The sequence below is a fragment of the Megascapheus bottae genome, chromosome 26 (genome assembly GCF_031878675.1).
Source record: "Megascapheus bottae isolate mThoBot1 chromosome 26, mThoBot2.hap1, whole genome shotgun sequence".
Classification (NCBI taxonomy): domain Eukaryota; kingdom Metazoa; phylum Chordata; class Mammalia; order Rodentia; family Geomyidae; genus Megascapheus; species Megascapheus bottae.
Window position 1 is genome coordinate 24613826 of NC_143534.1, and position 288358 is coordinate 24902183.

The 288358-nt window shown below is 40.2% G+C and overlaps 2 protein-coding genes and 2 non-coding genes across 5 annotated transcripts; 2 read left to right on the forward strand and 2 right to left on the reverse strand.

Annotated features, from left to right (window-relative positions):
* Positions 1–3302: 3302 nt before the first annotated feature.
* Positions 3303–29638, forward strand: LOC150046088 (ankyrin repeat domain-containing protein 26-like). Of its 2 annotated transcripts, XM_090318694.1 has the most exons (10): positions 3303–3362; positions 5311–5456; positions 8043–8235; positions 9985–10168; positions 11114–11251; positions 14858–14928; positions 15332–15425; positions 26207–26497; positions 27117–27331; positions 29321–29637. In XM_090318694.1, the coding sequence occupies exons 1-10, from the start codon at positions 3313–3315 to the stop codon at positions 29550–29552; spliced, it is 1614 nt and encodes a 537-aa protein (XP_090174820.1). In that variant the 5' UTR covers positions 3303–3312; the 3' UTR covers positions 29553–29637. The 2 variants fall into 2 exon arrangements, with proteins under 2 accessions (XP_090174820.1, XP_090174821.1); XM_090318695.1 differs by lacking the exons at positions 14858–14928; positions 15332–15425 and having other exon boundaries at positions 29321–29638.
* Positions 29639–42242: 12604 nt separating this feature from the next.
* Positions 42243–174342, forward strand: LOC150046089 (uncharacterized). Its single transcript, XM_090319156.1, has 25 exons — positions 42243–42655; positions 49485–49546; positions 61915–61985; positions 70528–70586; positions 71008–71074; positions 85556–85616; positions 85703–85758; positions 86354–86393; positions 87407–87474; positions 90370–90439; positions 94222–94250; positions 96171–96210; positions 96523–96584; positions 112263–112534; positions 117770–117940; positions 120336–120369; positions 122960–123020; positions 123822–124032; positions 128126–128306; positions 132390–132460; positions 147710–147833; positions 165453–165644; positions 166908–167122; positions 167904–167983; positions 173866–174342. The coding sequence occupies exons 1-25, from the start codon at positions 42408–42410 to the stop codon at positions 173943–173945; spliced, it is 2625 nt and encodes an 874-aa protein (XP_090175282.1). The 5' UTR covers positions 42243–42407; the 3' UTR covers positions 173946–174342.
* LOC150046090 (small nucleolar RNA SNORA40) lies at positions 46483–46608 on the reverse strand. The gene has a single exon (XR_016532773.1). It is a non-coding gene; the product is annotated as a small nucleolar RNA SNORA40 (small nucleolar RNA).
* On the reverse strand, positions 46951–47056 carry LOC150046091 (U6 spliceosomal RNA). Its single transcript, XR_016532768.1, has one exon. It is a non-coding gene; the product is annotated as a U6 spliceosomal RNA (small nuclear RNA).
* Positions 174343–288358: the final 114016 nt, after the last annotated feature.

The following is a 288358-nucleotide window of genomic DNA, read 5'->3' on the forward strand; positions in this document are numbered from 1 at the left end:
AGAGAAACCTCAGAATCGAACAATTGTATAGACCAACTAGACCTAATAGACATCTGCAGATTACTCCACTCAGAAACACCAGAATATACATTTTCTTCAGCAGGACATGGAACATTTTCTAAAATAGACCACATTTTATGGCATAAAGCAAACCTATGTAGATACAGAAGCACGGAAATTATTCCCTGCATTCTCTCAGACTGCAAGGGCATCAAATTGAAACTTAACACCAATCTCTACCAAAGAAAACCCTGTAAATCATAGATATTGAACAACACATCATTGAATCACCAGTGGGTCATTGAGGAGATCAGAACAGAAATTCAACGGTTTATGGAATTTAACAAAAAAGGGCACACAAAATTCCAGCTCCTTCAGGACACAGCAGAGGCAGTACTCAGAGGAAAATTTATAGCTCTGAGTGACTACATTAAGAAATTGAAAAAATCACAAACAATTTAATGGTGCATCTTAAGCTCTTAGAAAAATAAAATCCCAATTCAAGTAGTAGGAAACAGTTAAAATCAAAGGAGAATTAAATGGAGTCCAAAAAAACATAGATAGAATCAACAAAACAAGGAGTTGGTTCTTTGAAAAAAATTAACAAAATTTACAGTGCCTTAGCAAATCGTACCAAGAAACGAAGGGAGCACACTAAATTAACAAAATCATGGACAAGAATAGAAATATCGTGATAGAAATTACCAAGATCAGGAGCATCACAAGGGAATCTAAGCATCATAAGGCCTCTGCTTTATGCCAACAAATTTGACAATCTAGAAGAGATGGATTTATTTCTAGCCAGTATTAACATTCACAAACTGAACCAAGAAGACCTAAACTAACTAAACAGACCTATTACAAGTTTTGAAATGGAAATGGCAATAAGAGACCTCCCAGACAAAAAATCTCAGGACCTAATGGATTCATAGCTGAATTCCATAAGGCCTTCAAAGCAGATCTTGCTCCAGTACTTTTCAAACTCTTCAATGAAATAAAAAGTGAAGGCACTTTGCCAAACACGTTCTATGAAGGCAGCATAAACCTCATCCCAAAATCAGACAAGGCCTCAGAAAGAAAGAGAACTATAGATCCATTTCTTTGGTGAATATTGATGCAAAACTTCACAACAAAATACTGGCCAACCATCTTCAACAACTCATCAAAAAACTATACACAATGATCAAACAGGATTCATCACAGGGATGCAAAGCTGGTTCAGTATCCGTAAGTCAATTAATATAATTCATCACATCAACAGGAGTAAGGACAAAAATCTCAATAGATAATCAATTGTTTATCTCAATAGATACAGAAAAGGCATTTGACAAGATCCAACACTCCTTTATGCTTAAAGCTCTGGGGAAACTAGAAATCCATGAAATATTCCTCAGTATAATAAAACCTACAGCCTGCATTATACTTAATGGTAAAAGCTAAATATATTTCCCCTAAAATCAGGAATGAGACAAGGATTTCCACTCTCTCCTTTTCTCTTTAATATTGTATTTGAATTCCTAGCCAAAGCAAGAAGGCAAGAAGCAAGCATAAAGGGGATCCAAATCGGGAAAGATGGGAAGTAAAGCTTGGCTCAAGGGTAAGGATAAGCCTTGAGTTGAAGAGATCGAGGACAGCACCTAGGCTGAGTTCAAGATCCATAACCACCACCCCCCACACACACAAAAAAGCATACAGTGGATGTTGTGGTGCATAATTTTAATTTCAGCACTTACAAGATTGAGGCAGCAGTATTTTAAATTCAAGGCTAGCCTGGAAAAAAAAGCAAGATTCTGTCTCATAGAAAAGAAAAAGAAAACAAAAGAATATCAAAATGGAAATTGGAAGAAATATAACCGATAAATTTAACTACATAAACGTATTAACAATGATAAAATAATCATAAGCCAAAGAAAAGGACAATGTTTTTTTGCAAAATATGACAAAACATTTCAAGCATATAGTGGATAAAATTTATATGCAAAATGTAAATCTTCATAAAATCATGAGGCAAAAGACACACGAATAAAATTAGGCCAAGTCAGTGATTGCATATAGATATTTTTTCTTGAATACTTGACTATGGACCATGGCACTTGAAATATGATATAAAAATCCATTTTCATAAAAGTTTTAATTAAAAAACAGATAGGCCAAATGACAGTAGCTAAGTGTCTGTAATTCTTACTATTCAGGTGAAAATTTTCATTTCTCCTCTTTTTTTTTCCCCCTTTAAGACCAGGACTTAGACTTGGCATCAGATGCTTTTTACATTGGCTAGCACTCGACCAAATGAGCCATACCTACAATCCCTGGACTTAATATTTAATATGCCATTTGTACAAGAAATAAAAACAAATGAAAAAGCTACAGAGGGACAAACAACAATAACAATTAAAAAACAATAACCGGTGTTGATGTTTGTATTTTGAAGTTCACTTGACACTATTGGCCATACCTGTAATCACAGCTACTCAGAAGGCTGAGATCTGATGATCATAATTCAAAAGCCAGTCCAGGCAGGAAAGTCTGTAAGACTCTTATCTCCATTTATTAACCAAAAAGCCCGAAGCCTGAAATGAACCTATACTCAAAGTATTAGAGCATTAACCTTGAGTACAAAGCTCAGGGACAGTGACCAGACTGAGTTCAAGCCCTAGTATTGAGCACACACACACACACAAAGGGAGTTGTGACTCGAAGTGGTAGGTCACTAGGCTTGACCAAAGAGTGTAGGGACAGCATCCCAGCACTGAGTTCAAGCCCAGAGCCTGATCAGAAAAAAAAGGCACAAAGTTTTCCCTCCTTTGTCTTCAAGGACATGCATGTCATTCATAAAACATGCATATGAGTGGTCAACACATATGGAAAGGAAGATGTGTTACTGGCACAGACTAAATTGTTGGGATAATGTCCTTAGATAAACAAGGAAAAGAAATTTAAACCGATGCAGGAAATTGCTTCAGATAAAGAAAAGTTTACTTACAGTAAAAAGACAGAAGGGCCGTAATTGGGTTATTCTAGGAAGCCAAAAATGATGCAAAACTAAAATTTGGGCCAAAGAAGTTTCACATAAATGAAAAAATAGTCCCATTCATTGAGTACTGGCTGAGATGGCGGTTCTTGTTAGTATCCTCAAAACAGTGAAGTATTTGACGGTGTCCCTACATTTAATCACTTTGGCTCTGAGGGTAGCACATGGATCCCAAAATGAGCTGTGCCCACACTGTGGACTACAAAACTGCGATAACCGATACCCCCAGAGACAAAGAATCCGTGGAAACTGCTGAAACCGCCAACAGGGCGGGGCTCTGCATGCAAGGCAGAGCGACCACAAACAGCCGCTTTCCCAACGTGGGGAGTAGGTAAGACGTTAGCAGTTTATGGGTCTCTGAAAGAAACATAAAATAATATGTGAGAAATAACTCAAAGTGTGCCTTAGCCATTCTTGTACCATTGACCACATCTATCTGTGATATTGCAATGTGTTCAAAAATACTAGGTGCATCTATTTAGTAGTTTTTCACATTCTGTGGATAAAAGGATGATGTGTTTAATAGAGAAGTAAACTATTGGCATTCTAGCACAGATGATTACTTTCCTTTATAAAAGTCTAAAGTCCTAACACTGTCAGTGACATGCAATGTTTGCTGAATTATTTGTTGATACATGAATAATCAAAGAATGTATAAATGATGCCTGTTGAGGAATTCTTTTACATAAGTAAATCAATCTTGTATTGAAAGTAGGTTTCCAAAATTTTCTTAGTATAAACTTATTCCATTTTAAAAGTATTTCAAGATTGAAAAATTGTTATTATTTATGAAGCAGACCTGAAATGATCACAAGAACTTACCTACTATAAAAACTCCCACAAGTTTGGAAGGTAAATGTAAATTTCACAGCATTTTCTAAACCACATGTTGTGGAGCCACAATTTGTAGGATTAAATTCAGATCTACCACTCAGCAACATAGGGGACTAGTATAAGTAACCTAACCTTTGTGTAGTAGCTTCCTTTATAAAATACCTAATAAAAGTCCGGCCTCACAGAATGGTGGTTAGGAATGAAAAGAGCCAAACACATATACAATGCTCTGAATATTTCCTAGGTTTTGTGTAGTAGGTGTTATGAAAGCTAATTTCCAATCATCACTAAAGCACTGTTTTTCCAACCTGAGGACTTAAGTAATATTTTCCAAGGTTTTTAGACACCTCTAAAACTTGTTTTTTTTACAAATGAGAAAAATAGAACACTATATACATGTATATATATATATATCACTTATACTATAGTAAAATGAGCATTAGATTTTTTCCTTTTTCTTTGACTTATAGAAAGTCTGATCTTAATTTTATTCTCTGTCAGGATGTTATTAGCAGTAGTATTCTTCATTCTTCATATTAGTTACTGTTTCTCTTCATAAAAATGTTCCTTGGAGCAGGGTTCCAATGGAGCATGCCTGCAATCTTAGGAACTCATGGAGTCTGAGATCAAAGCCAGTGGGGAGAAAAGTCCATGAAACTCTATCTCCAGTTAACTAGAAAAAGCCAGAAGGAGAACTGTGGCTCAAGTAGCCTTGAAAACAGTAACTCAGACAGTACCCAGACCCAGAGGTTAAGCCCAGAATTAGAAAAAAGTATCTTTCTTGTAGAAAAACATTTTTTGAAAAGGAGAAAGAAATTATGAATACAGAGATTTTATATTAAAATAATTGTTGCAGATATTCTTTGGATTTTACATATTTATCAGAAAGGATTTTACAGATATGGGAAGGGTTGATCCACCCCCAGCCCCAAAATGTCTAAGAATTAAGTGTTACTGGCTTATGCTTATAATTCTGTGTACTGAAGAAGCCAAGATCTACCAATTGTGGTTCTAAGCTAGCCTGGGAAGGAAAAATCCATGGGACTCAACTCCAAATAACCATCAAAAAGTCAGAAAAGGAGCTGGGGCAAATACAGTAGAGTGCTAGTCTCAAGTAAAAATATTCAGAGACAGTATTGAGACTCTGAGTTCAAGCTGCAAGTCTAGTATAGACACACACAATATCTAAAAACAAGTTAGTTTTTAGAAAAGGCAAAGTGATACTTTATAAAATTCAAAGCAAAATTACATGTTTCAATATTAAGTTAAACAGAATTGCTAAGTATGTAAAAGAAAATGTAGCCATGTGAGAGCTATCCGTTTGAATGAATTCTCTTTTATTCAGAAGTATCTGTGCATTTACTTATAGAAAAAGAAAAAAATAAATACCATTAGCAGGTGATATAAATGTTGTATGGATTCTGAATTACTATTATTATTCACAGGGGAAGAAAAGAAATAAATACCATGGAAGACCTTCATGATTTAACATTGTCATGTGATGTTTCACATGCAGAGTACTGTGAGGTGTCTGAATCTAACTATGAGAATATTTTGTTTTTATTAGATCAACTTAGGACAGAATGGAATGGTAAGGACCATTGGACATATTTAAATCTCATGCATATTATAATAATATATGTACAGTGCTCAGTACTGCACCATAGGATATTTGTGTGTTCATGTGACATACATGCATTATATTAAAACTGAATGAGAAAGCTGAGATGTAGCTCATTAGTAAGGTGCTTGCCTACCATATGAAAGGCACATATGTGATTCAAGCACTGTAAAAGGCAAAAACAGAAGGAATGAGAGCAGTTGATTATTTCTAACTGAACATTTCTCTGAATAACTGCTCCTTGTAATCTTCACTTCATTTGTTGTTTTTCATGCCTACTGGGGCTTAAAGTCAGAGACACAGTGCTATCTTAGACTTTCCCCTCAAGGTTGATACTCTACCACTTTATCCAGAATTCTACTTCTGTTACCACTGGTGTTTTGTTTTGGTTTGGTTTTTTTCTTTTTTGATAGTTAATTGCAGGTAAGTGTCTCACAGGCTTTCCTGCCTGGACTGGCTTCAAACCAGGATACTCAGGCCTTACTCTCCCAAGTAGCTAGGATTATAAATATCAACCACTGGTGACCAGTCCTCAACCTTTTTTTTGACCTTGAACTCAGGGCCTGAGCAATGTCCTTTGGCTTTTCTCTCAAGGCTGAGTTCTACCACTTGAGCCACAGCATCACTTCTGGCTTTTTTCTATGTTTGTGGTACTGAGGAATCAAACCCGGGTCTTCATGCATGCTAGGGAAGCACTCTACCACTAGGCCAACCTCCCAGGCCAGTCCTCAACCTTTTTATTGTTTGTTTCTTACCTATGACTTTACTACTGTCAATTCAGTTATCATCACGGCAACATCTACTTATTATGTCATATGTACAGTATATGATAAAGGCTACACAAAATGTTCTGCCAATTTTTTATAATGATAGCAGAGAGGGGATTAATGTGTCACACTTGATGACTCTTATAAATGGGTCACCTGAAAGTTTTCTAAGATTGTCTCAAGACACAGAAATAGTAAAAAAAAAAATAGAAACCTGTATGCAAGTGGACCCTCCCAGGTCAAATTGAACTGTCTTTTTGTGTTTTTCTGTCAGTCCTGGGGCTTGAACTCTGGGCCTGAGCCCTGAACTCTTCAGCTCAAAGCTCGTGCTCTACGACTTGAGCCACAGTGCCACTTCCAATTTTCAGGTGGTTAATTGGAGATAAGAGTCTCATGGAATTTAGTTCCTGGGATAGCTTTGAACTGTGATTCTCAGATCTAAGCCTCCTCAGTAGCTAGGATTGCAGGCATGAGCCACTGGCATCTGGCTATTAGTGTTCTTTAATGTAAATTTTGCTCTTTCTCTAAGTTTGTAGTTCTATAAGTTCAGTTTTTCTTTTGTTACTGCTAATGTCTTCTCATTTTTCTCCTGGAAATTTAGTAAAATCACATATAATCATCTTTTATCCCTCTGGTCTTGTTTTCTTGTTCTTATGACTTATTAGCTAACTACTGCTGACCCAAGAACTTTCTGGTTACGTTTTGTCTTCTAGTCTTTCCGAAGGGAATTAATAGACATTCTATGCCATTGTGTGAGTATCAGACTAGAATTCTCAATTTTCAGGTGCTTTCTCTCAGGTTTTCCAGGCACACCTGTATTCTCAGTACTTTGCCAAACATTCTTTATCTCTGAAGATTCCCTAGGCTATTTCTCTGCATTGTTCTGTCTTTTTCAGAGTGGTGTTCCAAGATCCTTATCTGCCTTAGTTTCAGCAGACTCTTAGCTTCACCAGTCCAGCTTAGGTAGTCTGGCATCCTTTATTTTAGTTCCTTCTCTTCCTGTAATGACCTGAAATATGACTCAGAACTGGGATATTAGTATGGGCTACATCAGTCATTTCCTATCTTTTTTCATACTTATTTACTGATGTCCATTCCAAGTATTTTAATGTGTTTGGTCTAGTAGTTTTAGAATTAGTATCCATAAGTTTATTATGGTCAGAAGCAGATACAAAAGAGCCTCAGTGGCCAGGCACCGGTTGCTCACACCTGTAATTCTAGTTAATCAGGAGGCTGAGATCTTAGGATTGTGATTCAAAGCCACCCTGGGCAGGAAAGTTCATGAGAATTTTATCCCAAATTACCAACCAGAAAATGACAGTATGCTTCGGTGGTAGAGCGCCAGCCTTGAGCAGAAGAGCTCAGGGACAATGCACAGGCCAAGAGTTCAAGCCTCATGACTGACCAAAAAGAAAAAAAAAGCCTCAGCACATGCTCTAAACTGACTACAATGTTCTTTCCTCTTTGCCTAACGGCTTCCTTCTTATCTTTCATTTCTCACTGTTGCCATCTCTTCCTCAGGGGCATCTTACTGGGCTGAATTTATAACAAAATCTCTCACCTGGGCATGCTTCTTTCTTAGATAATATGTCTGAAATTATGGGCATTTTCTTTTTTCTTCACTAGGATTGAAACTTAAACATAGTTCTCACATAATCTGCAGAGATTACTACAATGTAATCCCTGAGTCCCCATTGCTTAATGTATCAAGACATGAATGTGAAATGTATAGTACTTCCTATAGAAAAAATGCTCATGTCTTCATTTGCATCTTTTCTTTCTGTTACAGATGTGGATTGCCTATCAAAAATCCAGAATACAATTCAGTCATTTTACAGATTAATACAACTCAAAAGTAGGGACTGTAAAGTATTTCAAGAAGTTGTTGAAGAGATGGAAAAAGAAGTTAGTTCACTGCAAAGGAAGGTGTCAAAAACAAAGCATGAAAGAGCAGAAAAGGAAGAAGAGCTCTGTAATATGAGGTATCATATCCTAATTTAAGAAAATGATTGAGAGATGAGATACAGCTTTGCATTTTCTTAGAATTTTTATGGGCCTGGCTTCATTCCCAGTAATGGAAAACAAAATTAATTTTATTTAGTCATGGTGGTTACCTTTATGTAATACAGCACTCAGAAGACTAAGGCAAGAGTATATTAGTTTGAGACCAGCCTGAGCTATATAAAGGAAGGAAGGAAGGAAGGAAGGAAGGAAGGAAGGAAGGAAGGAAGGAAGGAAGGAAGGAAGGAAGGGTCAAAAATATTTGAATCATTTACTTTATGTTGTAGATATAATTAGTCGGTTTTCTGTAACTGCTAACTTATGTTCTGAGTGCTTTTATAGAAGACATAATTTTAAGAAGTACAATTCTTGGAAATAATAAGTGGTGAACTGTGAATCCCTAAAATAACTAAATATATATTTGTCCATATCGGTATTTTAATAGTTATATAGTAATCCACGTCTAGAAACATTATTTAACAAATAGAATCTTGAAATTTTAAAATCAAAATAAATGCTACATGGAACATAGTAGTTTATATAAAAATATTTTCTATTTTCCTAATTATTTCCTTCTTAAACTCTTCAGTATACAATTAGTTAAAACAGGAACAACTTTTAAAATTAATTTTTAGAACTTTTTCTGAATAAAGTTTATTATTGTATAGAATGGCCACATTTCTCAATCCAGGGAATAGTGAGGGAGTCTGTCCAGATTTTCATTGTTGTAGTGGTGATAAGGATGAACACTCTTCCACTGTGGTTATAATTTTAATCTTAATATGCATACATAAAAAGTAAAATGCAAAGTGATTCAAAATTCCTTTATTCATCATCTCTCACAGATACATAAAATGAATTAAAATTTCTATGTTAAATGAACATGTCACTCTTTATTAGTTAATATTTTAGGTCTTGTTGCCAAAAAGATTCAAAACTATTTGTAAAAACCAGTCAATAAAGTATGTTCAAAATATTACAATAAGGAATCACAAAAAGGGAGTAACTAATATTTATTTATTTATCTTTGTCCTGGCTTATTGCAAAATATAGAAGGATGTCATTAACTGGAGGTTTTAGGCTGTATATCAGTTTGAGAATTATCTGTCATAAAGATAACATTTCATTTTGGTTAATTTATAGATTTGTAAGAATAACAAAATTAACTCATTTAATATAAGTTTTATAATGTCAGCTCACTCATTTTTTGGGGGGAGACATGGAGCTTGAACTCAGCCTGTGTACTTTCCCTGAGCTCTTCAGCTCAAGGCTACCATCCTACCACTGGGCTTGGGTGTTGTCCTTGAGCTCTTCAGCTCAAGGCTACTGCCTACCCTTGAGTCAAGCACCACTTCCCGTTTTCTAGAGGTTAGTTGGAAATAAGAGTCACAGATCCTTTTGAACCCAGGCTGGCTCTGAACCTTGATCCTCAGATCTCAGCCTCCTGAGTAGGTAGGACTACAGGCATGAGCTACCGTGCTTAGCTTCACTCAATCATTTTAAAGCTTCTTTTTCATAATATTTGCCGAAGTTGCTAATACAGCATGAATCAGGAGAATGTACCAATTAGCAGAAAGATCTTTTAGTAAATATATGCATTAAAAGAAATTGAAGTGAGAAAATAAAAATGAAAATAGGAAAAAGCCATTTGCCTATATGAGGTAGATTACAAATAGAACTTGCTATTTTTTAAATGAAATTAACTTTAAGATAAGCACATTTAACTGCAGATTTGCCTTAAAACAAGAAGAAGAGAAAAGAAGAAATAATGATTGGATTTATGAGAAAATGAAGGAACAGTTGAGAGAAAAATATAGGCAATATAATGAAGAATTTGAAATGAAGGAACAACTTGACAGCCATGTTAGGATACTGACTATGGAACTGAAAAGTATAGGAAGTAATCTGAGTCAGGTAAGTTAAACTTTGCTTAAAAGGTTTATATTTCTCTGTCCCAAAGGTATCCTTTAGATTCAAAATATGCATTGTCATGTTATCTACTATAGTCTGAGCTATGTACTTGATAATTTATGTCTGTACAAACATCACAATGTACTTATACAAACTTATTGCACTTATCACACCATTAGCTGTATTTCCTTACAGTACCACCATTGTCCACAAAGTCCGTGGCTGATTGAAACCTTATTTTGCTGTGTAATAATTTAGATTTAAAGTAACATATTGCCTTAATCTAAAAATCAGTTAGGGCACTTAATAACTAAAGCTATTTATTATAAATGTTGGCATTTAATAATTGCTCACGAAGTGAGATTGTAGTTCAAAGTAGAAGACTGCTAGCCTTGAGCACAAAAGCTCATGGACAATGTGTAGATGCTGAGTTTAAACCCCACGAATGACAAAAAATTTAAAAAGTAATAATTGCTCGTGGTATGTGTTTGTAATAATGTAATGGAGCCCAAAATGTAGCATAACATTTGTATCGAAATAACTTTTATATCAAGATGCAGGCTAATTAGGTTTAAAACTTGAATGGAGCTGAGAGCCAGTGGTTCATGCCTGATAGTTATATGCTTCTGCCTGTATTCACAAATAGTTCCTAATTTTGACAAATTTAGCTGCCAGTTACATCGTTAAACATGTAATTAACTCAAGCTAGATGTGGTGGATTGTGTGTATAATACTAGACACTTCGGAAGTGGAGATCTTGAGGATTGTGGTTTGAGGCTAACCAAAGCAAAAAAGTTCATAAGGCCCATTCTCAATTAATGGATAGTATGGTAACATAAGCTTAGCATGTGTGAGACAACTGTGCGGGCTTTATAGTATTTCCAGTGTTCTTTTCTTTAAACCTTTAGACTTTATCCCAATTATATTAAGACTGAAATATTTTCTTAGACTGTAGATGAACGAAATGACATCCAGAGAAAGCTTTCTCAAGAACAGAGTGGCCGATTATTACAAGATAAGATTTTAGCAAATCACCTTTCCAAGCAAAAGGAGATCAAAATGGCAAAAGAGAAAGTCAGTTCTGAGGTATTTTCTTGAATCATTTCCAGATAATACATTGATGTCTACAGTATTTCAAAATCTCACTGTATCTATCATAGAGAGAATGATGGAATTAAAACTCTCCATGTGATAGGGTGAGGTGGCTCACACCTGTAATCCTAGTTACTCAGGAGGCTGAGATCTCAGGATCGCAGTTCAAAGGCAGCCTGGGCAATGGGCTATACAAAGCCAAGAGACTCTTATCTTCAGTTAATCACTAGAAAACTGGAAGTGAGGCTGTGACTAATGGGTAGGGAGGTGGTAGCCTTGAGCTGAAGAGCTCAGGGACAACACCCAGGCCCAGTTGTAGGGCAGTAGGTTTGAGCTGAAGAGCTCAGGGACAGCGCCCAGGCCAGAGTTAAAGCCCCATGACCGTCCCCCCCAATCTCCATGTTTACATATATAAAATATATACGATATTTGGGGGTGAGGGTATTTTGGACCTATTGGGTACAGTACTGTTCTTAAGTTCATTTGTCTCCAGCAGCCAAGGACATTCACAGTATCTCCATACAATGCAAATGTTTTGACATTTTCCATGGAAATTGATTGTTCATGACGTGGAATCTTTCTACCTTTGCACACATTCCTGCCTTAGGCAGTGATTTCACCACTTCAAATGTTTATGTGGAGCTTTGCTTATTACTTCCATTGATATAGATGTTCTATATCCATGATTTATTGAAGTTCAAGATAATGTGTAAAGAATGGACATTATTCATTTCTCAAAAACGCATATGTTTTGAGATATTTTAATTTTTGGCATATTATAAAAGCATAAAAATAGAACAAGAGAAGTATTGATATCCCTGAAACTAGGAACTGTAACTGCTCTTCTTAACCTTACATTTTTTTTGTGCTCATCATCCATCCTAGGCTTGAACTTAGGACCTTGCTACCCTTCTTTTACTCAAGGCTACCACTGTAACTTATGAGACACAGCTCCATTTCTGTGTGCATGCACACGTGCGTGTGTGTGTGTGTGTGTGTGTGTGTGTGTGTGTGTGTGTTGTTTTGTTTTGGTAGTTTATTGTAGATAGGCATCTCACATTCAAATTTTTCTGCCTCCTCTGGTTTTGAAAAGTGATCCTCAGGTCTCAGTCACTGGGGTAGCTAGGATTAAGTCATGAGCTATCAGTCATGAGCTCTGGCTTGCCATTGGTTTTTATGAACCCTTTACAGATATTTTATGAATAGAAGATAGAATCATTTCATGTGAAGAATTCAATGTCTCTTATTGTACTGAGATTCATATAACCATAGTGAACAGTAGAACATTTTCATCACCTTGAAGGACAATCCCAAATTTGTCAACTGCTAATCTCACCATAACACCTTGGACTAGCAAAGTATCGACCTATTTTTGTTTTTACATTTCTCCTAATCTTTATGCTTTACATAAATACTTCAGATAGTATTTAGTTACTTTGGACTGGCTTCTTTCACTTAAGATGATTTTCTTAGTATTATCTATATTGTTGTAAGCATGATTCATCTATTTCTTTCTACTCTTTAGTAACATTCTAATGTGTGGATGGTTGCAACTCTTCATTAGTGGATAGTTTCAGGTTGATGGTACATTTTGGCTATTAGTAAGACTGCTTTGAACATTTATTCTCAAGTTATGTTTTTGATATGATCTTATTTCCCTCCTATTGTAATTCATTCTCTCAGTTAATTAGGTGGACTTCTAGATCTCTCTGCATTCACTCCAGTTGTCCTATTGGCCTTTGGAGTTCTTGTTCATTTGATTTCATTTATTTAGAATTAGGTCTTAATTTACTTTTTTCTTTTTTTTTGGTACAAGTATTGGAGCTTGAATATAAGGCCAAGGTTTTCTTCATTAGCTATTTTGCTTAGAGCTGATACTGCCAATTGAGTCACATCTCTAACTTCAGCTTTTTGCTGTTAATTGAAGTTAAGTATCTTAGGGACTTTTCTGCATGGGCTGGCTTTGACATACAATTAGCAGATCTCAGCCTTCAGAATAGATAGGGTTACAGGAATGAGACAGTACAACTGCTTTTAGAATTTACTTTTATATAAATCGTTGACTTCCTTTTCTGTCCGTTCCCTTGCTCTTGCCAGAACTTTTCTGTGAAAGACAATTTATTCCTTGCTTTTACATTGCTCGTATTGTTTCATGAGTTAGTCTTGTCTTCTAAGTGGAAAATTTTTATAATATTCATGCCATCTACTCTTAAATAAATTGGAAGTATCTTTTTCTATTTAAAAAATTCTTTAAATTTTATTGAAGTGTTGTACAGAGGTGTCACGTTACATAAATCAGGTAACGAGCACATTTTCTTTGGAACAGGTTCACTCCCCTCCCAGAGTTTTCCCTCCAAACTTCCCTCCCTACAAGTTGTATAGTTCATTTTGAATATTTTGCCTAGTATCATTGCTGAATTGGTTTATCCTCTACTCTACTCTTTCTATGCTTCCCCTTCTCCTCCCAAATCAGATAAACTTACATAAAAGATGAAAGGTACAGAATTCAAAAAACATAAGAAGGAATAAACTAAAGGAAAAATAATACGAAAAAGAACCACAAATAATACAATAAAAATCTCTTCCTTCCATTTATTGGAGTTCATTTTGATAAGGATCATTTTATATGATCATATGCATATGGCTATCGAGCCCTTGTGATCCTCTCCTAAGAATATCTTCCTTTGTCCTCATTGTGTGAATGTGTAGACTGCTGTTTTATTAATCATGCCCAAGTGTAATTATTTGTCTTTTACTATCCATTGGGTTTACTTATAGATTTATGCGCACATTCTAATTATTACAAATGAGAGAAATCTTAGAGCCTATGTGTCTCTGGAGCTGGCTTATTTCATTTAGTATAATTTTTTGTGTTGTCACACAAAGCAACGTGGTAGATTTTTTTTAATCTATGGTGTAGATATGGGCATTTATCATTTATCTTGACAAATTTTCTAAATCTTCAAGAAAGCATTCATCCTTAGAATACAAAGATAAAACTTTTTAGACCAGAAGCCAGTGTTTCATCCCTCAGGAGCCTTAGATCTCAGAATCATGGTTGAAAGCCAGCCCACGCAGAAAAGTCTGTATAACTCCTGTTTCCAGTAAACCTGCAAAAAGCCAGAAGTAGAATTGTGGATCAAATGGCAGCCCAAAGCAAAAAAGAATGTGAGTATTTGTGGTAATGAGTTCAAGCCCCAGTATTAGCACACATAGACACACACACACACACACACACACACACACACAGACACACACACAGACACAATAAAAATGCACACATAAATTACTGCTATAGATACTTGTCTCTCTTTTCTGGTTTACAATTAGAATATTGGATAAAATACAAATCAGAAAATAGATGATATGCTGCAAATCAGAGAGTTTTCTGTAATGTGTTAGTTTAGATTAATATTACTTTAGGCTGTATGGACCATTAGTTTGCTGTCATAACAAGTTAGCTGTTCTTGCAGTTACAATCCATTTTCCATGCTAAGCAGCAGATAAAGGGTTTTCACAGTGTTCCATTATAATTTTAGAAGAAAAATCCAGGATAAACATATTGTATTCAAAATTTTGTCTTTTTTGTCTGTGTTTTAGTTGCAAGGATTACAGGATCAATGTACAGAGGCTCGGCAATGCATAGAGAAGATGCAACAACAAGAGCAAAAGTATATATAGCTTGAGCATTTATAAAGCAAATAAGCAGTCTTTAATGAGGATTTTATTACTATGATAATTAGTGCATTTTTCTGCAGACTGGGAAATATTTTATGGTTAAATCAGTTAAAGTGCATAATTAGTGTAACTAAGAGGTGAAGTGCATGATTTGTGTCTCCAAAGCCATGGATTTAATCATAGCACTGTAAAACAAGATCAATGGAAAAAAATAAAAAATTATAAATGTATATATCTGTATCTACAATCTGTCCATTATCGAAGATACATTTGCCAAATCATCTACTTTTTAAATATTTATTAATTTATGGAATTTCACTTTTAATTTTTTTCAGAAATTATTTGGCATTGTCAAATTTCAATGTGAAAGTAATTACTGAAAAATATAAATTTTAGGCTTCAACGTGAAATTTGCATGTTAAAAGTTAAAACCAAAAAGCAAGCCAAGAATATTGAACAGATGAAACAAAATGTTTCAAATGTAAATTTGGTAAGTTCTTTTCTTATTAATTGCTGGTCCTACTAAAAAGGAGATTTCTTTAATCTAGTATAAATACATAGAAATATTTTAGTCAGCATAAAATGATATCGATAAAATATTTGTTGTATTCATACAGATAAAATTTGGTAGAAGTAAGGCAAATTCTCTCTATAGAGCAAGTTTGCTGAGTTCATATAGCTAATGTTAGAAATTTAAAAATTAGAACAGATTCTGGGAAGATAGCAGAGGTTCAGATTGGGTCTATCTGAACTCTAGCCAAGATACCAGCATTCTAGCAAAAAGCTCATGGGTAAACAGTCACACCAACTAAGCCATAACTGTACAGAAATCTTGGCCAGAGCGAAAAAAGTCAGGCAGCCTGCCTGTCTTCCTAAGAAGACAGTTTTGAGCCCACACTGGCAGCAGCAATGGTATTGCTGCAGCCACCATTCCCCTGACCAGCTGCACCAAGACAAAGGCTCTCTAGTCTGAGAGCTCAGTCCTTCCTTGGAATACCTGCAGTGAAGACTGGATAGCTAGGAGCAGAAATCTTCATTCTGTGGGATAAAGACAGACACGGATCACAGCCCCGAGAACCAGGAGGAAGCATGAGTACCCCACATTCTCACTCCTTCTCAAAGAACATAACTGGGAAGGTAGCCCCTCTTCCAACAGCCCAGTACAGCACCATATTGGCTACTGGAAAATAACATGCCAGACCAGCTAGCAGATAACTGAGAAGTGGTATCTGCAGTGTCATTTTTAAAAAGGCAAAGGAATCTGACCAGTGGCAGCTCAGCTTGGGGATTGGTTCCCTGCCCTGGAGGGAGAAATTCCTCCCAGGACAGAGCAGCTTCCTCTCTAGGTAAACAAAGCCAGAGGCAGCCCTGACACCTGACATTCTCAGATGAGCTGGAAATAACAATAGTGGCTCCAGGCTGGGTTAGAAAGAGTCTGAAGCTCACCATTGATTCCAGTTAGGGTACAACTCCCACTGACATTCAAGCTACAGAAAACAGCCAATGTTCTCCTGTGGAACACACAAATTACATCACCCTACCCGTAAATTAGCCTGAGAGGACAGTCACAAAGATCCCACATCCTTAAAGCAGAATTTTTTCTGCCTTCTCAAACAACCTGAATGGAAAAACCAACTAAGCCCAAGGAAAGCTGACCATCACAAGGAAATTGGAGGCTCCATCAAGGAACTGGATTCTGGATACAGGGGAGACACGTTTCCATTTCCTCAGTTCTGCTTTAATTTCCTTTTTCAGGATTTTAAAGTTTTCATCAAAAAGGTCCTTTACATTCTTAGTTAATTCCTAGGTACTTTATTTTCTTTGAGGGTATTACAAAAGGAGCTGCTTTCATGATCGTTGCCTCATTCCTCTCATTGTTGACATGAAGAAAGGCAGTTGATTTTTGAGGGTTAATTTTATACTCTGCTACCTATTTTTGCAAATGTTCCATGTGATGCTGAAGAAACATATATTGTGGAATAATCTGCACATTTCTGTTAGATCTAGTTGGTTTATACAATTGTTCAATTCTGAGGTTTCTCTGTTGAGTTTTTGCCTGGTTGATCTGTCCACAGGTGAGAGTGGTGTGTTAAAATCACCAACAATCACTGTGTTTGGATCTATGTGTGGTTTTGGTGAAAGTAAAGTTTGCTTGATGATGTTCGTTGCTCCTGGATTAGGTGTGCTGATATTTAGGATGGTTATGTCCTCCTGGAGGAGAGATCCTTTTAGTAGTATGTAATAACCTTTTTTTCTAACTATTTTTAGTTTGTGGTCTATTTTATCTGACATGAGGATGGCAACTCTAGCCTGTTTATGGGGGCCGTTAGCTTGATAGACTTTATTCCAACCTCTCACTTTCAAAAAATATTTGTTCTGGGGGGCAAGATGTGTCTCTTGTAGACAGCAAAATGATGGATCTTGCTTTTTGATCCAACTGGAGAGTCTATGCCATTTAATTGGAGAGTTAAGTCCATTGATATTCAGAGTTAGGATTTAAAAACATTTACTAGTTCCTGCTGTCGGGGTTTTTGGCTGTCAGTCTCTCCCGACCTGCAGGAGGGACAGAGAGAACACACCCTCACCAGGACAAGCAGATAACGGAGAGTGCTGACTGATTGCCACAACCAGCCCTCCCTATCAGAGGACAATCAGACAATCAGGGTAATCTGTTTAGGCAGAAACTCATTCATTGAGAAAGTACAGTTAGCTAATATAGGGTGCAGGATCCTATCAGCACAAAGGTGGCCAGGGTTGAAGAAGTCCACAGGCTTACTCTCACTATAGGTAAAGAAGGGAAATCATGTGCTGTCTGAGAGGGTACAAAGGTTAGGGGCCTATCCCAGAGGTGGCCTTACTTTACATCATAATCCACAGCCATGCCTTCCAACTGGAGGGCAGGGGCCATCTCATCCAGGTGAAGTCCCAAAACCAGGAAATGAGCACTGGGCCTCAAGTTAGGCCTCCTTGCCTACAGCATAGGTTTCCATTTCCCTGAAGTGACATGCTCCACACCTGCCATTTTTAAAAGCTTTCATTAGGGCCTGTGGCTTGACAATTCTTTTCATAATTAGCTGGTATGATTTTAAGGTGCCAGGTTTGTGTTGGTTTTCAATGTGTAGAATATCTTTGAGAATTTTATGTAATGCTGGTTTGGTTGCTATGTAATGTTGTGACTTTTCCTTGGAATGGAAGGTATTTATTGTTCCCTTTGTTATGAATCAGAGCTTAGCTGGGTACAGTATTCTTAGTTGGTAGTTATTTGTTTTAAGGGCATGACATATATCCTTCCAATCTCTTGCTTGCATGGTCTCTGTTGAGAACTCTGTGGTTATTCTGATTGCTTTTCCTTTGTAGGTGATTGTTCTCTTCTCCCTGGCTGCTTTTAGGATCCTTTCTTTGGTCTCTATTGATCCTGTGTGAATTATAATGTGGTGGTGGGATGACCTTTTCTGGTGAGGTCTGTTTGGGGTCTAAACGTTTCCTGTATCTGGATGGGCCTGCCCTTCTGGATATTTGGGAAGTTCTCTGAGATGATTCCCTGAAGTATATTTGCAATTGTATCTTGGACCTCCTGAAGCGTTCTCTTGCTAGATTTTGTTTGACTCATTTTCTGTTCTCTCTCTATAACAATTAGACTATCTTCAAACCCCGAAATTCTCTCTTCTGCATTGTCTAACTTGCTATCAGTATTTCTACTTTATTCTTCATCCCCTTCCTTCTAATTGATCATTATTTATGTCTTGCATCTCTTGTTTTAGGTTATATATGGACTTCTTTAACACCTTGATTTTCATTTGAGTGGTTAGCTTAGAAGCTTTAATCTCATTGCACATTTGTTGGAGTTTGGTCAGCTTTTTGTTTGTGGATTCTATGAATTCGTCCATTTTTCTTTGCCTGGCTTCCTTATGTTCACGTAAATCCTTTATTATGGCCTCCTTTATGGCTTCCTCACTTATCTCTTCTGTATGTTTTCAAACTTTTCATTAATCATGTTTATCAATTGAGTTTGTATGGTATATAGAGGGCTCTCCTCTAGTTTTGCCACTGACTGCTCCATTGCCTGTTTATATTTGTGAGATGCTATTCCTTGATCAGCCATTTTCTTGAGTTTCTTGTTCTGCCCATTTGAAAATGGGAGCAAGAGTAATTTTGCACAAGATTACAATTTTTCAGATATAAACAACCTAGAGCTCTTTAGCTTGCCAGACACTAGAACTCCACAATTTTAGACTGGTATTATCATTCTCTCTCTGTCTCTCTTTTTGTGCACTTGCAGACAAATCTAATACCACTACCAGTCACTGTTTTATTACCACCCTCCCAATCCAATGTCTATTGTATTTAAGTCCCTCTGGACCTACAGTATAATTGAACACCTTGATATATAGTATTGCTCAACAGCCATCAACTGTAGATCCATACATCATAAAAGTTGAAGGATAAACAGAGGATCAGAGATCGAAAAATATTATTAAAGACAAGAGGGGAGGTAAGAACAGATTAATGTAGGAGTGTAAGATTAATATAATAATGAAAGAAAGGGATAGTGTAAAGATAACTGACCTAAGGTGATAGAAAGTAAAATAGTTGAGTAAAATTTAGAAAAAATAAGATAAAACTTTTGAAAATAAGAAGAGTAATAAGAATATATAAAGAAAAGAGGAAGGTATGTACAGGAGTCATCAATGACAAAAATTTTTTAAAAAGTGAAAATAAACAAAAAAGAAAAACAAGAAAAAGGTGGCGGAGACCCCACACAATTGTGAGTTCTTAAACAAGAAATTCTAGGGTTAAGAACCAACAGATTAAAAAGCATGTGACTGTATTAATAAAAAAAAGTGTATCCAGTCTGTACCCAGTGCTGTCACTATGTTTCTAGGAATGACCACAATGACAGAAAGAAAAAAGTGGAAAAAAAAGAAAGGGAAGGAAGAATCATAATATTGAAAAAAATGGTTGGCGGTAAAATGGGAAAAAATAAAAACACATAAAATGCAAATAAAAAAGCTAATAAAACAGGGGGGATATTCTTTAGGGCTTTTTGGGGGGTGGAGGACGGGGTAGGAAACTTGTGTCTCCACTAAATTTATGATCCAAACACTTTAAAATGTGTTTTTCTCCTGTGGTTGGCTTTGTGGTTTTTCTGATCTGTTTGCTTGATTGGTCAGAAAAAAAAAAAAAACCTGGTGGAGCCACCAATGGCTTTGTTTATCAGGAGTGTAGCCCTGCCCAGGAGGATGAACTTCCACTAGTGCCGGAGGCAGACATCTGGCTAAGCTGCCTCTGGGAAAACTTTTGCTCTTTTGAATGATGGCGCTGCCAGCACCACTTCTCAGGCTCCATTTGGTTTGGCAGGGTCTTTGCCAGGAGTCAAGATGGCATTGCTCTTCACTGATGGGGGAGGGGATTCCTTCCCAATGTTGTTCAGCAAGCAGAAGTGGAAAACTGTCCATGGAGTTATTCACAAATTGCTGTGTTTTCTGGTTCCGTGAAGCTGACAGGTCCGCGCCACGGCCCAGTGATGAATCTCAACTTTGGCAGGCTCTGACTGGCTCTGTCTGTGGTTGGCAGGTCTGCACTACTGAGAAGCGCAGTCTGCGCTTTATCTCCAAGGTGGATCCGAGTGGCTGGCACAGCTCCATGCTGTCTTCCTGCACTGATTTCCTGCCTTTTTCCTCTCTGACTGAGATCTCTGTGGTGGTAAAGTTTACTTAGGATTGATCTTTGAGTATGAACTTTCCCCTACGATACTAGAACTGGTATCTTGGTGAGAGCTCAGAAAGACTCACACTGAACTGCCACCATCTTCTGCCGATCTCCACACTTCCAGCTTTCTTCTATGTATGTGGTACAAAGGAATCAAACCCAGGCCTTCGTGCATGCTAGGCAACCACTCTACCACTAGACCAAACTCCTGACCCTATTTTTAATTCTTGAGAAGACACCTCCAAATCGCCTTCCAGAGTAGCTGCACTAGTTTACATTCCCACCAACAGTACAGTGTAGGGTTCCTCTTTCTCTACAATCCCAACAGCATTTGTTGTCTGAGTTCAGAATATTGGCCATTCTGATTGGGGTAAGGTGGTATCTTAGGGTTGTTTTTATTTGCATTTCCTTTATGACCATAGATGATGAGCATTTTCGCATATGCTTCTTTGCATTTAACCTCTTCTTTTGATAAGTCTCTCTTTAGTTCCCTTGCCCATTTAGTGATTGCTTTGTTTTATTTTTTTGGGGGGGGGAGGGAATTAGTTTCTTGAGTTCCCTGTAGATATTGGATATTGAGCATTTGTCTGATGTATTATTGGTAAATATCTTTTCCCAGTTGTTTGGTTTTCTTTCTACTTTAGTAGCTATGGTTTTGTCATATTGAACAACAAAAGACCTAGAATAGCCAAAGCCATTATAAACAAAAAGAGAAATGTAGGTGTTATAGACTTCAAACTCTACTATAGAACCACAATAACAAAAACAACATTGTATTGGCAAAAAATAATAGACCAAAAGATCAATGGAACAGAATAGAAGATCCAGAAAAAAAAAACACATACCTATAGTCAACTTATATTTGACAAAGGAGCCAGAGCTATACAGTGGAATATACACAGCCTCTTCAGTTATTGGTACTGGGAAACCTGGGCAGCCACATTCAGAAAACTAAAAATTGATCCCACTCTGTCACCATGCACAGATATTAACTCAAAATGGATCAAAGACTTCAATATTAGACCTGTGAAACACTAAAACTGTTACACAATAGAGTAGGAGAGGCACTAGAACTCATAGACATAGGCAAAAACTTCTTGAACAGAGTTCCAGGGTCACGACAGATTGGAGAGAGACTCCACAAACGGTACTACCTAAAAATAAAAATAGCTGTTGCACTGGTATTAGTCTTTTGTTCCTATTTCCAGAAGGGCAGAACAAGAAACTCAATAAAAAATGTCAAGTCAAGGAATCTTATCTCCCTCTCAAAATAAACATGCAACAGAGCAGTTAATAAAAGCCTTAGAGGAGAGTCCTCAAAATTCTCTACAAATGATATGAGTAAACATGATGAATGAAAAGTTTGAAAGCCTAAATAAGCCTATATGTGAACTGATGAAGCTAATCAAAGATTAATAGAGGAATTCAAGGAATCCACAAACAAATCTGAATAAATTATGACAAAACTACAGTGAAAGTATAGCTATTCAGCTAAAGAAGTTTAGAGAGGGCACTCATAACCAAATCAAGGAGGTGAATTCCATGCAAGATCCAAAACTAGAGATGAAAGCCATCAAAATGACCAGATAGAAAGGAAGGGAAATAAACAACACAGTAGAAAATATAGACAAGTTACATGATACAGAAGAGAGATTCTCCAGATTGAACATAGCCTAGATTTTATAGAGAAAGACCAGAATACTAGAGAACTCCCCAAATAACCAGAAGGACAGGCCCATCCAGATAAAAGAACCCCAAACAGACTAGACAAGAACAGGACATCCCACCTCTACAATATCATACACACAGGATCTATAGAGACCAATGAAAGCATACTTAAACCTGCCAAGGAGAAAAGAACCATCACCTGTAAAGGAAAAACAATCAGGATAACCACAGATTTCTCAGTGGAGTCCATGCAATCAAAAAAAGCTCAGAATGATGTAAGGATGTCCTAAAGACAAATCACTACCAAACAAGAATATTATACCTAGGCAAACTCTCAATTATAGCTGAGGGTATCTTTCCATCTTTGCGTGTGACATGATACTGTTTTATGGTGTTTGAAGATCAGTATGGACTCCGCTCCCAGGTTACTTGAGCTGATTTGAAACTTTGGTAAAATAGCAGAGTATAAAAAATACCTTCAAAAAAATCAATGGCCTTTCTGTATGTTCACAATGAGCAGAGATAGGCAGAAATAGGGAAAGCAAGTACTTGAGGAATTAACTAAGGAAGTAACGGACCTCTATTATGCAAACTTTAAAAATCTGAAAGGGAAATTAAATCCAAAATAAGGAAATGGAAAAAAAAACTCCAATGTTCTTCGATTGAGAGGATTAAAATTGTGAAAAATGGCAGTCTTGCTAAGGACTATCCAAAAATTCAATGCAATACCCTTCAATACCCCAATGTCATTCTTTAATGAAATAGAGAATGCAACCCCAAAATTTATATGGAATAATAAGAGATCCCATATAGCAAAGCAATCCTTAGTAGAAAGAATAGTGCTGGAGAAATATCACTACCAAACTTCAGACTCTACTATAGACTAGTAGTAATTAAAACAGCTTGGTACTGGCATAAGAACAGGCATGAGGACCAGTGAAGTAAAAATGAAGTGCTAGAAATTAACCGAGAGACCTATGGCCAGCAATTCTTTGATACAGGAACCAATAAAATAGGATGGAAGAAAGACAGCTTCTTCAACAAATGGTGCTGGCAGAAATAGTTAAACAACTGTTGAAAACTAAAGTTAGATGCTTATGTCACCTTGCACCCAGAACTGATTGCAAATGGTTGATTGGAAATAGGAGTCTCACAAACTTTCCTGCTCCAGCTGGCTTGGAACTGTTCATGTTCTGTTTGTTAAGTGAAGAGTGTCATGGACTTTCCTTTCAGGCTGGTTTGAACTTCACTATTCAGATCTCAACATCTGCAGTAGCTAGGATTCCAGTTATGAACCACCAGTGTGTGGCTTAGGTAGTAATGTTTTCAGGCCACTGAAACTTATCAGCCTGCTCATGCCCAGGGTACTCAAGCCAGTAGGTACAGGAGAGGCCACTCATTCTGAATCAGAATCTGTTTTTTTTTTTTGGTCTGTTGTGAGGCTTGAACTCAGGACGTGGGTGATGTTCTTAAACTCTTTTTTTGTAATGTACATATACATAGGTATGTATGTATGCATGTATATATGTAGGTAGGTATGTATATACATGTATATATATATTATTGTAAAGGTAAATAATGGGGGATTTCAGTTACATAAATAAGATAATGAGTTCAATTCTTTTTAAATGCTCTTACACTCTCTCTCATTTTTTCCCTCTTACCACTTTCCTGCCCACCAAGTTGTAAGGTTAATTTCCAACACAATGTCTAGTGAGTGTAATTGTTGCAGCAATTTATCCTCTGTCCTGCTGTTTCCTTAAAGGTTACAGTAAACTAAATCAGAAAGAAAAAAAACTGCAGGATTTAACAAGTTTCTCTTTTTTCCAATTCTTGTAGTTCATTTTGGTATGCTTCATTACATGTGGTCCAATGCACTTAGTAACAACACTTCTGGTAGGGTTGTAACTAATAGGGAATGCTACTGCACTGTTGGTGGGAGTGTAAGCTTATTTGACCAATCTGAAAAGAAGTATGGAAGTTCCTCAAAACAATAAATATAGAGCTGCCATATGATCCAGCAATTTCACTCTTGGGCATTTAACTAAATGACCACAAACAAGACCATACTAAATTTACCAGCACAAGATTGTTCCTTGCAGTATCATTTACCACAGATAAGATATGGAACCAACCTAGATGCCCCTCAGTAAATGAATGGGTCAAGACACAATACATAGAGATCGTGTATACAAAAAATATATACATAAAAGTTGATAGATATGCACAAAGATAGATATACACAAATAATGATAAACAAAGATAGATATACACATAGATAGTGTATACCACAATAGATATACATGAAGATTGTGTAAACACAATGGAGTTCTATACTTCCATCAGAAAGAATGACATTGTCTAATTGTCAGGAAATGGAAAGACCATGGTCAAAATTATATTAAGAAAAATAAGGCAGGCCCAAAGAAAAATAACTGGAATATGTCTATGATGTCCCTGATATACTTTGCTCAAAGCTACTTCTCTGACACTTTGGGCCACAGAGCCACTTCCAGGTTTTTGCTAGTTAATTAGAATAAGAGACTCATTTCCTTTTCTGCCTAAGCTGGCTTTGAACTGTCATCCTCAGACCTCAGACTTCTGAATAGCTTGAATTTTAGGCTGAGCCACTGTCACCCAGGTAGATATTCCATAAACCCCATTGTGAATGTTAAGTCTACTTTAGAAAAAAGAGGTAGAGCTCAAGATGACTGAAGCCTGTAAATACCATATTTGAGTAATGTTGCAAAGAACCTTAAAAACTAATCTTCCCCATATTGTGTCTGTGTAATAAATGTATCAGTCATAAGGAAATAAAGAACTGCTCACAGAAAAGAATTACATGGGGGAAAATATGATAAAAACATTTGGATTAGCTGGGTGCTGGTGGCTCACAGGCTGAGATCTGAGGATCAGGGTTCAAAGCCAGCCCAGGTTCAATGTCCATGAGACTCATATCTTCAATTAACCACCAGAAAGCTGAAGGTGGTGCTGTGGCTCAAGGGGTGGAGCACTAGCCTTGAGATGACAAACAGGGTCATCCCCCAGGCCCAGAGTTCAAGCCCCATGACAGACTAAAAATATTGGTCTAATAATCTAAGTGAGAGGGGCTCATTCCATCCCTAAAATTAGGCAAGAAGTGTGTCATAGTGGTATAGTGCCTACTTAGCACACATGAAGTCCTAGGTTCAATTTCTTGGTACTACATACACAGAAGAAAACAGAAATGGTGCTGTGGTTCAAGTACTAGAGAAAATCTAAGGACACTGCTCAAGCCCTGAGTTCAAGCTACAAGACTGAAAAAAGCAAAGTAACATCAGAATGAATCAGCATCGAATGAAAAGCTCAGCTTCTTAGGGAATGTAATACACACCAAGTGATGGTTGAAAAGGCTTTTAAGTAGAAAGGAACTAGCAGGAAGGATGTCAGGGCTAAATATGTGGATAATGAAATCTGAATTGAGATTTAAGGAATAGGAAGAATTTCCAAAGAGAATGGGATGAAAGCTGAGTGGCTTTCTATTTTTAGAGATGAAGTGAAAACATAAGGAGAAGAGTGGACATACTTACCAATTGCTGCCAGAAAGTAAAGCCATATTATAGGACTTAACCTCAGGCTCTAGTGTAAAACAGCTAAATGTTGAAAAGATTCAGACGTAGAGGAGACCATGTAATAAAAATAGTAAATTCCATTTGAATATGAGAGGCTGGATGGTAGGAAAGCCACAAGAACAGGTAAAAAGCCACTTCTACCGTTTTTTGTTTGTTTGTGGTAGGAATATAACATAGATTATATTTTAGTTCAACAGGATTTATGTCATCATTATTGATCTTTCATTCAACTCTTCACAGCTCACTTTCTCCACTAATAAAGTATTTTGTTTTATTTATGCAGAATCATGATCTTATAGAAAAAGTAGAAATTACATCTTCAAAATGTCTCCTTCTGGATAAAGAAAATGAACTTCTTCGGCAGGAGTTACAATCTATGTCAAATGATGAGAAGAAATGTGCAAGACTAGAGAAGGACAAAAAAAAGTTGGAACAAGAAGTTGAAAGCCTCAAATATCACATGAAAAAGAATATGGTGGACTGTAGACAAATAGAATACTATATACAGGAGATCAAGGACCAATTAAAACAAAACCTAGTAGAAAAATTGAAACAAGTCTATCTATTTTTACAGGTCAATTTATTTGCCTACAATGAACTTTATTTTCACATCAGTTTATATTGTAATTTTACATATCTATGTACCTTTTGTATTTCCTTTATTGCAATTGGTCTCATGAATTTCTACAGAAAGATAACATCTATTTCTTCCCATAAATATTTCCATTCCCACAATTACAGCAATAATTTTCAGTAGCGTATCATTTGATTTTCTTACTAATTGACCTAAAAAATTGTTAGGAGGAAAAGAAAAATGGTGATGTTGAAATAATATGACATTTTAAATATTATTTAAGAAATATAAATCAATTTTCAGAAATTAATTTTATTTTATTAGTTATCATATGACTTGAGAACTAATATAAGGATTGGAGATGTAGCTCAGTGGTTGAGGATGTACTTAAAAATTGTGAAGCATGAAGTTTGAGCCCCAACACTATAAAGACTAGGGAAATGAATGTTTCAAACATTTTATAATTCAAATTTCATTCTCTAGCAATAATAATCTTAACAGTAGTATTCATTTTATATATTTATGATTGTTTTCTGAGTCATTAACTTAAAAATACATATACACAAATACACAAGTGAGTTATAGTCATTTCAAAAATACAAATATTACTTTGCTTTAGACACAAGCAACATATCAAGAAACATTAGAGCAATTAAGAATGAAACAAAGTTCTTCAACAAGAAGTCCCATGAAACTCAGGATTAACGAACTGAAAACTGAACTCTCTAGTATGAGAAATCAAGTTGATTGTAGTAGAATGGAGATTGAACTCTATAAGCAACTCTATCTAGAAGAAGTAAAACTTAGAAAAGTATTGTCAAATAAACTAAGCAGGTAAGTTAAAACAGAATGAAAGCATATTTAATTTGTTAATCACATTGATTATTTTGTCTAGAAAGCAAATTTTTAGAGAGAGTTTTAGGAAAGGAGTAGGAGATCTGATAGCTAGAAAATATAATTTTGCAATGTTTATTTGTACTGGCACTGGAACTTGAACTAAGAGCTTCAAACTCTCACCATTTTATTAAAGTTGGCACTCTTCTACTTAAGCCACAGTTCTACTTCCAGCTTTTTGCTGATAAATGGAGATGAGAGTCTCATGGATTTGCCTGTTTGGGTTGATTTCAGGCAAAGATCCTGAGACTTCAGTCTAATGAAGAGCTAGGATTATAATAAATCCTAGGCATGAGTTATCAGCACCCAGCTTGTAATATAATGTTAATAAATGAACATACTTTTTAACACTTCATCCAAGAAAGTTTTTATTTTTATTCCTTTTTGGGATTTATGTCGGTTTTGTTGTTGTTGTTGCTGCAGTTTCCCTCTTAACATTCTTATATACTTAACCTGACTCCTTATAGTTTTGCCTAAACATCTTAGAGCTTGATAATTAAGACTGTTATATTTTTATCATTTGCTGATCAGAATTTTCTGAAATAGAAACTTTAACAATTTCTGCTATGCTTGGAAATGTTACAACCTAAATGCAAAGGTCAAGGGCTGTTTCTCTGAGCATCTGGCATTTGATAAATTAACTTTCCCTGATATGATTAGTACTGCCATTAGAGGTGCCTGGAGACAAGCTGTCTTTCAGAGCATTTCTTTTCATCCTTTCCCTTTCTTTTCTTTTCTTTTATTTATTGCTTGTCCTGGGGCTTGACCTTGAGGCCTGGGCTCTGTTCCTGAGATTCTGTACACAAAACGAATGTTCTACGACTTGACATTTGAGCCCCAACTCCACTTCTGGCTTTTTTGTGGCTCGTTGGAGATAAGAGCCTCACAGAGTCTCTTAACTAGGCTATCTTTGAACTGTAATCCTAAAATCTCAGCCTCCAGAGTAGCTAGGCTTACAGGCCTGAGCCACCAGAAAAGCTTTCCAGAGCTTTTTCATGATGCATAATGGAAGGTTACAAATAGTTATCAAAATGGTACAAAATATTTCCTTGGTGAATGTGAAGGGGAAAATAGGAATGGCATATTTTACTTCTAATGCCTTGGTAATTATGGAGTAAACTAATGGTTTTTTTAAACGCCTTTTCTGATTTTGATCACCAAATCACCAATTATCTTTTTTTTTTTTTTTGTCATTCATGGGGCTTGAACTCTGGGCCTGGGCATTGTCCCGGAGTGCTTCAGCTCAAGGCTACCACCCCACTCATTGAGGCACAGTGCCATTTCCGGTTTTCTAGTGGTTAATTGGAAATAAGAGTCTCATGGACTTCAGTGCCTGGGCTGACTTTGAACCTTAATCCTCAGATGTCAGCCTTCTGAGTAGCTAGGATTATAGGTGTGAGCCACCACGCCCTGCCCAATTGTCACTTTCAATAGAGGTGGCTGCTGTGAGTATTCCTTAGTGCCAAATGTTTAATTTCTCCAAGGTAAATGGTGGAATCTACAGATGGTGAAAGCAAATATTTGGAAACGATGTTGAGAGTTGTTGTGTTTATTTTCTCTTTTCAGCTTCTTAACTGGTTTACTGAAGTATTTCAAACTTTCTTTCAGCCTTAAAATTGTATTTATTGAGGGAGGGCAGAATGATCTATTTAATGTATTTTAGTGGATTTACTCACAGGTAATGGCTAGTATAATTAAGGGAATTATCATATGTATTATCACAGTTATCTTTTACTTATGATTTACAGGTGTTCTAATTAATATCTGCAAGTATTTATAGTGGATATGCTCTCCCACATTTTGAGTGTTAAGACAATGCTTTTGGGATATCTCTTTTACTGTTATTGTAGTTCTAACAAAATGCAAGCAAATTAAGAATCATCTAGAAGCAATGGGATTCCCATTATTGACATTTTTCTATTTTCACAGAGCTAAGGAGAAGCTAATGGAGGTCCAAATCAACATACGCCTACAAAAGCAGCAGAACAGATATTCTCAACACAGTGCTGTGCATACAGGACCTGCCTTAAAGTCGACTTTTGCTGAAAACCCTAATCATAGTATTTTTATTCAAAGAAGTTTTCCCATACATTTTTCAACAGAAAAGTTAATAGTTCCAACCTCAAATTCATGGCCTTCAATACCAAATTATGAGCTCTAGCTTAGTTACATCCTCTGCTTTTCTAGGTTTTCAAACCTCAGTCATAATTCTAGTCAGAATACTGAAACATACAGTTGACTTATCTAGTCAAAATACTAAATAAATGTTGACTGAGATATGCTAAATAAAGCATTGGAAATGTAATTTTGGAAAAGTCCTCAAACCTCTCATTTTAAGAAATACTTATTGATTTAACAACGGTAACCTAGCTGACACATTTTTAACTTTCTCTAAAAGTTGTATTAATATATTTTAGAAAAATGAATCTTATTGCATATAACTAAGATAATGTTTGAGATGTTTAAATTCACTTCTAAGTGATTTTATTTTATATGTGCCTGTATATTACCCTTGTACAAACCTGTCCTGAATCCCTAATCATAACTGAATGATTGATGCACCAGGAGCATAGCACAGTGGTAGAGTGCTCAGCTAGCATGCATGAAGCCCTGGGTTCAATTCCTCAGTACCACATACACAGAAAAAGACAAAAGTGGCACTGTGGATCAAGTGGCAGAGCTCTAGATTTAAGCAATAAGTATCCAAGACCAGTGTCAGGCCCTGAGTTCAAACCCCAGGACTGGTTAAAAAATAATTGAATATCGAAATACATAACCACCTATAGATGATTATTGTTTAAAAGAATTTGAGATGAATACCTTTTATGAAGTAAAATCTCTCACACTAAAAATACTTATTCTGTTTTTAGTATTTAAAAATCTGTGCCAGGTACTGGTATAATGCCTACCTACACAGGAGGCTAAGGTCTGAGGATCATGATTTGAACCAACCCAATTAAACACCAAAAAAATCCAGAAGTGAAGACATTGCTCACTTCTGAGCCACTTCTATGGTAGAATGAGAAAAAAAAAAAAAACACTCAGAGTTGGCACCCAGGACCTAAATTCAAGCACAGGACAGAAAACTGTTTTTTTTTTAATTGCAATTTCCATAACTATGAATATATATATATTGCTAATTCATTTATATCATTTTATCTCAAAATTTTAAACAATTGCTGCAGCTTATTGCTATTACATGATTAACATAATTATTAGCAATAATATTCGTGAAAATTATGGAATTCTTTGTGGATTTTCTTAGATGTTTATGCTTTCCTCATATTTTTTTTACTCCTCAAAGTCCCCCTAAATTTCTGGTTGTCATCTTTCCCTTTATGTTACCGTCTCTAGTGACCAGTATTGAATTCAAAACTTGTATAAGATAGAATGAGGAGTTCATGAGCTGTTTGTCTTTGTAGATTTGGCTTTTTCAATTCACATAATGATGTTTTAGACTAAGATTTAAGTAACAAGATTTTGTGCTTTTTATGACTGAGTAGTGTTGCATTGGGTGAATATGCCACATTTTCTTTATCTATTTATCCTCTGGAAGAGAGACAAAAGGGAAGGAAGGAAGGAAGGAAGGAGGGAAGGAAGGAAGGAGGGAAGGAAGGAAGGAAGGAAGGAAGGCAGACAGGCAGGCAGGCAGGCAGGCAGAAATAAAAAGAATAAAAGGGAAAAAATGAAGAGAAAGAAAGAAAAAGAGAAAGAAAGAACAAGGGATAAAGAAATATCACTAAACACCTTCTGCATTACTAGGGTTTTTAATTTAGGACTTCACATAAGCTAGGCAATTACTACTAGCACCTTAGCCATGTTCCTTTTCCTTTTCCTTTTAGGTGTGTGTGTGTTACTCCCAGGGCCTGAACTTGGGCACTGTCCTTGAGCTTTAAGCATTTGAGCTATTGCTCAACGTCTGGCTACCTTTTTGGTGTTTAATTGGAGTTAAGACTCATGGATTTTCCTGCCCCAGCTGGTTTTTAATATCCATTCTTAGGTTTCAGCCTCCAGAGAAGGTCAAATTACAGGAATGAGCCACAACTTTGTTTGCATATGAATGCATGACAGTTCTGGTGCTTCATCTCACCACCAGGACAATGTCCCTAACCCTAACCTTTTGCTTTGCCTAGAGCTCTACCATTTCAGCCAGCTTTTTGGTAGTTAATTGTAGAGCCTTACGGAGTTTCTTGACCTGACTGGCTTGAAAGCTTGATTCTCAGATATCAGTCTCTTGAGTAACTAGGATTACAGATATGAGCCAAGAGTAAGCAGCATATTTGAGATTTTTTCTTTTGTCTTACTGTTACACTGGACTATCAAAGACTAAAAAGCTTAAGGCTGGCCTGGGAAAGGAATGCTGGCAGTATGGGAATATTTAGACTTAAATTAGGATATTTATTCTTTTTAACTGTAATATTCCAGCCACTTTGGGGATTCCTAAATGCCCCATCAATAGAATCACCAGCACCCAATGAACCAAGCTAGGCATCATTTTAATAGCAGCATAGAAGCTCCTCTCCACCTTTAGGCTGATAGAGATCACCTGGGCTGAACTTTCAAAGGTAAATATCACTCACAGTTGGTCATAACCACACAAGTGTTCATGCAGGTTAAGCATTTTTTGGCAAACAAAAACAGAATTTGGCTGCTAAGCTTGCCAGGTTATTATATCCCATCTCCCTTTAAATAAATCTTTGATAGAAGAAAATAGGCTAGGTCAAAACTATAATGACTAAGGCTTCCCCAAAAATGACTCATGTCAACTGTCATTCTTCTCTTTCCTCTCATATTTTTCCTTTACTCTATCCTGCATCATTTTTCAAAAATGACTCTGGTTCCTTCATTGTTATTGTTAGATTGATGGGTGAAGATTCACATTCTTTAACTTCTTCCAGCTTATTTAGAGGCGTTGACATTCCCTAGCCGGAAACCTATGGTCTTCGCCTATTTTTGCTAATCAGTGCTTTAACACATTTCAGTTTTTATTTTCATTTGAAGCTTTGAAGCACTAGACGAGCCCATTGCCTTGGGGTCACTGATTTTAAAATAGACTTTTTTTTCCAGTCTGAGTTTAACTCTTAGAGAATCTTAAAAATCAAATAACAGTTTTCCCTTACTGCAAGAATTACAAGCACCATCAGTAAACCAAGAATTCCACACTAGCATATGCCCTTTTAAAAGAAATACATTCAATTACATTGAGAACAAATTACATTACACAGATAAACCATTTTAACCCTCTTTTAAAGTTTCTAAAGGGCAATTTTTAGAAATACCTACCACATCATCCACATCAGATTTCCATGTCAAGTCTTCAAAGAAAAGACACAGGACAAAGTTGGTCCACTTGGCCCATCTGACTAGGTTTACATGAACGATCTTCATGCCAGCTTGTTCTCTTCCACCAGGTGTGGACTTGTAGGTTTCCCTGTCCCTTTCTCTTGATACTTAAATACCCAAGTTGTTTTAGACAAACAAAACAGACACATTTTCTAATACTAACAGACCTTCACATTTAAATTTCTAATACTCGAAGGATTGAACCTCCCACCCTGTTTTTCCAGGTACAAACAAATACCAGGCAAGCCACCAAAGAAAGTGCATACTGCCTGACCCCAGAAGGGCATTCTGTCTAAGCCTAGCTGTAAACCGTCTGTTCTGGGACCAGCCCCAAATCCCTTCATGTCCCTTGACCTACTCACTGTTTTCATTGCCCCCTTGCTTAAACCTTATAGAAACTCAATTACTATTTCCAGATCAGACACACAATATCCAAGACTGAGGGAAGACTGTGTCTCTCAGTGCTCGAGCTCAACAAACAGCCCTTCCCTGCGGAAGACAAATTGCCACCTGTTTCCTTCCATTCTTCATTTTCCTAATAATACTTGACTCCAGATTTTAGAAAAGGAAAAAAATCCCAAATTCCCTGATGCTTTTTTTTCTAAGTGGGATAGTTTGATTAAAGTGCACAAAGCTCTATTCCTTAAAATACCAGATCTAAATTTGTAAATGAGAAAATCCTTAAAAAGCCTTTTAAATGCTGAAACCTGATGATAATTTTGGAGCTTAAATCTTCTCACCTACTTACATTTTTGAGATTCAAATCTATTGTTTTTAATTTGAAGAAATTAATTTACTAACATGTGCCCTAAATGTTGGCCCATTGTCCAAACCAATTACCTGTGTGAGACCAAACCTTGGCACTGTCTCCTACAGCAACTTCTTAACATCTAGACAGTCTCTATCTTAATTGGTTAAGCTTCCAACCTTAAGAAGGTATTTACAAAAAAGCAAGTACCTATATCCCTATTTTTCTAACTTTACCTCAGTGAAATCTACTTCTCAGAACTCTCCTAGCAAAAGTGACATGAGCTTTTACTCCTTCTGGAACAGAGGTTTTGTTATTTACTGGATGTTAGCTGACATACCTAGAAACAATACTGTGCACAAGATTTTTCAGTTAGGAAATAAAGTAGATTCGTGACAATAATTGATAAATCTTACATTTCTCCCATGTGGGTGTTTTGATGTTCTTGTTGGACAAGTTGTTTTCTTTGTGCATAAGAAATTAAAATTGTGGGATATTCTAATGTCTTCCAAACTGAAGACAAAGTATTCAGAGGCATTTATTCTTCCACCTGCAGGTCCTAATCTGAGTAAGTAGGCTTTTGGGGGAGCTCTGGAAAAGGGTCACAACTAAAAGGTCAATAGGTGTCATCTCTTCTTTTGCTGCCAGCCTAGCTGATTTGTCAGTAACCTCTATTCCCTTTTCTCTGGGGAATCATTAGTGGCTTGGGTAATGTATGATGGCCACCTTTTGGGGAAGCCAAATTACATCCCAACAATGCCAGGATCTCTTTCACATTCTTTCTTTTCTTGTCGAAGTTAATAGGTTTCTTTCTTTGTATAATGCCCATGGACTTGAGTTGTGGCAAAAGCATATCTGCTATACGTAAATAAGTTTATAGTCTTTCTTTTTGTCTACTTTAGAGCTGGAGTTAGGGCAATCAGTTCTGTTTTGGGGGGGCTGAGGCTCCTCTATTTATGGTTTTGGATCAGTTCTCCAGGGACCCAAGTCTTGAGCCAGCACACCTTTAGCTACTCCTCTTTGCTCAGAGTCAGAAGCCTGACTCTGAGGGCTTTCCCAAACTGAGAAGAGCCAGAGTTGGTGCCAATATCAGGGCCTGCTTTAATGAGTCAAAGGCCCAGGTTGCTCCACTCCCCAGTTTATGGGAGTTTCTCCTTCAGCTGTAGTAAAATGCAAAGGCTTAGCTATTTCAGCAAATCCTGGAATCCAGAGGCCACAGTATCCTGACCCTGAGGAAATTATCAGAGTTTTTGTTGTTGTTGTTGTTGAAGAGGGAGGGAGATATCTTCAGAATGGCTTTATTTCTCCTTTTGTCCAGGGTTCCCTGTCCTTCTTCAACTCATGACCCAGATATGCAAAGTTGTGCTTTCTTAGCTGATACTTTGTGAAAGCTTTTTGAGCAAGTCCCAGGTGTCGTCCTCACAAACTTCCTTGCTTGAGGCTGTTAGTAGGAGGTCACCAACATATTATAAGTTACTGATAGATGTTCACTGCAAAAGGCTGCCAGGTCTTGATCAAAAGCTTCATCAAAGAGAGTTGGAGAGTTCTTAAAACCTTGCAGATGCCTTGTCCAGGTTAGCTGGCCAGAGAAGCCGCCCTCTGGGTTTGTCCATGTAAAGATGATCTGACTGCCTTTACCAAGGCCAGACGTCATGCTGGTTTCAGTCTCCTGGAAGGTGATGGTGAGATGCAGCTTTTGAAGCCACCTGATTGCTTCCATGCCACTCGCTAGAGGTAAAGATGTTCTGTAAAAGCTGCTTGCAATCATCCCAAGTAGGTTAATGAGTAAAGAAAAGAGACTCAAGGAATTAAATTGAAGCCTGAGGTTTTTCGAAAAAGGAGGGGGTAAGTCATCCTTGAGGCTCCTGTGCTCCTGAAGAACTGGGGAACCTGGTTTGGGTGACCTGGCTCCCCAAAGATGATCCTATGAACTGTGTAAAGAATGGGCAGAGTAAAGGAATCCTCAAAAGGTCAGTTTATATTGAGCTCCTGCCATTCAAGCTCACAGAAAACCAAGAAATGGCCCATGAGAACTGGCTGTATTCCTGAAATCAGAAACGTTCAAGCTTGAATTCCACCCAGGTTGTCCTGTTGGTAAATGGATACAGCTGTGTAGAGGGACAAGGAATAAAAAAATAAGTGGCTACACAGACAAGCCTCAGGTGGGAATTGAACCCACCCTAAGCCACCACTTACCTATCCTGGTCCAGTTCTGGCTCAGTTCAGGTTCAATTCAGGTTCATTAGATACATAAAATGTAAAACACTCACCAGTTTGTTTTAGTTGGTGCCAAACATTTTTAGTTGGACCAACAGATGGAGTGATATCTCATTACCATCTGGGTTTGGGATGTACAGCCGAATTTGATTCACCCATGAACCTATCCAAGGCCTGCACACACCAGCATGTTTTACCAGTGCAAAGAACCCAAGACACTCATCAGTCTGTTTCAACTGGTGCACAGGACACAAGACACTCACTAGTCTGTTTCAACTGGTATACAGAACACAAGACACTCCCCAGTCTACTTCTACCAGTGTACTGGACACAAGATACTCCTGTTTCAACTGGTGTACTGAACAATACACTTCACCAGTCTGTTTCAACTGGTGCACAGGACACATGATGCTCACCTCTGGGGGATTTTTTTTATTCTTGGCAGACTCCTGCTTAACATTGATCATGGAAAATATTCAGCTGGGGAAAGCTACTGCCCTCAGGCTGAGAGGAATTTCTCCCAGTGGCCACCCCCTTTGAAAGGTCAGGGCTCACCTGACCTGGGCTTTCAGAAATCAAGGCCTGAGGCTGGAATCTCACTGGGGCCTCGAGTGTAATATCCCAGCCACTTTTGGGGGGCCCCAAAAGTGGGTCACTAACACCCAGTGAACCGAGCTAGGAGTCACTTTAAAAGCAAAGTAGTGTCTACTTTCCACCTTTGGGCTCTTTAAAGGTAAAGGCCACTTGCAGGTGATCATAGCTACACACAGGCGGTCATCACCATATGATGTCCACAGTCAATAACCACAAGGATGAAGCCATATTTGGGTGGTCATACACACACACAAGTGGTCATGCAGCATTTTTGACAAAAACAAAAAACAAAAATAAAATTTGCAGCTAATCTTGCCAGGCTATTTCAACTCACTTGGTGTACTTCTTAAAGACAGAGAACACTCATAACTGACATTAAGGCATGTAACTTTCAGGATATAATTTTTCTGTGTACTATATTGATTAATACAGTGTTTGGTATTTTAAATAAAGATTGTTGCTTATGACTTTCAGGAAACAATAGCATAAAACAAGTATAATTCTTTGCCAAATACTCCCTTAAAGCTATCTACAGATTCAATGCCATCAAAATCCCAACAACATTCTTCAATGATATAGAGAAAGCAATCCAAACAGTCATATGCATAATAAAAGATCCCAGATAGAAAAAAATAATTCTTAGCAGGAAGACCAGTTTCAGAGGAATTTCAATTCCAAACTTTAAACTCCATTACAAAGCCATAGTAATAAAAGCAGCTTGGTACTGACAGAAGAATAAGCCCAAGGAATAAAATAGAAGACCCAGAAATGAACTCGCAGACCTCTGGCCACCTACTATTTGATAAGGGACCCAAAAGTACAGGATGGAAGACAGCCTTTTTAACAAATGTTATCAGAATTGTCTATACATGGGCAGAAAACTGAGGTTATATCCTTGCATATCAATCATTTTAAATGAGTGTTATTTGGTAGTGTTGCCTGACACACTGTCTGACACAAAAGTAGTCACTGAGTAAAGGTTAATAGGGCAAGGCTACATTTTCTAGGTTGCTAGGAATGGATCTCTGACCCTCCTGCTTGGTAGGCAAGTGCTCTATATCTGAGCCACATTTGTATATCAAAGCTTAAGTTCTACAGATTGGTTTGGGTTTTTTGTTGTATTTTACTGATACTTTCAAAGCTTTTGTACTGAGTTACTGAAATACTTTTTACTTCAAAAATGGTGATTTAGTTAAACAACGCTTATTTTAAATGTACTTGTCAAATACATTAAAATGTTACTAAAAGCTGGAGCCAATTGCTCAGGAATACAATCCTAGCTGCTCAGGAGTCTGAGATCTGAAGATCACAGTTCAAAATCAGCTGGGACAGAAAACTCCCATGAGGTTCTTATCTCTAACCACTCAAAAATCAGAAGTGGTACTGTGGCTCAATTGGCAGAGCTATCCTTGAGCACAAAGGGACAGTGCCTAGGTCCCAAGTTCAAGTCCCAAAACTGACTACTAAATTTCATTGCTTTCCATAATATAATATTTGTATACACATATTTATTTACCTATTGATCTACATGATCACAATTAATAAGTTGATTTACCAAAATCATCCACTGTTTCTGTATTAGGGATCTGTTTGTATTTTTGTGTCTACTAGTGTTTCTCTTACAAAACTGAACCTGCTGACATTTCCTATATATTTGTATACCATTGTTATATCCTCTTCCCTTTTTAATATGGTTCATTTAATGTATTAGTACTAATTATAGTTTTTCAGGTTAATCTGAACAATATAGCACACATGTATTCTCCATGATCAAGATTACTACAAGTTGGATTCTAACTTTCTTTTTTTTTTTTTTGCCAGTCCTGGGCTTGAGCTCAGGGCCTGAGCACTGTCCTTGGACTTTCTCAAGGCTAGAGCTCTACCACTTGAGCCTCAGCACCACTTCCAGCTTTTTTTTTTTGTATGTATGTGGTACCAAGGAATCAAACCCCGGGTCTTCGTTCATGCTAGGCAAGCACTTTAACCACTAGGCCAAACTCCCGGCCCCGGATTCTGACTTTCTAGTGTGCAACCTCCTTATTCAATTGTTAACTCGTATCACCTCTACCTAAAAGTAGAAAATAAAGACAGAGAGCAGTAATTTTGTTCTGTGAATTCTGACGCCTAGTTTTATTTTTGTTAGAGTGTCCAATGCTCAATAAATTACCTGTTTGTCTGTGTTTTTCCTATATTGATTGTTGAGAAGCAGACAATATCTTCTTCATCTTGTTATTCTGTGCTTATCATATGTAACTTAGAGCATATCTGCAGAGAAAATCAATGAAGATTAGGAAGACCATATCCCTAATATCGTCATGATGATGATTCTGTGAAATTGTCAGCAAATCATATATAATTGGAATTGTATATTATAGTTGCACACACATATATAGATAGATAGACATAGATATTTCATTTTAGCAACAATGATATGGTTGTCTACTTTTTATTAAATCATATTTAGTAAATTGAAAAGATTGGCATACAGAAAATAATCATTTGTTTCCAACAGCTGCTACTGAATTTGAACCTAGGTCATTTAGAACTCCTCCACTACAGTTTTCCTATATATAAAGTTAAAGTTTTCTTATATGAAGCCTTGCAAGAATATGGGAAATTGTTACAGAGGAAAACATACTGTTCATGTAACATTTTTAAATTTTTCCCATAAAAATATTTTTATGAAAAATGTGTTGAGAAAAATGTTTTATATGCGGAATTAAAATTAAAATTTACACGGTTTCCTGCATAAGCTACTGACTCCTAAGTAGATTCTGCAAGTGAATGCTGGTATCACAGAACTTCTGCACTCAAACTGAGGATTTCCTCAGCTGTACAAACATAAAAAAGCTAGTCTGTCATGAATATTTTGGTAGAGGTAAGTATCATAAATATAACTTGATTGATATTTCTGTTTTCAAGTTTTGTAACCATATAGATATATGGATAGGAAGAAAGAAGGAAAGAAAGAAAGAAAAATAAATGGACAGACTGATTGATTGATTTAGATATCACTGTGGTGTTCTAGTACTATAACCATTGTTTTTCAAATGATTTGCTATAGATGTTTTTGCCAGTCCCTGGGCATTAACTCAGGGCCTTGGTACTTTCCCTGAGTTTCTTTTGCTCAAGGCAAACACACTACCACTTGAACCAAAGTTCCACTTCCAACTTTTTTCTGTTTATTCAGTATTGAGGAATTAAACCCAGGACTTTATGCATGCTAGGCAAGCATTCTTCCACTAAGCCACATTCCCAGTGTTGTTATACATCTTTTACAATGAGAAATATTTACTTACTTTTACTTTTTGGTTATTTGCTATTTCATTTTTGATTAATTTTGTGGATATTGACTTAAAAGTAGAGAAAACATCTAGGGGTCAGGATGATGAACATTTACCCCTGTGAACTACTTACAAGTAAATTACTGACATATGCAATCATCCCTATTAATTTGGTATTCCTTGGCTATACGTCAGAACATATAATTAATACAGCCTTCAAATTCAGGACATCAACATAAACACAAGAGAACATTTATTCCTAATATTTAGTTCCCTCATTTAATTTCTTGCTACTTGGGCACTTTATAGATAGAGGATTCCATTCAAACCACGGATTTCACAGATGTGCTCTTTTTTATGTTGTGTTGGTTGTGAGGCTTGAGATCTTGGTCAATGTCCCTGGGCTTTTTCACTCAAGGCTCCTGCTCTACCACTTTAAGCCACAGTACCACCTCCAGTTTCCTAGTGGTTAATTGGAGCTAAGAGTCTCACAGACTTTCCTACTGTCTGGCCTCCAACCATGATCCTCAGATCTCAGCTATCTGAGTAGCTAGAAATACAAGCAGGAACCACCAGGTCCTGCCTGTGTTGTGTTCTTAATATTCCTTTCCCTCTAGATTTTCATTGACTGTGAATCTTTTCAGGTTAAATTTGTACACAATGTCCCTCAGTTGGATTTTTATGATCAGTATAAAATCATATGCTTTGGCAGGATTATTTCAGAAGTAATTCTCTGATTTTTGTTCCTAGTGAATCTTGGTCATATTACGTATACTTTTTGTTTTCATTTTTTGATTTTGTTAATATGGGTATGTATTGGGATCCTATAATTTTTTCAACTTAAAATAATATTGTAGTGTTTTAGAGGAAGTAACTTGAAACAGTGTAAAATATCTGTCCTATATCATTTCAGTTTAAACATTTACATGAATGGTTAAAGTTTCATTTTATCTGGTGAGCTATGATTTGTTAATAACATTTTCTAAATTTGGGGATTTTTAAAAAATATTTTTGTTTGTTCCAGCTCATTTAAAAAAGTACATTGGATACCATTCTCATATGTTAACATTTAACTCTATGAGCTTTGACCCCTTTTCTCATCCTTTTTGATACAAATATAATTATATAAATACAGTTTTTCTTCTCTAAACCCTCTGTGAGTTGAAAACATTATGTTTGTTTCTGAATACTTGTAGTTCCTGTGATGATGAATGATCTAAAATGGCTATAAATTTCAAAATCAGGCAATTGAAATTGAGCCAATATTAATATCAAATATAGAAATATATTATAATCCTGCCAATTATTTTAATCATCTATTGTACAACCAAAAAAAACCCAACATGGGAAAAATTTCAGTACACCTTAATTCTGTCTGATGGTCTTGCTTCTTTAGTTTCATTTAATCTGGAAGAGTTCTTGTGGTTTTTTTTTTGCCAGTCCTGTGGCTTGAACTCAGGGCCTTAGCACAATCCTTGAGCCTCTTCAAGGCTAGAGCTCTACCACTTGAGCCAGATCACCACTTCCAACTTTTTTCTATGTATATTGTACTGAGGAATTGAACCCAAGTTTTTGTGCATGATAGGCAAGCACTTTGCCACTAGCCAAACACTTGGACCCATGGCATTTATGTTTTAAAGTAGTGTAGAGAAGTTATTTAATAGCGTTTTCAACAGATTGGGCTTCTTAGATATTCCCTCATGATTAAATTCAATTATGCCATGCAGGAAGTAATATTCTTTGTCAAGCAGCACAGACCTATACATTGACAGATCCTATAGGGTTTTATGAAACATTCAGCCTTGTTGAAGATGTCCATTTAGTGAAGAAATGTTACTAGAAATGAAGACCAATACTGAGCAACTTCAGGACCTGAAGGTAGTCAAGCATCAGAATCATTAAAAATCACAAAAACAGCCTTCTGATGCTACATCTCCTAATTATCAAGGACACCACCTTAACCTACAGATTGTGAAAAGAAAATGTAAAGCAACTCATAGTATTTCTAAGCCTTAGGCACCCTCAAGTTCTGATTCACTTTAGAGCTGTGTATATGTATCAATTTCCCACAGGCACTAGTCTGCCTTTAGCAAATGATCCCAACACTTATCCAATTCCTATTTATATTTTATAAGCCGAGATTTGACTGGATGAACTTGCTCATACTCCCTGATTACCCTTTGCCTACAGGTTGTCACTACTGTTAGAGTGGTGTTCACAGAACATATGCTCATTTTTTGTTTACCATCTTGCTTGGCAAGTGTTATTATATCCCCTTGACAGACACTAAATAGCCAGCTTCCTAATCAGAAGGATTGCTATGTGGCAAGACTTGGTTGTCTCACTTTCGAGTGCCAGCATCACCTTTATAAGGTAATGACCAGCCAAGAGGGAAAAGACGAGGCCAGAGAGGAGGAGAATCTCTGCCATGAAATTCTTTGGTTTGAGGGAGTAAGTGCCAGGTGCCTTGCGGTCCTCTCCCAGACAACATGGACCTTTTCAAAGGGAACATGGGTCTGATGAAGTACAGCGATTGAACAGGCAGTTTCTGAAGGAAGAGCATTCAGGATTCTCAGATGTCACCACTGCCTGAAGGGCTCCTGCTCATGCACGCGCACGCACGCACATGTGCTTACCAACGTTACTTGGCAACAAGTACCAACGGGTTGACCATTACAATTGGCTTGTACCTAACTGGGAACTGTCCTGTTGGGAGGCCATGGAGACTTGGTTGGCTCATGTACAAAGTGCGGACATATTTTTCAAAATCTTGCTTTAAGCAGAACTGTGGGAGGAGGGAGAGAGGCCAGTGAGGTCACCAGCCCCAAACATGAAGAAGTTTTTTGTACCATTTAAGACCCAGATGCCCTCGAGAACTACGACTGGCAATCAGAATACCTTTTTGGACTGTATGCCCGAGGATGAAAGTGCTGAGAGCAACCAATCATCCAGCTTCCTCGCTGAATACACAGCTTTCAAAAAGCTTCAAACAGCTGCAAGCGCGGGTAACACAGGAAGAGTAGAGCTCATGCTTTCACTGGAGCAAAACTATGTGAATGATAGAGACAGGCAAAACAGGTAAAATGGCCTGGGAGGGAGGGGTGAGGAAGATGAGTGGAGAGCCCTACCTTACTTGGTTCTCAGGATGGAAGAGGGTTGGAGAGCAGAATGGGGCTCTGATTTTTATTATAATTAATAGAAGGGTTACATTATATTCACCAGATAGAAGGTGCATTACTTCACAAACATTGAGACCCTTTCTCATGCCATGGTCCCCATTTTCCTCCCTCCCTTCCTCCCCCCATTTTGATTCCCCCCCTTCCCTATCCAATTTCAAATAACCAATTAAGCATATATATTATATCAGATAACAAGGTGAAATATTGTAAAAATATGAGATAACTAAGAGACAGCAAAAGAGATGAGAAATAACCGTATATTAAGGACAACAATCACTCATTATATGGCTTTGTTTCTATATTCTGGAGGTCCTTTCATTTAGCGTCATACTATATCCTGGCCCTTTTATTCTTAAAAGTCTCATGATTCTCTACCCAATTAAATGAAGTGAAAGATTTAACATAGAAGGAACAAGACTCAAATTCACTTGAATTTTTCCTGTCTCCTATCAAAGAAATGCATTTCTGAAAGTAGGAGATTATAAAATCTGTTATTTCTTTTCTTAAAAATTCTTAAATGTATTCTGTATTAATATTCAGCATTGGAAATTGCCAATTTTGGAACATTCTACACATCTAAATATTGAGCAAAATGAACCAAAGTTTCTCAACTGAAGCTTGAGTTTCCTTTGGCTTAACGGTCTTGAAAATTGAAGCAAACATTACAACAATTTCACTTTTGTTATTATTTATCCTTGTTAGGCCTTGTAATTTTTGTATGTTTATGTGTGCTGGTCCTGAGGCTTGACTTGAGAGCCTGGGTTCAGTCCTTGAGCTGAAGCTCCAAGATAACATTCTACCACTTGAGCTACAACTACATTTCCGGCTGTTTTGGTAGTTTATTGGAGATAGGAGATTCACATACTTTGCTCCCCAGGCTGGCTTCAGACTCTGATTCCCAGCTTAGCCTCCTGAGTAGTTAGGATTATAGGCGTGTGACACCGGGACCTAGGTTTAGCATTTTTAATAAATACATTTTCTTTAAATGTCACTGAAATGATGAGAGCTGCAATGAGACTATTGAAAATAACATTACATTTAATGTGAGGCTACCTGGATTATGAGAAGAACAACCTGGATTAGTTACAATAAGAATTCCCTGGGCTGGGAGTTTGGCCTAGTGGTAGAGTGCTTGCCTAGCATGCACGAAGGCCCAGGTTCGATTCCTCAGTACCACATACATAGAAAAAACCCAGAAGTGGTGCTGAGGCTCAAGTGGTACTGAGGCTGAAGTGGTAGAGCTCTAGACTTGAGATAGCCCAAGGACAGTGCTTAGGCTCTGAGCTCAAATCCAGCACTGGCAAAAAAAAGTACCTTATGAATGCTAAAATTAATTAAAATTTGTAATGAATTATGCATATATTCAAACTCAAAATTGTTAAATTATGAGAATACAAAGACCTACAAGCGAGGAATGGTGGTGCATGCCTGTAAATCTCAGGTGAAGTAATAGGACCAAGGTACTGACAACATGAGTAAAACTGTAGAAATAATGCAAAAAAGCCAGGTACTGGTGACTCATGCCTGAAATCCCAGCTACTCAGAAGGTCAAGATCTGAAGATAGTGGTTCAAAGCCAGGGGAAAGAGAATCTGTGGGATTCATCTCCAAATAGCCACCAGAAACCTTGAAGTAGCATTTTGTCTCAAAGTGGTAGAGCACTAACCTTGAGTGAAAAAGCCCTGGAACAGCACCCAGGTCCTGAGTTCAAGTTCCATGATTGACAAAAAGAAACAAAGAAAGAAAGAAACAAAGAATTTTAGACTTATTAAAAATAGTTCTTAAAACATCTAAAATGGTTATAATTATATTATTTTCTATTCTTGATGTTGCATGTGGTTGCTGTACCAATAATAATTACAATTATAATATATTTAACAAGTATTATTGGGCACTGGTGGCTCACTTCTGTAATCCTAGCTACTTAGGATCCTGAGATCTGAGGACTGCAGTTTGAAGCCATACCTGGGTAGAAAAGTCCCTGTGAGAATATAATCTTCAAATCCCCAAGTAACCAACCACTGAAAAACCACAAGTGGATCTGTGACTAAAAATAGTAGAATGTTAGCCTTTCTTTTCTTTTCCTTTTTTTTTTTTGCCAGTCCTGGGCTTGAGCTCAGGGCCTGAGGACTGTCCTTGGATTTTTTCTGAAGGCTAGGACTGTATCACTTGAGCCTCAGCACCATTTCTGGCTTTTTCTAAGAATGTGGTACCAAGGAATTGAACCCGGGTCTTCGTGCATGCTGGGCAAGCACTCTACCACTAGGCCAAACTCCTGGTCCCTCTTTTCCTTTTTTTTTCATTTGCCCATCCAGAAGATTGAAATCAGTGCCTGGGTGCTGTTCCTGAGCCTCTTTGTGTACAAAGTTAGTGCTCTACCACTTGAGCCACAGTTCCACTTCTGCTTTGCATAGATTTTTCACAGAAATATCATTTATTGTTTTTTATATAATTACTATCTCAAACATTTTTATAGAAGAGGAAGTAGAATTATTAAGAAATAGATGGCAAGTAATAATGCTCAAATTAGGGTTGGAATCCATGTTAAATAGAAAGGTCAAGCATTGTTTTGGTCATGGGGCTTGAACTCAGGTCCTGGGTGCTGTCCTTGAGCAATTTTACCCAAGGCTTGTGCTCTACAACTTTGAATCATAGCTCCACTTCTGGATATTAGTCATTATTGGAAATAAAAGTCTCATAGATTTTCCTGTTTTTGAGCCACTATCATTTAATCTTAGCTTGCTGAGGATTATAGGATTATAGGTGTCAGCCACCTGTGCCTGAATTTTGGTGGGTATAGAACTCAGGACATGGACACAGTCTCTGAGATCTTTTTCTCAAAGCTTGTGCTCTACCATTAATCATTTTTTTTGCCAGTCCTGGGCTTGAGCTCAGGGCCTGAGCACAGTCCTTGGACTTTATCAAGGCTAGAGCTCTACCACTTGAGCCTCAGCACCACTTCTGGCTTTTTTCTATGTATGTGGTACCGAGGAATCGAACCCGGGTCTTCATGCATGCTAGGCAAGCACTTTAACCACTAGGCCAAACTCCTGGCCCCCCATTAATCATTTTTATAATTGAGAAGATCTTTAGAACTTCACTTTGCGTTAAGTCTTTATTGTATTTTTTCCTGGTCCTGGGGCTTGAATGCAAGTCCTGGGCACTTTCCTTGAGTTTTTGCCTTGACTGGTGAAATATGCATGTCATTGTATAACTCTCAACACTGTTTTGATGAAACCATCTTTTCTCAACTATAAATGGTTATCACCTAAATTATTCTCTATTAAAAATTAAGCAAAGTTGATGAGACTTCATTAACACTGCATGTATAATGCAGAGTTTTATAGTATTTCTGCAGTGGTTTCACAGAATCCTTCTATCCATCATGATACTTCAGGGAAAGAAAGTTTTCTTCTGAATGTAGACTAAGAAATCCTTGTTTTCAGTGAATACTATATCAATTAAATGAAATAGTTTCTCTGTGTTAGACCTTGGATCAATTGTGATAATAGATACGCGCTTTTACTGGGAAAGAGTATCTCACTGAGATGGGAATTATCAATACATTCCACAAATAACATTAAAATTTTGTGATAGAAGTAGAGAATGTTTTGAGGAAACAATATTTGAAATGAAATGAGGTTTTTTTTTTAGCTTTTACATTGTTTATTCTCAGAACCAACTTGTGTAGTTAACAAAGCCCCACATTGATAACTATTGTAGAAACCATATTCCTTCTTACATTTACCAAAATCTCATACTTAACAATGAGTTATGAGTTGCCAAAGAGGATTTACTGTTTGCACCCATCTGTAGGGCTTTGCTACAAATAAAACGAAGACACACAAGTGCTCTGAAATGAGCTTTGAAGGGTATTGGAGTGACAAGTGAAATCAGGTGGGGAGGGATTTCCAATGGATGGGTTAACACCCCGTGAAAGTGAAGGCAGAAGCAAGTGTGAAGTGAGAAGGAAGAGAAATTAAAATTTATTTGCTGTCTACCTTCTGTGTATGTGGTTCTAATATGATTTGTAGGTCAGTTGAGAATATGGGAGCTATGTATTTCTCACCCACACAGGCTAGCTTTCCACCACTTTTCTTGTTCTAATGAAAATAAATAGGTAAAGACATCTCTTGGAAATAAGGAAGAAAATATGTATACAATAGGTTTCATCAATAAGTACAATTTTTTTTAAAAAAATCTATGATGCTTCACAAATATGTGTGTCATTTTGTATAGGGGTCATGCAAATTTTCTTTCCATTGTTCCAATTGTAGTATGTGTGCTGCTGAAACCAGCACATTTGTGTTATTTTTAAACCTGAATGATGTTCTAGATTAGTGAAGTCATCCAAGTTGGGAGTACTATAATGGTATTTTATCAACATTAACTAACCTTGTTGGAATATAATCAAAGTATTCACCTAAAAGCTCAGTTAGGGAGGAAAGCAATTATTCAGGTTAATCAATGCAAACAACAATATGTATTTTAATACTTTTAATATGAACTGGGTTTAATTATTTATATTCAGATTTTAGTGGCTCAGTGGCCTTTTATTACTTAAAGGAGTTTCACAGTACTCTCATTTTCTTAAACAAATGTGGAGTTTTACTTCAGTTTTTCACATACAATAAAATTTTCAATAACTATGCGATTTTGTTCACCTCTGTCTCTTCTGTTTTCTTTAAAATTGTTTATTATTTATATGTTGTTTTCTATTATTTTGGAAGTAGTGGTTTTAACTCAGGGCCTCATGCTTGCTAGGTAGGCATTCTAACACTGGAGCCACATTTTCCATCCTTTATGCTTTAGTTATTTTTCAAATAGAACTTTTCCCTTTCTCCCTAATTGGCCTGGACTTTAATTCTCCACACTCAGCCTTCTTGTTGAGGTGGGATCTCAACAATTTCTACTTATGCTGGCCTCAAACCTTAATATTCCTGATTGCTATATCCTGACTAGCTGTGGCTTTAGGTATGCACCAGGCCCCAATACTTGACTTTAAAGTACATCTTGTCTCTTTGATGACTTTTAATTTAAATTGCTTTCTTTAAAATGTCTTTCCTTATTATTGCAAGTCCTATACATAATATTTTTGTCAAAAACTAATGTTTTATTGTTGCATTTTTACTAGTAGTTGTATAAAGAACATTTATAATACTTTTGTGACTTAATTTAGATAATAATTTAGTTAATAATTTGTGACTAAATTTTTACTAATGTGTTCTACAATTAAATTAGATAAGGCAATTGTCTCATGTTTTCGAATTAATCACATAATGGACAGAAAACTAATACTTTAAATTCTTTAAATTCCTTTAAATTCTTACTGTTTCTTCTTTATACAATCAAACTTTTACTATTGATATAATGGTGCTAATTTCCATATTTATCTACAGCTGACCATAAGTTTAGAGTATCTCTGAGTATAGACTGATTTTTCTCCCTATTTTTTCTCTAATTTTCTCTGATCTTATGTCATTAATTCATCTTTGTGACAAAATATCCAAAATAAATAATTTCAAGAAGGAAAGACTTATTTTAATTTGTGGTTTCAGAAGTTGTCTTGTTTATTGCTTTGGGCTTGAACTAAGGCAAATTAGCATGGCAGCAGGACAATGTTATAGAGGAGAAGAGTAACACACTTGCTTTTTAGAGGTCAGGTAGAATAAAAATAGGAGGAAAAGATATACCCTTCAAAGATGTGGTTACCTCCAGTGACCTAATTTCTCCAACTACGAAACATCTTCTAAAGTTCAATTTGGTTAATATACTGATGAAATTAATTCCCTCAACATTTAATCATTTTTCAATAGTCTCACCAGCTGGTGACCAAATCTTTAGTGGGGAACAGATGCTTACATTTGTTTAATCAGAATAAGCATTGTTAAAACATTAGCCTCAGTTAAATAAGCTTTTTCTTTAGTGGAGATTAATCATATGTGTGTGATAAAGGGAAGGTTTTAGTTTTGCACCAGGCCCATCTTACCCAGTGTAGCAAAATGTTATAGGTTATAAAATCCCAAAATATTTTCAAATTCTGCTTCAAAAAGAAGCCATTCAACAGAATTTTCAAAAAGTAAAGTAAAAATTTCTGATTTCAGTGTTGAAACAGTTAAATCTCTATATTATTAAAGAAGGGTTTGTCAGAACAGATAAATATAGAGATTGGCATCATTAAATCAGTGATCTAGTAATTACAGGCAAAACAGTAAGAGTTCAAGCCAGGTCATGAATATAACTTACTTTCTGCACTTAGAATAGCATAATTCCATTAATATAATTGAAAACATTAATAAAAGCAATTACAAATGGCTGAATAACTTATTTGCTTCGAATTGCAAGACACAAGTAATAAAACAAAGAGTAATCAAAATAATAAATCAGGTATAAAATATTAAATTTTACAGGACTTTTAACCTAAAAGACATTACTTATCCAAGAACAAATAGCTATGTATTGTAGAGCTAGAACTTGTTTAGAGTTGTAATTCAAGAGACTTTCTAGTATTTCATCCTAGTCCAATTAATTTACTGAGCTTTATTCCCTTATTTATAACCATTTTCCATGATCATTTCTTCTTTAATAAAAGATTTAGAGCCTACAATTTTGAAGCACTTGGGAACAAAAAAGTATGTGTGAATATTCTTAACAATCCTAAAATTTGGTAAGTAACTTTAATATCAATATTAAAACAGTAATTTTATTTCTAACTTTAAAAATTCACAGCAGTAAGAAAAGGCTAAAAGAATATGAGAAGGAACTTCACAAGGCCTCATGCAGGAATCAAGGTAAGATTTCTGATAATGGATTATTTAAGGTAGTCTTACTTTAAATTTACAAAAGTAAGAATAAAAAGTCTGATTCCAAATAAAGAAGTCAAGTATATATTATGCTAATATATTTTTTAAATTTATCTCCTAATAGTCCAGGATTTCAGCAGTACATAAGAAATTACTAATAATAAATTTAAAATTTGTAGTAGTACTGTAGGAAAAATGTTAGTCCATTTAATATTGGTCCCTGAAATCTTAAATATTTATTTCTATATAAATAAGAAAATTAATTTAAAAATTACTATGTTGGCCAGGAGTGTGGCCTAGTGGTAGAGTGCTTGCCTAGTATGCACGAAGACCCGGGGTTCAATTCCTCGGTACCACATCATAGAAAAAAGCCAGAAATGGTGCTGAGGCTCAAGTGGTAGAGCTCTAGCCTTGAGCAAGTCCAAGAACTGTGCTCAGGCCCCGAGCTCAAGCCCAGGGCTGGCAAAAAAAATTAGTATATTGTAAATTTTGCTTTACATCATAGAAATTTAAAATTGTTGGTTCATATTTGAATTTTGGAGTAAATATATTGTGTTTAATAACATAATATTATTTAAGGAACCTATATTTCACTCAAAGGTTATTTGTGTCACTTAGATAAAATATTTGATCATTTTATTGTTTCTTATATAAGCATATAATTAAAGTCATCTTCCTATGTATCTTTAAATACTTGAGTTTAGACAGTAATCTTCTTTCTGTTGTGATGCTTTATACATTTTACATTTTAATGTGCTTTATCACTGCACTTTCATACAAACTTATACTTTGACTGTATTCACCCTAGCATTACCTTGACATAAACCTTTTCTTCCCTCTTACTGGTCTCCATCATGAAATCTAGATTCACATTTATTTTACTTATCATGTTGCACCAGTTCCCTAAAAATGACATTATTTCATTTTTCTTGTGCCTAAACAATATTCCATTGAGTGTATATAATAAGTTGAGATTAACATGGATGTTGTAGGTATCTCAATCATATGCTGTTTTTAGGCTTCCTATACTGAAAATGGTAACAGAAAAATTTCATGGCAGTTCAACTCTTACTTTTTTTTGAGGAATGTCCCTCTTCATTTTCATAATGCCTGAACTAATACCACAGAAACAGTGTCAATATATAAATGTTCCTTATTCTCCTTTCCTCCTTTCCAACACTTCATTTGCAATTGTTAGACATTTTTTTGTCAGTCATAGGTCTTGAACTCAGGGTTCAGGCACTATCCTTGAGCTCTTTTGCTAAAGTATGATAGCACTTTGAAACACAGTACTATTTCTGGTTTTATTCCAGTTAATTGGGGATAAGATTCTCACCAACTTTCTTGCCTAGATTGCTCTGAACTATGTTCCTCAGATCTCAGCTTCCTAAGTAATTAGGATTACAGGTGTGCACCACCAGTGTCTGATTTGTATAGCTATTTTGACTGGGATAAAAGGGAATGTCAGTGTTGGTTTGATTTGCATTTCTCACATGATTGAAGATGTTAAGTACTTAGAGCTATCACTTTAATCCACCTGAGCATTTACTCATTTCATTATTTCTTCTTTCAATTTATACTTCATTGCATATATATATAGATATAGATATAGATATATAGTATCATCAGGCCAAACTTGCTAATATTTTTGTAATGTTTGGATACATATGTATAATATGTATGTGTATACCTATATTTTCAAGTGTGCTCTCTAGGTTTTCTCATAGTATTTTCAAAGTTTCAGATGCTATTTTTAATTTTGAATTGAATTTTGTACAAGGTGAAAATTAAGGATCTAGAGAATCTAGTCCTTTTTTTTCTTGGTTGTGAGACTTGAATTCTGGGCCTGAGTGCTGTCCCTGAGTTCTTCAGCTCAAGGATACCATCCTACCCCTTGAAGTGCCACTTCTGGTTTTCTGAGACTAAAGTCTCATGAACTTTAGTGCCTGGGCTGGCTTTGAACCATGATTCTCAGATCTGAGCCTCCTGAGTAGGTGGGATTATAGGCATGAGCCACTGTGCCTGGCTAAGGATCTAGTTTTGTACATGTGGATCTTCAATTTTCCAAGCAATCATTTCTTGAAGAGGACATTTTTTTTATTTACAGCATATGTTTTTGCTAATTTCATTGATGAGCATTATTTTCTGAAAATAAACCAATGTAGCTGCATGGCTTTATTTCTGGGTCATCTAGTAGGCATCACGGGTCTCTGAGCATGGTTTCTATGAGGCTGTGTTTGCTACTATGTCACTGTAGAATAATGCGTAACCTTACATTTTGGTACCTGCAACATAGTTAATTTTGGTCAGAATTCGTTTTCATTTGGAACATTTTATTATTTTGTATAAATTTCAGGATTATTTTCCTCAATTTCAGTGAAAAATACAGTGGAATTTCAGTAGGGATCGCACTGAATATGTACTTATTTTGATAATATGCCAATAACCATATTATACTGATTCATACATATGAGAGAACTTTTAATACTGTAATATTGTCTTCATTTTTGTTCCTCAGTATTTTCCTTCTTTCTTTCTTTCTTCCTTCCTTTCTTTCTTTCTTTCTTTCTTTCTTTCTTTCTTTCTTTCTTTCTTTCTTTCTTTCTTTCTTTCTTTTTGTGGGTCATGGGGCTTGAATTTAGCCTGAGAGCTGTCCCTGAGCTCTTCAGCTCAAGGTTACTGCCCTATCCTTGAGCCAAGCCCCACTTCCTGTTTTCTAGAAGTTAATTGGACATAAGAGTCTCAGGTCCTGTTCTGCTCAGGATGGCTTTGAACCTTGATCCTCAGATCTCAGCCTCCTTAGAAGTTAGGATTACAGGCGTAAGTCACTGCACCCGGCTTCAATATTTTATATTTTTCACCAAAAAAGGCTGATAAGTTTATTCTTTGCTCTCTTCTTTCAGTGATTCTGTGTTTTCCTTTTATTCTCAGCATGTTATCTCCCAGAGCAAAGCTACTAATTTCTATTTTGATTTACTATATTGCTAGAGTACTGTGTTTATCTGTTATAGGAGAGTTTTCTTGAGGTCTTAGGGTATCGTAAATGTAGGTCTAATAATCCACAAAAAGAAATTAAATCTTCCTTTCCTATTTCCAACATTTTTTGGTGTTTTTCATATATTATTTATTGTAATAAATAGAAGGGTTACATTATATCCACAAGATATATGGTTGTCCAGTATTTTGTTGAGAAGTTTTGCATCAATATTCATCCAGAAATGGGTCTATAGTTCTCTTTCTTTGATGAATCTCTGTCTGCTTTTGGGATGAGGGTTATAGTGGCTTCATAGAGTGAGTTTGGCAAAGAGCCTTCTTTTTCAATTTCATTGAAGAGCTTGAGGAATATTGGTGTGAGCTCTGCTTTGAAGACCTTAGAGAATTCAGCTGTGAATCCATCTGGCCTTGGGCTTTTCTTGGATGAAAAGTCTCTTATTGTCATTTCTAATTCAGTGCTTGAAATAGGTCTGTTTAGTTGGATTAGTTCTTCTTGGTTCAGTGTAGGTATGTTAATATTAGCTAGAAATTTATCCATTTCTTCTAGATTCTCAAATTGGTTGGCATGAAGTTTTGAAAAGTATTCCCTCATGATGCTTTGGATCTTGGTAATTTCTGTCATAATATTACCATTCTCATCTGTGATTTTGTTTATTTGGGAGTGCTTCCTTCCTCTTTGATAAGATTTGCTAAGGGTCTGTCAATTTGGTTAATTTTTTCAAAGAACCAACTCCTTGTTTTGGCGATTCTTTCTATAGTTTTTTTGGACTCCTTTAATTCTGCTTGGATTTTAATGATTTGCTTCCTTCTACTAGGATTAGTTGTTCTTTTTGATAGAGCTTAATGTGTGACATTAAATTGTTGGTTTGAGATTTTTCCAATTTGTTAATGTAAGCACTCAGAGCTATAAATTTTCCTCTGAGTACTGCCTTGGGCTGTGTCCCAAAGGAGCTGGGATTTTGTGTGCTCCTTTTTGTTAAATTTCATAAGCTATTCAATTTCTGTTCTGATCTCCTCCATGACCCATTGGTGATTCAACAAAGTGTTGTTCAATCTCCATGAGTTACAGAGTTTTCGTTGGTGGAGATTGGTGTTCAGTTCCAATCTGATGCCCTTATAATCTGAGAGAATACAGGGAATAATTTGTGTTTCTGAATCTGCACAGGTTTGTTTTATGCCATAAAATGTGGTCTATTTTGGAAAAAGTTCCATGTGCTGTTAAAAAAAACATATATTGTGATGTTGCTCTGTGGAATAATCTACAGATATCTGTTAGATCTACTTGGTCAATATAGTTGTTCAATTCTGAGATTTCTCTGTTGAGTTTTTGCCTGGTTGATCTGTTCATAGGTGAGAGTGGTGTGTAAAAGTCACCGAAAATCACTGTTTTGGATCTATGTGTGGTTTTAGTGAAAAATAAAGTTTGCTTGATAAAATTCGATGCTCCAGGATTAGGTGTGTAGATATTAGGATAGTTATGTCCTCCTGGAGGAGAAATCTTGAAGTCTCTTTTATCTGATATGACGATGGCAACTCCATCCTGTTTATGGGGATAAGCTTTACTCCAACCTCTCACTTTCAAAAAATGTTTATTTTGTAAGGGAAGATGTGTCTCTTGAAGAGCAGAACGATGGATCTTGCTTTTTGATCCAACTAGACAGTCTATGCCGTTTAATTGGAGAGTTAAGTCCATTGATATCGAGAGTTATGATCGAATAAATATTTACTAGTTCCTGCCATTTTTAAAAGCTTATATTGGGGCCTGTGGCTTGACAGTTTTGCTGTAATTAGCTGGTATGAGTTTTAGGTGCCATTTCTCTGTCAGTACCATATTTGCATTGGTTTTCAATGTGTAGAACACCTTTGATAATTTTCTCTAATGCTGGTTTGGTTGCTATGTAATTTTGCAACTTTTCCTTGGAATGGTAGGTTTTTATTGTTCCCTCAGTTTTGAATGAGAGCTTAGCTGGGTACAGTATTCTTGGTTTTTAGTAATTTGTCTTAAGGGCATGACATATATCCTTCCAATCTCTTCTTGCTTGCATGGTCTTTGCTGAGAAATCTGAGGTTATTCTGATTGGTTTTCCTTTGAAGGTGATTATTCTCTTCTCCCTGGCTGCTTTTAAGATCCTTTCTTTGGTCTCTATTGATCCTGTATGGATTATGATGTGGGGGTGGGATGTCCTTTTCTGGTCAGATCTGTTTGGGGTTCTAAAAGCTTCTTGAATCTGGATTGCCTGCCCTTTTGTATATTTGAGAAGTTTTCTGAGACGATTCCCTGAAGTATATATCTAATGCCATTGACCTCTTTCTGCAGGCCCTCCTCAATACCAATTAGCCTTAAATCAGGCTTCCTAATTGTATCTTGGACCTCCGGAAGCTTTCTCTCGTATTTCCTACATTTGGTTTGACTCAATCTTCAACCCTGGAAATTCTCTCTTCTGCATTGTCTAACCTGCTATCAAAACTTTCGACTTCATCTCCCTATCTTCTAATTGCTGATTTTTGATGTCTTGCATCTCTTGTTTTACATCATGTATGGACTTCTTTAACTCCTTGATTTTCACTTGAGTGGTTAGCTCAGCAGCTTTAATCTCGTTGGATGTTTTCTGGAGTTCAGTCATCTTTTTGTTTGTGGATTGTATGAATTCATCCATTTTTCTTTGTAAATCCTTTATTATGGCCTCCTTTATGGCTTCTTTCACTCACATATCACCTTGTTTATGGTTTCATCTCGTTTAGATATGGCTTCCTCATGTATCCCTTTCTGTATGTTTTCAAATTTTTCATTAATCATGTTTATCAATTGCATTTGCATAGCATTTAGAGGACTCTCTTCTAATTTTGCCATTGACTGCTCCTTTGCCTGTTTATATTATGTGAGAGATGCTATTCATTGATGTGCCATTTTTCTTGAGTATCTTGTTCTGCCCATTTGAAAACAGGAGCAAGATTAATACTACACAAGATTACAATTTTTAAGTTATAACCAACCTAGACCTTTTTAGCTGGTCAGACTATAGATGTTCACAATTTGTTCTTTTTGTGCACTTACAGACAAATCTAATACCACCACTGATCACTGTTTTATGACCAAAAAATAAAACCCTCAATCTAATCTCTATTGTATTTAAGTCCCTCTGTTCGTATAGTATAATTGAAGACCTAGATATACAGTATTGCTCAACAACCATCAAGTGTAGATCCATGCATTATAAAAGTTGAAGAGTGAACAGAGGACCAGAGATAGAAAAATAGTATGAAAGACAAGAGAGGAGGTAAGAAAAGATTAATTTAGGAGTGTAAGATTAATATAGTAATGAAGGAAAGGGATAGTGTAAAGATAACCAACCTAAGGTGATAGAAAGGTAAAACAGTTGAGTAAAAATTTAGAAAAAATAAGATAAAACTTTTGAAAATAAGAGAATTAAGAAGAATATATAGAGAAAATTGGAAGGTATATATAGGAGAGTTCAATGATAAAAAATTTTAAATGTAGAAATAAACCAAAACAAAAACAAAAACAAAAAAGGTGGAGGAGGGAGGTCCCACAAAATTGTGAGTTCTTAGACAAGAAATACTAGGGTTTAGAACCAAGAGATTAAAAAGCAGGTGACTGTATCAATATAAATATCGTTTGTATCTAGATACAACCAAGTGCTTTCACTACGTTTCTAGGAATGACCACAATGACAGAAGAAAAGCGGGCAAAAAAAAATAAGGCAAGTATCATAAAATTAAAAAAAAAAGTTGGAGGAAAAATGGCAAAAAAATAAGAACACATAAAAATGCAAATGAAGAAGGGTAGAAAAAGAAAAAAAGCAAAACAGCAAAAAAACAAAAAGAAAGAAACAAAAGGGTATTTTTCAGTTGTTTTCTTTTTGTCTTTTTTTTTTTGGTCAGTTGGGGGATCAGGATAGGAAACTTGTATCTCCACTAAATTCGTGATCCAAACCCTTCAAAAAGTCTTTTTCTCTTACGATTTGACTTCGTGGTTTTTCTGATTAGTTTGCTTGATTGGGCAGAAAAAAAAAACAAACAGTGGAGTCATGAGTGTCTTCCTTTACCAGGACTGCAGCTCCTCTCAGGGGGAGGAACTTCTGCTAGTGCCTGGTGCGGATGTCCAGCTAAGCTGCCTCTGGGAAATCCTTTACCCTTTTGAATGATGGTGCTGCCAGCACTTTTCAGGCTCCAGTTGGTTTGGCTGGGTCTTTGCCAGCAGTCAAGATGACCCTGCTCTCGGTTGGTGAAGGAGTGGATTCTTTCCCAATGCCGTTCTGGGAGCAAAAGTGGAATCGTCCACGGAGGTACTCACAAATTGCTGGATTCTCTGGTTCCTTGACACTGGCAGGTCTGTGCGATGGCCAGGTGATGGCTCTGGTCTTGTGCAGGCTCTGTCTGGCTCTGTCTGGAGCCAGCAGGTCTGCACCACCAAGAAGTGCTGTCTGCTCAGGTTCGGGAGAGAGGCTTTGTCTCCACCGCAGCTCCAAGTGGCTAGTGCCACTCCACACTGTATTCTTGTGCTGGTTTCCTGCCTTTCTCTTCTCTGACTGAGATCTCTGTGGTGCTAAAGCTTACTTAGGATCAATCTTTGGGTATGAACTTTCCTCTATGATACCAAAACTGGTATCTTGGCACGAGCTCAGAAAGACACACTGAACCGCTGCCATCTTCCACCGATATCTCTAGTTCTCATTTTTTAATCACTCAGCAAACCTATATCTTTTTATTAGAGATTAATATCCATCTACATTTAATGGTATTATTGGGAAGTATCTAATAGATTTTTTCTTGTTAATTTTACTGTTACACTTTTTATGGAGTCTTCCTAAGGAGAAATTTCCTATCTTGAGTTCCAATAGCTTGCATTTTCCTTCTTCTTTGTGTAACATTCCCTTAAGTAATTTCTGCAATACTATCTTAAGTTTCATGAATTGGCTTCTTGAGTTCACCTTTGATTTGAAAGGAAACTTTGGAGGATATAGAAGTCAGTTATTGCCTGGTGCAGTGATCACACCTGTAATCCTAGCTACTCAGGAAGCTGAGATCTGAGGATCAAGGTTCAAAGCCAGCTCTGGCACAAAAGGACCTGAGACTCTTATCTACAATTAACCTTTAGAAAATGGGAAGTGGGGCTTGGCTGAAGGGTAGGGTGGTTGCCTTGAGCTGAAGAGCTCAGGGACAATGCCAAGGACAAGTTCAAGCCCCATGACCCCTCCCCAAAAAAGCAGTTATTTTTGTTTCATGTTTAGAAATGTATCCATTCTATGCTCTTTTGCCTTTTAAGGTTTCTGCTAGGAGATTTACTGTCATTCTCATATGGAGTCTGCAATCAAGTATTTAGATAGTTTAGAATCTCCTCCAGTAGATTTTTTTTCTTTTTCATAGCAATATTCCTAGAGGTTAACAATATGGCACAGACTTTGTGATTGCAGAGATGATCACTATGGAGTTGACCATGAGGAACATTTGATGAAGTATGGCTGGCCTTGCCATCATCACATTCCTTTCTCATAAAATCCGTGAACACATTTTTTTTCTTCCTCTAGGACTCCTAACTGTATAAGCCATATTACATGTACCATATAAGCACAGAACAAACAGAATGCATTGAAACAAGCTGGTAATTTCCTTGTTTTAAGGCGTGAGAGTTGGGCCCTCATTGTGGAGTCAGACTAGGGGCAATTTGCCTTTTTTAAATATAATTTTATTGTTATTGTTAAGATGTTTTACAGAGGGGTTACATAAACATTTTCCTTGTGAATGATACCATCATTTCCTTCAATTTCCTCGTTTCTCCCTAACCCAGTTTCCCCTCCCTTTCCTTCCCACAAGGACCACTTGCTATTTGGAAGAACAAGGGAGAATTACAAGGAGCTTTTTCTTCAGGGCAGATGATGGAACAACTCTGCCAGAGAGGAACATTGGCAGGAACATGACATCATGGGAGAGGAGTTTAATTCCTTAGAAGTCAATAGGGAATTCATAGACTTTTGTGGCATCTCCAGAGAAACAGAGCATGAGCTACTTTGTGACTTACTAGACAGGCTAATTCTATAAAGTTGATGGGAGAAACCATATGGATGTTGCTAGAAAGAGAAAGACTTAAAGAAATACCTGTATCAACAGAGTGGAGCAGAGGAGAGCTATGTATGCATCATCCACAATTCTAGGAACAGGCCAGATACATCTTCCTCTCTTCTGTAGGTCTTGATCGTGCCAGGAGACATGAAAATTGGAACATGTGTAAATTAAAAATATTTAGAGGAATAATGTTAAAAAAATATACATTTTTGTTTTTTGTTATTTTGTTGTTAAGAAATATTGTCTTTTATTTTTCTGATACCACACCTGTGGCAAGTAGTTTTGTACCAAATTTAATGGAGGTTACACAAAATATTTTATGATGTAAGAGAGAAGAAAAGAAAGAAAAAAAACCACAAAACTTAAAAAAAAGTCCTGGATAGCTTTTAGTATTGGCTTCAGTCCCCCACATTAGTAAAATTCACTTGAGAATTTTCCTAAGAACAGAAAACAAGGGGAATAAGGAAGAGTACAATAGGAAAGAGAGAATCTAAGGGGAAAAGGCCAAAGGGCACCCTCAAACAGAGCTCTCTCTACTGGGGCTTTCCCCAAAAGAATATGGGGTACTGCTGAAGGGGAGAGGAGAGGAGTGTTACAAGTAGGAGGTGTGAGGGGGGAGGGAAACATACTTAACCCAGGGACTGGACAGAGAGGGGAGAAAAATAGGGTATTGGTTTGTTTATTAAAGATTGTGCTCAATAAAGCACTAGAAGGGGGGAACAATAACAAACAAATGTTCTAAGCAGCATTATTTTTAAAAAGAAAACCTTCTCCCTTTTTCCCACCCACCTCTCACTGAACTTAAATCCTTTTCCCTCTCTCTCTCTCTCTCTCTCTCTCTCTCTCTCTCTCTCTCTCTCTGGGTGTGTGTGTGAGTGTGTGTGTATGTGTGTGTGTTCTTGTCCTTAATACTCTGCTCTCAGGTCACAGTCTGGTTTTGTTTTGGGGGAATTTGAAGGAAAATAGTCCAAAGGTCTGAATATGGACTGCCCACCTAAACAGCCCAGCATTGTTGTTCTCTTCTTGTCCTAAAGATGAAAAACTTTGCCCCTAAAATCTCTGTTAAAGTGCCTTTTACAGTATAGTGCAGTACACACACCAAAAACAAAACAAAACAAAAAGCTCCAGTACACAAAAAAAAGGACCCAAACCACAAAACAGAAAAACAGAAAGGAATCCTGGGAGATGTCAGTCTGAACTGACTTAAATATACAGAGTGGGTTAGCCCCTGATCAATGGCACTTCTCAAACACAAATATAGATTCCCAAAGCAAGTACTATCATGGGATATCAAACACACACACACACACACACACACACACACACACACACACACACACACAAAACCACACACTTGTTTGTGTGTCGGCAGGGGGGTTCATAGGGCTTGAAGTAGGCCTGAGCACATGTCCCTGAGCTCTTCAGCTCAAGGCTACCACCTTACCCTTCAGCCAAGCCCTACTTCCTGTTTTCTAGAAGTTAACTGGAGATAATAGTCTCAGGTCCTTTTGTGCCCGAGCTGTCTTTGAACCTTGATTCTCAGATCTCAGCCTCCTGAGGAGCTAGGATTACAGACATGAGACACCATGCTGGGCAAACAAAAATAAATTTGAAAAATACAATCTAAAAAAAGGGCCTGTTCATTAAATGACTCCATATATTATAGAGATGCCACCCACCCCCAAAGCAGGCCTCCTCAGGTCTCTCCTCCTATTGTTGATAACCACCTGGTCCTGCTGAAACCTTGCATGGCCTAGCATCAGTCCTGGAATCTATTCTGCACAGGCATCACCACAGCCAACTTTAGCACCTTGAAGCATCATATTTTCTGGGTTCCCTGGACCTTGGCTGAACCCACTTATGCCCACATTTTTTGGACAGACTTTTTTACCAGGAAGTTTTTTAAGTCTATAACGAATGAAAATAAGGAGTGATCTTGGAAATGCTTCAGAAAACTAGCAGACATTTTCTTCATGGTCCAAGAGAGTCAAAGGAAACATCAGTAAAATGCATAACACAGAGAATTCATCTAAAAGACAAGATGGGTAAGAGGAGAAATTAGCTTTTAATGTTTATAATGTTTTCTTGTTCCCGTAGGTTTAGTGTACAGGTGAGTGAAAAACATTCTTGGTCATTTTCTGTCACCTGACATTTGAGGAATCCATGGCTAAGTGAGCATCCATTTTTCACTCATTACTGGATGACTTGGATTGGCAGGATGCTCTTCTATTTACATGGCCAATTCTTCACCAGTGATGGAACTTTTGAGTCAAGACACATCTTTTGTCTGCAAATTAATGTTTCCTTTGTGGGTATAAGATGAATGTCATAATAATGTCAAGTAATCATATTTGACAATTTTTTCTCAAGTTGGGCATCCAAAGACAGAATCCCAACCCTATCCAGAAGATTGACATATAGTAGATGCAGAAAGTGAGTGTCACAAGGAAAGAAGAGTGAAGTCTGAGAGTGCACGTTCTTGCGACATGGATGCATCTTTTTTAACAAGAAAATCAACCTCAACCCAGACAAATTGAGGCAGAAGTGTGAACTGAATGAGATAACATTAATCAGGGATTAGAACTTGTATTAACAAATTTAGGTGTGGTAATAAAAGAAGGGTAAAGAGTTTATAGGAAGGAAAATGGTAGCAATGATTCAAGATATAGAATGGAGCAATTTAGCTTTCCTACAGGAAAAAAAGCCTCAAGCCTCCCCTCAAAATTCCTTATAACCATGAGTGAGAAGACGACAATGCTATGGTTTCACAATTGGGATTTTCAAGGTTTTATTTAGTTGTGTGAATAAATTTGATGAGCTTTGAAATGTTTATGTGCAACTGTTTTTTTTAACTTACTTTTTATTGTCAGGATAATGTATAGAGGGGTTCCAGTTGCATTCGTTAGGTAATGAGTGTATATTACTTCTCAACTCCTGATACCCCTTCTCATGTTTTTGTTCCCCTTTCCCTCTCCATACCCCTTCCCAATCATCTTGTTTCCCCCTTCCCTTCCTTATTTCAAATAAACCAATAAACTTATATAAAATATACCATGCATAGGATTTCATGAGGTGCTTGTTGAAGTTTTGGATAAATTAAACACATTTATAAAGAGAATATTAAAATGAAGATTTTCCTTATTTAATTTATAATTTTTAAAATAGCAGTAATATCTTCTTAATATCATTAGGCATTTTCTATTTTCAACAATATGATTAATCTTTTCTAACTAGTATAAGTACTTCTGCTTTAGCCTAACATTTGTATTTTTTCTCAGAACCAGAGTTAGAACTGAATTCAGAGGATGACAAGACCAGTCTTGATAACAGTAACAATGACCAGTTGGAGGTGTGTCCACATTTATTTTATATTTCTGGCTCAATAAAGTTTTCTTTGCTTCAACAATATAATATAGAGCAAAAAATATCTTTCAATATCTTTACAATGTAATATTGACAGGGCAAATTAAAAAATTAACCAGTCATAAAAGTTGAAACACTGAATCTAAAAAAGTTGCAATTTTAAATATTATCTTGGGAATTGAAAAACATTGAATATTGGCATTGCTACTACTTGTATAATCCTGACCAAGAGAACAACTTTGAGGGCCACAACTAACCAGCTTATTTTAATAATAATATAATAATGATGACCACTGAGCTTGATTCGTATTAATGGATGACTGTTCCCAGAGCCTCTGTATTTGAACTTCCCTATTATCAATCAGTAATATCAAATTCAAAGCACAAATTGGTACATGTGGTCCCTGTTACATTTCAGGGAGAAATAGGATCAAAGAATCACCTATGCCTAGTAAGAGAATAAAGCTTTTTCGAACAGGATTTCTCATGCTTGGGTACAAACAATTACTTCTTAATATATTTAAATCAAGAAGATAAGTAAGTGTTATTAAATGATGTCCCTTCCTCTGCCTTCAATCTTTCCCCTCTTTGTTTATATTAATTTTTAGAATGTGGAAATGGGAAGAATTTTCATATTTCAAAGTTGATATTTTAAAAACTTTGACTTGGGATTAATGGTATTTCTTGGTAGTAGAGTAAATACAAACATACATGAAATTCACAGTACAATTTTGAAACCAAAAGAAGAAACCAAAAAGAAAGAAAGAAGGAAAAAAAGAAAGAAAGAGCGAGAACGAAAATGAAGGAAAAGACAAAGACATCTTTGAAAGCCGGTGCTGGTAGCTTTGGTCTGTAATTCTAGCTACTCAGGAGGCTAAGATCTGCGTATTGTGGTTCAAATCCAGCCAGGATATGAAAGTCCATGAGACACTTATCTCCAATTAACCACCAGAAAATCGGAAGTGATGCTGTGGTCCAATGTGTTAAAGCACTACCTTTGAGCTGAAGCGCTCAGGGAGAGCATCCATGCTCAGAGTTCAAGCCCCACCACTGACAAAATGTAAGAGAGATTTAGGGTCTGAGGGTACACTTTCTACCAAGAATCCCACTTCATAAGCCCTCTAAACAGATAAACACTTTTGCCAAAAAGGTCTTAACTCCTTGCACAGACAAAGAAAAAAACAAGCAAAAAAAAAAAAAAAAAAGATGTGGAGTGTGGACTCCTGCTGCTCTAAGTAAACTATCCAAACCCAGCCAAATTTGCTGGGAATATCATTGAGATGCTCTTGCAAACTTCAAGCCCCATATGATCCCCAATGGCAAACAGTTGCTCCTGCCAATACCACAGGAAGTCCACACAGCCCCCATTCCCACTGTTTCCGAACCTTTTCTCTTGCCTGCCAACACAACCTGGGCAGATCAACCTGTAACCAGCTACAAGTGCTCTGGGACCCAAAGTGTCCCAGTGTGCCAGAGATTTCTCTCAGTTCCAGGCAGATCTCTGCCATTTGCACCACCACTTTGTGACCTCCATATTTGTGGCCTCACCAGCCACCCTACGGGCACGGAGAGGCTGCTGATTCAGCAGCCCCTATTGTGCAGCAGGCCCTGGTAAGCGAACAGACCCCGCACTGGGCACTCCCTGCTTGCTGGCCCATACCAGCCAACAAGATGCTGGGCAGGTCTCAGGGAGCCAGTGGACCACCAGCTCTAGTGTAATTGAGTAACCCATTCCAGATCCTACCCGAGGGTCGCCAGATTTCTAGAGCAACCCAAATTCAATGAACCAAGTAGGAGGAAAACTTTCCTGAAGGGAGCACAGAAAATCAAGGGTCTCAGTTCCTTCCCTGGGCAAAGAAACTGCAAATCTCCACTCCCTCAAATCATCCATCATCAGCATTATGAGCAGGGATCCTCTATTCCAGTATAGGAGAGCATGCCCTGCCTACTGGCCAGTCCCTAGGCGAAGGAGATTTCTACCCACACAAGTGTGCCCACTCTATCATCTCAAGGAAATCAGACACTCCACATCAAATGACTGTATATTAGACTCAGCCCCTCAAATAAAATTAATAATTCTATTTTTTTCTTTATTTAATTTCTTCCATTTTGTCTTTGTTTCTCTTCTTATTGCTGTTGTATTCCTTTTCCTTTTTTTGTTTGTTTGTTTTTGGTTTGTCTATATTGTTCTTTTTTTCTCTTTTCTTATTTTTTTGTTTTTCCTTGCCTCATCCTTTTCTTTCTTTCTTTCTTTCTTTCTTTCTTTCTTTCTTTCTTTCTTTCTTCTTTCTTTGTTTGTTTTTTCTTCCTTCCTTCCTTCCTTCTTTCCTTCCTTCTTTCCTTCCTTTCTTTGTTTCTTTTACTACTTTATTGTGGGTGGTTCTCTTCATTCCTAGAAGCATAGCCTTTCTTATTAATGTGTACATATCAAACTTGACTATTCTTTTGATTCCCCAGTCCTATATATGTTAAGTTCAGTGTTTTTTAAATTTTGTTATTTCTTTAAATTGCATATCTTTTAAAATATTTTAATAATTTCTTTTTTACATGTATATATACTTTTTCTTTATACATTATTTTGATGTTATTGTGTGTTTTAGTATTATTTTTGTTCCTTTTACTGAATTTGAGGCCATAATTAGCTTCCTGTGGCTATTTTAATTCTATACATCCCTCTTCTCTTACCCTTCATTTTACCCATGTATTTCTGGTCCCTTGCTCCTTAGAGGAGTTCCTTAGTCAGTTGATCTACATTTGTTTGATGTTGACCCAAACTATATCTGTACCTGTGGAGGTATCCTTTCTGACTAGATGGATTTCATCATATAGGGGTCAAGTTGTTTTTGCCTTAAACCTCTGTACAGTGGTGGTGAGTGGAGGGAGTGAAAATACCTGTCTAAGACTGAGAGCATACAAAGTTTTGGTGACTATAGAGCTCTGGGTTAGCTCCTACTTTAACATTTTTATTTTGTGCATTAGCCTTGCTATCATCCCCAAATGGGCAAAACAAGTCATAGAAGCTCTAGAAAAATGACAAGTCAAAATAAACAGAGCAGCCATGAGAATCCTAGAGGACAGGTCTCAAAATGTGCTACAGATGCTACTGGTAAACATGATAAATGAGGTTATACATAAGGATAATGAAAGATTAATAGAAAAAAGGGTAAGTGAGATCAAAATAAAATCATTGAGATAAAACATGAAAGAAAAAAAGCAAGAGAGGGAAGCCACCAAAAATGACCAATGAGAAGGAAGGTAGATTAAAAAAAAGAGAAAGTATTGTGAGCAGGATAGAACATGCAGAAGATAGAATCTGTGGGATTGAAAATGGTGTAGATGTTGTAGAGACCAGAAAATTACTCAAAACACAAGAAATAGGATAGAACCTTTCAGACTTCCAAAATACAATCAGGAGCCTTATTTAAGGCTAACTGGTATAGAGGTATGCCTTGAGAAGCAAGGCAATGGAATAGGAAATATATTGATTAAGTGGAATTATCATAGAGAACTTCCAAAATATCCAAGAGAACAGGCCCATCCAAGCACAAGAAGCTTATATATCTCCAAACAGACCAGAACAGGCTATAATATCATACTGCCAAATTATAATCCATGCAGGATCAATAGAGACCAAAGAAAGTATCCTTAAAGCTGCCAGAGACAAGAGAACAATCACCTACATAGGAAAACCAATAAGAATAACTACAGATTTCTCAGCAGAGACCAAACAAACAAGAATAGCCTGGAACGATGTATCATGCCCTAAAGACAAATAACTACCAACCAAGAACACTATAACCAGCAAAGCTCTCATTTATACCTGAGAAAAAAATAAAAGACTTCAACATAAAGAAAAATTGAAACAGTTTATACTGACCAAATTATTATAAAAAAATTATCAAAGATGTTCTACACATTGAAAACCAACACAAAAATATCGACAGAGAAATGGCCCCTAAACAGAATTCCGTGTATTTATAGCAAGAATTGACATAACAAAGAAGATATAATGACAAGAGCTAGCAAACATTTCACAATACTAACCCTCAATGCTAATAGACTTATATCTCCAATTAAGCAACATAGAATAAGTAATTGGATCAAAAAGCAAGATCCATCTTTCTTCTGTCTTCAAGAGACACATCTTGCCCCCCAAAATAAAAATTCTTATACTCAAAGGCTGAAATAAAATCTATCAAGCAAATGGTCCCCATATTCAGGCTGGAGTTTCCATTCTTATATCTGATAAAATAGGAATCAAATTAAAATTATTAAGAAGAGACAAAAAGGTTATTATATATCAATTAAGAGACCTCTTCTTTAGAAGGATATAACCATTCTAAATATCTATACATAAAATTCCAGAGTTTCCAATTTCATCCAACAAAGCTTACTTACACTAAAAACATATAGATCCAAACATAGTGATTGTTGGTGATTTTAACACACCACTGTCACCTCTGGATAGATCGAGAAGACAAAAACTCCTCAGAGAATCTTTAAGACTTAACACTTCATAGACCAACAACACTTAACAGATATCTACAGACTATTCCACCCAGCAACAACAGAGTATATGTTCTATTCAGCAGTGCATGGAACATTCTCCAAAACAGATCACATTGTAGGGCACAAAGTAAATCTGTGCAAATTCAAAAGCTCTGAAATTGAGCCCTGAATTCTTTCAGAGCACAATTGTATAACATTGGAACACCACTCTCCACCAAGAAAAATCCTGTAATTCATGGAGGTTGAAAAACATACTGTTGAATCACCAGTGGGTTATTGAAGAGATAAGAACAGAACAGTTTACATTATTTAATAAAAAAGGACCACACAAAATACCAGCTCCTTTGGGACACATCAAAGGCAGTATTCAGAGGAAAAATTATAGCTCTCAGTTTCTACATCATTAAGTTGTAGAAATTTCAAACCATTATTAATGAATCTAAAGCTCCAGGAAAAAAGGCCAACAAACGAAGCCCAATAGAGTAGAAAGAAGCAAATTGTTAAATTAAATCAGAGTTGAATGACTTAGAATAAAATAAATACCCATAGAAAGAATAAAAAAAACAAAGTTGGTTCTTTGAAAAAATAATAAAATAGACATATCCTTCACAAATCTTACCAATAAAATAAAAGAACACATCCAAATAAAATCAGAGATGAGAATGGAAATAACATGACAGGAACTACCAAGAATCTTAACATCAGAAGGGAATACTTTTCAAAACTTTATGACAACAAATTTGAGAATTTGGGGGAAAATGGGCATATTTCTAGCTAATATTGATATACCCAAACTAAACCAAGATCTAAATCAACAAAACAGACCCATATCAAGTAATGAAATAGAAATGACAATAAGAGACCTCTCATAAAAGAAAAGTCCATGACCTAATGGATACATAGCTGAATTTTATAAGGTTTTCAAAGCACAATTTATATCAATTCTCCTAAACCCTTCAATGAAATTGAAATTGAAAGTTCTCTACAAAACACATTCTATGAAGCCAGCATAACCCTCATCCCCAAATCAAAGAGGGACCCATCAAAGAAAGGGAATTACAGACCCGTTTCTTCTATGAATATTTATGCAAAATATCTCAACCAAATCCTGGCCAATCCACTTCAACAACTCATCAAAAAACATCAAATGCCATGATCAAACAGGATTTGTCAGAGGGATGCAAAGTGGGTTCAACAAAGGCATTCCTACTAAAATCAAGAATGAGAGAAGGATGTTTGTTCTCTCCACTCCTCTTCAATATAGCATTAAAATTCCTAGCCACAGCAATAAGACAAGAATTAAACATAAAGGGAATCCAAATATGGAAAGAGGAACTAAAACAGTCCCTCTTTGCAGATGAAGTGATTCTGTATGTAGAGACCCCTCTGGATTCCATTCCCAAGTTATTAGAAATAATAGCTTTGGTAGAACTATAACTAAAGTATCAGTAAAGCAACTCCTTTTGAAATACCCACAAAGAAAATAAAATATTTAGGGCTTAACCAAGGAAGTAAAGCACATCTATGATTAAAACTTTAAAAACTTTGTAAAGGAAATTAAAGAAGACCAAAGGAAGTAGACTCATATCCTCTGCTCCTGGATTGGAAGAATAAACTTCATGGAAATGTCAATCCTGCCAAAGTCTAGCTATAAATTCAATGTAATACCTATCAATATCTCAAAGTCATTCTTGAACAAAATAGTGGATGTGATCCAAAATTCACATGGAAAAATAAAAGACCCTGTATAGCAAAAAGCATTCCTTATTAGAAAGAACAGCATGAAGGAATATCAATTCCAAACTTGTTGGATCCTTATTTGTTTCTCTGCACCAGAATGAACACCAAATGGATCAAAGATCTTGACGTGAAAGAAGATACCCTGAAAAATTTACAGGAAGGAATAAGAGAAATACTTGGTCTCATCGGCATGAGTCAAAATTTTCTTAATAAAGTTTTGAAACATAATAAATCAAAGAAAGCTTGAACAAATTGGACTGCAGAGCTTCTGTAGAGACATGACCAGCACTACAAATAAGAAAAACACAAATGTAAAAAGATCTTCACTAGCCATAAAACAAACAAGGGCCTCATATCTAAAATATACCTGCAGCTCAAAAAAATTAAATCTCTGAAATACAAATCATCAAAGAAACAAACACCCCATTAAAAGGTGAACTGAAAATTTAAAGAGAGAGTTCTCTGAAGAGGAAATAAGAATGCCCAATAGGCACACGAGGAAATTTTTGACATCTCTTGCTATAAAAGAAATGCAAATCAAAACAACTTTGAGATTTTTACCTCACCCCAGTTAGATTGGCCATTATGAAGAAATCTAATAACAACAGATTCTGGTAGGAATGTGGGCTAAAGAGAATGCTAATACACCCTTGGTGAGAGTGAAAATTAGTTCAGCAACTAGAAAACAGTATGGCAGTTCCTCAGAAGTCTCAACATAGAACCCACTTATAACCTAACAATCTTACTCCTAGGCATTTGCTGAAATGTTCACAAACAGGGGCATGGTAAACCTTCCAGCACAACCACGTTCATTGCAGCATTATTCACCATAGCTAAGATATGGAATCAACCCAGATGCTCTTCAGAATATAAATGGGGAAAGATGTTTTATACATAATGAAATTCTATGCTGCCATTAGAAAGAATGGCATTGCCCCATTCATAAGGAAATGAAAGGACTTGGAAAAACACCGCATGAAGTGAAATAAGCCAGATCCAAAGAAACATAAACTCCATGGTTTCTCTCATTTGTAGCAATTAGCATTCGTCTAGGATTCTCCTAGCAGAGGAGAAATGTCCACATAATTAGGAAATTCTCAAAACTAGATCCATGAAAGTTTGATTCTCATTTGTAAATGTTTGGCATCAATAATTTTATCAAATAGGGCCTATGAAGAATTAGAGAGATTTCTTTACTAGTGTATCCATTATGCCCAGTGCAAAAAAAAAAACATATAAGGACCAGAAGTTGGCCTAGTGCTAGAGTGCATGCCTAGCATGCCTGATGACCTAGGTTCAATTCCTCGGTGCGACATACATATAAAAAAGCCAGAAGTGGTGCTGAGGTTTAAGCGGTAGAGAAAGTCCAAGGATAGTGCTCAGACCCTGAGCTGAAGCCCAGGACTGGCAAAAGATCATGAAAAGTGTTTGTTAGATATGGTATTTCAGGTAAATACCCTTTTAATATGGACAGAGAAATCCTGTTCTCACTTACTAATCCAATAATATAATTAAAATCCCTACCTTTTATGTGTGTGCAAAAGCTTTGCAGTTGTAGATATAAAAGATACAGAGCCAGAGCCAGGAGTTTGGTCTAGCATGCACCAAGACCCCAGTTTGATTCCTCGGTACCACATACATAGAAAAAAAGCTCGAGTGGTGCTGAGGCTCAAGTGGTACAGCTCTAGACTTGAGAAAGTCCAAGGACTGCTCAGGCTCTGAGCTCAAGCCCATGACTAGAAAAAAAAGATATAGAGCCTATCCTTAAATAGTTCTTTTTTTTTGTTTGTTTGTTTTCTGTTCTCCTTTTATTGTTTTTCTTTTTTTTTAAATTTTTTTATTGTAATTAGTAAAAGGGTTACATGATATTTGCCAGATAGAAGGTGCATTAATTCACATACATTGATACCCTTTCACATGTCTTGGTACCCATTTCCCTCCCCCCCACACACCCCCCACCCGTCTTGGTTTTCCCCCCTTCCCTATCAAATTTCAAATATCCAAATAATAATAATAGAACTCCAAGTACCACGGAAAATGTTGTTATTGGAACAGCAAATATTTTCCTTTGAAGAAAATATTTAAACTGAATTTTGTAGAGACCTATTGTTTGTGTGGCTAGTGTACTTGAGATGATGTGGGGTTGAAGGCAGAATGACTTTATTTGCTGTCTACATTATGTATTTATATTAAAAATCTTTTATGGTTTCAGTTTAATTGAGAGATATGATTGTTAGCAATACATACATATATATGTATATATATATAATTTTTTTCAGAACGATCCTATAAAATCTCCAGTTTCACTAGAGGAGAAAAAGGAAGAGACAAAACAATTGTGAGTAAAGAAGAAATATTAACACATGCAGTTTATTTTCTGGGGAAGGATAGTTTTTTATTATTTAAAAGAGAAGCTTAAAAAGTTCCTGGGTGGCTCACAATGGTAGAGTGCTAGCCTTAAGCTGAAGCTCAGAACAGCTCCCAGGTCCAGAGTTCAAGTCCCATAACCGATGAGAGAAAGGGGGGAGGGGGGATGGAGAGAGAAGCTTAGTGATGTTCTCAAGTGACTACAGTTACACTTAAGTCAGATTCATTAGTTTAATAAGAAGAAATTTATCTTTTAATAGTTGGGATACAGTGAGATGTATTATACAAATAATTAGACATAAATATATGGTTTGCAAACATTTTATAGCAGCATTTTTTCCTTGTTAAAGAATCAAACTCACCTGTGTTTGTTGTATATATTTGCTGTAAAGGATTTCCAATGAGTCTGAGCGTGATTCATGGGAATCAGATGAAGAAGACTCTTTTTTTCATAGCAAGGTAAAGGTTTGTATTTTAAGTTAATTTTCTTATTCTGATTTTTGTTTTGTGCATTGCTTACTCATGGTATTCAGCATCAATGTTCCTACCATAATATTTTTCTTGTTGTATTTATTATAAAGATGATTCAGGTGATAAATGGGGGAATGAATTAGAGTTACAAAAGTAAGTAATAAGTACATTTCTTTTTAAACATTGTTACCCCCTCTCGTTTTCTCCATTTTACCACTCTCCTCTCACCTCCCCCCAAGTAGTAAAGGCTATTTCTAATACAGCATCTAGTGAGTACCATTGCTGCATTACTTCATCCTTTGTCGTGCTGTTTCTGTGATTCACTTTCTTTTCCACATATTAGATAAGTTCATAACCAAGACAAAGTGTACAAAGTACTAAAATAGAAAAAAAGGAGATAACTATATATAGGACATAATGAGAACCCCTTGTTTCCAATTCTTGGAGTTCATTTTGATATGCTTCATTATGTATGGTCCTATGCACTTGGCAACTGGGCTATTGTGATTTCCTGCTAAGAATATTATAGACATAGTTTAGTTATTACAAATGATGGAACCACGCAATCTATATTTCTTTTCTATGATCATTTTATTTTGTTTTAAAAAGGTATTTTTATTGTAATTAACAGAAGGATTACATTATATTTACCAAATAGAATATTCATTATTTCAGAAACATTGATAACCTTTCTCATGTGTTTGTCGCCTTTCCCTCCTCCCATCCCCTCCCCTCATCTTGTTATTCCCCTTTCCCTATCCTATTTCAAATAAACAAATAAACATATATACAATATAAACAAATACGAGACTAGGAGAGCACAAGGTTTATACTAATTATGACAAATGAGGGAAACCATTGAGTCTATGCTCCTTTGGGTCTGGCTTACTTCACTTAATATGATTTTTTTCCAAGCCTTTCCATTTCCTTAAAAATGGGGTGATGCTGTCCATTCTGATGGCAGCATAGAATTCCATTGTGTATAAATACCACATTTTGTTGATCCAATTATCAACTGAGGGGCATCTGGATTGGTTCTATATCTTTGCTATGGTAAGTAGTGCTGCAATGAACATCCTTGTGTTAGTGAGTTTAGTATGTCCGTATTTCTGGATGATTGGGTAAATGCCAAATAGTGAAATTGCTGGGTTATAGTGGATCTCTGTGTTTAGTCTTTTGAGGAACCGCCATACTGCTTTCCATAGTGATTGAATGAGTTTACACTCCTACCAACAGTGTAGTAATGATCCTTCCTGGCGACATCCCCTCCAGCATCTGTTGTTATTAGATTTCTTGATCCTGGCCATTCTGACTGGAGTGAGGTGGAATCTTAGAGTTGTATTGATTTGCATTTCTTTTATGGCCAGAAATGTCGAGCATTTCTCCATGTGTCTATAGGCTATTCTTATTTCTTCTTCAGAGAAGACTCTAAGTCTTTGGTCCATCTTTTAGTGGGATGGTTGTTTCTTTGGAGATTAGTTTTGGAGTGATTCAATTTTTTGAGCTATTGATATATTTTAGATATGAGGCCCTTGTCTTCTCCTACTCTGTGGGCTTTCTAGCTAGCTTGCTAGCTATGTCCTTTGCCATACAGAAGCTTTGCAGTTTAATGCAGTCCCACTTGTCCAAACTTTCTTTGATTTGTTGTGTTTCTGTGTCTTTATTAAGAAAGTTTCAACCTGTGCCAAGGAGACCTAGTGTATCTCCCATTCCTTCTTGTAAAGTTTTCAGTGTATCTGCTTTTACTTTGAGGACTTTGATCCATTTGGAGTTAATACTGGTGTAGAGTGACATAGAAGGATCCAACTTTAGTTTTCTTCAGGTGCTTAACCAGTTCTGTCATCACCACTTGAAGAGGCTGTTTTTCTTCCATTCTGTTTTTTTTGGCTCCCTTATTCTATGATCATTTTATATGGAAATTTGTTCATCAAAAACCATTTTGTAAATTATGACAAGTTTTCTAAATCTTCTTTACCAGAAGAATGATGTTGGCTGAAATAAGACATATTAGATTTGATGATAGACATAAAATTTAATCTCATATTTAAAAATATATTACATGTCATAGTTTTATGCCTTTTATTCTTTATCTATATCCTTTGTTCTACATTTAGTCTAAAACAGCATTTTTTAACCAGAGGAGGAATCTTTATTTAACAAATTTCAAGATATAGTACAAAACTAATCTGTGCATCTTTCTATTAACAAGATTTGTTTACAGCATTTTTAAAAAGTAAACACTTATTTAAAATGTTTTCTAGAATTGGACTCCAATGGAGTCTTGGCAAAGTGGCTTATGCATGTCACTCCATTTACTTGGAGGTGAAATTAATGAGGATTATTGTTTGAAGCCAGCTTAGGAAAATAGTTAGGAGACACCAACTCAACAAATAGTGTATTTAGATTTTGGTGTGCCTGTCATTTCAGGAACATGGAGGCGATTAGGTAGGAAAATCATGATCTGAGCCTCGTTCTCAGGAAAATATGTAATTCTAAATTAAAATAAAAAATGATTACAATCAAAGGGAATGAGAGTGAGCTTCAATTTTTAGAACATCAAGTAGCAAGTGTAAGGCCTTGAATTTAAATCCTAATACTACAAAAAAGAAATAGTACTTTGATATGATTACAATGTACTTTTGTCATTGGATTGAAAATATATTAAAAGTTCTCCATCAAATCTGTAGATTAGTGTTTGCTTCAAGTTATAACTAGTTCTAGAAGTATGACCTTTTAGTATCCATATGATATATTTTAGTTTTAGATATTCTGTGCTTTTTTGTTATTTTCATGGTATCCATTCAGGTCTGATTTCACATTTAGAAGTTTTTGTTCTTATTTATATAAAATGTTTGAGAAACTATTTGCATGTCTCCTGGGGAATCTGGAATAAGGCCTGTTATAGAAAAATAAATTAAATATTTCTGGTCATGAAGGAATGAACAGAGAAGTGGATTGCTAATAATAGAATATTATATAAAAATTAATAGGTAATATATTTGTAAGTCACAATTTCAGTGAATTTCTGAAAATACAGGTTGGTTTATATTCTATGCAAATATTTTGGTTGTAAAATTTCAGATGAGTTTCTCTTGAGGAAAATCCAAGATAACAGGGATATCACTTAGAGCAATGTCATAAAATAACAAATAGGTACTAGTACATACCTAACATTTTTCAACTATGAATTCAGATTAGGAATTTAAATGATAATTTTTTAAACTTCTTTCATATTCCATATCATAAATATATCATAAATATATTTTTTGTGCTGTAAGCAACACTAAAATACTAATGTTCAATTCTTGCCTAAGAGTGAAATAAAATATTCTCTTTTATTTTCTCTCTATGATGTTACACATTTCAGACAATGGTAAACAGATGTGTTTAATTGATCCAAGTATTTATTTTATAGCAATCAAATTAACTCTGTTGCATTATTACCTGCATAATACAATCACCATTATTATACACTCAGTGTTATACTATGTATAAATAGTGCCAAGTTGTATTTTGGATTAAACTCATTATTCTCATCTTTCATTTTCTTTCTTGTTCTCTGCCATCTTTTTTTTGTTGTTTAATATCATTGTTTGTTCCTCTTCTATAATTTTTTCCTCTTCTCATGATTGGGCTTGAACTCAAGGACTGAATTTTATTGTCAACTAGCTTGCTTATATCAGATGTTCTACTACTTGAACCTTGAATCCTCCTGGATTTTATTATTTAATTGGAAATGGAGTCTGAAAGTCATCTTTTCTTAACCATGATCCTCTGATCTCAGTCACTTAAAGAGCTAGGATTACCAGCATGAGCCACAAGCACAAAGATTTTGTAACCTTATAAAAATGATGTATTCTTAATCTACATACTATTTGAAGAAAGATTTTATTCAAAGTCTATTTCTTTTCTTTCTTGCTGTTTTTGGCATATAGCAGTAGGTGCCTTTTATTCTTTAACCATAGCTTTATAAGATTTTATTTTCTTTTCATGTTTTCTTTGAAGCCATTGAACACATAAAACAGAAATGACTAATAGTTTCTGATTATAACCCATCAAAGTAGTATACTAATTCAAACTTAAACTCTTTCTCTTCTTTTTTCCTCTAGAGCAATTTTATGAGAATTTAAATCATGAAAAGATACTGATATTATAATAAGTTCTTCATTTACATTTATCAAAGTTTAGAATTTTTGTCTATAGAATATATAGCCCGTCGTAGATTTTTATATCTATGTAGTTATGTTTATATGTCCATGACCATGTCCATGACCTTGGTTACCCAAATATTGAATCATCGCTCATATACTGTTTGGGTCTAATACCCACATATTAAGGGTACCATGTGCCTCCTGTTCCTTTGGTCTTGACTCTTCTCACTCAACATGAGTTGCCTATGTAGAATTCCATATATATATATATATATATCACATTTTTTGTATCCATTCATCTGCAATAAGGCATCTGTTGTTGTTTTTTTTCTATCGCTTGGCTATTTTTAATAGTGAAGAGATGAACATGGCTGAGCAGGTGTCCTTATCATATTCTGGGTTATAATTCTCAGGGTAGATGCCCAGGAGTGGTATGGCTGGATTCTATTGAAGGTCTATTTTCAGGTTTTTGAGAAACCTCCAAACTGCCTTCCAGAATGGCTGGACTAGTTTACATTCCCAACAGCAGTGCAGGAATGTTCCTCTTCCTCCACAACCCTTTCAGCATTTGTCATGGTCTGAGTTCAGAATCTTAGCCATTCTAATTGGGGTAAGGTCGTATCTTAGTGATGTTTCGTTTGCATTTCCTTTATGACCATGACCATGAGCATTTTCTCATATGATTTTTGGAATTTTAGATTCTTTTTTGATAAGTCTCTCTTAGTTCCCTTACCCATTTAGTGATTCATTTGTTGCGTTTGCTGTGGGGATTAGTTTCTTGAGTTCCCTGTAGTTACTGGATATTAAGAATTTGTCTGATGTATTATTGGTAAATATCTTTTCCCAGTTGGTTGGCTGTCTTTCTGCTTTAGTAGCTTTGCTTTTATCTGTGCAGAGGCTTTTTATTTTTAGGTAGTCCCATTTGTTGAGTATCTCTCCAATCTGCCATGACTCTGGGACTCTGTTCAAGGAGTTTTTGCCTGTGCCTATGAGATCCAGTGTCTCTCCTACTCTATCATGCAACACTTTCAAGGTTACAGGTCAGATATTGAGGTCTTTGATCCATTTCGAGTTAATCCTTGTACATGGTGATAGGCTGTGATCTGTTTTTAGCTTTCTGCATGTGGCTGCCCAGTTTTGCCAGCACCAATAAGCAAATAGGCTACGTTTATTCCTTTGTATATCTCTGGCTCCTTTGTCAAATGTAAGTTGACTCTAGGTATGTGGTTTTGTTTATGAATCATCTATTCAGTTCCGTTGATCTTCTGGTGTATTTCTGTGCCAGTATCATGGTGTTTTTGTTATTATAGCTCTATAGTAGAGTTTTAAGTGTGGTGTTGTAATACAACCAGCATTGCTCTTTTTGCCTAGAATTGCTTTGGCTGTTCCAGGTCTTTTATTGTTCCATACAAATCTTTGGACTACACGTTCTATTTCAGTAAAGATTTGCCTTTTGCTTAAAGAGAGACATCATTGAGAAAGAAATAAGAATGACCTATAGACACATGAAGAAATGCTTGACATCTCTGGCCATAAAAGAAATGCAAATCAAGACAATCTGAGATTCCACCTCACTCCAATTAGAATGTCCATGATCAAGAATTCCAATAACAACAGGCGGGTATGTGGGCAGGAGGGTTCGCTACTACACTGTTGGTGGGAGTGCAAACTCATTCAACCACTATGGAAAGCAGTATGGCAGTTACTCAAAAGACTAAACATAGATCTCCCCTATAACCCAGCAATTTCACTACGTGGTATTTATCCAATTGTCCAGAAACAAGGACATACTAAAGCCACTAGCACAGTGATGTTCATTGCAGCACTATTCACCATAGCAAAGATATGGAACCAACCTAGATGTCCCTCAGTTGATGAGTGGATCAACAAGTTGTGGTATTTGTACACAATGGAATTCTATGCTGCTGTCAGAAAGAATGACATCGCCCCATTTGTTAGGAAATGGAAAGACTTAGAAAAAAATCATATAAAGTGATATAAAGTGAAATAATCCAGACCCAAAGGAACTTAGGCTCCATGGTTTCCCTCATTTGTAATATTTAGTACTAACCTAGGAGCCTCCTAGCAGAGGATTACAATAGCTCAAACCCTGAATATGTAAGGCCACATAGGATGAGGTCAAATTAATGGACCTCCAGGATATGAAACAAGAGCTTAATTACGAGTAACTGTTGTTCTTAATGTACTCTTTTTTTCTCTTCTCTTGTGTTGCTCTTTGTTTAATCTCATATTACTACAGTATCTGACTTTGTTACTTGGTTACACACACACACACACACACACACACACACACACATATATATATATATATATATATCTTTATTTGAAATAAGAGGGGGAAAGGATTAGGGGAGGGGGTGGGGGAGGGAAATAGGGACAAAAACATGGGAAGGATTATCAATGTATGAGGAATAATGCACCTTCTATACATTAAAATAAAATGCTAAAAAATGGTTTGTCTTTGGGATATTTATGGGGATTGCACTGAAATTGTGTATCAACTTTGGTTGTATGGCTATTTTCACTATGTTGGTTCTCCCTTTCCATGAACCTAGGATGTCTTTCCATTTCCTGGTATCCTAATTGATTTCTTTCTTTAGGCTTTTATAGTTTTCATTAAATAATTCTTATATAACTTTGGATAAGTTAATTCCTACATATTTTATTCTTTTGGGGACTACTGCAAATGGAATCATTTTCTTGATTTATCCTTCTGTTGTATATTGTTGTCATACAGAAAAGCTACTAATTTTTTATTGTAATTAATAGATGGGTTACAGTTATATTCACCAGACAGAAGGAGCACTACACACATGTTGATACCCCTTCTCATGTTTTGATCTCCATTTTCCTCTCCCCACCCCTCCCCTCATTTTGGTTCCCCCTTCCTTTTCCTATGTAAAATAAATAAATGTATATACATTATACCAGAATACAAGGTAACATACTGCTGCAATATGAGAATAACCAAGGGACAACAACATATATGAAAAATAATGTGGTACATTAAGAACAACATTCAGTCATTATATACTCTTGTTTCCATATTCTGGAAGTCCTTTCATTTAGCCTCATCCCATATGGCCTAATGTATCTAGGTTTTGAGTTATTGTAATCTTCTGTAAGTTGAGTCCAAGGTTTGTACTAATTATTACTAATGAGGGAAACCATTGAGCCCAAGTTCTCTGGGTCTTGCTTACTTCCTTAATGTGATTTTTTGAAGTTTGATTTTGCATCCTGCCACTTTGCTAAAGTGGTTTATTAGTTCTAGGAGTTGGGGAGAGGAGTTTATTGGGTCGTTCAGGTATAGTATCATGTCATCAGCAAATAGGGATAGTTTAATTTCTTCTTGTCCTATATGGATCTCTTTGATGTCCTTATCTTGCCTTATCTTTCTGGCTAAGGTTTCTAGCATTTTATTGAAAAGAAGTGGAAATGGTGGGCATACATGTCTTGTTCCTGATTTTAAGGTAAAGTTTTCTAGTTTTTCTCCATTTAATATGATACTGGCTGTAGGTTTGTCATATATGGCTTTAATTATTTTAAGAAATGTACCTCCTATTCTTATTTTCTCTAATGCTTTCAACATGAATGGATGCCATGCTTTGTCCAATGCATTCTTGGAGTCCAGAGAAATTATCATATGATTCTTTACCTTAGCTCTATTGCTGTGATGTATTACATTAATTGATTTGCAAATGTTAAATCAACCTTGCATCTGTGGGATGAAGCCAAGTGGATAATTTTTTAAATTTGTTTCAGTATTCTCTTGGCTAGTATTTTATTCAGGAGCTTTGTGTCTATGTTCATTAGAGAGTTGGTCTGTAGTTCTCTTTTATTTTTTTCATATACTTTTATTGTAGTTAATAGAAGGGTTACATTATATTCATCAGATAGAAGATGCATTACTTCACATATATTGATACCCTTTCTCATGTCTTGGTTCCCTCCTCCCACCCCCAACCCTCATCTTGTTTTCCCCCCTTCCCTATCCAATTTCAAATAACCAAATATGCATGTATCCAATATATCAGATAACAAGGTGAAATACTATAACAATATGAGATAACCAAGGAATAGCAAAAGAGATGAGAGACAACATAGTACATTAAGGACAACAATCACTCGTTATATAGCTTTTGTTTCTATATCCTAGAAGTCCTTTTATTTAGCGTCATACTGTATGGCCTTATATATCTAGGTTTAGCTCTGTTGCAAATCTCTGCTAGGAGAGCCCAAGAAGGAATAGGAGACACACTAGGCTTCCTTGGCACAGGTCAAAACTTTCTCAATAAGGACCAAGAAACATAACAAAGCAGAGAAAGGCTGGATAAGTGGGACTGCATTAAACTGCAGAGCTTCTGTATGGCAAAGGACATAGCTAACAAATTAATTAGGAAGCCTACAGAATGGGAGAATGTAGGGCATGTCACATCAAGGGTAAAAGGCCTACCTCGTGGCCCAGTGCTCACTTCCTGGTTTTGGAGATCCAACCTGCCTGTCTCCTGGTTGGGAGGTTTGGCTATGGTTTGTGATGTAAAATAAGGCTACCTTGAAACCATGGATTGGCCCCACCGCCCTCTCTGTCCGCACCTACCTCCCCCTGTCCTGCCTACTTCTATGCTAATAGATTCCTGCTTCTTACTTTAGCCCCTGGTATCTTCCCATTAAAGGAGTCTGCTGTGACATTCTCCCTGGCACGTCTGTGTCTTCCCTCTGGAGAAGGGAGGGCTGGGTGAAGGCGGCCAGCCGGCCCTATCCTTTCTAGGTCTCATTTTAGTTGGGGCGTGTTCTCTTTGCCCTTCCTGCTGGTCAGGAGGCAAAGAGTGCTAAAAACCCCAACCGGAGAAGATCTTCACTAACCATACAACGGACAAAGGCCTCATATCTAAAATATATCAACAGCTCAAAAAATTGAATCAATCCAAAACTAATCTCCAAAGTAACAACCATCCCATTAAAAGATGGGCCAAAAGGGGCCGGGAGTTTGGCCTAGTGGTTAAAGTGCTTGCCTACCATGAACGAAGACCCAGGTTCGATTCCTTGGTACCACATACATAGAAAAAAGCCCGAAATGGTGCTGAGGCTCAAGTGGTAGAGCTCTAGCCTTGAGAAAGTCCAAGGACAGTGCTCAAGCCCTGAGCTCAAGCCCAGGACTGGCAAAAAAAAAAAAAAAAAAAAAAAGATGGGCCAAAGACTTAAAGAGAGTCTTCTCTGAAGAAGAAACAAAAATGGCCTATAGACACATGAAGAAATGCTTGACATCTTTGGTCATAAAAGAAATGCAAATCAAAACAACTCTAAGATTCCACCTCACTGCAGTTAGAATGGCCAGGATCAAGAAATCTAATAACAACAGATGCTGGAGGGGATGTGGCCAGGAGGGTCATTACTACACTGTAGTTCTCTTTTATTGTTGGGTTTTTCCAAGGTTTGGGGATGAGTGTGACAATGGCTTCATAGAAAGAGTTTGGTATGGCTCCTTTGTTTCTATTTCTTGGAAAAGTTTCAGGAGCATAGGTATTAATTCATCTTTAAAAGTCTTATAGAATTCCACTGTGAAACTGTCTGGACCTGGTCTCTTTTTGGTGGCATTGTATGAAATCATTTTATTCAATTGACTTATCTCTTCTTTGTTCAATGTGGGTAGCCTATGTTTATTTAAAAATTATACATTTATACTAAAATTTTTTCTGTTTCTTTGAATATAGGTCCTGGAAATACTTATTCATAATGGACTGAATTTCTTGAATGTCAATCCTAATTGTTCCCATAGGATCTCTAATCCTGTTTATTTGACTCATCCCTCTCCTTTTTTGGTTAACCTTGCCAGGGGTCTGTTGATTTTGTTCACTCTTTCAAAGAACCAACTTTTTGAGTTATTAATTTTTATGTATAGTTGATCTTATTTCAATCTCCAATATTTCCAGTTTTATTTTTGTTATTTCTGTCTTTCTAGTTGTTTTAGAGTTAACTTTTTCTTGCTCCTCCATGTCCTTCAATTGCTTCTTTAAGTTGTTTACATGAGCTTCTTCTGTCATTTTAATATGGGCTCCTAGTTCGATGAATTTGCCCCTTAGGACTGCTTTTGCTGTGTCCCATAGGTTCCTTTGTGAGGTATCTCGATTGTCATTACATTAAAGAAAGGTTTGAATTTCTTCTTTGATTTGTTCTGTAACCCAGGAGTTATTCACAAGTGCATTATTCAGCTCCCAAGCGTTTGAGTATTTTTCACCCTTTATTATGTTTAGACTGAGTCTGATTACACTGTGATCAGATAGGGTATTATATTAATCCTCTTGTATCTGCTTAAGTTCTTTGTGTGAACACTTATATGATCTATTTTGGAGTATGTTCCATGGGCTGCTGAGACAAATGTATAGCATTTTGTGTACGTCTGTTAAGCCCAGCTTTGTTATGGTGTCATATAACTCAGAAGTATCTTTGTTTATCTTTTGCTGAGCTGACCTGTCTTTTGGAGAGAGTGATGTATTGAAGTCCCCCACTATGACTGTGAGTCTATCTTGTCCTGTAAGTCTAAGAGAGTTTGCTTGACATATTTAGGTTCTCCCATGTAGGGGAATTAAATGTTTAAAACAGTAATATTCTGGCTGTGAATTGACACTGACACCTGTACCTGTACTAATATGTACTGGCCATCTTTATATTTATGTACTGATTTTACCAAGAAGTTGATTTTGTCAGAGATTAAGATTGCTACTCCTGCTTTTTTTCAATGTTGCATTGGAGTTTTTTTTTTTTTGTCTTTGGCAATGAGGTGGGTCTCTTGGAGACAGCAAATTGATGGGTCTTGTCTCCTAAGCAAATCTGCTGTTCTGTTTCTTTTGAATGTTTTGAATGATTGTTCAACTCATTCACATTTAGGGAAGTTACGGAAAGTGTGTAGCATCCTTTGTCATTATTTATTTTTCCTTTTGTATTTCTAGCTCTCTTTTATCCCTTAGTTCTGATTTATAGGTGATAGCTTCTTGATGGGAATTCTTGCTGTTCTGCTCTTTCTTCTTGATTTTTTAATATTTTTGTAATGCTAGTTTAGTGTGCATAAATTCATATAGCTTCTCTTTTGGCTGTGTGTCTTTTTGTGTCTCAGTTGGGTGGCAGCCCTGGTGCTGGCTTGCCAGAGGCTCCCAACAGTAGGGCACTGCATTAGATTTTGGCTCACTCAGATACACTCATGTGAACCCCCCCACTCTACTGTTGGGATGCAGGGTATTAGTGTCCATCAGTCTCCAGTCTCAGTGGCCCTGGAGAGGGGCTTTCAAATAGGTGGGAACAGGAACAGCCCCACACCTGCTGTTGGGGTACTGGATCTTAGTGCCTACCTGTGAGTTACCAGTCTCACTGGCCTAGGGGAGGTGGATGTTTGGGGGAAAAGCCACTGATTTCTGAGGGTTTATTTTATATCTTGCTACTGTGCCAAAGTTCAATATCAGCTCAATAAGTTAGGAGTGGAGCCTGTAATGTTCTTTGAATACAGAATCATGTCATCTGCAGAGGGAAAATTTTGTTTTATCTTTCCCTATTTGGATCCCCCCTATGTTTGCTTCCTGCCTTTTTGCTCTAGCTAGGGATTCTAACACTATATTGAAGAGGAATGGGCATGGTTTCCTCTTCCTGATTTTAGAGAAAATGCCTTTAACCTTTTGCCATTAAGTATAATGCTAGCTGTTGGTTTCTCATACACAACTTTCATTATACTGAGGATGGTCCCATGGATTCCTAGTTTTTCCAGAGAATTTATCAAAAAGGAGTGATGTTTTTTTATCAAATGCTTTTATGCATCAATTGACATGATCATGTGGTTCTTGTCCAGGTTCCGCTTGATGTGATGAATTATATTAATTGACTTGCATATATTGAATCAGCTTTGCATCTCTGTGATGAATCCAGTTTCGACATAGTGGATAATTTTTTAATTAGTTTTCAAAGTTGATTAGCCTATATTTTGTTGAGAAGTTTTGCATCAAAGTTCATCAGAGAAATGCATCTATCGTTCTCTTTGGTGAGTCCTTATCTGGTTTTGGGATGAGGGTTATGCTGGCTACATTGAATGAGTTAGGAAGAGAGCTTTTGCTTTCAGTTTCATTGATGAGTTCTTCTTTTTAATTGATGAGTAATATTTTGAAGACTTTATAGAATTCAGCTGTGAATCCATCAGTTCCTGGTTTCTCTTGGATGGGAGGACTCTTACTGCCATTTATATTTCATTACTTGAAATGAGTCTTTTTTTGTTTTAGATCTTCTTGGTTTAGTTTGTGTATATCAATATTAGCTGGAAATATGTCCATTTCTTTCAGATTCTCAAATTTGTTGTCATAAGGTTTTGGAAAGTATTCCCTTATGATGCTCTGGATCTTGGTAATTTCTGTCATGATATTTCCATTCTCATCCTTGATTTTGTTTATTTGGCCCTCCAAAATACCAATTAATCTTTGGTTAGGCTTCCTGATTGTATCTTGGGGCTCCTGCAAAAATCTGTTACAATTCTTGGATTTGTTTTGAATAGTTTTCTTGTCTTTCTCTACTAGATCTAGACTATCTTCAATTCTAGTTATTTGTTCTTCTGCATCATCTAATTTGATGTCAATATTTTCTATTTTGCCTTGTAAAAAAATCTCCTTTCCTTCTATTTGGTTTTTTATGGCTTCACCTCTCATTTTAGATCTTGCATGAACTTCTTCCCTGATTTGGTTTTGACAAGTAGCTGTACTTTTGCTATTCTTTTGTTTGAGTTTATGCATCTTTCTTTTTGTGGATTGGATGAATTCATCTATTAATCTTTGATTAGCTTGATTATATTCACATATAATTTTATTCATGCTTTCAAAGTTTTCATTTATCATGTTTACCAGAAGCATTTTTAGATCATTTTAAGGACTCTTCTCTGTGTATTTCATTGACTTATTCTGTTACCTGTTTGTTTTCCTGAGTTTCTTGTTCCTCCCATTTGGAAATGAGAGACAGACTACTACCACACAAGATTGCCATTAAGAGCCAACCCAGTGCTTTACTGCTGCATGGATTGTCGAGTCTCCCAAACTTAGATATTTTCCCTCTCTCTCTCCTCTCGTGCACTTAGAAACAGATCCAATATCACCAGCAAACACATTTTTAAGACAAAATCAATCTGATCATTTTGGGGTTTAACTCAATCTGGATGTACAGTATAACTCGACAATTACAGATGCATTCTGTGTCATCAACAATCACCTGTGATTTCCCATGAACTAATGAAATTACAGAAAGAGCAAAGATCGAAGGATAGCTAAAAAAATGTATTCAAGGGCCAGTTGCATGACCTGGTAGTAGAGTGCTTAACTAGCATTTATGAAACCCTGATTATAATTCTCAGTATCACATACACAGATAAAAATGGAAGTGATGCTGTGATTTAAGTGTTAAGAGTGCCAGCCTACAGGCCCAGAGTTCAAGCCCCATGACTCACAAAAGAGTGGCAGCCTTGAGGAAAACCCAAGGACAGTGCTCAAACCCTGAGTTCAAACCCTAGGACTAGCAAAAACAAAAACACATGCAAACCCACAAAAACCAAAATGTACTGCAAAAATGCAAAAGGATAAATTTTACTTCCAGTTTATCTTTGCTAAGAAAATAGAACCAAGGTAAAAGTGATAGTCACAATATGTTGGAAATAAACTTTATAACTTGAGAGGGGTTGGGAGAAGGTAAAATGGAAGAAAAACATGAGAAGGTGTAACAAAGGTTCAAGAAGAAATGTACTCACTATCTTATATATATAGTAATAACTCCTCTCTACATCACCCTGACAATAAAATTTTGAAAGAATAATATAAAATACTGTCAAGAGAATTTAAATAAAATATAGTCTCATGGATATCATAATATTTATATGAGAATTAATTGAAGGTGAGGATAATATTTTAGAGATATCTCTATCTGGGCTTGAGCTCAGGGCTTGAACACTGTCTTTGGATTTTCTCAAGGATAGAGATCTACCACTTGAGACTCAGCACCACTTCTGGCTTTTTTCTATGTATATGTCACTGAGGAATTGAACCCAGGTCTTTGTGCATGCTATGCAAGCACTCTACCACTAGGCCAAACTCTCAGACCCTCACTTTTAATATACCTCTATATGGCTCAAAAATGAATCATGCAATCATGTTTCTATTAGAAAATATAGAGTATTCATCCTGAATATCTCTGAACATGGTTCTGTTAGATCATGGAAAATATTGACTACCATAGCTATTTTATTTATTGATAGCAATTATTCTTAAAGCTATTTCTTTCTTAGGAAACCCCTAAAATAAACTTACGGAAGAAATGGAAAGCTTTCAAGATATCCAGGAATATTCGTAAGCTATTTAAAGACTGTTGATTCTTGTTCTACTCATTGCTTTAGAATTAGAGATAGTTTCATGTGTACTTTGTATTGTCATAGAAGGAAACAGTGGCCTTCCATGGTCTGATGACACGGATTCTGAGAAAGAAAAAGAGGTGACTAAAAATATTCTTCAAAAATTACTTGGTATCCATAGCTATTCTCCTAGTGCCATTTCACTATCTGACTCAAAGGTTAATTGAAAAATTAATTTTCCATGTCTTTCCACATACTTCATAGTCTATTCACATACCCATGAGATCCTAGAAACTGTGTATCTGTAGACATATTACCTTTTCACCTTCAGAGTTTTGTGGAATACTGTCAATATTTATCTTTTAGATTGCCGCATGTTTTTTCTCTGCAGAGAAGGCCCTCCATAACTTCTCTTTTTACTTTCTTGAGCGTTCAAAATAGGTCTTTAATGTTGAAACATTTCCTGTGCCTCCAAGTTAGCATTAGCTATTCTATTCATTGTCCCTGTATCAATAAAAACTAATAAATTATTTGTGTTCTTATTTTGACATACTTCTAAACTACTCAACTATAGAACACTATCTGCCTTGTATCTCCTGTTTGTCCTAGGAATTGACCTCTAATTTTATAATCAGAGTCAATGATTGTATTACTGACTGATTTTATGAGTGAGAGTGATAAGCTGGTGAGTAAATGTGTTTTATGAACTTAGTTATTTCTTGATTTTCTTATTAGGAAAATGTAATGGATCCAGCATTTGTAAAAGAAGAGAATGGTAATACATAATAAGAATAATACTGATACTTTCATTTTGTCAAATAGCAGTATCAAAGTGACCTTATTGCTAAATATCTATATTAAAATGCTCGTTTACCAAACTGACATAGATAAAATAGTTTTTGCTTGTATGTTTTATTTACTTATTTATTATTAAAGAATTTATTAACAGTGTTTTTTACATCATATTTCAATTAACGTGTTTAACAAACAAGTATTCAAGAAGGAAATCTCTATATACAATCACTGGCACTTAGATTTTACACCATAATTAAAATTAGGCTGAGGGGTTGTATGCCATAGATACATATTAATCTATGTAATAAAACATGTCTATAGAGTCATAAATTTTTATGTCTATGTATTTTTGTTTATATTTCCAATACCATGTCCATAGCATTGGGCACACAAATATTAAGTCATCGCTCTTGTACTGTTTGGATATAATAGCCACATATTAAGGATATCATATGCCTTTTGTTCCTGTGGTCTTGACTTCTCTCACTCAACATGATTCACTCTATATTCATCTACTTCCCAGTGAATGCCATTATTTTATCTTGTCTGTTGGCTATGTAGAATTCCATTGTGTATATATATATATATATATATATATATATATATATATATATATATACCACATTTTGTATCCATTCATCTGCAGTAGGGCATCTGGATTGTTTCCATCACTTGGCTACTGTTAATAGTGCAGAGATGAAAATAACAGAGCAGATGTCCTTATCATATCCTGGGTTATGATGTTCAGGATTGATGCCCAGGAGTGGTATGGTGGGAAGGTCTATTTTCAGTTCTTTATAGTTTTAAATATTTTTCTTTGTTTATCTCTTTTCTGATACTTCTTCTTGAAGCATCTTCTATGTTCTAACATAATTTACTACTCTTTTATTTATTATATTATCTATTTATAGATTTTACAAATGTTTAGAGTTAGATTTTATATTTGTCTTATATACAGAGTAATAAATATTCTAATTTAATATCCATCCCTAGCATTATATCTGAAAGGTAAATTACTACAAGAAAAAGAGGAAGCTGAAGACTCACCTTGGGATTCTGAGGTATTTACCTCTGATTGTTATTTCTATTTTTCAAACATAAAAGGATTTTTATGATTTTCAAGCATAAAAGGGAGACAGGAATGATAGGCCTGAGCTGTCACTATTCTTGGAACATATAATGAGACAATGTCTCAAAAAAATCAGAAAAGGGGGTTTTGACTTGACTTTCTTATTTCTACATGTTCATTAAGTATTAATTTTTACATTTTCAGCTTCAAGTTAATAAAGTCATGATGGGTTTAGTACTTATTTCCTCAATCCACTATTTTGTTACACTCAGATTCATATAACAAAGCTAGTGTGTTATAGGCATGCAGGCTTGAAAGAACCTCCAATGGCTCATGGCTATAATCCAGGCTACACAGGAGACTTAGATATGAAGATCATAGTTCAAACTCAAAACAATTAAAAGAGTCTGTAAGACTATTACCTCCAATTAGAAATGGAACTGTAGTTCAAGTGGTAGAGTACTAAAGTTGAGAAAAACAGATAAGATAGCTGGGTTCATGTTACTCATGCCTTTAACCCTGCTAAGGAGAAGGCTGAGAGCCGAGGATCATAGTTCAAAGCCAACCCAGGCAGAAAAATCCCTGTTAGACTCTTATTAACCACTCAAAAACCCCAAAGTTGCATTGTTACTCAAGTAGGAAAGTGATAGTTTTGAGCACAAAGAGGCTCAGGAACAATGATCAGGCTTTGAGTTCAAGTGCCACAAATGGTAAACAACAACAACAACAACAAAAGGTAAGGTACAAGATACATTCCCAGAGTTAATGTCCAAGTATCAATACTACATACAAAACAAAACAAAATACAAAGAGACAAGCACAAATCCTTGAGCTTAGAAGACTTATGGAATCGACATGGTTTGATTTTGAAGCATTAACATGGGTCAAACTAGGCTGGGCTCTAGTGGCTCAGGCCTGTAATCCTAGCTACATACCTGAAGGCTGACATTTAAGGATCATGGGGTGAAGTCAGCCCAAGTAGGAAAGTTTGTGAGACTCTTGCTTCCAATTCACCACTGAAAAGCTGAAAGTGTTGCTGTAGCTCAAAGCAGTAGAATACTTGCCTTGAGCACAAATCCCCAAGGGCTCTATCCAGGCCCAGAGTTCAAGTCCTAGAACCAGGACACAAAAACAACATTGACCAAACTCATTGCTAGGTTTATGTAGCAAAAACAAGAGTGTAAAAATGCTAAATAAAATTCAGAGAGAGAATTTGAACTACAATTTTTGTTATATCTTAATCCTTAGAAAGATTATATGTGGTACTTGAAATTAATATTTGGATTGCTAAGGATGACATTTCAAGTTAGATTTCAATAGAAAGAAAATTGTGCAAGATAGAAATATTTAAATCTATAATAGTAACTTGATTGTGCTGTTGTTTTGCTAAACAGAAAGAGTTGAAAATGAAATGCTTTAAATTGACTCTGCTTATAGTAACAAGTAAAAGTAATGTTGGACTTCTTGTTTGATCATTGTGTTAAAAAGATGGGAACGCATCAAGTGTGAAATGCTTGCTGTGTACTTTAAGCACAGTACTTTAAGCCCAAACATGATGTATTTATTTCATTCATATAGTAGCTGTGAAATCTTGAGGAAATATTATGTCTTACTCCCAGTTATTTTACTGTAACAAAAGTCAATGAAAAGTCAAATTTTCAGGTGTATGTGATGAATGAGAGTGTAAGCAGGAGGTTTTGAGTTCAAACTTTAATAAGTAAAAAGATAATTTGTTAGGATAGGATGTAATATTTTGCCTACTTTAACTTGTGAGTATTTACACACATATTTTCAGTCATATTAGTGACTTAAACATTCTGGATTATTTTTAAAGAAGAGTAAAAAAATGAAAGCTACAACAAAACTTGGAGAGATATACCTAGTTCTAAATTAATACCTAGTGATATTTTGAAAACTGCCAGTGAAGGTAGACTATTTCTATATAATTATTACTTTTATATTAGTTATGGGACTTGAACTCTGGGCATTGGTGTTGTCTCTGAGTATTTCAGCTCAAGGCTACCACCACCCCTTGAGTCACAGAGACACGTCTGGTTTTCTAGTGGTTAATTGGAGATAAGAGCCTCATGGACTCTGCAATCCTCAGATCTCAGGCTCCTGAGTAGCTAAGATTACAAGCACAAGCCATCGTGCACAGCATGCTATATGATTATTTTGTGTTATCCCTTCCGGATGAGATTTTTCAGTATATGTACTTAGAAGAGTTTTTGATACATATATTTATTTGTACAACTTACTCTAATTTAAGGAAAGAAAACTATATTTAAATATCTGCTTCTTCGTTAATATGCAAATCACTTAATATCTGTAGTTCATTGCTCTTTCGAGTTATATTTTTAGCCTCTCATGAATATTTAGATCTGAAATCAGGATTCTCTCCCTCCCTCTGTCTGATTGATGATGATTGGCATATTTTTCTTAATCTGTGTTTCTAATAGTAATATGTTTTGCTTTTGATTTGTGATGAAATTTATCAATCTTCCTATTCAGACTTGTTTCAAAAACAATCATTCAGGAAGTGGCACTGTGGCTCCAAGGGTAGGGTGACAGCCTTGAGTTGAAAAGCTCAGGGACAGTGCCCTAGGCCCAAAGTTCAAACTCAATGACCACCACCACCACCACCAACAACAACAAGAAAACAATCACTCAAGTCTCAGGTTTCTTATTAGACAGGATTACAAGCATGAGATAGTGATACAAGGCTCTTTTGTGCATCTTTAATGCTTTCAGAAGACATCTGAAAAGTAAAATTAGGCAAAATGATATTCTCTATTCTTTTAAATATCATATCTTCTTGGAGAGAAAATTTAGAAATATATTGAAAGATCTTTATGTATCTCACTATTGATATTAACTGACATTACAGAATGTGTCAGAGAGTCTTCCATTCATTTTTGCTGGAAATGGATCAGTGGCTATGTATGAAGCAGCAAAAGGTAAAGTAAATCGATATATAAAAGGTAATAAATGGGTTTGTTACATTAATCAGACAGATTTTCTAAGATCATGATCACTGATGTCATAAGAGCCAAAGAAAATTAACTTTTGGAGGCATACATAGAAAAATAGAAATGAAATGCTAATAAATTGCGAATCTTAACTGCGAGTGTTCCTAAAGGACAATGGAAAACAATGGACAAGTACTTAAGGAGATATTCCATCACAATGTAGTAACTCTTTACGTTCTTCCTGATGAGATATTTCTGTGTTATAGCAACATTAAAGCTATGCTATAATGAATGTCCTTAGAATACTTTTACAAATGTATTTTGCAGTTGATCAAGTATTTAAATATAAAAAATATTTTCATATGCTTAAGTCAGTTCTTTAGTTGATAGGCAGATCAATTAGTAATTCATCTATCAATAATTTAGTAATATTCTGACCTTTCATAAATTTTGTTTAAATGGACTTTTATAGTTAGGCCCTCACTAGCTCTGGCAATTTATCACAAACTGCCTCTAGTAGAATTTTTTCAGCATTTTCAGTGTATTTCAAGATCATTACAATGTTAGGACCTAAAGAAGTTGAAAGAAGAGGGAATAAAAGGTAGGAAAATCAATATATAAGAGTGAATATGGAGAAAAATAAATATACATATAAAATGAGAAAAGCGTATTTAAGTAATTCTTTCGAAGATAGAATGGAATAATAGAAATTTGGAAGGAATTGAAAGTGAATTTATACTCATTTACTTGTCCTGAATAAAATTTTCTAATTATTTTTGTCTTCTCACTGTAGGGAAGATATTAAAAGAATACAAATAAATCTTACAATTCCATTTAAAAAAAATTTCCATTCGTGGGGATTGAAATCAGGGCCGGAGCACTGTCTTTGAACTTTTCTCAAGGCTAAGGCTCTACCACTTGAGCCACAACACCACTTCCAGCTTTTTTCTATGTATGTGGTACCGAGGTATCGAATCCGGGCCTTCATGCATGCTAGCCAAGCACTCTACCACTAGGCCAAACTCCTGGGCTCTTTATTTAGTTTTTAGAACAACCATACTGACTCCACAGTGGCCATGCTAGTTTACATTTTTACTAAGAGTATATTAAGATTCTTTCTGCCCTATATCCTAGCCAGGTTTTGCTTCACAATGGCAGTTCTGACAGGTTTGAAATTTATTCTCAATGCTGTTGTGATTTGCATTTTCTTTATGATCCTGGTTGTTAAATATTTCTGTTTTTATTTATTGGCATCTTGTACTTCTGATAATTGCTTACTTACATTGTTTGATCATTTGTTAGTTGGTTTCTTGATTCTTGGCTTCCTGTACATGTTTGTAATTACTCTCCTGTCAAGTGTATACAAGGAAAATAGTTTCTAACTGTGAACATTCTTTAAGGCAAGAGAGAAAAAAAACATGAAAAAATATATACACACACACACATAAATGACTAATGATTGTTTAGAGAGCAACAAGAAAGAATTAAGTTAGCTAGATTTTTCCTGGTCTGTGATGTGGAAACACAACAGAGTTTAGGTATTATAACCTCACTATGTTTTTAGTGAGGGAAAAGAATCATTTATTGTTAGACAATTTGAGATGGAACGAGTGCTCAGACTTAAGTAAAGTGCTTACTATTTACTGCTTTCCCATATCTCATTTATTAAGCTTCAAATCTGAAAGTTGTCAGATGATTTAAACGTAGAAAAATTGGCTCTTTAAAGTTTATCTGAAGTTTGTTAGAAGAAAGCATTCTTTTCATGAAATTCTTTAAACGCTAATTAGAAGTTCCATTAAAGAGTTCATTACTTTAATTCCCTAAATTATGCTTGGAAAATACCACACTGATACTGAAATATAAAGAATGGTGATACTAGCTAGACACAGTGGCTCATACTGGTGAGCTACTCAGGCTGGGATCTAAAGATTCTGGTTTGAACCCAGCCTGAGCAGTAATGCCATGAGAGTCTTATCTCCAATTAACTATAAAAAAAAAAGCCAGAACTGTGAGCTGTGCCTCAATTGGTAGCATGCTACCCTTGAGCACAAAAGCTTCAGGGACAGCACCTATACCCAGAAATAATCAATCCCAGGACCCAAACAGAAAGAAAGGGGGAAAAAAAAGAATAATATGAAGGTGAATAATAAAAGTTTAGGTTAGTAAAGCCTAATTTAATTGGGACAACAAATATAAACATATGCATACAAAATATATTTGAGCCAGGTGTGGTGGTTCACGACTGTCATCCTAGCTACTCAGGAGGCTGAAATCTGAGGATCAAGGTTCAAAGTCAGCCAGGCACAGAAGGACCTGAGACTCTTTATCTCCAATTAACCTCTAGAAAACAGGAAGTGGGGCTTGGTTATAGGGTAGGATGGTAGCTTTGAGCTGAAGAGCTCAGAGACAATGCCCAGGCCTGGAGTTCAGAGTTCAAGCTCCATGACCCACAAGTATATATACATATAAATATGTATATATATAACATATATATTTATATGTATATAATATTTATGTATACAAATGTGTATGTATATATATTTGAGAAGTATATTTGAACTATGAAAATTAATTAATTTCATTATTGTAGTAAATGATTAATTGAATAAGTGAATCCAATACTTTAAGACAAAAACTGTAGAGGCTACAAAAAATGGAGGTATTCCATAATCCTCTGTGGATGTTAAATAGGATAATCCTTTCATGACTTCCCATTCAGAAGTCTATATCTAAACTGATCAATTCAGAAAATTTTAATAATATGAAAGAAATAATGTACTGTGTTTAGCTGTTATGATAGCACATCGTGCTTCCTAAATTATAGACAAACAATATATTAGATATATGTATTTTAATAGCATAAATAATTCCGATTTTTTATTTTATTTTTGCCAATTCTGTAGTTAGAACTGAGAGCTTGGACATGGTCCTAATGTTTTTCTGGCTCTACTGCTTGAGCCACAGCTCTACTTTCTGGTTTTATTACTTTTCCATTTTTTTTCTTAATTTATAGGAGTTAAGAGGCTCATGGACACTACTGCCTAGGGCATTTTTGAACCAGTATCTTCCAACCTCAGCCTCCTGAGCAGCTTGAATTAAAGACACAAAGAATAGGTGCCTGGAGGTTCTGGTAGACATATTAAAAAGATAATGCTTTTACATTCTACCAGCTTTGATGTGTGTCCTCCCACTTTCAACACGTATTCCTCTAAAGAGCAACCACTTGCCTCTACTTCATCTACGTGTTCATATGAGTACATGTGCACTTGAGTATTTTAGTTTGAAATGCTTTTGAAAACATAAATGAATACTTTTATAAGCCTATATTTCTATTTTTATTTTCTTAAAACATTTAACTTTAGCCAGGAGCCAATGGCTCACATCTATAATCCTAGCTACTCAGGAGGCTGAGATCTGAGGATCACAATTAACAGTAGGCTCAGGCAGAGAAGTCCCCCTGAGACTCTTGAATTAACCACTCAAAAATCAGAAGAAGTGTTGTGGCTCAAGTGATAGAGTGCTAACTTTCAGCAAAAAGAGACTCAGATATAGCACCCAGGCCCTGAATTCAAGCCTCACAACTAACAAATCAAACTATGTATATGTATATATGCATATAGATATAACTTTACAAATTACAAAAAACAAGCCTATATTAATTATTCTTTACACTGTGGATATAAATTGTGTTTCATGCTGTCATTGCATAAATGCATCATTTACTTAGTCATATTTAAATATAATTTCTTTCCTCTGATTTTGTATTTTAGAATCTCCTGAGAAATATGAGTATTGGAAGGTAATAAAATATATGATTAGCTTGCTTAGTCTTGTATACTTTTGAGATATATATCTATGAAATTGCTTGATTAATTCCAGCTGGTCTAGCATTGAAATTAAAGTCCTGTTGTGCATAAAGTGAAAGAAAATATGCATATATAAATATTTCTTTTTATGCCATATTTGTGCTTATTAGGCTCGGTTTCAGTTCTTGATGGTCATAGAGGCACACAGCAGGACTCAGTACAATCCAGAGTCAAAGGCAGCAGGATTTCAAATTTCAGCTCAAACTGAGCTTTCACAAAAGAGCAAATGAATAATTATCACCTTTTAAATACAAATATGTTTTGTAGTTTTTCTTTTGCTGGTCTCAAATTCTGCATTCAAATGACTCAATCTTGTCACCTTGTTGAGTGAATGTGAACACAACTGCATACCAAGAGAAACCCAGCCTAAAATTTGAGCATTTTAAAGCATTTTTTTACAATGCAATATTTCTAAAACATCTTTAATGATTACTATTTTTAGACGGACCTTTTCCAAAATTTTAATTACCCATGTAACCATAAAAGATGAATAAGTAAATAAATATTTATGTTAGTAAAATCATGGTTTTATTTCCTTTGGACAAATGCTCTTATATAAAATGAAAATCTTAAGACCCAGCTTCTTGCTTTATCCTTGCTTTCAGTTTGGAGTTTATTTGGGGGTTGTTTGTTTTGTTTTGTTTTGCCACTACTCCTGGTGCTTGAATGTAGGGCATGGGTATTGTCCTTGGGCTTTCCTCAATGCTACAGATCTACCATTTGAGCAACAGCACCACTTCCAGTTTTTACTGTTTATGTGATGATGAGGATTCAAACCTAGTGCTTTATGCACATTACCATTAAGCTACATTTCAAGCCCAATATTCAGTTTTAAAATTTAAGATTTTTGAGTGGTTGCATGACTCAAATTTATTTACATATTGAAGTTATTTGATTTCCTAAACTCATGTTTTTCCTTAGTTTTGCCTTCAACTCTATAGACATTTGTCTTCCACATTCTGAGTGCCTCCAACATATGTGCCCCAGGGGCCATATGCCTCCTGAGCATATCCTGATTCTTTATTAGTCTACTCTGCTTGGAATTTTTTTGTATTACTGCATAGCTCTTGGCAAATTGAACCACAACTCTGAAAAAGGTAGAATTACTGGATCCAGGGCTCTCTGGATTTCTAAAATCTAGCCAGTCACAAACTTTCCTCATTTTGACCTTCCACGATTTCTCATACTATTTTCTTTTACTAGAAGAATTTACTTTCTTCTCATCTTTTTAAATTATCCTTTTGGTAAAACTCCATCTATTATTATATACTTTAATTTTTTTCCTGTGGAATTGACCTTCCTAATATATATCTGTTTTGCCACTATTCTCCCTACTAGAGGAGACCCTAAACTAAAGGAGCAGTTTGGCCTTTTGTGATAAAATAAATCTTTTGTAATTTGATCCTCATTATTATACTGAAACTATCTACCAACATTCAATATCTATATTCCAGTGTTACCAAATTGCCTTACTTGCTTTCTTGTTGCCATATTTCAACCTTTTTCCCATGCCCTACATACCTTCTTATTTTCTTATGTTCTCTTTCAAAATATGTCCCTACACACAGCATTTCTTTTGCTTCCAAGATTGAGTTTGATCTTCTATTTCTTGTTCCATTAGGTAAAAGCAATGAATTGTTCATTTTTAATTCCTATTTGATATATTTCTAGTACTGGTCAAATATAGAGCAACAACTGCCATAATTATATTTCTTATTTTGCTAAGGAATATGTCTGATTTACAATCACATCAATGTTTTACTTGTTTTTGATTGTTTTTATGTGAATGAGCATGGTAATCTAATGAATGAATGTTTTCTGAAGTTCTCATATTTTTCTCTATTTTTTTGTAGGGAGAAAAAACAGAGCCAGCAATTGGACAAAACCAAAATGGTAATATATCATGAGAACAATACTGACACTTCAGTTATGCTGTAAAACATTTAAAAAGAGACCACATTGACCATGGTCAATACTTAAATGCTATTTTTCCAAATGAAGTATTTATGAAAAATATCAAACTTAAAATTTATTTTTCTCTTTCTTAGTACTTATTTTTCATAAAACTGATAAAGCAAACTTAAATTAGGTATTGCTATTGCTATAATTTTATTGAAATTCTCATAAATGGAGCAAGACTTGCAGATTCAACATATATTCATAGTTATAAATATTTAATTGGTTATTTGTGCCTATATTTTATAGGTATGACATGTAAACAAGATTTAGGAATTGAGATGGATGAAGACTTATCTTGCAATTCTGAGGTATTATCTTATTATTTCACTATCATTAAGTGGTGTTTAAATATGGAAGTGATTTCTGTACAAGTTGGCCTGTGTCTTTGTAATTCTAACGACATGCAAAGGTGAGATTGGCAAGATTCTTATATGAGGCCAACCTGGGTGAAGTTTGTCATAAACAATTTGAAAGGATAAAATTAGGAAGGGTGGAACACTCCTGTTATCTCAGCTGAAATAGGATGCATATCTTGAGTATTTAGTCTGGTCCAAGAGAAATAAGATTGAACAAAAATAACCAGAGCCCAAACAGCTACATGTACTGCTGAGGTGGTAGAACACCTACCTAGTAAGTACATAGCCTTAATAATAACTAGCTTTATCACATAAAACATAAATAACACTAGCAATGGATGTGCACATGTGAAATATTTACTGCCACTATGTTAAAATAAAAACAATGATGTACATTTTTGCCTTGCTTTTTTCACTTACGCAAATGACAATTATGTCCTATAGGAGTCATTATTTTCTCTTTCAAAGTATACCCCAATATTTACAGCATTTTCTTTTTTTCCCCAGTTTAAATTTGCTGTTTAATCTCTTGGTGACCTTAATTCTAATCTACTTATATGTAGAGGCATTGTATCATTCATCGTAATTCATAGTTTATATAAGTGTACTTATAAAATATGGAGTAATGACTGCCTTACATTTTCTACTTTTCCGAAGAATCTGCCCCTAATTTACAATAATAGCAAAATTTTGGTTTTACTAATTGATTTTGTGAATGACCACAGTAACCTAGTAAGTGAACATGTTTTCTGAAATTGTTTTTCTCTTTTTCATAGGAGGAAATAATAGAGTCAGCAAATGGACAAAACAAAAATGGTAGTGTTAGATGTAAACAATATTGACACTTCATTTGTATTGTATCAACACTATAACATGAATCATTGAGTACTTTTTATTATTAAATGCTATTGTGTCAAGTGAAGAATATAAAGCTATCAATTTTAAAGATATTTTAATTTGTCTCCTTTTGCTAGTAGCTATTTCTTCGCAAATATACTTTAAGTCACTAGATTATGTTTCTAGTACTCTAATTTCATTGAAATATTCATGAATGAAGCTAGACTTAAGTGTCATAACATTGTCATAAACATTGCAGTTAATTCTTTGTACCTACATTTATAGGTATAATATATGAACCTGATTTAAGAAATGAATATGATGAAGACACACCTTGTGATTCTGAGGTACTTTCTCATTGCTATATATAATCATCATTGCTTTTGAATGTAGATGTTGTTAAAACACCAAAGTGATTCCTGCATATAGGCTCACATGCTTGTAAAATTTTGCTACATGCAAGGTTGAGACTGTAAAGGTCCTTTATATGAAGCTAACCTAGGTAAAGGCTTTGGTAAACCATTTAAAAAGATAAAATTTGGGCGCTGGGAATTTGGCCTAGTGGTAGAGTGTTTGCTTAGCATGGACGAAGACCTGGGTTCAATTCCTTGGTACCACATACATAGAAAATAAAGCTGGAAGTGGTGCTAAGGATCAAGTGGTAGAGCTCTAGCCTTAACAAAGTCCAAGAACAGTGCTCAGGCCCTGAGCTCAAGCCCAGGACTAGTTAAAAAACAACAAAAGATATAATTTGGCATGGTGGCATACACTCGCCAAAATTGGCTAATGTAGGACGTATAAGGAAAATGACTGTGATTCAGGAAGCTTGAGCCTTATCTAAAAATAAGCAGAGCACAAAGGGCTACAGGTATTGATAAAATAGTAAAATACTGCCTAGAAATTGCATGACTCTACATACAACCAGTACTATTGCCCCCACACATACATATCCACACAAAATACACCCATTAAGAACATTAAATATAGAAGTTTATACTGGTCATACATCCTGCAATTTTAGCGAGACTTTTTTTTTTGAGTCTACCATGGGTCTTGAACTCTAGGCCTGGCTGCTTTCCCTGAGCTATTCAGCTCAACACTAATGCTTTACAACTTGAGCCACAGCTCCATTTCTGGTTTTCTGGTGTTTAATTGGATCTCATGGACTTTAGTGCCCAGACTGGTTTTGAACCATGATCATAAGATCTCAGCCTACTGAGTAATAGAGCTGCTTTAATTTTAGTGATATAGATCAAATGTGTCTGCTGAAGAGTAGTTTATTAAACAGAAAATCTGTGGCATGCATCTTATATTTAAGAAAAAGTGAATATAAAAATCTAAACATTTACTTTATTTCCTTATGTATTATATATTATATAAGATGTATAATACATTAGCACTAATGTATGTATTTCATGTCACATATTTATTAGTTACGTACAGCAATGTTTGTATCCATTTATAGTACATATAATAATAAAAATGTGAATAAACAATAATTTTTCATGTAAATGAGCACTAATTGTTCATTTTGTTCCTTCTTAGTAAGCCTTTTAATATTACTTACATAGATTTAGAAACTATATAGAAGAATTCTCATACCATCAGTGATATGTAACTTGGACAAAGAGGGATTACTTCATATACTTTCTTCATCTTAATTTCTATTACAGAGAAAGCATCGTGCATCCATACAGACTGTATATGAAGAACAACGTGCAGCAAATACATCTGAAGAAGATAATAATTTTTTTTATAAAACTTCATGGGGTTTCTTTAAAGCCTAACAATTGATACTGTGAATCAAAAATATTATCTATTGAAGGCATAAAGAAAGAGAAATGATATTGATAATAATGTGTTTATGCAAATTCTGGAATAGGTTGAAATCAGAATATTCCTCTAGAAGCTGAATTACTACTTCCATTTTAAGATATTCTCACATCAAAGGAAAATTAGGAAATAAAGATGAGAGAAAGAGAAGAAGCAATGAAAAAAATTTTAGTTTAAGAATACAGACAGAAATCTGGCACTGTTGGGCTAGACCTATAGTCTTAGCTAGCAGATCCTAGCTTTGATCCTATTTGTAATGATTGCCATTCCAAGAGAACCCTGTCAGAACATGAATGCTGTCCCTAAATTTCTTTTGCTTAAACAAAAGCATTTAAGCTAGCATCTACTATTGGTACTACAGCCCCACTTCCAGCTTATTCTGTGTCACATGAAAGGGCCCTATTTGTCAGGATGATTAGATTCAAAAAGTGGAAAGAAGAAAATAAGATTACTTATAGAGATGTCAGTAATGGTACTTCCTGAAAAAAAAGAATGTTTATGATATCTTTTATTGTTCACTCTGGAGAATGTACTAAATAGAAAAATTTGATGCCAGATTCTAAACGTGATGAAATTCGCAAGTACCTTCTGTAGAATCAAAAACTTGAGAAAATCAATAATTCTCTCCTGTCTACCATACTTAAAATAGATTTTCTAATTCTTCAGAATTAGGATTAAATGGGTTTTAGTTCTTATTTAAATAATTTTAGATAATAAATTGCATGTTCTTGATCAGTTATTCCTTTTAATTGCATTTTTTTATGATGCTGTTCCTGGGACTTGAATTTAGGACCTGAGTACTGTCACTGAGCACATGTGTTCCAGGCAGGCATTTTACCACATTGAGCCATAGCTTAATTTTTCGCTTTTCTGTAGTTAACTGGAGATGGGAGTTTAACAGACTCCTGAACAGCCTGTTTATGAATTGTGATCCTCAGATCTCAGCTTTCTTAGTATCTAGAATTACAGAAATGAGCCACTGGTACCTGGCTTCAATTATTTCTTGTTTAAATTAGACTCCACTAGGGAGAAAAAAATTTAAAAAAAACTTACTAGTATAAGTTTATTGCAAAAGTGGTTACATGGTGATATCACAGCATACATATAATATACTTGCATCAGATGAATGTATTTTAATCTTTATTAACACTTCTTTTCATCCTCCCTGTTAATGTTTGCTATATTTCATTATGTAATTTTTTATAAATAGATCTAATATTTTATGCAATATTGGTGACTTGACAAATCATTTACCCTTCCCTAATAACAGCTATTTCACACCTTCTAAAAACTCTAATTTTACAATCACATCATATAAATTGTTTTAGATATGGATTATGCATATAAGTGAAAAAATTATATTTTCCTGAGTTTATTATTTAAATACACAATAAATTCCAATTCTAGCCAATAAAATAGTTATAGTTAATAATTACTACTAATAATTGATTGCTGAATACTTTATTATATATATTTATGCATGTATATTCAGATTTATACATATGTGTATGCTATATATGTACCACATTGTATATATATGCCATATTTTCTTTTTGAAATAATTTTTTTTTTACCAGTCCTGGGCTTGAGCTCAGGGCCTGAGCACTGTCCTTGGACTTTCTCAAGGCTAGAGCTCTACCACTTGAGCCTCAGCACCACTTCCGGCTTTTTTGTACATATGTGGTGCCGAGGAATCGAGCCCGGGTCTTCATGCGTGCTAGGCAAGCACTTTAACCACTAGGCCAAACTCCCTGCCCTGAAATAATTTTTGTAGTACTCAGAATAGTTCTGTTTCATGTTCACTGAAAATAGTGCTGCTATAACATTGTTCTTCAGGTATAACTACCATATGACTTACCTTGTTTGGTAATTTAAAGGGTACACCATGATCATATGATAGTTCATTTTTCATTTCTAAGAAATTACATGCAGAATTCCATTAGTGTCTGCATTAGTCTACATTCTCACCAACAGTGTATAAATGATCTTTTTTCCTCCATCCTTACTAGTTTTTATTTGCTTTTACTTTGTAATAGCTATTCTTACTGGATGTGATTGAACCAATAACAACTTGATTTTTATTTTCTTATTAAGAATGTCATGTAGGTATTAGACAATCTAATTGCCTATTTATTCACTGGATTATTCTTAGGTTTGTATATATGTGTGGATATGTGTATTGGTGTGTTAGAGAATCAGGACTTGAACTTGGGAAGTGGGTGCTATCTTTTTGCTAGTTCTTTACCACTTGAGCCATGCCTTTATTTTTCATTGTTAATTAGAAATAAGAGTCTCCTAAAATTTTCTGTCCTGCTGGGTTTCTATTGTGATCTTCATATCTCAGTCTTCTGAACATCTAGGATTACATGTGTGAGTCACTTGTGCCCAGCTGCAAAAATCTTAACTTTAAGATTCTTCGTATATTGTCTTATGAGTAGCTTATTAAAATATTTCCCATTCTTGACTGACCTCTTGATTATGAAGTTTGTTTCCATTGATTTGCAGAGATATTTTATCCTGGTCCAACTCATTTGTCAATTCTTTCTTTTATTTTCTGAACTATTTTTGTCCTGTTCAGAAAGTGAGGTGTGTGTGCCTAAAATTTTCCATTGTATTCCATGTGCTTTCATGTTTCACATTCTTTCAGTGTTTTAGGTCTTATTTTCAGGTCTTTGGTCCCCTTTAAATTGATTATAGAAAAGGGTGAGTGATGGAGATCTAGTTTCAGATTTCTACATATAGATGCTAAGCAATTTCAATACAACCTGGTGGAGTGACTGTTTTCTCCAACTGTATTTTGGCTTTTTTTGTAAAAACTATATGCTTGTAGCTGTGTGGATTTTTTAATTCATTTTTATTAACATTGATTTTTACATCATTTACATCATATTTCAAATGACGTGTTTAACAAACAAGTATTCAAGAAGGGAATCTCTATATATAATCACTGGCCTTTAGATTTTACAACATAATTAAAATTAGATTGAAGGTTTGTATGTCATAGATACATATTAATCTATGTAATAAAATGTTATGCCTATAGAGTCATAGATGTTTGTATCTATGTAGTTGTGTTTATATTTCCAGTACCATGTCCACAGCATTGGGTATGCAAATATCGAGTCATTGCTTTTGTACTGTTTGGATCTAATAGCCACATATTAAGGATACCATGCGCCTTTTGTTCCTTTGGTATTGACTTGTCTCACTCAACATGATGCATCTTTCTATCTTGTTGGCCTGCCTGTCTGCTTTATTTGTTTATTTATTTATTTGGTGGAAGCACTATGTTTTTGTTAGTAATTCTATAATTCTGTAACTTGAAATCAGGTATGATGTTACTTCTCATGATTGTAGGGTGATTGGGAGACATTTTTACAAATTTGTTCTATGATTTTTCTATTTCCATAAAGAATGGCATGAAGATCTTGATAAAAATTACATCAAATTTATAAAATGCTCTCAGTAGGGTAGCCATTCTTACAACATTAATTTCCTAAATCTGTAATACTGGAGATCTTTTGATCTTCTAGGTTTAGTTTATTGCTCTACAATTGTTGAAGTTTCTATACATCTTGTAATAAAATTAATTTGGCCATAATCTTTCAAAATGAATCCAATTTGATTTTTTCAAAGTTTCCTTAAATTCTGTTTGCAAGTATTTAAAAAATTTTGCATTTATATACATCATGGAAATGAATTTTTGTTGTGACAATATTTGGTTTGAATATTAGGGGATTTATGCCTTCAAAGAATGAATGTTGTGCAATTATCTTTTTTAAATTTTATGAAATATTTCTAGAGACAGTGGTAATCATTGTTTAAAGCTGATGATCAATCTGTCTGGTCCTTACCTCCTCTTTGTTGAGAAAGTTTTTTATTGCTGCTTCAATTTTGTTTCTCATTTCTTTTTGTGTGATTGATAAACTTTTGGTAAATTTAGACTATTCACATAAGTCTAGAAACATCACTTTCATATTAGAATGTCTTTAAACTACTTCTCTGTAATCTTCAGTGTTTCATTGATATTAGTGATGATGTATCTTCCTTCTCAAGTTTTATGAATTTAACTTTTTAATCTAAGAGCATTGTAGAATTCGTTAAGGTAATTTTATTTTAAAGGTGATGTTCAGAGAAGTTAAAGTTATTTAAATTTTCTCTCAGCCACTGGGGACAAGTAAGGGTAGGTGTCTCCAGACACTAATCTGTGATTGTTCCTTATTTTTAAAATTTGCATATCACAAACTGGACCATGAGGCCCTCTCCTAAAATGAATCTTTGCTACAGAACTTCAAAATAAGTGGTCTTTTGCAATATTGGTCTGTTGTGGTGAGGAGTCAGTGTCCCGCCAAACCAATACTTAGATTCAATCTTATAGAATGAGTGAAGTTTGTCCCTCAGGAAGATATGCCACTTGGTTTAACTTTTGTAGACATTTCTATTTCTCCTCCTCACTCTGGAACTGCAAACTACTTCCTGATTTACAGTGTTATCTTTCTGTTATATGTGATTTTTCAATGGCTTTGTCCTATTTTCATTATTTTGATTAAAGGTGCTATTCCTTTTAGTCTTACAACTATAATGCCTCTCTATTTTTTTTATCTTAGTGCTTCTTGTTAACAGTGTTATTAAGAATACTTTTCCTTCCTTTGCCATCTTGCCATCAATATCCTTATCCTTTTGATTTACTGCAGCAATTTCATGCAAATAATGCAAATGTCAATTAATATCTAGCTTTGAAGAAAAAATATATTTAAAAGAAAAACATTTTGAAATATAAATTTTAACTTGAAACCTTCTATTTTTTTATGTTTTAGTTCCATAACTTCCCAGTTTGGAATGGTTGTACTCTTAGAGAAATCACGGGAATTTATTTATAAGACTGAATTTTTATCAAAGCTTGAAAGTACATTCTGGAGAGCTGGGTATAGTAGTGAACAAGTGTGTTTTCACCTACTTGGTAAATTGAGGAAAGGGGCTCATGGATCCTAGGAGTTACAGGAAAAAAAACAGGTTAATTGAACCCCTGCAAAATTTCTTTAAAACAGCAAAACAAATTTATTTTCTTTATATCAAAGTATCCAAGCTATTGATTAATTGAGCATATGTATGTACATCTTTACATATCAGATATGGTCAGATGTATAGAAAGAAAACATGGTAATATAGAATGTATATTTCTCTTCTTTACCTGTAGAATTACCCTTGTATTTAGATAACTATCAGTCCTCTCCTAGTGTTTGTAATGCAGGCTGTAATTCACTTTTAAAGAAATTGGTTTTCCTAATTTCCCAGTAATATAATACAATCATTGTATCTAGTATTTATTGCAGAGTTAGGTTCCTTGTTTTTAGGTTGTTCAAAAGTTTGTATTCTAGAGTTAGCTGGTGGTAAACTATGTATATTTATATGATTCTATTAACTTTATGTGTAAGGGAATGAATTTATGAATGAATTTTTTGTATATTTGTATTTGTTGGACCTGGCAATATCTATTATCACTATGTCACTCTATCTGAATTGTTGAAGTTTTGATTAATTAGAAATATGTCCATGCTTGGAATCAGTAATCTTATCCTGAAAGGTTGAGGTTCAGAGCCCCATAGTTTGGAGCCATCCTGGGCATACACATGATGCACATCCTCAATCAGTGGATGTTGTGATATGAGGCTATTCTATCAACTATGTGAGAAATTGAGATCAGAAGACTTAGGGTTACAGGTCAGCCTGGGTTAAAAGTTAGAATGTTTATCTCAACAGATAAAGCTGATCAAATTAATGTAACCAGCTATTAAAGGAATATAAAATAGGATCATGATTGAAGTATGTTCCCAAAGTGAGGCACAAATCAAGACCTTACCTTTCAATACCAGTACAGAAAAAGAGCTGGAATCATGGTTCAGTGATTAACCTGCCTACCATGTATAACACCTTTAGTTCAAAAGCCCTCCCTGAAGACAAGAAGTATTAGCCAAACAAATGAATATTCAGAAAAATCAAATTATTTAATTTCTTAATTTGAAAAAGACTAAAAAATCATTAAAATTACTTTCTGCTTTGTTTATAATCACTAGAGTTCCATTGTTTATTTTCATTTAATGTATACATTTGTCAGGGGAACCAGAATTAGAAGTCAAATTGGAAGGAAAATATCTGTTAGTGGATGCATACATACCAATGTCCTCAGAAGAAGAACAAAGGAGTCTTGATGATAGTGAAACAAATCTGCCTCAGGTATCCAAACTTTTAAATCTAACCTTTCTGATGACTACTGTTGTACTTACTTTAACAATGAAGCATTTTGCATGTGATATGCTCTTTTTAAATAAGTTGTTAAAATCATCATGCCATATATAGCTTTCTATTTAAAAATTACATATGTTAAACTAAAATTTTCTTTTAATTTTATACCTTGTAGCTAAACTTTATATTTGTAAGTGAGCAAATTCTTTTCTGAGTATATTTTCTGTACTTTCAAGTGTATAACACAAGTAAACAGGATGAGGTCAAACTTGAGCCTCATATTATGTATGAACAATAAGAGTGATGGTCAGTGAGTTGAATTCATGTAAAAGGAGATTATCCCAGTGGCTTAAATTGGTATTTTTCTTTTTTTGGCAGTCACTAGTTCCAAGTGAAGAAACAGTTCTGTCATATGTTCTTCATGTATGTATTGAAAGGAGAGAATAGGTTTATAAAATCATACCAACTTACGTAAAGAAAATTATAAATACTAGAAAAAGTCCAATAGTGTAGAAAGTAAAGAGTTTCTTTTATATCATTTTAATGCTGGAACTAGTTGTAAACTAGTAATGATTACATGGACTGTTACTGTTGTCAGTAGGATATATTAAAATTGAACTTAGTGTACAGTTCAGAGATACTGCAGTATAGTATATAATTCAATGGGATATAGTACATAATTCAAATTATAATGTAAGAATTTGTTTCCCCTTTTGATTGATGTTTATGGAGTCTAGTTTTTAATAAATTAAGTTTTCCAATCTTCAAAGAAAAAGACAACAAAAGCCCCTTCAGAGTTCACTTCTAGATATACTGAGGAAAAGCCATTTTACATGAAAATACCTCTGCAATGTTATGAATAATGCGATTCATTTCTGATAAACTTAACAGACAATAAATTTAGTGTAAATGATAGTACCCAAGTCATTTACAATTTCCTGCCTTAAATAAGGTATTTTTAAATTTTAATTATACAGCAATGTTTTGTAAGTTACAATATATGCAAAAATTTTAATGATAAATTTTAATTATTTCCTAATTTATATTTGGTTGAAATTTGTGATTACTCAAGCATGAAGTTATTTCAAAAGAAAAAACATTCAACAATCAAACCAAACAAGTTAACTTTTCACATTTACATCTTCAAAAAATGCCTCAAGAAGCAGAAATGAGCAAGGATTGTGATAAAGCAAATGCATCTGTACAATGTTCTCTGGTGAAAAATCGTGAGAAAACAATGATCAAAAGAGAGAAATTACAACATACTGATCCCCAACACAGATTTCAGTTAACGGAAATGATTAATAGTGTCTTTGAAAAATACCACATTGATATTTTTCACAAGGAAGAGCCATTATATGACAATTCAGATAAGACAGCACAGTCAAAGGTAAGTTCTCTGTCTTACATAGACAGTATAATTGAATGATATCAAAAAAGACCAGTATGTTGTGTGTATATATACCACATTTTATCAATTCATTGGTCAACAGAGGGGCATCTGGGTTGATTCCATACTCTGGCTGTGGTACACAATATTGCAATGAAAATGGTTGTGCCCATAGCTTTAATGTGGCCTTGTTTGTAGTTTATTGGGAAAAATGCTGTGGAGAGGATTTGTTGGGTTATATAGAAGCTGTATGTTTAATCTTCTGACAAACCACCATACTGCTTTCGAGAGTGGTTGAACAAGTTTACATTCCTCCCAAGAGTGTAGTAGTGTTCCTTTTTGGATACATCCCACCACCATCTGTTGTTAATTTTCTTGGGAATAGCCATTTTAATTGGGGTGAGATGTAATCTTAATGTTCTTTTGATTTGAGTTTCTTTTATGGCCAGAGACTTACATCAGAAAGAATAACATTGAAAAGACTTGAAAAAATTATATTGAGACGTGAGCTATACTGAAAGAAACATAGGTTTTCTATTACAATATGTCTATAAATCTACATGTAAACACAAAGGGCAAAAGACAAAATAATACATTTGGACATGATGAACTAAACAGGAATCTAAACATCTACACACTGAAACCAAAGGGGGATATTATTAGGATATGATCACAAGGGCTCTATATATATGTTCCTATGATAATACAAAGTGATTTTTTTCAAAACCAAGACAAGGAAAGAATAGGGTTTTATTGTTATTTCGCTACCCCCTTCATTTGCCACTCTTTTTGATTTTTGTACTTTTTCTGTCATATGTATGTTTATCTGTTTTGGTGATGGTAAGGGGAGATACAGAAATGTGGGACAAAGGGTGAAAAATGCACCAGCGATACTCAATACTCAATAGACACTATCCTGAAAATGAATTATACCAGTTATGGGAAAGGGTTTTCAGGAGAGGAAAACTGGGAGAAAATGAAGGAAGAGGTAACACATCAAAAAGAAATGCAATTATTAGCTTACTTATGTAACTATAACTTCTCTGTACAACACTTTACAATAAAAATAAAGTAAATTAATAAATAAATAAGACCAATACAGAATGCCTGTTACTGTAGTACAATAGAAAAATGTCTTTTCATCTTCTTACATTTTTGGTTCTGGGAGCCATATATGATTTAAACCACATTATGAAAATACCATGTCAAAACTAGCATGCTTTTAATAGATATAGAAAATTCTTAAATAATATACAAAATAAAAAGTAAACTCCCCAGGAAGTAAGCAAAATAAATAAATGATTTGTAAAATAATCCATTGTATGATAAACAATATGCTAATAGACATAAAAGCATGGAATTAAAATAAAAATGTAAGTTCTTTATTATATAATGATAGAATATCTGTTTTCCAAATGAAGATTTACTGCAAGACATGTAAATGTGAAGCATGATAATTGCACATTTTAAGTATAGTTCTTGACATTGAGAAAGAGTTCACCTTTGTAAACTAAAAGAGCTTTCCCATTTCTGTTGTATTCTTGTCATCCATATCTTGATTTTTCTGTTAATCAAACCATTGCATATAATATGTGTTATTTAGGTATACAGGTGAAGAACATTTCTGCCAATTAAATGATAGTTCAGGAAAATATTTTCATAATCTTTGTTTCCTTGTTAACTTTGAGCTACCTACCTTCCAAATGGTTTAGGACATGACAAATGAATCCTCTATTATGTAATCATCTGACTGCCAATTAATGTAGAGGAAGTAACTAAAAAAATGTAATACATTCTAAATAATTTTCCCTCATCGAGTCAAGCACAAATTGCTTAATGGGAAGAAAGACATAGGGATAAAGAAAATAAAAAATATCGACATCTCACAAATATTCTCACTCACTTGTTCATTGTGTTTTCATATGTGTCAATTCTTACTCATTTAACATTTTGGAATTTATAATTGCAACATGACCACTTTAAATAATTTTGATCAAATACACACATCTCTCTACACCCATTTATTATAATTTTATTAATGCATTTTATATTTTGTTTTGTTTCTTTTTTAGTATCATTAAATAGTTACACACAGAGGTTTCAACTCAACATACCAGGTAGGCACACAATGCATTTGATCAATGTCATTTCTTTCATCATTTTTCCCAGCTTATTATCTTTTCAATTTTTATTATTGTTATAAATATGTACATTATTATTACAGAGGATACAGTTATATAATTCAGGTAAAGAGTACATTTCTTTTAAGACAGTGTCACCCTTTTCCTTACACTCTCAGTTTTTCCCTCCTAACCCTACCCACAAGTTTTATACATTTTCAACATAGTATTTTCTGACAACCACTACTGCAATTTTCATCCTTTGACTGGGAGTTTGGCCTAGTGGTAGAGTGCTTGCCTAGCATACACGAAGGCCCAGGTTCAATTCCTCAGTACCACATACATAGAAAGAAGCCAGAAGTGGTGGTGAGGCTCAAGTGGTAGAGAAAGCCTTGAGAAAGTCCATGGACAGGGCTCAGGCCCTGATCTCAAGCACCGGACTGCCAAAAAAAAAAAAAAAAAACGCCCGCAAATTTTCATCCTTTGTCCCTCTATTTCTGTGCCTCCTCTACCCTCCCAAAAGCATATAAATGAACAAACAAGACAAGAAGCAAAGAAAACAAAAATAGCAACAATGAAAATCGTCATTTCCATTTTCTGGTTTTATTTTTATTGCTATTTTTTTTAAATGATTGTGACTCTCCCCTATGCATATTATTAGTCAGCTCAGCCCCCAAATTTGGCATTTATCCCCTCTAAAGTAGAAGAAGCTCTGTTTGTATGAGTTGCAATGTTAGACCAAAATTTAGGGGTATATTTTAAAATAAATGTAGATGGACTTCCTATTCTTCATATAGATATTAAGTTAAAGTATTGTTAAATATATCTTATTAAGTCAATGGCTACTTAAGCTGCACTTTTTAGGAACTTAAATGAAGCATTTTCTTCTTTTTATTGCATTTTTTATTGCATTTTATTGTTGGGGTGATATATAGAGGGGTTACAGTTATGCTCATCACATAGTGGGTACATTAATTCCTGACCACTGATGCACCTTCCCATGTTTTTCTCCCACTTCAGTTTCCCCCACCACCTCCCATTCCTTCCCTATTTCAAATATGCAAATAAATGTATATACAATGTACCGGTTACCAAAGTCAGATACAGTTAGAACATGAGATAAACCATAAGAGAAAAAAAGGAATTAAATAACTTCACATAGAACATTAAGAACAACAATCATGGGGCCGGGAGTTTGGCCTAGAGGTTAAAGTGCCTGCCTAGCATGCACGAAGACCTGGGTTCGATTCCTTGATACCACATACAGAGAAAAAAGCCAGGGGCAGGGAGTTTGGCCTAGTGGTAGAGTGCTTGCCTAGCATGCACGAAGACCCGGGTTCAATTCCTCGGTACCACATGCATAGAAAAAAGCTGGAAGTGGTGCTGAGGCTCAAGTGGTAGAGCTCTAGCCCTGAGAAAGTCCAAGGACAGGGCTCAGGCCCTGAGCTCAAGCCCAGGACTGGCAAAAAAAAAAAGAACAATAATTATAAAAATAAACCTCTTCTTTCCAAATCCTGGAGTTCATTTCACTTGGCCTCATCCTATACTCTTTTCTGTCTTCTGTCTTAGTGAGTCAGAATTGGGTCTGAAGTAGGTAATTATTTATGTATCCTCTGATGATAAATCATTTGGGACACTAAATGTGAAAATCTTATTTTTCAGAATTTCAGGTCACCTGCTCAAAAACATCCTTCAGCTCCTTTTGATGCGTCCATGTTGGTCAATATACTTTATGAAATTCCTTCACTTTTTAAATATCCTACACTCCAAAATGAAAAATTGCAAAAGTCACCTGTGGTGGGAGGTATAAGAATAGCACTTCCTTTGCTTCCTAAAGTTCCACATTGTAAAATCCTCTAAGACTGAGAGTTCAATATAAAATCCACACAGTAAAGACAGAATACATTTTCTTCTATAAATTCTGCCAGTCATACAGAGACTGAACATATTAGTAAGGAGAGGTGAAAAGAAATGTATCAAATTTAGGATGAACCGTTTATGATTAATTTTGCCATTTCTGAGACTTGAATTTAGAGCCTGAGCACTGTCCTTTGACTTTCTCAATACTAGTGGCCTGTCACTTGAGATATAGCACAAATGCCAGCTTTTTCTATATATGTAGTACTGAGGAATCAAACTCAGGTCTTTATGCATGCTAGCCAAGCACTCTTCCAGTAGGACAAACTCCTGGACCCTGTTTGTAGATTTTTTTTTGTTGTTTCTTTTTTTTTTTAATTTTTTTTATTGTCATTAGTAAAAGGGTTACATGATATTTGCCAGATAGAAGGTGCATTAATTCACATACATTGATACCCTTTCACATGTCTTGGTACCCATTTCCCTCCCCCCCCCACCCCCCACCCGTCTTGGTTTTCCCCCCTTCCCTATCAAATTTCAAATATCCAAATACAAATAAGTTCAATATATCAGATAACAAAGTGAGATACTATACCAATATGAGATAACCAAGGGACAGCAAAGGAGATGAGAGACAACATAGTACATTGACAACAATCATTCATTATATGGCTTTTGTTTCAATATCCTGGAGGTCCTTTCAATTAACTTCACATTATATGGCCTTATGTATCAAGATTTTGCTCTATTGCAAATCTCTGCTAGTAGAGCCCAAGGTTTCTACTGATTATGACGAATGAGGGAAACCATTGAGCCTAAGTTCCTTTGAGTCTGGCTTACTTCACTTAATATGATTTTTTCTAAGTCTTTCCATTTCCTAACAAATGGGGCAATGTCATTCTTTCTGACAGCAGCATAGAATTCCATTGTGTACAAATACCACAACTTGTTGATCCACTCATCAACTGAGGGACATCTAGGTTGGTTCCATATCTTTGCTATGATGAATAGTGCTTGGCATTTACCCAACCATCCAGAAACAAGGACATACTAAACCCACTAGCACAACAATGTTCATTGCAGCACTATACTATTCACCATAACAAAGATATGTTTGTAGATTTTTGAATATTGTTTTTTTGCTTTAAATAGAAGTAAAGCAGAACTTAAAATATTTCTATTATATGTAACAATAAAATTATATAAACATAGACATAGGCATATTTATGGACAAAATTCCTAGAGGTTAAACTAAAGCAAGAGGTAAAGCCTATGTATACAAGAAACTTACTTTAAAAAAAACTTCCTTGATATGTAACAATTATTCTTAGTTTCAAATTTACATTAAAGGCTGAAGAAAAGGGGAAGAAGCACAAAACAAAGAAAGACTACACATTAAATAAACTGCAAGTACCCAAGGAGCTGCTCCACGTTGGTGGTGGTGATGGTGATGATAGTGCTGTTGCTGATGATGATGGTAAAGATGATTTTGAGGAGGAGGAAAATATTGAGGAGGAGGAAGATAATAAAGATCTCAGTGATGTTGAATCCATTTTGCACAGAAAGAAGGAAAATGCTGATAAACATAAGCTTCCTATTAAGAAGAGTGAAGATCATGATAAGTAAGATGATGGCAATATTTCAAACAGATAGTTGTCATTAAATCATAAATCAAATTGAATTAACCTTCATTATTAATAAATTTTATATTCTAGTAGCACATGTCATGCTTTCCTTGGTAATCAGAAAAGCCTAATTATACAATGAAATGTGATTATTTTTCAATTGCATTGACAAATTTTTGACTTGAGAAATAATAACCATGGTTGCAAAATTTAGGCAAAACATTATTCTTGTGTATTTTGGTTAAATTAATAGTAATATAATTTTGATATGTAGCTAATTAGTATTGTAAAAAGTCTTATAAGCATCATTTCATTGACCTAAAAACTTCACTTCTAAAAGTGGACCCCTGTAAACATAGATAGGCACACATGTAGTAAGAACAATTATTGGGTTTTATATAAAACTTAAAGCACATTTCATATATAATGTTTATGTAAAGGATATTCAATGAATGCCTTAAGGTTATTTATGTGAATTATAACATATATTTCATATGAAGAGCGGTGAGACAAAAAACGTGAAAAAATGCAACAGGACAGTATGCTAGAAATGAACTTTATAACTTGTTGGGAGGTGTCAGGGAGAGAAGGAAAGTGGAAAAAATGAGGGGGATGGGTAAAAATGTTTAACAAGAAATGCACCCAGTACCTCACATATGTAACTGTAACCTCTCTGAACATTGCCTTGAAAAATTAAATTTAAAATATAAACCAAAGAAAGAATAATGATTATAAATTATGCTTATTATGGTATATGCAAAAATCTAAATATTCAGAAATAATGAAATGGTAAATCTATTGTATCCATAAACAAAAGCATTTTGTTAGCAAAATGCCAATTATGATGGGGTAAAACTATAATACCAGCACTTAGATGGTAGAATTCAGGAGGATAATAAGTTTAAGTCCAAGTCTAGTCAATATAGTAAGGGCCTGGACCAAAAAAAAATGGGGTTAAAATGTACCGTGTACTGGTTACTTTAAAATTGAAATGTTCTTAAAGTACTTAGTTTGATAATACATCTTAAGCTAACTTTATTTTAAGACTCATCTACTGAGTTGTACAAGTTTGCAGATATTTGTTTATTGTTCATGATACATGGATACACTAATACTACACATTTAGTATGAGTAATATTGTTAAGATATTACATGTTGAATAATCCTTTTGGTATATTAACCTATTTAAAACGGTATGCAGCTGTTTAATTTACTAAGGAAGGAGTTAACTAGCTTGTTTTCCGGCAAAGGGCCAGAGAGTAAAACTTCAGGCTTAAGTCGCTGTGCTGTCTTAGTTGCTGTGGTCTGGATCCATTTTAGACAGGAAGTGAAAAGATTTGACTGTATGACTGTATTCTAATAATAACTTTAAAGGGTAGGAGAAGAACTCAGTGGTAATTTCTTGGCATGATTGAAACAAATGCACGCCCACACACACAGTTTCAATCATGCCAAGAAATTACCACTGAGTTCTTTCCCTACCTCAGGGTGTGGGAACTGTATCAACTCTCTAGATAAACGCTAGCTCTCTGCCACTTTGAACCACGGCTCCAATCCCAGCGTTTTCTAAGTAGTTTATTGGATACGAGTCTCACAGACTAACATGCCCAGGCTGGCTCTGAACGCTATTCTCAGCTCAGCTTCCTGACTAACTAGGATTAGAGGCTTGAACCACTACAAGTGGCTGGATGACAGAAACTCTTAATTATAATCTTTCAGGACTGTTAATCAATACACAAATCAGGGAGTTAACAGGTATCTCAATATCGCCCAGTATTTATGATTGGATATCTAATGCAATCAGTGATTTTCTGACTATTGTAATAAATTCACATTGTTTCCAGTGCAGTAAATCTTCCTTCTAAAGGCATATTACATTCAGGTCCTTCTTTCCCTCCCTCCCTCCCTCCCTCCCTCCCTTCCTCCCTTCCTTCTTTCCTTCTTTCCTTCCTTCCTTCCTTCTTTCCTTCCTTCCTTCCTTCTTTCCTTCTTTCCTTTTTGCCATTCTGCTGTCCTGCCTTCCTTCCCTCCCTTAGCGCCTCCTTCCCTAACTCCCTTCCATGTTTCCTCCCTCCTTATCTCAAACTTGAATGTGCATTGTTTTTCCTTTGTTTTCACAAAACTACTCAGGGACAGCATACAGGTTCTGAGTCCTAACACTAGGACTAGCACAAAAAATATAGATTGTCATATGAGCCTTCCCTAAAATACTACATATTTTTTCAGCTCTGTCATGTTGGTTGTTCTTGCGTGTATAATTCACAACATTAGAATAGAATTTTGTTTGATTATCATATCCTCATTGCTTATATAGAGGGATATGATACATTAAGCTACTGAATAAGTATTTATTAAATTCACTTAATGAAATTGAGCCCAGTATACTAAATCTCACTAGTATGTGTGTACTTTGACTGTTTTGAGTCTCAGGATCTTTCGTGCCTAGGCTGACTTTGAACCTCGATTCTCGGTCTCCTGATTATCTAGGATTACAGGTGTGAGCTACTGCACCCAGCTTTTGATTTTCCATTTAGACAGTGAATCTAATATTGTAGCTACTACTTTTAGTGCATTTATGATAGATTTAGTTATGATAACATGGCTTTACAAAAGAGTTCCTTTGTTTTCGTTTCTTTGTTTTTACTAAGAAAGTAATAGGCAACAGAAGAGATGACATTGCCCCAAAAGAAATGACTCATGTACTTAAAGCCCCTCTGTGAATCACATTCATAATAACAATAAAACCATATTTAAGTAGTGGGAGTTTGACCTAGTGGTAGAGTGCTTGCCTAGCATGCATGAAGACCCATGTTTGATTCCTCAGTACCACATACCTAGAAAAAGCTGGAAATGGTGCTGTGTCTCAAGTGGTAGAGCTCTAGCCTTGAGAAAGCCCTGAGTTTAAGCCCCATGACTGGGGAAAAACAATTTTTAAAAATAAAGTAATATATAACAAGTTCAATAAGCTTAAAATATTATGAGATGATTGAGAGCTTTTCATATCTGAAAGTAAAAGACAAAGTTTGAGTTTATTGTTTTCCTTAGTAAGAACTATCTCTTAGCTATGCTGCTCAAGCAGAATATATTCTAATACTGCACCAGCAAAATAAATACCTTACACAGGGGTATGAGAATAATGATATTGAAAATGAGGTTGTCTTCCAGAAGGTGGTGGACATCTAATGGAACTTGAATTTAAAAATGAACCAACATTCAGAAGCCCCTTTTTCAGATAGCAGCATGAAAGCTAAATGATACTATCCTTGACTGGTTGGTAGTCAAGGCATGCTTACCTGAAGTGAGTTTGTCTCTAATCAACTGTCTTTCAAGAGACAAGTAGCTGACAGTAATAAGTTGGTGAGTGAAACCAGTGGTCATTGATTGAACAGGTATTAAACGTGTTTCATTTTCATTTCAATCCTTTCTGTCTTGGAAGACCTTATCAGCATTTTATAAATTTTAATGTGGCTTTCAATTATGAAGTAAAAGTCACTTGGAAAATTTGGAAAACATTTTGCCTTCCAGAATTATAGAGCTACATTTGAATTTGGACAAGAATTATGTCATAATTATGAGGAATATCTTCAATTTTATATACTATTTTTACATTTAGCAAGAGGAGTTCCTATTTTTATAATTTTTATTATATCTGGTTATAATGTATAATATTATCTCCATATTATTAGTTATGTGATTAGATAATTTTATTAATAATGAAGTTTTAATGGGAAACAGTGTCAGTGTAAAGTATTATATGACTATGATAGTCACAGTAGATTACTGTATATTATGTGTATTTTGCACACAAAAGGAATTTTACATGGACTTTTGATAAACTTACCTGTGTTAGAACATGGGTTGGAAGTGTTACAAAATGCGTCAACTCATTTCATTTTTAAAATTAAATAAGTGTTTTGTTATTTTTCACTATACATATTGACACAAGTATTTTCTTTTTTTCATATATTTTATTGTAATTAATAGAAGGGTTACATTATATTTGCCAGATAGTAGGTGTATTACTTCACATACATTGATACCCTTTCTCATGTCTTGGTCCCCATTTCCCTCCCTCCACCCCTGCCCCTCATCTTGTTTTCCTCCCTTCCCTATCCGACTTCATGTAACCAAATATGCATGTATACAAGACATATAATGAGTGATTGTTGTCCTTAATGTACTATATTATCTCTCATCTCTTTTGCTGTCCCTTGGTTATCTCATATTTTTACAGTATTTCACCTGGTTATCTGATATATTGTATATATGACATGAATATTTTCAAAGTAAGTTTTTGCCTCAGATATTTTCCACTTTCTTTTTTGTTTTATTTTTCACCACTGTTAATCATCATTTAAATATCATTTTAAAACCAAACAAAAATGAGGAATACATATGATTTAACTCCCTTTCTGAGTTCTCTACGGAAAATGTGAACTCTGCTCTTTTTATATTGCATTCAAAATTATTACGCTATCCAAATCAGATAAACTTATGTATAAGACAAAGGTACAATGACAAAAGGGAATAAACTGAAAGAATAATACAATGTAAAACCTCTAGTTTTTATTTCTTGGCATTCATTTTGATAAACAACATTTTATGTGGTTGTATGCACATAGTTATTGAGCCATTATTATACTTTCCTAATGACCTATAAAACTAGAAAGGAGAAAGGAAGGAGGGGGTGATATTGTTCATTGCCAGACTTATGTAAATGTAACCCCTCTGTACATCCCATTTACAATCACATTTAAGTAAAATAAAATGTTAAACATTTTACAATGAAAACCATGTAGTAAATCCTTTATTGTACTCAGATATTACTTTTTATAGATCAACTGTTTTATATCACATTTTACCATAATTGTGTTCACTTGTGTATTTATTATGCAAGAAATTAATTTTTTCATGCTTTTATCATAGAATATCATAGAGTATAACTTTGCTTAAATTATTAAATGCATTAAATCTAGGCACTGGTAGAGTTCATCTCCTTTGCTGGTCAGAGGGCTGAAATTTTGAGGATCACATTTTAAAGCAATTCTGGGTACAAAAGTCTGTAAGACTCCAACTCAAAATAATGAGCATAATGCAGGGCTAAGGATTTGGAAGAAATGCTATAAAGCCAAATGAGCAAAAATAAACAAAAAATAAACATAATCCTTAGAATCATTAAAATTGTTTTGAATCTTAGATAGTGAACTCATTAGAAAATCTTCTTATTTTGAGGCATGGTCATGGTCCTTTCTGTCATTTTGAAGTAACAAAGGAGGGTCAAGATGAAAGCTCCAATAGCTTAGAATCTGAAAATATGCCAGCATCTGAGAAGTCCACCTCAGCAAGTTGTCATCAAGTAAAGGATGAAGAAAGTTCAAGTAAAATAGACCTGGATGGAGGAAGGTAAAAATCTATGAAAACTTTATTTCCATGTAAAGAACTGTTACTGGTTTATCGTCTGTGAGAGAAAGAAAATAATATTTACAGACAAAGCAAAAAATACTCAGTTTAACAGTGCTGCTAAAAGATTGGTTAAGATGAGGACAAATGACTGGTTAATCCATAGTTTGAATAGGTAGTCCTCATGGAAACTAGAATGTAAAGGATACCTCAAGGGTCAGGAGCATGGCCTCCTAGTACACTACTTGCCTAGCAGGCATGAAGCCCTGGTTTTGATTCCTGGGTACAAAATTCACAGAAAAAGCCTGACAAATTGTTATGGCTCAAGTGGTAGAGCACTAGTTTGAGAAAGCCCAAGGGCAGTGCCCAAGCCCTGAGTTCTAGCCCCAGGACTAGGAAAAATAGGGTACCACTAGACAACAATTTAGATAATTTTGAGTGGGAAGAGAAATAGTAAAAGCCACTGTAGTTGTTAGGAACCAAAGAAGATGTCACCTTCAAAAAGGAATTTCCTATTAAAATGAAGCTTTGGATTGCAAATGAAAGCCGTAGGAATGAATATTCTAGAGAAGTACTTTTTGTGTGTGGGGGGGTGGGGGAGTCATGGGGCTTGAATTCGGCCTGGGTGCTGTCCTTGAGCTCTTCAGCTCAAGGCTACCACCCCACTTTTGAGCCAAGCCCCACTTCCCATTTTCTAGAAGTTAATTAGAAATAAGAATCTCAGGTCCTTTTGTGCCCGGGCTTACTTTGAACCTTGATTCTCAGATCTCAGCCTTCTGAGTAGCCTGGATTACAGGCATGAGCCATGCACCCAACCGAGAACATATTTGTTCCAATAAATTTAGTATGTCTGCCCAAGTAGTAGAACACTAAATACATTATAATGGTGGATTTATACTAAACTAATCTGTATAATTTCATACACAGACACACATATAGAAAGTAAAAACTTTTGTTCTATATTACATCACACATAGATGATTTTCTTTTTTAAAATTTTTAATATTTTAAATAGTTGTACAAAAGATTTTAGTTCAACCTGTCCCTTTATGTGTGCAATGTATTTTTGATTACTTTTCACCACTTTTATCATTTTCCTGATGTAACACAATCACACTCATACTCTCAAGTTTTCCTAGTTGTATTTCCATATATGTTGCCAATTAATATTAAGAAAATAGAAGTAGCATTTAAAAAGCAGGTATGAGAATTTTCTTTTTAACATTTGCATGATTCAGGGATTATTATAAAAAATAACTGGAATTATACATGGATTTACCTGTTGTTTCTTTATTTTAAAATACATGAAATAAAAACTTTACACTCACAACATGCTGTGTAACAAATGTTATAAAAAAGAAAATTGTTGGTTTGAATTTTGGGTTGACGACTGACCAAAATCAATTGGATCATTCTATCTAATACATTTACAAAATATAATTTTATTGCTATTTTAAGCGGTTATTTAGAGGAATTACCTTTTAATAAGACAGGTGTGTAAATACATTTTTCTTTGACAGAGTATCCCTTCCTTTACTTTCTTCCATTTTACTCCTCCCGTTTCTGTCCACAAGTTACATAGGCCATTTTCCACATAATGTATACAGTTGCATAATTGCATTTGTTCACTCTTCCTCCCTCTCTGTGCCCTGCTCATATCTAATCCTTATATCTAATATGTATCTTACATAATTTTGTGAATTGAATAAAATATTAGATATGTATTATGTATTCTCAGCATTGTGCTGTTTAACGATGGCATGGTAATTGCATAGGTAGGTCCAGAAAATGGTAACTCATTAAAAGGCTTTTCCTTGATTTGAGACATTTGTACTATTATAAAGGTGGTATTTTAAAGTCCAATAAAGATTTTTTTTGTTAAGTGACAATGATACAATTACCAAGTACATATCTTCCTAACAAATAAGACAAGTAATATCAGGATTTTCCCTTTTTTGGGGTGGGGGACTCTCAAGTTTGATCAAAAGTTACTTTATATCAGCAATATTATTTGTATCTTAAAATTACTTTTATACCCTTCTTGTGGTCAATGATTTAATTTAATTAATTAATTAAGTAATTAATTTTATTTTTGGAGTAATAAAAGTTACATTTGCCAGATAGTAGGTGTATTAGTTCTCCACATTGATACCCTTCTCATGTTTTTGTCCTTATTTCCCTCCCCCACCCCCTCCCAATCATCTAGTTTTACCCCTTCCCTTTCCTATTTCAAATAAACAAATAAACACATATACAATATACCAGGTAACAAATAGCTGGTAACCTTTATGTATACAGAAGTAAATGAGAACAGCAGATTTTTTTAAATAAGAAAACAATTTATATTAGAATTTTTACAGATATAGTATTTCCTGAAAGGATTTCATTACTTTTTCAGGTGCCAAGATAAATCATCTTACAAAAAATACAAGGTATTGAAAAAAATCATTATTTGATTAGTAGTGAGACTAAAATAGAACATCCCCCTCTCACGTCGTTCCCCCATCAGAGCCATGAAAAAAAAGTTCTGTGATCTCAGATCCTGGGAGTAGCCAATTATACAGAACCACCGTCAATGTTACATCCACTCTGGGCATTGAGGCCCTGACCCAGCTTCTCAACACTGACTTCTATGCTTTTCATCACAAGCAAAGCAACTAGGTCATCCTGCCTGGAATAGAGGATTGTTTGGTCTCCATGGGTGCTTGCCAGAGTGGAAAAGAATATCATAGCAATTAGGTTCTGGAAAAAAAATAGCAGGAGTCAATGTAAGAAAATGATTTGGATTCTGCAATTGTTATAGGTCCTGTTGGAGATCCAGTTTAAGGCAGTAAACATGTAGGCCACCTTAGCCATTACAGATGTTATGTCCTAGTAATCATTCAGGAAACTTACTTACTGGATTAGCTTAACATTGAGAGTGGGGGAAGACAAACAATTGCAGGGAGATCCCAAGACCAGGTCAAACACAGGTTATAAAGATAGTACACATGGGGAGGTGCTGACCCTATTGCCTGAGGTGATGAGGTGCACGACTCTCTCACTCTCCTTTGCAGCGAGCAGGCATAACCAAGATGCAGAGCAAGGTAGACCAATGTGACAGATTCTGTAGTAATGGTACATGTCAAAATTCTTCAGGGTTGTTCTCCATGTTGGGAGAGCTCCAGAAGAGGACAATGAAGTGGTTGATGGAAATTGTCATGAGGCCTAGGGAGAACTGACCTCAAAAGTCCTATATTTGATTTTTGTCCCTTTTGTCTTATATATAAGTTTATCTGATTTGGGGAAGGGAAAAGGAAAAATGGAAATGGTGGGATTAACAAATTCAACAGTGATATACACTAGACACTATATTGGAAATGATCTTTACAACTTGTGGGAAGAAGGTTCAGAGGGGGAAAGTGGCAGAAACCTGAGGGAAGGAGTAATTGTATTCAAAAGGAAATGAACTCATTACCTTACTTATGTAACTGCAAGCCCTATGTATGTCACCCTTATGATAAAATTAAAATTCATAATAATAATTTAAAAAATTAAAATATAGGCGCACAAAATCTTTAAAGATACATGAGACAGAAATGATAGGGTCAATTTTGTTAGTTGGGAATTCTTCTGTACCTCAAACTCCATATGAAAATGTAAGCCTACCATCTAGACCTACATCCATCCTACCTAGTCATCTTTAGCAAGAAGGGAATTTAAAATTGGGGGAAAAATGAGAAAGAGATTGGACTTGAGAATTTAGAAACTTGCTTCTTGCTTCTAATTATCTTGTTTGGGTTTTATTACTTTTAATTGAAAACAATTCTTTTCTGTTTTGTGATAGCAAATGATTTTATTTTACAAAATTCAATATGCTCTTAAAGCTTTTAAAATGGTTACATAGCCAGCCAATTTGATATTCAGTCATTCTTTCTTTCTTTTTCTTAATTGTCAGAGTGAGGTATAGAGGGATCACAGTTACATTTGCAAGGTAGTGAGTACATTTCTTCTCTATCATTGTTACCCTTCCCATGTTTTACTCCCACTTTCCCTTCCCTTACCCCCTCCCAAATTGTAAAGTTCATTTTGTTGGTCATGGGGTGCTGTCCCCAAGTTATTTTGTTCAAGGCTAATTCTCTACCACACTGGGCTACAAAGATCCACCTCCTGTTTTCTGATGGTTAACTGGAGATAAAAATCTTCTTACCCAGGCTGATTTTGAATGTGATCATCAGATCTCAGCCTGCAGAGTAGCTAGAATTACAGGTGTAGTCACCAGCGCCCAATAATCTGATGCATTGTTTTAAATTATCTTTAACTATTTGTACATGGGGATTTCAATTCAATATGTCAGTTTATAAGAGCAATGCATCATTATCAATGTCACACTGTCCAAGGCTCACATCTTTTTAATGAAAATAAGCTGTAATAAACAGTTTTACAACTTTATTTTTTAACTAACAAATTTTAAGCATTTGTGATTACTGGATAATTAAAAAAATCTAATAGAATGCTGGGAGTCCAAAGCTTACTCCTGTAATTCTAACTCCTCAGGAGGTATATATCTGAGTAAAACAGTTCAAAGTATCTAGGCAGCACAGTTTATAAGATTCTTCTCTCCAATTAACCACTGAAAAATCAGAAGTGGAACTGTGGCTCAAGTGGTAGAGTGTTAGCCTTGAGCAGGAAAGCTTGGTGACAACACTTAGGCCTTGAGTTCAAGCTTTAGTACCAGTACACACACATAAAAAATAACTATCAAAGTACTCGTCTACTGAAAGTACATTATAAGAGGTAAAAGGTTAGTTACATTATATAAATTAAAATGGAGTAAATGTTTGTTAACTAAAGATTTATACTTCTTAAAATGTACGTATTGTTTTTTAAGATACATTGTTATAGGAATATTTTGAAGAAAACCACTCTTTTCCAGAAGTATGGTGCTTTTGCTTTATATGATATATAACCTATCCCATCTATACATTAGCAAATTGTCTGAAAATTTTGGAATACTTTGAAATTGTTTTGTATAATTTATAGAGTCAAAAGCAAACACATCCCATTGAAGACCAGAATGACTTACCTCATTCCTCTGACTATGGTGAGTTGCTTTCCCATAATTATGAGATAATTTTGCTGCTAGATAATGAACTGAGAATAAAATATAAAGTTAGAGATATAAAACCTTTAAATGCATTTAATATGTTTACACATTGCATTCCTTCTGCATGATTAGATGTATATCATTACATTATTCACATCAAAATTCACTTTGTGTCATAGTCTGAAAAGTGTCATGGCAAGTGAGTTGTAGAACATAAGACAGTTATATTTTATTTATTTCTTATAGGGCATGAATTATGGCCTCCATTTCCTGACGTCTATAATCTGTGATAATTGTTTGACCCTTTTTGTCAGTTTTGTTTTCAGTTGTTTCAGATAAGAATGCAAGTCAGTCCAGTTGCTGTATCTTGCATAAAACCAAAACACAAGGGCCTTAGCAAATGATGAATATTAACTATGATTCATTTCCTCTTCTTTCTGTTCACCCTTCCTTTCTCAGTGTAATAGTCTCTTCCTCAGGATAATCTCTCTAGATTTGATTTCTTGCAGAATCCATCTGATTTAACAAAGGTAACTCACTTTTCTTTTTCTTGCACTAATCTTATCCAAGATTAGGTTCTAATCTGTTTTAACTGCAGAGCTTCGGATAACGTTTTCTGCATTATTTTTACTCCAGAGCATCAGAGAACATGTTCTAATGTAGAACATTAACTTTGTTTACTTTCTTTTATTCTTATTACTCTAACATTCTTCAGTGTATGTATGAGGGAATATGAAAACATGTTAGTTCCTGTACAAAGTGTTTAATTTTTATTACTGTGTTTCTTTCTTTATACAGATTATAGTGGCCCATCTAATCAAAAGGATTTATTTTATTCACACAAAAAACTAACACAAAGTAAAAAGAGTCGACATGAACTACTTAAAGAAAAAATGAAAAAAATAAAAAATGAGATTGGAAGAATAAGAACAGAACAATATAAAACAAAAGAAATGAAAGCACACCTGGAGAACAGAAAAGTAGAATTGACAGAACTTCGAAATTTAAGGTATTACATCCTCTTTCAAAGAAATGTTATAATTTTCACTATGCATTTGAAAGTGTAATTCTCTAACCCCTGACTGGCTTCCTGGGCTTATGTAGGAGGGGATCATCTTAGTCTTATATGGAGTGAGAAATTCTAATAAATATTTTGATAAGTTATTAACTGTGAATTCTTCCAATAATGCAATTCAAAATCTTCTGTATTAAGTGTTTGAAAGACTATAAAGAAGACCATATAGGAGGTCACTGTTTACTTAGCAATGATTATTTGGGGTTGTTTTGTTTCAAGTCATAGTATAAGGAAAGCATTTTTCTACCATTTTTTCTTCTCTTAATAATTAATTTTGAAAAAATTCCTCAATATATAGTTATTGGCTAAAGGTATATGAAATTTAAGGAAAAACATTTTTAAATATACCTAAATTTTTGTCAGAAATGTAATTATGTTGAATTGTTTCACAATATAATATAGGAAATTCTCATGTTTTGCAATCAAGAAAAAACAATCTAAACCAACATACGCTTTTGTCTTACATCCATTAAATAAAAGTACAATTCACAACTGATAAATAATAAGTATTTAATAGCTATCCTATACATATTGTCATGATTCAATATTCCATTTATTTATTTTTTCCTATAAAACTAGTCATAAAATACAATATTATTGCAAAAATTATCAAATTGCTTACAGAATATGCAATTATATGATCAATTGAATGCACCTACTTCCATATTTCAAATAAACAAATTAACTTATATACAATATACCAGGTACTAAAGTCAGATACAGTAACAACATGAGACAAACCAAAAGGAGGCAAACGAAGAGAATAGAAATAACTTCACATAGTACATTAACAACAATAATCACAAAGATAAACATCTCGATTTCCTATCATGCAGTTCATTATGCTTGGGCTCATCTTATATGGTTATATGTACAGAGATTTTGCACTATTTTGGTCCTCTGCTAGGAAAATCCTAGATACATGCTAACTATCACAACTGCGGGAAAGCATGGAGCCTATGTTTCTTTTGGTCTGGCTTCACTTAATATGACATGGGAAGGGTTATTAATGTTCAAAAAATAATGTACTTACTATCTGATGAAAGTAACTATCACCCCTGGATATATCACCCCAACAATAAAATGAAATTTAAAAGTACAATTTTGGGGGAAGCAAGATGGCTTCCCCAAATAGGGACCCAGCCTAGGGTTCTCCCACAAAAAGAGAATCAGGGAATCCTAGGAGCCAACTGTCTTAAGAAATCAAAAACTACTAATTTAAGAAGCAACAGAGAAGTATACAAACTGGAAAACATACACAGATAAAGCTTATATCCAACACTCTCACAGAACCCAAAATACGAGGACTCCTCCCCCACCCCTCACTGCAGAGCTGCAAAAGTGGCAGTGGCCCTTGCTTGGGTCAGGAAGTCCAGAACTCCAGCAAGCATAGGAATCCCAACTAAGGAATCCCACACAGACCAGGAAGGGACAGCACAGACAGCGGTGGAGACCAGAGGTGAAGCAAAGGACTATCCAACACCACAGAGCAGCTCACAGCCAAAACCCAGCTAAGTAAGTAGCCCACTGGGTTCCTCCAAACCTTTCTGGAAAGCAGAGCTGGTGGCAAGCTATAGAACTTAGTCCAGACATCTCCCACCTCACCCAAGGAAGATTGGTAAGTGCAGGGGGGGGCAAGGAATTCAGAATCCTGTCCCTTTCCGAAACAGTCCCCTCCCCCAGGCCATTGACTGGAGACTGACAGGCAGCCACTAAGATTCAGCACCCCAACAATGTGTCTGGAGGCATTCCTAGTCCCACCTGTCCAACAGCCTCCTCCCCCAGGCCACTGAAACTGGAGACTGAGGGGCGCTAAGACCCTGCATTCCAACAGTGGGTGGAGGTGTGGGTTAGCCTGTGTGCTTACCTGCATATGAGTGAGCCAAAATTCAGTGTGGCACCCTCCTACTGGGAGCCTCTGGCAAGACAGTACCGGGGGGGCCTCCCAATGGAGTCACAGAAAGACACAGCCAAAAGTGGCCCAGTACTTCTGGTAGAAATCAGGGGTGCACTTAGCCCTACTATGGAAAAACAGAAAGAGCGGATTGACTGAGATGGAGAATAGAACAACAGGAACTGCAACAGAGAGTCATCCTGGCCTTTGGCTATGCACAAGCATTAACTCAAAATGGATCAAAGACCTCAATATCAGACCTGAAACTTTGAAACTGTTACATGATAGAGTAGGAGAGACACTGGAACTCATAGGCACACGCAAAAACTTTCTGAACAGAGTCCCAGGGTCACAACAGATTGGAGAGAGACTCCAAAAATGGGATTACCTAAAAATAAAAAGTTTCTACACAGATAAAAGCAAAGCTACTAAAGTAGAAAGACAGCCAACCAGATTGGAAAGATATTTACCAATAATACATCAGACAAATGCTTAATATCTAGTAATCTACAGGGAACTCAAGAAATTAATCCCCTCCAAACCCAATAAACCCATCACTAAATAGTCAAGGGAACTACAGAGAGATTAATCCAAAGAAGAGGTTAAAATGGCACAAAAACATATGAGAAAATGCTCATCATCCATGTTCAGAAAGGAAATGCAAATAAAAACAACTCTAATATACCATCTTACCCCAATTACAATAGCCAATATTCTCAACTCAGACAATGACTGATGCTGGCGGGGTTGTGGAGAAAAAGAAACACTACTGTACTGCTAGTGTAATTGGCAGCAAGTTGAGCCACTCTGGAAAGCAGTGTGGAGGTTTCTTAAAGAACTGAAAATAGACCTTCCCTACGATCCTGTCATACCACTCCTGGGCATCTACCCTGAGCATTATAACCCAGGATATGATAAGGACACCTGCTCAGCTATGTTCTTCTCAGCACTGGTCACAATAGCTAAGTAATAGAAACAACCCAGATGGCCTACTGCAGATGAATGGATACAAAAAATGTAATATATATAATATATAATATATTAAATATTAATATAATATACAATAATGTATAATATTATATATATTAATATATAATATGTATACACACAATGAAATTCTACATAGTCAACAGACAAGATAAAATAATGGCATTCGCTGGGAAGTGAATGAAGTTAGAGTGAATCATGTTGAGTGAGATAAGTCAAGACCAAAGAAATATGGTATCCTTAATATGTGGCTATTAGATCTAAACAGTACAAGAGTGGTGACTCAATATTTGAGCACCCAAGGTTATGGACATAAAAATCTATGATGGGCTATATACTCTGTAGACATACTGTTTTATTATATATATTAATATGTATCTATGACATACAAACCCTCAACTTAACTTTAATTATGTTCTAAAATTTAAGTGCCAGTGACTGTATATCGAGATTCTCTTCCTAAATACTTGTTTGTTAAACATGACATTTGAAGTATGATGTAAAAATCAATTTTAATAAATTTCTTAGTAAAAATATCAAAAAATAAAAGTACAGTTTTCTTTAGCGTTAATTTTGAAATACTTTGGTGAGCAGACTTTTAAAATGTAGTTAATTTATTATCTGTATTCATGAAAAAGTATTTTTGGTGATGAACTTCAAATTGCAACATTGTTGAAATAATTAAATATGCCTTCTATGTAATATTTACTAGAGTTACTGCATAGAAATTTACCAATATGAAAGACTGTTACTTTTTTTGCCAGTCCTGGGCCTTGATCTCAGGGCCTGTGCACTGTCCTTGGGCTTTATCAAGGCCAGAGCTCTACCCCTTGAGCCACAGCACCATTTCTGGCTTATTTCTATGTATGTGGTACCAGGAATTAAGCTGAGTTTTTGTACATGCTTGACAAGCACTCTACCACTAGGCCAAACTCCCAGCTCTTGTTCCTTTATGCTCATAAAAGAACATATGCCCTTTGGAAGATATTTATGCAAGGAATCCAAATTTTGAGAAATACAAAGGAAAAGTATTGAGAATTGTAGTAGAATAAGTCAAAATATTGATTATAAATATAGTGAAAAGCTAGATCAAAAAATGAACATTTTTCTGAAATATGAATTTTATGAAAACATATCTAACTGCAGATATCTCTTACAACAAGAAATCAAAAAGAATGGAAGTACTGTTCATATTTCTGAAAATATCCTGTCAGTGTTAAGAGAAAACAAAGAGCAATGCAATAAAGCAGTTGGAGTAGAAAGACCTGAAATCTCTCTTACCACAATATGTATGGAGTTGAATGACATAAAAACTGTTTTGAAAAAGGTAAAAGAAATGTTGTTAAAATTTTACATTTCTAAATTTATTTTGTCAGCATGACATAAGATATCTCTTTATATTAATATGCATATAGATATCCCATACTATTGAGAGTATAATCTCATTGTGATACGGAAATCCTATCATTGAACAAACACCATAGATGTGTACATACCCAAATAAAATATTCACCACATCACTGGACAATGTATTATTTTGAACATTGTTGTTTGTACATTGTTGACCATAAGGTAAACAAATTCTGGTCTGTATCATATAGTTGTAAAATCAAACATTATGTAATCCTAAACATATCATTTGGAATTAAAAAGTTACATTTCTATAGGCTGCTTTGGAACAGAGTTTTTGAGGGCCCTGCTCTCAATTAACCATTTAGTTTTCTCCTGTCCAATGATACACTCCAAAATGTCTTAATGAAATGCATCCCTACATTTCACGAAATGAAATTGAACTTAGCAACTTTATTAAGCCGGAATGCCTTAATGTTAAATTGACTTCTTAAAAATTACCTTTGGGAATAACTAAGATAGAAATTACATAAAGAAAATTATAGCCAGGCTCAGAGGCTCACACCTATATTCCTAGCTACTCAGGAGGCTGAGATCTGAGCATCACAGTTCAAACCCAGCCCAGGCACTACAATGTTAGTGAGAATCGTATCTCTAGTTAATCACCAGGAAACTGGAAGTAGCACTGTGGCTCAAGCGATAGGGTGGTAGCTTTGAGCTGAAGAGCTCAGGAATAGAGCACCCAGGCCCAGTGTTCAAGTCCCATGACCGACAAAAGAAAGAAGGAAAGAAAGAAAGAAAGAAAGAAAGAAAGAAAGAAAGAAAGAAAGAAAGAAAGAAAGAAAGAAAGAGAAAATTATTTGAGACCTAGTAATTTTAAAATGTGTGTATGTATTTGGGCACCAGTGACTTGCATCTGTAACCACAGAGTATTTGGAGGCTGAAATCTGAGGATCATAGTTCAAACATGCCTAGGCAAGATTACCTGTGAGGCTGTTATTTCCAGTTAACCAGCAAAAAGCCAAAAATGGAGATGTGACTCAAGTAGCAGAGCACGTGTCTTGAGAAAGAATGCTAAGGGACAGTGTTCAGGCCCTGGATTCAAGTCCTAATACAAACAAAAAACGAATGTGCATACATATTTTTCTGTATATATTTTTGTTTTTATTAACAGACATTAATAGACCAAGAGCTTTTTTTATATATAATATAGTTTTTGGAAAAGTTCATACTAACTCTCATAGTTCCACTTTCTCTACTTCCTTCCTTCTTTCTTTCTTTCCTTCCTTCCTTCCTTCTTTCCTTCTTTGCTTCCTCTTTCTTTTGTTAATAATGGGACTTGAACTCAGTGTACCTGAGCTGTTCAGCTCAAGGCTAGAGCTCTGCCACTTTGAGGCACATTGCCACTTCTAGTTTTCTGGTGGTCAATTGAAGATAACTATCTCATTGATTTTCCTACTCTGGCTAGCTTCCAATTGTGAATCTTGAATCTCAGCCTCCTAAATAGCTAGGATTACAGGTATAAACCACTGGCTCCTGGATTTCCTTCCTTCCTTCCTTCCTTCCTTCCTTCCTTCCTTCCTTCCTTCCTTCTTTCCTTCCTTCCTTCCTTCCTTCCTTCCTTCCTTCCTTCCTTCCTTCCTTCCTTCCTTCCTTCTTTCCTGCCTCTTTCCTTTTTGCACTGGTCCTGGAATTAAACTAGGGTCTGGATGCTATCCCTGAGCTTTTTGTCCAAGGCTATCAATGTACCATTGCTTCACTACTGGCTTTTCGCTGGTTAATTGTAGAAAAGTGCTTCAAAGACTTCTCTGCCTGGACTGGCTTTAAACTATCATCTTTAGATCTCATCTTGCAGAGTAGCTATCCATACAGGCAGGCATAAAGCACCAGAACCTAGCCTCTCTTCTATTCAAATAGTGCTGCGTAGATTTCATTTTGCTGTGCATATATATAGTCTGTCTTCCCATTGATAACCCCAAAAGGCTCCTCTTCTTAATGTTGTTGCTATATGCACCATCGAAAATATACAGAATTTTAAAAATGAAATTACATATTAACCATGATATTATTCATAGTGTATGCTAGGTATAATAAACTCATATGATAAAATATATATTTGGAACTGTCGGTGGTATTATTCATTCACTGGGCAAAGTAATGTTCTCTGAAGTAACATTCACACAAGTTACATCTGTTTTGTGTTCTGGCTGAAACAGACAAGCCTGTACAGTGGTGAGAATAAAGCCCTTTGAGAACTTGATTTCTCAGTAGGGAGCAATATTTGACCCAGTTATGGTGCTCATGACATTAAAGATGTGGAATGTACATGTGATGCTGTTTATCATACTACATTATTTTTTACTGAGCAAAAGTTATTACACAGATTGTAACTGCAGAGATGATGTTGCTTGTTATTATAAGTGAAAAAAGTAGGAGTGACAAATAGGACTGTGATTCATAACTGGGCAGCACCCCGGGTCTCCTATTTCTTATTGGATTCCCCTTCAGTGGAATACAAAATGATTTCTTATACCACTTACACTGGACAGTCACTGCCTAAAATATCACTTTTAACTAAAACACAAAATTTTTCAAAGAGCTCATGGAATTAGAAAACATTTTCTAATACATAGTTTACTAAATAATTTCTGTATGTTCCCCAATTTTCCCAGTGGGTTTTGCATTAGATAATCGTCATTTTGATGTGAAAAAATTGGGGCAATAGTAACAGTGCTGTAAGCTAATAGGATTCACAATCTTTCACTTTGGCTGCTGTGTTGATGCCAGTTCTCAATCTAGCACAACTAAACTATCATGCTAACTTTTATTTTATAGTTATTTTATTTATTTATTTATTCATTTATTTATTTATTTTTACCAGTCCTGGGCTTAAGCTCAGGGCCTGAGCATTGTCCTTGGATTTTTCTCAAGGCTAAAACTCTACCACTTGAGCCTCAGCACTACTTCTGGCTTTTTCTAAGTATGTGGTACCAAGGAATTGAACCGGGGTCTTCGTGCATGCTAGGCACGAACTCCTGGCCCAGTTATTTTATTTTTTATGGTAGAATCGGTATCGAACTTAGAACCTTGAATTCTTGCTTGGCTTTTATTTTTGCTCAGGGCTAGTGTTTTCTCCACTGAGCTATATCTCTACTTCTGTTTTATTTTTGTACTTTACTTAGAGATAAGAATCTTATGAACTGTTCTTGGGTCACCTCTTCTCTGTAGATTGGCTTCAAATCACAATCAATAGATATTAGTTTCCTAAGGTGATAAGATTATAAGAATGAGCCACTAGTACCCACTGCATGCTAATTTTTAACACGACTGGAATATTCAGGATAAATGGTGAAGATGAGTATAATTATTAATATATATGTTTGTTTTCAAATTGTGGTTGTTGAGGTTGTGTGGTTGTGCATGAAATAAAGAAAATCCTTGCTGTAAGGGAATATATATATATATATACATACACACACACATATATACAGATATATATATATATATACACCCCACAGGACACACACAAACATATGTATGTGTGTGTGCATGTGTGTGTGTGTGTGTGTGTGTGTTTGTGTGAGTATGCCAGTCTTAGGGCTTGAACCAGGGTCTGGGTGCTGTCCCTGAACTTTTGTAGCTCAAAAATAGCTCTTCACCACTTGAGCCAATTCTGGATTCTTTCTAGTAACTGAATATATGGATGTAAGTGTCTCACAAACTTTCCTGCTCAGGCTGGCTTTGAAGCATGATTATGAGATCTCAGCTTGATTTTCTAGTATTACAGGTGTGATCCCCTGGTGTGTGCCCACTGGTAAACATATTTTTACAAAGAAGAATACTGCTTTGCCCTTAAAACCTTTAAAGAGGTGACTACTTACTAGTATTTTTATATTATTATTTTAGACTTGATATGGACTAGATTCCTCTTGCAATAGCTAAATACTGCAGATGAAGGAGTATGGCTGTTATCTTATGAAAATGTGACATAAAAACAGTTGATGGGAAGATTTGTATGGGGGAATATTAGTAAACGTTTCTTTTCATTTCTCTATTTTAGTTGCAAGGAATAAAGTCTCAGCGCACAGAGGTTGTACATAATTCAAAGAAGATCCAAGATCACCACCAAAAGTATGCTTTAAACAGCATGAAATAACTTGAGAATTAATGTCAAGTACATATTAGGTTTATGTTATATGAAAGGAGTAATTTAGAGATAGAAAAATCATTTGGTGGTAGAGTAGATGCTTTGCATATGTCAGGGCTTGATTTCAATTTTCCACACACTAAGAATAATTTAAGTTTGTGGTATTTGTCTACTAGCATAATTTACATATTATCTACTATTTGAAGTAAAATAAACTTCAAATCATCTACTTTTCAAAAAATATAAGAATTTATTGGATATTTTTCCAGATATTTCTTCAGGAATTTTAAGTAGCTCATCAATAAGAATAATTATTTTTAAATTATGCTTTAGGATTAAAGGTCTTATTCAAGCTTAATAAATAGGGACAAAAATCTAGACGAGGATATTGACCAACTACAGAAAATATTTTTAAGTGTAAATTAGGCATAACAATATTTAATTGAATTCTTTCATACTGAAACATTTTTTGTCTAGTAATAGTATAATAGAAATGTTTTAGACAGTAGAAGAAATCCTTCTTTTTAAATTATTGTACAGAGAGAGCATTGGGGCTAGTACTGCAAATCCACTTGTCTATATAATAGAACAATGAATAATTTTGGTATTAAAAAGCTTTTTCATTCTAAATCCTGCTTTTCATAAGACAATTTTTTTCATGTATCCATTTATATATTGGTGAACATGAGGGTCATCCGTATTTTTTTTCTAATTTTATTTTATATATTTATTTTTTAAAATGTATCTTTTTTAATTTTATTTTTTTATTGTAATTAGTAAAAGGGTTACATGATATGCCAGATACAAGGTGCATTAATTCACATACATTGATACCCTTTCACATGTCTTGGTACCCATTTCCCTCCCCCCCACACCCCCCACCCATCTTGGTTTTCCCCCCTTCCCTATCAAATTTCAAATATCCAAATACAAATAAGTTCAATATATCAGATAACAAAGTGAGATACTATACCAATATGAGATAACCAAGGGACAGCAAAGGAGATGAGAGACAACATAGTACATTAAGGACAACAATCATTCATTACATGGCTTTTGTTTCAGTATCCTGGAGGTCCTTTCAATTAGCTTCACATTATATGTCCTTATGTATCAAGATTTTGCTCTATTGCAAATCTCTGCTAGTAGAGCCCAAGGTTTCTACTGATTATGACGAATGAGGGAAACCATTGAGCCTAAGTTCCTTTGAGTCTGGCTTACTTCACTTAATATGATTTTTTCTAAGTCTTTCCATTTCCTAACAAATGGGGCAATGTCATTCTTTCTGACAGCAGCATAGAATTCCATTGTGTACAGATAACACAACTTGTTGATCCACTCATCAACTGAGGGACATCTAGGTTGGTTCCATATCTTTGCTATGGTGAATAGTGCTGCAATGAACATTGTTGTGCTAGTGGGTTTAGTATGTCCTTGTTTCTGGGTGGTTGGGTAAATGCCAAGTAGTGGAATTGATGGGTCATAGGGGAGCTCTATGTTTGGCCTTTTGAGGCACTGCCACACTGCTTTCCATAGTGGTTGAATGAGTTTGCACTCCCACCAACAGTGTAGTAGTGATCCCTCCTGGCCACATCCCCTCCAGCATCTGTTGTCATTCGTTTTCCTAATCCTGGCCATTCTAGCTGGAGTGAGGTGGAATCTTACACTTGTTTTGATTTTCATTTCTTTTATGACCAGAGATGTTGAGCATTTCTTCATGTGTCTATAGGCCATTTTTGTTTCTTCTTCAGAGAAGACTCTCTTTAAGTCTTTGGCCCATTTTTTAATGGGATGGTTGTTACTTTGGAGGTTAGTTTTGGAGTGATTCAATTTTTTGAGTTGTTGATATATTTTAGATATGAGGCCTTTGTCCGTTGTTTGGTTGGTGAAGATCTTCTCCCACTCTGTAGGCTTCCTGATTAGTTTACTAGCTATGTCCGTTGCCATACAAAAGCTCTGCAGTTTAATGCAGTCACACTTATCCAGCCTTTCTCTCATTTGTTGTGATTCTTGGTCTTTATTAAGAAAGTTTGGACCTGTGCCAAGGAGGCCTAGTGTATCTCCTATTCCTTTCTGTAGAGTTTTCAGTGTGTCAGCTTTTACCTCCAGGTCTTTGATCCATTTGGAGTTAATTCTAATGCAAGGTGACAAAGAGGGTTCCAGCTTTAGTTTTCTGCAGGTGCTTAACCAGTTCTGCCAGCACAACTTTTTGAAGAGGCTCTCTTTCTTCCATTCTATTTTTTTGGCTCCCTTGTCAAAGATTAGGTGGCCATAGGTCTGTGGTTTAATATCTGGGTCCTCAGTTCTATTCCATTGGTCTTCAGGCCTATTCCTGTGCCAGTACCAAGCTGTTTTGAGAATTATAGCTCTGTAATAGAGTCTAAAGTTTGGAATTGAAATTCCTCCAGCGCTGTTCTTTCTGCTAAGAAGTGTTTTTGCTATACGGGGTCTTTTATTATTCCATATGAAATTTTGGATTGCCTCTTCTATTTCTTTAAAGAATGACATTGGAATGTTGATGGGTATTGCATTGAATTTGTAGATAGCTCTTGGCAAGATTGTCATTTTCACAATGTTGATTCTTCCAATCCAGGAGCATGGGAGGTTTTTCCATTTCCTTAGTTCTGCTTTAATTTCCTTTTTTAGGGTTTTAAAGTTTTCATCAAAAAGGTCCTTTACATTCTTAGTTAAGCTAATTCCTAGGTACTTTATTTTCTTTGAGGCTATTGTGAAAGGAGTTTCTTTCCTGATTATTGCCTCGTTCCTCTCACTGTTGGCATAAAGGAAGGCAGTTGATTTTTGAGGGTTGATTTTATAGCCTGCTACCCTTCCAAAGCTTTGAATCAGCTCAAGGAGCTTGGGAGTAGAGTCTATAGGATTCTTTAAATACAGAATCATGTCATCTGCAAAGAGGGATAGTTTTATTTCCTCTTTCCCTACTTGGATCCCCTTTATGCTTGCTTCTTGCCTTATTGCACTGGCTAGGAATTCTAAGACTATGTTAAAGAGGAGTGGAGAGAGTGGGCATCCTTGTCTCATTCCTGATTTTAGAGGGAATGGCTTTAGATTTTCACCATTAAGTGTAATACTAGCAGTAGGTTTCTCATACACAGCCTTTATTACATTGAGGAATGTTCCATGGATTCCTAGTTTCTCCAGAGCTTTTAACATAAAGGGGTGTTGGATCTTGTCAAATGCCTTTTCCGCGTCTATTGAGACAATCATGTGATTTTTGTCCTTGCTCCTGTTGATGTGTTGAATTATATTAATTTATTTGCGTATGTTGAACCAGCTTTGCCTCCCTGTGATGAATCCAGTTTGATCATAGTGTATAATTTTTTTGATGAGTTGTTGTAGACGGTTGGCCAGTATTCTGTTGAGAAGATATAGGTCTATAGTTCTCTTTCTTTGATGAATCTCTGTCTGGTTTGGGGATCAGGGTTATACTGGCTTCATAGAATGAGTTTGGTAAGGAACCTTCATTTTCAATTTCGTTGAAGAGCTGAGGAGTATTAGTGTGAGCTCTGCTTTGAAGACCTTATAGAATTCAGCTGTGAATCCATCTGGCCCTGGGCTTTTCTTAGGTGGAAGTTCTCTAATTGCCATTTCTATTTCAGAGCTTGAAATAAGCCTGTTGAGTTGGCTTAGTTCTTCTTGGTTCAGTGTGGGTATGTTAATATTGGCTAGGAATTCATCCATTTCATCTAGATTCTCAAATTAGTTGGCATAAAGGTTTGAGAAGTATTCCCTCATGATATTCTGGATCTTGGTAATTTCTGTCATGATATTACCATTTTCATCTGCGATTTTGTTTATTTCGATATGCTCTCTTCTTTTTTTGGTAAGATTTGCTAAGGGCTTGTCAATTTTGTTAATTCTTTCAAAGAACCAACTCCTTGTTTTGTTGATTCTTTCTATAGTTTTTTTGGATTCCAAATCATTTAATTCTGCTTTGATTTTAATAATTTGCTTTCTTCTACTGGGATTAGGGTTGGTTTGTTGCTCTTTTTCCAGGATCTTAAGGTGAGACATTAACTTTTTGGTTTGCAATTTTTCCAACTTGTTGTTGTAGGCACTCAGCGCTATAAATTTTCCTCTGAGTACTGCCTTTGCTGTGTCCCAAAGGAGTTGGTAGTTTGTGTGCTCCTTACTGTTAAATTTCATCAACTGTTGGATTTCTGTTCTGATCTCTTCAATGACCCATTGGTGATTCAACAATGTGTTGTTCAGTCTCCATGAGTTACAGGGTTTTCGTTGGTGGAGATGTGTGTTCAGTTCCAGTTTGATGCCTTTGTGGTCTGAGAGTGTGCATGGAATAATTTCTGTGTTTCTGAATCTGTCCAGGTTTGTTTTATGGCCTAACATGTGATCTATTTTGGAAAATGTTCCATGTGCTGCTGACTAAAACGTATATTGTGTCGTTGCTGGGTGGAATATTCTGCAGATGTCTGTTAGATCTAGTTGGTCTATATAGTTGTTCAGTTCTAAGGTTTCTCTGTTGAGTTTTTGCCTTGTTGATCTGTCCATAGGTGAAAGTGGTGTGTTAAAGTAACCGACAATCACTGTATTTCGATCTATGTATGGTTTCAGTGTAAGTAAAGTTTGCTTGATGAAGTTTGGAGCTCCGGGATTGGGTGTGTAAATATTTAGGATCGTTATGTCTTCCTGGAGGAAAGATCCCTTTAGTAGTATGTAGTAACCTTCTTTGTCTTTTCTTACTAATTTTGGTTTGAAGTCTATTTTATCTGATATGAGGATGGCAACTCCAGCCTGTTTATGGGGGCTGTTAGCTTGATAGAGTTTATTCCAACCTCTCACTTTCAAAAGATGCTTGTCTTTTTGGGTAAGATGTGTCTCTTGAAGACAGCAGAACGATGGCTCTTGCTTTTTGATCCAACTAGACAGCCTATGCCGTTTAATTGGAGAGTTGAGTCCATTGATATTGAGAGTTAGGATTGAGAGATATTTATTAGGTCCTACCATTTTTAAAAGCTTTTATTTGGGCCTGTGTCTTGACAATTCTTGTGGTCCTTAGGTGGTATGCTGTTTAGGTGCCATTTCTTTCCCTATATTGCATTTATTTTGGTTTTCTATGTATAGAACATCTTTCAGAATTCTCTGTAGTGTTGGTTTTGTTGCGACATATTGTTGCAGCTTTTCCCTGGAATGGAATGTTTTTATTGTTCCCTCAGTTATGAATGAGAGCTTAGCTGGGTACAGGATTCTTGGTTGGTAGTTATTTGACTTAAGGTCATGACATATATGCTTCCAGTCACTTCTTGCTTGCATGGTCTCTGCTGAGTAATCTGGGGTTATTCTGATTGGTTTTCCTTTATAGGTTACTGAACCCTTTTCCCTGGCTGCCTTTAGGATCCTTTTTTTGGTTTCTACTGATCCAGTTCGGATTACGATTTGGCGGTGAGGTGTTCTTTTCTGGTCAGGTCTGTTTGGGGTTCTAAAAGCTTCTTGTATCTGGATGGGTCTGCCCTTCTGGATATTTGGGAAATTCTCTGAGATGATTTCTTGAAGTATATTTCCAATACCATTGACCTCTTTCTCCAGACCCTCCTCAATAACAATTAGCCTTAAATTAGGCTTCCTAATTGTATCTTGGACCTCCTGAAGCGCTCTCTCATTTTTCCTAGATTTGGATTGACTCATTTTCTGTATATGTATATATTCACATATTGTATAAGAATATACATATAGACTTCTCTGAAGAAGAAACAACAATGGCCTATAGACACATGAAGAAATGCTCAACATCTCTGGTCATAAAAGAAATGCAAATCAAAACAACTCTAAGATTCCACCTCACTCCAGCTAGAATGGCCAGGATTAGGAAAACGAATGACAACAGATGCTGGAGGGGATGTGGCCAGGAGGGATCACTACTACACTGTTGGTGGGAGTGCAAACTCATCCAACCACTATGGAAAGCAGTGTGGCAGTGCCTCAAAAGGCTAAACATAGAACTCCCCTATGACCCAGCAATTCCACTACTTGGCATTTACCCAACCACCCAGAAACAAGGACATACTAAACCCACTAGCACAACAATGTTCATTGCAGCACTATTCACCATAGCAAAGATATGGAACCAACCTAGATGTCCCTCAGTTGATGAGTGGATCAACAAGTTGTGGTATTTGTACACAATGGAATTCTATGCTGCTGTCAGAAAGAATGACATCGCCCCATTTGTTAGGAAATGGAAAGACTTAGAAAAAAATCATATTAAGTGAAGTAAGCCAGACTCAAAGGAACTTAGGCTCAATGGTTTCCCTCATTCGTCATAATCAGTAGAAACCTTGGGCTCTACTAGCAGAGATTTGCAATAGAGCAAAATCTTGATACATAAGGACATATAATGTGAAGCTAATTAAAAGGACCTCCAGGATAGTGAAACAAAAGCCATATAATGAATGATTGTTGTCCTTAATGTACTATGTTGTCTCTCATCTCCTTTGCTGTCCCTTGTTATCTCATATTGGTATAGTATCACACTTTGTTATCTAATATATTGAATTTATTTGTACTTGGATATTTGAAATTTGATAGGGAAGGGGGAAAACCAAGACGGGTGGGGGGTGTGGGGGGGAGGGAAATGGGTACCAAGACATGTGAAAGGGTATCAATGTATGTGAATTAACGCACCTTCTATCTGGCAAATATCATGTAACCCTTTTACTAATTACAATAAAAAATAAAAAATAAAAAAAGAATATACACATAGAATATACTGTCACTGAACTGAGATGTGCTTATGAGACATGTATTATTAAACTATTTATTACCTGTATATGTGCTTATACAGAAAGACCTGTACATACACACAGATACTTGCTGTATTTTGTTTCAACTGTGATCTGAAGGGTTTTGATTCCAGGACACTGACACATCACAAAAAGGAAGTCCCTTATATAAAATAGTATAGTATTTATAACCCACATATAATGTATACATATAACTTCAAGTTTGCATATAATTTAAACAATATCTAGATCATACATAACACAAATATTAGTGTTTCATTATTCTTTTTTATTGTCAGCATAATGTAGTGGTATTAGAGTTACATTCATCAGGTAGTAGGTGCATTTCTTCTCACACATTGATAAACCTCATGCTGTTTCTCCCCTTCCCTTTCCTATTTCAAACAAAAAAAATAAATATATATACAATATACCAGGAAACAAAGTTATATACAATAACACTATGAGATTAACCATAAGGGCAAAAATAAGAAGAGAAATAACAGTACATTAAGAACAATAATCACACAAGATAAACCTCTTGTTTCCATATCCTAGAGTTCCTTTCATTTAGTCTTATCCTACATGAGTATTTGTAACTAGGTTTTGAGCTATTGCAATCCTCTGTTGGAGAATCCTAGAGGTGTACTAATTATTAAAAATGAGGGAAGCCATTGAGCCTATGTTCCTTTCAGTCTGGTTTATTTCAATTAATATGATTTTTTCCAAGTCTTTCCATTGTCTTATGAATGGGCTGATGTCATACTTTCTGATGGCAGCATAGAATTCCATTTGTATAAGTAACACGTCTTCTTGATTCAATCATCTACTGAGGGGTACATCTGGGTTGGTTCCATATCTTCGCTATGGTAAATGATGCTACAACAAACATCATTGTGGTAGTGGCTTTAGTATGTCCTTGTTTATGGATATTTGGGTAAAGGCCAAATAGTGGAATCGCTGGTAAAAGGGGAGCTCTATGTTTAGTATTTTGAGGAACTGCTACACTGCTTTCCAGAGTAGTTGAACGAGCTCACACTCCTATCAACAGTATAGTAGAGATCCCTCCTGGACACAACTCTGCCAGCATCTGTTGTAGTTACATTTCTTGACAATGGCCATTCTAATTGAAATGAGGTGGAATCTCAAAGTTTTTTTGATTTGCATTTCTCTTATGGCCAGATATGTGGAGCATTTCTCCATGTGTCTATTGGTCATTCTTATTTCCTCCTCAGAGAAGTCTCCTTAAATCGTTAGCCCACATTTTAATGGGATGTTTGTTTCTTTGAAGATTTGATTTGGAGAGATTCAATTATTTTAGCAGTAGATATATTTTAGATATGAGGCCTTTGTTTGTTGTATGGCTAATGAAGATCTTCCACTCTGTGGGCTTTCTATTTAACTTGCCATACAGAAGCTCTGCAGTTTAATGCAGTCCAATTTGTCGAAACTTTCTTTAATTTGTTGTGTTTCTGGATCTCTGTTAAGAAAGTTTCCACCTGTGCCAAGGAGACCCATTATATTACCTATTCCTTATTGTAAAGTTTTCAGGGTATCTGCTTTAATCTCCAGGTCTTTGATCAACTTGGAATTAATTCTGGTACAGAGTGACATATAAGGATTCCATATTAGTTTTCACCACTTGTTGAAGAGGCTGTTTTTCTTCAGTCCTAGTTTTTTTGCTCCCTTATCAAAGATTAGTTGGCCATATGTCTGTGGGTTGATTTCTGAGCCTTCAGTTCTACTCCATTGGTCTTCAGTCCTGTTCTTGCGCCAGTACCAAGCTGTTTTGGTTACTATTGCTGTGTAATAGAGTCTAAAATTTGGTATTGATATTCTGCCAGTGGCATTCTTTCCGCTGACTGTTTTTGCTATATGGGGTCTTTAATAATTACTTATGGATTTTTGGATTGCGTTCTCAATTTCCTTAAAGAATCACATTGGGATATTGATGGGTACTGCATTGAATTTGTAGATAGCCCTTGGCAGGTTTGCCATTTTAATGATGTTAATTCTTCCAAACCAGGAGCATGGGAGGTTTTTCCACTTTCTCAGTTCTGTTTTAATTTCTTTTTGCAGGTTTTTAAAGTTTTCATCATAAAAGTCTTTTACTTTCTTAGTTAAGTTAATTCCTAAGTACTTTATTTTCTTTGAGGTTATTGCAAAAGGACTTGCTTTTCTGATTTCTGCTTCACTCTTCTTCTTGTTGGCATAATTTTTTAATTTCATACCCTGCTATTTAGCCAAGGTTTCGAATTAGCTCAAGAAGTTTAGAGTGGATTTAATAGGCTTCTTCAAATACAGAAGCATGTTATCTGCAAAAAGGGAAAGTTTCACTTCCTTTTCCCCTATTTGTACCACTTTTATGCTTGCTTCTTGCCTTATTGCTCTGGCTAGGAACTCTAATATTATATTAAAGAGGAGTGGAGAGAGTGGGCATCTTAGTATCATTCCTGATTTTGGAGGAAATGGCTTTAGTTTTTTGCCATTAAGTATAATGTAGGTTTGTCATGCACAGCTTTTATTATACTGAGGAATGTTCCATGGATTCCTAGTTTCTCCAGGGATGTTGAATCATGTCACTGCCTTTTGTGCATCTATTATGATAATCATGTGATTCTTTTTCTTGTTCCTGTTGATGTTATATTAATTGACTTGCATGCATTGAATCAGATTTGCATCCATGCAATGAATCCTGTTTCATCATAGAGTATAATTTTTTTGGTGAGTTGCTGAAGAAGATTATCAAGTATTTTGTTGAGAAGTTTTGCATCAATGTTCAACAAAGAAATAGGTCTATATTTCTCTTTCTTTGATGAGTCCCTGTCTGGTTTTGGGATGAGGGCTCATATGGATGCTGTCTTCATAGAATTAGTTTGGTAAAGAGCCTTTGCTTTCTATTTCATTGAGGACTATTAGTGTGAGCTCTTTTTTGAAGGCATTATAGAATTCAACTGTGAATCCATCAGGTTCTGGGCTTCTCTTTGATAAGAGACCTCTTATTTCCATTTCTATTTCAGTATTTGAGATAGGTCTGTTTGGGTGGGTTAGGTCTTCTTGGTTTACTTTGTGTATGTTAATATTGGCTAGAAATTCAACCATCTAATCGAGATTATCAAATTAGTTGACATAGAAGTTTGAAAAGTTTTCCCTTATTATGCTCTGGATCTTGGTGTTTTGTCTTCATATTTCCATTCTTGTCCATGATTTTGCTTATTTGGGTGTATCCCCCCCTTTTTTAGCAAGATTTACTAAGGTTCTGTCAATTTTGTTAATATTGTCAAAGAATCAACTCCTTATTTTGTTGATTCTTTCTATGCGTTTTGGACTCTAATTCATTTAAATCTGCTTTAATTTTAATAATTTGTTTTCTTCTACTGGAATTGGGATTGGTTTGTTGCTCTTTTTACAAGAGCTTAAGGTGCACCATTAAATTGTTGATTTGAGATTTTTCCAATTTTTTAATGCAGGCACTCAGAGCTATACATTTTCCTCTGAGTACTGCCTTTGCTGATTCCCAATGGAGCTGGTATTTTGTATGCTCCTTTTTTGCTAAATACCATACACTATTGAATTTTTGTTCTGACCTCCTCAATGACTCACTGCTGATTCAACAATGTGTTGCTCAATTTCCATAAGTTACAGAGTTTTCCTTGGTGGAGACTGGTGTTCAGTTCCAATTTTATGCCATTGTATTTTGAGAGAATGCAGGGAATAATTTCACTGTTTCTGAATATGCATATGCACAGGTTTGGTTTATGCCCTAAATCGTGATCTATTTTAGAAAATGTTCCTTGTGCTGCTGAAGAAAATGAATATTCTCATGTTGCTGGATGGAATAATCTCTAGATGTCTGTTAGGTCTAGCCAGGTCTTCTCCTTGGCTCCCTTAAGGATCCTTTCCTTGGTCTCCACTGATCCTATACAAATTATAGTGTGGCGGGATGTCCTCTGGTCAGGTCAGTTTGAGGTTCTAAAAGCTTCTTGTATCTGGATGGGCCTTTCCTTCTGGATATTTGGAAATTTCTCTGAGATGATTCCCTGAAGATTATTTTCAGTCACATTAACCTCCTTTTCCAGTCCCTCCTCAATACTGATTAACCTTACATTAGGCTTTCTAATTGTATCTTGGAGCTCCTGAAGAGATCTGTCATTTTTCTTAGATTTATTTTGAATCATTTTCTGGTCTTTCTCTATAAATTCTAGGCTATCTTCAACTCTAGATATGCTTTCTTCTGCATTGAAAAAGAAATAATTCTGTTATGAATACTTTCTACTTTGTTCTTCATTCCCCTTCCTTCTAATTGGTCATTTTTGATGACCTGGATCTCTTGTTTTAGATCTTGTATGTACTTCTTTACCTCCTTGATTTCAATTTGACTGCTCTTTTTAAAATCCTTTAGCCTTATTCTCATTGGACTTTTGTTGGATTTCATTCAGATTCTGTTGGTGGAATCTATGAATTTCTCCGTTACTCTTTGATTGGCTTCCTTATGTTCACATATATACTTCTTGATGCTTTCAAACTTTTCACTGATCATCTTTCCCAATAGCATTTGTAGTGCATTTACAGGACTCTCCTCTAGATTTACCACTGACTTCTCTGTGGCCTGTTTAATTTGAGAGGGAGATGCAATTCCTTGATATACTATTTTTCTTGAGTTTCTAGTTCTGCCCATCTGAAAAAGGGAGAAAGACTAAAAACACAAAAAATTACAATTTTAAGATAATAACAAACCTAGTGCTCTATAGCTGCCCAGACTATAGAGGTTCACAATCTTAGACTGGCATTTTTCTCAGTGTCTCTGTCTCTGTCTCTCTCTCCTTTTGTGCACTTATAAGCAAATCCAACACCACCACTGAACACAGGTTTATGACCATAATCCATTCTGTATGAGATTTAAATCACTCTGGACCTACAGAATAATTGAAAAAACGTATATACAGTTTGGGTCAGCAACAATCACCTGTATATCCACGCCCTATGGAAATTGAAGAAGGAAAAAAGGACCAGAGTTAGTATGAAAGACAAGAGGGGAAAATAAGAGAAGAGTAATGTAGGAATGTAACAGTAATGCAGTAATGAAGGAAAATAATAGAGTGATTATAACTGTGACCTAAAGTGATAGAAGGGGAAAATAAATGAATAAAAAATTATAAAATTAACTTGAAAAAGTAAAAAGAATAAAAAGAATATATAAAAAGGAGAAAAACATATATATGAGATCAATGATTTAAAAAAACCCTCACAATTATGAGTTGTTAAACAAGAAATAATAAGATTAAAAACTAAAGATTAAAAAGCAGGGGACTGAGTCAATAAAAATATAATTTGAAACAAGTACGTACACCATGAAGGAGAAATACTACTAATTGCTCTATGTTCTTAGGAATGACCACAATGGGAAAAAAAGAGTCAGAAAAAAATGACAAAAAAAGGAACAAGTAAAAGTGAAAATTTTAAAAAGTGAAATTTAAAAAATAATGATTAGAAAAAATATTCTTCAGGGTTTTTGTGGGGAAAACTTGTGTCTCCACTGAATTCAAGATCCAGTCTCTTTATAAAATCTTTTATCACCTGTGATGATTCATTTTTCCTTTGGCTTGTTATTTTTCCAATCAGTTTGCTTGATTCAGCAGATAAAATTCTTCCTTAGAGATTTGTGGTCTTTATGACTGCGCATCCAGGTTAATTTACTGGCAGAGTGATGAAGTTTAGGTGTCCTGCAGGAGAAAGTTGGCTGTTTTTGCCAGCGTGAATGGAGTTGTATTCTATCTGGAGTCTGTGCTGAGCTTCAGAACTCACACTGATTCAGCCTGGAACCACTATTGATTTAGCCAGTTTAGTTGAGAGCAGCCTTGGGGTGGAGGTGCCTCTGGCTTTGTTTACTGGGAGAGGAAAGCCATCCATCCCAGAGAAGAATTGCTCCCTCCAGGGCAGAGAACTGATTTCCTGGATAAAGCTGACACTGGTCAGATTCTTTTGCCCTTTTGAGAAATGGTGCTTCCAACATCACTTCTCAGGCTCCAGTTTTCTGCTAGTTGTTCTTTGCCAGTAATCAAGATGGCGCTGCTCTTGGCTGGTTGGGGAGGTGGCACCATCCCAATGCCATTCTGTGAGAAGGTGTGAGAGAGTCTTTAATGAAGTGCTCACACACCCATTTGGTTTTCTGCATCTGTCTGGAGTCAGCAGGATGAAGATTGCCACTCTTAGTCACTCAGTCTATGCTGTAGGTAAGTGAGGTCCTGAACACTCAGACTCCAGTGCCTTTGCCTGGTGTAGCTGCTCTGGGGAGCTGCAGCCACCACCACCATGGCCTTTGCTGCCATGGCTGCTGCTGACATCACTGATGCTGACACTACTGCTGCTACTATCACTGGTGTGAGGTCAATACTCTTCTTAAGCAAGCTACCTGACTTTTTCCTCTCTGACTGAAATCTCTGTGCTACTAGAGCTTACTTGGTATTGTTCTTTAGATATAAACTTTCTGTTACAATGCTAAAACTGGTATTTTGGCAAGAGCTCAGAAAGACTCACCCTAAACCTCTGCCATCTTCCCAGAATCCTCTATTTCTTTATTCCTATCATGTGCAGCTTAGGAAATAATGATAAGGGAGAAAAGGTCTATACTACAAATGCAAGATGCTACTACTACATGTAAGATTACTATACACACAAACTACTCCAAGTATTTTCTATTCACAATATTCCCTTAGATTTGGAAGTTGCAGATAAGGAAGACTGACTATGCATATGTCTTTAACATACAAATATATATTCATGGCTCAGACAAGAAGTGTTTGAATAATTTTTTCTCATACCAAATCAAAATATGGAATAATTTCTAGAGTCTTAGATGATTCCCTCAAACCTTTTTGAATTTGTTTACACAGTCCTTGATTTTGCTTTCCAATCAATATTTGCACCCATATAATTTCTTTTTCCTCTTGGACTTGCATCTTTTGTTCTTTTTTTGTGTGTGTCTGGATAATGTATAGAGTTAGAGTTACATTTGTCAGGTAGTAGGTGCATTTCTTCTCAGACACTGATATTCCTTCTCATATTTTTGTCCCTGTTTCCATCCCCTCACTCCTCCAAATCATCTTGTTTTTTCCTTTCCCTTTCCTATTTCAAATAAACAAAATTATATGCAATATACTAGGTAACAAAATCAGATACAGTAACAATGTGAGATTATCCATAAGGACAAAAAAAGAGAAGAGAAGGGCCGGGAGTTTGGCCTAGTGGTTAAAGTGCTTGCCTAGCATGCATGAAGACCCGGGTTCGATTCCTTGGTACCACATACATAGAAAAAAAAAGCTGGAAGTGGTGCTGAGGCTCAAGTGGTAGAGCTCTAGCCTTGAGAAAGTCCAAGGACAGTGCTCAGGCCCTGAGCTCAAGCCCAGGACTGGCAAAAAAAAGAGAAGAGAAATAGCATAGGACATTAAGAACAGCAGTCACATAATATAGAGCTCTTGTTTCCATGTCCTAGAGTTTGTTTAATTTAATCTCACCTATATGACCTTATGTACCTAGGTTTTGAGTTATTATAATCCTCTAGTAGGATATCTTTTGTTATTTTTGTTTTTATTTTCTAACTACATTCTTCAAATCTTTTTTAAGCTGTTGGAATGCTTGAATTCAAGGCCTAGGTGCTGTCCCTGAGCTCTTTTACTCAGGGATAGTGCTGTAACACTTTGAGCCACAGCTCCACTTCCAGTTTCTTAATGGGTAGTTGAAGATACAAGTCAAAGGGACTTTCCAGGCTATGATCACTTTGAATTGAAACTCACATATCTCAGCTTCCTGAATACCCAGGACTATAGGTGTGAACCAACAGCACACAACCTACTCTTTAAATCTTGTTATTCTTCATTTATACTCTTCGCTTCCCCCCACCACCCCATAAGTCTCCAAATAAGTTTTATTCATGTCTCTTTTTATACTTTGAATAATGTCTCTAATAGTATTTTGATTTGTGTTTTTGAGCTTTGGCAGAATTCTTGGCCTTGGAAATTTTGCATGTGTTCTTCCACTAAGAAAGGCCCCCATTTTTCCTGTAATTGTTATGTATAGTTGCTTTTCTTTCTGTGGATTATCAGGTATCAAAGTGTATTTCTAAACAGTAACATAAAAGTATAATTTCTTCTTCTAGAATATTTTCTTCTTCATTTGTGTTACTAAATTGTGGGTTAAGGCTTAAATTTAATCATCACCATCATCATCATCATCACTACCATCATCATCACATAATGTATCGTATTAGTATACTAAAATATGTAGTAATAGTTCCTATAACCTACTGCAATATAAAATTTCCTCCAGGTGTTATTGACAAAAGTATTATAATATTGTAAAGCAATTTCCATGAAACAAATGAAAGATTAATAAGTTTGTTTATTTTATGTGATAGAACACAATATAGTTTAAAATATTATTAAATATCAAACTTCACATCAATTCTGTATACTCTTTCAGGTTTAAAACACAAGTAAATGTAGCCAAGAAGACGGTATATGAAAATGAAAATGGAGAGTCTACATTCTACGAAGATTTAGAAACAAGAAAATTGGCAATGAATATTACAATACTGAGAGATGAGGTACAACAAATCACTTCAATTAAATGGGGTAATGGCTAACATAAATCAGTTTCTAAAGAAGACAGTAACTGAAAAAGGTATTGAAAGCCCCCCAGACAAACAGTAAGCTTATCTGGAAACCCCCAAGCAAACAGAATGGAAATTGCTGAACAAAGTTAAAGCCATGTGGTTAAAATTTTTCAAAGTCTAATGTATAGTTCTGTTTTTCTAATTCGCTTACTTGCTTATGTGCCCACTTAACATTTAAGATTATAGTCTAATTTGTATGGTCTCAGTATAGCCATTGGCTATATAATGTAATCTTATTGGCCAACTGCCTATAGCTAGCTATATATATAGCTATATGCCTAAAGCTACTTGTGGTTTTTACCTTTATAAATGTCCTGCTTTTTGAGTTCAGGGCTGCTCACACCCGAGTTGAGTTAGCCTTTGAAGGTCAGCATAATAAACTTCAGACTTCTTTTCATCAGCCAGAGTTAGTGACTTTGTTTAAGGGGGCACACTCTATTTCAGAGGGACCAAAGCTCTCTTTACTTAAGGAAATACAATCTGTAAACATTTTGAAGATTGAAATTAAAAGTTTAAAATAATTTACAAACTTAATTTTGATGAAAAAAATGAATGTTTTTTTCATTAACGGAGCAAAGTCTGTATTTCCTGTCTATAACCCTGAGTAGGGAACTAAAGTGAGGCATTAGACAATTGCATAACTGCAAATATGAATACTGACACTATATTCTGTGATAACAAATTTGTTAAGATACAACTAACATACAATTAAATTCAATTATTTGAAATACATGATTTTATGCTTATAGTATATTCTCAGATCTGTGATCCCCACTTCAATTTTAGGATATTTTCATTATAATTAACAGATGATCCATACCCAGTAGCCACCAGTAATCTTTTTCTCTGCTTATCCTTAGGAAGCTTGCAATCTAGCTTTGTTTTGGAGACTTCATCTTTCAGCTTTTGTACTGATTTATTTACTTAGCAGAGTGTTTCCTGTGCTTGTATTTGTTATAACACATGCCACTACTTAACTCTTCTTGTTTGGGTTCTTTCCACTTTGGGATGTTATTAATAATATTGCTTGCATATACAAGTACCGTATGTATGTGCCTATGTTTTCATTGTCCATGTATCAATGCTTAAAAGTGAAATTGTTAAATCTTTGTAATTCTGAAACTTTGAAGAAGCTTCCATTAATATCTGTTTTTCTTTTCTTTTTTTTGCCAGACCTGTGTTTAAACTCAGGGCCTGAGCACTGTCCTTAGGCTTTCTCAATGCTGGAGCTCTACCACTTGAGCCCACCACACCATTCTAGCTTTTTTCTATGTATGTGGTTCCGAGGAATCAAACCCAGGTCTTTGCGCATGCTAGGCAAGCACTCTACTACTAGGCCAAACACCCAGCCCCTGAGGTCTGTTTTTCAAAGTAGCTGTGTCATGTTGCATCTCACCAACACTTATAAGATGTAAAATTTCCTAGACGATTCTTTTCACCTTCTCTGAATCCTCGAAAATACATATCTAACCATTTAGTTGAAAAAGTTTAATTCTAGTGATTTACAAACCCACATTAACTAAGGTCAACATCCTGCACAAATTTTCCATGAATTTATAAGGCCATTTGTGCTTCTTTATTGAGAACTCATTGTTTATTCAGTTCATTTGAACATTTCTTATTGGAATACTTTTTATTTTTCTGATTAATTTATTGAATTACTAGAAGGTCCTAGATATAAGTTCATTTTTAATATCTGGCAAAGCTTTTCTCTCATTCTGCTGGTTCTTCTTCAAGATCTCACTATCCATATCATTGTATTTGCTGTGCAAACTCATTTCGAAACATTACAACGTCATGTCCTAATTTTTGCTAATTTCCTTACTTACTGGAATCTTGCTTAGACACTGTTTTACAATGCATACATACAAAACATTTCCTGAATGATTGCCACTGTTTAGAGGTTCTGTACTCAACTTAAAGTCTGGAATATTTTGTACTAAATTTTTCATAGAGTAAGAGAGTAAGATTCTAGTTTCAATCTTCTTTCTGTGGCTATTCAGTTTTCCCAGCACCACCAGTTAGATAATTATTTTTTATTTTATTTAATTATCATGGTGATGTATAGAGGGTTTATAATTACATTCACAATGTAATGAATGAGCACAGCTGAACATGGTGGCTCATGCCTGTAATCCTAGCTACTCAGGAGGCTGAGATCTGAGGATCAAGATTCAAAACCAGCCTGGGCACAATAGACCTAAAACTTATATTCAATTAACCTTTAGAAAAAGGGAAGGAGGGCTTGGCTCAAGGGTAGGGCCTTGAACTGAAGTGCTCAGGGACAATGCCCAGGCCCAGGGGTAGGAAAGTAGCCTTGGCTGAAGAGGACAGTGCCCAGGCTGGTTCGAGCCCCATGACCCACAAAAAAAAAAAACAAGCTAGTGAGCACATTACTTCTTGAACAATGTTGCCCGTCACATGTTTTTCTCCCAATACCCTTGCCATGAGCCTCCCAAGTTGTAAAGTTCATTTCCAACATACTGTCTTGTGAATAACGCAGTTATACTTGGTTTATCCTTTGTCCTTTCTCTCATCATCTTTTTTTCCTCTTCCCTTCCCTGATTCAAATAAAAATGATAAATGTACAGGAACAACATTTGGTAAACCATAGGGGGAAAAAAAGAGAAAAAGAAGAGTAAAGAAAAGTGTTCATATAGTATATTCAAAACAACAACCACAAGATAAATCTCTTCTCACCTATACTGGAATTCATTTCACTTAGCCTCATCCTACATGTCCATATCATTTGAGCTATTGTGATTCTGTGTTAGAAAATTTCTAGACTCATACTAATTATTACAAATGAGGGAAACCATGGAGCGAATGTTCACTTGGGTCTAGCTTACTTCACTTAACATGATTTTTCCAAGTCTTTCAATTTCCTTACAAATTGGATAATGCCATGCTTTCTGGTGGCAGCATAGAAAAGTATTGTGTATATACATATATATATACATACACATATACATATACATATACATATATATATAACATATCTTCTTGATCTATTCATCTACTGAGGGGCATCTGGGTTGATTCCATATCTTTGCTGTGTAAATAATGCTGCAATGAACATGGTAGTGCTAGTAGTTTCACTATGCCCTTGTTTTATGGACTGTTGGGGATCGACTGTGGGGTCAATGACCTTGGACCTGACCTTGGACCTAGCAACTGTATACACAAGGAAGTAACTCTTATCATGATGACTTTAAGCAATGTCAATCAGTTCTTATCATGATGACTTTAAGCAATGTCAATCAGTTCTTATCATGATGACTTTAAGCAATGTCAATCAGTTCTTATCATGATGACTTTAAGCAATGTTAATCCTTTCTCATTTATCCTATATGTGATTTGTTTACTATTTTGTATGAATGTAGCCTCTGGCAACTCCCTAGTTTTAAGAAGAGTATTTAAGGTCGGAACTTAAAATAAACGAGAGAGTCTGGAGCTCACAGTCTTCTTGGACTGCTGACTTGGGCTGTAGTCCTCCCGAACTCCATCTGTTTGTCTCTCTTCTATGAAAATCATTTAGGTTTGAATTATTGCATTGTTTTAAAGAAGGGGGAGAATGGAACATTAGCAAAAAAAACTCCAAAAAAAATGTACTTGATGATTGTATGACAGCTCTTAAGTCCCATTAAGAAAGTCGAATCAGTAGATTGGAGAGAGAACTCCGAGATCATCAAGGGAGGCACTTGGAGCAGAGAAAAGAGCCTCAAGAACCTACTAGTAAGGTCCCAGAACAGACTGATCACGTTGAAAACGACTGCAGCTTCTGAAGAATGAGGAATTGCCAGCACTTCAGATCCACCAACAGCCAATATCAAGCCAACTCCTGTTGTTTCGACTCCAAGTAAAGTGACAACTGAAGCTATGGCTGGGAACAAATCAACACCTGTGGCCAGTACCCGTCCAAAGGTCACATCTGCAACAGTCACCAATCGAACAACTCCGCAGATCTAAGCCCCAGATGGATGAATTCCCCCCCCCCCCCGAGAGGAATCGCAGTCAAGGATGGGATAAGAGGGGACGCTCTCTGACCAACCTAAGACAGGGCCTTCAGCTTGATCTGAAGAAGTTCCCCATGACGGGTAAGGCAGAGTCAGCGATCCACCCAACCTAAGACAAGCAAGTCGCATCTTTTAAAAGAAAGACGGGGGAGATGTTGGGGACCGACTGTGGGGTCAATGACCTTGGACCTGACCTTGGACCTAGCAACTGTATACACAAGGAAGTAACTCTTATCATGATGACTTTAAGCAATGTCAATCAGTTCTTATCATGATGACTTTAAGCAATGTCAATCAGTTCTTATCATGATGACTTTAAGCAATGTCAATCAGTTCTTATCATGATGACTTTAAGCAATGTTAATCCTTTCTCATTTATCCTATATGTGATTTGTTTACTATTTTGTATGAATGTAGCCTCTGGCAACTCCCTAGTTTTAAGAAGAGTATTTAAGGTCGGAACTTAAAATAAACGAGAGAGTCTGGAGCTCACAGTCTTCTTGGACTGCTGACTTGGGCTGTAGTCCTCCCGAACTCCATCTGTTTGTCCCTCTTCTATTTTTTTCCTAGTCCTTGCCCCTATTTCAGGAATCCCAATCCGCGAACCCTGGTTTGCTGCCGGCTGGCCCCGGCAATGGACATTTCAGTAAATGCCCAGGAATGGGATTTCTGGGTCATAGGGTTAATTTTTGAGGAATTGCCATACTGCTTTCTAGAGTGGTTGAACAATTTTATACTCTCATCAACAGTGCAGTAGCTTTCTCTTCTGGCCACATCTCCACAAGCATCTTTTGTTATTATATTTCTTAAAAATAGCCATTCTAAATGGAATGAGGGGGAATTTTAATGTTGTTTTGATTTGCATTTCATTATGGCCAGAGATGTTGAGCATTTTTTTCATGTGTCTATTGGCTATTCTTATTTCCTCTTTACAGAAGTCTTTATGTCTTCAGCCCACCTTTTAATAGGCTGGTTGTTTCTTTGAGGATTGGTTTTTGAGAGATTCAATCTTTTACCTGTAGGTATATTTTAGATAATTTCTTGTCTGTTTTATGGTTAGTGAAGACTTCTCCCACTTTGTGAGCTTTCTATTTATCTTGCTAGATATGTCCTTTGCCATACTAAAGCTCTGCAGTTAATGCAGTCCTATTTGTCCAAACTATCTTTGATTTGTTGTGCTTCTGGACATTTATTAAGAAAGTTTTGACCAATGCCAATAAGCCCTAGTGTATTTCATATTCCTTCCTGTTAAATTTTCAGAGTATCTCCTTTTACTTCAAGGTCTTTGATCCATTTGGAGTTGATTCTAGTGCAGGGTGACATAGAAGGATCCAACGTTCATTTTTCACAGGACCTTAACCAGTTCTGCTATTACCCTTTGCTGAAGAGGCTGTTTTCTATTCTATTTAACTACCTTACCAATGATTAAGTTGCCGTAGGTTTCTGGGTTTATTTCTAGGCCTTCAGTTCTATTCCATTTGTCCTCAGGCCTATTCTTTTGCCAGTACCAAGCCATTTTAGTTACTATAGCTCTGTAATAGAGTTTGAAGTTTGGTATTTATATTCCTCTAGCACTGTTCTTTCTGCTAAGGATTATTTTTAAAATTCAGTGTCTTTAATTTTTCCATATGAATTTTTGGATTGTTTCATTAAAGTATGATGTTGGGTTATTGCACTGAATTTGTAGATAGCCCTTGGCAGTATTGCCATTATCAAAATGCTAATCCTCCCAATCAGGAACATATGAGGTTCTTCTACTTCTTTAGTTCTACTTTAACTTCCTCTTCTGGGTTTTTAAACTTTTTATTATAAAGCTCATACACTTTGACAGTCAATTCCTAACTATTTATTTTTTGAGGCTATTACAAAAATTGTTAATTTCTTGATTTCTTGTTTGCTCTTCTCATTGTGGCCATAGAGGAAAGCCCTTGAAAAAGTTACAGTTCTTTATTGCCAGAGTTTTGTATTAGTTTGAGTAACTTGGGATTGGAGTCTATAGGGTTATTTAAATACAGAATCATGTCATTCACAAAGGAGGAAAATTTTACTTCATCTTTCTCCAGTTGGATCCCTTTTATATTTGCTTCTTGTGTTATTGCTTTAGCTAGGATTTCTAAGCCTATATTGAAGAGGATTGGAGAGGCTGGACGTTCTGTTCTTATTCATGATTTTAGAAGAAATTGCTTTAATTTTCACTGCTAAGTATAATGCTAGCTGTCGGTTTGTAATACACAGCCTTTATTCTGCTGAGGAATGTTCCATGGATTCCTCGTTTCTTCAGAAGCTTTATCACACAGGTGTGCTGAATGTTATCAAATGCTTTTCTGTGTCCATTGAGATGATCATTTGGTTCTTGTCTTTCCTCCTGTTGAAGTGATGAATTGCATTGACTTGTGTACATTCAACCAGGTTTGCATCCTTGGGATGAATCATGTTTGATAATAGTCCATGATATTTTTTATGAATTTTTGAAGTCAATTGGCCAGAGGTTTGCTGAGAATTTTTGCATTGATATTCCTTAAAGAAATAGGTCTGTAGTTTGATGTCAATTTCACTGAAGAGTTTGAAGAATACTGAATGCTTTATATTATTCAGCTATGAATCCATCAGATTCTGGGCTTTCCGTGGATGGGAGGTTTCTTATTGCCATTTTTAATTCATTACTTGAAATGAGTCTATTTATTTGGTTTAGATCTTCTTGGTACATTTTGATTATATCAATATTTGTTAAAAATTCTTTGATTTCCTCCAGGTTTTAAATTTGTTGGCATAAACGTTTGAAAAGTATTCCCTTATAATGTCCTGGATCTTGATTATTTCTGATATTTCCATTCTAATCCCTGATTTTGTTTATTTGAGTTAGTTATCTTCTTTTTGGTAACATATGCTCAGGATCTGTCAACTCTTTGTTTTGTTGATTCTTATTATGGTTTATTTGTAGTCTAATTTATTTCTGATTTAATTTTAATAATTTGCTTCCTTCTACCAGATTGGGGTTCGGTTTACTGCTGTTTTTCCAGGAACTTAAGGGGCATCATTGAATTGTTTATTTGTGATTTCTTCAATTTGTTGATATAGGCACTCAGAGCTATAAATTTTTCTCTGAGCCCTGCCTTTGAAAGTGTCCTACTGGTGCTTGTACTTTTTGTGATTTTTTTTTGTTAAGTACCAAAAATGGTTGGATTTTTGTTCTGATCTCTTCAGTAACCCACTGGTGATTCAAAAATGTGTTATTCAGTCTCCATGAGTTACAGGATTTTCTATGCTGATGTTTGGCATTTAGTTCCAATTTTATACCTTTGTGGCCTGAGGGAATGCAGGGAATAGTTTCAGAATTTCTGAATTTGCATAGATTTGCCTGGTGCCCTAAAATGTGATATTTTTTTTAGAAAATGTTCCATATGATGCTGAAAAGAACATATATTCTGATATTTCTGTGTGGGATATTCTGCAGGTATCTGTTGGGTGTACTTGGTTTATATAGTTGTTCAGTTGTAAGTTTTCTCTGTCTATTTTTTTCCCCTCACTGATCTATCCAGAGGTGACAGTGGTAGGTTAAAGTCACCAGCGATTAGTATGTTTCAATCTTATGTGTGCTTTTAGTATAAGTTACATTTGTTTGATGAAGTTAAGTGATCCATAATTTGATGTATAGATATTTAGAAGGGTTATATCCTCCTGAAGAAGAGATTCTTTTATTAATATGCAATATCCTTTCTTGTCTTTGATCTCTATTTTATAATTTCATTATTATATTTCATTATTATATTCATATTATATTTCATTAATATAGAGTTTTAGGATTGAGAAGTATTTGGTATTTCCTGCCATTATATCTATTTCATTAGGGACTGTATATTGTCAATTTTTGCTATGATTATCTGGTATTCTGTTAGGCAGCATTTCTCTGTCAAAAACATGTTCACTTTAGAGAAATTTTTGTAATGCGAGTTTGGTCAATGCATAGTCTTTCAATTTTTTCTTGCTTTGGAAGGTTTTTCATCTTTCCTTCAGCTATGAATGAGAGCTTAGCTGGGTACAGTATTCTTGATTGGTAGTTATAAAGGAGAAAGCCTACTTGTCACTGTCAGCTATGTTTTTAGGAGTGACCAGAACCACAATGAAGCAGAAAAAGAAAAGGATGAAGAAAACTGGACAGAAAGGAAATATAAAATTTAAAATAATGAAAATGTAGAAAATTTAAAAAGTTATGACTCCAAAAAAGAAGTCTATTTGTGTATGATCCAATACGTTGAAGTCACCTCTAATTTCCTGATTGGTTTCTCCAATCAGTTTGAGCATGCCGACAAAAGTTCTGCCCTATATATGGGGGTCTCTGTGTTTCTCCTCCCTAGCTAATTTACTGGCAAGGCAATGTACTTTGTGTGTCCCACAGGAGGAAGTTGGCTGTTTTCTGTACCTTGAATGTGGGTAGGGTTATATCTTATCTGGAATCTGTTGCTTTTCCCAGGGATGGTAGTTTCTGAAACTTTGTCTTACCCAGCCTGGAGACACTGTTGTTTTTAGACTCCTAGATTTAGCTCAGCTGAGAATGGCTGAGAGATAGGACTGCCTCTGGCTGTGTTTCCCGAGTGATAAAGGTGCCTTGCCTTTAGTGGAACTTTACCCTCCCCTCTGGGACAGGGAACTGTTCCACAGGCTGAATTGACACTCATCTGATTGCTTTGCTCAGTTGACAATGGCACTGCTGTCACTGTTTTTCAAGCCTGAGTTCTCTGTTAGATGCTGTGCCTGTATCAAAGATAGCATTGTTTCCAACTGATGAAGGAGGGGCTACTTTCCCAATGCTGTTCTGAGAGAAGGAATGAAAATGTCTTTTGTGGGTACTCACACGTCCCCTTGGTTTTGGGGCTTGTTCATGACCTGTGTCTGTCAGCAGCCAACAGGATGAAGATTTCCATTTGTCACCCAGTCTGGTAGCAGCCACCACAATTGCCACCGCAGCCACTGCCACCATTGCTGCCAGCATGTGCTCAAATCTGTCTTCTTAACCAGATTGCCTAATTTTTTCCTCTCTGGTTGAAATCGTACTATTATGGCTCACTTGGGTGTAACTCTTTGGCCATGAATCTTTCACTATAATGCTAAAATTGTTTTCTTGGTGACAGCTCAGATAGAACAAGCCACACCTTGGCTTTCCTCTGTCATCTCCACAATATATTTTTAAATTGCATTGTATATTCCTACAAATAATGGCATTGCAATGAATCTGCTGGTTGCTTTGGGTTGAATGACCATTTTTTTCTTTTCTTTCATTTTATTTTCAAGGTGATGAATAGAGGAGTTACAGTTACAAAATGTAGTGAGTGTATTACTTTTTGAACATTGTTACTCCTTCCCATGTTTTTCTCCTACTACCCTGCCTCACCCTCTCCCAAGCTGTAGTGTTCCTTTTCACAATATCACAGGTATGAATGAACATTGTAGTGATCCTAATTCTTTCAAGCTATGAATAAAAGAGTTATGTCCATTTTTAGTGTCTTTTGTTCTTTTCTTCAATGTTTTACAATTTTGACTATAGATGTCTTTAGCTCCTTGGTTATTTTCTAAGGCATTATATTTAAAATAAAATGTGATAGGTAGAAATTGTGTAGTTAATAAAAGACCAGATAATTTTGCAGAAGTATACACTAGAGAGAGGAAGATGGTGCCGAGACAATAGGGACGCTGCCTAGCTCTCTCTCACAAAAAGAGAGAACCAGGGAGTCCCACGAGCCAACTACCTAAAGAAATCCACAACAACAAACTCAAAAGACAAGGGAGAAGGACTCAAACCTGAAAAGAAATCCAGATAAAGCTCACATCCAACTTTCTCAAAGAATTCGGAACACGAGGACTCCTCCCCCACCTCTCGCAGCCTGATCCACGCCACTAAAGCCGCGGAAAGCCGCGAAAAGCGGCAGCTGGCACCGGCTCCAAGTCGTGAAAAGCTGTGGCAGGTGCCGGCTCCACGCCGGAAAAGCGGCGGTGCGTGCTGGCTCCAAGCCACGAAAAGCAGCAGCAGTGGAGGGCGCCAGGCCAGAAGCCCAACCGCTGCAGAAACCAGCACAGAACCGGGCCAGCTAACGGCAGAAGCAGCGGAACCCAGACGCGGAACCAGAATAGCAAGCAGTGTAACCAAGACGCAGAACACAGGCGGTGGCGGAGACCTGAGGGGAGTGAAAGACTCCCCACCACCGTGGAACACCCGCAGACAGACGCAGAAGCGTGAGTAATACAGCGCGTCCCCAAACACATCGGGAAAGCAGAGCAGGTGCCAAGCAATAGAACTTAACTCAGACCCCTCCACCCCGCCTGAGAAAGACTGGCGGGAGCAGGGGGGCAAGGAATTTAGAATCTTGTCCCTTCCCTCAACAGCCCCCTCCCTCAGGCCATTGACTGGAGATTGACAGGCGGGCTACCTAAGACCCAGCACCCCACCAAGGGAGGCAGGGCTGTCCCAACTCCCACCCGCCCAAGAGGTTCAACCCCCAGCCCTCTGACTGGAGACTGACAAGAGGGCGGACCCTAAGACTCAGCACCTCACCAGGGGAGGCGGAGCTGTCCCATCTCCCACCCTCCCACCAGGCTCCTCTCCCAGGCCACTGGATCTGGAGAGTGGAGGGCATTCAGACCCTGCCTTACAACAGAGGGTAGGGGGTACGGGAATATAGGAGCCAGCATCTGTCCCACCTCAATTCTTGAGTGGGGCATCCTCCAGCTGGGAATCCTGAGCAAGACAGCATGGAGGGGCCCCCCAAAGTCACAGACTCTGACAAAGCAGTGGAAACACAGCAGGATCTGAAGGGCCGACCAGCAGCCAAGCTCCGCTTCTGAGAACCAAAAAGGTGCAGCTCCACCCTTGGAGCCCACGTCTCCAGCTGGGCCCCGCCCCTGGGAACAGAGGGGTCTCCTGCTGGTCCTGCTGAGAGCCCCTGAAACTCTCAATCCCCAGACCCTTGGCTTCGGGCCACCCCAGGAAGCAGCACAGGAAAACATCCGCCAACCGCACTCAGACGGAAGCTCGCAGATCCATCCCATGGTTAACTGTGTGACCACTGGTTGGGCTAAGAGCTAGTTGTGCAGCAACACATAAGTTTTATTCTAATTCTCTCCAAACTTTGTACTCAAATACGCTACCTACTTACCTACTTAGGTCAGTTATCCTTACACTATACCTATTCTTCATTACTACAATATTCTTACACTCCTAAGTTAATCCTCTGGTACATCCCCTGACCTCTCTCATTCTATTTTTCTATCTCTGGACCTCTGTTCGTCTTTCAACCCTTATACTGCATGGATCTACACTTGATGGCTGTTGAGCAACACTGTATATCTAGGTGTTTAATTATTCTCTAGGCTCAGAGGGACTTAAAGACCATAGAGATTGCATTGAGAGGCTTATTGTTTTGGGTATAAATCGCTTATCAGTGGATGTATTAGACTGGTCGGTAACTGCACAAAAAGAGTGATAACACCAATCAAAACTTGTGAACATCTAGTGTCTGCCAGCTACAGAGGTCTAGGTTGGTTATATCTGAAAAACTATAATCGTGTTTAGTATTAATCTTGCTCCCATTTTCAAATGGGCAGAACAAGAAACTCAAGAAAAATGTCAAATCAAGAAACAACATCCCCCACCCAATATAAACAGACAATGGAACAGTCACTGGCAAACCTAGAGGAGAGTCTTCCAAGTGCTATACAAATGCAATTGATAAACATCATTAATGAAAAATGTGAAAATATAAAGAAAGAGATAAGGGAGGAAGCCATAGCTGAACAAGAGGAAACCATAAACAAGGTGATAAGTGAAAAAGAAGAAGCCATAAAGGAGGCCATAATAAAGGTTTTCCAAAGAAAGATGGATGAATTCATAGAATCCACAAGTAAAAAGGGGACCGAACTCTAGCAAATGTTCAAAGAAAATAAAGCTACTGAGCTAACCACTCAACTGGAAATCAAGGAGCTAAAGAAATCCATACATGATCTAAAAGAAGAAATGCAAGGTATCAAAAATGAGCAATTAGAAGCAAGGGAGATGAAAAATAAAGTAGATAGCTTTGATAGCAGGTTAGACAATGCAGAGGAGAGAATTTCCGGGGCTGAAGAAAATTTAGTTATTATACAGAAAGAACAGAAAATGAGTCAATCCAAATCTAGGAAAAATGAGAGAGCGCTTCAGGAGGTCCAAGATACAATTAGGAAGCCTAATTTAAGGCTAATTGGTATTGAGGAGGGCGTGGAGAAAGAGGTCAATGGTATTGGAAATATACTTCAGGGAATCATCTCAGAGAATTTCCCAAATATCCAGAAGGGCAGGCCCATCCAGATACAAGAAGCCTTTAGAATCCTAAACAGACCTGACCAGAAAAGAACATCCCACCGCCACATCGCAATCCGAACTGGATCAATAGAAACCAAAGAAAGGATCCTAAAGGCAGTCAGGGAAAAGGGTTCAGTAACCTATAAAGGAAAACCAATCAGAATAACAACAGATTTCTCAGCAGAGACCATGCAAGCAAGAAGTGACTGGAAGCATATTAGACATGCCCTTAAGTCAAATAACTACCAACCAAGAATACTGTACCCAGCTAAGCTCTCATTCATAACTGAGGGAACAATAAAAACATTCCATTCCAGGGAAAAGCTGCAACAATATGTCGCAACAAAACCAACACTACAGAGAATTCTGAAAGATGTTCTATACATAGAAAACCAAAATAAATGCAATATAGGGAAAGAAATGGCACCTAAACAGCATACCATCTAAGGACCACAATAACTGTCAAGACACAGGCCCTAATAAAAGCTTTTTAAAATGGTAGGAACTAATAAATATCTCTCAATCCTAACTCTCAATATCAATGGACTTAACTCTCCAATTAAACGGCATAGGCTGTCTAGTTGGATCAAAAAGCAAGAGCCATCGTTCTGCTGTCTTCAAGAGACACATCTTACCCAAAAAACAATCATGTTTTGAAAGGGAGAGGTTGGAATAAACTCTATCAAGCTAACAGCCCCCATAAACAGGCTGGAGTTGCCATCCTCATATCAGATAAAATAGACTTCAAACTAAAATTAGTAAGAAAAGACAAAGAAGGTTACTACATACTACTAAAGGGATCTTTCCTCCAGGAAGACATAACGATCCTAAATATTTACACACCCAATCCCGGAGCTCCGAAATTCATCACGCAAAATTTACTTATACTGAAACCATATATAGATTGAAATACAGTGATTGTCGGTGACTTCAACACACCACTCTCACCTATGGACAGATCAACACGGCAAAAACTCAATAGAGAAACCTTAGAACTGAACAACTATATAGACCAACTAGATCTAACAGACATCTGCAGAATATTCCACCCAGCAACAACAGAATATATGTTTTTCTCAGCAGCACATGGAACATTTTCCAAAATAGATCACATCTTAGGCGATAAAACAAACCTGGACAGATTCATAAACACTGAAATTTTTCCATGCACACTCTCAGACGACAAAGGCATCAAACTGGAACTGAACACACATCTCCACCAACGAAAACCCTGTAACTCATGGAGACTGAACAACACATTGTTGAATCACCAATGGGTCATTGAAGAGATCAGAACAGAAATCCAACAGTTTATGAAATTTAACAGTAAGGAGCACACAAACTACCAACTCCTTTGGGACACAGCAAAGGCCGTACTCAGAGGAAAATTTATAGCACTGAGTGCCTACAACAACAAGTTGGAAAAATTGCAAACCAACAAGTTAATGTCTCACCTTAAGATCCTGGAAAAAGAGCAACAAACCAACCCTAATCCCAGTAGAAGAAAGCAAATAATTAAAATCAAAGCAGAATTAAATGATTTGGAATCCAAAAAAACTATAGAAAGAATCAACAAAACAAGGAATGGTTCTTTGAAAGAATTAACAAAATTGACAAGCCCTTAGCAAATCTTACCAAAAAAAAGAAGAGAGCATATCGAAATAAACAAAATCGCAGATGAAAATGGTAATATCATGACAGAAATTACCAAGATCCAGAATATCATGAGGGAATACTTCTCAAACCTTTACGCCAACAAATTTGAGAATCTGGATGAAATGGATGAATTCCTAGCCAATATTAACATACCCACACTGAACCAAGAAGAACTAAGCCAACTCAACAGGCCTATTTCAAGCTCTGAAATAGAAATGGCAATTAGAGAAATTCCACCTAAGAAAAGCCCAGGGCCAGATGGATTCACAGCTGAATTCTATAAGGTCTTCAAAGCAGAGCTCACACCAGTACTCCTCAAGCTCAACGAAATTGAAAATGAAGGTTCCTTACCAAACTCATTCTATGAAGCCAGTATAACCCTCATCCCCAAACCAGACAGAGGTTCAACAAAGAAAGAGAACTATAGACCTATATCTTGGATGAACATCGATGCAAAACTTCTCAACAAAATACTGGCCAACCATCTACAACAACTCATCAAAAAAAATTATACACTATGATCAAACTGGATTCATCACGGGGAGGCAAAGCTGGTTCAACATACGGAAATCAATTAATATAATTCAACACATCAACAGGAGCAAGGACAAAAATCACATGATTGTCTCAATAGATGCGGAAAAGGCATTTGACAAGATCCAATACCCCTTTATGTTAAAAGCTCTGGAGAAACTAGGAATCCAAGGAACATTCCTCAATATAATAAAGGCTGTGTATGAGAAACCCACTGCAAGTATTAGACTTAATGGTGAAAATCTAACGCCATTCCCTCTAAAATCAGGAATGAGACAAGGATGCCCACTCTCTCCTCTTTAACATAGTACTAGAATTCCTAGCCAGTGCAATAAGGCAAGAAGCAAGCATAAAGGGGATCCAAGTAGGGAAAGAGGAAATAAAACTATCCCTCTCTGCAGATGACATGATTCTGTATTTAAAGAATCCTATAGACCCTACTCCCAAGATCCTTGAGCTGATTCAAAGCTTTGGAAGTGTAGCAGGCTACAAAATCAACCCTAAAAAATCAACTGCATTCCTTTACGCCAACAGTGAGAGGAACGAGGCAATAATCAGGAAAGAAACCCCTTTCACAATAGCCTCAAAGAAAATAAAGTACCTAGGAATTAGCTTAACTAAGAATGTAAAGGACCTTTTTGACGAAAACTTTAAAACCCTAAAAAAGGAAATTAAAGCAGAACTAAGGAAATGGAAAAACCTCCCATGCTCCTGGATTGGAAGAATCAACATTGTGAAAATGACAATCTTGCCAAGAGCTATCTAAAAATTCAACGCAGTACCCATCAATATCCCAATCGCATTCTTTAAAGAAATAGAATAGGCAATTCAAAATTTTATATGGAATAATAAAAGACCCTATATAGCAAAAACACTTCTTAGCAGAAAGACAGGCGCCGGAGGAATTTCAATTCCAAACTTCAGACTCTATTACAGAGCTATAATTCTCAAAACAGCTTGGTACTGGTACAGGAACAGGCCTGAAGACCAATGGAATAGAACTGAGGACCCAGATATTAAACCACAGACTTATGGCCACCTAATCTTTGACAAGGGAGCCAAAAAAATAGAATGGAAGAAAGACAGCCTCTTCAACAAGTTGTGCTGGCAGAACTGGTTAAGCACCAGCAGAAAACTAAAGTGAAGTAAGCCAGACTCAAAGGAACTTAGGCTCAATGGTTTCCCTCATTCCTCATAATCAGTAGAAACCTTGGGCTCTACTAGCAGAGATCTGCAATAGAGCAAAATCTTGATACATTAGGCCATATAATATGAAGCTAATTGAAAGGACCTCCAGGATATCGAAACAAAAGCCATATAATGAATGATTGTTGTCCTTAATGTACTATGTTGTCTCTCATCACCTTTGCTGGCCCTTGGTTATCTCATATTGTTATAGTATCTCACTTTGTTATCTGATATATTGAATTTATTTGTATTCGTTTATTTGAAATTTGATAGGGAAGGGTGGAAAACCAAGACGAGTGGGGGTGTGGGGGGGGGGGGGAAATGGGTACCAAGACATGTGAAAGGGTATCAATGTACGTGAATTAATGCACCTTCTATCTGGCAAATATCATGTAACCCTTTTACTAATTACAATTTAAAAATGCAAAAAAAAGTATACACTAGAAAACAAAAATTAATAAACAATAATCATCTGGAAGTTTTGATACACTCTACATGCGCTGGTAAGTAAAGAATTGTTGATAACAAAGATATTTGAAAGAAAATATGCACAAGAGAGGTATTGAATTTGTAAACAGAAGGAATGGGTTGGCAAAGGAGTGACTGGAGAGTGAAGAAGATAATTTAATGTGAATATTGAAAATGGGTTTCATGTCTCAAGTATAAAAACTGCATTTAAAGAGAGAAAAAAATGAAAGAAGAAAAATCAAATCAATTATACAGAAACAAAAATTATTTTGAAATTTGAAAGCATAAAGGAATATATTAAAAAAGGGGGGAAAAGCACTCCAAAATAAACAAACAGGAAGCGCGAACTTTAGATTTTCACTGGTTGTATGTTTCTGCTCAGCCATTCTTAGCACAGTTACAAATTTCACTACTTGTAGTAGAGAGGTTTGTGCTTAGATATCTAATTAAAGTCTTCAGGCAGAGTTTCTTGATCATAAACTCTCATATCTTCCAACTCCATGTTATATTTAATGTGCAGCTTTCTTTATTCCTACCTTATGCAAGCTTAAATGTGTTTTGATCAGCTCTACATAGTTTCACAGTCCAGCCACTACTATCCTCATTGCTTCTTCAGTTTCTTATGCTGAGACTGATAGTTCTCTTTACCCTTCCTGAAGTTTCTGTGGTATAAATGCCTTGTGAACTAACATGCAGAATCTAGTGAAGAATCTTTCTCTATTATCTTCATGGCAATGCTCAGAAGTGGTTGGAGGTGCAAAGAATGAAAGAGGCTGAAGAACATTCATAGCTGTGCAACTAAGGTCTGTGTTTGCTCACTGCTACCAGGAAGCCTGCGGGATTGTGGGATAATGGTAGAAATGAGATCACTTTATCATCTACTCTTATTTCCTTAGCCATTGTTGATAAGAAATTTTATTATTTTTGTTTTCAGTTCTACACTGGTAAGTATCTTGGAAGTTCTTCCTGCTTCAAAATTGCCACATCTTTAAATTTATTAATTGGATTCTGTTGATATATGCCTTGGTAATGCAAATAATGTCTTTGAAACTTCTGTACCAATTGTAGTATTAAAGAATTGGGAAAATGATAAGAGACTTTCTACTATGACAACATGAAACAATTCTAGATTACTGAATGCCTAAAGTTGAGGACAAGTACTTTTTACAAGGATGATAATGTAATTTTCAGTGGTTGAAATTTTTGATTTTCAAAATAAGTAAATGAACTTCAGGCCAAGAATATGCTTTGCCTGTGATTTATTGCAATTGTATTTATATAAAACATTGCACATTTTTGTGTTAGAAAATTCCTAGCATATATCCCTTATTGTCAAAATATATCATTATATTCTAATAGGTCAATGACTTTAAGGAAAAAGTGGAAACTATATCTTACAAACACCTTCATCTGAATGAAAATATTCAATGTAAAATTCAAGAATTATCAGTAATAAAAAATATACAAAAGAAATATGAATACCTGCACATGAAGCAAAAAAAGATAGAAGGAGAGATATCAATCCTCACAAGTTATATACAGGAGAAAATGGTAGGTCCTAGTCAAATAGGATGGTATACAGAGAAGACTGGAGAAAGAACAAGTCACAAATGAGAGGAAGCATTAAGATAATCTTTTGTTGTAAGTTACTTTATGAGTAATCTTTTTGAGCTCATTGCAGTGGACCATTACCATTTCATTACATTTTGGGTGAATACAGTATCTGTTTCTTTTACTTTTCTTATAGAAGTTTTGTTGGTAGATTCCTAGAAGATAGATGACATCTGTTTCAGTTTACACCACTGTAAAAATGTACTTAAACCCTCAGAATACTGGCTTGCATTAGAGAAAAATTTACCTTTTGTATATGCATGTCAGTACTGAGTTTAAAATCTGGGATTTATATTCTTAGTTTTCTTTTATCTCAAGGTTGCCATGATAACACTAGAATCACACTTTCACTTCAACTTTTTGGTTTTTAATTGGAGATAAGAGCACCTCTGACATTTAAAACTGCCTGGGCCAGTTTTGAGTCCTCTGATCTCATCTTTCTGAGTAGCTAGACTATAGGTGTTAGCTACCATCATCCAGTTTTAACATGTTATTTTTAAAATAGTTGGATGTAAAATAAGACTAGTAGGAAGGAAAAAAATACTGGATTTTCTTTGGTTTTAGATATTACATCAAATTCTTGAGTTGTTCTTTTTTGGGGGGGTCAGTTATAGGCCTTGGACTCTGAGCTGGGCACTGTCCCTAATCTATTAAGCTCAAAACTACCCTATTCCTTGAGCCCTATCCATTGAGCCCTATCCCTTGAGCAACGGTGGCACTTCAAGTTTTCTAGTGGTTAATTGGAGATAAGAGTCTCATGGACTTTAGTGCCCAGGTTGGCTTTGAACCATGATCCTCAGATGTCAGCCTCCTGAGTAGCTTGGATTACAAGCTTGTGCCACCGTGCCTGGACTGAGTTGTTCTTAAGTTACATTCTAATATTGAAGTTTTGTGTTCATCCTATTTTTTAATCTTATTTCCTGACTACATAAACACTAGCATAGATGGTATTCATGTCTGATGGAAAGCTGTTGTGTAGCATATATGAAGGAATAGGTTCAACCTCCAAGCTCACAAAAAAAGACCCAAAAAGGATTCACCATTTTTATGGCTCAGAGTAAATGATAAAAAAATACTGCAATATTTCATTTCACAAATTTAACATTTCTCTATGAATCAATGACTGAAGATTACAGAAACAAATGTATTGTAATTACTTTAGGTAAAATTCTTTTTTAAATTTTTGTTTTTAAATTGTTTTAGAAACAAGCAGCAGATCAAGCAAATTTAAATGAGTTAACAGACAAAAATACTGGTCAAAGGATAAGCCAGTTGAAACTCATATTCAAAGATATGAAATTGAAACATTCTAAAATAAAAGCTAAAAATGATGGTGATAAAATGGACATGGAAAGACATAAGCAAGATTATATGGAAGTCTGCAACATGAGAAAAGCATTGTCAAATACTCTAATCCAGTAAGGGAAAGGATGAAATCATTGAAAATAATTAATTGGTTTGTAAAGCATAATTTTAACTGAAACAGCTTAAAACTATGAAAGCTAATTGCAGAAATCAATTTTGTAAAATAATGCTAAGAAATGAACTTGCATTAAGAATATATTTGAAGAATACACCATGATTTTAGCATATTTAATGTAATGAATTTATATTGCATCCAATTACCATATTGCCAGTCTCAGGTTTATCCTTTAAATACGATTATTTCTACTGTGGTCTTCAGGTCCACAGCTTCAGAATGCGGTTGTGTGGCCTGCTAAATAGCCATGTGCCTTTAATCGAATTCCGCAACCTCTGGGGCTAGGAGTTTGGCCTAGTGGTAGAGTGCTTGCCTAGCATGCACGAAGACCTGCGTTTGATTCCTCGGCACTACATACACAGAAAAAAGCCTGAAGTGGTGCTGTGGTTCAAATGCTAGAGCTCTAGCCTTGAGAAAGTCTAAGGATAATGCTTAGGCCCTGAGCTCAAGTCAAGGACTGGCAAAAAAGAACAGAAAAAGAAATTCCTCAACTTCCTAAAACTTTGGATTATTTCTTAGTTAGGGATCCTCTAAAAATGAATGCACTTCTCTGTGAAATGTTAAATATACAATTATACCATTTCTATGCTCTTCCATAGTTTCAGCATTAAGGCTCTGATAATCTGAAATTGTGTTTAGGCTGTGGCATTTAATCAAATCCACACAACTCATTTAGGAAAATAAAATCCTAAATGTTTGCCTGTTTGCAATCTTCACAGGATGAAAGAAATTCTAGACTCAGCCAGAAAGAACTGTCAGCTTTATGAAACAGAAGACAAGATGTCCACACAAAAACAAGGTCTGTTTTAGAAATCCCTCCAAATTATGATAATTTTAACTTAAACCTTGTTCTTTTAAGTTTTTCCCTATTTTATTTCAAGGGAAATCTTAGTGACTTCTATCCCATCCAATGTCCAGTTTTGGGGGTATGCAGGAGTACCTGGAAGCTATATTATATTCTTTTCCTTTGATATCCTAATTTCTGATAAAATTTGGTTTTGAATTGAGAGAAATACTTACTGACCAGGTTCATTTGTGCATGTTAAGGAAAGAAAATAAACTAATATAACTTTTTTCAATTTTTTTGAGGAAAGGAATCAAATTTTAGTTGAAAATGTCACTAAAACTCATTTTCAAGAGGCACTTTATTCTTACTTTTATTCACTAAATATAACTGAAATAGTTTATCACTTTCTTTAAAGTTGAACATAACTTACAGTTATAAAATGACTCAGACTGACTATACCACCAAGAATACTTTGGAATAGTTTGACAGACTTCCTAAGTGATTTTACCTTTGCTTATTTCATAACATTGCTGGTTATCATATTAAAACATCAACAACATCCAAAAAGTTAACCACTGATGGATGTTTTATGAAGGAAATACACTTACACACCATAAAGATGAGTTTTTGGGATTTCGGTTTGCTAGTTCTGGAGTGTGAACTCCAGGGCCTCACACTTCCTGGGCATATTTCCCATACTGCCATGACTGAAGCCATGCCTCTAACGAAGGCTGTGCTTATTAACCAGAAGTGAAGTCTTAAGGACTTTTCTGCCAGCTTTGGCATTGGACTAAATTTTCCAAGATTGTAGCATTCTAAGTGGCCACCATTACAGGCATTGGCTACGTGTGCTAGCTTTGCTTTAAAAATATTTTTAATTACTATTAAGCAGTTGTACAAAAACATTTAAGTTCAACCTGCCAGTTTGTTAGTAGAAGGCATCTTAATTAGTGACACTCCTTTATCAGTCTCCTCAGTCTATCTCAGTCCCACCCGTTGCTCTAGTTACCTTGTTCAGTTTTCACATATATTCATCAGATATCATGACTGTATTTATCCACTCTTTCTTTCTCCATTTTTCTGCCTCTTTTGAAGACAAACATAATAATTTCTAATTTTCATTAGAATTTATTTTCCTTATGGACAAATATTCTTTTTTTTACATTTTTTTCTCCCATATATTTTTATTGTAATTAATAGAAGGGTTACATTATATTGACCAGATAGAAGGTGTATTACTTTACAAACATTGATACTCTTTCTCATGTCTTGGTCCCATTTCCCTCCCCCCACCCCACCCCTCATCTTGTTTTCTACCCTTCCCTATTCTATTTCAAATAACCAAATATGCATATATACAATATATCAGATAACAAGGTGAAATACTGTAACAATATGAGATAGAAACAAAAGCCATACAATGAGTGACTATTGTCCCCAATGTACTATGTTATCTCTCATCCCCTCCACCATCACCTGGTTATCTCACATATATTCTTAATTGTAATTATTGTTCTCAAGTCCCTAATAGCTTCCCTATTTTCTTCTGTTTTGTTCCCCTAAAGTTTGTATTGTGAAATACATGTCACATTTGTAAGACTGGGCTATTTTCCTTAATTTACCATAAATTTTTCTGAAAATGCCATCATTTTATTATTGTTATGTGTAAATAAAATTTTATTTACATGCCTGTACATATATTTTTCAGAAAATGATAAAATTTAATATTTGGCAATGAATAATAATACCCTACTCTGATCTGTATCTATAGATCTATAAAATCTAGATTTCTCTCTGTTTTTATCATCCTTCTTTTTTGATGGGCACCTATTCTGATACAAAGGCTTGGTGTCAAGCTAACCATGACTGTGTAGGTATTTCTATTGCTAGCTTTTTCATGAATATACCAAGATAGCTGGATAATATGCTAGTTCTATCTTGTATTTTTCAGAGAAAACTCAATATTGATTTCCATAGTGCCTGTTTAGCATGCAAAAGTTATGTAATTTTAACCCAGTGCCAAGAAGAATAAAAAGAAAAAACAAAAAAATAATTCATTCAGTACAAAAGTAATCAATAATCATTTGAAAAGATTACTTAATTTACAATAAAGATGAATTTATATATACATCTTGAAATATTTGTACCTAGGTGATAAAGACATAATAAAATCTATTGCCTATGCCAATGAAATAGAAAAACTTTTGGGGTGAAAGAAAAACAATTCATTTGAAAACTTTCATAAAGCTTTTACTGATATATATATATATATACATATACATTATATATATTTACCTCCTTTCATTTTGTTGGTGGAGGTAGTGGTGATGGTGGTAGTGGTGGTGGTGGTGGTTGTGGGGCTTGAACTCAATGGCCTGGGGGCTGTCCCTGAGCTTTTGAACTCAAAGCAAGTACTCTATCACTCTGAGCCATAACACCATTTCCAGTTGTCCGGCAGTTAATTGGAGATAAAAATCTCACAGACTTTCTTGCCCAAGTAGGGTTTCAAACTTGACCCCCAGATCTCAGCCTCCAGAGTAGCTAGGATTATAGGCATGAGGCACTGGTGCCTGGCTATTTTCATTTTAAGACATTTTTTTTATAATACTTTGGCCAAAACTGTTATAAAAACTGAGCCTTCAAATACTGGGAAACATCATCACATTACATGTTTACTTTTTACCTAAAATTTATTGCTATATTAGAAATGAATTAGCAATCATCATTACAAAATATTTCATATGTTCAAGATGTTATGTTAGACCTTACTTGAGGCAATTAATAAAAGCTTCAAGTGATGATACTGTAGAAAGAAGCATAAATGAAATAGTATAAAATATTTCCACACATTTCATAATTAAGTAACTGTAATTTGTCTAAGAATTGGTACTAAATTCTTTAAAGATAGTACTGTAACTAATGATTTATTTGTTCATTTCCTTGTAGAAATCTCTATACATTATGAATCATAGACACTTCTTTTTTAGCAAATTTTCTAAAATATTTGCATGTAATAGTAAAGATTTACATCATCCTGTTTTAGTTAGCTTAATATTCTAAGCTTTGCCAGATTTTTACAAGTATTATTAAACCAATTTCTTCATTTTTGACTAGTTAGTGCTGAACTCAATAGAATAGAAGATTATATGGCCATTTTGAAACTTTTGGTGTTCTTGGAGTTCACTTTATATTTGTTTGCCAACTGCTCTACTATTTGAGCCACATGCCTGACAGATACTTTATGGCTGATTCACACTCCAAGTCATTTGAAAATATTAATAATTTTTCAGAAAAAGTTTTACTTCCTGGCCTGAGGCATGCCTAGACAATGATCCACCTATTTGGGGCTTAGCATAGCTAAGAATAGCTACCCCACCCTGCCTTTGTTGGTTGATGAATTTTTCTTAGCAGGTTGTCCTGAAACCTTGATTAACTTGATAGTAACCTGCCACATAGATGAGATCTTCTATGTATGCCTGGACTGGCATAGTACTATGATCCTTCAAATTTCAGCCTCTCAGGTAGCTGCAAGGTATTATAGTTGGGAGCCACTGGCAACAATGCATGGTATCAATTAACATTTTCAGAATTAGATAATCAAAATTAAATTAACCATTAAATTTAAGAAAAGCTCCACCTACTTAAATTCTTACATGGAGCAGATGATAGAGAAAAGTTTTAGTATATTTGTTACATTATTTGCACTCTTCTAAAATAACATACTCTATTCTTAAGTGATATTATGTAATAGACTAAAATTTATTGTCTATATTCTCTATCATATAATCTTCAGTAAAAATTGTATTTGTGTGTTTTTTCCTCTAAGTAGTCCTCAAGGTAGATATAGCCCCCCCCTCCTTCTCTCCCCTCTCATAGAGTTTGAACTCTGGGCCTGGGCCCTGTCCTTGAGCTCTTTAGTTCAAGGCTAACACTCTACCACTTTGAGGTACTGTGTCACTTCTGGTTTTCTGGTGGTTAATTGGAGATATGAGTCTTAATTGGAGATATGAGTCTCACACATTTTCATGCCTGTCCTGGTTTTGGACCATAATCCTCAGATTTCATCCTTTCAAGTAGCTAGGAGTACAGGCCTGAGCCACCAGCGCCCAGGAAGATATAGTCTCTTGGAAGTTATTTATATGTCATATTTTCTAAGTGTTCTAACATTACCCTATAGTAAATATTGCTAAACAATATAAATATCACTTACTTCATTATAAGATGCATTAGATATAGATGTTTAGAAGAAAGCATATTGCCACATTTATATTAGTTGATTTATATGTGAATTCTATTCCTTTGATTAATCATTCTACCTGAAGTGTTTTGACATTAGACAAATGAAATGAAAGAAGTAGAACATAGACGTTTCTAAAGAGCAATGTGAGTTAGTCCTCATTGTTGTCCCATAGGTTGAACAACCTTTTAGAGACTTTGTCACTTCTTTCTGATTCATACTTCACATCTGCTATCTGTAGCTGCCTACCTACACTCTGAAACACGCACAGAAACGTAGGGCGTCATCACCTTCTCGGTTGGAAACTGGCACAAATCCAAGTCATCAAATGCATTTTGTTAAAATTTTTATGCTACCTTTTGTTAAGTGCCATTATATGCAATTATAATTTATATACTGCCCTTTTATGTGTCATTTTAACTCTCATGTCTTTTACTGTTTTATCCTTTCCCCAAATGACTTCCAAAGTACCCAAATCAATGTGATTATTTTTGTGGTATGCAGCTTAATCTCTTGTCTCTGCCTATTTTATCTGCTTAGCTAATGTACTAAGTGTTCTAGCATTTTACATGTACTGTTTCCCTAATTTGTGGTGTACTTTCATTTTATTTCTCAGTAGTCAACTTACACATTACTTCTATCACAGAACCTGCAACACTGATGCCACACTGCCCTGTTTGTCCCTGTGTGTTCAGAGAGTTCCCTTTGTAAGACCTCTCAGAATCTATGTCTCTGCTTAGATATTCCCTTTTCATCAAATTGGGGTTATGTTATGTGATCACTAATGAATGGACTTTGTCATCCTCATGTTGTCTTTCTAGCAGTTGTCATAGCATTTTAGTACATGGATATCTAGTAAATTGAATGAATTATGGGAAATGTTCAAGTGTTAGAACTTGGCTATAATCACAATGAATAATACTGTTGAAGTATGGGAAAATTATATATATATGTATATATATACATATGTGTGTGTGTGTTGCTCATGGGACTTGAACTCTGAGCCTAGGCATTGTCCTTGAGCTCTTCAGATCAAGGCTACTGCCCTACCCTTTGAGCCACAGCACCACTTCCAGTTTTCTGATGCTTAATTGGAAATAAGATCTCACCGCCTTTTTAGTGCCCGGGCTGGCTTTGAACCATGATCCTCATATCTCAGCCTCCTGAGTAACTAGGATTACATGCAAGAGCCACCATGCCCGGCTGGGAACATTGTATTTAATACCACATTGTACTGAAGTAGTACACACACATTCCTCTTTCATACTGTGTCAAACTATCTTTAAACAGTAATACAAAGGAATTGCCACTCAACAAAACAGTTTATGGATTCAATGAATTTTGATCAATGTCATCTTATCATTTTCTCCACTTCCAACACCTCTCCCTATACTTTTCTTAATTTTGTAAGGTATGTATTGAATTTTATGAATGCATCCCCCAACCCTTCCTCTCTTTGTCTGTCCTCTTTTCTCTTGATCCCACTTCCTTATTTCTGACCACCAATTTTCTGGTGTTTGTTTTGTTGGACTGAAAGTCTAAGGAGTTACACCATTTGGGTTTCTTCTTCATTACAAAGAATAAAGTTCCCGGTATTTTGCTGAAAATGTCTTAATGCAATCATTGAAATAAATAACTTTTACCTTTTCTTTTCCAGCTCCTTCTAAAGTTGATTCTCAAACCTTTGAAACTTTTCCTTCAGGAGTAACTACCACGTCATTTGAAAATCTTCCTTAGGAAGAATATCAAAAATATGTAGATGCTTTAAAGAAAAAAGTGTATTTGTGAAAATTAACACTTTTTGTCAGACTCCTTATACATAACATTTTAATTGTTTTATATGAATTTCCCAATGAACACCAATTTTATTTTAATAATTCTATGCATAAGTGAAGCACTTCAGATAAAGCAAAACACCTAGACTTATAAAAAAGACTGTTTTACCCACATCACAACTAATTCTCAGAATGTGATAATCTTCCAGCCCCTACCTCAGCATCTCTTCCCTGGACCTCAACTGCACCAAAAAAGACAACCATGTATCACTTTTCAAGATTTATTTGCTTTGTAGTGCATTTTCCTTATTCATAATTATATCATACCTCATATTGTAATCAAAAGTACACTGAGCCAGTAAGAATAAAATAAACCTACTTTATGCTCTTTACAATCATTTCTACTTTTTTTATCTGTTGCACTATTCAGTGACATGATCAATGATGAATGCTACTTAGTCCATTATATACTGATAAAAGACTCAGGGTAAATGGGATATGTCTTAAAAATAACTACAATGTGATGACCAAAATGAGTGATGTACAAGCAATGAGTAGCTTAGAAATGGGCCATGATATAAACTTTTGTATTTGAATTGGTTACTTTTATCAGAATTGCTTGTTGTTTACTCAAACTATTCCTAATTGTAGATTACATAATCCTATATCAGGACCCTAGATGCTCCACCTCCAAGCTGCTGAAACTGACAAATAACTTCAGCAAAGCAACAATATATAAAATCAAAGTATCAACATAAAAAATGAATGTATAAAATCCATAATACCAAAATAAGAATCTAGAGATCGAAATCAGGAGAAAATCTCTGTTCACAGTAGCCACAAAGAAAAATGTACTACCTAGAAATCAACCAAATCAAAAACCTGAAGGATTGCTACCATAAAAACTTTAAAACTTAGAAGAAAGAAGTTGATGAAATATTTTTTATAAAGTTAAGGATCCTTTAAATTATACTAGCTTCCAATATAAATTGTAACAAACATTGCTTCCTCCACAAATGACAATGGTTAAAGTCACATAAAAATTTCACTCTTTCTCATGTGCCCTAAGGCTTTCAGATATTTGTTACGTTGGCACCCAAGCAATCATTTCCTTGTCTTGCCTTTCTCAATCCATGGCTTTTGTCTTAGAGTTTAAGGCTGTAGTTGAGCTTTGTAACTTACAGGAAGGATAGGGGGGTGGACAGTGAGCACCTCTCCCTACTTGAGGATCTAGCCTGTGATCTCTCCCCTCACTTGGTTAAAGCAGAGCTACGTGGAAAACCTGAGCTACATGGAAAACCTCTTTAGTGTGGAATCCCAGGCCTTTCTCTTGTTTGGCCTTGAAAAAAAACACTTAATTTCTGTGTTCCCCCCCCCTTTTTTAACTCTTCATGAAGCTATTGTGAAAATCAGATTAGTTAAGGTGCACATTCTTGAAAAAATAAGCCATTATTGGCTTTTATGTGTTTAGCCATATGACCGCTCTGGGAAATGTCTTTTTACCACATAATGTATTCAGTTAAGACTTTGGATGTATGTGGGTGGGGGGTGGGGGGTAAGACAGGGCATTGGTACTTGAACTCAGATGCTCACACTTTTGTTTGGCTTTTTCAATCAAAGATGGCATTTTACTACTTCACTCACAGTTTCACATCTGACATTTTGATGGTTAATTGGAAATAGTCTCAGATTTGTCTACACATGCTGGCTTTGAACTTGCATGAGTTTGAGTAGCTAGGATTTTAGCACCTGATACAGAATACTATTTTTGAACTTGAGGAAAGTAGACACTAGAAAAGGTCTAAAGGAGTAAACAGGCTGGGCACGGTGGCTCACACCTGTGATCCTAGCTACTCAGGAGGCAGAGATCTGAGGATCGAGGTTCAAAGCCAACCCAGGCACTGAAGTCTGTGAAACACACTTCTCAAATTAACCTCTAGAAAACAGTAAGTGGTAATGTATCTCCATGGGTAGGGTAGTAGCCTTGAGCTGAAGAACTCAGGGACAGCACTGAGGCCCAGAGTTCAAGCCCCATGACCAACAAAATAAAAGAAGGAAAAGCAAATAGACCATTGTGTAGCTATAAGCACAAGTTCTACCTTGTATGTGTGTGTGTGTGTGTGTGTGTGTGTGTGTGTATGTGTGTGTGTGTGTGTGTGTTTCTTGAGTGCGTGTGTGTATGTTGGTGTTAAAGAGAAATGCACACACACACATGTGTCAGAACTAGGCTTTGAACTTAGGGCCTGGGCCTTCTCCCTTAGCTTTTCTGCTTACAGCTGGAATTTAAGGTTTATGGAAGGAATGCAAGAGGAGGGGAGATCCCCTCTCAGTTGGAAAGTAGAAGGGTTGAAAATTTGTATATTTGATCCAAAGCTGCACTTGCATTTTCAGGATTAATTGGAGAAATGAGTGTCATGGACTTTTCTGGCCTGGATAGCTTCATACTGTAATAATCACATTTAGTCTTTTGAATAACAGAATTACAGGCTTGAGCCATCGTGTACAGTTTTCTGACTTGTGTCTTAACTAGCCCACATATACTCCTCTCTATGTGCTAGGGTACATGGAAATCACTGCTACAGATGAAAAACAAAAATAATCATCAAGAAGCTCTGTCTCATTTATTTAATAAGGCTATTTACAATGCTCAGAGTTGATAAAAAAAGTGTCATTTCTTTCTACTCACTCTTTTCCTGGGTGCTTGTTGATCATTTACCATCAGGCCAGGCATTGAAACACTGGCTAATATCCACAGCAGACTCTGCTCTCTGGCAGCTTCTGATACATCTTTGGAAGTTGATAGACAATGCACCAAGATCCTCTACTCTGAAAGGCACAGATCTCATGAAAATGGCTTCCTTGCTCTTCGTATCAACCTTCACACTGTGACAGGGCCAAGAGATCTAGCAGACTTCTGGGGTTCCAGTTGCCTTGGGTACAGGAGAGGGGAGGAGCTCCAATGCACTTTCTTATTACACAATTAGCCTAATGCTACCCAGGCTAAGCAGGTAGCAAGCCAGGCGCAGGGGGCGGCTGGGTGGCCCAAGCAACAGCACAAGCCACAGGTGGCCTCCAGATCCTGCTGGCAGCTGCTGCTCCTCCCTGGCTGGTGGGAATGCATCCTCCCCTTAGCAGCTGTTATCTGAAGAGACCCTTGTGCCCTCACAGCCATTATACCTGCTCTTGTTCCAAGTCAATGGCGTTTGGTCTGTGAAGCAAAACCACCACTTGAAGGGGTTCCACTGAATAATACTGGGAGAGAAAAAAATAACCAAAATGCTCTAGAGGTGCATTGATTTTGCATAGTTATAGATGGCAGTCTGGATTTACTTGTATCCTAGAACTCTTACTTTCTTTCCCTCAGCATTTTGCTCTTCATACTCTTAGGACTCCATTGAATAAACCCTCAGCAGCCTAAGCTTATTCATGTGAGATAGACCCAACTGTACTTAGTGCCTGGACTTAGTAGGTATTAATTGATTACCCAGTTCCAAATATAAGTAAAGACTTTTAAATAAAAATTACAAGAATCGGCTTCTAAAATGAGAGAAAAATCTTTTCAATTTGGGATAAATCAGGATGGAGGTTCAGAAGAAATCTACCTTGAAACTTTGGGTTGCAGGAGGCTTGCTCTTACCCAGCAGGACATCTAACAAATATATACAGAGGAGCTGAGGTGTTCAAATTCTTGTGTGTTGTAGGCTCATATGAAGCAAACTTTTAAAAACGTTTAAAGTACTAAAATATGACAGAGATTATAAATTGGTGGTTACAGCTGGGCATAGTGGCTCATGCCTTGTAATCCTAGCTACTCAAGAGGCTGAGATCTGAGGATTACAGTTCAAAGTCAGCTGGGCACTCTTATTTTTTCTGCCAGAAAATGACTGAGTAAATTTTAGAGAATACTGGAGTTCCTGTGACAAGTACCCTTGGAAATGGGCAGCCTTTGTAGAGAAGGAGGCCAAAGAAAAAGGAAGATGTTACTGTATATTTACTCTATATATTGTTTACCTACACAGAGTCTTTTATTAAATTTTTCAGTTCTCTCAGGAAATAAAATCTAAGTCAAATAAAAATGTTTATTATTTTATAGGCTGGACCTTTAGCAATTACCTCTGTTGACAAGGAAAACACACACCAGATGACAGAAATGTTATTAAAAAGTGAAATAAATAAATATGAACTGGATGTATCAAATAACATTCCTTAAAATATATTAAAGCCTATTAATTGATCAGCATTTTGTCTGTACCTGATGGCTTGCAACTAAAACCCTATGTAACTGGAAGGGAGATGAATATTGGCAAAATATAACCAGAGCACAGTGGTGTGCGCCCTCCATCTCAACTCTGCAGGAAGCAATAGCAAAAATGGATGAGGGACCTGGTGGGGGAGGGAAATGGGGACAAAAACATGAGAAGGGGCAACAAATATATCTGATGAATATAATGTAACCCTTCTATTAATTACAATAAAATTTTTTAAAAAAGAAACCACAGAAAAACAAAAAATGGATGAAAATAAAAAGGCTGGAGACATAACTCTACTGGTAGGCAATGTACATAGCAAGGATGAGACTCTTCATTCAAATTTCAGTCCCTCAAAAACACATTTTTATGGCTTTTTTATTAGGTTGTATGATTATTACTAGTCACATGTGGACAGATGCATAATAAGCACAAAATAGTATAGCATTTAGCCTTGAACAGCAAAGCTCAAGCCCACAACCTGAGCTCAAGCTCTACTACTGACAAAAAAAGAACCCAGTAAATTTTTGGAAATTAGAAAAAGGTGTTTTTTTCCCAAAAATCCTAAAGGATTAAAGTAACATTTTATGCTAACTTAGATTTCTTTAGATAGAAAAAACTGGTTAGTAATATCACATATGCCACTCTTTGTAACCCATACATAGGCAGAGGTTATACTTTGCAAGTTCCAACCAATTGTTAAATTTTCTATCACCAAGATGTAACCTACAAGTATGAATCATATAAAGATATTTGTACCTCCTTTAATGAATACACAAAAAGAGAAAGCTCAGGCAACAACACTCTGCTTTGGTCTCTGAGATTTTTAGCTTTTTACACATACATAATGCAAAAACTAAGTCATCTTGCCTGCATTGTGCTTTCTGTGAAGCAAACATGTTTGTACCTTCAAAATATTTGCGAAGTTTTTACATATTTGCTGTTATTCTGCCAGTGATATGACTCAATATCTTTCTAAATGAAAAAGTAGGGTAAAGTAATGTTATAGAACACAAATTTTCTTTTCTTTTGTCACCAGATCAATATAAAAATACTTTTATTTGTTTTGCATTTGTTTGCTTTTTTGTACTAAGGCTTCAATTCATAGGTGTGTCTGTAAGCTTTAGTTTTATGGGGCCATTCTTGCCTTAACTTACCTTTGGGGACTTGTCTTGCCTTCGCTTGACATGCCTTGCCTTACAATGCCTTTAGGAGGCTTGCTTTGCCTTACCTTGCCTTGCCTTGCTTTGCCTTTATGGGGTGTGCCTTGCCTTGCCTTGCCTTGAATTAAGGGGATGAGCCTTGCCTTGCCTGCCCATTAGGGGGCATGCCTTGACTTGCCATGCCTTGCCATGCCTTACCTTTAGGGGGCGAGACTTTCCTTTCCTTGCCTTTCCTTGCCTTGCCTTGCCTTGCCTTGCCTTGCCTTTAGGGGGTGGGCCTTGCCTTGCTTTGCCTTGCCTTGAGTTGCCATGGCTTCCCTTGCCTTGCCTTGCCTTGTCTTTAGGGGATATGCCTTGCCTTGCCCTACCTTACCTTTTCTTGCCGTGCCTTGCCTTGCTTTCCTTCCCTTGCTTTGCCTTGCTTTGCCTTGCTTTGCCTTGCTTTATGGGGCATGCCTTGCCTTGACTTGCCTTGTCTTGCCTTGGATAACCTGGTCATTAGCAGGCATGCCTTGCCTTGCCTTGCCTTGCCTTGCCTTGCCTTACCTTGCCTTGCCTTGATTTGCCTTGCTTGACTGAGCATGCCTTGCCTTGCCTTTTCTTGCCTTTCCTTTCCTTACCTTGCTTTGCCTGGTCTTGCCTTGCTTTAGAGGGCGTGTCTTGATTTGCCTTGCCTTGCTTTGCCTTACTTTGATTTGCCTCCCTTGCCTTGCATTTCCTTGCCTTGCTTTGCCTTGCTTAACCGAGCATGCCTTTGCCTTGCCTTTTCTTGCCTTTCCTTGCCTTGCCTTGCCTTGCTTTAGAGGACGTGTCTTGCCTTGCCTTGTCTTGCTTGCTTGCCTTACCTTGATTTGCCTTGCCTTGCTTAGACTAGGCTTTAGGGGGCATGCCTTGCCTTGGCTTGCCTTGCTTAACTAGCCTTGCATTCCTCTGCCTTGCCTTGCCTTGCTTGACTTACCTTGACTTGCCATTAATTTATGGGGCATGCTTTGCCTTGCCTTGCCTTGCCTTTAAGGCTCGTACCTTGCCTTGCCTTGCCTTGACTTTACTTCTCTTGCATTGCCTTGCCTTGCCTTAGATATAGGGGTTGTGTCTTCCCTTGCTTTGCCTTGCATTGCCTTGCCTTGAATTCCATTGACTTTAGAGGGCATGCCATGCCCAACCTTGCCTTGCCTTGCTTGCCTTGAATTTCCTTCCTTTAGAGGGTGTATCATGCCTTGCCTTGCCTTGCTTGTCTTACCTTTCAGGGGCTTACCTTGCCTTCCCTTGACATGCCTTGCCTTACTATGCATTTAAGAGGCTTCCTTTAACTTGCCTTGCCTAAGCTTTAGGGGCTGTGCCTTGCCATCCCTTCCCTTGCCTTGTCTTGCCTTGCCCTGCCTTGATAGTGGGGGTGTGCCTTGCATTGCTTTTCCTTTCAAGGCCTTGCCTTGCCTTTCTTTTCCTTGCCTTTCCAGGCCTTGCCTTGGCTTGCATTAGCTTAGCTTGCCTTTGAGGGCATGCCTTGCCTTGCCTTGCCTTGCCATGACTTTAGGGGGCTTGCCTTGCCATCCCTTGACTTCCCTTGGCTTTCATTGCCTTAGCTTGCCTTGCCCTTAGGGGGTGTGCCTAGCCTTGACTTCCCTCGAACGCCCTTACCTTCTCTTGGCATTAGAGGGCATGCCTTGCTTGCCTTGACTTGGTCGTGGCTTGCCTTGCTTTGCTTTGCCTTGCCTTGCCTTGCTTGACTTGCCTTTCCTTAAATGGAGGTGCCTTGTTTTGACTTGCCTTGCCTTGTCGTGCCTTAGCATACCTTGCCATGCCTTGACTTTAGGGGGCTTGCCTTGCCTTGCCTTGACTTGCTTGACTTGCCTTTCCTTAAATGGATGTGCCTTGTTTTGACTTGCCTTGCCTTGACGTGCCTTAGCATACCTTGCCATGCCTTGACTTTAGGGAGCTTGCCTTGCCTTGCCTTGACTTGCCTTGCCTTGCCTTGTCTTACCTTTGGGTGCCATTCTTTCATGCCCTTGACTTGCCTTGGGTTGCCTTGCCTTGCCTTGGTTTTAGGAGGCTTGCCTTGCCTTGCATTTCCTATCCTTGTCTGGCCTTGCCTTGCCATTATAGGGCTTTCCTTACCTTGCCTTACCCTTAGGTGCATGCATTGCTTTGCGTTGCATTGCATTGCATTGTTTTGGGTTGCGTTGCCTTGCCTTGCCTTGTCTTGCCCTGCCTTGCCTTGCCTGGCCAGGTCTTGCCTTTCCTTGCCTTGTCTTGACTTCTCTTGTCTTTAGGAGGTTTGCCTTGCCTTGCCATGCCTTCCTTGCCTGGCATGGCTTTCCCTGAAATTGCATTGCCTTGCATTGCCTATCGATGCCTTGCCTTGCCTTGCCTTGTCTTACTTTGGGGGCCTTGTGGTTCTAGCCTTGCCTTGCCTTGCCATGCCTTCTCTGGCCTTTAGCGGGCTTGCCTTACCTTGAATTGCTTTGCCATGACTTGCCTTATCTTTAAGTGGCTTTCCTTGCCTTGCCTTTAGGGATTTGTCTTGCCTTGCCTTGCCTTGCCTTACCTTGCCTTGCCTTGCCTTGCCTTGCCATTAGGAGGCTTGATTAGCCTTGCCTTGCCTTGCCTTGCCTTCCATTGCCTTTAAGGGGCTTTTCTTGCCCAGCCTTGCCTTGCCTTCCCTTTGCATGCCTTGCCTTCCCTTGCCATGACTTTCCTTGCCTTGACTTGGTTTGACTTGCATTGCCTTACCTTTGGGGACCATGCATTTCATGCCTTGCCTTGCCTTGCCTTGCTTGCATTTCCTTGCCTTGCATTTAGGGGGCTTCCTTTGCTTTGACTTGACTTGTCTTGTTTGCCTTGCCTAGCATTTAGGGGACTTGCCTTTCCTTGCATTGCCTTTCATTTCTTTGCCTTGCCTTGCCTTGCCTTGCCTTGCCTGGCCTTGCCTTGCCTTGCCTTGCCTTGCCTTGCCTTGCCTTGTCTTGCCTTGCCTTGCCTTGTCTTGCCTTGCCTTGCCTTCAGGGGGTTTACCTTGCCTTGCCCTGCTTTGCCTTGCCTTACTTTACCTTTGCAGGCCTTGCCTTTCTTGCGTTCCCATGCCTTTCCTTGCCTATAGAGTGCTTCCCTTGCCTTTCCTTTTCTTGACTTGCCTTGCCTTTTGGGCCTTGCTTTTCCCTACCTTGCCTTGAAAGGCTTGATTTCCCTTGTCCTTGCCTTGCCTTACCTTAAGGTGACTTTCCTTGCTTTGCCTTGCCTTGCCTTGCTTTTCCTTGCCTTGCCATGCCTTTCCTTGCCATTAGGGGGCTTGCCTTGCCTTGCATACACTTGTCTTGCCTTCCCTTTAGGGGGCACCATTGCCTTGCCTTGCCTTTAGAGGGAGTACCTTGTCTTCCCATGGGTTGCCGTTCCTTGAATTGCCATGCAATTTGGGGGCGTGCCTTTATTGACTTACCTTGCATTGGCTTACCTTGCCTTGCCTTTAGGGGGTTTGTGTTGCTTGTGTTGTTTGCCTTGCCTTGACTTTAAGGGGTGTACTTTGCCTTGCCTTGACTTGTATTGCCTTGCCATGACTTGCCTTTCCTTTGGGAAAGGGGTGCCTTGCCTTGCCTTGCCTTGGCTTGGCTTACCTTGCCTTACCTTGCTTTAGGAGGCTTACCTTGCCTTGCTTTGCCTTGTTTGTCTTGCCTTAACTTTAGAGGGTGTCCCTTGCCTTGCCTTGCCTTGCCTTTAGGGGTTGTGCCTTGCTTTGCCTTGGCTTATCTTGCCTTACCTTGCTTTAGGAGGCTTACCTTGCCTTGCTTTGCCTTGTTTGTCTTGCCTTAACTTTAGAGGGTGTGCCTTGCCTTGCTTTGCCTTGCCTTGTATTTAGGGGTCGTGTCTTGCCTTGCTTTGCCTTGCCTTCCCTTGCCTTGCTTGTCTTGTCTTGTCTTGTCTTGTCTTGCCTTGCCTTGCCTTGCCTTGCCTCGCCTTGCCTTACCTTTGGGAGGAGTACCTTGCCTTGCCTTGCTTTGTCTTCCTTTGCCATTAGGGGGCGTGCCTTGTGTTGCCTTGCCTTACATTTAAGGAGTATGCTTTGCCTTGGATTGTTTTGCTTGACTTCCCTTCTCTTCTCTTCCCTTGCCTTGCCTTACATTGTGTTGCCTTTCCTTTTCATTAAGGGAGTGGCTTGTCTTAACTTCTCTTGTCTTTACTTGCCATGCCTTGCCTGGCCTTTCCTTTTCTTGCTTGCCATGCATTGCCCTGCCTTTAGGGGGCTTGCCTTTCTTTGTCTTGCCTTGTTAGTCTTGCCTTGACTTTAGGGGGTGTGCCTTGCTTTTTCTTGCCTTGCCATGCCTTGCCTTGCCTTGGACTTAGGGGTCATGCCTTGCCTTGCCTTGTCTTTCTTTTGTTCCTGGCCTTGCCTTGCCTTTTTTTCCCTTTCCTTTCCTTACCTTACCTTGCCTTAGCTTGCCTTGTCTTTAGGGGTTGTGCCTTGCCTTGCCTTGCCTTGCCTTGCCTTGCCTTGCCTTGCCTTACCATCACTTCCTTTCCCTTGCCTTACCTTACCTTGCCTTGCATTACCTTGCCTTGTCTTGACTTGACTTCCCTTGACTTTTCTTGTCTTTAGGGGGTTTGCCTTGCCTTGCAATGTCTTGTCTTACCTTTGGGGCCTTGCCATTCTTGCTTTGTATTGCATTGTGGTGCCTTGCCTTGCTATGCCTTGTCTTACCTTTGGGGCCTTGCCATTCTTGCTTTGTATTGCATTGTGGTGCCTTGCCTTGCCTTGCCTTGCCTTGTCTTGTCTGGCCTGTCCTGGCCTTGCCTTGCCTTACCTTACTTTACCTTCCCTTGCCTTCCCTTCCCATCCCTTCTCTTCCCTTTCCTTGCCTTGCCTTGGATTTAGGGGTCGTGCCTTGCCTTGCCTTGTCTTTCTTTTGTTCCTGGCCTTGCCTTGCCTTTTTTTCCTTTCCTTTCCTTTCCTTTCCTTTCCTTTCCTTTCCTTACCTTGCCTTAGCTTGCCTTGTCTTTAGGGGTTGTACCTTGCCTTGCCTTGCCTAGCCTTGCCTTGCCTTGCCATCCCTTCCTTTCCCTTGCCTTGCCTTGCTTTGCCTTAACATCCCATCCTTTCCCTTGCCTTGCCTTGCCTTAACATCCCATCCTTTCCCTTGCCTTGCCTTGCCATCCCTTCCTTTCCCTTGCCTTGCCTTAACATCCCATCCTTTCCCTTGCCTTGTGTTACCTTGCTTTGTCTTGACTTGACTTCCCTTGACTTTCCTTGTCTTTAGGGGGTTTGCCTTGCCTTGTCATGCCTTGTCTTACCTTTGGGGCCTTGCCATTCTTGCTTTGTATTGCATTGTGGTGCATTGCCTTGCCTTGCCTTGCCTTGCCTTGCCTTGTCTTGTCTGGCCTGTCCTGGCCTTGCCTTGCCTTACCTTACTTTACCTTCCCTTGCCTTCCCTTCCCTTGCCTTCCTTTCCCATCCCTTCCCTTCCCTTCCCTTCCCTTGCCTTGCCTTGCCTTGCTTAAACATCCCTTCCTTTCCCTTGCCTTGCATTACCTTGCCTTGTCTAGCCTTGCCTTGCATTTATGGGGTTGCCTTGCCTTGCTATGCCTTGTCTTACCTTTGGGGCCTTGCCATTCTTGCTTTGCATTGTGTTGCATTATGTTGTGTTGACTTGCCTTGCCTTGCCTTATCTTGTCTTCTCTGGTCTGCCCTGGCCTGGCCTTGCCTTGCCTTGCTTTGCCTTACTTTCCCTTCCCTTCCCTTCCCTTCCCTTCCCTTCCCTTCCCTTCCCTTCCCTTCCCTTCCCTTCCCTTGCCTTGCCTTGCCTTGCCTTGCCTTGCCTAGCCTTGCCTTACCTAAACATCCCTTCCTCTCCCTTGCCTTGCATTACCTTGCATTGCCTTGCCTTGCCTTGCCTTGCATTTTTGAGGTTGCCTTGCCGTGACTTACCTTGTCTTACCTTTGGGGCCTTACGTTCTTGCTTTGCCATACCTTGCCTTATCATTAGATGGCTTGCCTTGCCTTGCCTTGCATTTATGCCATTGTCTTGCCTTGCCTTGCCTTGTCTTACCTTTGTGGGCCTTGCCCTTCTTGCCTTGCCTTGCCTTGCCTTTAGCGGATTGCCTTGCCTTGACTTGTTTTGCCATGACTTGCCTTATCTTTAGGCGGCTTGCCTTGCCTTGCCTTGCCTTCACTTGCCTTTAAGGGGTTTGTCTTGCCTTGCCTTCCCTTCCCTTGCCATGCATTGCCTTGCCTTGTGGCGAGTTTCCTTTTGGGGGCTTGCCCTGCCTTGCTTTGAATGGCTTTGCCTTGCATTGCCTTGCCTCACATTGGATTTCAGGGGCTTGCCTTTACTTACCTCTTGCCTTGTCTTAACTAAAAAGGCTTACCTTACCTTATCTTGTCTTGCCTTATCTTTAGGTGGTTTGCCTTGCCTTGCCTTCCCTTGCCTTGCCTAGCTTTCATTGTTTCTGTTTTGCATTGTCTTGCCTTGCCTTGCCTTTGGCATCTTGTCTTCCCTTAACTTGCCTTGCCTTACCTTTGGGGGCTGTGCCATTCTTTCTTGCATTGCTTTGACTTCCCTGCATTGCCTTGCCATGACTTGCCTTGCCTTGCCATGCCTTGCATTTCTTTGTCTTGCCTTGCCATGACTTTTGGGGGCTTGCATGGCCTTGCCTTACTGTGCCTTGCCTTGCCTTGCATTGCCTTGCCTTGCATTTATTGCACTTGCCTTGCTTTGCCTTGCCTCTCCTTGCCTTTGGGAGCTTTCCTTGCCTTGATTTGCTTTGCCTTGCCTTGCCTTAACTTTGAGGGCCTTGCCTTCCTTCCCTTGCTTGCCTTGCCTTAAGTGGGCATGTATTTCCTCTCCTTGACTTGCTTTGCCTTTAGGGGGCTTGCCTTGCTGTGTATTCCCTTGCATTTCTTTGCTTGCCTTGAATTGTCTTGCCTTGCCTTGCCTTACCTTTGGGAGCCTTGCAATTCTTGTCTTGTCTTGCCTTGCCTTGACTTTACAGTGCTTGCCTTCCCATGACTTGTTTTGCCATGCCTTGCCTTGCCTTGCCTTGTCTTTAAGGTGCTTGCCATGCCATGACTTGCCTTGCCATGAGGAGGCTTGGTTAGCATTGCCTTGCCTTGCCTTGCATTATAGCCTTTAGGTGGCTTGTCTTGCCTTGCCTTGCGTTTCCATGCCTTGCCTTGCCTTGCTATGACTTTCCTTTAGGGGGCTTGCCCTACCTTGCTTTGCATGGCTTTGCGTTGCCTTGCCTTGCCTTGCCTTGCATTTCTGGGGCTTGCTTTCCTTAACTTGATTTGTCTTAATTAAAAAGGCTTACCTTGCCTTGTCTTGCCTGCTTTATCCGTAGGTGGCTTGCCTTGCCTTGCATTGCTTTGCCTGGCTGGCCTGGCCTTTATATATTTTGCTTTGCCTTGCCTTTTGGAACTTGCCGTGCCTGGCTTTGCCTTGCCTTGCCTTGCCTTACCATTAGCAGCTTGCCTTGCCTAGCTTTGCCTTGATTTTAGGGGGCATGCCATGCCTTGTCTTTTATTGCCTTTCCTTGCCTTGCTTTGCCTTGCCATGACTTGCATTGATATGTCTTTAGGAGGCTTGAATTGCTGTGCCTTGCCTTGCCATTAAGGGTCTTGATTAGCCTTGCCTTGCCTTGCCATGCATTGCCGTGCCATGCCTTGCATTGCCTTGTCTTTAGGGGGCTTGAATTGCCATCCCGTACCTTGCTATTAAGGGTCTTGATTAGGCTTGCCTTGCCTTGCCTTGCATTGCCTTGCCTTACCTTGCCTCTCTTTGAGCTTATTGTCCTTCCTTGCCTTGTCTTGCCTTGCCTTTCTTTTCTTGCCTTGCCTTAAATTCCGTAGCTTAATTTGAGGAGTCTTTCCTTGCCTTGCTTTTCCTTGCCTTTGATGTGTTTCCCTTGCCTAACCCTGCCTTGCCTTGACTAAAAAAGCTTGCCTTGCCTTGTCTTCCCTTGCATTACTTTTACGTGGCTTGCCTTGGCTTGCATTGCCTTAACTTGTCTTGCCGAGCCTTGCCTTGCTTAACAGGCTGTGGGGCACGTCGCATCAAGGGTAAAAGGCCTACCTCGTAGCCCAGTGCTCACTTCCTGGTTTTGGAGATTCCACCTGCCTGTCTCCTGGTTGGGAGGTTTGGCTATGGTTTGTGATGTAAAATAAGGCTACCTTGAACCCATGGATTGGCCCCACCGCCCTCTCTGACCGCACCTACCTCCCCCTGTCCTGCCTACTTTTATGTTAATAGATTCCTGCTTCTTACTTTAGCCCCTGGTATCTTCCCAATAAACGAGTCTGCTGTGACATTCTCCCTGGCGCGTCTGTGTCTTCCCTCTGTAGAAGGGAGGGCTGGGTGAAGGCGGCCAGCCGGCCCTATCCTTTCTCGGTCTCGTCGTCGTAGTCGGGGCGTGTTCTCTTTGCCCTTCCTGCTGGTCAGGAGGCAAAGAGTGCTAAAAACCCTGACAACAGGCCTGGCCTCTTATGGCCTAGGTTTGTCTTGCCATACCTTGCCTTGCCTTCCTTACCTGGCCTGGCCTGTCATAGCCTGGTCTGGCCTATCCTTGCCTTTTCTAAACTTGCATGGCCTTGCCTTTAGGAGGCCTGCCTTGCCTTGCCTTGCCTTGCCTTGTGTGCCTCGCCTTGCCATTAAGGGTCTTGATTAGCTTTGCCTTGCCTTGCCATGCATTGCCTTGTCATGCCTTGCATTGCCTTGTCTTTAGGGGGCTTGAATTGCCGTGCCTTTCCTTGCCATTAAGGGTCTTGATTAGCCTTGCCTTGCACTGACTTGCATTGCCTTGCCTTACCTTGCCTCTCTTTGGGGTTATTGTCCTGCCTTGCCTTACCTTGCCTTGCCTGGCCAGGCCTGTGCTTTCCTGGCCTTGCCTTACCTTGCCTTGCTTTGCTAGCCCGGCCTGGCCAGGCCTTGCCTGGCCTGGTTTGCCTTGCCTTGCCATTCTGAGGCTTTCCTTGCCTTTAGGGTGCTTGCCTTGCATTGCCTTGCCTTGCCTTGCCTTGCCTTGCCTTGCCTTGCCTTGCCTGGCCTGGCCTGGGCATTCCTGGCCTTGCCTGACCTTGCCTTGCCTTTATTGTGTTGCCTTGCCTGCCCTAGCCTGGCCTTTCCTAGCCTTACTTTGCCATTCCTTGCCTTGTCTTTATTGGTGGCTATGCCTTGTCTTGCCTGGCCTTGCCTTGCCTTGCCTTGCCTTGCCTTTTGGGTGCTTCCCTTGCCTTGCCTTTTGGGGGCTTGGCTTCCCAGACCTTTCCTTCCCTTGACTAAAAAGGCTTGCCTTTTCTTTTCTTGCTTTGCCTTACCTTGCCTTGCTTTGCTTTTTGGGGCCTTCTCTTGCCTTGCCTTATTTTACAGTGCTTGATTAACCTTGTCTTGCCTGGACTGGCATGGCCATGCCATGCCTTTCCTTGCCTTGCCTTGCCTGGCCTGGCCTGGACTGGTTTGCCTGGATGAACTCGCCTGGCATGGCTGAGATGTGAATTGTCTTGCCTTGCCAATCGTGGGCTTTCCTTGCCTTGTCTTGACATTGGGTGCTTGCCTTGCCTTTCATTTCCTTTCCTTGCCTTTAAGGGGCTTGCCCTCCCCTGCCTCGCTTTGCCTTACCTGGCCTTGTCTTGCCTGATCTGGACTGTCCTGTCCTGACCTTTCCTGGCCTTGCCTTGCTTGCAATTCCTTGCCTTTATTGGGTTGCCTTTCCTTTCCTTGCCTTGCCTTTCTTTGCATAGCCTTACCTTGCCTTGCCTGTAGGGGGCTTGCCTTTCATTCCCTGGCTTTGCCTTCCCTTGACTTTGCTTGCCTTTAGGTGGCTTTCCTTGCCATGTCTTGTCTTTGGTGGGCTGGACTTTCCTTGCTTGGCTTGCCTTGCATTTCCTTGCCTTTAGGGTATTTGCCTTCCCTTGCCTTGCTTTGCCTTGCCATACTTTGCCTTGCCTTGCCTTCACTTTCCTTGCTTTTAGGCATATTTCCTTCCCTTCCCTTGCTTTGCCTTGTTTGCCTTGCCTTCCTTTCCTTGTCTTGTCTTGCCTTGCCTTGCCTTGATTTACTCAGTTGCCATGCCATGCCTTTCATGGCCTTTCCTTTAGTTGGCTTGCCTTGCCTTGCCTTGACTTTTTTAGGCTTGCCTTGTCATTTATAGTCTTGCCTTACCTCCCTTGCCTTAATTTTCAGAGCCTTGACTTGCCTTGCCTTGTCTTGCCTTGCCTTGCCTTGCCTTTAGTGTGCTTGCCTTGCCTTGTGTTGCCTCTCATTGCCTTCCCTTGCCTTGCTTATAGGGGGCTTGCCTTTCTTTACCTTGCTTTACTTGACTAAAAACTCTAGCCCTGACTTGTCTTGCCTTGTCTTATCTTTAGGAAGCTTGCCTTGCCTTGCCCAGACTTGCTTGCCTTTATGGTTCTAGACTTGCCTTGCTTTGCCTTGCCTTGCCTTGCCAATACGGTGCTTCCCTTCCATTCCCTTCCCTTTCCTTCCCTTAGCTTGCGTTTAGTGGTCTTTCCTTTCCTTCCCTGGCCTTGCCTTGCCTTTCTTTTTTTCATATATTTTTATTGTAATTAATAGAAGGGTTACATTATATTCACCAGATAGAAGGTGTATTACTATACAAACATTGATACCCTTTCTCAAGTCTTGGTCCCCATTTCCCTCCCCCCACCCCCACCCCTCATCTTGTTTTCCCCCCTTCCCTATTCAATTTCAAATAACCAAATATGCATTTATCAAATATATCATAATAAAGTGAAATACTGTAACAATATGAGATAACCAAGGGACAGCAAAAGAGATGAGAGATAACATTGTACATTAAGGACAACATTCATTCATTATATGGCTTTTATTTTTATATCCTAGAGGTCCTTTCATTTAGTGTCATACTGTATGGCCTTATGTATCTAGGTTTTGCTCTATTGCAAATCTCTGCTAGGAGAGGCAAAGGTTTCCACTGATTATGACAAATGAGGGGAATCATTGAGCCTGTGTTCCTTTGGTTCTGGCTTACTTCACTTAATATGATTTTTTTCTAAGTCTTTCCATTTCCTTTCAAATGGGGCTATGTTATTCTTTTTGACAGCAGCATAGAATTCCATTGTGTATAAATACCACATCTTGTTGATCCACTCATCAACTGAGGGGCATCTGGGTTGATTCCATATCTTGCTATGGTAAATAGTGCTGCAATGTGCTAGTGGATATAGTATACCCTTGTTTCTGGACAGTTGGGTAAATGCCAAGTATTGGAATTGCTGGGTCATAGGGGAGCTCTATGTTTAGTCTTTTGAGGAACGGCCATACTGCTTTGCATAGCGGTTGAATGAGTTTGCACTCCCACCAACAGTGCAATCCCTCCTGGCCATATCCCCTCCAGCATCTGCTGTTATTAGATTTTTTTGATCCTGGCCATTCTAACTGGTGTGAGGTGGAATCTTAGAGTTGTTTTGATTTGCATTTCTTTTATGACTAGAGAGGTCGAGCATTTCTTCATGTGTCTAAAGGCCATTTTTGTTTCTTGTTCAGAGAAGACTCTCTTTAAGTCTTTGGCCCATCTTTTAATGGGATGGTTGTTACTTTGGAGATTAGTTTTGGAGTGATTCAATTTTTTGAGCTGTTGATACATCTTAGATATGAGACCTTTGTCTGTTGTATGGTTAATGAAGATCTTCTCCCATTCTGTAGGCTTCCTATTCAATTTACTAGTTATATCCTTTGCCCAACAGAAGCTCTGCAGTTTGATGCATTCCCACTTATCCAGCCTTTCTATGATTTGTTGTGATTCTTGGTCCTTATTGAGAAAGTTTCGACCCGTGCCAAGGAGACCTAGTGTGTCTCCTGTTCCTTCTTGTAAAGTTTTCATTGTGTCAGCTTTTATCTTGAGGTCTTTGATCCATTTGAGTGTTCCAGTGCAGGGAGACAGAGAAGAATCCAACTTTAGTTTTCTGCAGGTGCTTAACCAGTTCTGCCAGCATCACTTGTTGAAGAGGCTGTCTATCTTTCATTCTATTTTTTTTTTTGCTCCGTTGTCAAAGATTAGCTGGCCATAGGTCTGTGGTTTAATATCTGGTTCCTCACTTCTATTCCATTGGTCTTCAGGCCTGTTCTTGTGCCAGTACCAAGCTGTTTTGATTATTATAGCTCTGTAAGAGTCTAAAGTTTGGTATTGAAATTCCTCCTGTGCTGTTCTTTCTGCTAAGAAGTGTTTTTGCTATACGGGGTCTTTGATTATTCCATATGAAATTTTGGATCGCCTCTTCTATTTCTTTACAGAATGCCATTGGGATATTGACGGGTATTGCGTTGAATTTGTAGATAGCCCTTGGAAAGATTGTCATTTTCACGATGTTGATTCTTCTATCCAGGAGCATAGGAGGTTTTTCCATTTCCTCAGTTCTGCTTTAATTTCCTTTTTGAGGGTTTTAAAGTTTTCATCAAAAAGGTCCTTTACACTCTTAGTTAAGATAATTCCTAGGTACATTATTTTCCTTGGGGCTATTGCAAAAGTAGTTGCTTTCCTGATTGTTGCCTTGTTCCTCTCACTGTTGGCATAGAGGAAGGCAGTTGATTTTTGAGGGTTAATTTTATACCCTGCTAACCTTCCAAAGTTTTTAATCAGCTTGGGAGTGGAGTCTATAGGGTTCTTTATATTCAGAATCATGTCATCTGCAAAGACATGATACCCTTTATGCTTGATTCTTGCCTTATTGCACTGGCTAGGAATCCTAATACTATTTTAAAGAGTAGTGGTGAGCATGGGCATCCTTGTCTTGTTTCTGATTTTAGAAGGAATGGCTTTAGCTTTTCGCCATTAAGTATAATACTAGCTGTGGGTTTGTCATAAACAGCCTTTATTATACTGAGGAATGTTCCATGGATTCCTAGTTTCTCCAGAGCTTTTAGCATAAAGGGGTGTTAGATCTTGTCAAATGCCTTTTCTGCATTGACTGAGACAATCATGTGATTTTTGTCCTTACTCCTGTTGATGTGTTGAATTATATTAATTGATTTGCGTATGTTGAACCAACTTTACCTCCCTGTGATGAATCCTGTTTGATCATAGTGTATAATCTTTTTGATAAGTTGTTGTAGATGGTTGGCCAGTATTTTTTTTATTTTTTATTGCTTATTTTTTTATTGTAATTAGTAAAAGGGTTACATGATATTTGCCAGACAGAAGGTGCATTAATTCACATAGATTGATACCCTTTCACATGTCTTGGTACCCATTTCCCTCCCCCCCACACCCCCACTCGTCTTGGTTTCCCCCCCTTCCCTATCAAATTTCAAATATCCAAATACAAATAAATTCAATATATCAGATAACAAAGTGAGATACTATACCAATATGAGATAACCAAGGGACAGCAAAGGAGATGAGAGACAACATAGTACATTAAGGACAACAATCATTCATTATATGGCTTTTGTTTCACTATCCTGGAGGTCCTTTCAATTAGCTTCACATTATATGGCCTTATGTATCAAGATTTTGCTCTATTGCAAATCTCTGCTAGTAGAGCCCAAGGTTTCTACTGATTATGACGAATGAGGGAAACCATTGAGCCTAAGTTCCTTTGAGTCTGGCTTACTTCACTTAATATGATTTTTTCTAAGTCTTTCCATTTCCTAACAAATGGGGTGATGTCATTCTTTCTGACAGCAGCATAGAATTCCATTGTGTACAAATACCACAACTTGTTGATCCACTCATCAACTGAGGGACATCTAGGTTGGTTCCATATCTTTGCTATGGTGAATAGTGCTGCAATGAACATTGTTGTGCTAGTGGGTTTAGTATGTCCTTGTTTCTGGCTGGTTGGGTAAATGCCAAGTAGTGGAATTGCTGGGTCATAGGGGAGTTCTGTTTAGCCTTTTGAGGCACTGCCACACTGCTTTCCGTAGTGGTTGAACGAGTTTGCACTCCCACCAACAGTGTAGTAGTGATCCCTCCTGGGGTTGGCCAGTATTTTGTTGAGAAGTTTTGCATCGATGTTCATCAAAGAAATGGTTCTATAGTTCTCTTTCTTTGATGAATCTCTGTCTGGTTTGGGGATGAGGGTTATACTGGCTTCGTAGAATGTGTTTGGTAAATAGCCTTTGTTTTCAATTTCGTTGAAGAGTTTGAGGAGTATTGGTGTGAGCTCTGCTTGAAGACCTTATAGAATTCAGCTGTGAATCTATGTGGCCCTGGGCTTTTCTTAGGCGGAAGGTCTATTTCAGTGCTTGAAACAGGCCTGTTTAATTGGGTTAGGTCTTCTTGTTTCAGTGTGGGGTTGTTAATATTGGCTAGAAATTCATCCATTTCTTCTAGATTCTCAAATTTGTTGGCCTAAAGTTTTGAAAAGTATTCCCTCATGATGCTCTGGATCTTGGTAATTTCTGTCGTGATATTACCATTCGCATCTGTGATCTTGTTTATTTCAATGTGCTCCCTTCTTTTATTGGTAAGATTTGCTAAGGCTCTGTCAATTTTGTTAATTTTTTCAAAGAACCAACTCCTTGTATTATTGATTCTTCCTATAGGTTTTTTTGGTCTCCAATTCATTTAATTCTGCTTTGATTTTAAAAATTTACTTCCTTCTAGTGGGATTAGGGTTGGTTTGTTGCTATTCTTCCCTTTGCTTTTGGTGACACATTAATTTGTTGGTTTAAGATATTTCCAATTTGTTATTGTAGGCACTTAGAGGTATAAATTTTCCACTGAGTACTGCCTTTGCTGTGTCCCAAAGGAGCTGGTATTTTGTGTGCTCCATTTTGTTAAATTTCATAAGCTGTTGGATTTCTGTTCTGATCTCCTCGATGACCCATTGGTGATTCAACAATGTGCTGTTCAATCTCCATGAGTTACAGGGTTTTTGTTGGTGGAGATTGGCGTTCAGTTCTAATTTGATGCCTTTGTGGTCTGAGAGAATGCAGGGAATAATTTCAGTGTTTCTGAATCTGACTGGGTTTCTTTTATGCCCTAAAATTTGGTCTATTTTGGAAAATGTTCCATGTGCTGCTGAAAAAAATGTATATTTTGTTGTTGCTGTGTGAAATAATCTGCAGATGTCTGTTAGATCTAGTTGGTCTATACAGTTGTCCAATTCTAAGTTTTCTCTGTTGAGTTTTTGCGTGGTTGATCTGTCCAAAGGTGAGAGTGGTGTGTTAAAGTCACCAACAATCACTGTGTTTCGATCTATGTATGGTTAGAATGAATGTAAAGTTTGCTTGATGAAGTTTGGTGGGATTAGGTCTGTAGATATATAGGATAGTTATGTCCTTCTGGATGAGAGATCCCTTTAGTAGTATGTAGTAACTTTCTTTGTCTTTTCTCACTAATTTTAGTTTGAAGTTTATTTTATCTGATATGAGGATGACAACTCCAGCCTGTTTATGTGGGCCATTAGCTTGATAAAGTTTATTCCAACCTCTCACTTTCAGAAAATGTTAGGTTTTTTTTGAGCAAGATGTATATCTTGAAGACAGAAGAACAATGGATCTTGCTTTTTGATCCAACTAGACAGTCTATGCCATTTAATTGGAGAGTTAAGTCCATTGATATTGAGAGTTAGGTTGAGAAATATTTATTAGCTCCTGCCATTTTTAAAAGCTGTCATTAGGGCCTGTGTCTTGACAGTTCTTGTGGTACTTAGATGGTATGAATTTTACATGTCATTTCTTTCTCTGTATTACATTTGTGTTGGTTTTCTATGTGTAGCACATCTTTGAGAATTTTCTATAATGTTGGTTTGGTTGCTACATAATGTTGCAGCTTTTCCCTGGAATGGAATGTTTTTTTTCCATATATTTTTTATTGTAATTAATAGAAGGGTTAGTCTTCTCTGAAGAAGAAACAAAAATGGCCTATAGACACATGAAGAAATGCTCAACATCTCTTGTCATAAAAGAAATGCAAATCAAAACAACTCTGAGATTTCACCTTACTCCAGTTAGAATGACCAGGATCAAGAAAACTAGTAACAATAGATGTTGAAGGGGATGTGGCCAGGAGGGATCACTACTACACTGCTGGTGGGAGTGCAAACTTGTTCAACCACTATGGAAAGGAGTATGGCAGATCCTCAAAAGACTAAACATAGAGCTCTGTTATGACCCAGCAATTCCACTACTAGGAATTTACCCAGTTGTCCAGAAACAAGGACAGTCTAAATCCACTGGAATGGAATGTTTTTATTGTTCCCTCAGTTATGAAAGAGATTAGCTGGATACAGTATTCTTGGTTGGTAGTCATTTGACTTAAGGGCATGACATATATCCCTCCAAACTCTTCTTTCTTGCATGGTCTCTGCTGAGAAATCTGGGGTTATTCTGATTGATATACCTTTGTAGGTGATTGTTCTTTTCTCCCCGGCTGCCTTTAGGATCCTTTCTTTTTTCTCTGTTGATCCTTTTCAGATTATAATGTGGTGGTGGGAGGTCCTTTTCTGTTCAGGTCTGTTTGGGGTTCTGTAAGCTTCTTGTATCTGGATGGGCCTGCCCTTCTGGATATTTGGGAAGTTCTCTGAGATGATTCCCTGAAGTATATTTTCAATACCATTGACCTCTTTCTCCAGACCCTCCTCAATACCAATTAGCCTTAAATTAGGCTTCCTAATTGTATCTTGGACCTCCTGAATCACTCTCTCATATTTCCTAGATTTGGTTTGACTCATTTTCTGTTCTATCTCTATAACAACTAAATTATCTTCAACCCCGGAAATTCTCTCTTCTGCATTGTCTAACCTGCTATTAAAGCTTTCTACTTTATTCTTCATCTCCCTTGCTTCTAATTGCTCATTTTTGATGCCTTGCATCTCTTGTTTTAGATCATGTATGGATTTCTTTAACTCCTTGATTTCCAATTGAATGGTTAGCTCAACAGCTTTATTCTCTTTGGACATTTGTTGGAGTTTGTTCACATTTTGTTTGTAGATTCTATAAATTTGTACATTCGTACATTTTTCTTTGAAAAACCTTTATTATGACCCCTTTATGGCTTCCCCTTTTTCACATGTCACCTTGTTTGTGGTTTCCTCTTGTTTAGCTATGGCTTCCTCCCTAATCTCGTTCTTTATATTTTCACAGTTTTCATTAATGATGTTTATCAGTTGCATTTGTATAACACTTGGCAGACTTTCCTCTAGATTTGCCACTGACTGCTCCATTGCCTATTTATGTTGGGTGGGAGATACTATTCCTTGATTTGACATTTTTCTTGAGTTTCTTGTTCTGCCCGTTTGAAAATGGGAGCAATATTAATATTAAGGAAGATTATAATAATTTTTCGGATATGACCAACCTAGACCTCTTTAGCTGGCTGACAGTAGATGTTTACAATTTTAGATTGGTATTATCACTCTCTCTTTCTTTTTGTGCACTTACAGACAAATCTAATATGACCACTGATTACCGATTTATGACAAAGACAATAAGCCCTTCAATCCAATCTCTAATGTATTTAAGTCCCTCTGGACCTAGAATATAATTGAACCCCTAGATATATAGTATTGCTCAACAACCATCAAATGTAGATCCATGCATTATAAGAGTTGAAGGATGAACATAGGACCAGAGATAGAAAAATGGTATGAGAGACAACAGTGGAGGTAAGGAAAGAATAATGTAGGATTGTACGTTTATTATAGTAATGAAGAAAAGGTATAACATAAGGCTAACTGACCTAAGGTGATAGATAGGATATTTGAGTACAAAGTAAAAAAAATCGATAAAACTTATGAAAATAAGAGTAATAAGAATATATTGAGAAAAGAGGGAGGTAGATATAGGAGATTTCAATGATAAAAATTTTAAAAAGAAAAAAGAAACAAAATAAAAACAACAAAGAACATAAAACAAAACAGGAAAACAAAACAAAACAAAAGGTAGGGGGAGATTCCTCGCTATTGTGAATTCTTACCTAAGAAATACTAGGGTTGAGAACTAGGAGATTAAAAAGCAGGTGACTGTATCATTGTAGATATCACTTGTATTCAGACTGTACCCAGAGCTGTCACTGTGTTTCTAGGAATGACCACAATGTCAAAATGAATGCGGGAAAAGAAAGGGAAAAAAACTGAAGAAATGAAATATAACATTAAAATAAGTGTAGGTAAAATGGCAAAGAAAAAAATAAGAACACCTAAAAATGCAAATGAAAAGGGGCAGAAGAAAAAATATAAACAATAACAACAACAAGAAGGGTATTTTTCAGGGTTTTTTTTTGGGTGGGTGGGCAGGATAGGAAACTTATGTCTCCACTAAATTCACGATCCAAACAATTCAGAAAGTCTTTTTCTCTTGTGATTTGGCTTTGTGGTTTTTCAGATCTGATGGCTTGATTGGGAAAGTGTCACGGGTGGCTTTGTTTATCAGGTCTGTGGCTGGCGCAGAGGATGGACTTCAGCAGCTCTGGGGCTGGATTTCCGGCTAAGGTATATCTGGGAAATCCTTTGCCCCTTAGAATGATGGCACTACGAGCACCACCTCTCCGGTTCCAATTGCTTTGGCCAGGTCTTTGCCAGCAGTCAAGATGGCGCTGCTCTCAGCTGGTAGGGGAGGGGATACCCTCCCAATGCTGTTCTGCGAGCAGAAGTCGAAACTTCTCCTCAGAGGTACTCACAAATTCCTGGATTCTCCATTTCCGAGAAGCTGGCAGGTCTGTGTACGGCCGGGTGTCGGATCTGGGCTCGCGCAGGATCTGTGTGGCTCTGTCTGTAGCTGGCAGGTCTGCACCACCGAGAGTTGCTGTCTGCTCCAATTGAGAAGAGACACTTTAGTCTCCCCGGCTGCTCTGCGGCTAGCACCACTCTATGCTGTCTTCTTGCGTCATTTTTTTTTTGCCGTTCTCCTCTCTCACTGAGATCTCTGTGTCGCTAAAGCTTAGGATTGATTTGAGGTATGAATTTTCCCCTACGTTGCCAGAACTGGTATTTTGGCAGGAGCTCAGAAAGACTCACACTGAACCACCACCATCTTCTGCCGATCACTGAATAGCCTTTCTTTTCCTTGCTTTGCCATTAGGTGGCTCTTTTTGCCTTGCCTTGCCTTTAGGGTGCTTTACTTGCATTGGCTTGCCTGGCCTTAATTTGCTTTACTTTGCATTTCTTTGCAACTTGGGAGCTTGACTAGCCTTGCATTACATTTAGAGTGCTTGGTTAGACTTGCCTTGCCTTGCCTTGCCTTTCCTTGCCTTGCCTGGCCTGGCCTGCCCTGGCTTGGCCTTACCTTGCCTTACCTTGCCATTCAGGGGCTTTCCTTGCTTTACCTTGCATTTAAGGTTTTTGCCTTGCATTGCCTTGCCTTGCCTTGCCTTGCCTTGTCTTGCCTTACCTTGCCTTGCCTTGTCTTGCCTTGCATTAGGAGATTTCCTAGCTTTGTCTTGCCTTTAGGGGTCTTGCCTTGCCTTTGCTTGCCTTTTCTTGCCTTGCTTTGCCTTTTGGGTGCTTGACATACATTGTGTTGCTTTGCTGTGCCTTCCCTTGCCTTGTCTTGCCTTGCCTTGCCTTGCCTTACCATTAGGATATTACCTTACCAATCATTGCCTTGACGTTAGGAGGCTTGCCTTGCCTTGTCTTATAGTGCCTTGCCTTGCCTTGCCTTGCCTTGCCGTGCCTTTCCTTGCCTTTATGGGTTTGCCTTCCCTTCCCTTGCCTTGGCTGGCTTAAGGGATCTTGCCTTGCCTTGCCTTGCCTGGCCTTGCCTTACCTTGCCTTGCATTGCCTTCTCTTTCTTGCCTTGCCATGCATTTCTTGCCATGCCTTGCATTGCCTGGTCTTTAGAGGGCTTGAATTGCAGTGCCTGGCTTTGCCGTTAAGGGTCTTAATTAGCCTTGCCTTGCCTTGCCTTGCTTTCACTTCCCTTCCCTTGCTTTGTCTTGCATTGCCTTGCCTTGCCTTTGTGGGTTTGCCTTCCCTTCCCTTGCCTTGCCTTGCCTAGCTTTAGGGATCTTTCCTTGCCTTGACTTGCCTTGGCTTGCCTTGATTTGCCTTGGCTTGCCTTGCCTTGCCTTGCATTGCCTTCTCTTTCTTGCCTTGCCATGCATTTCTTGCCATGCCTTGCATTGCCTTGTCTTTAGGGGGCTTGAATTGCAGTGCCTTGCTTTGCCATTAAGGGTCTTGATTAGCCTTGCGTTGCCTTGCGTTGCCTTGCATTGCCTTCTCTTTCTTGCCTTGCCATGCATTTCTTGCCATGCCTTGCATTGCCTTGTCTTTTGGGGGCTTGAATTGCAGTGCCTTGCTTTGCCATTAAGGGTCTTGATTAGCCTTGCCTTGCCTTGACTTGCATTGCCTTGCCTTAGCTTGCCTCTCTTTGGGGTTATTGTCCTGCCTTGCCTTGTCTTGCCGTGCTTTGTCTTTTTGTGCCTTGCCTTGAATTCTGTACCTTAATTTGAGGAGCCTGTCCTTGCCTTGATTTGCCTTGCCTTTAATGTGATTCCCTTGCCCAACTCTGCCTTGCCTTGACTAACAAGGCTTGCCTTGCCTTATCTTGCCTTTCATTACATTTAGATGGCTTGCCTTGCCTTGCCTTTAGAGCGCTTAATTTGCCTTACTTTGTCTTGCCGTGCCTTGCCTTGATTTCCTGGCCTGGCCTTGCCTTGCCTTGCCTTGCCTTGACTGGCCTGGCCTGGCCTTGCCTGGCCTTGCCTGGCCTTGCCTGGCCTTGCCTGGCCTGGCTTGGCGTGACCTTTCCTGGCCTTGCCTTGCTCTCAATGCATTGCCTTTGTGGGGTTGCCTTGCGTTGCATTGCCTTTCCTTCCCTGGCTTTGATTTGCCTTGACTTTTCTTGCCTTCATGTGGCTTTCCTTGCCTTGTCTTGTATTTAGTGGGCTGGACTATCCTGCTTGGCTTGCCGTGCATTTCCTTTGCTTTAGGGTATTTGCCTCACATTGCTAGCCTTGCCTTACTTTGCCTTGCCTTGCCATCACTTTCCTTGCCTCTAGACAAATTTTCTTCCCTTGCATTGCCTAGCATTGCCTTGTCTTAGTTGGCTTGTCTTGCCCTGACTTTTATAGCCTTGTCTTGTCATTTATAGACTTGCCTTGCCTTCCTTGCCTTAATTTTAAGAGCCTTGACTTGCCTTGCCTTATCTTGCCTTGCCTTGCTTTGCCTTACCTTGCTTTTCCTTGCCTTGCTTTTCCTTGCCTACCTTGCCTTGCCTTGCCTTGCCTTGCCTTGACTTGACTTGACTTGTTTTGCCTTGCCTTGCCTTGCCTTGCCTTGCCTAGCTTGCCTTGCCGTAGCTTGCCTTGCCTTTCATTGCTTTATGCTGTTTGCCTTCTCTTGATTCACCTCGCCTTGCCTTGCCTTGCCTTGCCTTCCCTGGCCTTCCCTTGCCTTGCCTTGCCTTACCTTGTCTGGCCATTAGGTGGCTTTTCTTGCCTTGTCTTGTCTTTAGGCGGCTTGCCTTGCCTTGCTTTGCTTTGCATTTTCTTGCCTTTAGGGTGTTTGCCTTGACTTGCCTTGTCTTGTCTTGCCTTGCCTGGCTTGGTCTTGCCTTTCCATTAGGTGGCTTTCCTTACCTTGCCTTGCCTTTAGGATGCTTGACTTGCATTACCATGCCTGGCATGGCCTTGCCTTACCTTGCCTTGACTTGCCTTTCCTTGCATTTAGGGGTATTCCCTTGCCTTGCCTTGCCTTGCATTCCCTTGCCTTGCCTTCCCTTGCCTTGCCTTGCCTTGCCTTGCCTTGCCTTACTTTGCATTGCCTTGCCTTGCATTGCATGCACTGTATTGCCTTGCATTGCCTGGCCTTGCCTTTCAGGGTCTAGCCTTGCCTTGCCTTGATTTTCTGGGTTGCCCTGCCTCCCTTGCATTGCCTTGCCATTAGTGAGCTTGCCTTGCCTTGTCTTTTAAACCCTTGCCTTGTCTTTTATAGCCTTATCTTGTCTTTTATAGCCTTGCGTTTCCTTCCTTCCTTAATTTTGAGAGCCTTGCCTTGGGTTTTGAGGGCTTGCCTTTCCTCACCTTGCCTTGTCTTCACTAAAAATGCTTGCCTTGCCTTGTCTTCCCTTGCCTTATCTTTATATGGCTTGCCTTGCCTTGCCTTGCCTTGCTTATCAGGGGCTTGCCATTCCTTACTTTACTTTACCTTGACTAAAAGTCTAGCCTTGCCTTGTTTTGCCTTGCGTTATCTTTAGGTGACTTGCCAACCTTTCCCTGACTTGCCTTGCCTTTATGGTTCTTGTCTTGCCTTGACTTGCCTTTAGTGTGCTTCCTTTCCCTTCCCTTCCCTTCCTTTCCCCTCCCTTCCCTTCCCTTGCTTTGCCTTGCCTTGCCTTGCCTTGCTGTGCCTTGCCTTTAGGGGTCTTGCCTTTCCTTCCCTGGCCTTGCCTTGCCTTTATTTTCCTTGCTTTGCCATTAGGTGGCTTTACTCGCCTTGCCTTGCCTTCAGGGTGCTTGCCTTGCATTTCTTTTCCAGTCCTTAAATTGCCTTACCTTGCATGGCTTTGCATTTTGGGAGCTTGTCTTGCCTTGCCTTGCCTTATCTTTAGAGTGCTTGATTAGCATTGCCTTGCCTTGCCTTGCCTTGCCTTGCCTGGCCTGGCCTGGCCTGGCCTGGCCTGGCTTTACCTTACCTTGCTTGCCTTGCCATTCATGGTCTTTCCTTGCGTTGCATTTAGGGTGTTTGCCTTGCATTGCCTTTCCTTTCCATGATTTGCCTTGCCTTTCCTGCCCTGGCCTTGCCTTGGGTTTAGGGGGCTTGCCTTTCCTTATGTTTCCTTGTCTTGACTAAAAATGCTTGCTTTGCCCTGTCTTCCCTTGCCTTATCCTTAGTTGGCTTGCCTTGCCTTGCCCTTACTTGCCATGCCTTTAAGGTTCTTCTCTTGCCTTGCCTTGCCTTGCCATGCCTTGCCTTGCCTTGTCTTTAGGGTGCATCCCTTCCCTTCCCTTCCCTTCCCTTCCCTTGCCTTGCCTTGCCTTGCCTTGCCTTTATGGGTCTTGCCTTTCCTTCCCTGGCCTTGCCTAGCCTTTCTTTTCCTTGCTTTGCCATTAGATATCTTTCCTTGCCTTCCTTGCCTTTAAGATACTTGACTTTCATTGCCTTGCCTGCCTTAATTTGCACTACCATGCATTGATTTGAATTTTGGGAGCTTGTCTTGCCTAGCCTTGCCTTGCCTTACATTTAGAGTGCTTGATTAGCCTTGCATTGCCTTGCCTTGCCTGGCCTGGCCTGGCCTGGCTTGGCCTTGCCTAGCTTAAAATTTCATTGCCATTTGGGGGCTTTCCTTGCATTGCCTTGCCTATAGGTTATTTGCCTTACATTGCCTTCCCTTTCCTGGCCTGGCCTTGCCTTTCTTTGCCTTTAGGCGGTTTGTCTTGCCATGCCTTTCCTTGCCTTGCCTTGCCGTTCCTGACCTGGACTGGCTTTTCTGGACTGGCCTGGTCTGGCCTTGCATTTCCTGGCCTTTGCTTGCTTTGCTTTGCCATTAGTGGCCTTTCCTTCCCTTGCCTTGCCTTTAGGGGCCTTTCCTAGCCTTGCCTTGCCTTAACTTGCCTTGATTGCTTTGCCTTATCTTGCCTGGATTGGCCTGGTCTGGCCTTTCCTGGCCGTGACTTGCCTTGCATGCCTTGCCTGGCTTTGCCTGACCTTGCCTGGTCTTGTTTGCCTTGCTTTGACTGGACTGGCTGGCCTGACCAGGTCTTGCTTTGCCTTTCCTTGCCTTGCCTTTATAGATTTTGCCTTGCCTTGCTTTTTGGAGCTTTCTGTGCCTGGCTTTGCCTTGCCTTGCCTTACCATTAGTGGCTTGCCTTGCCTAGCTTTGCCTTTACTTTAGGGGACATGCCTTGCCTTGTTGTTATTGCCTTGCCTTGCCTTGCCCCTTGCCTTGCCATGCATTGCTTTGCTATGTCTTGCATTGACATGTCTTTAGGGGGCTTGATTTGCCTTGACTTGCATTGCCTTGCCTTGCCTTGCTTCTCTTTGGGCTTATTGTCCTGCCTTGCCTTGTCTTGCCTTGCCTTGTCTTTTCTTGCCTTTCCTTGAATTCCATAGCTTAATTTGAGGAGTCTTTCCTTGCCTTGTTTGCCTTGCCTTTAATATGTTTCCCTTGCCTAACCCTGCCTTGCCTTGACTAAAAAGGCTTGCCTTGCCTTGTCTTCCCTTGCATTATTTTACATGGCTTGTCCTCCCTTACCTTGTCTTGCATTAGCATGCCATGCCTTGCCTTGCCTTTCCTTGCTTTTAGGGATTTTGCATTGCCTTGCCTTCCTTACCTGGCCTGGCCTGGCCTAGCCTGGGCTGGCCTTTCCTTGTCATTTCTAAACTTGGGTACCCTTGGCTTGCCTTTCCTTACCTTTAGGAGGCCTGTCTTTCCTTGCATTTCCTCTCCTTGCCTTGAATTGTCTTGACATTTATGGGCTTTCTTTGCCTTGCCTTGCCTTTAGGATGCTTGCCTTGCTTTGCCTTGCCTTGCCTTGCCTGCCCTTGCCCTGCCTGCCCTTGCCTTGTCTTGCCTTTAGTGTGTTTCCCTTGCCTAACATTGCCTTGCCTTGACTAAAAATGCTTGCCTTGCCTTATCTTGCCTTGTATTACCTTTAGGTGGCTTGCCTTGGCTTGCTTTCCCTTGCCTTGCCTTGCCTTGCCTTGCCTTGCCTTGCATTGACTTCCCTTGCCTTGCCTTGCTTTTAGGCGGTTTGTCTTGCCTTGACTTGCCTTGACTTGCCTTGCTTTCTGGCCTGGCCTCTTTTGGCCTAGGCTTGCCTTTCCTTTCCTTGCCTTAGCTTGCCATGCCTTGCCTTGCTTTTCCTTGGCTTTAGGGAGTTTGCATTGCTATGCCTTTCCTTGCCTTGCCTTAACTTGCCTGACCTGGACTGGCTTTCCTGGGCTGGCCTGGCCAGGCCTGGCCAGGCCTGGCATTTCCTTGCCTTGCCTTGCCATTTGGGGGCTTTCCTTTCCATGCATTGCCTTTAGGGTGTTTGCCTTGCATTGCCTTCTCTTTCCTTGCTTTGCTTTGCCATGCTGGCCTTGCCTTGCCTTTATTTTCCTTTAGAGGGTGTGTCTTTCCATGCTGTTCCTTGCCTTGTCTTGCCTTGCCTGACCTGGACTGGCTTTCCTTACCTGGCTTAGCCTGGCCTGACCTTGCCATGCTTTGCTTTGCCTTGCCTTTTGGGGGCTTTCCTTGCCTTTAGGGTGCTTGCCTTGACTTGCTTTGCCTTGTTTTGCCTTGCCTTGCCTGGCCTGCTGTTGCCTTTTTCTGCCATTAGGGGGTTTGCCTTGCCAAGCGTTGACTTGCCTTGCCTTACCTTGCTTTGCCTGGCCGGGCATAGGCTTTCCTGTCCTTGCCTTCCCTTGTCTTTATAGTGTTGCCTTGCCAGGACTAGCCTGGTCTTTCCTGGCCTTGAATTGCCTTGCCTTGCCTTACCATTATTGGGTTGCCTTGCCTTGCCTTTTGGGTGCTTCTCTAGCCTTTCCTTGCCTTGCCTTTTGGGGGCTAGCCTTCCATATCTTGCCTTGTCTTGACTAAAAAAGCTTGCCTTTTCTTGTCTTGTCTTGCCTTTACCTTTATGTGGCTTTCCTTTCCTTTCCTTGCCTTACCTTGATTGGCCTTGCCTTGCTTTGCTTTTTGGGGCTTGTCTTGCCTTGCCTTGTCTTGCCTTACCTTGACTTGCCATGCCTTGCCTTACTTTAGAATGCTTGATTAGCCTTGCCTTGCCTTGCCTTGCCTTGCCTTGCATGGCCGGGCCTGGCCTGGTCTGCTTGGATAAACTTGCCTGGCTTGGCTTGCACTTGCATTGCCTTGCCTTGCCATTTGTGGGCTTTCCATGCCTTTCCTTCCCATTGGGTGCTTGCCTTGCCTTGCCTTTTTTGGGCTTTCCTTGTCTTGCCTTGCCATTAGCTTCTTTCCTGGCCTTGCCTTGCTTATAGGGCCTTGCCTTACCTTACCTTGCTTTGCTTGACTGAAAAGGCTTGCAATGCCTTGTCTTGCCTTTAATTTCCTTTCATTTCCTTTCCTTGCCTTGCCTTGCCTTTAGGGGGTTTACTTTCCCCTGCCTCACCTTGCCTTACATTGCCTTGCCTGGCCTGGCCTGGCCTGGCCTAGCCTGGCCTTGCCTGGCTTTGCCTTGTTTGGAATGCATTGCCTTTAATGGGGTTGCCTCGCCTTGCCTTGCATTGCTTTGCATAGACTTGCCTTGCCTTGCCTTGAGAGGGCTTGACTTTCCTTCCATGGCTTTGCCTTGCCTTGACTTTTCTTGCCTTTACACGGCTTTCCTTGCCTTGTCTTGCCTTTAGGGGGGCTGGACTTTCTTTGCTTGGCTTGCCTTGCATTCCTTGCCTTTAGGGTGTTTGGCTCCCCTTTCATTGCCTTGCCTTACTTTGCCTTGTCTTACCTTCACTTACCTTGCCTTTAGGCAGATTATCTTCCCTTGCTGTGCTTTGCCTGGCCTTGCCTTGCCTTGTCTTCCTTCCTTGCCCTTCGGGGTCTTGCTTTGTCTTTCCTTTCCTTTCCTTTCCTTTCTTTTCATTTCCTGTTTTTCCTTTCCTTTCCTTCCCTTTCCTTGCCTTGCCTTGCCTTTAGGGCGTTTTCTTTCCCCTGCCTCGCCTTGCCTTATCCTGCATTGCCTTGCCTTGCCTCACTGGCCTTGCCTTGCCTTGTCTTACCTTGCCTTGCCTTGCCTTGCCTTTCATTGCCTTTACGCTGTTTGCCTTCTTTTGCTTCACCTAGCCTTGACTTGCTTTGCCTTGCCTCCCCTGGTCTTGCCTTGCCTTGCCATGTCTTGCCATTGGGCAGCTTGCCTTACCTTCTCTTGCCTTTAGGCGGCTTGCTTTGCATTGCTTTGCCTTGCCTTGCATTTCCTTGCCTTTAGGGTGTTTGCCTTGCCTTGCCTTGCCTTGCTTTGCCTGGCATGGCCTGGATTCAGCTGTCCTGGCCTTGCCTTGCCTTCTCTAAAATTGTGTAGCCTTGGCTTGCCTTGCCTTGCCTTTAGGAGGCCTGACTTTATTTGCATTTCCTCTTCTTGCCTTGCATTTCCTTGCCGTTTATGGGTTTTGATGCCTTGCCTTGCCTTTAGGATTCTTGCTTTGCTTTGCTTTGCTTTGCTTTGCCTTTCCTTGCCTTGCCTTACCTTGCCTTGCCTGACCTGACCTGACCTGGCCTTGCCTTGCCTTGACTGGCCTGGCCTGACCTTTTCTGGCCTTGCTTTGCTTGCAATGCATTGCCTTTATGGGGTGGCCTTGCGTTGTGTTGCATTGCCTTGCCTTTCTTTGCACAGCCTTGCCTTGCTTTGCCTGTAAGGGGATTGCCTTTCCTTCCCTGGCTTTGTCTTACCTTGCCTGTTTTTGCCTTTATGCGGCTTTCCTTGCCCTGTCTTGTCTTTAGCGGTCTGGACTATCCTTGCTTGGATTGCCTTGCATTTTCCTTTCCTTTATGGTATTTGCTTCACCTTGGCTTGCCTTGCCTTACTTTGCCTTGCCTTGCTATCACTTTCCTTGCCTTTAGACAGATTTCCTTCCCTTGCCTTGCCTTGCTTTGCCTTGCCTTGCCTTCCTTTGCCTGGCTGGCCTTGCCTTGCCTTTAGGGGTCTTATCTTTCCTTCCCTGGCTTTGCCTTGCCTTTATTTTCCTTGCTTTGCCATTAGTTGGTTTTACTTGCCTTGCCTTGCCTTCAGGGTGCTTGACTTACATTGCTTTGCCAGTCCTTAATTTGCCTTACTTTACATGGCTTTGCATTTTGGGAGCTTGTCTTGTCCTGCCTTGCCTTGCCTTACCTTACCTTTAGATTGCTTGATTAGCCTTGCCTTGCCTGGCCTGGCCTGGCCTGGCCTGGCCTGGCATCGCCTGGCCTGGCTTTACCTAGCCTTGCCTTGCCTTGCCATTCATGGTCTTGCCTTGCCTTGCCTTGCATTTAGGGTGTTTGCCTTGCATTGCCTTTCCTTTCCATAATTTGCCTTGCCTTTCCTGGCCTGGCCTTGCCTTGGGTTTAGGGGCTTGCCTTTCCTTATGTTTCCTTGTCTTGACTAAAAATGCTTGCATTGCCTTGTCTTCCCTTGCCTTATTCTTAGTTGGCTTGCCTTGCCTTGCCCTTACTTGCCATGCCTTTAAGGTTCTTCTCTTGCCTTGCCTTGCCTTGCCATGCCTTGCCTTGCCTTGTCTTTAGGGTGCATCCCTTTCCTTCCTTTCTCTTCCCTTCCCTTCCCTTGCCTTGTCTTGCCTTGCCTTGCCTTGCATTATCTTTAGAGTGCTTGATTAGCCTTGTGTGGCCTTGTGTTGCCTTGCCTTGCCTTGCTTGGACTGTCCTGTCCTGGCCTGGCCTGGCCTGTCTTGGCCTTGCCTTACCTTGCCTTGCCATTTTGGGGCTTTCCTTACCTTGCCTGCCATTAGGGTTTTTTCCTTGCATTGGTTGCCTTTCCTTGATTTGTCTTGTCTTGCCTTGCCTTGCCTTGCCTTGCCTGACCTGGACTGGACTGGCTTTCCATGCCTGTCCTGGCATGGCTTCGCCTTGTGTTGCCTTGCCTTTCTTTGCCTTGCCTTGCCTTGCCTAGCTTGGCCTGGCCTGGCCTGGCCTTTTCTTGCCTTGAGCAGTTTGCCTTGCCATGGCTTGGCTTGGCTTGGCTTGGTTGGCTTGGGTTGCCTTGCCTTGCCTTGCCTGGCCTGGCCTGGCCTGCCCTTTCCTGGTCTTGCCTTACCTTGCCTTTGCTTGCCTTGTCATTAGGGGCCTTTCCATGCCTTTCCTTTCCTTGCCTTTATGGGCCTTGCCTTGTCTCGCCTTGCCTTGCCTTGCCTTGCCTTGTCTGGACTGGCCTGGTCTGGCCTGGCCCGGCCTTGCCTTGCCTTGCCTTGCCTTGCTTTTTCTGGCCTTGCTTTGCCATTAAGTGCCTTTCCTTGCCTTGCCTTGCCTTGCCTTCCCTTTATTGGTTTGCCTTGCCTTGCCTTTCAAGACTTGCCATTCCTTGCCTTGCCTTGCCTTGCCTTGCTTTGCCTTGTTTTGCCTTGCCTTACCATTATGGGCTTTCCTTGCCTAGCCTTGCCTTGACTTTAGAGGGCTTGCCTTGCCTTGTCTTTTATTGCCTTGCCTTGCCTACCTTGCCTTAACTTTAGGAGCCTAGCCTTGCCTTGCCTTGCCTTGCCTTGCCTTGCCTTGCATTTAGGGTGCTTGCTTTGCCTTGCCTTGGCTTTAGGGGGATTGACTATCCTTACCTTGTCTTGTCTTGACTAAAAAGGCTTGCCCTTTAGTGGCAAGGGATTTCAAGGCAAGGGGGCCCTTAGAGGCAAAGCAAGGAAAGGAATGGCAAGGCAAGTCTCCCCCTCCCGGCAAGACTAGGCAAGGCAAGGCAAGGCAAGCAGCATCCTAGCGGCAAGGGAAGGAAAGGCAATGTACAAACTATTGGCAAGGCAAAGCAAGGCAGGCAAGACACCCCCTTGCATAAGGCAAGGAAAAGTAAGGTAAGGCAAGTAAAGTCAAGGGAAGGCAAGGTGCCCCCTAAGGGTAAGGCAAGGTAATGGAAGGCACTCCCTAGCAGCAAGGCAAGGCATGGCAAGGTAAGGCAAGACAAGGCAAGGCTCCCCTTCTCGGCAAAGCCAAGTACAGCAAGGCAAAGCAGGGTAAGGCAAGGCAAGGCATGTTAAGGCAAGGCAAGGCAAGGCAAGACAAAGCAATGAGCCTTCAAACTGCAAGGCAAGGCACTCTCTAGTGGCAAGTTAAAGGCAATTCAAGGCAGGGTTAGGGAAGGCAAGGCAAGGTACCCCCTAGTTGCAAGGCAAGGCAAGGCGCCCCTTAGTGGCAAGGCAATGTAAGACAATCAAGGCCCCCCTAGCAGCAAGGCAAGGCAAGGTAAGGTGACCCATAGTGGCAGGGCAAGAATGGGCAATGCAAGGCAAGGCTAGACAAGGCAAGGCAAAGCATGGCACCCCGAAGCTGAAAGTCAATTCAAGGCAAGGCAAGGCAAGTCATGGCATGGCACCTTCAAACCGCAAAGCAAGGTAAGGCAAGGCAAGGCACCCCTTAGCGGCAAGGCAAGCCAAGCAATGCAAAGTGCCCCCTGGCTGCAAGGCAAAGTAAGACAAGACCAATGGATGAACAGACAGATGGACAGACCAACGGCAGGCCAAAAGGAGGATGGACAGACAGAGAGATAGACAGAGGATCAGAAAGACAGGTGGGCAGATGGAAAGACAGACAGATCTACAGATGGACAGACATACCGACGATGGAGGAATGAAGCGAAGGACAGACAGACAGACATACAGACAGATGGACTGACAGACAGATAGATGGTGGGACAGACAGACCAACGGACTGAATGACGGATGGACAGATGGACAGAGAGACAGACAGACGGATGGATAGACAGAGATCCAGAGATCTCTGAGACAGATGAGTGGATGGATGGACAGAAAAACAGATGGACAGATGGATGGATGGACAGACTGTTGGACGGATGAATGGACGGACAGATAAAGAGACAAATGATTGACACACAGACGAATGGACGGTCAGATAGACAGATGGACAGACAGAAATACAGATGGATGGAGAGACAGGAATACGGATAAATAGACAGACAGAGAAATGTACAGATGACGGACCAACAGACAATCAGAGGGACAGACAGATGGACGAACAGACATACAGACAGACTGACACAGACAGACAGACTTATGGACAGACAGACAGACAATCAGATGGAAGGACAGAGGGACAGATAGAGAGATGGATGGACGATGGACCAACAAACAATCGGACGGACAGACACAGATGAACAGACAGACACAGACAGACAGACATATGGATAAACAGATGGACAGACAGATGGACAGATGGACAGACAGACAGATGGACAGATGGACAGACAGACAGATGGATGGACAGATAGAATGATGAACGAACAGACAAAGACAGACAGATGGACAGGCAGACAGACAGACAGACAGATGAACAGATGGACATACGGACGGACAGACAGATAGACAGATGAACAGACAGAAGGAAGAAAGGATGGAATGACGGATGAACAGACAGACAAATAGACATACAGATGAACTAACGGACAGGCAGACGGACAGACAAACAGAAAGACTGATGGATGAGTGGACAGATACACAGAGAGACAGATAACGGATGGAAAAATGGATAGACAGAGGGACAGACAGATGGAAGGATGGAAGGACAGATGGACAGACAGACAGACGGATGGACTGATGGGCCGACAGAAACAGATGAATGGACAAATAGACAGATTGAAGGACAGGTGGACAGAAAGTTAGACAGAATGATGAATGGACAGACAGACAGACAGAAAGGCAGACAGAAGACAGACAGACAGACCAACAGATAGATAGACAGACGGACATCCCAACAGATAGATAGACAGAGGGACAGACCAACAGACGGATAGACAGGAAGACGGATGTACAGACAAACAGGCAGATGGATGGGCAGACAGATAAAGACAGAAAGACGAACGGAGGGACGGACAGACAGACAGACAGAAAGATGGACGATGGACCAACAGACAATCAGACGGACAGATGGACTAACAGACATACAGAGAGAAGGAAGGACAGACAGACAAACACAAAGACTGTCACAGACAGACAGACAGACAGACAGACATATGGATGAACAGATGGATGGACACACGGACGGACAGACAGACAATCAGATGGAGGGACAGACAGACAGAGAGAAGGATCGATGGACAGACAGACAGATAGATGGATGGACAGACAGACAAACGGACAGACAGATGGAAAGATGGACTGACAGACAGATGGATGGACAGACCGAATGACGAATGGACAGAGAAAAAGACAGACAGATGGACAGGCAGACAGACAGACAGACAGACCAAAGAATGGACAGATAGACAGACAGACAGGTGAATAGACAGACAGATGGAAGGATGGACAGACAGACAGAAAAACAGACAGACAGACAGACAGACAGAAGCACAGACAGATGGAAGGACAGACGGACAGACAGCAGACAGACAGACGGACAATCAGCTGGAAGGATGGATGGAGAGACAGAGTGACTGACAGATGAAAAGGCAAATGGACAGATGGACGACCAGACAGACAGACAGATGCAAGGATGGACAGACAGACAGGCAGGCAGGAAGACAGACAGATGGAAGGAAGAAAAGGCAGACAGAAGGACAGACAGACAGAGAGATGGATGGAAGGACAGACAAATGGACAGACAGACAGATGGACAGAGAGATGGATATACGGACAGGCAGAAGAACAGATGGATGGACGGATGGATGGACAGATGTATGGAAGGATGGACAGACACATATGAACAGAGAGACAGACGGATGGACGGACGCACAGGCAGATGGACAGAGAGACTGACAGACAGACAAACAGATGGACTGACGGACATACAGACACACTAACAGATGGACAGACAGACAGACAGACGGATGGACAGAGCGACAGACGGACAGTGGGATGGGTGCACAGAGATGGATAGACAGACAGAAAGACAGACAGACCAACAGACAGACGGATGAATGGATAGACAGACGGACACAGTGATGGACAGACAGAAAGATGGACAGACGGGTGAACAGACAGATGGACAAATGGACGGACAGGTGGTCAGAAAGACAGACATACAGATGGATGACAGATGGACAGATTGACGAATGGATGGACAGACAGACAGGGATGGATGCACAAAGAGACTGACAGCTGGAGAGATGGACAGAGACAGACAGTCGAATTGATGGACAGACAGACAGACAGACGGATGGATGGACAGACAGATGTATAGACCAATGGATGGACAGAGGGATGGACAGGGAGAAAGATGGAGGGACAGACAGATGGACAGAGAGACGGATGGACAGACAAATGGACAGACGTACAGACAGAAAGATGGACAGATGAATGGAGAGACAAATGGGACAGATGGACACACAAATGGACAAATGGAAGGATATATGGACAGACAGACAGACAGAGAGACAGACAGACAGATGGATGGAGAGGCCAGACAGACTGTCAAATGGATGGACAAATAGGCAGATAGACAATGAGACAGACAATTGGAAAGACAGAAAGACAATGGACAGACAGACGGACGGATGGACAGACAGAAAGACGGACAAACAGACCACGATGACAAACAAACAAACCAACGGACAGAGAGATGGATGGACAGACAGACATACAGAGAGACAGACAGTCGGACAGAAGGACGGACAATCAGACAGAAGGACAGACAGACAGATGGGCATAGAGACAGAAAGACAGACAGACGGACGGAAGGACAGACTGACAGATGGAAGGATGGACAGACAAAAGTCAGACGAACAGACGGACTGACAGACAGACAGATGAACATTCAGACTGAGGGACTAACCAATGGACAGACAGAGAGGCAGAGGAATGGACTGAGGGATGGACGCATAAACTGAGGACAAACGAACACACTGAAGGATGGAGAGGCAGATGGACTGATGGACAGTTAGGCCGACGAGTGAACAGATGGACCCACAGACAGACCAACGACGACAGTCGGATGACCGGACAGACCAACAGACCAGGACGATGAACAAACTAACCGATGGACAGTGAGGCAGATGGGAGGACAGAAAGACAGACAGACAGACAGAAGGATGGACAGAAGGATAAACAGACGGATGGACAGACACATGGGCATAGAGACAGAATGACAGACCAACGGATGGAAGGACAGACTGACAGAAGAGGGACAGACAGTTGGATGGACAGACACACAGACAGATGGATGGATGGATAGACAGACGAACTGACAGACAGATGGAAAGGGGACAGACAGGTAGATGGATGCACAAAGACGGACAGACAGATGGACAGACAGACAGACAGATGGATGGACGGCTGGACGAAGGGGCAAAAAGACAGCCAGACAGACATACTGGCTGACAGATGGACAGACAGAGACAGACGGATGGTTAGACAGAAGAACTGAAGGACAGAGAGAATGAAGGACAGACAGACGGACAGACAGCCATACAGACAGACCGACAAAGAGAAAGACAGACAGACGGACAGACGAATGGAGAGACAGACAGACCGGTGGATGGATGGAAGGATAGATGGAAGGACAGACAGATGTAAGGACAGAATTGGAGAGAGACAGAAACAAGGACAAACGGAAGGACGGACGGATGGATGGATGGACAGATGGACAGACAGATGTACGAACAGACAGAGAGACAGACAGAAGGAAGGAAGGATGGGACGGATGAAAAGACAGACAGACAGACAGACAGACAGACAGACAGACAGACAGATGAACTAACGAACAGACAGCCAGGCAGACGGACGGATAGACAGACGGACAAACAGAGGGACCAACATAAACAGATGAATGGACAAAAAGATGAAAGGATAGACGGACAGAAAGGCAGACAGACAGACTGACAGACGAACAGGCAGATGGAAGGACTGAAAGGCACATAGAAGACAGACAGACAGACAGACCAACAGAGAGATGCACAGACCAACAAAGACAGACAGAGAGACAGACAAACAGATGTATAGACAGGCAGATGGATGTATAGACAAACAGATTGGTGGATGGGCAGAAAGATAGACAGAAACACGAACTGAGGGATGGGTAGACAGACAGACAGGTGGATGGACAGACAGACAGATAGATGGATGGACAGACAGAAAGATTGAGGTATGGATGGATGGACGGACAGACAGACAGACAGACAGATAGACAGATGGATGAACAGATGAACGAACAGATGGACGGACAGATGGATGGACCAACAGACAATCAGATGGAAGGTAGGAGGGACAGACAGAGAGACAGGTGAATGGACAGGGAGACAGACAGACGGATGGATGGATGGAGAGACAGACAGACAGACAGACAGACAGATAGATGAATGGATGGACGAATGGACAAATGGACAGATGGACAGACAGTCAGACCGACGGATGGTCAGACAGATGGACAGAAAGACGGATGGACAGACTGAGGGACAGAAAGACAAATGGAGAGAGAGAGATATATATACGCACGAGCAGACTGACAGAGACAGATGGATGAATGAACAGACAGACAGACGAACAGACGGATCGACAGACAGGTCGATGTCAGGAAGAATGGATAGACAGACAGATGGACAAATGAATGGACAGACTGTCAGAAAGACAGACATACAAAAGAATGGATGGATGGACAGAGTGACAGATGGACAGAGTGACGGATGGACAGACTGACGAATGGACGGACAGACAGAAAGATAGATGGACAGACAGACATACATATGATGGACAGATGGATAGATAGGCAGGCGAACAGACAGATGGACGGACGGACAGACGGACAGAGCACAGACAGACAGATGGACAGATGGATGGTGGATGGATGGACTGACAGATGTATGGATGGATGAACGGATGGACAGACACATAGACAGATATATAGATAGACGGGTGGACTGAGGGATGGTCGGATGGATGGAGGTACCGACAGAGAGACAGACGGACAGATGGACAGACAGAGAGACAGACAGATGGACGCATGGACGAATGGACAAATAAACAAAGACAGACAGATTGACAGACAGGGAGAGGGACAGATGGACAGGCGGGCAGACTGACGGACGGACAGCTGAACAGACAGATGGTCGAATTGATGGACAGACAGATGGAGAGATGGATGGAGGGACAGACAGAGAGACAGACAGATGGGCGGACAGATGAACAGACAGATGGACGGATGGACAGACAGATGGATGGATGGACAGATGGACAGAAAATGGACAGATGGATGGACACACAAATGGACAAATGGAAGAATATACAGAGAGACAGACGGACTATCGGAAGGAGAGAGCCAGATAGATGGTCAAACGGATGGACAAATAGACAGATGGACAGATGGACAGACAGCCAGAAAGACGGACGGAGAGACAGACAGACTGAGGGACAGACAAAAGTCGGATGAACAGACAGACAGATGGATAGACAGACAGACAAAGAGACAGGCAGACTGACAGACAGACTTGGACATTTGGATGGAGGGACTAACCGATGGACAGACAGACAGGCAGACAAACGGACTGATGAACGGACGGACGAACTGAGGATGAACAGACACACCAAAGGCTGGAGAGGCGGACGGATTTATAGACAGTACGACAGGATGATGAACAGACAGATGGACCGACAGACAGACCGATGATGACGGACAAACGAATCATGGACAGAGAGACAGATGGGTGGATAGACAGACAGACAGACAGACAGACAGATGGAAGGACACACTGACAGATGGAGGGAAGGACAGAGTGACAGACAAAGGGACAGACAGACGGATGGACAGACACCAGATGGATGGATGGACAGACAGACAGACAAACTGACAGATGGAAAGATGACAGACAGACAGATGGATGGACAAAGACAGACAGACAGACAGACAGACAGACAGACAGATGGATGGATGTACGGACGGATGGACTGAAAGACAGCCAGCCATACAAACTGGCCAACAGATGGACAGACAGAGACAGACGGATGGTTAGAAGAACTGAAGGACGAAGAGACTGACGGATGGACGGACAGACAGATGGATAAAGAGAAAGACAGATAGACAGATGTACGGATGAATGGAGAGAGAGACAAACCAGTGGACAGACGGACAGACAGACAGACGGAAGGATGGAAGGACAGACTGACAGATGGACAGACAGACAAACAGGCGGTCGGATGGACGGAGGGACAGACAGACAGTCGGACGGATGGATGGATGGACAGACAGACGTACAAACAGACAGAGAGGCAGAAGGTAGGACGGATGGACAGTCAGAAAGATGGATGAATGGACAGACAGATGGAAGGATGGACAGACAGATGGACAGAGCAATAGAGGGAAGGACAGAGAGACAGATGGACAGACAGACAGACAGATGGACTGATGGACAGAGAGACAGACAGACAGATGGACTGACAGATGGACGGATGGATGGACAAACAGATGAATGGCAGAATGAAGGACATACAGACGGATGGACAGATGGACAGACAGAGAGATGGGTGGGCAGACAGACAAACAAATGGTGAGACAGACAGACAGATGGAAGAATCGATGGAGATATAGACATATAGATGCACGATGGACAGGACAGACAGATTGACAGACAGACAGACGTACTGACCAACAGATGGACAAACAGAAGGATGAACAGATATCAGACAGTTGGAACGACAGACGGACAGACAGTCTGACAGACAGACGCATGGAGGCAGACTGATGAAAGGACAGACGAACAGAGAGATGGATGGAAGGATGGATGGACAATTGGAGAGAGACAGAAACAAGGACAAATGGAAAGACGAACAGACAGACGGACGGATGGATGGATGGAAGGACCGATGTACGGACAGACACGTATGGAGACATGGACAGACAGACGGACAGACAGGGAAATGGACAGATGGACAGATGGACAGAAAGATACAGAAACAGACACACACACACACACACACACACAGACACACACACACAGTGACAAACATAGACACACATCCAGACACACACACCCAGACACATAGACAGACACACAGACATACATAGACACACAGATACACAGACACACAGAGAGACAAACAGACACAAACACAGACACACACACCAACACAGACACACCGAGGCACAGAAAGACACACCTACAGATACAACACACACACACACATAGAATCACAAACACACTGAAATAAACAGACACACACATGTCTGTCCATCTGTCCATCTGTCTGTCTGTTGGTGTTCCTTTCTGTCTGTCTGTCTGATTGTCTGTCCATCCATACGTCCGTCCGTATGTTCATCTGTCTGTCCATCTGTTTGTCCTTCCGTCGGTTTCTCCATCAGTTTGTCTCTCCATCCGCCCATTCGTCCATCTGTCCATCCATCTGTCCTTCTGTCCATACGTTCATCTGTCAGTATGTCCATTTATGCCTCTCTCTATCTCCATCTGTCTGTCCATCCATCTATCTGCCCGTCTGTTCGTTTGTCCGACTGTCTCTTTTCCCATCCCTCCATCCGTCCTTCCATTGGTCTGTCTCCACCCGTCCGTCCATCTATCCGTCAGCTTATCTGTTTCTCTGTCCGTCCATCCTTCCATCTGTCTGTCCATCCATCTGTCTCTCCAGCCGGCCGTCCATCTGTTTGCATGTCTGACTCTCTGTCCGTCCATCTTTCCATCTGTCTGCCTGTCTGTCCGTCTGTCTATCTCTCCGCCCATCTGTCTATTTGTCCATCTCTTCATCCATCTTTTTTCTCTCCGTTTGTCTGTCTGTCTGTCCACTGATCTGTCTGTCCATCTGTTTGTCTGTCTGTCCATCTGTCCTTCAAACCTTCTGTGTGTCTGTCCATCTGTGTGTCCGGTCAGCCATCTGTCTATCTGTCCATCCGTTCATCCGTCTGTCTCTCTGTCTGTCTGCCCATCCATCTGTCAGTCCATCTTTCCATTTGTCTGTCTGTCTATCTGTCTGTCTCTGTGTGTGTCTTTGTGTGTGTCTGTGTTTGTGTGTGTATATGTATGCGTCTGTGTGTGTGTCTGTGTGTCTATGTGTTTGTATTTCCTGTGTGTGTGTTTGTATGTGTGTCTGTGTCTGTTTATGTGTATTTGTGTGTGTGTGTGTGTCTGTCAATGTGTCTGTGTGTGCGTCTGTGTGTGTGTGTCTGTGTGTCTTTGTGTCTGTGTGCCTGTGTGTCTGTGTGGGTGTCTCTCTGTGTGTCTCAGTGTTTGTCTATATGTATGTCAGTGTACCTGAGTGTATGTGTGTGTCTGTGTATTTACATGTGTGTGATTGTGTGTCTGCCTTTGTGTCTATGTGTCTCTGTGTGTGCGATTGTGTGTGTCTGTGTTTCTATGTGTCTGGGTATCTGTGTGTCTATGTATCTGTCTGTGGGTCCGTGTGCCTCTGTGTCTGCCTGTGTCTGTGTGTTTTGTGTTTTGTGTGTGTGTCTGTCTGTTTGACTGTCTGTGTGTGTGTTTCCATCTGCCTGTGTGTGTCTGTGTTATTGTGAGTGTGAGTCAGTTTGCCTATCTGTGTCTGTGTTTCTGTATGTCTCCATGTGTGTCTTTGTGTCTGTCTGTGTGTCTCTGCATCTGTGTGTGTGTTTGTGTCTGTGTGAGTCTGTGAGTCTGTATGTGTGTTTGTCGGTGTGTGTGTCTGTGTTTCTGTGTGTGTGTCTATTTGTCTCTCTGTGTGTTTGTGTGTGAGTGTCTGTGTGTCTCTCTGCCTATGTGTCTGTGTGTGTCTGAGTGTCTCTGTGTGTCTCTCTCTGTTTGTCTGTGTGTCTGTGTGAGTGTGTGTATCTGTGTGTGTCTGTTTTTCTCTCTGTGTGTCTTTGTGTGAATCTGCATGTCTTTGTGCATGTGTGTGTATGTCAGTGTGTATTTCTGTGTCTCTGTGTCTGTGCATCTCTCTGTGTATCTCTGTGTGTGTGTGTGTCTGTGTGTCTGAGTGTCTGTCTGTGTGTGTTTGTATGTCTTTGTGTCTGTCCGTATCTGTGTGTGTGTCTGGGCATCTGTGTGGCAACACAGGTCCTGTGGGAGGACATGGTGCCCCTGGAAGACTCGGGTCCTCTGGGATGACACAGAGCCTCTGGGAGGACACATCACACAGGGCATCTGGGAGGAAACAGGGCCTGTGGAAGGACACAGGTTTTCTGGGAGTACACTGGACATGGAGCCTGTGGGAGGACACGGAACATGGGCCATCTGTGAGAACATGGGACATGGGGCCTCTGTAAGGACACATGGCCTCTGGGAGGACATGGGCCTTGTGGGAGGACACAGGGCCTATGGGAAGACATGGGACACAGGGCCTCTGGGAGGACATGGGCCCTGTGGGAGGACATGGGGCCTGTGGGAGGACACGGGGTCTGTGGGAGGACACAGGGCCTATGGGAAGACATGGGACACGGGGCCTCTGGGAGGACACAGGGCCTGTTGGAGGACATGGGAAATCTGGGAGAACATGGGACTAGGGCCATTGGGAAGAAATGGAACACAGGGCATCTGACAGCACATGGGGACCTGTGGGAGAACACAGGACCATTAGAGGACATGGGACACAGGGCCTGTTAGAGGACACAGGGCCTATAAAGGACACATGGCCTCTGGGAAGATATAGGTCACGGGGCCTCTGAGAGGACACATGACATGGGGCCTGTGGGAGGACACAGGACATGGGGCCTCTGGGAGAACACAGTGCATCTGACAAAACACTGGGCATGTGAGAGGACACTGGGCCTCTGGAGGGACATGGGGCCTATGGTAGGACACCTGGCCTCAGGAAGTACATGGGGTCTGTGGAAGGACACGGGATCTCTGGGAGAACATGGGACATGGTGCCTCTGGGTGATATGATATGCGACCTCTGAGAGAAAACAGCACCTTGGGCCTCTGGGAAGACCCGGAACATGTAGCCTCTGGTAGGACAGAGCCCACGGGGCCTCTGGGAGGACAGGGCACATGGGTCCTCTGGGAGGACATGGGGTCTCAGAGAAAACACAGTGTCTCTGGGAGGACACGGGGCCTATGGTAGAATACGGGGTTTGTGGGAGGATACGGGAGCTCTGTGAGGACAAGGGGCTTCTAGGAGGAAACAAGGTCTCTGGGAGGACACAGGGCCTATGGGAGGACACTGGACATGGGTCCTCTGGGAAACACGGGGCCTTTGGTAGGGAATGGGCCTGTGGCATGGCACAGGATCTCAGAAAGGACATGGAACATGGGGCCTGAGGGAGGACATGGGGCCTATGAGAGGACATGGGCCCTCTGGGACCACACAGGACATGGGGCATCTGAAATGACACAGGACATCAGGCCTGTGAGAGGACATAGGACATGGGGCCTCTGTGAGGACACAGGACACAGGGACTCTTAGAGGACACAGGACACGGCGCCCTGTGATGACATGGGGACTCTGGGAGAACATGGGACCCAGGGCCTCTAGTTGGACATGGGACACGGACCTCTGAGAGGACACGGAGCTTGTGGTAGGGCATGGCACCTGTCGGAGGACACAGAACATGGGGTCTCTGGGAGTACACTGGATAGGGGCCTCTGTGAATACCCCAAGCTTGTGGGAATACACGGGGCCTTTGGAAAGACTCAAGAAATGGAGATTCTGGGAGTATATGGGGCCTGTGGAAAGACATAGACATGGGGCCTGTGGTAGGACATGGGACACAAGGCCTCTGTGAGGACATAGGGCCTGTGGGAGGATGCGGGGCCTCTGGGAAGACACAGCACACAGAACACAAAGCCTCTGGAAGGACGCAGGACACAGGGCCTCTCAGATGACACTGGGCCTGTAGTAGAACACAGGAAACAGGGCCTTGGGGAGGACATATGATCAGTGAAAGACTCAGGGCCTATGGCAGTACATAGGTCTTGTGTGAGGTCAGAGGTCCATAGGGTTGACATGGGACACAGGGTCTCTTGGAGGAAAAATGACCTCTGGGAAGACACAAGACACAAGGCTTGTGGGAGAACATGAGGACTCTGGGAGGACACAGACCACTGCCCTCAGGGGGGATAAGGGTCACAGGACCTCTGGGAGGGAATGAGACATGGGGCCTGTGGCAAGACATGTGGCCTCTGGGATGTCACATGGGATCTAGGAGGACACTAGGCCTCTAGGAGGACACAGGACATGGGGCCTCTGGGAGGATACAGGGACAATGGGTCTATGGGAGGACACAGGGACATGGAGCCAGCCCTGTGTCCTCTCACAGGCTCCATGTCCTCCTAGAGGCCCCTTGTCTTTGCAGAGGCCCGAGGTCCCCTGTCCTGTGTCTTCCCACAAGCCCTATGTCCCGTATCCTCCTAGAGGCTCCATGTCCTATGTCCTCCAAGAGGCCTCGTGATCTCCCAGAGGACCCATGACCTTCCATTTGCCCAGTGTACTAACAGGGGCACTGTATCCTGTGTCATCCACAGGACACGTGTCCCCTCACAAGCCCCACATCCTCCTACAGGCCCCGAGTCTTCCTCAGACCCTCCCCAAAGCCCCAAGTCCTGTGACTTCCCACAGGCCCCAGGTTCTGTGTCCTCCCAGAGGCCCCTTGTCGACTCACAGACTCATGTCCTCCCAGGGGCCCAGTGTCCCATGTCATCCCAGAGGCACCGTATCCTGTGTATTCCCACAGGTCCTTAGTCCTCCCACAGGTACCATGTCCTGTATCTTCCCAGAGGCCCTGTGTATTCCCATATATCCTGTGTTCCATGTCATCCCAGAGGACCTGTGTCCACCCAGAGGACCCATGTCCTGTGTCCTCCCACAGGCCCCATTTTCTATGTTCTCTCAGAGTCTCCTTGTCCTCATACAGGCCGCATGTTCTCCCAGAGGCCCAGTGTCTTTGCAGAGGCCCCGTGTTGCATGTAATCCCAGAAACACAGAATCCCGTGTCTTCCCGCAGGCCCCATTTTCTCCCGCAGGCACTGTGTGCTCCCACAGGCCATGAGTCCTGTATCTTCCTAGAGGCTTCATGGCCTGTTTCTTCCCAGAGGCCTCATGTCCTCCAAGAGGCCCCGTGTCCTTCCACTTGCCTCATGTTGTACTGGAGGCCCTGTGTCCCTTGTCATCCCACAGGACCCATGTCCTCTCACAAGCCCCATGTCCTCCCACAGGTACCGAGACTTCCCCAGACAATGTGTCCTCCCCGAGGCCCAGTGTCCTGTGTCCTCCCACAAGCACCATGTCTGTGTACTCCCTGAGGCCCTGAATTCTCCTACAGACCCCGTGTTCTCCCACAGGCCCTGTGTTCTGTGTCCTCCCAGAGGCCCTGTTTCCTGTGTCTTCTCACAGGCCCCATGTCCTCCCAGAGGCCCCGTGTCCTCCCAGAGGCCCCGTGTCCTGTGTCCTCTCAGAGGCCCCAAGTCCCAAGTCCTCCCAGAGGCCCCGTGTCCGGTGTCCTCCCAGAGACTCGTGCCCCGTGTCCTCCCAGAGGCCCTGTGTCAAACCAAAGGTCCTCTGTCAAACCAGAGTCCCCTTGCCTTCCCAAATACCCTGTGTCCTCACATAGGCCCTGTGTCCTGTGTACTACCAGAGGCCCTGTGTCCTCCTACAGGTCCTGTGTTCTCCCAGAGGCACTGTGTCCTGTGTCCTCCCAGTGACCCCTTATCCTGTGTCCTCTACAGGCCCTATGTCCTCCCAGAGTCTCCATGTCCTGTGTCTTCTCAGAGGCCTGGTGTCCTCCCACAGGACCTGCATCCTCCCAGAGGCCCCATGTCTTCCCAGAGGCCCCGTGTCCCATGTCGTCCCAGAGGCCTGTTTCTTCTTACAGGCCAGTGTCCTGTGTCCTCCCAGAGGTCCAGTGTCCTCCCTTTGGCCCCGTGTCCCATGTTTTCCCAGAGGCCCTATGTCCTATATCATCCCAGAGTTCCTGTGTCCTCCCCTAGGCTCCATGTCCTGTATCCTCCCAGAAGGCCATGTCTTTTGTCCACCCAGAGCCCCTGTGTCCTTCCATAGGCCCTGTGTCCCGTGTTTTCCCAGAGACTCTGGGCCCTCCCAGAGGCCCCGTGTTAGTGTCTTCCCAGAGGCCCCAAGCCCCCCACAGACCCCATGTCTTCCCACAGTCCACCTGTCCTCCTACAGGCCCCATGTCTTCCCAGATGCACTGTGTCCCATGTTTTCCCAGAGGCCCTGTGTCCTATTAGAGGCCTTGTGTCTTCTCAGAGGCCCTATGTCCCATGTCTTCCCTGAGTTCCCATGTCCTGTGTCCTCCCAAAGGACCCGTGTACTATCATAGGTACCAGGTCCTATATCCTCCCACAGGCCCTGTGTCTCATGTTCCTAAGGAACCCTGTGTTTTGTTTCTGCCCAGAGGCCACATGTTCTCCCACATTCCATGTTCCGTGTCCTCCTTGAGGCCCCGTGTCCTTCCAGGGGCCTTGTGTCCAGTGTTTCCCTGAGTCCCCGTGTCCCGTGTACTTTCACAGGTTCTGTGTGCTGTGTCCTCCCAGAGGACCTGCCCTGTGTGCTCCCAGAGGCCCATGTCCTCCCAGAGGTGCTGTGTCCTCCCAAAGGCCCCATGTCCTGTGTCCTCCCAGAGGCCCCGTGTGTGGCCTGCCAGAGTCCCCATGTCTTCCCAGAGGCCCAGTGTCCCCATGTCCTTGCAGAGGCCCTGTGACCCATGTCCTCCCAGAGGCCCCATGTCCCTACATGCTCAGAGGCCTATTGTCCTCCCAGAGCACCCATGTCCTGTGTCTGCCCAGAGGCCCTGTGTCCACACAGAGGCCTCATGTCCCGTGTCGTCCCAGAGGTCCTGGGTCCTCCCACAGATTCTGTGTCCTCTCAGAGGTACCATGTCCTCCCAGAGACCCTGGCCCTTACACAGGCCCTGTGTCCTCCCATAGGCCCAAAATCTTACGTTTTCCCAGAGGCCCTGTATCCTGTGTACACCCAGAGGCCTCGTGTCCTCCCGCAGGCCCCTTGTCATGTTTCCTTCCATAGGCCCTGTGTCCACCCAATGGCCCCAAGAGGGGCCTTCCAAGAGGTCCCTTGTCTGCCCAGAAGCCACGTTGTCTCCCACAGGCCCCATGCCCTACCACATGTCCTGAGTCTTCCCACAGGTCCTGTGTCCCATTTCCTCCCACAGGCCCTGTGTCCTATGTCCTCCAGAGGCCCAGTGTCCTGTGTAACCCCAGAGGCCCCATATCCCATGTCTTCCCACAGGCCGTGTGTCTATGTCCTTTCACAGGCTCCATGTCCTGTGTCATCCCAGATGCCTTATGTCCCATGACTTTCCTGAGGCCCCTTGTCCAATATCCTCCCAGAGGTCCACTGTCCTGTGTCAACCCACAGAACCCATGTCCTCACACAAGCCCCATGTCCTCCCACAGGCCCCAAGTCTTCTCCAGACTCTATATCCACCATGATGCCCCGTGTCCTTTGTCTTCCCACAGGCACCATGTCCTCTGTACTCCCTGAAGCACTGTGTCCTTCTACAGGTGCCATGTCCCATGTCTTCACAGAGGAACCATGTTCTAATGCAGGCATCCTGTTCTGTGTCCTCTCAGAGGCCCCGTGGCCTAGCAGAGGCCTCGTATCTGGTATCCTCTCAGAGGCCCCATGTCATTTGTCCCCACTGAGGCCCTGTGTCTCATGTCCTCCCAGAGGCCTCGAGTCTTCCCAGGGGACCTGTGTCCTCCCAGAGGCCCATGGTCTTTGTTCTCTAGAGCCCTCATGTCCTCCCACAGGACATATGTCCTCACACAAACCCCATGTCCTCCCATAGGCCCCAAGTCTTCCCCTGACCCTATGTCTTCCAAAAGTCAATATGTCCTATGTAGTCCCTGAGGCACTGTGTCCTCTTATAGGACCCGTGTTCTCCTACAGGCCCCATGTCCTGTATCCTCCCAGAGGCCCAGTGTCCTCCCAGAGGCCTGGTTTCATGTGTCCTTCCAGAGGCCCTTTATCCTGTGTCCTCCAGAGGCCCCGTGTTCTCCCACAGGCCCTATGCCCTCCCACAGGCCCAAGGTCCTTTGTCCTCCCACCAGAACCATAGCTTACCAGAGGCCCTGTTTCCTCCCAGAGGCCCTGTCTCCCGTGTCCTCCCAGAGTCCCCATGTCCTGTGTCATCCCAGAGGCCTAGTCTCTTCCCAGAGGCCCCGGGTCCTCCCAGAGCCCCTGTGTCCTGTGTCCTCCCAGAGGGCCTGTGTCATCTCAAAGGCCCCATATCCTGCGTCCTCCCAGAGGCCCCATGTCATTTGTCCCCGCATGGCCCCTTGTCCCGCATCTCCTATAGGTCCCATGTCCTCCCAGAGGCCTCCTGTCTTCACAGAGGCCCATGGTTTTGTCCTCTAGAGCCCCCATGTCCTCCCACAGGCCCCATGTCTCATGTCCCCAGATGTTGCGTATTCCATGTCCTCCCAGAGCCCCCGTGTCCTGTGTCCTCCCAGAGGCCCCGTTTCTTAACATAGGCCCTGTGTCCTGTGTATTACCAGATGCCTCATGTCCAGTGTCCTCCCAGAGGCCACATGTCTTCCCACAGGCCCCGTGTCCTCCCACAGGCCCCATGTCCTATCTGAGGCACCATGTCCTCCCAGGGCCCCTTGTCCCGTGTCCTCACAGAGGCCCCATGTCCCATGTCATCCCACAGGCCCCATGTCCCGTGTCCACCCAGAAGCCCTATGTCCTCCCACATTCCCTATGTTCCTCATCTTCTCAGAGGACCCGTGTCCTCCCGGAGGCCCAGTTTCCTATGTCCTAACAGAGACTTGTGTCCTCTGTCCTCCCACAAGCCCCGTATTCTGTGTTCTCCCAGAAGCCCCATTTCCTGTGTCTTCCCATATGCCCCGTGTCCTCCTAGAGGCCCTGTGCCTTTGCAGAGGCCCAGTGTCCCATGTCCTACCAGAGGCCCTGTGTCCCATGTCTTCTCATAAGACCCATATCCTCTCACAAGCCCCATGTCCTCCCACAGATCCTGAGTCTTCCCCAGACAATGTGTCCTCCCCGAGATCCTGTGTACTATGTCCTCCCACAGACACCATGTCCTGTGTAGTCCCTGAGGCCCCATGTCCTCCTACAGGCCCCGTGATTTCCCACAGGCCCCGTGTCCTTTGTCTTCCCACAGACCCCATGTCCTCCCACAGGCCCTGTGCCCTTTGTCCTCCTAGAGGTCCATGTCCTCTCAGAGGCCCAATGTCTTGTGTCCTCCCAGAGATCCCGTGTCCTCCAAGAATCCCCTTGTCCTCCCACATGCCACGGGACCTCACATAGGCCCTGTGTCCCATGTACTTCTAGAAGTCCCATATCTTCCCACAGGCCACATGTAATGTGTACTCCCAGAGGCCCGATGCAATGTGTCCTACCAGAGCCCCCATGACCTCCCAGAGGCAACATGTCATCCCAAAGGCTCCATGTCCCCATTTCCTCCCAGAGGCCCCGTGTCCTGTGTCCTCCCAGAGGCCCTGTGTCCTCTCACAGGCCCCATGTCCTCTCAGAGGCCCCATGTCTTTGCAGAGGCCCCGTGTCCTGTGTCTTCCCAGAGTCACCATGTCCCGTGTCATCCCACAGACCCTGGATTCATATCCTAGATGTTCCATGTCCTTTGTCTTGCCAGAGGCCACATGTCCTCCCACAAGCCCCGTGTCCTCCCACAGGCCCCAGACAATGTGTCCTCCCCAAAGCCCTGTGTCCTGTGTCCACCCAAAGGTACCATGTCATGTGTAGTCTCTGATGCCCCTTGTCCTCCTAGAGGCCCTGTATTCTCCCACAGGGCCTGTGCCCTGTTTTCTCCCAGAGGCCCCGTTTCCTGTGTTCTCCCAGAGGCCCCGTTTCCTGAGTCCTCCCAGAGGCCCTGTGTTCCCTGTCCTCCCAGAGTCCCTGTGTCCACCCAGAGGCCTCGTGTCCTCCCACAGGCCCCGTGTCCTCCCAGAGTCTCTGTGTCCTGTGCCCTCCCAGGGGCCCCAAGTACTCCCATAGGCCCTGTGTCATCCCAGATGCCCTAGGTTTGCCCAGAGGTCCAGTGTCCCTTGTCTTCCCAGAGGCCCTGTGTCCCGTGTTCTCATAGAGGGCCAGTATCCTGTGTCCTCCCAGAGGCCCCTTTACCTGTGTCCTCCCAGAGACCGTGTGTCCTCCAAGAGGCCCCATGTCCTATATCCTTCCAGAGACCCTATGTCCTCCAAGAGGCCCCGTGACCTACCACAGGCCCCAGGTCCTCACATAGGCCCTCTGTCCCTTGTACAACCCGAAGCCCCAAGTCTTCCCACAGTCCCCATGTCCTCATCTTACCAGAGGCCCCATGTCCTGGGTCCTACCAGAGACTCAGTGTCCTCCCAGAGGCCCTATTTCATCCCAGAGGCCCCATGTCCTTTGTCATCCCAGAGGCCCCATGTCCTGTGTCTTCCCAGTGGCCCCATGTCTTCCAACATGTCCCAGCTCCCGTGTACTCCCAGAGGACCCATGTCCTCCCAGAGACCCCGAGTCCTGTGTCCTCCCAGAGACCCAATGTCCTCTCATAGGCCCCATGTCCTCCAAGAGGCCCTGTGTCTTTGCAGAGGATATGTGTCCCTGTACTCCCAGAGTCACTATGTCCCGTGTCTTCCTACAGGCCCCATGTCCTCCCACAGGACCTGTGACCTCCCACAGGACCCGAGTCCTGTATCCTCCTAGATGCCCATGTCCTGTGTCTTCCCAGAGGCCTCATGTCCTCCCAGAGGCCTCGCGTCCTACTTTCCTCGGTTTGTACCAGAGGCCCTGGGTCCTGTGTCATCCCACAGGACTCATGTACTTTCAAAAACCCATGATCTCTCACAGGCCCCAGACATTGTAACCTGACATGGGCACCATGTCCTGTATAGTCCCTGAGGCCCAGTGTCCTCCTAGATGCCCCATATTCTCCCACAGGCCCCGTGTCCTGTGTCCTCCCAGTTGCCCCATGTCCTGTGTCCTCCCAGTTGCCCTGTTTCCTGTATCTTCCTACAGGCCCTGTGTCCTCCCAGAGGCCTCGTGTCCTGTGTCCTCTGAGAGGCCCCATGTCCACCCAGAGGTCTGTGTTCTCCCACCGTCCCCGTGTCCTCACATAGGGCCTGTGTCCCATGTACTACCAGAGGCCCTGTGAACTCCCATAGGCTGTGTGTCCTCCCAAAGGGACTGGATTTTCCCAGAGGCCCAGTGTCCCATGTCTGCCCAGAGGCCACGTGTCCCGTGTCCTCCTAGAGGGCCAGTGGCCTGTGTCTTCCCAGATGTACAGTGTATTCCCAGAGTCCTTGTGTCCTCCCTTTGATCTCATGTCCCATGTCCTCCCAGAGTCCCAGTGTCCAGTGTCCTTCCAGAGGCCTTTGTCCTCCCATAGGCCCCGTGTCCGGTGTCCTCCCAGAAGGCTCATGTCTTGGGACTGACCTGAGGCCCCATGTCCTCCCAGAAGCATCGTGTCCTGTCTTCCCAGACACCACGTGTCCTCCCACAGGCCCCATGTCCTCCCAGAGTCTCCATGTCCTGTGTCCTTCCAGGGGCCCCATGTCCTCCCTCAGGCCCTGTGTCCTCCCAGATGCCCCAGGTTTGCCCAGAGGCCTAGTGCCCCGTGTCTGCTCAGAGGCCCCGTGTCCCATGTTCTCATAGAGGGCCAGTGTCCTGTTTCCTCCCAGAGGTCCAGCGTCCTCCCAGAGTCCATGTGTCCTCCATTTGGCCCCATGTCCCATGTCCTCCCAGAGGCCCAGTGTCCCTTGTCCTCCCAGAGTCACCATGTCCTGTATCTTCCCACAGGCCCTGTATCCTCCCACAGGCCCTGTATCCTCTGACAGGACCCAAGTCCCATATCCCCCTAGATGCTCCATGACTTGTGTCTTCCCAGAGGCCTCATGTCCTCTCAGAGGTATAATGTCCTTCCATTTGCCCTGTGTTGTACAGGAGGCCCTGTGTCCTGTGTCGTCCCACAGGCCCCAAGCCCTTCTACAGGCCCTGTGTCCCATGTTCACCCACAGGCCTTGTATATTGTGACTTCCCAGAGGTCCTGTGTCCTTTTTTTCCCCAGAGGCTGCGTGTCCTCCCAGAGGCCCCTGGTCTTTGTCCTATAGAGACCCTGTGTCCTCCCACAGATCCCATGTACCATGTCCTCCAAGAGACCCCATGTCCTGTGTCCTCCCAGATGCCCCGTGTCTTCCCAGAGGCCCTGTGTCCTCCCAGATTCTGTGTCCTCCAGAGGTACAGTGTTCTCCCACAGGCACTGAGCCTTTCCACAGGTCCCGTGTCCTCCCTGAGGCCAAGAGTCCCATGTTCTCCCAGAGGCCCTGTATCCTGTGTCCTCCCAGAGGCTCTGTATCCCATGTCCTCTCAGAAGTCCGATGTCTTCTCAGAGGTCCCTTCTCCTCCCAGTGGTCCCACAGGACGTGTGCTCGACCACAGACGCTGTCTTCCCGGAGGCCCCATGTCCTCCAAGAGACCCAATGTCCGGTGTTTTCCCAGAGTACCCGTGTCCTCGCAGTGGCCCTGTCTTCCCAGAGGCCTTGTGTCATGTGTCCTCCCAGAAGCCCCATGTCCTAGGTTCTCCCAGAAGCCCCGTGGACACAGGACATGCGAACTGTGGGAAGACATGTTTCACAGGTCCTCTGAGAGGACACGGAACATGGGGATTCTGAAAGGATACAGGGCGTGAGAGGACACAGGGCCTTTGGGAGGACATGGGGCCTCTCGGAATCCACATGACACAGGGTCTCTGTGAGGACACGGGGCCTCTGCCAGGACAAGGGGACTCTAATAAAAAATGGGACATGGGGCCTCTGGAAGGATGTAGGACATGGGACCTGTGGAAGGACACAGGTCCTCCAGTGGGGCACAGGGCCTGTGGGTGTACACCAGATGTCTGGGAGGACAAAGGACCCCTGGGTGGACATAGGACTTCAGGGAGGGCACCAGATACATGGCCTCTGGTAGGACACGGGGCCAATGGGTAGACACAGGGCCTACAGGAGGAATCGGGACACGGGGCCTGTGAGAAGACACAGGACACGGGGCCTCTGGGAGGACACAGGATTCAGGTCCTCTGGGAGAACATGGAACTCAGGGACTCTGGGAGGACATGGGGCCTGTGGAAGGGCTCGGGGCCTGTGGGAAGACACAGTACTGCTATGAGGATACAGAACCTGTGAGAGGACACGGGGCCTCTGAGAAGACATGGAACATGGGGCCTCTGGGAGGACACAGGACACTGGGTTTCTGTGTGGACACGGGACCTCTGGGAGGACATGGAACACAGGAACTCTGGGAGGACATGGGGCACGGGGCCTCTGGGAGCACACGGAGCATGTGTGAGAGCTTGGGGAATTTGGGGGCTCACAGGGCCTCTGGGAGGACATGGGAGTCCAGGCCTCTGGGAGGTCACATGAACTCTGGGAGGAGACAGGATTATGGGACTCATGGTGAAAACAGGACATGACGTCTCTGGTGGGGACAATGAACATGGGGCCTCTGGGAGGACACAGGACACCAGGCCTGTGCATTGACACAGGGCCTTTGGGAGGACACAGGGACTCTAGGGGGACATAGGGCCTCTGATAAGACACTAGACCTCTGGAGGGCAACAGACACGGGGCCCGTGGGATGACATGGGACCCAGGGCTCCTGGGAGGACACAACATACAGGGCCTTGGGGAGAACATGGGACTCGGGGCCTCTGGGAGGACACAGGACTCTGGGCTTCTGTGTGGACACAGGACCTCTGGGAGGACACGGGACATGGGGACTCTGGGAGGACACGGGGCATGTGTGAGAGCTTAGGGAATTTGGGAGCTCACAGGGCCTCTGGGAGGACATGGGAGACCAGGCCTCTGGGAGGTCACATGACCTCTGGGAGGAGACAGGATTATGGGACTCATGGTGGAAACAGGACATGACGTCTCTGGGGGGGGGACAATGAACATGGGGCCTCTGGGAGGACACAGGACACCTGGCCTGTGCGTTGACACAGGGCCTTTGGGAGGACACAGGGACTCTAGGGGGACACGGGGCTCTGATAAGACACTAGGCCTCTGGGAGGGCAGGTGACACGGGGCCCGTGGGATGACATGGGACCCGGGGCTCCTGGGAGGACACAACATACAGGACCTTGGGGAGAACATGGACTCAGGGCCTCTGGGTGGATGGAGATTGTGGAAGGGCTTGGGGCCTGTGGGAGGACACGGTACCTCTGGGAATACACGGAACTTTTGGGAGGACATGGGGACTCTAAGAAGACCCAGGACAATGGGCCTCATGGAGAACACAGGACATGGGGCCTGTATGAGGCCACAGGGACTGTGGAAGGGCTCAGGGCTTGTGGGAGGACATGGTACCTCTGGGAATACACGGAACCTTTGGGAGGACACAGGGACTCTGGGAGGGCATGGAACATGGAGCCTTTGGGAGAATACGGGGCCTCTGAGTGGACATGTGGCATCTGGGAGGCCACAGGTCAAGGGGCCTTTGGAGGACACAGGACTCAGGGCCTGTGGGAGGCCACAGAGCCTCTGGGAGGACACAGGACATGGGGCCTTGGGGAGAAGACATGACACAGGGCATCTGGGAGGACATAGGGACTCTGGGAGAACATGGGACATGGGGCTTGAGGTTGGACACAGGGCCTGTGATAGGGCACAGGGCCTGTGGGAGGACATGGGAGCTCTGGGAGGCAAGGGACTTCTGGGAGGACATTGGAGTTCTAGGAGGACACGGGACACGGGGCCTCTGGAAGGACATGGGACTAGTGGTTGGACACAGGGCCTATGGGAGAAAAAGTGACACAGGGCCTGTGGAATGACACAGGGCATGGGGCCTCTGGGAGGATACAGGATATAGGGCCTCTAGGAGAAAATGATACTCTGGACCTGTGGGAGGACATGGGGCCTGTGGAAGGGCTTGGGGCCTGTGGGAGGACACGGTACCTCTGGTAGGACACAGAATGTGTGGGAGAACATGGGGTCTCTGGGACATGAGACATGGAGCCTCTGGGAGGCAAAGGACACTGGGGCTCTGGGAGAACATGGGACATGGGGTCTGTGGGAGGACGTGGGTGCTCTAGAGGACAAAGACCATGGGCATACAGGAGGACACTCGGCTTCTGGGAAGAAAACAGACACGGGACCTCTGGAAGGATACAGGGCCTCTAGGAAGACAAGGGGCCTCTAGGAGGACACAAGGCATGGGTCCTCTGGGGGTACAAATGATATGGGGCCTCTGGGAGGACACAGGACACAGGGGCTCTGGAGGACACGGTGACTCTGGCAGGACACTAGGCCTCTGGGAGGACAAGGGACATGGGGCCTTTGGGAGGACATGGGATAGTTCCTCTGCAAGGACACGGGGACACTGGCCCTCTGGGAGGAAATGGGGCCTTTGGTAGACCATAGGTCCTCTGGGAGTAAACAGGAAGTGGGGCATGTGGGAGGACACCAGGCCTATGGGAGGACATGGGGCCTCTGGGAGGACACAGGACATGGGGACTTGGGGAGGACACATGACACCATGCCTCTGGGAGGACACAGGGACTCAGGGAGTACTCGGATGCTCTGGAAGAACACGGGGCCTCTATGAGAACATAGGATATGGGGCCTCTGGGAGGACACGGGGTGTATGCGAGGACACAGGTCATGGAGCATCAGAGAGGACATGGGACATGGGGCCTCTGGGAGGACACGGGGCCTCTGGGAGGACAAAGGACACAGGGCCGATGGGAGGAGACCAGACACCAGGCCTTTGGGAGAATACAGAGCCTGTAGGAGGACACGGTGCCTCAGGGGCTACACAAGACATGGTGCCTGATGAGGGCACTGGAAACAGGGCATTGTGGTAGACACAAGGTCTGTGGAAGACTTGGGGCTTGTGGGAGGACATGGGGCTTGTGTGAGGACATGTGGCCTGTGGGAGGACATGGGATACAGGGCCCCTGGGAGAACACAGGACACGGGCCCTCTGGGAAGACACAGGACACAGGGCATCTGGGATGACACAGGACACGGGGCCTATGGAAGGACATGGGACCTCTGGGAGGACATCAGACTTCTGGGAGGACATGGGATATGGAGCCTCTGGGAGGATACAGGGCCGATGGGTGGACACAGGGCCTATGGGAGGAACCAGGACTCAGGGCTTGTGGGATGACCCAGAACACCTGGCCTATGGGAAGACAAAGGATATAGGGCCTCTGGGAGAATAAGGGACTTGGGGCCTCTGGGATAACACAAGGCCTGTGGAAGGGCTCGGGGATGGTGGGAGGATGCAGTACCTCTGGGAGGACACAGAATCTGTGGGAGGACACGTGGCCTCTGCAAAGACATTGGACATGGGACACAGATCCTCTGCGAGGACACAGGGACACTGGGCCTCTGGGAAGACACGAGGAATCTGATAAGCTACGGGGCCTCTGGGAGGACACAGGACATGCGGCCTGTGGGAGGACATGGAACCTCTGGGAGGACACGGGGCCTCTGGGAGGACACGTGACATAAGGTCTCTGGGAGGACACAAGGCCTCTTGGAGGACACAGGGATTCTAAGAGAACATGGGGCCAATGAGAGGTCACAGAACATGGTGCCTCTAGGAGAACACAGGACAAGGGGCCTCGGGGGGACACAGCGCCTGTGGTAGGAAAGGGGGCTGTGGGAGGACATGGGGCATCTGGAAGGACACATTTCACTGGGAGTCTGGGATGACACTGGACACAGGGCATCTGGGAGGACATGGGACACAGAGTCTCTGGGAGGAATTGAGGCCTCTGGGAGGACACGGGCCTTTGGGCAGACACAGGACACAGGGCTTTTGGGAGGACAAGGGGCCTCTGGGAGGATATGGGGCCTCTGGGAGGACACTAGGCCTATGTTAGGGCACAGGGCCTCTTGGAGGATAATGGACCTCTGAGAGGACATAGGACTTTTTGGAGGACATAGGACACTGTGCCTAGGGGAGGACTCGAGGCCTGTGAGTGGACATGGGGACTCTGGGGGGACACAGGGCCTCTGGGAAGAAATGGTACGGGGGGCCTATGAGATGACACAGAACACCAAGCCTCTGGGAGGACACAGAACCTGTGAAAGGACACGGGGCCTTTGGGAGACATGGGACATGGGGCTTCAGGGAGGACAAGGGGCCTCAAGGAGGACATGGAACACAGGCCCTGTGGGAGAATACGTGGCCTCTGGATGGACACAAGACACAGAGTGTCTGGCCAGACATGAGACACTGGGCCTATGGGAAGACATGGGACCCAGGGCCTATGTTATGACATGGGGCCTTGGGAGGACACGGAACATGAGGACTCTGGAAAGACATAAGACATGAGGCTTCTGAGGAGACACAGGGCCTCCAGGAGGACACAGGAACTGGGGCCTCTGAGAAGACACAAGGCATGGTGCTTCTGGGAGGACTTGGGGCCTGTGGGAAGACAGTTGGACCGTGGAAAGATTTGGGGCCTCTGCGGGACACGGGGTGTCTGGGAGGACACGGGAACTGTGGAAAGACACAGGGACACTGGAAAGACACAAACACAAGCCTCTGGGAGGGCCTGGGATCTCTGGGCAGACACAGGACACAGGGCCTTTTGGAGGACAAGGGGCCTCTGGGCGGACACAAGACATGGACCCTCTGGGAGGACATGGAACATGGAGCAAATGGGAGGACACAGGGCCTCTGGGATGACATTGGGCATCTGGGCAGACACGGGCCTCTGGGAGGACACTGGGCCTGTGGAAGGACTCGGGGCCTCTGAAAAGACACAGGACATGGAGACTCTGGGAGGACATGGGGCCTATGGGAAGACACAGGAAAAGGGATCTCTGGGAGGACACAGGATATGGAGACTCTGGGAGGACACGGAGCCTGTGGGAGGACACAGGATAAGGGATCCCTGAGAGGACACAGGACATGGGGCTTCTGGGAGGACACGGGGCCTGTGGGAGGACACAAGGCCTATGGTAGTACATGGGACACAGGGCCTAGGTGAGGACATGGGGAATGTGGGAGGACACGGGGCTTCTGGTTGGACACGGGGCCTCAGGGAGGACACAGGACTCGGGGAGGACACATCATCAAGGGAAGACTCGGGGCCTATGGAAGGACTTGGGGCTTGTGGGAGGACACGGGTCCAGTGGAATACACAAGACATGGGGCCTCCAGTACAACACAGGGCAAGTGGAAGGACATGGGGCCTCTGGGAGGACACGAGGCCTCTGCAAAGACATAGGACATGGAGCATCTAGGAGGATACAGGAATCAGGGCCTGAGGGAGAACACGGGCCCTGTGGGGGCACACAGGGCCTGTTGGAAGACATGGGACATGGTACCTCTGGGAGGACACAGGACTCAGGGCCTCTGAGAGGACACAGGGCCTCTAGGGGCACATGGAGCCTGTGAGAGGACATGGTGCCTCTAGGAGGACACAGAATTTGGGGCCTGTGGGAGGACACAGGACACGGGGACTCTGGGAGGACACAGGATACTGGGCCTCCGGAAGGACATGAGTCCTCTGGGAAGACCTGAGACATGGGATATATCTGAGGACACAGAACCTCTGGGAGGATACGGGACTTGGGGCCAGTGGGAGGACTTGGGGCCATTGGGAATACATATGGCATGGTGCCTCTCTGAGGACACGGGACACTGGGCCTCTGCAAAGACATGGGGCCTCTGGGAGGACATGGGGATCTGTCAGAGGACACATGACCTCAGGGAGGACACAGGAAACTGGGCCTCAGGGAGGACATGGATCCTTTGGGAGGAAATGGGACATGGGGAATGTGGGAGGACACAGGTCCTCTGGGATGACATTGGACATAGGGTTTCTGTGAGGACACGGGGACATGGGACCTCTGGGAAGATAAGGGGTCTCTGGGAGGACACGGGACACAGGGACTATGTGAGGACACGGGGCCTGTGGGAGGACACAGGGCCTCTGGGAGGACACAGGACATGGGGCCTCTATGAGGTCACAAGGTCTGAGGAAGACTTGGGGCCTGTGGGAGGATAAGGGGCTTGTGGGAGAACACGGGTCCTGTGGGATGACATAGGACACAGGGCCTCTGATATGACACGGGGAAAATGGACAAGGGGCCTCTGAGAGGACACGAGGCCTCTTGGAAGACACAGTACACGGAGCCTCTAGGAGGATACAGGACATGGGGCCCATGGGAAGACACGAGATAAGGTGCATCTGGGAGGACCCTGGACCCGTGCCTCTGCAAAGACATGGGGCCTATGGGAGGACATGGGGCCTGTGAGAGGACATGGTCCACTGGAACCATGTTCTGTGTCCTCCCAGACGCTCCATGTCCAGGATCCTCTTAGATGCCTCCTGTCTTCCCAGTGGCCCTGTGTCCTCCCACAGGCCCCGGGTCCCCATGTCCTCCCATAGACCATGTGTTCCCATGTCCTCCCACAGGCCTAGTGTCCTCCCGGATGTCATGTGACATCCCAGAGGCCCCGTGTCTTGCCACAGGCTCCATGTACCATGTCCTCCCAGAGGTCTCGTGTCCCTTGTTCTCCCAGAGGACACTTGTCCTCCCAGAGGTCAGTGGTCTGTGTCCTCCCAGTGCCCCCGAGTCCTCCCACAGGCCCCTTGTCCTGTGTCCTCCAAGAGACCCTGTGTCCTCCCACAGGCCCCATGTATTTCCTGAGACCCAGTGTACTTCCACAGGCCCTGTGTCCTTCCAGAGGCCCAGTGTCCTCTCATAGGCCCCTGTTTTCCCAGAGGCACTGTGTCCTCCCAGGAGCCCCGTTTCCTGTATCCTCCCACAGACCCCATGTCATGTGTAAACCCAGAGGCCCCGTGACCCATGTCTTCCCAGAGTTTGCATGTCCTTCCATGGGCCCTTTGTCCTCCCATAGGCCCCATGTCCCATGTCCTCCCAGAGGTCCTGTGTCCACCTACAGGTCCCGTGCCCTACTACAGTTGCCATGTCCTCCCAGAGGACCCGTGTCCCATGTCTTCCCACAGTCCTCGTGTCCTCCCACAGGCACCATGTCCTCCTAGAGGTCCCATGTCCTCCTAGAGGTCCCATGTCCTGTGTACTCTCAGAGGCCCCATGTCCCATGTCCTCCCACAGGCCCTGTGTAGTGTGTTTTCCTGAGGCCCTGTGTCCCGTATCCTCCCAGAGGCCCCATTTTTTGCCAGATGCCCCATGTCTTCCCAGAGGCCTCATGTCCTATGTAATCCCACTGACCCTGTGTCCTCCAAGAAAGCCCTTGTCCCCCCAAAGGCCATGTGTCCTCTCAGAGGCCCTGTGTCCTATGTCCTCATAGATTCTCCATGTCCTAAAGGCCCCATGTCCTCCAGAGGCCCCGTGTCTTCTGTCCTCCCAGAAGCCCTATGTCCTCCCACAGGATCCATGTCCCATATCCTCCTAGAAACTCTGTGTCCCCCCAGAGGACTCGTGCCCTCCCAAATGCCCTGTGTCTTGTGTCCTCCCAGAGGCTTTGTGTCTTCCCAGAGGCTCCGTGTCCTCCCAGAGGCCCTGTGTCCTCCCACAGGCCCAGAGTCCTGTGTTCCCTTAGTGGCCCCATTTCCAGTGTACTCCCAGAGACCCTGTGTCCTCCCACAGGTCCCCTGCCCTATTATAGTTGCCATGTCTTCCCAGATGCCCTGTGTCCCATGGTCCCATATTCTGTGCCCTCCCAGAGGCTCCGTGTTCTGGTGCCCCCAGAGGCCTGGTGTCCTCCCATAGACCCGTGTTCTCCCATAGGCCCAGTGTCCCTGTGTCCTCCCAGAGGCCCCGTATCCCATGTTCTCCTAGAGACCATGTGATCTCCCACAGGCCCCGTGTCTTGCTACAGGCCCCATGTCCCTTGTCCTCCCAGAATCCTGTGTCCCCTGTCCTCCCAGAGGATGCATGTCCTTCCAGAGGCCAGTGGTCTGGGTCCTCCCAGAGCTCCCGTATCCTCCCAGAGGTCCCATGTGCCTTGTCCTCCTAGAGGCCCAGAGTGTCTTCCTAGAGGCTCCATGTCCTCTCAGATGCCCCATGTCCTGGGTCCTCCTACAGGCCCCATGTCCTGAATCTTCCCAGAGGCCTTGTGTTCCGTGTCCTCCCAAAGGTCCCATGTCCTCCCCGAGTCCCTGTGTGCTTGTAGAAGCCCCGTGTCCTGTGTACTACAAGAGGCCCCGAGTACCTTTCCTCCTAGAGGTCTCTTGTCCTCCCACAGGCACCTTGTCCCCCAGAGGCCCTGTGTCCTTCCAGAGGACCCAAGTCCTCCTAGAGGCCCCGTGTCCTCCCATAAGACCAATGTTCTGTGTCCTCCCTGAGTATCCCATGTCTGCCCACAGGTCCCATGTGCCCCCACATGCCTCATGTCCCGTGTTTTCCCAGAGGTTTGTTGTGCTCCCAGAGGCCTCATGTCCTCCCACAAGACCCATATCCAGTGTCCTCCCAGAGGCCTCATGTCCATCCACAGGTCCCATGTCCTGGCATAGGCCCTGTCTCCCGTGTTTTTCCAGAGGTCTGTTGTGCTCCCAGAGGTCCCTTTCCCTCCCAGAGTCCCTGTGATTTCCCACAGGGCCGTGTCCTTCCAGTGGTCCCTTGTCCTTACACAGGCCCAGTGCCCTACAAGAAGCCCCGTGTCCTCCAGAGGCCCTGTGTCTTATGTTCTCCCAGAGTCCCTGGGACCTCTCAGAGGACCCGTGTCCTCCCAGAGGCCCTGGGTTATGTGTCATCCAAGAGGCCTGGTGTCCTGTGTCCTCCCAGAGGCCCCACGTCTTCTCACAGGCCCCGTGTTCTGTGTCCTCCTAGAGTCCTTGTGTCCTGGAACTTCCCAGAGTCCAGGTGTCCTCCAACAGGCCCCGGGTCCTCTCACAGGCCCCACTTCTCCTTCTCCTCCCAGTGGACCCCTGTCCCCATGTCCTCCAAAAGTCACCAGTCCCATGTCCTCCCAGAGGCCCCTTGTCCCATGTCTTCCCAGAGGCCCGGTGTACTCCCACAGGCCCCTTGTCCTCTCCAATCCCTCGTGTCCTCTGTCCTTCCAAAGGCCCATTTTCATTTCATAGGCCACTTATCCTCTGACATGCCCCATATCTGTGTCCTCCCTGAGGCCCTGTGTCCTCCCTGAGGCCCTGTGTCCTCCCAGAGGCCCCGTGTTCTCCCACAGGCCCCATGTCCCGTGTCCTCCCAGAGTCCCCGAGTCCTCCCAGAGGCTCCATGCCCTCTCAGCGCTCCCATGCCCTCCCCCAGTCCCCATGTACTCCCAGAGCCCACGTGTCCTGAGTCATCCCAAAGGACCTTTGTCATAGCATATCCCCCTTGTCCTCTGACATGCCCCATTTTCTGTGTCCTATCTGAGGACCTGTGTCCTCACTGAGGCCCTGTGTCTTCCCAGAGGTTCCGTGTCCTCCCACAGGCCCCATGTCCCATGTCCTCCAAGAGGCCCTGTGTCCTCTGACAGGCCAGGATTTTTGTGTCCTCCCAGAGCCCCTGTGTCCTGGATCCTCCCAGATGCCCTGTGTCCACCCAGAGGCCCCATATCCCACCCGTGTCTTCCTAGAGGCCTAGTGTCCTCCCAAAGGCCATGATATCTTCCAGAGGCCATGTGTCCCATGTCCCCCCAGAGGCCCCATGTCCCCTGGAGGCCCAGAGTCCCCCCAGAGGCCCCATGATCTCTCAGATATCCATGTCTTGTGTCTTCCCATTGGCCTTGTGTCCTGCGTCCTCCCAAAGGTTCCATGTCTTCCCCAAGGCTCCGTGTTCTCCCACAGGCCCTTTGTCCCCTTGTCCTCCCAGAGGCCCCATGTTCCTATGGTGTCCCAGAGGCCTAGTGTCCACCCAAAAGGCAAGTCACCTCTCAGAGGCCCTGTTTCTTGCCTCAGGTCCCATGTCCCATGTTCTCCCAGATTTCCGTGTCCCTTGTCCTCCCAGAGGACAAGTGGCATCCCAGAGGCAAGTGGCCTCTGTCCTCCCAAAGACCCTGTGACCTCCCACAGGCCCCATGTCCTTGTTCTCCTAGAGGTTCCGTGTCCCTTGTCCTCCCAGAGGCCCAATGTCCTCCCAGAAGTCCTGTGTCCCTAGTCCTTCCAGAGTCCCCGTGTCTCATGTCAACAGACAGGACTGGTGTCCTCCCACAAGCCCTATGTACTCCCATAGGCCCTGGGTCTTTCTCTGATCTTGTGTCCTCCCTGAGGCCCCATTTTCTATGTCTTCCCACAGGCCCTCTGTCCTCTCAGAGATCCCATGTCCTGTGTATTCCCAGAGGCCAAGTGTCCTGTGTTCTCCCAGAGGCCCCACGGCTCCCAGAGGCCCTGGGTCCTCCTACTATACCTTGTCCTCCAAGAGGCCCCGTGTCGTGGCAGAGGCCCCATTTCCCGTGTCCTCCCAGAGGGCCCGTGTCCTTCCACAGGCCATGTGTCCTGTGTCCATCCCAGGCCGTGTGTCCAGCCAAAGGCTCCAGTTCCTCCCAGAGGCCCCATGTCCACCCAGAGGTCCCCCATCCTCCCAAAGGTCACATCTCCTCCCAGAGTCCCAGTGTCCTCCCAGAGGCCCCTTGTCCTGTGTTCTTACAGCGGCCCCATGTCTTTCCAGAGGCCTTGGGTCCTCCAAGAGGCCGTGTGTTCCATGTTCTCCCAGAGTCCCCATGTCCTCCCAGAGGATACGTGTCCCTCAGAAGCCTGTGTCCTCCCAGAGGCCCAGAGGCCCATGTCCTCCCAAAGGTCCCATGTCCTCCCACAGGACCCGTGTCTTTCCACAGGCCCCGAGTCCTGTGTCCTCACTGAGGCCCCATATGTCATGTCCTCCCACAGGCCCCTTGTCTTTCCAGAGACCCCATGCAAACAGAAGGCATGTGGCCTCTGGGAGGACACAGGACATGTGGCCACTGGGAGGACCTAGGGCCTCTGGAGGACACAGGGTCAGGAAAAGACTCGGGGCTTGTGGGAGTACACAGGGCTTCTGGGAGTACACAGGTCCTGTGAGATAACATGGGACACAGGGCCTCTGGGAGGACAAGGGGCAAGTGGAAAGATACCAGGCCTCTGGGAGAACATGAGGTCTCTCAGAAGACAGGACACTGAGCCTCTAGGAGGCTACAGGACACAGTGCCTGTGGGAGGACATGGGGCCTGTGGGAATATAGGGTACACAATGCCTCTGGGAGGACACGGTACCTAGGGCCTCTGCAGAGACACAGGGCCTCTGGGAGGACATGGGGCCTGTGAGAGGACATGGGGCCCCTGGGAGGACATAGAAAACAATGCCTGTGTTAGGACATGGGCCTCTGAGAGGAAAAGGGACCTCTGGGAAGACACATGACATGGAGTTTCGGGGAGGACACAGGGCCTATGGGAGGGCACAGGGTCTGTGTTAGGGCACGGGGCCTCTGAGAGTACAAGGGACCTCTGGGAATACATCAGACCTCTGGGAGGACACGGGACATGGGACCTCTGAGAAGACATGGGACACGGGGCCTATGGGAAGACACGGGGCCTCTGGGAGGACACAGGACACAGGGCCACTGGGAAGACACGGGACATGGTGCTTCTTGGAGGACACGGGGCTTGTGGGAGGACAGGTGGACTCTGGGAGGACATGGGGCCCCTTGTCTTTCCAGAGACCCCATGCAAACAGGGGACACGGGGCCTCTGGAGTACATTGGTAATGTGGGAGATACAGGGACTCTGGGAGAACACAGGACACGGGACCTCTTGGAGGACATGGGACAAGGAGCCTCTGGGAGGACACTGTGCCTCGGGTGGTAAACGGGCCCTGTGGGAGGACACAGGGCTTGTGGGAGGACATGGGTCCTATGGGATGACACTAGACACCGGGCCTCTGGGAGGACTTTTGACACGGGCCCTCTGGGAGGACCAAAGGCCTCTGGGAAGACAGAGGGCCTCTGGGAGGACATGGGGATTCTGAGAGAACATAGGACACGGGGGTCTCAGGGAGGACATGGGATGAGGCGTCTGGAAGGACTTGGGACCTTTGGGAGGACACTGGGACTCTGGGAGAACACAGGACAGAGAGCCTCTGGGAGGACACAGGGTCTGTTAGGGCACGGGTCCTCTCAGAGTACCTGGGACCTCTGGGAATACATCAGACCTCTGGGAGGACATGGGACATGGGGCCACTGGGAAGACATGGAACACAGGGCCTATGGGAAGACACGGGGCCTCTAAGAGGAAACAGGACACAGGGCCACTGGGAAGACACAGGACACACAGGACATGGTGCTTCTTGGAGGACACAGGGCTAGTGGGAGGATAGGTGGACTGTGGGAGGACATAGGGCCTTTGGATTGACACGGGCCAGTGGGAGGAAAAGGGGGCAATAGGAGTACTCAGACACAGCGCCTCTGGGATGACACGGGGCCTGTGGGATCTGCGTGAGGACAAAGAGCCTCTGGGAGTGCACTGGGCCTGTATAAGAACACGGGGCCTCTGGGAGGACACAGACACGGGGCTTCTGGGAAGACACGGGACATGGGGACTGTGGGAGGACAAGGGGCAATGGAAGGGCACAGGTCAAGGGAACTATGGGAGGACACGGGGTCTGGGGGTGGAAACAGGGCCTCTGGGAGAATACTGGGCCTCCTTGAGGACATGGGACACTGGGTTTGTGGGAGGACACAGGGGCTCTAGGAAGATACAGGGCCTTTGGGAAGACACAATGCCTTGGGGAGGACACAAAACACAATGCTCTGGGAGGTCACGGAGCCTCTGGGAACACAGGGCCTCTGGGAGGACAGGGGACATGGGGTGTCAAGGAGGATACAGGAAATGGGGGACAGGGTACACGATGCTGTGGGATAACATGGGACACAGGGCCTCTGGTAGGACATGGGGAAAGTGGAAGGACACAGGGACTCTGGGAGGACACGAGGCCTCTTGAAAGATACAGGACACAGAATCTCTAGAGGATACGGGACACGGGGCCTGTGGGAGGACACAGCACCTGTGGGAAGCCATGGGACACGGTACCTTTGATAAGACTCTGGACAATGAGCCTCTTTAAAGACACAGGGTCTCTGAGAGGACACGGGGTCTGTAAGAGGACACAGGGCCTCAAGGAAGATATGGGATATGGGGCCTCTGGGATTACACAGGATACTGGGCCTCTGGGAAGACATGGGACATGGGACAAGTTGGAGGGCATGTTGGGTGGGATAGGGGGCTTCTGGGAGGACATGGTACATGGGGTCTCTAGGTGGATTTAGAGCCTCTGAGAGAACATGGAACACTGAGCCTCAGGGAGGACCCAGGACTCCTGGATGACACAGGGCTTCTAGGAGGACACAGGACACAGGGCCTCTAGGAAGACTCAGAACATGGGGCCTCTGGGAGGATATGGGGCCTGTGGTAGCACTCAGGGTCTTTTGGAGGACACAGAATTCGGGGCCTCTGGGAGGACATGGGGCCTCTGGGAGGACACAGGGCCTCTGGGAGGACGCCGGACTCGGAGGGTCTGGGAGGACACGGAACACATGGCCTGTGGGAAGACATGGGACATTGGGCCTCTGGGAGGACATAGGATACTGGGCCAGTGGGAGGACATGTAGTTTCTGGGAAGACAGTGGATCTGGGGCATGTGAGAGGACATGGGGCCTATGAGTGTACACGGCACATGAGGCCTCTGGGATGACAAGGGACAAGGGAACCCTGACAGGACATGGGGACATGGGCCCTCTGTAGGACCTGGGGCCTATGGGAGGACACAGGGGTTCTGGGAGGACATGGGCACTGAGCCTATGGGAGGATATGGGGCCTCTGGGCCAACACAGGTCCAGTCACAGGCACAGGACACAGGGCCTGTGGGAAGACACAGGAGACGGTTCCTGTTGGAGGACACCGGGCCTCTTAGAGGAGCCAGGGACTCTGGGAGGATACATGTCATGGGGCCTCTGGGAGGAGATAAGACTTCTGGGAGGAAACAAGATACAGGACCTCCTAGAGGACACAGGACACTGGTCCTCTGGGAGGACACAGGACATGGGGCCTATGTGGTTACACAGGGCATCTGGGAGGACATAGAAAAGGGGGCTCTGGGAGGACACAGAGCCTGTGGGAGGACACGGGGCCTGTGGGAGGACACAGGGCTTGTGGGAGGAAACAGGGTCTGTAGGAAGACACAGGGCCTCTGGGAGGACACGGGACATGGGGCTTGTGGCAGGACACAGGGCCACTGGGAAGACACGGAGTCTCTGGGAGGATACAGGACTCTGGGAGGAAATATGACATGGGGCCTATTGGAGGACATGGGACAGGGTTCTTCTGGGAGGACAGAAGACCTGGGCCCTCTGGGAAGACACAGGACAGACTTGGGGGCTGAGGGAGGACTCGAGCACCCAGGGAAGACATGGGACACAGGGCCTCTAGGAGGATACGGGACACGGAGCCTGTGGAGGACATGGACACAGCCCCTGTGGGAAGACATGGGGCCTCTGGGAATACAGGGGACACAGGGCCTATGGGAGTACACTGTACTCTGGGCCTGTGGGAGGACATGGGGCCTGTGGGAGGACACAGGACACACAGAATTTGGGAGGACACAGAACACGGGTCCTGTGGAAGGACATGGGGTCTCTGGGGTCTGTGTCCACAAGACCTCGGCCTCTGAAGAGACACAGGACACAGAGCCTGTGGAAGGATATGGGGCCTCTAGGAGGACACGGGACACGAGGCATCTTGACAACAGGAAGACATGGTGCCTGTGGGAGGAGACGGGGCCTGTGGGAGGACATGGGCCCTTAAGAGGACAAGGGGCCTCTGTGAGGACATGGGACATGGGGTCTCTAGAATGACTTGGGGCCCCTGGGAAGACATGGGTCACTGAGGCTCTGGGAGAATACGGGGCCTCAGGGAGGACATGGAACACAGGGCCTCTAGGGGGAATTGGAAGATGTGACCACTGGGAGGATACAGGGCCTGTGGTAGGGCTCAGGGTCTGTGGGAAGACATGGGACATGGGGCCTCTGGGAGGACATGAGATGCCAGGCCTCTGTAAAGCTTCAGGGTCTCTGGGAAGTCATGGGGGACTCTGGGATGAGATAGGACATGGGGCCTCCAGTAAGACATGGGAAAAGGGGCCTTGGGAAAACACAGTGCCTTGGGTAGACCTCAAGGCTTGTGGTAGGACACGGGGCATGTGAGAAGATATGTGGCCTCTGGGAGGAAACAATAAATGGGGCCTCAGGGAGGACTTAAGGTCTCTTGGAGGACATGGTGCCTCTGGGTGGACACAGGACAAATGGCCTCTGGGAGGACACGGCGCCTCTGGGAGGACTCAGGGTCTTTTGGAGAACATAGGACATGGGGCTTCTGGGCTGACACGGGACACAGAGCCTCTGGGGGCATATGGGACACTGGGCCTCTGGGAGAACATGAGTCCTGTGGGAGGACACGAGACACAGGACCTCTGGGAGGACATGGAACAGGGGGCCTGTGAGAGGACATAGGAAATGGGGCCTCTTGAAGGACATAGAATACTGGGTCTGTGGGAGGAAACACAACCTTTGAGAGGACAGGGGTCAAGGGGCATGTGGTCAAACATGGGGCCTCTGGGCAGACACGGAACATGGGGCCTCTGCAATGACATGGGACACTGAGAATCTGGGAGGACATGGGGACATGGGCCCTCTGGGAGGACACAGAGCCTCTAGGAGGACTCAGGACACAGGGAGTCTCAGAAGACACAGGACAAGTGTTCTGTAGAGGACATGGGTTTTCGTGGATGACATAGGGCCTCTGGGAGGTCACAGGACATGGGGCCTCTAGGAAGACATGGGACACGAGGCCTCTGTGAGGACACAGGGCTTCTGTGAGGACACAGGACCTGTGAGAGGACACAGGACACAGGCCATCTGGGAGGACATTAGACACTGGTGCTTGGAGAGATCACGAGACATGGGGCCACTGGAGGACTTGGGGCCTCAGAGAGGGCATGGGGTCTCTGGGATGACACATAACAAGGGGCCTCTGGGAGGATACGTGGTCTCTGGGAGATCATGGGGCCTATGGAATGACACAAGGCCTCAGGGAGGACATGGGACCTGCATCCTCTGGTTGGATCTGGGACTCAAGGCCTCTGTGAGGTCATGGGACTTCTGGGAAGACACGGGGCCTGAGAGGACACAGGCCTCTTGGAGGACAAGGGAAACAATGCTTCTGGGAGGCCAAAGGACACAGGGCCTATGGAAAGACTCAGGGACTGAGGAAGTACATGGGGATTCTGGGAGGACACAGGAATCAGAACCTATGGAAGGACACGGGAAAAGGGTCCTCTGGGAGGACACTGGACACTGGGCCTGTGGGAGGACAGGGGGCCTCTGGAAAGACACAGGACATGGGGCCTCTGGTAGGACATGGATATTTGGCCTGTGGGAGGACATGGGGCCTCTGGGAGGACATGGGTCCTATTGGAGAATAGTGGACATGGGACCTGTGGCAGGGCACAGGTTCTTTGGGAGGATACGAGGCCTCTAAGAGGACATAGGACACGGGGCATCTAGGAGGACATGGAACACAGGGCCTCTGAGAGGACTCAGGACACAGTGCGTGTGGGAGGAAATGGGGCCTCAGGGAGGACACAGGTCCTATCGGAGGATACAGGGCATGGAGCCTCCGGGAAGAGAGGGGAGTTCTGGGAGGACACAAGATATGGGGCCTCCTGGAGCACACAGGACACTGGTCCTCTTTGAGGACACAGGACACGGGGCCTGTGCTATGACATGGGGCGTCTGGGAGGAAACAGAACAAGGGAGCTCTGGGAGGACAAATGGCATTGGGAAGACCCTGGGCCTCTAGAAGGACATGAGGCCTCTGAGAGGACAAAGGCACCGGGACACTGGGAGGACACAGGGCCACTAGGAGGAAACAGGACACAGGGCCTGTGGAGGACATGGGACACAGTCCTTTTGTGAGGACACAGGCCACGGGGCCTCTGGGAGGACACAGGGCCTCTGGGAAGACACGGGACACAGGGACTGAGGGAGGACACAGAATATGGGGCCTGTGGGAGGACACAGGACATGGGCTCTGTAGCAGGACAAGGGGCCTCTAGGAAGACAAGGGACACAGGGCCTCTGGGAGGACACATGACCCTTGGCCTGTGAGAGGACATGGGTCCTATAGAAAGACACAGGACAAGCCAATGACTGTGGGAAGACACAGGACACGGGGCTTGTGGGTGGACACGGGGTCTCTGGGCACACAAGACCTGGGCACTATTAGAAGACATGGGACATGGGGCCTGTGGGAAGACACGGGGCCTCTGGGAGGACACAGGACAAGGGGCCTCTGGACCAAATGGGACATGGTGCTTCTGGGAGGCAGGGTGCCTGTGGGAGGACACGGAGCCTGTGGGAAGCAACGGGGTCTGTGAGAGGACAAGGGCCCTCTGTGAGGACACGGGGCATGGGGCCTCTTGGAGGACATGGGACACAGGGTATCTAGGATGACTTGGGGCCTCTGGGAGGACATGTGACAAGGAGCCTTTCGGAGAACAGGGGCCCACTGGGAGGACATGGGGCCTCTGGGAGGACATGTGACACAGGGCCTGTAGGAGGACTCAGGACATATGCCTCTGGAAGGACATGGGGCTTCTGGGAGGACACGGGGCCTCTCAGAGGACATAGGACACAGGGTTCTGTGGAGGACACAGGGCCTCTGTGAGGACACGGGTCCTGTGAGAGGACACAAGACACAGGGCCTCTGGGAGGACACTAAACACTAATCCTGTGGAGAACAGGAGACACGGGGCCACTGGGAGGACACAGGGCCTCTGGGAGGACAAAAGACACAGGGTCTCTGGGAGGACATAGGGCAGGGGGCTTCTGGGAGGATATGGGACACATGACCTCTGAGAGGACATGGGAAACAGGGCTTGTGGGAGGACATGGGGGCTCTAGGAAGACAATGACCATGGGCCTCTGGGAGGACACACAGCCTCTGGGAGGACAAGGGACATGGGATCCCTGGGAGGACATGTGGCCTCTGAGAAGATACTGGGCCTCTAGGAGGACATGGAACACGGGGCTTCTGGGGGGGACGAAGGACACGGGGCCGGTGGGAGGACACAGGACAAGGGCCTGTGCATCTACACGAGGCCTCTGTGATGATACGGCACACAGGGGCTCTGGGAGGGTACGAGGACTCTGGGAGGAAATAGGGACTATGGGAGGACACTAGGCCTCTCGGAGGACAAGAGACATGTGGCCTCTGGCAGGACTCTGGACTTGGGGCCTCTGGGAGGACACAGGGACTCTGGAAAGACACATGACCTCGGACCTGTTGGAGGACACAGGGACTCTGGGAGGACACAGGACATCAGGGATGACAAAGGAAAACTGGCCTCTGATAAAACACATGACACAGGGCCTCTGGGAGGACACGATGCCTCTGCAAGGACATGGGGCCTCTGCTAGAACATGTGAAACAAGGATTATGGGAAGACACAGGGCCTGTGGTAGGGCACAGGGCCTGTGGGAGGACATGGGAAGTCTGGGAGGTCACGGGGACTCAGGGAGACCATGGGACATGGGGCCTCTGGGAGGACACGGGGCATGTGCAATGACACGGTGCCTGTGGGAAAACACAGGACAAGGGTGCTCTGTAGGACACGGGGCCTTTGGGAGGACATGGTTCTTATGCAAAGACATGGGGCCTCTGGGAAGACACGAGAAACAGGGCCTCGTGGAGGACACAGGTTCTATGGGAGGACACAGGGCCTCTGGGAGGCCACGGGGCTTACGTGAGGACATGGGGCCTCTGGGAGGAGATGGGACACGAGGCCTGTGGGAGGAACGGGGCCTCTGGAAGGACATGGGGCCTCTGGGAAGACACAGGGCCTCTAGGAGGACACTGCACATGGGGCCTCTGGGAGAAGATGGGACCTGTGGGAAGACAGAGGGCATCTGGGAAGACATGGGGCTTGTGGGAGGACACAGTTTCTCTGGGAGGACATGGGGCCTCTGGGAGGAGACAGGGCCACTGGGAGGACAGTGGTCCTGTGTGAGGACACAGAGCCTCTGGGAGGATATGGACATGGGGCCTATGGGAGGGCACAGGGCCTCTGGGAGGACTCAGGAGAAGGGACCTCTGGGAGGACACAGGAAACAGGGCCTGTGGGAAGATATGGGGCCTGAGGGAGGACCCGGGGCCTCTGGGAAGACTTGGGACAAGAGTCCTCTGGGAGGAAACTGAACACGAGGCCTATTGGAGGACATCAGACACAGTCCTTCTGGGAGTACACAGGAAACGGGGCCTCTGGCAGTACATGAAGCTTCTGGGAAGACATTGGACATGGGGCCTGAGGGTGGAAATGGGGCTGTGGGAGGACATGGGATACAGGGCCTCTGGGAAGACACTGAACATGGGGCCCATGGGAGGACATGGGGCCTCTGGGAAGACACAGGACACAGAGCCTCTGGGATGACTCAGGTCACTGGGCCTGTGGAAGGACACAGGACACATGCACTATGGGAGGACACAGGACAAGTGGCTTGTGGGAGGACACGGGGTCTCTGGGCGGACATAAGACTTGGGCCCTCTGAAAACACATGGGACATGGGACCTGTGGGAAGACATGGGATCTCTGGGAGGATACGAGACAGGGCATCTGGGAGGACACTAGACATGGGTCCTTGGGGAGAACACGAGACATGGGGCCACTGGGAGGATTTGGGGCCTCTGGGAGGACACTGGACGCTGGGCCTCTCGGAGGACAGTAGACATGGGTCCTAGGAGAGACATGAGACATGGGCCACTGGGAGGACTTTGGACTTTTGGGAGACTCTGGGAGGACACAGGGCATGGGGCTTCTGGGAGGACACATGACACAGGGCCTCTGGGTGGACACAGAACATGGGGGCTCTGGGAGGACATAGGACACCTGACCTCTGGGAAGACACAGGATACAGGACCTGTGGGAGGATTGGGGGCTCTAGGAGGACAATGACCATGGGCCTCTGGGAGGACGTGCGGCCTCTGGGAGGACAAGCGACACAAGACCTCTGGGAGTACATGGGGCCTCTGGGAACACCTGGGACACAGTGCTTCTGAGGGTATGAAGGACATGGTTCCTCTGGTCATCCCATTCTTTACTTTGCTATAGCCCTCACTCACATTTAGCACCTCATATCTAGGCTGTTCAGCACTGGATGGAAAATTACCTTCACCCATCAGAGTCACCATAATGGCTGCAAAAACCTAGGGGACTTTGAACTTAGCACAGATAGAATGTCCCACCACCAAGGGTTTTGCGGGGTGGTGGTGGAATCAGGCAGGACAGGATGTGTAGCAGCAGCCTCATCTCTCAGCAGCACCAATGGACTGTCACACCTCCTGCTGGGTCGCCTGCAAATTTCTGCACAGACTGGTTACCCTAAGGCCTGACTGTGGTGAAGTCTCCCAATAATTTATTCATTTTTGTAGGCTGCCACCCCATTGGTTTTTAGGACAGTCCAAAAATGCTTCTGGTCCCTTCATCTAAGGCAGTTGATGGGCAAAGATTCATCTTCTATAACTTCTTCAGGCTGACTCAGGGGCATTGTCTGTGTAGCTAGGGACCCTAAAAGTTAGCATATTTTACCAAGGGGTTGCCAGGATTACATTTTAGGAGTCAGTATAGGCCTAAACAGATCAATAGGAACACAGCATCAGGTCCACATACTTTTCTGAATTTCCAAATTTCGCTCAGCTAGAGCTTTGAGCAAACATGGGGTTCAGGATTGTAAACTACCTACTATTACAGATGACTGACAAGTTCCTACCCAGTAGACATGGACATTAGTAAGGCATGCTTACAAACTATTTTATGACCTCCTGGCTCTATTATTTTTTTTGAATGGCCAAGCACATGTGACTTTAGGATCTGACACCATCTCTGCCATCCAAGCAGTGGATTACTGTATCTGGATGCCTTATTTTTTTTGTCCCAGTAGTGTCTCATTCTGGTCCACCTCTTTTTCTAGGTTTGGAATTGACTTCATTTGGACACCAAGAAGCATTCAGCATTCAAAACTTGTCCATCTTCATTTGTTTCAAATTCCTGATTTTGAACAGAAAGCCATAAAAAAAGGCAGCTAAAGCATATAAGTCTGAACTTGGGGAAGGAGGTTCTCCCGTATTCAATTCAGGTGACATCAAACTCAAGCCACCAACCATCATGTTCACTGAGGCTAGTTGACACATTGATTTGGTGAAGTCAAAATCCCCAACAGTGCCTTGTTCATGATGTAAAGCAAATACATTGTTTAAAGCTTCTTCTGAAGTTAAAGGCCTACTGGCTTGAACTGCACTCAGATTTGCTTTAGGATTATAAGGAAACATCAGATAAGCCACTCAATCAGACTTACACAAAAACAGGAATATCAATGGCAGTAACCCAGACTCCTTTAGTTTCTTGGTAAGCTCTGTGATAAGCGGCTGCTATTTTAATAACTTCTGTATCAATATCCACAGAATAGCCCTTTAAAAGAACTGGCTTCCCAGTATAACCCTCATCCCCAAACCAGACAGAGATTCATCAAAGAAAGACCTATATCTTTGATGAACATCGATGCAAAACTTCTCAACAAAATACTGGCCAACCGTCTATGACAACTCATCAAAAAAATTATACACTATGATCAAACTGGATTCATCACGGGGAGGCAAAGCTGGTTCAACATACGCAAATCAATTAATATAATTCAACACATCAACAGGAGCAAGGACAAAAATCACATGATTGTCTCAATAGACGCGGAAAAGGCATTTGACAAGATCCAACACCCCTTTATGTTAAAAGCTCTGGAGAAACTAGGAATCCAAGGAACATTCCTCAATATAATAAAGGCTGTGTATAACAAAGCCACAGCTAGTATTATACTTAATGGAGAAAAGCTAAAGCCATTCCCTCTAAAATCAGGAATGAGACAAGGATGCCCACTCTCTCCACTCCTCTTTAACATAGTACTAGAATTCCTAGCCAGTGCAATAAGGCAAGAAGCAAGCATAAAGGGGATCCAAGTAGGGAAAGAGGAAATAAAACTATCCCTCTTTGCAGATGACATGATTCTGTATTTAAAGAATCCTATAGACTCTACTCCCAAGCTCCTTGAGCTGATTGAAAACTTTGGAAGAGTAGCAGGCTATAAAATCAACCCTCAAAATCAACTGCCTTCCTTTATGCCAACAGTGAGAGGAACGAGGCAATAATCAGGAAAGAAACTCCTTTCACAATAGCCTCAAAGAAAATAAAGTACCTAGGAATTAGCTTAACTAAGAATGTAAAGGACCTTTTTGACGAAAACTTCAAAACCCTAAAAAAGGAAATTGAAGCAGAACTAAGGAAATGGAAAAACCTCCCATGCTCCTGGATTGGAAGAATCAACATTGTGAAAATGACAATCTTGCCAAGAGCTATCTACAAATTCAATGCAATACCCATCAACATCCCAATGGCATTCTTTAAAGAAATAGAAGAGGCAATCCAAAATTTCATATGGAATAATAAAAGACCCTGTATAGCAAAAACACTTCTTAGCAGAAAGAACAGCACAGGAGGAATTTCAATTCCAAACTTTAGACTCTATTACAGAGCTATAATCCTCAAAACAGCTTGGTACTGGCACAGGAACAGGCCTGAAGACCAATAGAATAGAACTGAGGACCCAGATATTAAACCACAGACCTATGGCCACCTAATATTTGACAAGGCAGCCAAAAAAATACAATGGAAGAAAGACAGCCTCTTCAACAAGTTGTGCTGGCAGAACTGGTTAAGCACCTGCAGAAAACTAAAGCTGGATCCTTCTTTGTCACCTTGCACTAGAATTAACTCCAAATGGATCAAAGACCTGGAGGTAAAAGCTTGTCAGCTCTAAAGGAAGGAATAGGAGATACACTAGGCCTCCTTGGCACAGGTCGAAACTTTCTTAATAAGGACCAAGAATCACAACAAATCAGAGAAAGGCTGGATAAGTGGGACTGCATTAAACTGCAGAGCTTTTGTATGGCAAAGGACATAGCTAGTAAACTAATCAGGAAGCCTACAGAGTGGGAGAAGATCTTCACCAACCAAACAACGGACAAAGACCTCATATCTAAAATATATCAACAACTCAAAAAATTGAATCACTCCAAAACTAACCTCCAAAGTAACAACCATCCCATTAAAAAATGTGCCAAAGACTTAAAGAGAGTCTTCTCTGAAGAAGAAACAAAAATGGCCTATAGACACATGAAGAAATGCTCAACATCTCTGGTCATAAAAGAAATGCAAATCAAAACAACTCTAAGATTCCACCTCACTCCAGTTAGAATGGCCAAGATCAGGAAAACGAATGACAACAGATGCTGCAGGGGATGTGGCCAGGAGGGATCACTACTACACTGTTGGTGGGAGTGCAAACTCGTTCAACCAATATGGAAAACAGTGTGGTAGTGCCTCAAAAGGCTAAACATAGAACTCCCCTATGACCCAGCAATTCCACTACTTGGCATTTACCCAATTATCCAGAAACAAGGACATACTAAACACATTAGCACAACAATGTTCATTGCAGCACTATTCACCATAGCAAAGATGTGGAACCAACCTAGGTGTCCCTCAGTTGATGAATGGATCAACAAGTTGTGGTATTTGTACACAATGGAATTCTATGCTGCTGTCAGAAAGAATGACATCGCCCCATTTGTTAGGAAATGGAAAGACTTAGAAAAAACCATATTAAGTGAAGTAAGCCAGACTGAAAGGAACTTAGGCTCAAGGGTTTCACTCATTCGTCATAATCAGGAGAAACCTTGGGCTCTACTAGCAGAGATTTGCAATAGAGCAAAATCTTGATACATAAGGACATATAATGTGAAGCCAATTGAAAGGACCTCCAGGATATTGAAACAAAAGCCATATAATGAATGATTGTTGTCCTTAATGTACTATGTTGTCTCTCATCTCCTTTGCTGTCCCTTGGTTATCTCATATTGGTATAGTATCTCACTTTGTTATCTGATATATTGAATTTATTTGTATTTGTTTATTTGAAATTTGATAGGGAAGGGGGGAAAACCAAGATGGGTGGGGGGTGTGGGGGGGAGGGAAATGGGTACCAAGACATGTGAAAGGGTATCAATGTATGTGAATTAATGCACCTTCTATCTGGCAAATATCTTGTAACCCTTTTACTAATTATAATAAAAAATGATGACTTCAAGCCATGTCAATCACATCTTATCAAGATGACTTTGGCAATATTAATCGCTTCTCATTTATCCTATTTGTGACATGATTACTATTTTTGTATGAATGTAGCCTCTGACAGTTCCCTACTTTTAAGAGGAGTATTTAAGTTCGGAACTTGAAATAAAGTAGTCCCATGTAACCCTTTTACTAATTACAATAAAAAAATAAAGTTCATGTGATCAAATGGGGTCTACCTAAATTTTACAATTGAGGAGATTTTCCTTATTTTAAAACCTGGTCTACAAACTTAATCCTATCTGTAAGGCCCTTTTTGCTATAGAATGCAACATATTCATAACTTGTAGAGATTAGGAATCATTATCATACCTACTACAGTCACAAATCCAAGAAACAAATACTCATGAATACTACTTATGCCAAACAAAACAGATCTGTTGTCCTAATCATAACTCAGGGATCTCTAGGAAATAAATGTCATCAACAGAATATTACTCTTAAAATAAAGCTCTTAAATTAACTTAATGAAGGTAAATACATTATTTAGTTTTACAATCTTTATCGCTGTATGCAGTCGTTAGTACTACACAAAGGTCAAGGTGCTGTGGTGTGGGATATATGAATAGTTAATAACCAACATTTGTTCTCAGTCTTCCTCCATTTGGAAGAATAGATGGAGTCATTACTATTGTGTACAGTGCCTTGAAGCCAGTTTAAAGAAGTCACTTTTTTACTGGGCTTGATTTATATAAACTATTAAACATTTTCAATGGGTCAAAAGACAATATTGCCCCACAGAGTCATCTGTCATTTGTTTATTCTCATTAGCTGTATGAAAAATAAACCATGGAACTGCATAAAAATATATTGGAATCAAAGCTTTCTTTACTGTTTAATTTATAATTCAGAACTCTAAATTTAAATGCTGGCAATGTAAAAAAGCAAGCAAACAATGGCATTAAACAAGGCTGGAAAGTCACTACAACCTCTTTAACAATTTGCCTTTGGAGTACATGGCTGTCTGTAAATATCTCCTAATGTAATAGTAGACAAGGGTCAAAAGTACTAACCCCTGAGATTCACTATTCTCCTCTGAATAACAACCTGTTTTTCATGGGATGTTTTAAAGATAGAGGCAATTCACAAAAGTGCTTTAACAATGTATTTGCCTAGGATACTTTCAAAATATTAACCTGACTCTGGTTTCAGATTTGGTATTATATCTGATTCATACAGTTTACTACTATTTATTCATTTTATTTCTAATTTCTAATACACAGTCAATAGTACTGATGATGAGTTAGGCAAGGAATTAGGAAACCTTGTGTTTGAGAATGATGTCTCAGATGTTAATTTTAAAAATTTTTACATATCGGCTACTGACATTAGCAGAATGGATTGTGATACACAGCATTGTCTTACTGACTCCCACAATCCTTGCAAAATCTGTTTGTATATCCAAGGGTAAACACTATTCCCCAAAAATTCTGTCAAGAGTTCATGAGATACAACCCATTCTACAGAGTTAATAACATAAAATAGTGTCCAAACCTCCTCTTCTTGAAACGAATCTATTAGTATTATCACTGCTATTTTTTGCTTCACTTTATTTTGACATTTTAGCACTAGGAATTGAACCTATGCCTCCCACGGGATAGGCAATCGTTCTACCTAGTAATTCTTGGTGTTCTTTGATTTGCATTTGTATTTGGTGTTCGAGAAAGAAGCTCACTAACTTTCTTTTGGTTGGCTTCAGACAACACCGTCCTGCCTCCTGAATAGCTAGCTGAGACATCAGTCATGTGCCACCATATTAGGCACATCGCTTAATAAAGCCACACTAGGTATGATCAATGGCAAATAAAATTTCAGTGGCTGTGAACTACGAAGTCCCTAAGCTAGGCAGGTCTTACCCTGGACACAGAAGTGCTCTTAGTGGTCCTTTGAGTCACCCTGGTGCAATTACAAAGCCTTCTTGTCATGCTATGTAGAACAACACAGCCAGGCACCAGGCTTCACCTATGCTGTCTCCACTGGTACAGTCTCATCTACATATGGCTCATATATGTTTAAGTTCAGTTTCAAAAAATGTGTGTCCACTACTTCAGGAAATAAACAGCAAAATGCAAATTCAAAATTCCTTCACATGAAAAGACATGTAACTAATAGCACATGTGAACTCCTGCGTTTCTCATATGGAAAGACATGTAACAAATAGCACATGTGAACTCCCACGTTTCTCAGCTGTCTTACAGTTTAGCTTGCCGAGCAGAGATGGGAAAGAGAAAGGGGTTAATGATTGCTTCTTGTTCTTGAAATGGGAACCAAAGGGGGAATGTGCCACTTTGAGACAAGGAAATCAAAAGCTAGTCCAGAATTCTCCAGATTCTCATTTTTCCAAATATGAGGTAAATGGGCAAGACTGTGTCATATGGGTAGAGCCCCAAGGAGGGAAGCCTCCATCTTCCACTCCCTGGGAGGCTGTGAGAGAAAGCCAAGGCCTCTGCTAACCCACACTGGACATGCAAAATGTATGCAGTGGATACTTTAGTTACATTGTGTGTAAACACAAGAAGGAGTCTGGGCTATACACAGTACAAGCAAGCAGGTCAAGGTTGCTGAGATGAGAAGGTAACCCCCAGTCTCCTGACATGCAGACCTAAGTTCTCATTACAGTCACTAGTCTGGTTCCATTGACCACAGCAGAATAATAAACAACATCCCTGAAAATGGATTTAAAGACCACTCAATCCAAATTCTCTAAGCTCAAGGTGACAGCCCACCATCCAGAGGCTATTAAAAGCCAGTGGTGGGCTCAGTACCCAAGACTCACAACTGTAGTTCTGGGTACTCACTCAGTAGACTGCATCTCAGTTAAGCAGTGACTGGCGTCTGTGACCTGGATCAGTATAATAACAAGCTATAGGATATACAGGTACCAGGAACATGAGTTTGGGAAGCCGACTCTTAGCCACTAGCCATTTGGCTACTTTATGTCCCTCATTGTAGTTATCTACCTAAACAGGCTTTTTGTGACGTTTTGTAATCTGAAGCAAGGTCACTGTCATCTAGTTATCACCTTGTCTTGGGTCCAAAAAATAGAACACAGTCCTGTAACAAGTTCTACAAAGTAGGTTTATTAGTTACAAGAACAGGAGTCCAAGATCCACTGCAAGCTGGTTCCTAACGCTAAAGAAAGCTCTCCACAGCAGTCGCCTCACTTGCACCACAGGTGAAGGATTCCCCAAAAGTTTCATCTTAAGTTTTACATGAGAACAGATGAGTTTCTAAGTGTTAAAGGGCATCTGTCTCCTAAATGGGACTAGAATGAGCACAGATGTTTTTATCATGACAAATTTATCATCTTGATAAATTGCATTCCTATACAATACAACCTACAGTTAAATTTTGAGCATTACAAACAATGCAAAGGAAAGAAATGGGTCTCTCTACGGCCACTGAGAAAAAATGTCCCACAGAAATGAATTTAACTAATTGAGAATTTATTTACATGTGCTTTTGAAAGTTTAATACCTTCATAACCCATTATTTTATATAGTATTTTGTCTCTTCAAAGTAAAGGACAATATAACAGCTTCCATTTACTAAGTTCACACTGTGTACCAGCATGGCCCTTAGTGTTTATGAATATCTGCTCATCTAATGTTCACAGAAATTTGAGGCATTTACTCTTAATAACCTCGCAGGTTTTTCAAAGAAAACAGTGAAGCACAGAGTGGCTTGTTCAAGGTCATCTAGGTTGTAAATGAATGCAGTAAGTTTTGAAGCTAAGCAGCAGCTTTCAGAACCCATATTTACATCCATTAAGCTACAATGCCAAGGATGAAAGCCTAAAAAGGGGTAGATATACCTCTGTACTCCAACTACCATTTTTAAGGTCAGTATAAATGTTTGGAGGTGTGTAAGCAAAATTGCAATTGTGCCTTTCTTCAACTACACTAGATATAAAGTGCATGCTATAAGTAGAAATGGCAGAGTAAGGGTAAGAGATGACAGGAGATTAGGAAGAGGAATGAATATTTTGACTAGTTAGACAGGCTGGTAGCGCTAAGAAATGTCTGAAACACAATGAACTAGATATAATCCCGGAATTCTAGCTCTGCTGCTAATTGTGGGGCATCTCTTCAACTAAAATAAGAAGTGGAATCTAAAACCCAGACTAAATTAGACTCATAGTTTCTAAAGATTATCTAATTTAATTGTATTATTATATAAATTACAGAAACACTGCCTTTGGCCACAAAGTCAATTTACTATTTTTTTCATCTTTTTAACAAGATTCTCTTAAATGAAATTTTCCATTAAATTAATAAATTCATGTAATTTTACTCAAGCCAAGAAAACTGAATAGATATTATCATCTAAAGCAGGGAGTTTGGGACCACAGTGTCCTAGACCAGTCCATTCTTGTCTGTAAAATTCAGTGTTTCAACCAAAAGGGATTATTTCCACATTCCATTCTGATAGAATGTTTTGCTCCGGGTCCAGTAAGAACTTCTAGGAAAAGGTATTCTGTTTAGCCATTTATTAAGCACCTTAATTCATAAATAAAAACGAGCCCCAAAGGATCAACAGTTAGTGAAATTATGTAGGACAGATATATAGACACGAAGACTCTGGGCATTACATCTTTTGTAAAGGCTCATGGATAAATAGTAGCTAAAAACTCCAGGATTTAGCTTCCTGTGTTTCTGATTTCTCTGGATGGGGAACTTTCTATGACTAATAGCACCCTCTGGCATCTGTTTCCCTAGGGGGAAAAATACATTAGCCATAGAAAGATTAAATATAATAATTATGATTTCCATTTCTGGGACAAGGCCTTTTCATCAATAATTATGATTCAGTGCCAAACTGGCAATCTTTAAGCACTGGCCCTATCATTCATAATAATGAGCAGATTCATAACCCATGCTCCTTAGCTGTAGAAGGCTAATGAGGACTTTAACCAAAAACACCACTCATGTGAACTGCTCACAGAGGCCACTGGCTACAGAACACCAGTTCTGGCCAAATGAACTCCATGTGCTGACCAGGAGTAAAGAGTACCTGCCCTAGAAAAGGAAGTTACAGCTCAGAGTGTAACCCTCAGAGAGAGGCAAGTTTTAATTCCTGCAGGAGTATGTGCTTAAACATGCAAATGGAAATCATAGCCAAATCAAATATTCCAAAGGGCAGTGAACAACTATGGATAAAATATGAAATACCACATGCTCACAGGTGGATGAGGACAAAATAAGTCAAACATTAAAATTTATTAAATATGTATGATGATAACAAAAGACCAATTTTTTATTGTAATTAGTAAAAGGGTTACATGATATTTGCCAGATAGAAGGTGCGTTAATTCACATACATTGATACCCTTTCACATGTCTTGGTACCCATTACCCTCCCCCCCACACCCCCCACCCGTCTTGGTTTTCCCCCCTTCCCTATCAAATTTCAAATATCCAAATACAAAGAAATTCAATAACAAAGTGAGATACTATACCAATATGAGATAACAAGGGACAGCAAAGGAGATGAGAGACAACATAGACATTAAGGACAACAATCATTCATTATATGGCTTTTGTTTCACTACCCTGGAGGTCCTTTCAATTGGCTTCACATTATATGTCCTTATGTATCAAGATTTTGCTCTATTGCAAATCTCTGCTAGTAGAGCCCAAGGTTTCTACTGATTATGACGAATGAGGGAAACCATTGAGCCTAAGTTCCTTTGAGTCTGGCTTACTTCACTTAATATGATTTTTTCTAAGTCTTTCCATTTCCTAACAAATGGGGCGATGTCATTCTTTCTGACAGCAGCATAGAATTCCATTGTGTACAAATACCACAACTTGTTGATCCACTCATCAACTGAGGGACATCTAGGTTGGTTCCATATCTTTGCTATGGTGAATAGTGCTGCAATGAACATTGTTGTGCTAGTGGGTTTAGTATGTCCTTGTTTCTGGGTGGTTGGGTATATGCCAAGTAGTGGAATTGCTGGGTCATAGGGGAGTTCTATGTTTATCCTTTTGAGGCACTGCCACACTACTTTCCATAGTGGTTGGACGAGTTTGCACTCCCACCAACAGTGTAGTAGTGATCCCTCCTGGCCACATCCCCTCCAGCATCTGTTGTCCTTCGTTTTCCTAATCCTGGCCATTCTAGCTGGAGTGAGGTGGAATCTTACACTTGTTTTGATTTTCATTATTTTTATGACCAGAGATGTTGAGCATTTCTTCATGTGTCTATAGGCCATTGTTGTTTCTTCTTCAGAGAAGACTCTCTTTAAGTCTTTGGCCCATTTTTTAATGGGATAGTTGTTACTTTGGAGGTTAGTTTTGGAGTGATTCAATTTTTTGAGTTGTTGATATATTTCAGATATAAGGCCTTTGTCCGTTGTTTGGTTGGTGAAGATCTTCTCCCACTCTGTAGGCTTCCTGATTAGTTTACTAGCTATGTCCTTTGCCATACAAAAGCTCTGCAGTTTAATGCAGTCCCACTTATCCAGCCTTTCTCTGATTTGTTGTGATTCTTGGTCCTTATTAAGAAAGTTTCGACCTGTGCCAAGGAGGCCTAGTGTATCTCCTATTCCTTCCTTTAGAGTTTTCAGTGTGTCAGCTTTTACCTCCAGGTCTTTGATCCATTTGGAGTTAATTCTAGTGCAAGGTGACAAAGAAGGATCCAACTTTAGTTTTCTGCAGGTGCTTAACCAGTTCTGCCAGCACAACTTGTTGAAGAGGCTGTCTTTCTTCCATTCTATTTTTTTGGCTCCCTTGTCAAATATTAGGTGGCCATAGGTCTGTGGTTTAATATCTGGGTCCTCAGTTTTATTCCATTGGTCTTCAGGCCTGTTCCTGTGCCAGTACCAAGCTGTTTTGAGGATTATAGCTCTGTAATAGAGTCTAGAGTCTAAAGTTTGGAATTGAAATTCCTCCAGCGCTGTTCTTTCTGCTAAGAAGTGGTTTTGCTATACGGGGTCTTTCCATATGAAATTTTGGATTGCCTCTTCTATTTCTTTAAAGAATGACATTGGTATGTTGATGGGTATTGCATTGAATTTGTAGATAGCTCTTGGCAAGATTGTCATTTTCACAATGTTGATTCTTCCAATCCAGGAGCATGGGAGGTTTTTCCATTTCCTTAGTTCTGCTTTAATTTCCTTTTTTAGGGTTTTGAAGTTTTCGTCAAAAAGGTCCTTTACATTCTTAGTTAAGCTAATTCCTAGGTACTTTATTTTCTTTGAGGCTATTGTGAAAGGAGTTTCTTTCCTGATTATTGCCTCGTTCCTCTGACTGTTGGCATAAAGGAAGGCAGTTGATTTTTGAGGGTTGATTTTATAGCCAGCTACTCTTCCAAAGCTTTGGATCAGCTCAAGGAGCTTGGGAGTAGAGTCTATAGGATTCTTTAAATACAGATTCATGTCATCTGCAAAGAGGGATAGTTTTATTTCCTCTTTCCCTACTTGGATCCCCTTTATGCTTGCTTCTTGCCTTATTGCACTGGCTAGGAATTCTAGTACTAAGTTAAAGAGTAGTGGAGAGAGTGGGCATCCTTGTCTCGTTCCTGATTTTAGAGGGAATGGCTTTAGATTTTCACCATTAAGTGTAATACTAGCAGTAGGTTTCTCATACACAGCCTTTATTACATTAAGGAATGATCCATGGATTCCTAGTTTCTCCAGAGCTTTTAACATAAAGGGGTGTTGGATCTTGTCAAATGCCTTTTCCGCGTCTATTGAGACAATCATGTGATTTTTGTCTTTGCTCCTGTTGATGTGTTGAATTATATTAATTGATTTGCGTATGTTGAACCAGCTTTGCCTCCCTATGATGAATCCAGTTTGATCATAGTGTATAAATTTTTGATGAGTTGTTGTAGACAGTTGGCCAGTATTTTGTTGAGAAGTTTTGCATCGATGTTCATCAAAGATATAGGTCTATAGTTCTCTTTCTTTGATGAATCTCTGTCTGGTTTGGGGATCAGGGTTATACTGGCTTCATAGAATGAGTTTGGTAAGGAACCTTCATTTTCAATTACGTTGAAGAGCTTGAGGAGTATTGGTGTGAGCTCTGCTTTGAAGACCTTATAGAATTCAGCTGTGAATCCATCTGGCCCTGGGCTTTTCTTAGGTGGAAGTTCTCTAATTGCCATTTCTATTTCAGAGCTTGAAATAGGCCTGTTGAGTTGGCTTAGTTCTTCTTGGTTCAGTGTGGGTATGTTAATATTGGCTAGGAATTCATCCATTTCATCTAGGTTCTCAAATTTGTTGGCATAAAGGTTTGAGAAGTATTCCCTCATGATATTCTGGATCTCGGTAATTTCTGTCATGATATTACCATTTTCATCTGTGATTTTGTTTATTTCGATATGCTCTCTTCTTTTTTTGGTAAGATTTGCTAAGGGCTTGTCAATTTTGTTAATTCTTTCAAAGAACCAACTCCTTGTTTTCTTGATTCTTTCTATAGTTTTTTTGGATTCCAAATCATTTAATTCTGCTTTGATTTTAATAATTTGCTTTCTTCTACTGGGATTAGGGTTGGTTTGTTGCTCTTTTTCCAGGAGCTTAAGGTGGGACATTAACTTGTTGTTTTGCAATTTTTCCAACTTGTTGTTGTAGGCACTCAGCACTATAAATTTTCCTCTGAGTACTGCCTTTGCTGTGTCCCAAAGGAGTTGGTATTTTGTGTGCTCCTTACTGTTAAATTTCATCAACTGTTGGATTTCTGTTCTGATCTCTTCGATGACCCATTGGTGGTTCAACAATGTGTTGCTCAGTCTCCATGAGTTACAGGGTTTTCGTTGGTGGAGGTGTGTGTTCAGTTCCAGTTTGATGCCTTTGTGGTCTGAGAGTGTGCATGGAATACTTTCTGTGTTTCTGAATCTGTCCAGGTTTGTTTTATGGCCTAAGATGTGATCTATTTTGGAAAATGTTCCATGTGCTGCTGAGAAAAACGTATATTGTGTTGTTGCTGGGTGGAATATTCTGCAGATGTCTGTTAGATCTAGTTGGTCTATATAGTTGTTCAGTTCTAAGGTTTCTCTGTTGAGTTTTTGCCTTGTTGATCTGTCCATAGGTGACAGTGGTGTGTTAAAGTCACCGACAATCACTGTATTTCGATCTATGTATGGTTTCAGTGTAAGTAAAGTTTGCTTGATGAAGTTTGGAGCTCCGTGATTTGGTGTGTAAATATTTAGGATCGTTATGTCTTCCTGGAGGAAAGATCCCTTTAGTAGTATGTAGCACCCTTCTTTGTTTTTTCTTACTAATTTTGGTTTGAAGTCTATTTTATCTGATATGAGGATGGCAACTCCAGCCTGTTTATGGGGGCCGTTAGCTTGATAGAGTTTATTCCAACCTCTCACTTTCAAAAGATGCTTGTTTTTTGGGGTAAGATGTGTCTCTTGAAGACAGCAGAATGATGGCTCTTGCTTTTTGATCCAACTAGACAGCCTATGCCGTTTAATTGGAGAGTTGAGTCCATTGATATTGAGAGTTAGGATTGAGAGATATTTATTAGGTCCTACCATTTTTAAAAGCTTTTATTTGGGCCTGTGTCTTGAAAGTTCTTGTGGTCCTTAGGTGGTCTGCTGTTTAGGTGCCATTTCTTTCCCTATATTGCATTTATTTTGGTTTTCTATGTATAGAAGATCTTTGCGAATTCTCTGTAGTCTTGGTTTTGTTGCGACATATTGTTGCAGCTTTTCCCTGGAATGGAATGTTTTTATTGTTCCCTCATTTATGAATGAGAGCTTAGCTGGGTACAGTATTCTTGGTTGGTAGTTGTTTGACTTAAGGGCATGACATATATGCTTCCAGTCACTTCTTGCTTGCATGGTCTCTGCTGAGTAATCTGGGGTGATTCTGATTGGTTTTCCTTTATAGGTTACTGAACCCTTTTCCCTGGCTGCCTTTAGGATCCTTTTTTTGGTTTCTACTGATCCAGTTCGGATTACGATGTGGCGGTGAGATGTTCTTTTCTGGTCAGGTCTGTTTGGGGTTCTAAAAGCTTCTTGTATCTGGATGGGTCTGCCCTTCTGGATATTTGGGAAATTCTCTGAGATGATTCCCTGAAGTATATTTCCAATACCATTGACCTCTTTCTCCAGACCCTCCTCAATACCAATTAGCCTTAAATTAGGCTTCCTAATTGTATCTTGGACCTCCTGAAGCGCTCTCTCATTTTTCGTAGATTTGGATTGATTCATTTTCTGTTCTTTTTCTATAATAACTAAATTATCTTCAGCCCCGGAAATTCTCTCCTCTGCATTGTCTAACCTGCTATCAAAGCTATCTACTTTATTTTTCATCTCCCTTGCTACTAATTGCTCATTTTTGATGCCTTGCATCTCTTCTTTTAGATCATGTATGGATTTCTTTAGCTCCTTGATTTCCATTTGAGTGGTTAGCTCAGTAGCTTTATTTTCTTGGAACATTTGCTGAAGTTTGGTCACCTTTTTATTTGTGGATTCTATGAATTCATCCATCTTTCTTTGAAAAACCTTCATTATGGCTTCCTTTATGGCTCCTTCTTTTTCACTTATCACATTGTTTATGGTTTCCTCTTGTTCAGCTATGGCTTCCTCCCTTATCTCTTTCTTTATATTTTCACATTTTTCATTAATGATGTTTATCAATTGCATTTTACAGCACTTGGAAGACTCTCCTCTAGGCTTGCCAGTGACTGTTCCATTGGCTGTTTACATTGGGTGGGGGAGGTGGGAGGTGTTGTTTCTTGATTTGACATTTTTCTTGAGTTTCTTGTTCTGCCCATTTGAAAATGGGAGCAAGATTAATACTAAACACGATTATAGTTTTTCAGATATGTCCAACCTAGACCTCTGTAGCTGGCAGACTCTAGATGTTCACGAGTTTTGATTGGTGTTATCACTCTTTCTTTTCGTGCAGTTACCGACTAGTCTAATTTTTCACTGATAAGCAATTTATATTCAAAACAATAAGCCTCTCAATCCAATCTCTACTGTCTTTAAGTCCCTCTGAGCCTAGAGGATAATTAAACACCTAGATATACAATGTTGCTCAACAGCCATCAAGTGTAGATCCATGCAGTATAAGGGTTGAAAGAGGAGCAGAGGTCCAGAGATAGAAAAATAGAATGAGAGAGGTCAGGGGGTAAGTAGGTAGAGTATTTGGAAAGTATTAGAATAAAACTTATGTGTTGCTGCGCGACTAGCTCTTAGCCCAACCAGTGGCCTCACTGTGGACCATGGGATGGATCTGCGAGCTTCTGTCTGAGCGGGGTTGGCAGACGTTTTCCTGTGCTGCTTCCAGGGGCAGCCCCAAGCCAAGGGTCTGGGGATTGAGAGTTTCAGGACCTCTCAGCAGGACCAGCAGGAGGCCCCTTTGTTCCCAGGGGGCGGGGCCCAGCTGGGGGCGTGGGCTCCAAGGGCGGAGCCGCGCCTTTTTGGCTGCTGGTGGGCCCTTCAGATCCCTGCTGTGTTTCCACTGCTTTGTCAGAGTCTGTGACTGTGGGGGCGGCCCTTGGTGGTGTCTTGCTCAGGGTTTCCAGCTGGAGGATGTCCCGCTCGAGAATTGAGGGGGGGCAGATGCTGGCTCCTATTTACTCGCACCCCCTACCCACTTTTGTAAGGCAGGGTCTCAAAGCCCTCCACTCTCCAGATCCAGTGGCCTGGGTGAGGAGCCTGGTGGGCGGGTGGGAGTTGGGACAGCCTCGCCTCCCTTGATGGGGTGCTGGGTCTTATGGGTAGCCCGCCTGTCAATCTCCAGTCAATGGCCTGAGGGAGGGGGCTGTTGAGGGGAGGGACAGGATTCTAAATTCCTTGCCCCCCTGCTCCCGCCAGTCTTTCTCGGGGCGGGGTGTTGGGGTCTGAGTTAAGTTCTATTGCTTGGCACCCGCTCCGCTTTCCCGATGTGTTTGGGGATGCGCTGTATTACTCACACCTCTGCGTTCGTCTGTGGGTGTTCCACGGTGGTGGGGAGTCTTTCACTCCCCTCGGGTCTCCACCGCCGCCTGTGTTCTGCGTCTGGGTCCCGCTGCTTGCTGTCTGGTTCCGCGTCTGGGTTCCGCTGCTTCCGCTGTTCGCTGGCCCGGTTCTGTGCTGGTTTCTGCAGCCATTGGGTTCCCAGCCTGGTGCCCTCCACTGCCGCCACTTTTCGTGGATTAGAGCCCATGCCCGCCCCCGCTTTCCCAGCGTGGAGCCAGTGCCAGCTCAAGCTGCTTCTCATAGCTTGGTCTGGTGCGGCTTTCTGTGGCTTTGGGCGAGAGGTGGGGGAGGGGTCCTCACGTTCCGAATTCTTTGAGAAAGTTGGATGTGAGCTTTATCTGGATTTCTTTTCTGGTTTGAGTCCTTCTCCGTTGCTTTTTGAGTTTGTTGTCATGGATTTCTTTAGAAAGTTGGCTCGTGGGACTCCCTGGTTCTCTCTTTTTGTCAGAGAAAGCTAAGCAGCGTCCCTATTGTCTCGGCGCCATCTTCCTTCCCCAAAAGACCAATTTTTGTCTGAGCTTTTTTTGTTTACCTAAGATATCTACTAACTGCAGAAAAGATTTTAAAATATATTACTCGTATAATATGCAGGCTACCAAACAGTACTCACTGGATTTGCTCTGACACTGCACTTTTTAATTTATAACTCATTAGTCACACATTTTCTGATGCTTTTCAGTCTCACTCTTGTCCTACAACAAGCCCTGCAGGAAAGGGATTTATTTATTCTCACAGTATCCCCAAGAGCCGAGTTAAGAGCTTGCCACTGCATGTCACTTGTATATTACACGTACACATTTTTATCTATTCCACAGGTCATAATGAAGAAAATTCATGAAGGACCTCCCTGCCTCTCCATCAAAGGAAAGCAATGAGGCTTAATTGGGCAGACCATAAAGGGCCCTGCAAAACACACGGAGGATGAGAGAAACTTATAAATGAGTTTTTGGATGTAGAGTGGAAAAGCTTATAATTTATTTTATGCTCTTTACCAGAATTTTACTCCCAGGAGATAACAAATCGTCAACACACTACCAGGCCACCACTCACTAGCTATTCCCTGGTCTGTTTGAAGCACACATTGTTGATCTACTGCCTCTCACTCCCCTTTACATTGTAATTTGGTAAACTAACAATAAGGTCTGGATTAAAGTTCATTATGTATGAAGCTAACTGTAGTAATCCATATGCTATGCTTCATTTGCACAATTCATTGTACCTATTTCCAGTGGTTGATTTTACCTTTTATTATTGATCCAATGTTATTTCAGGAGCTAAGGTAAATGAATGCCTTTGCAAGTTCGTACAATGGCTCATATCTTCTTTGTGCAGGGTGTCCTTGAACTTTTGCTGAGTTACTGTAAGGAATCAGAATTCCCATTTCTATTTTTACAGTATAGTATCCTAAAGAAAACCTACTAGTTGCTTTTTTGAATTTTGAAGCAGTCTAAAAGCTGTAAGAAGGAAAAAAGCCTGAAAAAGATCAAAGGTGACTGAAGAATCCATCCGAAGGTTATTCACAAAACAGGCATGACTTTCTCTAAGTCGGGGACATGAGTATCTGTGCAATTCACAGATTGTGACAAAAGACAACATTTAGTGCCTCTCATAGCTATTACTTTCTCATACTCTGTACTGAGAGAAAAATATGGTGAGATAAAGGTTGTTTAGAAAGTGAAAGTGTATAGGCAAAAATGCAACTCAGATACATGCCTATTAATTTTCAAGAGGCCACAAACAAGAATTGCTCTAAAATTTCTTTGGCTTGAAAATACTATGGTAACTTTCAAAACTACTGAAAACTCTAGAAAGCATATGATTATGTGAGCTTTATCAATTTGTATTTTTCAAATGTGAAGTTGAAACCAAGTAACTAAAAAACAGTTTGGTTATTCAACCATCTTGTAGGCCATGTTCACAAGAATTATATATTTAATGAACTACTGATATACTCTAACAAAAATATGTGGTGAAAACTGCATTAACTTTTGACAAATTGTACACATCTCTCTAATATTTGACTTGATAGAAGACAATATTTCTCATATTTTGTTCTGAATTAAATCTGCTTGGATTTGTCATTCTGGTTATGCTGCATGAACAAAATTTGATGTTATTCAGATAAGAAAGTTAGAAAAGGGATATGAAATCAAAATAGTAGTTCAGCTTACAATCTGATCAAGTATCATCATTCCAGCAGAAGTACTTTGTGAATGAGTCTCACCATGCCACACAAACTGTTTAAAAGTATGCACTCAATGTACTGAGATTTATTGACAGTATCTGACTACTCTACAAGGACATGGGGTTTTCTGATCACAATTAGGCCTGAGCACTTGGTAGTAAATGTTACAAAAACTACTAGTGTAGATCTCAGTGTCCTTTCAGTGATATACTAAGGCTTTACAGCACCTTTGCCTATTATTGAGTTTGTACCAGTGAAGCAAACCTCAGACACACAAAAAAACAGCAAATAATGCTTTATCATTACTATGGAAACCTTATCTTCTAACCTCTTAAAATCTCAAGGAAACCTAGCGGTCTGAAAACTCCATGTTGAGTCCCATTGTCTTAGCATGTAGCAGATGCAAACACTATGCTCTGTGTTTAACTAAGAATACAAGGAAAATGGGGATGGCCTATGGTCTGCATTTTTGTTCAACCTGTCAGCCTGCTCTAAGTTAATTGTCACAGAAATGAAGCTTCAGCAAGCCAACAGAAGCATTCCACATGCAAGAACCAAAACCAAAAATTGATAAGAACAAATGACATCATTTAAGTTGCCCAACTCACAGCTAAATAATGTCGTATGTTTGTATGTACAACTCTCTTCAGCCACACTATCCTCTCATGAACACGTTCCAGTTCCCACTCCCTCTGCTTCATTCCTCTTTTAATCCAACACACTTATTATCATAAATAGCACTTTTCTGATTATATTTTGCTAACACATACTAAAGCATTCTTAAAATATTATCTCTGGGTGGCTTAACTACATTTAAAAGCTGTATTCTAGCCCAAAGCAATTAAAAATGGTGTAATCTAAATCTCTGAATGATAAAATTCTAAGGAGAAAACAAAATGCATATAGTTCCTAATTATCTTTGCATGCATTTTAAATCTTTCCAGAGGACAGAATATCATTTTAACATGAATAATTGTACTGCAGAGGAAATGAGTTCATCCTAGAATGCAATCTGTAAAGATAACAGTTTACTTCACTCAATGGTGGTTGAAACTTTGGCTAAATCAAATATATGAGTAAAAGTCTCTTCAGGAATAAGGCAGAAAGTTTGAGAGAAGAAAAATGCAATCAATATTTCCAATTCTAAATTACAGGCTTACTAACCTGTACCATACTGCAGATGTTGCTTGATGTGTTATACGCAAATGATAGCAAATTTCCTCCTACACAGAATAAAATTATTACCTTGGCGCAAATTTTTTTTTAAAAAAAGATGACGTGAGACCGGGAGTTTGGCCTACTGTCTAGAGTGTTTGCCTAGCATTAACGAAGACTGGGGTTCAATTCCTCTGTACCACATACATAGAAAAAATGTGGAAGTGGTGCTGTGGTTCAAGTGGTAAAGCACTAGCCTTGAGAAAGCCCAAGGACAATGCTCTGGCCCTGAGCTGGCAAAAAAAGAAAGATGATGTGAGATAAAGTGATTATCTCTCACTAAGTTACAACTTGAAAATTAGTCCCATCTGAAATCTATTCTGCCTTTAGGCATTAAAACATGGTTAATGATACCTCATATCAGTCATTTAAGTGCTATTTAGGTCTTAATAATTGAATAATATTTTATCATAAAAAGGAGTACACACTGAGGTTGGGTAATTTTCCCAGTGTATATTTGTTAAAGGACTTTCTGTGTCCAACATTATGGCAAACAGACAGATGAATTCTTTGTTATAGGTACCTACAAGATAGAAGAAATTTAGTTATGTTCTTCCTAGGATCTTAGTACAATAATCTATATATCAAAGACCCTAAGAGAAATGGATATTGTAATTTTGAGTGTTCTGATAAAATTTAAAAGACAAATATTAATACTTATACATAAGAATTATGCCTTACATTTTCTAGACTTCCTGTAATGCAAACATAAATATATACCAGCTGAGTGGTGTTTTATTCAATGAACAGCTCTAGTTTATATTTCAACAAACAAAAAATGGAATCCTGTATACTTCCTGTCAATCTTTCATAGCCTTTGGCAGTTCATATTAATAAGAACAGTACAGATTTCTAGTTGTGGTGTTACAAAGCATTATTATCTAGCATTTAGGGATCTATAGATGTAGGTGTCTTATTATCATCCAATGTTCAGATTGTAGCCACAACATAATTACTACATATTGGAACTTTATTTATAACATTATTTTTCAAAGATTATCAAAACTGTCTCTGAAACACTGGCTAAAATACTTATGGTGACATCTTTCTTTGACCCAAAAATTTAAAATCTAAACTAACCTAACATTGCATAACCTACAGAAAAAAATGTAACAAAGTGTCACTAAGAAATTAAAAGATAGACCAGAAATCTTTTTCCCTATAAGTAGGGGCTAGAAGATTTTGGACAAGTCATAGAAATAGAATGTATCCTGATCATCACTCTTACAGCCAATTTTCTTTCTCTCTCTCTCATTTTTTTTAGTCCATCATGGACTAGAACTCTGGTCCTGGGTGTGTCAAATGAGACAAAGCATTGGAGTTTTTTGTTTTTTTGCGGGTTTTTTTTGCCAGTCCTGGGCTTGAGCTCAGAGCCTGAGCATTGTCCTTGGACTTTCTCAAGACTAGAGCTCTACCACTTGAGCCTCAGCACTACTTCCAGCTTTTATCTATGTATGTGGTACCGAGGAATTAAACCGGGTCTTCGTGCATACTAGGCAAGCACTCTACCACTAGGCCAAAATCTCAGCCCCAGGAACTGGGTTTCTAACTAAACTATCCTTCCATAGAAGTATTAGAGTTGTTACTTATTTATAGATTTAAATATCTGTATGTAATATTTGATTTTAAACAAATTTGTATTTCTCTATATATGCAAGCAGAAATATAGAAACAGATACACATATATATGAATATTATATACATATTTTGGGGCGCAAGGCTGGTACTCTACCACTTTGAGCCACATCTCCACTTCCTGATTGTTAATGGAGTTGAGAGTCTCATGGACTTTCTTAATGAGTGCTGGCTTCGAACCTTGACTCAAATATCGCAGCCTCCTATTAGTAGCTAGGATTACAGATATGAGTCACCAGTACATGACTTCCAACATTTTTTTCAAATATTCTGATCTCAAAAATCTCCACATTAAAATCTTTTAAATTAAAATATCATTACTTTTAAGAACCTGCTATAAACTTAAGAAAGAATAATGGATTTATCTTTCTTGGTAAAGAAATAAGAATAATTTACATATTTGTCTATTGGTTATCAGTTTAAAAAGTGTACCACTTTACTTTGTCAAAAACATTTGTCTATTAATTATCAGTTTAAAAGGTATATTACTTTACTTTGTTAAACTGCATGGAGGAAAAATGGCTAGTAGTAAACATTATCACCAGCAACTTATATTTATAAAGAATTTTATAAAGTGAAATAAGTTCAAATTACCACCATTATAAATTTATGAAGTAGTGAAAACAAATTACCATATAATTACCATCCAAGTTCATCCTGATTAATAAGTACATTTCTAAGAAAAACAAGGTTTTTGAAAAGGATGACCATACTTAGAATTCAAAAAGTGCTCTTTTTCTCATGAGTCCTGCTGAGATGGATAAACTGCCACTCACATTAGTTACAGTGGCTTGTGGCTGTCTGTAATCACAGCTACCCAGGAAGATTGAGCAAAAACATTAGTTAAGGCCTGGTCTCAAACCATGAGACAAGTGTGTCAGTTCATCCCTAGCATCCCAGCTACAAAGAAGTCCATGAGAAGGAAGGCAAGTCCCAGGCAACAACACAAGATACTATTCAACAATAAGTAAAGTGACAAGGTCTGAAGGGATGGCTTGTGTTGACCGCCTGACTAGAAAGCATCAAGTGTTCAGTGTAAGTCCCAATACCAGTAATGATAACAACTGTCCAAGAGCTGATATTAAAAACTTCCAAAGTTCCTTCAGTTACAGTGGTGTATTTAGAGACTGGAAATCCCCAGTCTCTAAACAAAAGCTCAGTCTGGACTCCACAGGAAGAATATCTGTGGTGGTCACCCAACTTCCACTCTAAAAAACTGCCAGGGCTCCACTGACTTTCCAAATGCACTAAGTAAAATTGGTCCAGCCATTGTGAGACCCAAACAAACGGTAAACAATGAGAGGAATGTGTTTTATTTCTCACCCTCAGCAACTCCTTTCTGAAAATCTTTTAATAAAAATCTTATGATCTGAATGTGATTATTTGAAATAGGAAAGGAAAGGGGGAAAACACGATGATTGAGAGTGGGTGGGGGAGGAAAATGAGGACAAACATGAGAAGGGGTATCAATGTATGAGAAGTAATGCACCTACTAGCTGGCGCATGTAACCTTAACCCCTCTATACATTATAATAAAAATATAAATAAATACTAATAAACATTTTATGATCTCTATAAAAATTCTGAAAATTATCTCCAAATTATCATATGATGTGAAAGAATACAATCTATATGGCTTCATCACATTAGGATACATCAATAAATTAAACTTACAAGACACTATCACAAGATAATTGATACACTGATAATAGAGAAATATCGAAATTGTTACTCTAGAACTAAAGGATTCGTTTTAGCATTAAAGAAATTGCATGCCTAGACATCTCTAGCCATAAAAAAATACAAATCAAAACAACTCTAAGATTCCACCTCACTCCAGTTAGAATGGCCATGATTAAGAAATGTAAAAACAGCAGATGCTGGCAGGGATGTGGCCAGGAGGGTCACTACTACACTGTTGATGAGAGTGCAAACTTGTTCAACCACCATGGAAAGCAGCAGTATGGCAGTTTCTCAAAAGACTAAACATAGAGCTCCCCTATGACCCAGTAATTCCACTACTTGCCATTTACCCAATCGTCCAGAAACAAGGACATGCTAAATCCACTAGCACAGCAATGTTCATTGCAGCACTATTTACCATAGCAAAGATATGGAACCAACCCAGATGCCCCTCAGTTGATGAGTGGATCAACAAGGTGTGGTATTGATACACAATGGAATTCTATGCTGCTGTCAGAAAGAATGACATCGCACCATTTGTAAGGAAATGGAAAGACTTAGAAAAAAATCATAGTAAGTGAAGTAAGCCAGACTCAAAGGAACATAGGCTCAATGGCATCCCTCATTTGTCAAAATCAGTAGAAACCTTGGGCTCTTCTAGCAGAGATTTGCAATAGAGCAAAACCTAGATACATAAGGTCTGCGTACAGCATGACGCTAAATGAAAGGACCTCTAGGACATAGAAACAAAAGCCGTATGATGAGTGATTGTTGTCCTAAATGTGCTATGTTATCTCTCATCTCTTTTGCTGTCCCTTGGTTATCTCATATTGTTACAGTATTTCACTGGGTTATCTGATATATTGTATATATGCGTATTTGGTTATTTGAAGTCCGACAGGGAAGGGGGGAAAGCAAGATGAGGGGCGGGGGTAGGGGAAGGGAAATGGGGACCAAGACATGAGAAAGGGTATCAATGTTTGTGAAGTAGAAGAAGAAGAAAAGGAGGAGGAGGAGGAGGAGGAGGAGGAGGAGGAGGAGGAAGAGGAGGAGGTGGAAGAGGAGTAAAAGGAGGAGAAGGAAAAGGAGGAGGAGGAGAAACTGCATGCCCTGGAGTGCATTCTAAATTATTCACAAGACCTAGTAATTATCTTCACAGAATCTGTCAATAATTAATTTTCCTACCTTAATGCATTTCAACAGAATCTCTCTAAATTTCCATATTCAAGAAAAATGTTTATAAAATATAATAAATATAAGTATAAAAATTTGATAAAGTTTCAGCAAAGTTAGATATAAGATAAACATTGGGAGCTCAGGTCTATGAGTGTGACATATTGTTTTCATTCTATTTCTAGCTTCTCTCTAGAGAAGAGTTAATGTAGAGATCACATCTCTAGAGCTCATCTCTCTAGCTTGACCTTTCATTATTTCTTACATATCCATTCTGATAATGTGCACCTTCATAATATACATTTTAATACCGTAATTGCAAAGATTGGAAAAGGGGGAGATTTAGGTCTTTTGACAATAGAGGTGAATCCTAGGGTGCTTATATTTAAGGTAATTACTAGCTATCCACATTAGTGGAAGCATCACCTTCACAATAAAATTAAATTAAAAATAAATAAAGATAAAATGACTAAAGCCATTCCCTCTAAAATCAGGAAGGAGACAAGGATGCCCACTCTCTCCACTACTCTTTAACATAGTACTAGAATTCCTAGCCAGTGCAATAAGGCAAGAAGCAAGCATAAAGGGGATCCAAGTAGGGAAAGAGGAAATAAAACTATCCCTCTTTGCAGATGACATGATTCTGTATTTAAAGAATCCTATAGACTCTACTCCCAAGCTCCTTGAGCTGATTCAAAACTTTGGAAGAGTAGCAGGCTATAAAATCAACCCTCAAAAATCAACTGCCTTCCATTACACCAACAGTGAAAGGAATGAGGCAATAATCAGGAAAGTAACTCCTTTCACAATAGCCTCAAAGAAAATAAAGTACCTAGGAATTAGATTAACTAACAATGTAAAGGACCTTTTTGATGAAAACTTTAAAACTCTAAAAAAGGAAATTGAATCAGAACTAAGGAAATGGAAAAACCTCCCATACTCCTGGATTGGAAGAATCAACATTGTGAAAATGACAATCTTGCCAAGGGCTATCTAAAAATTCAATGCAATACCCATCAATATCCCAATGGCATTCTTTAAAGAAATAGAAGAGGCAATCCAAAATTTCATATGGAATAATAAAAGACCCGTATAGCAAAAACACTTATTAGCAGAAAGAACAGTGCTGGAGGAATTTCAATTCCAAGCTTTAGACTTTATTACAGAGCTATAATTCTCAAAACACCTTGGTACTGGCACAAGAACAGACCTGAAGACCAATGGAATAGAACAGAGGACCCAGATATTAAACCACAGACCTATGGCCACCTAATCTTTGACAAGGGAGCCAAAAAAATAGAATGGAAGAAAGACAGCCTCTTCAACAAGTTGTGCTGGCAGAACTGGGTAAGCACCTGCAGAAAACTAAAGTTGGATCCTTCTTTGTCACATTGCACTAGAATTAACTCCAAATGGATCAAAGACCTGGAGGTAAAAGCTGACACACTGAAAACTTTACAGGAAGGAATAGGAGATACACTAGGCCTCCTTGGCACAGGGCGCAACATTCTTAATAAGGACCAAGAATCACAACAAATCAGAGAAAGGCTGGATAAGTGGGACTGCATTAAGCTGCGGAGCTTTTGTATGGCAAAGGACATAGCTAGTAAATTAATTAGAAAGCCTACAGAGTGGGAGAAGATTTTCACCAACCAAACAACGGACAAAGGCCTTATATCTAAAATATATCAACAACTCAAAAAATTGAATCACTCCAAAACTAATCTCCAAAGTAACAACCACCCCATTAAAAAATGGGCCAAAGACTTAAAGAGAGTCTTCTCTGAAGAAGAAACAAAAATGGCCTATAAACACATGAAGAAATGCTCAACATCTCTGCTCATAAAAGAATTGCAAATCAAAACAACTCTAAGATTCCACCTCACTCCAGTTAGAATGTCCAGGATCAGGAAAACGAATAATAACAGATGCTGGAGGGGATGTGGCCAGGAGGGATCACTACTACACTGCTGATGGGAGTGCAAACTCGTTCAACCACTATGGAAAGCAGTGTGGCAGTGCCTTAAAAGGCTAAACATAGAACTCCCCTATGACCCAGTAATTCCACTACTTGGCATTTACCCAATCATCCAGAAACAAGGGCATACTAAATCCACTAGCACAACAATGTTCATTGCAGCACTATTTACCATTGCAAAGATATGGAACCAACCTAGATGTCCCTCAGTTGATGAGTGGATCAACAAGTTGTGGTATTTGTACACAATGGAATTCTATGCTGCTGTCAGAAAGAACGACATCGCCCCATTTGTTAGGAAATGGAAAGACTTAGAAAAAAATCATATTAAGTGAAGTAAGCCAGACTCAAAGGAACTTAGGCTCAATGGTTTCCCTCATTCATCATAATCAGTAGAAACCTTGGGCTCTACTAGCAGAGATCTGCAATAGAGCAAAATCTTGATACATAAGGCCATATAGTATGAAGCTAATTGAAAGGACCTCCAGGATATTGAAACAAAAGCCATATAATGAATGATTGTTGTCATTAATGTATTATGTTGTCTCTCATCTTTGCTGTCCCTTGGTTATTTCATATTGTTACAGTATCTCACTTTGTTATCTGTTATATTGAATTTATTTGTACTTGGTTATTTGAAATTTGATAAGGAAGGGGGGAAAACCAAGAGGGGTGGGGAGGCGGGTGGTAGGGTAATGGGGACCAAGACATGTGAAAGGGTATCAATGTATGTAAATTAATGCACCTTCTACCTGGAAAATATCATGTAACCCTTTTACTAATTACAATAAAAAATTTTTAAAGAAGTTTAATAATTTTTCACTCAAAAAATAAAATTTAACAGTAAAATTTTGCCTGTCATCTGTGGCACACTTTTATATGGTAAAAGACTTAAAAGTAAAACAAAGTACATAAAAATATCAGCACGTGTCTAACACATAAATAATATACTTCTTATTGTTTACAATAAACCTATTATTCAACTGGCTAGTATATGTTTGACACTGATTGCATTCACTGATTGCATTTGTCATCTAATATGGTGAAAATTAAAGTGTGCTGGGACATATGAACCTTTAAATGAACATAATTAATAAAGCGCATTCATGAACACTCATCGCAAACAACCATATATAATTATGTCCTTAAGAATTAAAAGCCTTAATCTCATCATTATTTCTTGAGAGTAAAATGTAAGAATTTGATTAATAAACTCTAAATACTGATTAAGCCATCTACTTCTCTCTGGATTCAATTCTCGATAACTCACTGTAAGTGAACATCATTAACTCTAATGGTCATTGCTGAAAATATATGTGACTGTCCTTAATATCTTGGCTATCATCATTAGCATATTATACAATTCCCCCCACCGGCTTTAGGGATTTGATTTTGTTTTGGCAAAATGGAGAAGTATTTAGCATAATCTGATTACAACTCATAGTTGAAATAATGAAGATCTCCTTATTTTCCAAAGTTCCATGCTATACTATATACATAGCACAGTTATGAAAAAATTAAAACATAAAAATATCTAAGTACACTGTTTACTAAGGTGGAAATTAATGAATATTCCTATTTTGAAAAATGAACAATAATCTCTCTATATAGCCTAGTTCCTGAAAACATGAAAAAGTGCAATTGACAAAATCTATGTACCAAACTTAAAATCAGTTACTTTAACCTAGATGGCAAAGGAGTACTTCATTTTTTTCTGTATTATTACAAGATACATTTTACTTGCTTAACTTTGATTAAATATAAAAAGAATACCGCTCAGTGCCCCAATTTCAAGATAAGAAGCCTTTAGTGTCTACTTATCATATTTGGGGAAGTTAGGTATTCTAATTCTTACAACACTTAAAGACAAACAACAGTATCTTCATTTTTCAGACTGAGAAAAACAAAAGCAGATCCAGAACCAGTCTCAACTACCATTCCCTAAGCCATATAGCAGACACTAAGTAGACCCTGTCTGACTCTAAAGCATGATTACACAATATTCCTTCAATAAGCCTATCTTGATATGTTCACAGAATAATCTCACAACTGCAAATATCAAAGGACTAAGTACTATATGGCCTTGTACTTTAATGAGACACTATATCTTTTTTATGTTTCTTTTTAATTCTAAAGGTGATATCCAATGGGATTATTAATTATATAATTCACTTCAAACATAGTGTCAAACATAGTGTCTAGTGAGTATCATTGCTGAATTAGGTCTCCCTTTGTTCTACCAGTTTTGTGATTTTCCGTCTTCTCCCCTAATCACTTACAAGACAAAGGGTAGAGAAATCAAAAACAGAGACAAAAGGGAAAAATCAGAAGAAAAAAAGAACTACAAACAGTATAATAAAAAGAAAACCTCTTGTTTTCATTTCTTGGATTTCAGTTCCATAAGCAGCAACATTCTCTATGATCATATGCACAAAATTACTGAGCCCTTGTGATCCTCTCCTAAGAATATCCTCCTTTGGTCTCCCTGTGTGAATGCTTTAGAGTCCTGACCAAAGTATAATATTTTGTCTTTTACTATTCATAAAGTTTACATGTAGATTTATAGGCACATTCTAATTATTACAAGTGAGGAAAATCATGCACACTATGTTTCTTTTGGTCTGGCTTACTTCATTTAATATAATTTTTTCCAAGTCTTTCTATTTCCATATGAATAGGGCAATGAGACACTACCTCTTGAAAAAGTAGTGAGATCTAATATACTGACATGCATATAATACTGGGTGACTAGGTCAAAGTGGACAGTCACAACATTCCCTTCACCATTAATCTGTGGGCACTCAGCAGCACTGCTTGGACGAATGACATCAGTCCCTAGTGAAAGATAAATGTATCATTGCCTCCTAGTATTAAAATGTGTTTGCCGGGACTGTGTGAAGGTACTTTCATCTATTTCATGCAAAGAATAAGCCATGAAACATTTTTCTTCATTTAGTGCACATATACCATTGTAAGCTCTAAGCTTTATTATTCCCTTTGTCACTAAGATAAAAGTGTTTTGCAGGTCGTCATACAACAAAAGAGATCACTGGCAAATTTGGCAGTTAATTGCCTCTGATTCCCAGAAGACACATGCTGACAATGATACAAATTGCCTTAGAAAACTACTTCTAAATAGAAGATATCAGACCAGAACATAAACCCAAATGAAGTGGATAACTTTACATGCTTCCCTAATCATCTTCATTCTCAAGGAAGAAACTGACTGTTTTTTGTATAGTGAGAATTGATGTCAAAATAATCACATTTGTTAGATCATTTTTTTGTGGTATATAATAGGCTTTTTTTTTGGCTAGACCTGGCGCGTGCACTTGGGGCCTGAGCACTGTCCTTGGGCTTTCCTCAAAGCTAACACTCTACCACATCAACCACAGTACCACTTCTGGATTTTTCTGTGTATGTGGTATTGAGGAATCAACTCCAGGGCTTCTTCAAGAATGCTAGGCAGGCACTCTACCACTAGGCCACATTCCCAACCCCCTATTATAGGCTTTTATGCCAGAATCTATATTATGGTTCCATACTCATAAAATAATTAATTTAAAATGCTTTGGACTCCAAAGAGAACTTTTCAGAGATTACGTCTAGTTGAATGAGCCACTCAATCAGAAATAAAACACAAAATTAGTTGGCCCATAGTTTTTCCAAAAATATGATACTATAGTTCTAATTTAATTTTTTATTAGTCAAACTTATGAACATACATTCAAAAAGTTTTACTACTAATGAGCCACTAATTCATACAAAAAACAAATGCTTCTATTGTATTTGACCTAGTCTACAATTCATAAATTGTGAATAAAAAATTATAAAATATCTGAAATAGGACAGGAAAGGGGGAATACAAGATGAGGGGATCAGGGGAGGGAAACTGGGACAAAAACATGAGAAGGGGTATCAATGTATGTGAAATAATGCACCTTCTATCTGGCAAATATAATGTAACCCTTCTATTAATTATAATAAAAAGGAATATAAAATAAAAATTATAAAATATACAATTTAAGTATATAGTTATGAATTAAAAATTACGATAATCTCCATTTATTAATTCATCTACTTATCCAAAGAAATAAATGTTAAAAATCAATTATTAATAAAATAATTCATTAGGTACTGAATATTTAGGTACTAAATATTTAAGTTTATTAATCAATAATTGTTTTTAATTGCAACTATTAAAGATACCAACTAAAACTGCAAGTTTTAAAATAATTAAAAAACTTAGGAACCCATGTACATAAAAGATTTTGATGTCTTTTCAATATTTATTGCACTAAAGTCTGACCATTTAATTGGTTAAATGTTATCAATGTTTCTGCATTTCAAAATCCTAAACATTTTGACAAATGTGCAAGATCATTAGTTGTACTGAAATTTCTTGGAGACACTACGAAATGTGTTCTCAATGGGATATTAATTAATTCAGAAATAAGTTTCTGTTGATTACCCTCGAGCTAGACATAAATGTTAATAGAAGATCACTGCTTAAGAGATGATGAGATGTTTTTAAATAAAATGGACTGGAAGACTGGTTTTTGTCTTTATTTTTTTAATGCCTCAATTGCCTGGCAATCACAGGGTTCTTTATTTTTTCTTTTCTTTTAATTGTATTTTATTGTCAAAATGATATATACAGGGGTTACAGTAACATTCATCAGGTAGTGGGTACATTATTTCTTGAACATTGATACCCATTCCCATGTGTTTACTTCATCTATTGCCAACATAGTTAAAAAGTAAAAGCAAGATTCTTAATTTACTCCATTGTATAAATTTCAGGAATACTGTGAAGAAGAACTACAGAATTACTCATATCATGGTGGTCAACTTTACTACAGATATCAGAAAAATGTTCTCATAGGAAATGTCACTTAAGCAAACCAGTAGTTGTCATATAGCAAAAGTGGTATAGGTAAAACTAGGAAGATAGGTTGGGGAGATAAAGCATGCCAGGTCTATGGGAAGCTTTGAGGCTGGAGAAGGCATAAAAACACATGAGGCTGAAGGTAGGTGACTGTAAATGGAATGAACAGGTATGGGAAAGCCCTTGCTATATGAACTCTTAAATATGTGTGTATGTATTTGTAGGGTAATGTGCAGAGGGTTGCTGTTACATAAGTCAGGTATTGAATACATTTTTAACAGTGTCACCCCTTCCCTTGCTCTCTCCCAGTTTTTTTCCCTCATCCTCACCTGGTGAGTATCACTGCTGCAAATCTTTAACCTTTAGTCCCATCCTCCCAAAAACAGATTAACAAAACAAAAACAAACAGCAACAAATTATTTTTTTGCCAGTCCTGGGCTTGAGCTCAGAGCCTGAGCCCTGTCCTTGGACTTTCTCAAGACTAAAGTTCTACCACTTCAGCCTCAACACCACTTCTGGCTTTTTTCTATGTATGTGGTACTGAGGAATCGAACCCGGATCTTCATGCATGCTAGGCAAGCACTCTACCACTAGGCCAAACTCCTGGCCCAACACATTTTTTAAAATACCCTCTTCTTTCTGCTTCCTGGAGTTGAATAGATATTATTTTATATGTACATAGCTATTGAATCTTTGTGATCCTCTGCCAAGAATATCCTCCTTTGGTCTCACTGTGTCAATGTCTGGAGACCTGTATAATTTATCATATCCCAGTGTATTTTTTATCTTGTAATATTGAGTGTGCTTACTTGCAGACTGATAGGCATATTTTAGTTACCACAAAGGGATAAGAGAAATCAAGCAGTCTGTTTCTTTGGGTTTGGCTTACTTCACTTAATATACAGAAATACAAATACAAAGAACGTTGAGATTCTACCTTACTGGAGTTAAAATGGCCATTATCAAAAAACTAATAATAACAAATACTGGTAGGGTGTGGCCAAAAGGAACTCTACTACACTACTGGTAAGAATGTGAACTTGTTCAACCACTCTGGAAGGCAGTACAGAGGTTCCTCAAAGTTGAAACATTAGAGCTTCCCTATGATCCAGCAATTCTACTTCTGGGTATTTATCCAATATAACACAAACGAGGCACAAGCATATGCACCACAGCATTGATTATCATAGGCAAGATATAGAATCAGATGCCCCTCACTGGATAAATGGGTCACAAAAATCTGGTATGTATACAAAATGCAATTCTACTCTTCCATCAGAGAGAATGATTTTGTACCATAGAAACTCATAAATCAAAACTGAAGCTCTGATCTTTGTCCTGGGTGGCAGAGGAATGTAGTACAAGTCTTCAAAGTGTGCTGGCAATGAGAAGGAAGGGTTTGGGCAGGAGTTGGTAAAAGGTTATGGCATCAAATATGGCTTTACTTTACCAAGATGCTTAATCCCATGTAATTACAGGGATATTTTCCTACTACACTAATTGCAGAGAGAGTTATTCTTAAATTTCAAAATCCTTTCATGTATGTAGGGATATGAACTACATTTATTGTCACAGAATTATTACACACAGATTACTTCTTACTTTCTAATTTATCAATCATTTTATCATGACAACTTTTGTACAGTTTTAAGATCTTCAGAATTTCATATCATTACTAATTATGATAAAAAGAAATCATGTATCATGTAACCTTAACCTATAGGTGAGTCTTGACCCCCAGAGGAAACTAGCTAAGTCCCTTCTCACCTAACTACAAGATTCTCTCCACATTTCCCTGCCACAGAGCCTCCTAAATCAAGGTGATTTGCATGAGTCCTGCTCTTTCCTGAGATTTATGTATCAGTTCTGTGCCTGCCCTTAAAATGCCTCAAAAAAGGTAAACCCTTCCACACACAGGAACAGAGGGCATCCATGCCTGAATCTAGTCACCTCCCACACCTCCTGTCTTCTCATACAATGTCCTTCTTCTTGTAAACTTGAGTAACTATTATAAACTACTGCCATGTCCATCTGTCCAATGCTGTGATCCCTATATTCATCCATCTCTAGAAACTTAAGGCAGAATCTATCCACCACAAAGGACATGAGCAGGCAGTCATAAACCTGACAATTGGAGAAAGAAAACGGCCTGGGAAAATATGTTTGAAAGTGATGAAGTGCTTTACAAATATAAATGAGACCTCCATATTAAGCAAAGTTTCCCTATTTTTACTTTGAAAGTACCCTGCACTGCTTTATAGATAATTTAGGCCAATACAATGAACTTGTTTCTTTCTAATGGTTGTTTCTCCCAAGATCATACAATTACTAAGCATTAAAGCTGGGATTTAAAATGTTTTGTTTGTCTGAACCCCAGGCCGTTATTGCTTCTATTCTGCCATTTTGCTATCATGTACCCCTCCCCCACACTCCTTCAAGAACAAAATGCAATAAATGATTACTATTTCTATTTAAAGGAATATAAACAATCAAGAAATGATTTTCTTAAAAATAATTTGTCATTATTCTCCTACTATCCACCCAGAATTGTAGGAAAATAACCATATACAAAGCTTTTAGGCCTAGTTCCTCCATCACTGTCATCTTCTGACAGGTACAAATAGAAGATCTAACACATGAAAGGTCTAACACACACACACACAATAACACAACACATGAAAGGTCTAACACACGCACACACACACACACACACACACACAATAACACAATACATGGCTACGATTGCTGCCTACTCCACACAGCCTTGTGAAATTGCTAATTCTCATATAAAGAAGAGGAGGTTTTTCTCTACTCAATCAACACAGAGTGCATGTGCACCAAAAAGAAAGTGTAGTCATAATATTTTAACTGGGAAACCACAGATTATGCTGTTACTGTTATAATGTTTAAATGTGTTCATGACACCATTTATTTAGCACCCAACTTGGCCAATGTCTTGGGAAGATGTTTCAAAAAGCAAACTCTAGTGTGTTAAGAAAGTACTGATAAGTGAACGTGATCATTACTCACATGTGCCAGGGTCTGCAGTGTGGACTGTTAGGCCAAGGGAGGGTCCAGAATGCAGTGCTGGGACAATCCTGTGGCCAGCTTCAATCTGGAAAATAAAAGATGACCACGTTATCTTACACTAGCAAATTAAATGCAGACATTGCTCATAGTATCAGGAATCAAAAGCAAGCTTGTGCTTCTTCTACATAATCTTCAACGTGGAGAAAAGACTTTCGTGTCTATTGTGACATTTACATTCCACATATGCTTGTATAAAACTAAATGGCAATATAAAGTATTTAGTCATGATTAGTCAGAATTAACAACAATTCAAAACCCAAGTTAGCAGAGTAGAGAAGCTCTTTCTTCTCAAAAGTCAGCTATGCCTTCTATAACTGTACACACACACACACACACACACACACACACACACACACACACTACAAGTGCATGCATTTTGCCTTTCTAAATTCATACTACTCAGGCAATTTTCCAAATAAGAAAAATTGTAGAAAGAGGAGGAAGCGCTGGATTTTATTTAAGTCACCAGCATCTACTGAGTGTCTAATGTCTACTTGGAACCTGGTGCACTTTGAACATATATGTTAACTCAAATGTACACCATCTCTCAAATATGCCCCATGGTTAGCAAGAAGCAGAGATCTGCCCACCACTTTATTCTGACTGTTTTGATTCCATACCGTTCACTGGTAAACATTTGTGTCTTTCCACATGCGAACTGGCTGCTTCATCACCAGATGGAAAGCTCATTGAAGAAAGAACTCCTTCCTATCTGCTCCATGCACAGCTGTACACCCTGCCCTCCATAGGGACCTTCTATGTTGAATATTTACTATAATATGAAGAGGTTTCCCATACAACTCTCAGCAGCAATGATTCATCAGAACTCAACAATTAAGCAAAAAGCTGTATTATTTGGGGGATAGTTTATTACAGCACAAAGAGACTATTACTAGCAAACAAAAAAAAAGCCTCCTATGTCAGAGTCCAGACACCAAGCACGGTTTCTGTTATCCTCTCCCAGTGGACTAGCACAGACCATACTTAATTTCCCCAGCCATGATGTATGACAACCGACATCAAACATTGTCAGCCAGAGAAGTTTACTTGAGCCCTCTTGTCCAGGGGTCTTGCCCCTGTTAATCAAATAGGAATAAAACTCCTATGAAACTGACATTATCAAGTCAATCTCTAGCCTCTTCTAAGGCCAAAGTGATAAGGCAATGACCCCATCAGCCTCAAGTGTGAATCAATACTTCATTGCACAGAGTCAATACTTCAATGCTAAGAGAATGCAAGGTGAGGGATTTTTGCAAACAGAGTGCCACAACACCATAAAAAAAGATGGAACCTCGTTCTGAAAATATGAGAAAATATCCCTGTGGACAATGGTAGATACCCAGATCTGGAACACAAATGGGGGTTAACAAAAGCCAGAGGTTTATAAATGGAGGCCAGAGGGTTAGAAGTTTGGCCTAGTGGTAGAGTGCTTGCCTAATATGAGCCAAGTCCCGGATTTGATTCCTCAGTACAACATACACAGAAAAAAGCCAGAAGTGGTGCTGTGACTCAAGTGGTAGAGCTCTACCTTGAGGAAGCCAAAGGACAGTGATCAGGTCCTCAGTTAAACCCAGGACTGGCAAAGATAAATAAATAAATAAGGCCAGATGTATAAAGAGATAGGAAAAGAGAGGTGGCAGATGCATGCAAATGAATAAACAACATATGAAGATCTGGAGACACAAATTTTCAAAATGTATGCATTTAAATTCATCTTTCAACTCTTAGGTGCATCCTTTTGTATTTTATATCAAGAAAAAACAACTCCTTACTTTGGCCAATGCATTTTAAATTCCAATCTTAGTCTTATGCTGCTGTTTATCTAATCAAATATATTTATTGAGAGTTACTATGTATTAAACATAACACAGAATACTGTCAATATAACTATAAACCTCAGTTCTCACTATTAATGGGGCATTTTATCTAAAACGAATTGGCGCTGTTTTACAAGTTGGGATTATAAAAGAAAGGAAAACTATAAATTGGAATAATATGTTAAGTCGAACTGCTGTCATTAAGATTATAATGATCTAAAAGGAGTTAGACAGGTAACAGACAGAGGATAGGAAGAAGACAATGGACAGCAGTACTGGAAAAGCTTCATTGCAGCATATGAAAGGAACTACTCGGGGAAACTTGAAGTGCTCCAGGAGTAAAAAGGAAATTAATACTCCTGGGCAGACAGCAAAAGAAATGGTAAGGGAGACATCTCATGGTAGAAGGCCTTCTGGAAGAAGGAAAGGAAGAATCCTTAGTTCTTAATGCAAAGTGAGGGTTACAGAGGGAGTTCTATAACTATTCAGTTTTTTTGTAAGAACAGCTGTAAGTTTAAGGATATCTGTGAGATAAATTTCTGTCCTGAACATGGTGTTTTCTCATCATCCAATATGGCACCACAGACACATGCATGTACATGAACACTCTCTCCCTCCCTGTCTCTGTCTCTGTCTCTCTCTCTCTTTCCCTCCCTCCTGTATCTGTCTCTGTCTCTCTCTTGCTCTCTCTCTGTCTCTCTCCCTCCCTCCTGTCTCTGTCTCTCTCTCTCCCTCCCTCTTGGCTCTGGCTCTGTCTCTGTCTCTGTCTGTGTCTCTGTCTGTCTCTTTCCCTGTCTCTGTCTCTCTCTTACTCTCTCTCTGTCTCTGTCTCTGTCTCTCTCTGTCTGTCTCTGTCTCTCTCTGTCTCTCTGTGTCTCTCTCTGTCTCTCTGTGTCTCTCTGTCTCTGTCTCTCTGTCTCTCTCTGTCTCTCTGTCTCTCTCTGTCTCTCTGTCTCTCTCTCTCTCTCTCTCTCTCTCTCTCTCTCTCTCTCTCTCTCTCTCTCTCTCTCTCTGAGTGATTTTGTGCCTTTCCAAGAGCAGACTAGTGCTGTATGACTCCCACCAGCTATGAGACAAGAAGAGGTCCTGCATTTACTTAAGAAGGGGCAGAACCCAGGAGTGATATAATCAAGTCTCCATCACTGGTAACCTTGTAAGTCAAACATTCAGACTTCCTAATGCTACATTTTCCAAAACTTAGTTTTGAATCCATTAGTCTAAAATGTGATAATATTCTCTCTCTCTCTCTCTCTCTCTCTCTCTCTCTCTATCTCTCTCTCTCTCTCTCTCTCACCAGATAGATAGATAAATAGATACATAAATACATATGGTAAGTATATATACAGTGAATTTATTTTAAAACACAAAGAAGATAAGGGTTGAGGTGCTTGCACTCAAAATGCAAAGCCTTTCAAAATGACATAGTAATGAATTAAATTCTGTATGTTCTCTCAGAAGGAGAAGCAAGAAGTGTCCCTAACAAGGGGAAAAGTTTAAAAAGCATAGAGAAAACATTATCATCAGTTCCTCTCCTTTTGCTTTGTAGTTGAGTAGGATGAGAACCCCTATCCCTCTGACAGATTTCCTGTTTTGCACTATGCTACAATTACTCCACTGGTTAAACAGTGATTTTAAAAAATAAAAGAGAGAGAGGACAGAAGATGGCGCCCAGACAATAGGGACGCTGCCTAGTTCTCTCTCACAAAAAGAGAGAACCAGGGAGTCCCACGAGCCAATTATCTTAAGAAATCCACACCAACAAACTTAAAAAGCAACAGAGAAGGACTCAAAGTGGAAAAGAAATCCAGATAAAGCTCACATACAACTTTCTCAAAGAATTCGGAACGCGAGGACCCCTCCCCCACATCTCTCCGCCAGTTCCAACCACAGAAAGCTGTGGCTGGTAGCTCCCTCCCTCAGGCCATTGACTGGAGATTGACAGGTGGGCTACCTAAGACCCAGCACCCCACCAAGGGAGGCGGAGCTGTCCCAACTCCCACCTGCCCAATGGGCTTAACTCCCAGCCCTCTGATTGGAGACTGACAAGCAGGCGGACCCTAAGACTCCTCTCCCAGGCCACTGGATCTGGAGAGTGGAGGACGCTGGGACCCGGCCTTACAACAGTGGGTAGGGTGTGCGGGAAAATAGGAGCCAGCATCTGTCCCCCCTCAATTCTTGAGTGGGGCATCCCCCCAGCTGAGAATCCTGAGGAAGACAGCACCAAGAGGCCCCCTACAGTCACAGACTCTCACAAAGCAGTGGAAACAGAGCAGGGATCTGAAGGGCCAAACAGCAGCCAAGCTCCCCTTCTGAGAATCAGAAAGGCGTGGCTCCACCCATGGAGCCCACTTCCTCAGCTGGGCCCCACCCCTGGGAACAAAGCGGTCTCCTGTTGGTCCTACAGAGAGCCCCTGGAAACTCTCAATCCCCAGACCCTTGGCTGGGGGCCGCCCCTGGAAGCAGCAAAGGAAAAACATCTGCCCAGCATGTTCAGACTGAAGCTCCCAGATCCATCCCATGGTCCACTGTGTGGCCACTGGTTGGGCTAAGAGCTAGTCGTGCAGCAACACATAAGTTTTATTCAAATACTTTCCAAACTTTGTACTCAAATACACTACCTACTTACCAACTTAGGTCAGTTATCCTTACGCTATACCTTTTCTTCATTACTACAATATCCTTACACTACTACGTTAATCCTCTTGTACCTCCCCTGACCTCTCTCATTCTATTTATCTATCTCTGGACCTCTGTTCGTGTTTCAACCCTCAATACTGGATGGATCTACACTTGATGGCTGTTGAGCAATACTGTATATCTAGGTGTT

Excerpts from the sequence above, each read along its gene's own strand:
- LOC150046088 (XM_090318694.1), top strand. The coding sequence starts at position 3,313 with ATGCAAGGCAGAGCGACCACAAACAGCCGCTTTCCCAACGTGGGGAGT. Across the intron at positions 3,363-5,310 it reads TTTCCCAACGTGGGGAGTAG|GGGAAGAAAAGAAATAAATA; the intron begins GTAAGACGTTAG and ends TATTATTCACAG. Across the intron at positions 15,426-26,206 it reads ATGTTTCAAATGTAAATTTG|AATCATGATCTTATAGAAAA; the intron begins GTAAGTTCTTTT and ends TTATTTATGCAG.
- LOC150046089 (XM_090319156.1), top strand. The coding sequence starts at position 42,408 with ATGAAGAAGTTTTTTGTACCATTTAAGACCCAGATGCCCTCGAGAACT. Across the intron at positions 112,535-117,769 it reads AAGAGTGAAGATCATGATAA|GCATGGTCATGGTCCTTTCT; the intron begins GTAAGATGATGG and ends TCTTATTTTGAG. Across the intron at positions 132,461-147,709 it reads ATCCAAGATCACCACCAAAA|GTTTAAAACACAAGTAAATG; the intron begins GTATGCTTTAAA and ends ATACTCTTTCAG.